Genomic DNA, 288,358 nt, shown 5'->3' with positions numbered 1-288,358 from the left:
AGCATTCCATAGACAGACAGCATTCCATAGACAAACACAGCTTTTCATAGACACACAGCTTTCCATAGACGCACAGTATTCCATAGACACACAGCATTCCATAAACACACAGCGTTCCACGGACACACAGCGTTCCATAGACACACAGCGTTCCAGATACACACAGCTTTCCATAGACACACAGCTTTTCATAGACGCACAGCATTCCATAGATAAACAGCATTCCATAGACACACAACATTCCATAGACACACAGCATTCCATTGCCGCACAGCATTCCATAGGCACACAGCATTCCATAGACTCACAGCTTTCCATAGACACACAGCTTTTCATAGACACACAGCATTCCATAGACAAACAGCTTTCCGTAAACGCACAGCATTCCATAGACATACAGCTTTCCATAGATACACAGCTTTGCATAAACGCACAGCTTTTTATAGACATACAGCTTTCCATAAACGCACAGCACTCTATAGACATACAGCTTTCCATAGACACACAGCTTTCCATAAACGCATAGTATTCCATAGACACACAGCATTCCATAGATATATAGCTTTCTGTAAACTCACTGCATTCCATAGACATACAGCTTTCCATAGACAGACAGCTCTCCATAAACGCATAGAATTCCATAGACACACAGCATTCCATAGACATATAGCTTTCCATAAACGCACAGCATTCCATAGACACACAGCTTTCCATAAACGCACAGCATTCCATAGACATACAGCTTTCCATAGACTCACAGTATTCGATATACTCACAGGTTTCCATAAACACACAGCATTCCATAGACACTCAGCATTCCTTAGATGCACAGCATTCCATAGACACACAGCATTCCATAGACATACAGCTTTCCATAAAGTCACAGCATTCCATAGACACAGAGCATTCCATAGACATACAGCTTTCCATAAAGGCAGCATTCCATAGACACACAGCTTTACATAAACACACAGCTTTGCATAAACGCACAGCATTCCATGGACATACAGCTTTCCATAGACACACAGCTTTCCATAAACACACAGCATTCCACGGACACACAGCGTTCCATAGACACACAGCGTTCCAGAGTCACACAGCATTCCATAGACAAACACAGCTTTTCATAGACACACAGCTTTCCATAAACGCACAGCGTTCCATACACACACAGCATTCCATAGACAGACAGCATTCCATAGACAAACACAGCTTTTGATAGACACACAGCTTTCCATAGACGCACAGCATTCCATAGACACACAGCATTCCATAAACACACAGCGTTCCACGGACACACAGCGTTCCATAGACACACAGCGTTCCAGATACACACAGCTTTCCATAGACACACAGCTTTTCATAGACGCACAGCATTCCATAGATAAACAGCATTCCATAGACACACAACATTCCATAGACACACAGCATTCCATTGCCGCACAGCATTCCATAGGCACACAGCATTCCATAGACTCACAGCTTTCCATAGACACACAGCTTTTCATAGACACACAGCATTCCATAGACAAACAGCTTTCCGTAAACGCACAGCATTCCATAGACATACAGCTTTCCATAGATACACAGCTTTGCATAAACGCACAGCTTTTTATAGACATACAGCTTTCCATAAACGCACAGCACTCTATAGACATACAGCTTTCCAGAGACACACAGCTCTGCATAAACGCACAGAATTCCATAGACACACATAATTCCATAGACATAGAGCTTTCCATAAACACACAGCATTCCATAGACGCACACCATTCCATAGACGCACAGCATTCCATAGACTCACAGCATTGCATAGACACACAGCATTCCATAGACGCACAGCATTCCTTAGATGCACAGCATGCCATAGACACACAGCATTCCATAGGCACACAGCATTCCATAGACACACAGCATTCCATAGACACTCAGCATTCCTTAGATGCACAGCATTCCATAGACACACAGCATTCCATAGACACAGAGGATTCCATAGACACACACCATTCCATAGACTCACAACTTTCCATAGACACACAGCATTCCATAGACTCACAGCATTCCATAGACACACAGCTTTCCATAAACACACAGCATTCCATAGACACTCAGCTTTCCTTAGATGCACAGCATTCCATAGACACACAGCATTCCATAGACATACTGCTTTCCATAAAGGCAGCATTCCACAGACACACAGCTTTCTATAGACACACAGCTTTCCCTAAACGCACAGCATTCCATAGACATACAGCTTTCCATAGACACACAGCTTTCCATAAACACACAGCATTCCATAGACGCACACCATTCCATAGACGCACAGCATTCCATAGTCTCACAGCATTGCATAGACACACAGCATTCCATAGACACACAGCATTCCTTAGATGCACAGCATTCCATAGACACACAGCATTCCATGGACTCACAGCATTCCATAGATACACAGCTTTCCATAAACACACAGCATTCCATAGACACTCAGCATTCCTCAGATGCACAGCATTCCATAGACACACACCATTACAGAGACTCACAGTTTTCCATAGACACACAGCTTTTCATAGACGCACAGCATTCCAAACAGCATTCCATAGACACACAGCATTCCATAGACTCACAGCATTCCATAGACACTCAGCATTCCTTAGATGCACAGCATTGCATAGACACACAGCATTCCATAGACGCACAGCATTCCTAAGATGCACAGCATGCCATAGACACACAGCATTCCATAGACTCACAGCATTCCATAGACACACAGCTTTCCATAGACACACAGCATTCCATAGACACACACCATTCCATAGACTCACAACTTTCCATAGGCACACAGCTTTTCATAGACGCATAGCATTCCATACAGCATTCCATAGACAGACAGCATTCCATAGACTCACAGCATTCCATAGACTCTCAGCATTCCATAGACTCATAGCTTTTCATAAACACACAGCATTCCATAGATGCACAGCATTCCATAGACACACAGCATTCCATAGACTCACAGCTTTCCATAGACACACAGCTTTTCATAGACGCACAGCATTCCATATACAAACAGCATTCCATAGACACACAGCATTCCATAGACTCACAGCATTGCATAGACTCACAGCTTTCCATAGACACACAGCTTTTCATAGACGCACAGTATTCCATAGACTCACAGCATTCCATAGACACACAGCTTTCCATAGACACACAGCATTCCATAGACGTAGAGCTTTCCATAATCGCACAGCATTCCATAGACATACAGTTTTCCATAGACACACAGCTTTCCATAAACGCATAGTATTCCATAGACACACAGCATTCCATAGACGTACAGCTTTCCGTAAACTCACAGCATTCCATAGACATACAGCTTTCCATAGACTCATAGCTTTCCATAAACGCCCAGCATTCGATAGACATACAGCTTTCCATAAACGCACAGCTTTCCATAAACGCATAGTATTCCATAGACACACAGCATTCCATAGACATATAGCTTTCTGTAAACTCACTGCATTCCATAGACATACAGCTTTCCATAGACAGACAGCTCTCCATAAACGCATAGAATTCCATAGACACACAGCATTCCATAGACATACAGCTTTCCATAAACGCACAGCATTCCATGGACACACAGCTTTCCATAAACGCACAGCATTCCATAGACATACAGCTTTCCATAGACTCACAGTATTCGATATACTCACAGGTTTCCATAAACACACAGCATTCCATAGACACTCAGCATTCCTTAGATGCACAGCATTCCATAGACACACAGCATTCCATAGATGCACAGCATTCCGTAGACGCACAACATTCCATAGACTCACAGCATTCCATAGACACACAGCTTTCCATAAACACACAGCATTCCATAGACACTCAGCATTCCTTAGATGCACAGCATTCCATAGACACACAGCATTCCATAGACATACAGCTTTCCATAAAGGCAGCATTCCACAGACACACAGCTTTCTATAGACACACAGCTTTCCCTAAACGCACAGCATTCCATAGACATACAGCTTTCCATAGACACACAGCTTTCCATAAACACACAGCATTCCATAGACGCACACCATTCCATAGACGCACAGCATTCCATAGTCTCACAGCATTGCATAGACACACAGCATTCCATAGACACACAGCATTCCTTAGATGCACAGCATTCCATAGACACACAGCATTCCATGGACTCACAGCATTCCATAGATACACAGCTTTCCATAAACACACAGCAGTCCATAGACACTCAGCATTCCTTAGATGCACAGCATTCCATAGACACACACCATTACAGAGACTCACAGCTTTCCATAGACACACAGCTTTTCATAGACGCACAGCATTCCAAACAGCATTCCATAGACACACAGCATTCCATAGACTCACAGCTTTCCATAGACACATAGCTTTCCATAGACACACAACTTTTCATGGACGCCCAGCATTCCATAGACTTACAGTTTTCCATAAACACACAGCATTCCATAGACGCACACCATTCCATAGACACACAGCATTGCATAGATGCACAGCATTTAATAGACACACAGCTTTCCATGGACACACAGCTTCACATAGACGCACAACTTTCCATAGATGTACAGCTTTCCATAGACACACAGGATTCCAAAGTCACACAGTATTCCATAGTCATACAGCTTTCCATAGACACACAGCATTCCTTAGACACACATCTTTTCATAGACACACAGCATTCCTTAGACGCGCAGCATTCCATAGTCACACAGCAATCCATAGACACATAGCAGTCCATAGACAAACACTAATCCATAAACGCACAGCATTCTATAGATGCAAAGTTTTGCATAGACAGACAGAATTCCATTGACACACAGCTTTCCATAAACACACAGCGTTCCACGGACTCACAGCGTTCCATAAACACACAGCGTTTCATACACACACAGCATTCCATAGACACACAGCGTTCCATACACATACAGCATTCCATAGACACACAGCATTCCATAGACAAACACAGCTTTTCATAGACACACAGCTTTCCATTGGCGCACAGCATTCCATAGACACACAGCATTCCATAGACACACAGCGTTCCACGGACACACAGCGTTCCATAGACACACAGCGTTCCAGAGACACACAGCTTTCGATAGACCCACAGCTTTTCATAGACGCACAGCATTCCATAGACGCACAGCATTCCATAGACTCACAGCTTTCGATAGACACACAGCTCTTCATAGACACACAGCATTCCATAGACAAACAGCTTTCCGTAAACGCACAGCATTCCATAGACACACAGCTTTCCATAAACGCACAGCATTGCATAGACATACAGCTTTCTATAGATACACAGCTTTGCATAAACGCACAGCTTTTTATAGACATACAGCTTTCCATAAACGCACAGCACTCTATAGACATACAGCTTTCCATAGACACACAGCTCTCCATAAACGCACAGAATTCCATAGGCACACATAATTCCATAGACATACAGCTTTCCATAAAGGCACAGCATTCCATAGACATACAGCTTTCCATAGACTCACAGCATTCCATAGACACACAGCTTTCCATAGACACACAGCATTCCATAGACACACAGCATTCCATAGACACTCAGCATTCCATAGCCACTCAGCATTCCTTAGACGCACAGCATTCCATAGACACACAGCATTCCATAGACACAGAGCATTCCATAGATACACACCATTCCATAGACTCACAACTTTCCATAGGCACACAGCTTTTCATAGACGCATAGCATTCCATAGACTCTCAGCATTCCATAGACTCACAGCTTTTCATAAACACACAGCACTCCATTGACGCACACCATTCCATAGACACACAGCATTCCATAGATGCACAGCATTCCATAGACACACAGCATTCCATAGACTCACAGCTTTCCATAGACACACAGCTTTTCACAGACGCACAGCATTCCATATACAAACAGCATTCCATAGACACACAGCATTCCATAGACTCACAGCATTGCATAGACTCACAGCTTTCCATAGACACACAGCTTTTCATAGACGCACAGCATTCCATAGACAAACAGCATTCCATAGACAGACAGCATTCCATAGACATACAGCATTCCATAGACTCACAGCATTCCATAGACACACAGCTTTCCATAGACATACAGCATTCCATAGACATAGAGCTTTCCATAAACGCACAGCATTCCATAGACATACAGTTTTCCATAGACACACAGCTTTCCATAAACGCATAGTATTCCATAGACACACAGCATTCCATAGACGTACAGCTTTCCGTAAACTCACTGCATTCCATAGACATACAGCTTTCCATAGACTCATAGCTTTCCATAAACGCCCAACATTCCATAGACATACAGCTTTCCATAAACGCACAGCATTCCATAGACATACAGCTTTCCATAGACACACAGCTTTCCATAAACGGATAGTATTCCATAGACACACAGCATTCCATAGACATACAGCTTTCCGTAAACTCACTGCATTCCATAGACATACAGCTTTCAATAGACACACAGCTCTCCATAAACGCACAGAATTCCATAGACACACAGCATTCCATAGACACACAACTTTCCATAGACACACAGCTTTCCATAAACGCACAGTATTCCATAGACACAGAGCTTTCAATAAACGCACAGCATTCCATAGACATACAGCTTTCCATAGACACTCAGCTCTCCATAAACGCATAGCATTCCATAGACACAGAGCATTCCATAGACATACAACTTTCCATAGACACACAGCTTTCCATAGACACACAGCTTTCCATAAACGCACAGCATTCCATAGACATACAGTTTTCCATAGACACACAGCTTTCCATAAACACACAGCATTCCATAGACGCACACCATTCCATAGACGCACAGCATTCCATAGACACACAGCTTTCCATAGACACACAGCTTTCCATAAACGCACAGCATTCCATAGACATACAGTTTTCCATAGACACACAGCATTCCTTAGATGCACAGCATTCCATAGACACACACCATTCCATAGACGCACAGCATTCCATAGACTCACAGCCTTCCATAGACACACAGCTTTTCATAGACGCACAGCATTCAATAGACAAACAGCATTCCATTGACACACAGCATTCCATAGACTCACAGCATTCCATAGACTCACAGCCTTGCATAGACTCACAGCATTCCATAGACTCACAGCCTTCCATAGACACACAGCTTTCCATAAACGCATAGCATTCCATAGACACACAGCATTCCATATACATACAGCTTTCCGTAAACTCACTGCATTCCATAGACATACAGCTTTCCATAGACACATCGCTTTCCATAAACGCACAGCATTCCACAGACATACAACTTTCCATAAACGCACAGCATTCCATAGACATACAGCTTTCCATAGACACACAGCTTTCCATAAACACACAGCATTCCATAGACGCACAGCATTCCATAGATGCACAACATTACATAGACGCACAACATGATATAGACGCACAGCTTCCCTTAGACACGGCAGTACATAGTCGCAGAGATTTCCATAACCACACACCATTCCATAAACGCACAGCATTCCATAGACATACAGCTTTCCATAGACACACAGCTTTCCAGAAACGCATAGTATTCCATAGACACACAGCATTCCATAGGCATATAGCTTTCTGTAAACTCACTGCATTCCATAGACATACAGCTTTCCATAGACAGACAGCTCTCCATAAACGCATAGAATTCCATAGACACACAGCATTCCATAGACATACAGCTTTCCATAAAGTCACAGCATTCCATAGACACAGAGCATTCCATAGACATACAGCTTTCCATAAAGGCAGCATTCCATAGACACACAGCTTTACATAGACACACAGCTTTCCATCGACACACAGCAATCCATAGACACATAGCTTTCCATAAACACACAGCATTCCATAGACATACAGCATTCCATAGACACACAGCGTTCCAGAGTCACACAGCATTCCATAGACAAACACAGCTTTTCATAGACACACAGCTTTCCATAAACACACAGCGTTCCATACACACACAGCATTCCATAGACAGACAGCATTCCATAGACAAACACAGCTTTTCATAGACACACAGCTTTCCATAGACGCACAGCATTCCATAGACACACAGCATTCCATAAACACACAGCGTTCCACGGACAGACAGCGTTCCATAGACACACAGCGTTCCAGATACACACAGCTTTCCATAGACACACAGCTTTTCATAGACGCACAGCATTCCATAGATAAACAGCATTCCATAGACACACAACATTCCATAGACACACAGCATTCCATTGCCGCACAGCATTCCATAGGCACACAGCATTCCATAGACTCACATCTTTCCATAGACACACAGCTTTTCATAGACACACAGCATTCCATAGACAAACAGCTTTCCGTAAACGCACAGCATTCCATAGACATACAGCTTTCCATAGATACACAGCTTTGCATAAACGCACAGCTTTTTATAGACATACAGCTTTCCATAAACGCACAGCACTCTATAGACATACAGCTTTCCATAGACACACAGCTTTCCATAAACGCATAGTATTCCATAGACACACAGCATTCCATAGACATATAGCTTTCTGTAAACTCACTGCATTCCATAGACATACAGCTTTCCATAGACAGACAGCTCTCCATAAACGCATAGAATTCCATAGACACACAGCATTCCATAGACATACAGCTTTCCATAAACGCACAGCATTCCATAGACACACAGCTTTCCATAACCGCACAGCATTCCATAGACATACAGCTTTCCATAGACTCACAGTATTCGATATACTCACAGGTTTCCATAAACACACAGCATTCCATAGACACTCAGCATTCCTTAGATGCACAGCATTCCATAGACACACAGCATTCCATAGACATACAGCTTTCCATAAAGTCACAGCATTCCATAGACACAGAGCATTCCATAGACATACAGCTTTCCATAAAGGCAGCATTCCATAGACACACAGCTTTACATAGACACACAGCTTTCCATAAACGCTCAGCATTCCATAGACATACAGCTTTCCATAGACACACAGCTTTCCATAGACAGACAGCAATCCATAGACACATAGCTTTCCATAAACACACAGCATTCCATAGACATACAGCATTCCATAGACACACAGCTTTTCATAGACGCACAGCATTCCATAGACAAACTGCTTTCCATAAACGCACAGGATTCCATAGACATACAGCTTTCCATAGACACACAGCTCTCCATAAACGCACAGAATTCCATAGACACACAGCATTCCATAGACATACAGCTTTCCATAAAGTCACAGCATTCCATAGACACAGAGCATTCCATAGACATACAGCTTTCCATAAAGGCAGCATTCCATAGACACACAGCTTTACATAAACACACAGCTTTCCATAAACGCACAGCATTCCATAGACATACAGCTTTCCATAGACACACAGCTTTCCATAAACACACAGCGTTCCACGGACACACAGCGTTCCATAGACACACAGCGTTCCAGAGTCACACAGCATTCCATAGACAAACACAGCTTTTCATAGACACACAGCTTTCCATAAACGCACAGCGTTCCATACACACACAACATTCCATAGACAGACAGCATTCCATAGACAAACACAGCTTTTGATAGACACACAGCTTTCCATAGACGCACAGCATTCCATAGACACACAGCATTCCATAAACACACAGCGTTCCACGGACACATAGCGTTCCATAGACACACAGCGTTCCAGATACACACAGCTTTCCATAGACACACAGCTTTTCATAGACGCACAGCATTCCATAGATAAACAGCATTCCATAGACACACAACATTCCATAGACACACAGCATTCCATTGCCGCACAGCATTCCATAGGCACACAGCATTCCATAGACTCACAGCTTTCCATAGACACACAGCTTTTCATAGACACACAGCATTCCATAGACAAACAGCTTTCCGTAAACGCACAGCATTCCATAGACATACAGCTTTCCGTAGATACACAGCTTTGCATAAACGCACAGCTTTTTATAGACATACAGCTTTCCATAAACGCACAGCACTCTATAGACATACAGCTTTCCAGAGACACACAGCTCTGCATAAACGCACAGAATTCCATAGACACACATAATTCCATAGACATACAGATTTCCATAAACACACAGCATTCCATAGACGCACACCATTCCATAGACGCACAGCATTCCATAGACTCACAGCATTGCATAGACACACAGCATTCCATAGACGCACAGCATTCCTTAGATGCACAGCATGCCATAGACACACAGCATTCCATAGGCACACAGCATTCCATAGACACACAGCATTCCATAGACACTCAGCATTCCTTAGATGCACAGCATTCCATAGACACACAGCATTCCATAGACACAGAGGATTCCATAGACACACACCATTCCATAGACTCACAACTTTCCATAGGCACACAGCTTTCCATAGACGCACAGCATTCCATAGACAAACAGCTTTCCGTAAACGCACAGCATTCCATAGACATACAGCTTTCCATAGATACACAGCTTTGCATAAACGCACAGCTTTTTATAGACATACAGCTTTCCATAAACGCACAGCACTCTATAGACATACAGCTTTCCAGAGACACACAGCTCTGCATAAACGCACAGAATTCCATAGACACACATAATTCCATAGACATACAGCTTTCCATAAAGGCACAGCATTCCATAGACATACAGCTTTCCATAGACACACAGCTTTCCATAAACACACAGCATTCCATAGACGCACACCATTCCATAGACGCACAGCATTCCATAGACTCACAGCATTGCATAGACACACAGCATTCCATAGACTCACAACTTTCCATAGGCACACAGCTTTTCATAGACGCATAGCATTCCATACAGCATTCCATAGACTCACAGTATTCCATAGACTCACAGCTTTTCATAAACACACAGTATTCCATAGACGCACACCATTCCATAGAGGCACAGCATTCCATAGACTCACAGCTTTCCATAGATGCACAGCATTCCATAGACGCACAGCATTCCATAGAGGCACAGCATTCCAAAGACTCACAGCTTTCCATAGACACACAGCTTTTCATAGACGCACAGCATTCCATAGACACACAGCTCTCCATAAACGCACAGAATTCCATAGACACACAGCATTCCATAGACATACAGCTTTCCATAAAGTCACAGCATTCCATAGACACAGAGCATTCCATAGACATACAGCTTTCCATAAAGGCAGCATTCCATAGACACACAGCTTTACATAGACACACAGCTTTCCATAAACGCTCAGCATTCCATAGACATACAGCTTTCCATAGACACACAGCTTTCCATAGACACACAGCAATCCATAGACACATAGCTTTCCATAAACACACAGCATTCCATAGACATACAGCATTCCATAGACACACAGCTTTTCATAGACGCACAGCATTCCATAGACAAACTGCTTTCCATAAACGCACAGCATTCCATAGACATACAGCTTTCCATAGACACACAGCTCTCCATAAACGCACAGAATTCCATAGATACACAGCATTCCATAGACATACAGCTTTCCATAAAGTCACAGCATTCCATAGACACAGAGCATTCCATAGACATACAGCTTTCCATAAAGGCAGCATTCCATAGACACACAGCTTTACATAAACACACAGCTTTCCATAAACGCACAGCATTCCATAGACATACAGCTTTCCATAGACACACAGCTTTCCATAAACACACAGCGTTCCACGGACACACAGCGTTCCATAGACACACAGCGTTCCAGAGTCACACAGCATTCCATAGACAAACACAGCTTTTCATAGACACACAGCTTTCCATAAACACACAGCGTTCCATACACACACAGCATTCCATAGACAGACAGCATTCCATAGACAAACACAGCTTTTCATAGACACACAGCTTTCCATAGACGCACAGTATTCCATAGACACACAGCATTCCATAAACACACAGCGTTCCACGGACACACAGCGTTCCATAGACACACAGCGTTCCAGATACACACAGCTTTCCATAGACACACAGCTTTTCATAGACGCACAGCATTCCATAGATAAACAGCATTCCATAGACACACAACATTCCATAGACACACAGCATTCCATTGCCGCACAGCATTCCATAGGCACACAGCATTCCATAGACTCACAGCTTTCCATAGACACACAGCTTTTCATAGACACACAGCATTCCATAGACAAACAGCTTTCCGTAAACGCACAGCATTCCATAGACATACAGCTTTCCATAGATACACAGCTTTGCATAAACGCACAGCTTTTTATAGACATACAGCTTTCCATAAACGCACAGCACTCTATAGACATACAGCTTTCCATAGACACACAGCTTTCCATAAACGCATAGTATTCCATAGACACACAGCATTCCATAGATATATAGCTTTCTGTAAACTCACTGCATTCCATAGACATACAGCTTTCCATAGACAGACAGCTCTCCATAAACGCATAGAATTCCATAGACACACAGCATTCCATAGACATACAGCTTTCCATAAACGCACAGCATTCCATAGACACACAGCTTTCCATAAACGCACAGCATTCCATAGACATACAGCTTTCCATAGACTCACAGTATTCGATATACTCACAGGTTTCCATAAACACACAGCATTCCATAGACACTCAGCATTCCTTAGATGCACAGCATTCCATAGACACACAGCATTCCATAGACATACAGCTTTCCATAAAGTCACAGCATTCCATAGACACAGAGCATTCCATAGACATACAGCTTTCCATAAAGGCAGCATTCCATAGACACACAGCTTTACATAAACACACAGCTTTGCATAAACGCACAGCATTCCATGGACATACAGCTTTCCATAGACACACAGCTTTCCATAAACACACAGCGTTCCACGGACACACAGCGTTCCATAGACACACAGCGTTCCAGAGTCACACAGCATTCCATAGACAAACACAGCTTTTCATAGACACACAGCTTTCCATAAACGCACAGCGTTCCATACACACACAGCATTCCATAGACAGACAGCATTCCATAGACAAACACAGCTTTTGATAGACACACAGCTTTCCATAGACGCACAGCATTCCATAGACACACAGCATTCCATAAACACACAGCGTTCCACGGACACACAGCGTTCCATAGACACACAGCGTTCCAGATACACACAGCTTTCCATAGACACACAGCTTTTCATAGACGCACAGCATTCCATAGATAAACAGCATTCCATAGACACACAACATTCCATAGACACACAGCATTCCATTGCCGCACAGCATTCCATAGGCACACAGCATTCCATAGACTCACAGCTTTCCATAGACACACAGCTTTTCATAGACACACAGCATTCCATAGACAAACAGCTTTCCGTAAACGCACAGCATTCCATAGACATACAGCTTTCCATAGATACACAGCTTTGCATAAACGCACAGCTTTTTATAGACATACAGCTTTCCATAAACGCACAGCACTCTATAGACATACAGCTTTCCAGAGACACACAGCTCTGCATAAACGCACAGAATTCCATAGACACACATAATTCCATAGACATAGAGCTTTCCATAAACACACAGCATTCCATAGACGCACACCATTCCATAGACGCACAGCATTCCATAGACTCACAGCATTGCATAGACACACAGCATTCCATAGACGCACAGCATTCCTTAGATGCACAGCATGCCATAGACACACAGCATTCCATAGGCACACAGCATTCCATAGACACACAGCATTCCATAGACACTCAGCATTCCTTAGATGCACAGCATTCCATAGACACACAGCATTCCATAGACACAGAGGATTCCATAGACACACACCATTCCATAGACTCACAACTTTCCATAGACACACAGCATTCCATAGACTCACAGCATTCCATAGACACACAGCTTTCCATAAACACACAGCATTCCATAGACACTCAGCTTTCCTTAGATGCACAGCATTCCATAGACACACAGCATTCCATAGACATACTGCTTTCCATAAAGGCAGCATTCCACAGACACACAGCTTTCTATAGACACACAGCTTTCCCTAAACGCACAGCATTCCATAGACATACAGCTTTCCATAGACACACAGCTTTCCATAAACACACAGCATTCCATAGACGCACACCATTCCATAGACGCACAGCATTCCATAGTCTCACAGCATTGCATAGACACACAGCATTCCATAGACACACAGCATTCCTTAGATGCACAGCATTCCATAGACACACAGCATTCCATGGACTCACAGCATTCCATAGATACACAGCTTTCCATAAACACACAGCATTCCATAGACACTCAGCATTCCTCAGATGCACAGCATTCCATAGACACACACCATTACAGAGACTCACAGTTTTCCATAGACACACAGCTTTTCATAGACGCACAGCATTCCAAACAGCATTCCATAGACACACAGCATTCCATAGACTCACAGCATTCCATAGACACTCAGCATTCCTTAGATGCACAGCATTGCATAGACACACAGCATTCCATAGACGCACAGCATTCCTAAGATGCACAGCATGCCATAGACACACAGCATTCCATAGACTCACAGCATTCCATAGACACACAGCTTTCCATAGACACACAGCATTCCATAGACACACACCATTCCATAGACTCACAACTTTCCATAGGCACACAGCTTTTCATAGACGCATAGCATTCCATACAGCATTCCATAGACAGACAGCATTCCATAGACTCACAGCATTCCATAGACTCTCAGCATTCCATAGACTCATAGCTTTTCATAAACACACAGCATTCCATAGATGCACAGCATTCCATAGACACACAGCATTCCATAGACTCACAGCTTTCCATAGACACACAGCTTTTCATAGACGCACAGCATTCCATATACAAACAGCATTCCATAGACACACAGCATTCCATAGACTCACAGCATTGCATAGACTCACAGCTTTCCATAGACACACAGCTTTTCATAGACGCACAGTATTCCATAGACTCACAGCATTCCATAGACACACAGCTTTCCATAGACACACAACATTCCATAGACGTAGAGCTTTCCATAATCGCACAGCATTCCATAGACATACAGTTTTCCATAGACACACAGCTTTCCATAAACGCATAGTATTCCATAGACACACAGCATTCCATAGACGTACAGCTTTCCGTAAACTCACAGCATTCCATAGACATACAGCTTTCCATAGACTCATAGCTTTCCATAAACGCCCAGCATTCGATAGACATACAGCTTTCCATAAACGCACAGCTTTCCATAAACGCATAGTATTCCATAGACACACAGCATTCCATAGACATATAGCTTTCTGTAAACTCACTGCATTCCATAGACATACAGCTTTCCATAGACAGACAGCTCTCCATAAACGCATAGAATTCCATAGACACACAGCATTCCATAGACATACAGCTTTCCATAAACGCACAGCATTCCATGGACACACAGCTTTCCATAAACGCACAGCATTCCATAGACATACAGCTTTCCATAGACTCACAGTATTCGATATACTCACAGGTTTCCATAAACACACAGCATTCCATAGACACTCAGCATTCCTTAGATGCACAGCATTCCATAGACACACAGCATTCCATAGATGCACAGCATTCCGTAGACGCACAACATTCCATAGACTCACAGCATTCCATAGACACACAGCTTTCCATAAACACACAGCATTCCATAGACACTCAGCATTCCTTAGATGCACAGCATTCCATAGACACACAGCATTCCATAGACATACAGCTTTCCATAAAGGCAGCATTCCACAGACACACAGCTTTCTATAGACACACAGCTTTCCCTAAACGCACAGCATTCCATAGACATACAGCTTTCCATAGACACACAGCTTTCCATAAACACACAGCATTCCATAGACGCACACCATTCCATAGACGCACAGCATTCCATAGTCTCACAGCATTGCATAGACACACAGCATTCCATAGACACACAGCATTCCTTAGATGCACAGCATTCCATAGACACACAGCATTCCATGGACTCACAGCATTCCATAGATACACAGCTTTCCATAAACACACAGCAGTCCATAGACACTCAGCATTCCTTAGATGCACAGCATTCCATAGACACACACCATTACAGAGACTCACAGCTTTCCATAGACACACAGCTTTTCATAGACGCACAGCATTCCAAACAGCATTCCATAGACACACAGCATTCCATAGACTCACAGCATTCCATAGACACTCAGCATTCCTTAGATGCACAGCATTCCATAGACACACACCATTCCATAGACGCAGAGCATTGCATAGACACACAGCATTCCATAGACTCACAGCTTTCCATAGACACATAGCTTTCCATAGACACACAACTTTTCATGGACGCCCAGCATTCCATAGACTTACAGTTTTCCATAAACACACAGCATTCCATAGACGCACACCATTCCATAGACACACAGCATTGCATAGATGCACAGCATTTAATAGACACACAGCTTTCCATGGACACACAGCTTCACATAGACGCACAACTTTCCATAGATGTACAGCTTTCCATAGACACACAGGATTCCAAAGTCACACAGTATTCCATAGTCATACAGCTTTCCATAGACACACAGCATTCCTTAGACACACATCTTTTCATAGACACACAGCATTCCTTAGACGCGCAGCATTCCATAGTCACACAGCAATCCATAGACACATAGCAGTCCATAGACAAACACTAATCCATAAACGCACAGCATTCTATAGATGCAAAGTTTTGCATAGACAGACAGAATTCCATTGACACACAGCTTTCCATAAACACACAGCGTTCCACGGACTCACAGCGTTCCATAAACACACAGCGTTTCATACACACACAGCATTCCATAGACACACAGCGTTCCATACACATACAGCATTCCATAGACACACAGCATTCCATAGACAAACACAGCTTTTCATAGACACACAGCTTTCCATTGGCGCACAGCATTCCATAGACACACAGCATTCCATAGACACACAGCGTTCCACGGACACACAGCGTTCCATAGACACACAGCGTTCCAGAGACACACAGCTTTCGATAGACCCACAGCTTTTCATAGACGCACAGCATTCCATAGACGCACAGCATTCCATAGACTCACAGCTTTCGATAGACACACAGCTCTTCATAGACACACAGCATTCCATAGACAAACAGCTTTCCGTAAACGCACAGCATTCCATAGACACACAGCTTTCCATAAACGCACAGCATTGCATAGACATACAGCTTTCTATAGATACACAGCTTTGCATAAACGCACAGCTTTTTATAGACATACAGCTTTCCATAAACGCACAGCACTCTATAGACATACAGCTTTCCATAGACACACAGCTCTCCATAAACGCACAGAATTCCATAGGCACACATAATTCCATAGACATACAGCTTTCCATAAAGGCACAGCATTCCATAGACATACAGCTTTCCATAGACTCACAGCATTCCATAGACACACAGCTTTCCATAGACACACAGCATTCCATAGACACACAGCATTCCATAGACACTCAGCATTCCATAGCCACTCAGCATTCCTTAGACGCACAGCATTCCATAGACACACAGCATTCCATAGACACAGAGCATTCCATAGATACACACCATTCCATAGACTCACAACTTTCCATAGGCACACAGCTTTTCATAGACGCATAGCATTCCATAGACTCTCAGCATTCCATAGACTCACAGCTTTTCATAAACACACAGCACTCCATTGACGCACACCATTCCATAGACACACAGCATTCCATAGATGCACAGCATTCCATAGACACACAGCATTCCATAGACTCACAGCTTTCCATAGACACACAGCTTTTCACAGACGCACAGCATGCCATATACAAACAGCATTCCATAGACACACAGCATTCCATAGACTCACAGCATTGCATAGACTCACAGCTTTCCATAGACACACAGCTTTTCATAGACGCACAGCATTCCATAGACAAACAGCATTCCATAGACAGACAGCATTCCATAGACATACAGCATTCCATAGACTCACAGCATTCCATAGACACACAGCTTTCCATAGACATACAGCATTCCATAGACATAGAGCTTTCCATAAACGCACAGCATTCCATAGACATACAGTTTTCCATAGACACACAGCTTTCCATAAACGCATAGTATTCCATAGACACACAGCATTCCATAGACGTACAGCTTTCCGTAAACTCACTGCATTCCATAGACATACAGCTTTCCATAGACTCATAGCTTTCCATAAACGCCCAACATTCCATAGACATACAGCTTTCCATAAACGCACAGCATTCCATAGACATACAGCTTTCCATAGACACACAGCTTTCCATAAACGGATAGTATTCCATAGACACACAGCATTCCATAGACATACAGCTTTCCGTAAACTCACTGCATTCCATAGACATACAGCTTTCAATAGACACACAGCTCTCCATAAACGCACAGAATTCCATAGACACACAGCATTCCATAGACATATAGCTTTCCATAAACGCACAGCTTTCCATAGACACACAGCATTCCATAGATGCACAGCATTCCATCGACGCACAACATTCCATAGACTCACAGCATTCCATAGACACACAGCTTTCCATAAACACACAGCATTCCATAGACACTCAGCATTCCTTAGATGCACAGCATTCCATAGACACACAGCATTCCATAGACGCACAGCATTCCATAGACTCACAGCTTTCCATAGACACACAGCTTTTCATAGACGCACAGCATTCCATAGACAAACAGCTTTCCATAAATGCACAGCATTCCATAGACATACAGCTTTCCATAGACACACAGCTCTCCATAAACGCACAGAATTCCATAGACACACAGCATTCCATAGACATACAGCTTTCCATAGACACACAGCATTCCATAGACACACAGCATTCCATAGACACACAGCTTTCCATAGACACACAGCATTGCATAGATGCACAGCATTTAATAGACACACAGCTTTCCATAGACACACAGCTTCACATAGACGCACAACTTTCCATAGATGTACAGCTTTCCATAGACACACAGGATTCCAAAGTCACACAGTATTCCATAGTCATACAGCTTTCCATAGACACACAGCATTCCTTAGACACACATCTTTTCATAGACACACAGCATTCCTTAGACGCGCAGCATTCCATAGTCACACAGCAATCCATAGACACATAGCAGTCCATAGACAAACACTAATCCATAAACGCACAGCATTCTATAGATGCAAAGTTTTGTATAGACAGACAGAATTCCATTGACACACAGCTTTCCATAAACACACAGCGTTCCACGGACTCACAGCGTTCCATAAACACACAGCGTTCCATACACACACAGCATTCCATAGACACACAGCGTTCCATACACATACAGCATTCCATAGACACACAGCATTCCATAGACAAACACAGCTTTTCATAGACACACAGCTTTCCATAGGCGCACAGCATTCCATAGACACACAGCATTCCATAGACACACAGCGTTCCACGGACACACAGCGTTCCATAGACACACAGCGTTCCAGAGACACACAGCTTTCGATAGACCCACAGCTTTTCATAGACGCACAGCATTCCATAGACGCACAGCATTCCATAGACTCACAGCTTTCGATAGACACACAGCTCTTCATAGACACACAGCATTCCATAGACAAACAGCTTTCCGTAAACGCACAGCATTCCATAGACACACAGCTTTCCATAAACGCACAGCATTGCATAGACATACAGCTTTCTATAGATACACAGCTTTTTATAGACATACAGCTTTCCATAAACGCACAGCACTCTATAGACATACAGCTTTCCATAGACACACAGCTCTCCATAAACATAATTCCATAGGCACACATAATTCCATAGACATACAGCTTCCATTGCATAGACATACAGCTTTCCATAAAGGCACAGCATTCCATAGACATACAGCTTCCCATAGACTCACAGCATTCCATAGACACACAGCTTTCCATAGACACACAGCATTCCATAGACACACAGCATTCCATAGACACTCAGCATTCCATAGCCACTCAGCATTCCTTAGACGCACAGCATTCCATAGACACACAGCATTCCATAGACACAGAGCATTCCATAGATACACACCATTCCATAGACTCACAACTTTCCATAGGCACACAGCTTTTCATAGACGCATAGCATTCCATAGACTCTCAGCATTCCATAGACTCACAGCTTTTCATAAACACACAGCACTCCATTGACGCACACCATTCCATAGACACACAGCATTCCATAGATGCACAGCATTCCATAGACACACAGCATTCCATAGACTCACAGCTTTCCATAGACACACAGCTTTTCATAGACGCACAGCATTCCATATACGAACAGCATTCCATAGACACACAGCATTCCATAGACTCACAGCATTGCATAGACTCACAGCTTTCCATAGACACACAGCTTTTCATAGACGCACAGCATTCCATAGACAAACAGCATTCCATAGACAAACAGCATTCCATAGACATACAGCATTCCATAGACTCACAGCATTCCATAGACACACAGCTTTCCATAGACATACAGCATTCCATAGACATAGAGCTTTCCATAAACGCACAGCATTCCATAGACATACAGCTTTCCATAGACACACAGCTCTCCATAAACATAATTCCATAGGCACACATAATTCCATAGACATACAGCTTCCATTGCATAGACATACAGCTTTCCATAAAGGCACAGCATTCCATAGACATACAGCTTCCCATAGACTCACAGCATTCCATAGACACACAGCTTTCCATAGACACACAGCATTCCATAGACACACAGCATTCCATAGACACTCAGCATTCCATAGCCACTCAGCATTCCTTAGACGCACAGCATTCCATAGACACACAGCATTCCATAGACACAGAGCATTCCATAGATACACACCATTCCATAGACTCACAACTTTCCATAGGCACACAGCTTTTCATAGACGCATAGCATTCCATAGACTCTCAGCATTCCATAGACTCACAGCTTTTCATAAACACACAGCACTCCATTGACGCAAACCATTCCATAGACACACAGCATTCCATAGATGCACAGCATTCCATAGACACACAGCATTCCATAGACTCACAGCTTTCCATAGACACACAGCTTTTCATAGACGCACAGCATTCCATATACGAACAGCATTCCATAGACACACAGCATTCCATAGACTCACAGCATTGCATAGACTCACAGCTTTCCATAGACACACAGCTTTTCATAGACGCACAGCATTCCATAGACAAACAGCATTCCATAGACAAACAGCATTCCATAGACATACAGCATTCCATAGACTCACAGCATTCCATAGACACACAGCTTTCCATAGACATACAGCATTCCATAGACATAGAGCTTTCCATAAACGCACAGCATTCCATAGACATACAGTTTTCCATAGACACACAGCTTTCCATAAACGCATAGTATTCCATAGACACACAGCATTCCATAGACGTACAGCTTTCCGTAAACTCACTGCATTCCATAGACATACAGCTTTCCATAGACTCATAGCTTTCCATAAACGCCCAACATTCCATAGACATACAGCTTTCCATAAACGCACAGCATTCCATAGACATACAGCTTTCCATAGACACACAGCTTTCCATAAACGCATAGTATTCCATAGACACACAGCATTCCATAGACATACAGCTTTCCGTAAACTCACTGCATTCCATAGACATACAGTTTTCAATAGACACACAGCTCTCCATAAACGCACAGAATTCCATGGACACACAGCATTCCATAGACATATAGCTTTCCATAAACGCACAGCTTTCCATAGACACACAGCATTCCATAGATGCACAGCATTCCATCGACGCAAAACATTCCATAGACTCACAGCATTCCATAGACACACAGCTTTCCATAAACACACAGCATTCCATAGACACTCAGCATTCCTTAGATGCACAGCATTCCATAGACACACAGCATTCCATAGACGCACAGCATTCCATAGACTCACAGCTTTCCATAGACACACAGCTTTTCATAGACGCACAGCATTCCATAGACAAACAGCTTTCCATAAATGCACAGCATTCCATAGACATACAGCTTTCCATAGACACACAGCTCTCCATAAACGCACAGAATTCCATAGACACACAGCATTCCATAGTCATACAGCTTTCCATAGACACACAGCTTTCCATAAACACACAGCATTCCATAGACGCACACCATTCCATAGACGCACAGCATTCCATAGTCTCACAGCATTGCATAGACATACAGCATTCCATAGACACACAGCATTCCTTAGATGCACAGCATTCCATAGACACACAGCATTCCATGGACTCACAGCATTTCATAGATACACAGCTTTCCATAAACACACAGCATTCCATAGACACTCAGCATTCCTTAGATGCACAGCATTCCATAGACACACACCATTCCATAGACTCACAGCTTTCCATAGACACACAGCTTTTCATAGACGCACAGCATTCGAAACAGCATTCCATAGACACACAGCATTCCATAGACTCACAGCATTCCATAGACACTCAGCATTTCTTAGATGCACAGCATTCCATAGACACACACCATTCCATAGACGCAGAGCATTGCATAGACACACAGCATTCCATAGACTCACAGATTTCCATAGACACACAGCTTTCCATAGACACACAACATTTCATAGACGCCCAGCATTCCATAGACTTACAGCTTTCCATAAACACACAGCATTCCATAGACGCACACCATTCCATAGACACACAGCATAGCATAGATGCACAGCATTTCATAGACACACAGCTTTCCATAGACACACAGTTTCACATAGACGCAGAACTTTGCATAGATGTACAGCTTTCCATAGACACTCAGCTTTCCATAGACACACAGGATTCCATAGTCACACAGCATTCCATAGTCATACAGCTTTCCATAGACACACAGCATTCCTTAGACACACATCTTTTCATAGACACACAGCATTCCGTAGACGCGCAACATTCCATAGTCACACAGCAATCCATAGACACATAGCAGTCCATAGACAAACACTAATCCATAAACGCACAGCATTGCATAGATGCAAAGCTTTGTATAGACAGACAGAATTCCATTGACACACAGCTTTCCATAAACACACAGCGTTCCACGGACTCACAGCGTTCCATAGACACACAGCGTTCCAGAGACACACAGCATTCGATAGACAAACACAGCTTTTCATAGACACACAGCTTTCCATAAACACACAGCGTTCCATACACACACAGCATTCCATAGACACACAGCCGTCCATACACACACAGCATTCCATAGACACACAGTATTCCATAGACAAACACAGCTTTTCATAGACACACAGCTTTCCATAGGCGCACAGCATTCCATAGACACACAGCATTCCATAGACACACAGCGTTCCACGGACACACAGCGTTCCATAGACACACAGCTTTTCATAGGCGCACAGCATTCCATAGACGCACAGCATTCCATAGACTCACAGGTTTCCATAGACACACAGCTCTTCATAGACACACAGCATTCCATAGACAAACAGCTTTCCGTAAACGCACAGCATTCCATAGACATACAGCTTTCCATAGATACACAGCTTTGCATAAACGCACAGCTTTTTATAGACATACAGCTTTCCATAAACGCACAGCACTCTATAGACATACAGCTTTCCATAGACACACAGCTCTCCATAAACGCACAGAATTCCATAGGCACACATAATTCCATAGACATACAGCTTTCCATAAAGGCACAGCATTCCATAGACATACAGCTTTCCATAGACACACAGCTTTCCATAAACACACAGCATTCCATAGACGCACACCATTCCATAGACGCACAGCATTCCATAGACTCACAGCATTGCATAGACACACAGCATTCCATAGACGCACAGCATTCCTTAGATGCACAGCATGCCATAGACACACAGCATTCCATAGACTCACAGCATTGCATAGACACACAGCTTTCCATAGACACACAGCATTCCATAGACACACAGCATTCCATAGATGCAACCATTGCATAGACTCACAACTTTCCATAGGCACACAGCTTTTCATAGACGCATGGCATTCCATACAGCATTCCATAGACTCACAGCTTTCCATAGACACACAGCTTTTCATAGACGCACAGCATTCCATAGAAAAACAGCTTTCCATAAATGCACAGCATTCCATAGACATACAGCTTTCCATAGACACACAGCTCTCCATAAACGCACAGAACTCCATAGACACACAGCATTCCATAGACATACAGCTTTCCATAGACACACAGCATTCCATAGACACACAGCATTCCATAGACATACAGCTTTCCATAGACACACAGCATTGCATAGATGCACAGCATTTAATAGACACACAACTTTCCATAGACACACAGCTTCACATAGACGCACAACTTTCCATAGATGTACAGCTTTCCATAGACACACAGGATTCCAAAGTCACACAGTATTCCATAGTCATACAGCTTTCCATAGACACACAGCATTCCTTAGACACACATCTTTTCATAGACACACAGCATTCCTTAGACGCGCAGCATTCCATAGTCACACAGCAATCCATAGACACATAGCAGTCCATAGACAAACACTAATCCATAAACGCACAGCATTCTATAGATGCAAAGTTTTGTATAGACAGACAGAATTCCATTGACACACAGCTTTCCATAAACACACAGCGTTCCACGGACTCACAGCGTTCCATAAACACACAGCGTTCCATACACACACAGCATTCCATAGACACACAGCGTTCCATACACATACAGCATTCCATAGACACACAGCATTCCATAGACAAACACAGCTTTTCATAGACACACAGCTTTCCATAGGCGCACAGCATTCCATAGACACACAGCATTCCATAGACACACAGCGTTCCACGGACACACAGCGTTCCATAGACACACAGCGTTCCAGAGACACACAGCTTTCGATAGACCCACAGCTTTTCATAGACGCACAGCATTCCATAGACGCACAGCATTCCATAGACTCACAGCTTTCCATAGACACACAGCTCTTCATAGACACACAGCATTCCATAGACAAACAGCTTTCCGTAAACGCACAGCATTCCATAGACACACAGCTTTCCATAAACGCACAGCATTGCATAGACATACAGCTTTCTATAGATACACAGCTTTGCATAAACGCACAGCATTTTATAGACATACAGCTTTCCATAAACGCACAGCACTCTATAGACATACAGCTTTCCATAGACACACAGCTCTCCAGAAACATAATTCCATAGGCACACATAATTCCATAGACATACAGCTTCCATTGCATAGACATACAGCTTTCCATAAAGGCACAGCATTCCATAGACACACAGCTTTCCATAGACTCACAGCATTCCATAGACACACAGCTTTCCATAGACACACAGCATTCCATAGACACACAGCATTCCATAGACACTCAGCATTCCATAGCCACTCAGCATTCCTTAGACGCACAGCATTCCATAGACACACAGCATTCCATAGACACAGAGCATTCCATAGATACACACCATTCCATAGACTCACAACTTTCCATAGGCACACAGCTTTTCATAGACGCATAGCATTCCATAGACTCTCAGCATTCCATAGACTCACAGCTTTTCATAAACACACAGCACTCCATTGACGCACACCATTCCATAGACACACAGCATTCCATAGATGCACAGCATTCCATAGACACACAGCATTCCATAGACTCACAGCTTTCCATAGACACACAGCTTTTCATAGACGCACAGCATGCCATATACGAACAGCATTCCATAGACACACAGCATTCCATAGACTCACAGCATTGCATAGACTCACAGCTTTCCATAGACACACAGCTTTTCATAGACGCACAGCATTCCATAGACAAACAGCATTCCATAGACAAACAGCATTCCATAGACATACAGCATTCCATAGACTCACAGCATTCCATAGACACACAGCTTTCCATAGACATACAGCATTCCATAGACATAGAGCTTTCCATAAACGCACAGCATTCCATAGACATACAGTTTTCCATAGACACACAGCTTTCCATAAACGCATAGTATTCCATAGACACACAGCATTCCATAGACGTACAGCTTTCCGTAAACTCACTGCATTCCATAGACATACAGCTTTCCATAAACACACAGCATTCCATAGACACTCAGCATTCCTTAGATGCACAGCATTCCATAGACACACAGCATTCCATAGACGCACAGCATTCCATAGACTCACAGCTTTCCATAGACACACAGCTTTTCATAGACGCACAGCATTCCATAGACAAACAGCTTTCCATAAATGCACAGCATTCCATAGACATACAGCTTTCCATAGACACACAGCTCTCCATAAACGCACAGAATTCCATAGACACACAGCATTCCATAGTCATACAGCTTTCCATAGACACACAGCTTTCCATAAACACACAGCATTCCATAGACGCACACCATTCCATAGACGCACAGCATTCCATAGTCTCACAGCATTGCATAGACATACAGCATTCCATAGACACACAGCATTCCTTAGATGCACAGCATTCCATAGACACACAGCATTCCATGGACTCACAGCATTTCATAGATACACAGCTTTCCATAAACACACAGCATTCCATAGACACTCAGCATTCCTTAGATGCACAGCATTCCATAGACACACACCATTCCATAGACTCACAGCTTTCCATAGACACACAGCTTTTCATAGACGCACAGCATTCGAAACAGCATTCCATAGACACACAGCATTCCATAGACTCACAGCATTCCATAGACACTCAGCATTTCTTAGATGCACAGCATTCCATAGACACACACCATTCCATAGACGCAGAGCATTGCATAGACACACAGCATTCCATAGACTCACAGATTTCCATAGACACACAGCTTTCCATAGACACACAACATTTCATAGACGCCCAGCATTCCATAGACTTACAGCTTTCCATAAACACACAGCATTCCATAGACGCACACCATTCCATAGACACACAGCATAGCATAGATGCACAGCATTTCATAGACACACAGCTTTCCATAGACACACAGTTTCACATAGACGCACAACTTTGCATAGATGTACAGCTTTCCATAGACACTCAGCTTTCCATAGACACACAGGATTCCATAGTCACACAGCATTCCATAGTCATACAGCTTTCCATAGACACACAGCATTCCTTAGACACACATCTTTTCATAGACACACAGCATTCCGTAGACGCGCAACATTCCATAGTCACACAGCAATCCATAGACACATAGCAGTCCATAGACAAACACTAATCCATAAACGCACAGCATTGCATAGATGCAAAGCTTTGTATAGACAGACAGAAATCCATTGACACACAGCTTTCCATAAACACACAGCGTTCCACGGACTCACAGCGTTCCATAGACACACAGCGTTCCAGAGACACACAGCATTCGATAGACAAACACAGCTTTTCATAGACACACAGCTTTCCATAAACACACAGCGTTCCATACACACACAGCATTCCATAGACACACAGCCGTCCATACACACACAGCATTCCATAGACACACAGTATTCCATAGACAAACACAGCTTTTCATAGACACACAGCTTTCCATAGGCGCACAGCATTCCATAGACACACAGCATTCCATAGACACACAGCGTTCCACGGACACACAGCGTTCCATAGACACACAGCTTTTCATAGGCGCACAGCATTCCATAGACGCACAGCATTCCATAGACTCACAGGTTTCCATAGATACACAGCTCTTCATAGACACACAGCATTCCATAGACAAACAGCTTTCCGTAAACGCACAGCATTCCATAGACATACAGCTTTCCATAGATACACAGCTTTGCATAAACGCACAGCTTTTTATAGACATACAGCTTTCCATAAACGCACAGCACTCTATAGACATACAGCTTTCCATAGACACACAGCTCTCCATAAACGCACAGAATTCCATAGGCACACATAATTCCATAGACATACAGCTTTCCATAAAGGCACAGCATTCCATAGACATACAGCTTTCCATAGACACACAGCTTTCCATAAACACACAGCATTCCATAGACGCACACCATTCCATAGACGCACAGCATTCCATAGACTCACAGCATTGCATAGACACACAGCATTCCATAGACGCACAGCATTCCTTAGATGCACAGCATGCCATAGACACACAGCATTCCATAGACTCACAGCATTGCATAGACACACAGCTTTCCATAGACACACAGCATTCCATAGACACACAGCATTCCATAGATGCAACCATTGCATAGACTCACAACTTTCCATAGGCACACAGCTTTTCATAGACGCATAGCATTCCATACAGCATTCCATAGACTCACAGCTTTCCATAGACACGCAGCTTTTCATAGACGCACAGCATTCCATAGACAAACAGCTTTCCATAAATGCACAGCATTCCATAGACATACAGCTTTCCATAGACACACAGCTCTCCATAAACGCACAGAACTCCATAGACACACAGCATTCCATAGACATACAGCTTTCCATAGACACACAGCATTCCATAGACACACAGCATTCCATAGACATACAGCTTTCCATAGACACACAGCATTGCATAGATGCACAGCATTTAATAGACACACAACTTTCCATAGACACACAGCTTCACATAGACGCACAACTTTCCATAGATGTACAGCTTTCCATAGACACACAGGATTCCAAAGTCACACAGTATTCCATAGTCATACAGCTTTCCATAGACACACAGCATTCCTTAGACACACATCTTTTCATAGACACACAGCATTCCTTAGACGCGCAGCATTCCATAGTCACACAGCAATCCATAGACACATAGCAGTCCATAGACAAACACTAATCCATAAACGCACAGCATTCTATAGATGCAAAGTTTTGTATAGACAGACAGAATTCCATTGACACACAGCTTTCCATAAACACACAGCGTTCCACGGACTCACAGCGTTCCATAAACACACAGCGTTCCATACACACACAGCATTCCATAGACACACAGCGTTCCATACACATACAGCATTCCATAGACACACAGCATTCCATAGACAAACACAGCTTTTCATAGACACACAGCTTTCCATAGGCGCACAGCATTCCATAGACACACAGCTTTCCATAGGCGCACAGCATTCCATAGACACACAGCATTCCATAGACACACAGCGTTCCACGGACACACAGCGTTCCATAGACACACAGCGTTCCAGAGACACACAGCTTTCGATAGACCCACAGCTTTTCATAGACGCACAGCATTCCATAGACGCACAGCATTCCATAGACTCACAGCTTTCCATAGACACACAGCTCTTCATAGACACACAGCATTCCATAGACAAACAGCTTTCCGTAAACGCACAGCATTCCATAGACACACAGCTTTCCATAAACGCACAGCATTGCATAGACATACAGCTTTCTATAGATACACAGCTTTGCATAAACGCACAGCATTTTATAGACATACAGCTTTCCATAAACGCACAGCACTCTATAGACATACAGCTTTCCATAGACACACAGCTCTCCATAAACATAATTCCATAGGCACACATAATTCCATAGACATACAGCTTCCATTGCATAGACATACAGCTTTCCATAAAGGCACAGCATTCCATAGACACACAGCTTTCCATAGACTCACAGCATTCCATAGACACACAGCTTTCCATAGACACACAGCATTCCATAGACACACAGCATTCCATAGACACTCAGCATTCCATAGCCACTCAGCATTCCTTAGACGCACAGCATTCCATAGACACACAGCATTCCATAGACACAGAGCATTCCATAGATACACACCATTCCATAGACTCACAACTTTCCATAGGCACACAGCTTTTCATAGACGCATAGCATTCCATAGACTCTCAGCATTCCATAGACTCACAGCTTTTCATAAACACACAGCACTCCATTGACGCACACCATTCCATAGACACACAGCATTCCATAGATGCACAGCATTCCATAGACACACAGCATTCCATAGACTCACAGCTTTCCATAGACACACAGCTTTTCATAGACGCACAGCATGCCATATACGAACAGCATTCCATAGACACACAGCATTCCATAGACTCACAGCATTGCATAGACTCACAGCTTTCCATAGACACACAGCTTTTCATAGACGCACAGCATTCCATAGACAAACAGCATTCCATAGACAAACAGCATTCCATAGACATACAGCATTCCATAGACTCACAGCATTCCATAGACACACAGCTTTCCATAGACATACAGCATTCCATAGACATAGAGCTTTCCATAAACGCACAGCATTCCATAGACATACAGTTTTCCATAGACACACAGCTTTCCATAAACGCATAGTATTCCATAGACACACAGCATTCCATAGACGTACAGCTTTCCGTAAACTCACTGCATTCCATAGACATACAGCTTTCCATAGACTCATAGCTTTCCATAAACGCCCAACATTCCATAGACATACAGCTTTCCATAAACGCACAGCATTCCATAGACACACAGCATTCCATAGATGCAACCATTGCATAGACTCACAACTTTCCATAGGCACACAGCTTTTCATAGACGCATAGCATTCCATACAGCATTCCATAGACTCACAGCTTTCCATAGACACACAGCTTTTCATAGACGCACAGCATTCCATAGACAAACAGCTTTCCATAAATGCACAGCATTCCATAGACATACAGCTTTCCATAGACACACAGCTCTCCATAAACGCACAGAACTCCATAGACAAACACAGCTTTTCATAGACACACAGCTTTCCATAGGCGCACAGCATTCCATAGACACACAGCATTCCATAGACACACAGCGTTCCACGGACACACAGCGTTCCATAGACACACAGCGTTCCAGAGACACACAGCTTTCGATAGACCCACAGCTTTTCATAGACGCACAGCATTCCATAGACGCACAGCATTCCATAGACTCACAGCTTTCCATAGACACACAGCTCTTCATAGACACACAGCATTCCATAGACAAACAGCTTTCCGTAAACGCACAGCATTCCATAGACACACAGCTTTCCATAAACGCACAGCATTGCATAGACATACAGCTTTCTATAGATACACAGCTTTGCATAAACGCACAGCATTTTATAGACATACAGCTTTCCATAAACGCACAGCACTCTATAGACATACAGCTTTCCATAGACACACAGCTCTCCATAAACATAATTCCATAGGCACACATAATTCCATAGACATACAGCTTCCATTGCATAGACATACAGCTTTCCATAAAGGCACAGCATTCCATAGACACACAGCTTTCCATAGACTCACAGCATTCCATAGACACACAGCTTTCCATAGACACACAGCATTCCATAGACACACAGCATTCCATAGACACTCAGCATTCCATAGCCACTCAGCATTCCTTAGACGCACAGCATTCCATAGACACACAGCATTCCATAGACACAGAGCATTCCATAGATACACACCATTCCATAGACTCACAACTTTCCATAGGCACACAGCTTTTCATAGACGCATAGCATTCCATAGACTCTCAGCATTCCATAGACTCACAGCTTTTCATAAACACACAGCACTCCATTGACGCACACCATTCCATAGACACACAGCATTCCATAGATGCACAGCATTCCATAGACACACAGCATTCCATAGACTCACAGCTTTCCATAGACACACAGCTTTTCATAGACGCACAGCATGCCATATACGAACAGCATTCCATAGACACACAGCATTCCATAGACTCACAGCATTGCATAGACTCACAGCTTTCCATAGACACACAGCTTTTCATAGACGCACAGCATTCCATAGACAAACAGCATTCCATAGACAAACAGCATTCCATAGACATACAGCATTCCATAGACTCACAGCATTCCATAGACACACAGCTTTCCATAGACATACAGCATTCCATAGACATAGAGCTTTCCATAAACGCACAGCATTCCATAGACATACAGTTTTCCATAGACACACAGCTTTCCATAAACGCATAGTATTCCATAGACACACAGCATTCCATAGACGTACAGCTTTCCGTAAACTCACTGCATTCCATAGACATACAGCTTTCCATAGACTCATAGCTTTCCATAAACGCCCAACATTCCATAGACATACAGCTTTCCATAAACGCACAGCATTCCATAGACATACAGCTTTCCATAGACACACAGCTTTCCATAAACGCATAGTATTCCATAGACACACAGCATTCCATAGACATACAGCTTTCCGTAAACTCACTGCATTCCATAGACATACAGTTTTCAATAGACACACAGCTCTCCATAAACGCACAGAATTCCATGGACACACAGCATTCCATAGACATATAGCTTTCCATAAACGCACAGCTTTCCATAGACACACAGCTTTCCATAAACACACAGCATTCCATAGACACTCAGCATTCCTTAGATGCACAGCATTCCATAGACACACAGCATTCCATAGACGCACAGCATTCCATAGACGCACAGCATTCCATAGACTCACAGCTTTCCATAGACACACAGCTTTTCATAGACGCACAGCATTCCATAGACAAACAGCTTTCCATAAATGCACAGCATTCCATAGACATACAGCTTTCCATAGACACACAGCTCTCCATAAACGCACAGAATTCCATAGACACACAGCATTCCATAGACATACAGCTTTCCATAAAGGCACAGCATTCCACAGACACACAGCATTCCATAGACATACAGCTTTTCATAAAGGCAGCATTCCACAGACACACAGCTTTCTATAGACACACAGCTTTCCATAAACGCACAGCATTCCATAGTCATACAGCTTTCCATAGACACACAGCTTTCCATAAACACACAGCGTTCCATACACACACAGCATTCCATAGACACACAGCCGTCCATACACACACAGCATTCCATAGACACACAGTATTCCATAGACAAACACAGCTTTTCATAGACACACAGCTTTCCATAGGCGCACAGCATTCCATAGACACACAGCATTCCATAGACACACAGCGTTCCACGGACACACAGCGTTCCATAGACACACAGCGTTCCAGAGACACACAGCATTCCATAGACGCACAGCATTCCATAGACTCACAGCTTTCCATAGACACACAGCTCTTCATAGACACACAGCATTCCATAGACAAACAGCTTTCCGTAAACGCACAGCATTCCATAGACACACAGCTTTCCATAAACGCACAGCATTCCATAGACATACAGCTTTCCATAGATACACAGCTTTGCATAAACGCACAGCTTTTTATAGACATACAGCTTTCCATAAACGCACAGCACTCTATAGACATACAGCTTTCCATAGACACACAGCTCTCCATAAACGCACAGAATTCCATAGGCACACATAATTCCATAGACATACAGCTTTCCATAAAGGCACAGCATTCCATAGACATACAGCTTTCCATAGACACACAGCTTTCCATAAACACACAGCATTCCATAGACGCACACCATTCCATAGACGCACAGCATTCCATAGACTCACAGCATTGCATAGACACACAGCATTCCATAGACGCACAGCATTCCTTAGATGCACAGCATGCCATAGACACACAGCATTCCATAGACTCACAGCATTGCATAGACACACAGCTTTCCATAGACACACAGCATTCCATAGACACACAGCATTCCATAGATGCAACCATTGCATAGACTCACAACTTTCCATAGGCACACAGCTTTTCATAGACGCATAGCATTCCATACAGCATTCCATAGACACACAGCATTCATTAGACAAACAGCTTTCCATAAATGCACAGCATTCCATAGACATACAGCTTTCCATAGACACACAGCTCTCCATAAACGCACAGAATTCCATAGACACACAGCATTCCATAGACATACAGCTTTCCATAAAGGCACAGCATTCCACAGACACACAGCATTCCATAGACATACAGCTTTCCATAAAGGCAGCATTCCACAGACACACAGCTTTCTATAGACACACAGCTTTCCATAAACGCACAGCATTCCATAGTCATACAGCTTTCCATAGACACACAGCTTTCCATAAACACACAGCATTCCATAGACGCACACCATTCCATAGACGCACAGCATTCCATAATCTCACAGCATTGCATAGACATACAGCATTCCATAGACACACAGCATTCCTTAGATGCACAGCATTCCATAGACACACAGCATTCCATGGACTCACAGCATTTCATAGATACACAGCTTTCCATAAACACACAGCATTCCATAGACACTCAGCATTCCTTAGATGCACAGCATTCCATAGACACACACCATTCCATAGACTCACAGCTTTCCATAGACACACAGCTTTTCATAGACGCACAGCATTCGAAACAGCATTCCATAGACACACAGCATTCCATAGACTCACAGCATTCCATAGACACTCAGCATTCCTTAGATGCACAGCATTCCATAGACACACACCATTCCATAGACGCAGAGCATTGCATAGACACACAGCATTCCATAGACTCACAGATTTCCATAGACACACAGCTTTCCATAGACACACAACATTTCATAGACGCCCAGCATTCCATAGACTTACAGCTTTCCATAAACACACAGCATTCCATAGACGCACACCATTCCATAGACACACAGCATAGCATAGATGCACAGCATTTCATAGACACACAGCTTTCCATAGACACACAGCTTCACATAGACGCACAACTTTGCATAGATGTACAGCTTTCCATAGACACTCAGCTTTCCATAGACACACAGGATTCCATAGTCACACAGAATTCCATAGTCATACAGCTTTCCATAGACACACAGCATTCCTTAGACACACATCTTTTCATAGACACACAGCATTCCGTAGACGCGCAACATTCCATAGTCACACAGCAATCCATAGACACATAGCAGTCCATAGACAAACACTAATCCATAAACGCACAGCATTGCATAGATGCAAAGCTTTGTATAGACAGACAGAATTCCATTGACACACAGCTTTCCATAAACACACAGCGTTCCACGGACTCACAGCGTTCCATAGACACACAGCGTTCCAGAGACACACAGCATTCGATAAACAAACACAGCTTTTCATAGACACACAGCTTTCCATAAACACACAGCGTTCCATACACACACAGCATTCCATAGACACACAGCCGTCCATACACACACAGCATTCCATAGACACACAGTATTCCATAGACAAACACAGCTTTTCATAGACACACAGCTTTCCATAGGCGCACAGCATTCCATAGACACACAGCATTCCATAGACACACAGCGTTCCACGGACACACAGCGTTCCATAGACACACAGCGTTCCAGAGACACACAGCTTTCCATAGACACACAGCTTTTCATAGACGCACAGCATTCCATAGACGCACAGCATTCCATAGACTCACAGCTTTCCATAGACACACAGCTCTTCATAGACACACAGCATTCCATAGACAAACAGCTTTCCGTAAACGCACAGCATTCCATAGACACACAGCTTTCCATAAACGCACAGCATTCCATAGACATACAGCTTTCCATAGATACACAGCTTTGCATAAACGCACAGCTTTTTATAGACATACAGCTTTCCATAAACGCACAGCACTCTATAGACATACAGCTTTCCATAGACACACAGCTCTCCATAAACGCACAGAATTCCATAGGCACACATAAGTCCATAGACATACAGCTTTCCATAAAGGCACAGCATTCCATAGACATACAGCTTTCCATAGACACACAGCTTTCCATAAACACACAGCATTCCATAGACGCACACCATTCCATAGACGCACAGCATTCCATAGACTCACAGCATTGCATAGACACACAGCATTCCATAGACGCACAGCATTCCTTAGATGCACAGCATGCCATAGACACACAGCATTCCATAGACTCACAGCATTGCATAGACACACAGCTTTCCATAGACACACAGCATTCCATAGACACACAGCATTCCATAGACACTCAGCATTCCTTAGATGCACAGCATTCCATAGACACACAGCATTCCATAGACACAGAGCATTCCATAGATACACACCATTGCATAGACTCACAACTTTCCATAGGCACACAGCTTTTCATAGACGCATAGCATTCCATACAGCATTCCATAGACACACAGCATTCCATAGACTCACAGCATTCCATAGACTGTCAGCATTCCATAGACTCACAGCTTTTCATAAACACACAGTATTCCATTGACGCACACCATTCCATAGACACACAGCATTCCATAGATGCACAGCATTCCACAGACACACAGCATTCCATAGACTCACAGCTTTCCATAGACACACAGCATTCCACGGACACACAGCGTTCCATAGACACACAGCGTTCCAGAGACACACAGCTTTCCATAGACACACAGCTTTTCATAGACACACAGCATTCCATAGACGCACAGCATTCCATAGACTCACAGCTTTCCATAGACACACAGCTCTTCATAGACACACAGCATTCCATAGACAAACAGCTTTCCGTAAACGCAGAGCATTCCATAGACACACAGCTTTCCATAAACGCACAGCATTCCAAAGACATACAGCTTTCCATAGATACACAGCTTTCCATAAACGCACAGCACTCTATAGACATACAGCTTTCCATAGACACACAGCTCTCCATAAACGCACAGAATTCCATAGGCACACATAATTCCATAGACATACAGCTTTCCATAAAGGCACAGCATTCCATAGACATACAGCTTTCCATAGACACACAGCTTTCCATAAACACACAGCATTCCATAGACGCACACCATTCCATAGACGCACAGCATTCCATAGACTCACAGCATTGCTTAGACACACAGCATTCCATAGACGCACAGCATTCGTTAGATGCACAGCATGCCATAGACACACAGCATTCCATAGACTCACAGCATTCCATAGACAAAGAGCTTTCCATAGACACACAGCATTCCATAGACACACAGCATTCCATAGCCACTCAGCATTCATTAGATGCACAGCATTCCATAGACACACAGCATTCCATAGCCACAGAGCATTCCAGAGATACACACCATTGCATAGACTCACAACTTTCCATAGGCACACAGCTTTTCATAGACGCAAAGCATTCCATACAGCATTCCATAGACACACAGCATTCCATAGACTCACAGCATTCCATAGACTCTCAGCATTCCATAGACTCACAGCTTTTCATAAACACACAGCATTCCATTGACGCACACCATTCCATAGACACACAGCATTCGATAGATGCACAGCATTCCATAGACACACAGCATTCCATAGACTCACAGCTTTCCATAGACACACAGCTTTTCATAGACGCACAGCATTCCATATACAAACAGCATTCCATAGACACACAGCATTCCAAAGTCTCACAGCATTGCATAGACTCACAGCTTTCCATAGACACACAGCTTTTCATAGACGCACTGCATTCCATAGACAAACAGCATTCCATAGACAAACAGCATTCCATAGACATACAGCATTCCATAGACTCAGAGCATTCCATAGACACACAGCTTTCCATAGACATACAGCATTCCATAGACATAGAGCTTTCCATAAACGCACAGCATTCCATAGACATACAGTTTTCCATAGACACACAGCTTTCCATAAACGCATAGTATTCCATAGACACACAGCATTCCATAGACATACAGCTTTCCGTAAACTCACTGCATTCCATAGACATACAGCTTTCCATAGACTCATAGCTTTCCATAAACTCCCAGCATTCCATAGACATACAGCTTTCCATAAACGCACAGCATTCCAAAGACATACAGCTTTCCATAGATACACAGCTTTGCATAAACGCACAGCTTTTTATAGACATACAGCTTTCCATAAACGCACAGCACTCTATAGACATACAGCTTTCCATAGACACACAGCTCTCCATAAACGCACAGAATTCCATAGGCACACATAAGTCCATAGACATACAGCTTTCCATAAAGGCACAGCATTCCATAGACATACAGCTTTCCATAGACACACAGCTTTCCATAAACACACAGCATTCCATAGACGCACACCATTCCATAGACGCACAGCATTCCATAGACTCACAGCATTGCATAGACACACAGCATTCCATAGACGCACAGCATTCCTTAGATGCACAGCATGCCATAGACACACAGCATTCCATAGACTCACAGCATTGCATAGACACACAGCTTTCCATAGACACACAGCATTCCATAGACACACAGCATTCCATAGACACTCAGCATTCCTTAGATGCACAGCATTCCATAGACACACAGCATTCCATAGACACAGAGCATTCTATAGATACACACCATTGCATAGACTCACAACTTTCCATAGGCACACAGCTTTTCATAGACGCATAGCATTCCATACAGCATTCCATAGACACACAGCATTCCATAGACTCACAGCATTCCATAGACTGTCAGCATTCCATAGACTCACAGCTTTTCATAAACACACAGTATTCCATTGACGCACACCATTCCATAGACACACAGCATTCCATAGATGCACAGCATTCCATAGACACACAGCATTCCATAGACTCACAGCTTTCCATAGACACACAGCATTCCACGGACACACAGCGTTCCATAGACACACAGCGTTCCAGAGACACACAGCTTTCCATAGACACACAGCTTTTCATAGACACACAGCATTCCATAGACGCACAGCATTCCATAGACTCACAGCTTTCCATAGACACACAGCTCTTCATAGACACACAGCATTCCATAGACAAACAGCTTTCCGTAAACGCACAGCATTCCATAGACACACAGCTTTCCATAAACGCACAGCATTCCAAAGACATACAGCTTTCCATAGATACACAGCTTTGCATAAACGCACAGCTTTTAATAGACATACAGCTTTCCATAAACGCACAGCACTCTATAGACATACAGCTTTCCATAGACACACAGCTCTCCATAAACGCACAGAATTCCATAGGCACACATAAGTCCATAGACATACAGCTTTCCATAAAGGCACAGCATTCCATAGACATACAGCTTTCCATAGACACACAGCTTTCCATAAACACACAGCATTCCATAGACGCACACCATTCCATAGACGCACAGCATTCCATAGACTCACAGCATTGCATAGACACACAGCATTCCATAGACGCACAGCATTCCTTAGATGCACAGCATGCCATAGACACACAGCATTCCATAGACTCACAGCATTGCATAGACACACAGCTTTCCATAGACACACAGCATTCCATAGACACACAGCATTCCATAGACACTCAGCATTCCTTAGATGCACAGCATTCCATAGACACACAGCATTCCATAGACACAGAGCATTCCATAGATACACACCATTGCATAGACTCACAACTTTCCATAGGCACAAAGCTTTTCATGGACGCATAGCATTCCATACAGCATTCCATAGACACACAGCATTCCATAGACTCACAGCATTCCATAGACTGTCAGCATTCCATAGACTCACAGCTTTTCATAAACACACAGTATTCCATTGACGCACACCATTCCATAGACACACAGCATTCCATAGATGCACAGCATTCCATAGACACACAGCATTCCATAGACTCACAGCTTTCCATAGACACACAGCATTCCACGTACACACAGCGTTCCATAGACACACAGCGTTCCAGAGACACACAGCTTTCCATAGACACACAGCTGTTCATAGACACACAGCATTCCATAGACGCACAGCATTCCATAGACTCACAGCTTTCCATAGACACACAGCTCTTCATAGACACACAGCATTCCATAGACAAACAGCTTTCCGTAAACGCACAGCATTCCATAGACACACAGCTTTCCATAAACGCACAGCATTCCAAAGACATACAGCTTTCCATAGATACACAGCTTTGCATAAACGCACAGCTTTTTATAGACATACAGCTTTCCATAAACGCACAGCACTCTATAGACATACAGCTTTCCATAGACACACAGCTTTCCATAAACACACAGCATTCCATAGACGCACACCATTCCATAGACGCACAGCATTCCATAGACTCACAGCATTGCTTAGACACACAGCATTCCATAGACGCACAGCATTCGTTAGATGCACAGCATGCCATAGACACACAGCATTCCATAGACTCACAGCATTCCATAGACAAAGAGCTTTCCATAGACACACAGCGTTCCAGAGACACACAGCTTTCCATAGACACACAGCTTTTCATAGACACACAGCATTCCATAGACGCACAGCATTCCATAGACTCACAGCTTTCCATAGACACACAGCTCTTCATAGACACACAGCATTCCATAGACAAACAGCTTTCCGTAAACGCACAGCATTCCATAGACACACAGCTTTCCATAAACGCACAGCATTCCAAAGACATACAGCTTTCCATAGATACACAGCTTTGCATAAACGCACAGCTTTTAATAGACATACAGCTTTCCATAAACGCACAGCACTCTATAGACATACAGCTTTCCATAGACACACAGCTCTCCATAAACGCACAGAATTCCATAGGCACACATAAGTCCATAGACATACAGCTTTCCATAAAGGCACAGCATTCCATAGACATACAGCTTTCCATAGACACACAGCTTTCCATAAACACACAGCATTCCATAGACGCACACCATTCCATAGACGCACAGCATTCCATAGACTCACAGCATTGCATAGACACACAGCATTCCATAGACGCACAGCATTCCTTAGATGCACAGCATGCCATAGACACACAGCATTCCATAGACTCACAGCATTGCATAGACACACAGCTTTCCATAGACACACAGCATTCCATAGACACACAGCATTCCATAGACACTCAGCATTCCTTAGATGCACAGCATTCCATAGACACACAGCATTCCATAGACACAGAGCATTCCATAGATACACACCATTGCATAGACTCACAACTTTCCATAGGCACACAGCTTTTCATGGACGCATAGCATTCCATACAGCATTCCATAGACACACAGCATTCCATAGACTCACAGCATTCCATAGACTGTCAGCATTCCATAGACTCACAGCTTTTCATAAACACACAGTATTCCATTGACGCACACCATTCCATAGACACACAGCATTCCATAGATGCACAGCATTCCATAGACACACAGCATTCCATAGACTCACAGCTTTCCATAGACACACAGCATTCCACGTACACACAGCGTTCCATAGACACACAGCGTTCCAGAGACACACAGCTTTCCATAGACACACAGCTGTTCATAGACACACAGCATTCCATAGACGCACAGCATTCCATAGACTCACAGCTTTCCATAGACACACAGCTCTTCATAGACACACAGCATTCCATAGACAAACAGCTTTCCGTAAACGCACAGCATTCCATAGACACACAGCTTTCCATAAACGCACAGCATTCCAAAGACATACAGCTTTCCATAGATACACAGCTTTGCATAAACGCACAGCTTTTTATAGACATACAGCTTTCCATAAACGCACAGCACTCTATAGACATACAGCTTTCCATAGACACACAGCTTTCCATAAACACACAGCATTCCATAGACGCACACCATTCCATAGACGCACAGCATTCCATAGACTCACAGCATTGCTTAGACACACAGCATTCCATAGACGCACAGCATTCGTTAGATGCACAGCATGCCATAGACACACAGCATTCCATAGACTCACAGCATTCCATAGACAAAGAGCTTTCCATAGACACACAGCATTCCATAGACACACAGCATTCCATAGCCACTCAGCATTCATTAGATGCACAGCATTCCATAGACACACAGCATTCCATAGCCACAGAGCATTCCAGAGATACACACCATTGCATAGACTCACAACTTTCCATAGGCACACAGCTTTTCATAGACGCAAAGCATTCCATACAGCATTCCATAGACACACAGCATTCCATAGACTCACAGCATTCCATAGACTCTCAGCATTCCATAGACTCACAGCTTTTCATAAACACACAGCATTCCATTGACGCACACCATTCCATAGACACACAGCATTCGATAGATGCACAGCATTCCATAGACACACAGCATTCCATAGACTCACAGCTTTCCATAGACACACAGCTTTTCATAGACACACAGCTTTTCATAGACGCACTGCATTCCATAGACAAACAGCATTCCATAGACAAACAGCATTCCATAGACATACAGCATTCCATAGACTCACAGCATTCCATAGACACACAGCTTTCCATAGACATACAGCATTCCATAGACATAGAGCTTTCCATAAAAGCACAGCATTCCATAGACATACAGTTTTCCATAGACACACAGCTTTCCATAAACGCATAGTATTCCATAGACACACAGCATTCCATAGACATACAGCTTTCCGTAAACTCACTGCATTCCATAGACATACAGCTTTCCATAGACTCATAGCTTTCCATAAACGCCCAGCATTCCATAGACATACAGCTTTCCATAGACACACAGCTTTCCATAAACGCATAGTATTCCATAGACACACAGCATTCCATAGACATACAGCTTTCCGTAAACTCACTGCATTCCATAGACATACAGCTTTCAATAGACACACAGCTCTCCATAAACGCACAGAATTCCATAGACACACAGCTTTCCATAGACATATAGCTTTCCATAAACGCACAGCTTTCCATAGACGTACAGATTTCCATAAACGCACAGCATTCCATAGACATACAGCTTTACATAGACACACAGCTCTCCATAGCCGCACACCATGCCATAGACGCACAGCATTCCATAGACTCACAGCATTCCATAGACAGACAGAATTCCATAGACACACAGCATTCCATAGACTCACAGCTTTCCATAGACACTCAGCTTTTCATAGACGCACAGCATTCAACAGACAAACAGCATTCCATAGACACACAGCATTCCATAGACTCACAGCATTCCATAGACTCACAGCCTTCCATAGACTCACAGCTTTCCATAAACACACAGCATTCCATAGACACACAGCATTCCATAGCCACTCAGCATTCCTTAGATGCACAGCATTCCATAGACACACAGCATTCCATAGCCACAGAGCATTCCATAGATACACACCATTCCATAGACTCACAACCTTCCATAGGCACACAGCTTTTCATAGACTCACAGCATTCCATAGACTCACAGCATTCCATAGACTCTCAGCATTCCATAGACACACAGCATTCCATAGACTCACAGCATTCCATAGACTCTCAGCATTCCATAGACTCACAGCTTTTCATAAACACACAGCATTCCATTGACGCACACCATTCCATAGACACACAGCATTCGATAGATGCACAGCATTCCATAGATGCACAGCATTCCATAGACACACAGCATTCCATAGACTCACAGCTTTCCATAGACACACAGCTTTTCATAGACGCACAGCATTCCATATACAAACAGCATTCCATAGACACACAGCATTCCATAGACTCACAGCATTGCATAGACTCACAGCTTTCCATAGACACACAGCTTTTCATAGACGCACTGTATTCCATAGTCAAACAGCATTCCATAGACAAACAGCATTCCATAGACATACAGCATTCCATAGACTCACAGCATTCCATAGACACACAGCTTTCCATAGACATACAGCATTCCATAGACATAAAGCTTTCCATAAACGCACAGCATTCCATAGACATACAGTTTTCCATAGACACACAGCTTTCCATAAACGCATAGTATTCCATAGACACACAGCATTCCATAGACGTACAGCTTTCCGTAAACTCACTGCATTCCATAGACATACGGCTTTCCATAGACTCATAGCTTTCCATAAACGCCCAGCATTCCATAGACATACAGCTTTCCATAAACGCACAGCATTCCATAGACATACAGCTTTCCATAGACACACAGCTTTCCATAAACGCATAGTATTCCATAGACACACAGCATTCCATAGACATACAGCTTTCCATAGACACACAGCTCTCCATAGCCGCACACCATTCCATAGACGCACAGCATTCCATAGACTCACAGCATTCCATAGACAGACAGAATTCCATAGACACACAGCATTCCATAGACTCACAGCTTTCCATAGACACTCAGCTTTTCATAGACGCACAGCATTCAACAGACAAACAGCATTCCATAGACACACAGCATTCCATAGACTCACAGCATTCCATAGACTCACAGCCTTCCATAGACTCACAGCTTTCCATAAACACACAGCATTCCATAGACACACACCATTCCATAGACGCACAGCTTTCCATAAATGCGCAGAACTCCATAGCCACACAGCATTTCATAAACATACAGCTTTCCATAAACACACAGCATTCCATAGACATACAGCTTTCCATAGACACACGGCTTTCATAAACACACTGTATTCCAAAGACATGCAGCTTTCCATAGACACACAGCTTTCCATAGACACACAGCAATCCATAGACGCACACCATTCCATAGACGCACAGCATTCCATAGACTCACAGCATTGCATAGACACACAGCATTCCATAAACGCACAGCATTCCTAAGATGCACAGCATGCCATAGACACACAGCATTCCATAGACTCACAGCATTCCATAGACACAGAGGTTTCCATAGACACACAGCATTCCATAGCCACTCAGCATTCCTTAGATGCACAGCATTCCATAGACACACAGCATTCCATAGACACAGAGCATTCCATAGACACACACCATTCCATAGACTCACAACTTTCCATAGGAACACAGCTTTTCATAGACGCATAGCATTCCATACAGCATTCCATAGACACACAGCATTCCATAGACTCACAGCATTCCATAGACTCACAGCATTCCATAGACTCTCAGCATTCCATAGACTCACAGCTTTTCATAAACACACAGCATTCCATAGACGCACACCATTCCATAGACACGCAGCATTCCATAGATGTACAGCATTCCATAGACACACAGCATTCCATAGACTCACAGCTTTCCATAGACACACAGCTTTTCATAGACGCACAGCATTCCATATACAAACAGCATTCCATAGACACACAGCATTCCATAGACTCACAGCATTGCATAGACTCACAGCTTTCCATAGACACACAGCTTTTCATAGACGCAATGCATTCCATAGACTCACAGCATTCCATAGACACATAGCTTTCCATAAACGCCCAGCATTCCATAGACATACAGCTTTCAATAAACGCACAGCATTCCATAGACATACAGCTTTCCATAGACACACAGCTTTCCATAAACGCATAGTATTCCATAGACACACAGCATTCCATAGACATACAGCTTTCCGTAAACTCACTGCATTCCATAGACATACAGCTTTCCATAGACACACAGCTCACCATAAACGCACAGAATTCCATAGACACACAGCATTCCATAGACATACAGCTTTCCATAAACGCACAGCATTCCATAGACATACAGCATTCCATAAACGCACAGCATTCCATAGACATACAGCTTTCCATAGACTCACAGCATTCGATATACTCACAGGTTTCCATAAACACACAGCATTCCATAGACACTCAGCATTCCTTAGATGCACAGCATTCCATAGACACACAGCATTCCATAGACACACAGCTTTCCATAAACACACAGCATTCCATAGACACTCAGCATTCCTTAGATGCACAGCATTCCATAGACACACAGCATTCCATAGACGCACAGCATTCCATGGACTCACAGCTTTCCATAGACACACAGCTTTTCATAGACGCACAGCATTCCATAGACAAACAGCTTTCCATAAATGCACAGCATTCCATAGACATACAGCTTTCCATAGACACACAGCTCTCCATAAACGCACAGAATTCCATAGACACACAGCATTCCATAGACATACAGCTTTCCATAAAGGCACAGCATTCCATAGACACACAGCATTCCATAGACATACAACTTTCCATAAAGGCAGCATTCCACAGACACACAGCTTTCTATAGACACACAGCTTTCCATAAACGCACAGCATTCCATAGACATACAGCTTTCCATAGACACACAGCTTTCCATAAACACACAGCATTCCATAGACGCACACCATTCCATAGACGCACAGCATTCCATAGTCTCACAGCATTGCATAGACACACAGCATTCCATAGACACACAGCATTCCTTAGATACACAGCATTCCATAGACACACAGCATTCCATGGACTCACAGCATTCCATAGATACACAGCTTTCCATAAACACACAGCATTCCATAGACACTCAGCATTCCTTAGATGCACAGCATTCCATAGACACACACCATTCCATAGACTCACAGCATTCCATAGACACACAGCTTTTCATAGATGCACAGCATTCCAAACAGCATTCCATAGACACACAGCATTCCATAGACTCACAGCATTCCATAGACACTCAGCATTCCTTAGATGCACAGCATTCCATAGACACACAGCGTTCCACGGACACACAGCGTTCCATAGACACACAGCGTTCCAGAGACACACAGCTTTCCATAGACACACAGCTTTTCATAGACGCACAGCATTCCATAGACGCACAGCATTCCATAGACTCACAGCTTTCCATAGACACACAGCTTTTCATAGACACACAGCATTCCATAGACAAACAGCTTTCCGTAAACGCACAGCATTCCATAGACACACAGCTTTCCATAAACGCACAGCATTCCATAGACATACAGCTTTCCATAGATACACAGCTTTGCATAAACGCTCAGCTTTTTATAGACATACAGCTTTCCATAAACGCACAGCACTCTATAGACATACAGCTTTCCATAGACACACAGCTCTCCATAAACGCACAGAATTCCATAGGCACACATAATTCCATAGACATACAGCTTTCCATAAAGGCACAGCATTCCATAGACATACAGCTTTCCATAGACACACAGCTTTCCATAAACACACAGCATTCCATAGACGCACACCATTCCATAGACGCACAGCATTCCATAGACTCACAGCATTGCATAGACACACAGCATTCCATAGACGCACAGCATTCCTTAGGTGCACAGCATGCCATAGACACACAGCATTCCATAGACTCACAGCATTCCATAGACACACAGCATTCCATAGACATAGAGCATTCTATAGATACACACCATTCCATAGATTCACAACTTTCCATAGGCACACAGCTTTTTATAGACGTATAGCATTCCATACAGCATTCCATAGACACACAGCATTCCATAGACTCACAGCATTCCATAGACTCTCAGCATTCCATAGACTCACAGCTTTTCATAAACACACAGCATTCCATTGACGCACACCATTCCATAGACACACAGCATTCCATAGATGCACAGCAGTCCATAGACACACAGCATTCCATAGACTCACAGCTTTCCATAGACACACAGCTTTTCATAGACGCACAGCATTCCATATACAAACAGCATTCCATAGACACACAGCATTCCATAGACTCACAGCATTGCATAGACTCACAGCTTTCCATAGACACACAGCTTTTCATAGACGCACAGCATTCCATAGACATACAGCTTTCCATAAACGCACAGCATTCCATAGACACATAGCTTTCCATAAACGCCCAGCATTCCATAGACATACAGCTTTCCATAGACTCACAGCATTCGATATACTCATAGGTTTCCATAAACACACAGAATTCCATAGACACTCAGCATTCCTTAGATGCACAGCATTCCATAGACACACAGCATTCCATAGATGCACAGCATTCCATAGACGCACAGCTTTCCATAAACACACAGCATTTCATAGACACTCAGCATTCCTTAGATGCACAGCATTCCATAGACACACAGCATTCCATAGACGCACAGCATTCCATAGACTCACAGCTTTCCATAGACACACAGCTTTTCATAGACGCACAGCATTCCATAGACAAACAGCTTTCCATAAATGCACAGCATTCCATAGACATACAGCTTTCCATAGACACAGAGCTCTCCATAAACGCACAGAATTCCATACACACACAGCATTCCATAGACATACAGCTTTCCATAAAGGCACAGCATTCCATAGACACTCAGCATTCCATAGACATACAGCTTTCCATAAAGGCAGCATTCCACAGACACACAGCTTTCTATAGACACACAGCTTTCCATAAACGCACAGCATTCCATAGACATACAGCTTTCCATAGACACACAGCTTTCCATAAACACACAGCATTCCATAGACGCACACCATTCCATAGACGCACAGCATTCCATAGTCTCACAGCATTGCATAGACACTCAGCATTCCATAGACACACAGCATTCCTTAGATGCACAGCATTCCATGGACTCACAGCATTCCATAGATACACAGCTTTCCATAAACACACAGCATTCCATAGACACTCAGCATTCCTTAAATGCACAGCATTCCATAGACACACACCATTCCATAGACTCACAGCTTTCCATAGACACACAGCTTTTCATAGACGCACAGCATTCCAAACAGCATTCCATAGACACACAGCATTCCATAGACTCACAGCATTCCATAGACACTCAACATTCCTTAGATGCACAGCATTCTATAGACACACACCATTCCATAGAGGCAGAGCATTGCATAGACACACAGCTTTCCATAGACACACAACTTTTCATAGACGCCCAGCATTCCATAGACTTACAGCTTTCCATAAACACACAGCATTCCATAGACGCACACCATTCCATAGACACACAGCATTGCATAGATGCACAGCATTTCATAGACACACAGCTTTCCATGGACACACAGCTTCACATAGACGCACAACTTTCCATAGATGTACAGCTTTCCATAGACACTCAGCTTTCCATAGACACACAGGATTCCATAGTCACACAGCATTCCATAGTCATACAGCTTTCCATAGACACACAGCATTCCTTAGACACACATCTTTTCATAGACACACAGCATTCCTTAGACGCGCAGCATTGCATAGTCACACAGCAATCCATAGACACATAGCAGTCCATAGACAAACACTAATCCATAAACGCACAGCATTGCATAGATGCAAAGCTTTGTATAGACAGACAGAATTCCATTGACACACAGCTTTCCATAAACACACAGCGTTCCACGGACTCACAGCGTTCCATAGACACACAGCGTTCCAGAGACACACAGCATTCCATAGACAAACACAGCTTTTCATAGACACACAGCTTTCCATAAACACACAGCGTTCCATACACACACAGCATTCCATAGACACACAGCCGTCCATACACACACAGCATTCCATAGACACACAGCATTCCATAGACAAACACAGCTTTTCATAGACACACAGCTTTCCATAGGCGCACAGCATTCCATAGACACACAGCATTCCATAGACACACAGCGTTCCACGGACACACAGCGTTCCATAGACACACAGCGTTCCAGAGACACACAGCTTTCCATAGACACACAGCTTTTCATAGACGCACAGCATTCCATAGACGCACAGCATTCCATAGACTCACAGCTTTCCATAGACACACAGCTGTTCATAGACACACAGCATTCCATAGACAAACAGCTTTCCGTAAACGCACAGCATTCCATAGACACACAGCTTTCCATAATCGCACAGCATTCCATAGACATACAGCTTTCCATAGATACACAGCTTTGCATAAACGCACAGCTTTTTATAAACATACAGCTTTCCATAAACGCACAGCACTCTATAGACATACAGCTTTCCATAGACACACAGCTCTCCATAAACGCATAGAATTCCATAGGCACACATAATTCCATAGACATACAGCTTTCCATAAAGGCACAGCATTCCATAGACATACAGCTTTCCATAGACACACAGCTTTCCATAAACACACAGCATTCCATAGACGCACACCATTCCATAGACGCACAGCATTCCATAGACTCACAGCATTGCATAGACACACAGCATTCCATAGACGCACAGCATTCGTTAGATGCACAGCATGCCATAGACACACAGCATTCCATAGACTCACAGCATTCCATAGACACACAGCTTTCCATAGACACACAGCATTCCATAGACACACAGCATTCCATAGACACTCAGCATTCCTTAGATGCACAGCATTCCATAGAAACACAGCATTCCATAGACACAGAACATTCCATAGATACACACCATTCCATAGACTCACAACTTTCCATAGGCACACAGCTTTTCATAGACGCTTAGCATTCCATACAGCATTCCATAGACATACAGCATTCCATAGACTCACAGCATTCCATAGACTCTCAGCATTCCATAGACTCACAGCTTTTCATAAACACACAGCATTCCATTGACGCACACCATTCCATAGACACACAGCATTCCATAGATGCACAGCATTCCATAGACACACAGCATTCCATAGACTCACAGCTTTCCATAGACACACAGATTTTCATAGACGCACAGCATTCCATATACAAGCAGCATTCCATAGACACACAGCATTCCATAGACTCACAGCATTGCATAGACTCACAGCTTTCCATAGACACACAGCTTTTCATAGACGCACAGCATTCCATAGACAAACAGCATTCCATAGACAAACAGCTTTCCATAGACATACAGCATTCCATAGACTCACAGCATTCCATAGACACACAGCTTTCCATAGACATACAGCATTCCATAGACATAGAGCTTTCCATAAACGCACAGCATTCCATAGACATACAGTTTTCCATAGACACACAGCTTTCCATAAACGCATAGTATTCCATAGACACACAGCATTCCATAGACATACAGCTTTCCATAGACTCATAGCTTTCCATAAACGCCCAGCATTCCATAGACATACAGCTTTCCATAAACGCACAGCATTCCATAGACATACAGCTTTCCATAGACACACAGCTTTCCATAAACGCATAGTATTCCATAGACACACAGCATTCCATAGACATACAGCTTTCCGTAAACTCACTGCATTCCATAGACATACAGCTTTCCATAGACACACAGCTCTCCATAAACGCACAGAATTCCATAGACACACAGCATTCCATAGACATATATCTTTCCATAAACGCACAGCTTTCCATAGACACACAGATTTCCATAAACGCACAGCATTCCATAGACATACAGCTTTCCATAGACACACAGCTTTCCATAGCCGCACACCATTCCATAGACGCACAGCATTCCATAGACTCACAGCATTCCATAGACAGACAGAATTCCATAGACACACAGCATTCCATAGACTCACAGATTTCCATAGACACACAGCTTTTCATAGACGCACAGCCTTCAATAGACAAACTGCATTCCATAGACACACAGCATTCCATAGACTCACAGCATTCCATAGACTCACAGCCTTCCATAGACTCACAGCTTTCCATAAACACACAGCATTCCATAGACACACAGCATTCCTTAGATGCACAGCATTCCATAGACACACACCATTCCATAGACACACAGCATTCCATAGACATACAGCTTTCCATAAAGGCACAGCATTCCATAGACACACAGCATTCCATAGACATACAGCTTTCCATAAAGGCAGCATTCCACAGACACACAGCTTTCCATAAACCCACAGCATTCCATAGACACACACCATTCCATAGACTCGCAGCTTTCCATAGACACACAGCTTTTCATAGACGCACAGCATTCCAAACAGCATTCCATAGACACACAGCATTCCTTAGACTCACAGCATTCCATAGACACTCAGCATTCCTTAGATGCACAGCATTCCATAGACACGCACCATTCCATAGACACAGAGCATTGCATAGACACACAGCATTCCATAGACTCACAGCTTTCCATAGACACACAGCTTTCCATAGACACACAGCTTTCCATAGACACACAACTTTTCATAGACGCCCAGCATTCCATAGACTTACAGCTTTCCATAAACACACAGCATTCCATAGACGGCCACCATTCCATAGACACACAGCATTGCATAGACGCACAGCATTTCATAGACACACAGCTTTCCATAGACACACAGCTTCACATAGACGCACAACTTTCCATAGATGTACAGCTTTCCATAGACACTCAGCTTTCCATAGACACACAGGATTCCATAGTCACACAGCATTCCATAGTCATACAGCTTTCCATAGACACACAGCATTCCTTAGACACACATCTTTTCATAGAGACACAGCATTCCTTAGACGCGCTGCATTCCATAGTCACACAGCAATCCATAGACACATAGCAGTCCATAGACAAACACTAATCCATAAACGCGCAGCATTGCATAGATGCAAAGCTTTGTATAGACAGACAGAATTCCATTGACACACAGCTTTCCATAAACACACAGCGTTCCACGGACTCACAGCGTTCCATAGACACACAGCGTTCCAGAGACACACAGCATTCCATAGACAAACACAGCTTTTCATACACACACCTTTCCATAAACACACAGCGTTCCATACACACACAGCATTCCATAGACACACAGCCGTCCATACACACACAGCATTCCATAGACACACAGCATTCCATAGACAAACACAGCTTTTCATAGACACACAGCTTTCCATAGGCGCACAGCATTCCATAGACACACAGCATTCCATAGACACACAGCGTTCCATAGACACAAAGCAGTCCATAGACACACAGCTTTCCATAGACATACACCATTCCATAGACGCACAACATTTCATAGACACACAGCTTTTCATAGGCACACAGCATTCCTTAGACGCGCAGCATTCCATAGTCACACAGCAATCCATAGACACATAGCAGCCCATAGGCGCACACTATTCCATAAACGCACAGCATTGCATAGATGCAAAGCTTTGTATAGACAGACAGAATTCCATTGACACACAGCTTTCTATAAACACAGAGCATTCCATAGACATAAAGATTTCCAGAAATGCACAGCATTCCATAGACATACAGCTTTCCATAGACACACAGCTTTCCATAAACGCACAGCATTCCATAGACATACAGCTTTCCATAGACACACAGCATTCCATAGACATACAGATTTCCATAAATGCACAGCATTCCATAGACATACAGCTTTCCATAGATACACAGCTTTACATAAACGCACAGCATTCCATAGACATACAGCTTTCCATAGACACACAGCTTTCCATAAACGCACAGCATTCCATAGTCATACAGCTTTCCATAAACACACAGTATTCCATAGATGCATTGCATTCCATAGACACACAGCTTTCCATAGACAAACTGCATTCCATAGACACAGAGCGTTCCATAGACACACTGCTTTTCATAGACGCACAGCATTCCATAGACGCATAGCATTCCTTAGACGCATAGCATTCCATAGACGCACAGCATTCCATCGAAACACAGCATTCCATAGACACACAGCATTCCTTAGGCACACAGCTTTCCATAGACGCACAGCATTCCATAGATGCGCAACATTACATAGACGCACAACATTACATAGACGCACAGCTTCCCTTAGACACGGCATTACATAGTCGCACAGCTTTTCATAGACACACACCATTCCATAAACGCACAGCATTCCATAGACACACATCATTCCATAAACGCACAGCATTCCATAGACATACAGCTTTCCATAAACGCACAGCTTTCCATAAACGCACAGCATTCCAGAGAGATACAGCTTTCCATAAACGCACAGCATTCCATAGACATACAGCTTTCCATAAACGCACAGCATTCCATAGAAATACAGCTTTCCATAGACACACAGTTCTCCATAAATGCACGGTATTCCATAGACATACAGCTTTCCATACACACACAGCTTTCCGTAAACACACAGCACTCCATAGACGCACACCATTCCATAGACGCACAGCATTCCATAGACTCACAGCATTCCATAGACTCACAGCATTCCATAGACACACAGAATTCCTTAGACACACAGCTTTTCATAGACACACTGCTTTCCATAGACTTAAAGCTTTCGATAGACGCACAGCTTCAAATAGACACACACCATTCCATAAACGCACAGCATTCCATAGATGCAAAGCTTTGCATAGACAGACCGAATTCCATTGAGACACAGTTTTCCACAAACACACAGTGCTCCATAAACACACAGTGTTCCATAGACACACAGCGTTCCATAGACACTCAGCATTCCAGAGACACACAGCCTTCCATAGACAAGCACAGCTTTTCATAGACACACAACATTCCATAAACGCACAGTATTGCTTAGACACACAGCGTTCCATAGACACACACCTTTCCATAGACACACAGCATTCCATAGACGCACAGCATTCCATAGTCGCACAGCATTGCATAGACACATGGCATTCCATAGACTCACAGCATTCCATAGACACACAGCTTTCCATAAACGCACAGCATTCCATAGACATATAGCTTTCCATAGACACACGGCTTTCCATAAATGCACAGCATTCCATAGACACACAGCATTCCATAGAATACAGCTTTCCATAAATGCACAGCATTCCATAGACATACAGTTTCAAATAGACACACAGCTTTCCATAAATGCACAGTATTCCATAGACATACAGCTTTCCATAGACACTCAGCTTTCCGTAAATACACAGCATTCCATAGACGCACACCATTCCATAGACACACAGCAATCCATAGACTCACAGCATTCCATAGACACACAGCATTCCTTAGACACACAGCTTTCCATAGACATACAGCTTTTCATAGACACATGGCTTTACATAAATGCACAGCATTCCATAGACACACAGCATTCCATAGAATACAGCTTTCCATGAATGCGCAGCATTCCATAGATATACAGCTTTCCATAGACACACAGCTTTCCATAAACACTCAGCACTCCATAGACACACAGCTTTCCATACACGCACAACATTCCATAGGCATACAGCTTTCCATAAAAGCACAGCATTCCATAGACATACAGCTTTCCATAGACACACAGCTTTCCATAAATGTACAGCATTCCATAGACACACAGCATTCCATAGACATACAGCTTTCCATAAATGCACAGCATTCCATAGACATACAGCTTTACATAGACACACAGCTTTCCATAAACGCACAGCATTCCATAGACATACAGCTTTCCATAAACGCACAGCATTCCATAGTCATACAGGTATTCATAAACTCACAGTATTCCATAGATGCATTGCATTCCATAGACACCCAGCTTTCCATAGACAAACAGCATTCCATAGACACACAGCGTTCCATAGACACACTGCTTTTCATAGACGCACAGCATTCCATAGACGCATAGCATTCCATAGACACACAGCATTCCTTAGACGCATAGCATTCCATAGACGCACAGCATTCCATCGATACACAGCATTCCATAGACACGCAGCATTCCATAGACTTACAGCATTCCATAGACGCACAGCATTCCATAGACATACAGCTTTCCATAAACGCACAGCATTCCATAGACATACAGCTTTCCATAGACACACAGCTTTCCATAAACGCACAGCATTCCATAGACACACAGCATTCCATAGACATACAGCTTTCCATAGACACACAGCATTCCTTAGACACACAGCTTTTCATAGACACACAGCTTTCCGTAGACTTAAAGCTTTCGATAGATGCACAGCTTTCCATAGACACACACCATTCCATAAACGCACAGCATTCCACAGATGCAAAGCTTTGCATAGACAGACAGAATTCCATTGACACACAATTTTCCATAAACACACAGTGTTCCATAGACACACAACGTTCCATAGACACACACATTCCAGAGACACACAGCATTCCATAGACAAACACAGCTTTTCATAGACACACAACATTCCATAAACGCACAGCATTGCTTAGACACACAGCGTTCCATAGACACACAGCTTTCCACAGACACACAGCATTCCATAGACACACAGCTTTCCATAGGCACACAACATTCCTTAGACGCACAGCATTCCATATTCGCACAGCATTGCATAGACATACGGCATTCCATAGACTCACAGCATTCCATAGACACACAGCTTTCCATAAATGCACAGCATTCCATAGACATACAGCTTTCCATAAACGCACAGCATTCCATAGTCATACAGCTTTCCATAAACACACAGTATTCCATAGATGCATTGCATTCCATAGACACACAGCTTTCCATAGACAAACAGCATTCCATAGACACACAGCGTTCCATAGACACACTGCTTTTCATAGACGCACAGCATTCCATAGACGCATGGCATTCCATAGACACACAGCATTCCATAGACGCACAGCATTCCATAAACGCACAGCATTGCTTAGACACACAGCGTTCCATAGACACACAGCTTTCCATAGACACACAGCTTTCCATAGGCACACAACATTCCTTAGACGCACAGCATTCCATATTCGCACAGCATTGCATAGACACACGGCATTCCATAGACTCACAGCATTCCATAGACATACAGCTTTCCATAAATGCACAGCATTCCATAGACACACAGCTTTCCGTAAACGCACAGCATTCCATAGACATACAGCTTTCCATAAACGCACAGCATTCCATAGACATACAGCTTTCCATAGACACACAGCTTTCCATAAACGCACAGCATTCCATAGACACACAGCATTCCATAGACATACAGCTTTCCATAGACACACAGCATTCCTTAGACACACAGCTTTTCATAGACACACAGCTTTCCATAGACTTAAAGCTTTCGATAGACGCACAGCTTTCCATAGACACACACCATTCCATAAACGCACAGCATTCCACAGATGCAAAGCTTTGCATAGACAGACAGAATTCCATTGACACACAGTTTTCCATAAACACACAGTGTTCCATAGACACACAGCGTTCCATAGACACACAGCATTCCAGAGACACACAGCATTCCATAGACAAACACAGCTTTTCATAGACACACAACATTCCATAAACGCACAGCATTGCTTAGACACACAGCGTTCCATAGACACACAGCTTTCCATAGACACACAGCTTTCCATAGGCACACAACATTCCTTAGACGCACAGCATTCCATATTCGCACAGCATTGCATAGACACACGGCATTCCATAGACTCACACATTCCATAGAATACAGCTTTCCATAAATGCACAGCATTCCATAGACATACAGCTTTCCATAAACACACAGTATTCCATAGATGCATTGCATTCCATAGACACACAGCTTTCCATAGACAAACAGCATTCCATAGACATACAACGTTCCATAGACACTCTGCTTTTCATAGACGCACAGCATTCCATAGACGCATAGCATTGCATAGACACACAGCATTCCTTAGACACACAGCATTCCATAGACGCACAGCATTCCATCGATACACAGCATTCCATAGACACACAGCATTCCTTAGGCACACAGCTTTCCATAGACACACAGCATTCCATAGATGCGCAACATTACATAGACGCACAGCTTCCCTTAGACACGGCATTACATAGTTGCACAGCTTTTCATAGACAAACACCATTCCATAAACGCACAGCATTCCATAGACATACAGCTTTCCATAAACACACAGCATTCCATAGACTCACAGCATTTCATAGACATACAGCTTTCCATAGACTTAAAGCTTTCGATAAACGCACAGCTTTCTATAGACACACACCATTCCATAAACGCACAGCATTCCACAGATGCAAAGCTTTGCATAGACAGACAGAATTCCATTGACACACAGTTTTCCATAAACACACAGTGTTCCATAGACACACAGCGTTCCATAGACACACAGCATTCCAGAGACACACAGCATTCCAGAGACAAACACAGCTTTTCATAGACACACAACATTCCATAAACGCACAGCATTGCCGAGACACACAGCGTTCCATAGACTCACAGCATTCCATGGACACACAGCTTTCCATAAACGCACAGCATTCCATAGACACACAGCATTCCATAGAATACAGCTTTCCATAAATGCACAGCATTCCATCGACATACAGCTTTCAATAGATACACAGCTTTCCATAAACACTCAGCACTCCATAGACACACAGCTTTCCATACACGCACAGCATTCCATAGACACACAGCTTTCCATAAATGCACAGCATTCCATAGACATACAGCTTTCCATAAATGCAAGCAATCCATAGACATACAGCTTTCCATAGACACACAGCTTTCCATAAACGCACAGCATTCCATAGTCATACAGCTTTCCATAAACACACAGTATTCCATAGATGCATTGCATTCCATAGACACACAGCTTTCCATAGACAAACAGCATTCCATAGACATACAACGTTCCATAGACACTCTGCTTTTCATAGACGCACAGCATTCCATAGACGCATAGCATTGCATAGACACACAGCATTCCTTAGACACACAGCATTCCATAGACGCACAGCATTCCATCGATACACAGCATTCCATAGACACACAGCATTCCTTAGGCACACAGCTTTCCATAGACACACAGCATTCCATAGATGCGCAACATTACATATACACACAACATTACATAGACGCACAGCTTCCCTTAGACACGGCATTACATAGTCGCACAGCTTTTCATAGACACACCATTACATAAACGCACAGCATTCCATAGACATACAGCTTTCCATAAACACACAGCATTCCATAGACTCACAGCATTTCATAGACATACAGCTTTCCATAGACACACAGCTTTCCATAAACGCACAGCATTCCATAGACACACAGCATTCCATAGACATACAGCTTTCCATAAACGCACAGCATTCCATAGAAATACAGCTTTCCATAGACACACAGCTTTCCATAAATGCACAGCATTCCATAGATATACAGCTTTCTATAGACACACAGCTTTCCGTAAAAACACAGCATTCCATAGACGCACACCATTCCATCGACACACAGCATTCCATGGACTCACAGCATTCCATAGACTCACAGCATTCCATAGACACACAGCTTTTCATAGACACACAGCTTTCCATAGACTTAAAGCTTTCGATAGACGCACAGCTTTCCATAGACTCACACCATTGCATAAACGCACAGCATTCCGAAGATGCAAAGCTTTGCATAGACAGACAGAATTCCATTGACACACAGTTTTCCATAAACACACAGTGTTCCATAGACACACAGCGTTCCATAGACACACAGCATTCCAGAGACACACAGCATTCCAGAGACACACACAGCTTTTCATAGACACACAACATTCCATGAACGCACAGCATTGCATAGACACACAGCTTTCCATAGACACACAGCATTCCATAGACACACAGCTTTCCATAGGCACACAGCATTCCTTAGACGCACAGCATTCCATAGTCGCACAGCATTCCATAGACACACGGCATTCCATAGACTCACAGCATTCCATAGACACACAGCTTTCCATAGACATACAGCTTTCCATAGACGCATGACTTTCCATAAATGCACAGCATTCCATAGACACACAGCATTCCATAGAATACAGCTTTCCATAAATGCACAGCATTCCATAGACATACAGCTTTCCATAGACACACAGCTTTCCATAAACACTCAGCACTCCATAGACACACAGCTTTCCATACACGCACAGCATTCCATAGACATACAGCTTTCCATAGACACTCAGCTTTCCATAAACACTCAGCACTCCATAGATACACAGCTTTCCATACACGCACAGCATTCCATAGACACACAGCTTTCCATAGACACACAGCTTTCCATAAACGCACAGCATTCCATAGTCATACAGCTTTCCATAAACACACAGTATTCCATAGATGCATTGCATTCCATAGACACACAGCTTTCCATAGACAAACAGCATTCCATAGACACACAGCGTTCCATAGACACACTGCTTTTCATAGACGCACAGCATTCCATAGACGCATAGCATTCCATAGACACACAGCATTCCTTAGACGCATAGCATTCCATAGACACACAGACTTCCATCGATACACAGCATTCTATAGACACACAGCATTCCTTAGGCACACAGATTTCCATAGACGCACAGCATTCCATAGACACACAGCATTCCATAGACATACAGCTTTCCATAAACGCACAGCATTCCATAGACATACAGCTTTCTATAGACACACAGCTTTCCATAAATGCACAGCATTCCATAGTCATACAGCTTTCCATAAACATACAGTATTCCATAGATGCATTGCATTCCATAGACACACAGCTTTCCATAGACAAACAGCATTCCATAGACACACAGCGTTCCATAGACACACTGCCTTTCATAGATGCACAGCATTCCATAGACGCATAGCATTCCAAAGACACACAGCATTCCTTAGACGCATAGCATTCCATAGACGCACAGCATTCCATCGATACACAGCATTCCATAGACACACAGCATTCCTTAGGCACACAGCTTTCCATAGACGCACAGCATTCCATAGATGCGCAACATTACATAGACGCACAGCTTCCCTTAGACATGGCATTACATAGTCGCACAGCTTTTCATAGACACACACCATTCCATAAACGCACAGCATTCCCTAGACATACAGCTTTCCATAAATGCACAGCATTCCATAGTCATACAGCTTTCCATAGACATACAGCTTTCCATAAACACACAGCATTCCATAGACATACAGTTTCAAATAGACACACAGCTTTCCATAAATGCACAGTATTCCATAGACATACAGCTTTCCATAGACACTCAGCTTTCCGTAAACACACAGCATTCCATAGACGCACACCATTCCATAGACACACAGCAATCCATAGACTCACAGCATTCCATAGACACACAGCATTCCTTAGACACACAGCTTTCCATAGACATACAGCTTTTCATAGACACATGGCTTTACATAAATGCACAGCATTCCATAGACACACAGCATTCCATAGAATACAGCTTTCCATGAATGCGCAGCATTCCATAGATATACAGCTTTCCATAGACACACAGCTTTCCATAAACACTCAGCACTCCATAGACACACAGCTTTCCATACACGCACAACATTCCATAGACATACAGCTTTCCATAAAAGCACAGCATTCCATAGACATACAGCTTTCCATAGACACACAGCTTTCCATAAATGTACAGCATTCCATAGACACACAGCATTCCATAGACATACAGCTTTCCATAAATGCACAGCATTCCATAGACATACAGCTTTACATAGACACACAGCTTTCCATAAACGCACAGCATTTCATAGACATACAGCTTTCCATAAACGCACAGCATTCCATAGTCATACAGGTTTTCATAAACTCACAGTATTCCATAGATGCATTGCATTCCATAGACACCCAGCTTTCCATAGACAAACAGCATTCCATAGACACACAGCGTTCCATAGACACACTGCTTTTCATAGACGCACAGCATTCCATAGACGCATAGCATTCCATAGACACACAGCATTCCTTAGACGCATAGCATTCCATAGACGCACAGCATTCCATCGATACACAGCATTCCATAGACACGCAGCATTCCATAGACTTACAGCATTCCATAGACGCACAGCATTCCATAGACATACAGCTTTCCATAAACGCACAGCATTCCATAGACATACAGCTTTCCATAGACACACAGCTTTCCATAAACGCACAGCATTCCATAGACACACAGCATTCCATAGACATACAGCTTTCCATAGACACACAGCATTCCTTAGACACACAGCTTTTCATAGACACACAGCTTTCCGTAGACTTAAAGCTTTCGATAGATGCACAGCTTTCCATAGACACACACCATTCCATAAACGCACAGCATTCCACAGATGCAAAGCTTTGCATAGACAGACAGAATTCCATTGACACACAATTTTCCATAAACACACAGTGTTCCATAGACACACAACGTTCCATAGACACACACATTCCAGAGACACACAGCATTCCATAGACAAACACAGCTTTTCATAGACACACAACATTCCATAAACGCACAGCATTGCTTAGACACACAGCGTTCCATAGACACACAGCTTTCCACAGACACACAGCATTCCATAGACACACAGCTTTCCATAGGCACACAACATTCCTTAGACGCACAGCATTCCATATTCGCACAGCATTGCATAGACATACGGCATTCCATAGACTCACAGCATTCCATAGACACACAGCTTTCCATAAATGCACAGCATTCCATAGACATACAGCTTTCCATAAACGCACAGCATTCCATAGTCATACAGCTTTCCATAAACACACAGTATTCCATAGATGCATTGCATTCCATAGACACACAGCTTTCCATAGACAAACAGCATTCCATAGACACACAGCGTTCCATAGACACACTGCTTTTCATAGACGCACAGCATTCCATAGACGCATGGCATTCCATAGACACACAGCATTCCATAGACGCACAGCATTCCATAAACGCACAGCATTGCTTAGACACACAGCGTTCCATAGACACACAGCTTTCCATAGACACACAGCTTTCCATAGGCACACAACATTCCTTAGACGCACAGCATTCCATATTCGCACAGCATTGCATAGACACACGGCATTCCATAGACTCACAGCATTCCATAGACATACAGCTTTCCATAAATGCACAGCATTCCATAGACACACAGCTTTCCGTAAACGCACAGCATTCCATAGACATACAGCTTTCCATAAACGCACAGCATTCCATAGACATACAGCTTTCCATAGACACACAGCTTTCCATAAACGCACAGCATTCCATAGACACACAGCATTCCATAGACATACAGCTTTCCATAGACACACAGCATTCCTTAGACACACAGCTTTTCATAGACACACAGCTTTCCATAGACTTAAAGCTTTCGATAGACGCACAGCTTTCCATAGACACACACCATTCCATAAACGCACAGCATTCCACAGATGCAAAGCTTTGCATAGACAGACAGAATTCCATTGACACACAGTTTTCCATAAACACACAGTGTTCCATAGACACACAGCGTTCCATAGACACACAGCATTCCAGAGACACACAGCATTCCATAGACAAACACAGCTTTTCATAGACACACAACATTCCATAAACGCACAGCATTGCTTAGACACACAGCGTTCCATAGACACACAGCTTTCCATAGACACACAGCTTTCCATAGGCACACAACATTCCTTAGACGCACAGCATTCCATATTCGCACAGCATTGCATAGACACACGGCATTCCATAGACTCACACATTCCATAGAATACAGCTTTCCATAAATGCACAGCATTCCATAGACATACAGCTTTCCATAAACACACAGTATTCCATAGATGCATTGCATTCCATAGACACACAGCTTTCCATAGACAAACAGCATTCCATAGACATACAACGTTCCATAGACACTCTGCTTTTCATAGACGCACAGCATTCCATAGACGCATAGCATTGCATAGACACACAGCATTCCTTAGACACACAGCATTCCATAGACGCACAGCATTCCATCGATACACAGCATTCCATAGACACACAGCATTCCTTAGGCACACAGCTTTCCATAGACACACAGCATTCCATAGATGCGCAACATTACATAGACGCACAGCTTCCCTTAGACACGGCATTACATAGTTGCACAGCTTTTCATAGACAAACACCATTCCATAAACGCACAGCATTCCATAGACATACAGCTTTCCATAAACACACAGCATTCCATAGACTCACAGCATTTCATAGACATACAGCTTTCCATAGACTTAAAGCTTTCGATAAACGCACAGCTTTCTATAGACACACACCATTCCATAAACGCACAGCATTCCACAGATGCAAAGCTTTGCATAGACAGACAGAATTCCATTGACACACAGTTTTCCATAAACACACAGTGTTCCATAGACACACAGCGTTCCATAGACACACAGCATTCCAGAGACACACAGCATTCCAGAGACAAACACAGCTTTTCATAGACACACAACATTCCATAAACGCACAGCATTGCCGAGACACACAGCGTTCCATAGACTCACAGCATTCCATGGACACACAGCTTTCCATAAACGCACAGCATTCCATAGACACACAGCATTCCATAGAATACAGCTTTCCATAAATGCACAGCATTCCATCGACATACAGCTTTCAATAGATACACAGCTTTCCATAAACACTCAGCACTCCATAGACACACAGCTTTCCATACACGCACAGCATTCCATAGACACACAGCTTTCCATAAATGCACAGCATTCCATAGACATACAGCTTTCCATAAATGCAAGCAATCCATAGACATACAGCTTTCCATAGACACACAGCTTTCCATAAACGCACAGCATTCCATAGTCATACAGCTTTCCATAAACACACAGTATTCCATAGATGCATTGCATTCCATAGACACACAGCTTTCCATAGACAAACAGCATTCCATAGACATACAACGTTCCATAGACACTCTGCTTTTCATAGACGCACAGCATTCCATAGACGCATAGCATTGCATAGACACACAGCATTCCTTAGACACACAGCATTCCATAGACGCACAGCATTCCATCGATACACAGCATTCCATAGACACACAGCATTCCTTAGGCACACAGCTTTCCATAGACACACAGCATTCCATAGATGCGCAACATTACATATACACACAACATTACATAGACGCACAGCTTCCCTTAGACACGGCATTACATAGTCGCACAGCTTTTCATAGACACACCATTACATAAACGCACAGCATTCCATAGACATACAGCTTTCCATAAACACACAGCATTCCATAGACTCACAGCATTTCATAGACATACAGCTTTCCATAGACACACAGCTTTCCATAAACGCACAGCATTCCATAGACACACAGCATTCCATAGACATACAGCTTTCCATAAACGCACAGCATTCCATAGAAATACAGCTTTCCATAGACACACAGCTTTCCATAAATGCACAGCATTCCATAGATATACAGCTTTCTATAGACACACAGCTTTCCGTAAAAACACAGCATTCCATAGACGCACACCATTCCATCGACACACAGCATTCCATGGACTCACAGCATTCCATAGACTCACAGCATTCCATAGACACACAGCTTTTCATAGACACACAGCTTTCCATAGACTTAAAGCTTTCGATAGACGCACAGCTTTCCATAGACTCACACCATTGCATAAACGCACAGCATTCCGTAGATGCAAAGCTTTGCATAGACAGACAGAATTCCATTGACACACAGTTTTCCATAAACACACAGTGTTCCATAGACACACAGCGTTCCATAGACACACAGCATTCCAGAGACACACAGCATTCCAGAGACACACACAGCTTTTCATAGACACACAACATTCCATGAACGCACAGCATTGCATAGACACACAGCTTTCCATAGACACACAGCATTCCATAGACACACAGCTTTCCATAGGCACACAGCATTCCTTAGACGCACAGCATTCCATAGTCGCACAGCATTCCATAGACACACGGCATTCCATAGACTCACAGCATTCCATAGACACACAGCTTTCCATAGACATACAGCTTTCCATAGACGCATGACTTTCCATAAATGCACAGCATTCCATAGACACACAGCATTCCATAGAATACAGCTTTCCATAAATGCACAGCATTCCATAGACATACAGCTTTCCATAGACACACAGCTTTCCATAAACACTCAGCACTCCATAGACACACAGCTTTCCATACACGCACAGCATTCCATAGACATACAGCTTTCCATAGACACTCAGCTTTCCATAAACACTCAGCACTCCATAGAGACACAGCTTTCCATACACGCACAGCATTCCATAGACACACAGCTTTCCATAGACACACAGCTTTCCATAAACGCACAGCATTCCATAGTCATACAGCTTTCCATAAACACACAGTATTCCATAGATGCATTGCATTCCATAGACACACAGCTTTCCATAGACAAACAGCATTCCATAGACACACAGCGTTCCATAGACACACTGCTTTTCATAGACGCACAGCATTCCATAGACGCATAGCATTCCATAGACACACAGCATTCCTTAGACGCATAGCATTCCATAGACACACAGCCTTCCATCGATACACAGCATTCTATAGACACACAGCATTCCTTAGGCACACAGATTTCCATAGACGCACAGCATTCCATAGACACACAGCATTCCATAGACATACAGCTTTCCATAAACGCACAGCATTCCATAGACATACAGCTTTCTATAGACACACAGCTTTCCATAAATGCACAGCATTCCATAGTCATACAGCTTTCCATAAACATACAGTATTCCATAGATGCATTGCATTCCATAGACACACAGCTTTCCATAGACAAACAGCATTCCATAGACACACAGCGTTCCATAGACACACTGCCTTTCATAGATGCACAGCATTCCATAGACGCATAGCATTCCAAAGACACACAGCATTCCTTAGACGCATAGCATTCCATAGACGCACAGCATTCCATCGATACACAGCATTCCATAGACACACAGCATTCCTTAGGCACACAGCTTTCCATAGACGCACAGCATTCCATAGATGCGCAACATTACATAGACGCACAGCTTCCCTTAGACATGGCATTACATAGTCGCACAGCTTTTCATAGACACACACCATTCCATAAACGCACAGCATTCCCTAGACATACAGCTTTCCATAAATGCACAGCATTCCATAGACATACAGCTTTCCGTAAACGCACAGCATTCCATAGACATACAGCTTTCCATAGACACACAGCTTTCCATAGACACACAGCTTTCCATAAACGCGCAGCATTCCATAGACATACAGCTTTCCATAGACACACAGCTTTCCATAAACACACAGCATTCCATAGACATACAGCTTTCCATAGACACACAGCTTTCCCTAAACACACAGCATTCCATAGACACACAGCATTCCATAGACATACAGCTTTCCATAAATGCACAGCATTCCATAGACATACAGCTTTCCATAAACACACAGCATTCCATAGACACACAGCTTTCCATAAATGCACAGCATTGCATAGACATACAGCTTTCCATAGACACACAGCTTTCCATAAACACACTGCATTCCATACACGCACACCATTCCATAGACGCACAGCATTCCATAGACTCACAGCATTCCATAGACTCACAGTTTTCCATAGACACACAGTATTCTTTAGATGCACTGCATTCCATAGACTCACAGCATTCCATAGACACACAGCATTCCATGGACACACAGCATTCCATAGACACACAGCTTTTCATAGACACACAGCATTCCATAGACAAACCGCATTGCATAGACACACAGCGTTCCATAGACACACAGCTTTTCATAGACGCACAGCATTCCATAGATGCACAGCATTCCATAGACACACAGCTTTCCATAGACGCACAGCATTCCATAGACACACAGCATTCCATAGACACACAGCTTTCCATGGACACACAGCTTTCCATAGACGCACAGAATTCCATCAATGCACAGCATTCCATAGACACACAGTATTCCATAGACACACAGCATTCCATAGACACACAGCTTTTCATAGACACATAGCATTCCATAGACACACAGCGTTCCATAGACAGACAGCATTCCACAGACACACAGCGTTCCATAGACACACAGCATTCCATAGACACACAGCGTTCCATTGACACACCGCTGTCCGTCGAGAGATAGCATTCCATTGACACACAGCACTCCTTAGACACACAGAATTCCTTAGACACACAGCATTCCATAGACGCACAGCTTTTCAGAGACACATAGCTTTCCATTTACGAATAGAATTCCATAGATGCACAACTTTCCTTGGAGATACAACTTTCCATCGACGCAGAGCTGTCCATAGATGCAGGATTAGTTATATTATGTTGGCACCCAGCACAATCCTCGTTGATTTTGTTTGACATGAACAACGCTTTTCACCGTGTGTTTGGATATACATGTGATGAACAATACTAATCTAGTCCTCTTGAAATGAAGGATAACAATGCATTCATCTTCCCTGCTGCCAACTCAACCTGCAAGTTAATTTTAAGGGAACTCTAAAATTGGACTCCCAAATATTTGTGCATCTGCGATTTCTCAATTTTTCCCTCATTTAAAAAGCAGTCTGCAATTTATTCGTCTTACCGAAGTGCATAAACCTGTATTTCTCTGTGCGGTATTCCACCTGCCACTTCCTTGTCCACTCTCCATCACATCCAAGTCCTTCTGCAGAACCCCTGACTCAGCACCCTACCTGTCTTTCCATCTATTTTATGGGTTGTCTGCAAACTAGAGCATCATGCTATCAGTTTCTTAATAGATAAAGTGAAGAGTTGTGATTCCAACACTGTCTATGTGGAATTCCACAACTCCTGCTGAGGACCCTTTATTCCTGTTTGCTTCCTTCTGCCAGTCAGCCTCCGTTTTCGGGAGATGAAAACGCCATTTCAGTGTGGACAGAAGGTCAAAACGAAGAGAAAAATTTTCGTTTTCAAAATTATCCGGTGTAGTGTAGACGTAGCCTTACTCTAACACCATGTGTTCTTACCTTGTCTAGCAGCCTCCTCTGTGACACCTTGCCAAAGGCCTAAAAACCAAGTAAATAATGTCTAGTGACTCTCCTTTGTCTAACCTGCTTGTTAATTCCTCAAAAGAATTCTAACAGATTTGTCAGTAGTACAGTCATACCACATGTACTTGAAAGATGTATGTGACATTCAGACAAGCATTATTGGGATGGGAAGCAGCTTCTTCCCCCAGGCCATGAGACTGCGGAGCTCCCTCCCACCACCTAGGTGTCATCACATATGAAGCGCCAGTATCATTAGACTGTTTACTTTTTAACTAGCATCATAAATGCTCTTTATCATTTGTTAGGTTATTTGTGGTAATATTACTTTATGCATTGTGTGTGAGAGCATCCTTCAGGAGGATGAACCCACAAGGAAGCATTTGGTCTAGACGGGATACCTGGCCAAGTACTAAAGGCCCGTGCTAATGAACTAGCTGAGTACTCACTGATAAATTTAACATCTCGCTTCAACAGTCTGAGGTGCCTACCTGCTTCAAGCAGGCTTAGTTATACCGGTGCCTGAGAAGAAAGTGGTGAACTGCCTCGGTGACTATTGGGCTGAGTGCAGGTCAGTGGGACTAGGATAGGGTAAGAGTTCGGCACGGACTAGAAGGGCCGAGATGGCCTGTTTCCGTGCTGTAATTGTTATATGGTTAAAGTTGAAATGTTAGTAAATATATTTCCTTTGTAACGTTATACCGGTGTGTGATCTGAACGTTCCAAAAGGTCCCAAGCTCTTTTTAAATGTAACACTGTGTCATAGTCCGGTCCGTGTTCCGGTTCACAGTCCGGTCCATGGTTCCTTGTTCTGGGGTTTCTGGTTTTCCCCAGTTTCTGTTGTGGGCACATGTTTCTCGTTTTGGGGCTGAGACATAAATACCTCTGCAAACCAGAGATTCCCTGCTGGACTGTCCTGTTCCCCTCCCTATCTTTTCCCCCCTCGCCTGACTCTCTGCCTGCTCACTTAGCCTGGATACCCCACCTATAGCGCTGAAGCCTTACTGCCGGAGCAAGACTGGAGCCTTGTTAGGTCAAGATAAGGAACTGTCTTTCGTTGTGTGGAATTGTCTCTCTCTGTGTCCACGCCTTCGCTAGGTAGGTCTGGCTGTTTGCTGCTACCTAATGTTGGGATCCGTCTCTGTGCCTATGCCTTCACTAGGTGGGTCCGGCTGTTTGCCGCCACCTTGTGTTGGGATCTGTCTCTTCATGTTCAGTGTTCTGTGTATGAGTCCCGGCCCTACGTCCTGTTCCCAAGGAGGGGTCCCAGCTCTGTTTTCCATGCTCCTGTCTCTTCTAGTCCAGGACTCTGTGCTCCTGAAGGCCCTCGTCCAGTCTGTCGGCTCTGTGTTCCATGCTCCTGTCTCTTTTAGTCCGAGGCTTCCGTGCTCCTGTCGGCCCTCATTCAGTCCGTGCCTAGTCCAGCCCTATCTGAGTCCTGTCCATGTGCCTTCATCTGTCCTTGTGTCTCGCCCTACCCAGGAGTTCCACACCCAAGTCATGTCCAGTCCTGTAGCCTCATCTTGTCCTCGCATAGTTCTGGAGTCCGAGCCCGAGTCAAGTCCCAGGTTCTGGGTCCTTGCCCAGTCTCTGGCTCGGAGTCCATACCCAAGCCTCAAAGTACCCTAGACCCTAGACCAAAGTCCCCAGCCTGTCTCCAAGCGCAAGACCCTAGACCAAGACCCCAGCCTGGCTCCAAGCCTCAAGATCCCACACCAAGACCCCAAGCCTCAAGACCCCAGCCTGATTCCAAGCCTCAAGAATCTACACCAAGACCCCAAGCCTGTCTTCAAGCCTCAAGACCCCGGCCTCCAGTCCTGCAGTCATGGCATGTCCATGCCTGGTTCTGGGGCCTGGGCCCAAGGCAAGGCCCAGGTTCTGGGTCCTTGTCCAGTCTCTCGCTCGGGGTGCAAGCCCTAGTCTGCTTTCTTGTCCCTGCTCCTTGCCTGTATCCTGTCACATTCCTACTCTAGTCAAGTCCTGTTCCTTGTACTTCAGTGTCTGTGTCTTGCATTTGGGTCCATTAGCAGCACCCCCATTTTGACACGTTGCCTCACCAACGAATGACTTCTCACAATGAATGCAGCCTGCTGAAAAGTTCCAAAAGGCCCTGAGCTCTTTTTAAACCTTGTGCTGCCTCAACAACTAACTACTTCACAAAATGATTGTAGCCTGCAGAGAATTTCTGCAACTAATATTCTCAGACAGTGAGCTCTAGATGCTCATCTCCTACTGGGTTTAAAAAAAAATCAGCTCCAATCTAATTACAATTACAATTACCTTAAATCCATGTTCCTTTGTTTTCTCAAACACATCCCTCTTCCATCCTTGTAGTTTCTTGGATATCTACTCCAGTTTAAGCAATCATTCATAGAGAATTTGTTTAGAATTGGAGCTGGTTACAAGGATCAGCTGAAATAAATAGCATTCATGTTTCTAATGGATTGCTACATAAACATGAGGGTAGAAGTAAAGGAGATGACACTGATAGAGTTAAATGGAATGTTGGGGGCAATGTCCTGTGCGTAGCATTTACACCAGCATTAAACATTTGATCCAAAGGGCCTGTTTCTGTGCAGTCCATTCTATTTCATTCTAGAATCAATGCTCCCATTTTATTCTCGGTAGCTAAAACCGAGCTCGGTACCATTTTTATATCCTTTCCTACTGACCATGAGAACGTCTTTCAGCTATGTTACTATGGCAGAAAGTAATTGAGACGCAATCCTAGATGCACTGTCAGGCTGTTCTATAGTTAACACTCTTAACAAAAGTTCACTGATATTTATTCTGTGCTGGTTTCCGTTTTACAAGATGATGTTTCACTTTCATACTGCCAAACTTTGTCATTCAGTTAAACAGCTCGACAAGCTCCACCGTAGGTTCCAGAGATAGTGTGAACAGGGTGAATTAACTGCTAACGTGCAGAAAATGTATCCTTAAACCACACAGTAGAGGCCTTTTTAAATTGATTAACTGGATGTTCGGTAGGAGTTGATCAGTGTGTTTGGAAAGGGATCAGAGATGTACCTGGAAGAGATTAGCTGGGTTATGGATTGTGGGTTTGGGATTGACAGGATTATTCTACTGGGAGTCAACACGGACTCAAAGTGCTGAATGAGCTCTTTCTTTGCCATAGTCATGATGACGCCACTAACAAGACCAATATTTCTTTCTCCTCCAGATAGAGGTTAAAGATCCAGCGGCTCAATGAAAAGAGCAGGGAGTGGCCCTTGCACTGAGTATTATTTATTCCAAAAGAAATTGTGTTAACACAAACAATCTGTTTATTAGTTGTGGAATTTTGCTGTGCACAGATTTTGCTGTGCTTCCTATAGTCTAGTAATGATCATGATACGAAAAGTGGAGCAGTAGAGTAGTTTGGGACATCCTGAGGCCCCAAAAGACCCCTAATGAACACAAGTTTTTTTTGTTTTTCAGTGATGTTGTTCATCTACTGTGCGTTGCAGGAAATAGCTAAATGCTTGTCCTCCCTTGAATAAAACAGCCTGGATGAACCTGGCAATCAGGTTCAAAGGGCCACAGGAAGCAAAGTAAGGTGCATTCTGTCTCTGTCTCCAGAGGCAGACTATCTAACAACATCTTTTATCAAACCACTGACTCTCATGGTTACGCTGACTACACTCTCCCATCCCATCACTTGCAAGGATCCCTTCTCTCAGCTCTTCCATCTCCACGACATCAGTTCTCATTACAAGACTTTCCATTCCAGGACATCCAAGATATCCTCTGTTTCAAAAAAATGAGGTTTCCCCTCCATTGCTACCAACACAGCCCTCACCCACATCTCCTTCATTGCCACACGTGCCCTCACACTATCACCCCCAATATAACAGAGATTAGGTTGTTCTTGCACTCACCTCTCACCCCATAACCCTCCATGTCCATCATATCAACTCCACTGTCTCCAACAGAATCCTATCAGAACAAGCTCCAGAACAAGTCTCTCCAGGGTCTTCATGATGTGGGAGGTCAATGCCATTGGTCTGTAGTCATTGAGGCCGCTGGGGCGCGGTGTCTTCAGCATAGGGATGAGGCAGGACGTCTTCCACAGTACAGGAACCCTCCGGAGCCTCAGGCTCAGGTTGAATACATGGCAAAGTACTCCACATAGCTGAGGGGCACAGGCTTTGAGCACCCTGGTACTGACACCATCCGGTCCTGCAGCCTTGCTAGGGTTGAGACGTTTCAGCTGTCTTCTCACCTGTTCAGCCGTGAAGCCCACCGTGGTGGTTTAAGGTACTCTAAGGACATGCTCAGCACAGCTTTGTGGGCCGAAGTGCCTGTATTGTGCTATAGATTTTCTATGTTTCTATTTACAAAGACGGGTATGTAAAAAGGGCCCAAAATATCACTGGGGACTCGAGTCACCCCAACCACAAACTGTTCAAACTGCTACCATCCAGGAAACGGTACTGCAGCATAAAAGCCAGGAGCACCAGGCTCTGGGACAGCTTCTTCCACCAGGCTGTCAGACTGATTAATTCATGGTGAAACAATTGTATTTCTGTCTGTCTTGTTGTACATACTATTCATTACAAATTATGATAAATTGTACATTGCACATTTAGACGGAGATGTAATGTAAAGATTTTTACTCCTCATGTACATGAAGGACCTAAGAAATAAAGTCAATTCAATTCAATTTACTTTACTTTATTAGGTACATCTGTGCACCTGCTCATTAATGCAAATATCTAAACAGCCAATCATGTGGCAGCAACTCAATGTATAAAAGCCTGTAAACATGGTGATGAGGTTCAATGTTGTTCAGACGAAACATCAGAATGGGGAAGAAATGCGATCTAAGTGACATTGTCTATGGAATGATTGTTGTTATCAGACATGGTGGTTTGAGTATCTTAGAAACTGCAGATCTCCTGGGATTTTCACACACAACATTCTCTAGTGTTTAATGTTAACCAATTTCCCCTGGGATCAATAAAGTATGACTACTACTACTACTACATTACAGAGAATGATGTGGGAAAAAAAATCCAATGAACAGCAGATCTGTGGATGAAAATACCTTGTTAATGAGAAAAATCAGAACAGCCAGACTTGTTCAAGCTGCCAGGAAGGTGACAGTAATTCAAATGACCACGCATTGCAGAACAGCATCTCTGAACACATGTTGAACCTCAAGGTGGATGGACTACAGCAACAGTGGACCACTAGCATACACATAGTGGCCACTTTATTAGGTATAGGAGATATCTAATAAAGTGGTCACTGAGTATATATTAGAGTTCATCCTCCACATGCACTCTAATATTAATATCCACCTCCTTTCCCACATTCCTCTAGCTCCTATCCAATCTATATTTAAAATATAACCCAGGCCAGGACTATACTTAGAGATACTCTTAATTTGCTGCCATCACTTTGAAGGACAGACCAATGACACTGCAAAGGGATTCCCTTTATGAGGCATGAATTCAGACACTCACTATGTGTACTTAGCACAGTAATCTTACAGTGCCAACTATAAAATCGGAGTTCGATTCCCACTGCAATCACGTTCACATTTTCACATTCATAGATCAGAGTCTGTAAGGAGTTTACTTGTTCTCCCTATGAACAAGTGTGTTTCCTCTAAGAGCTCCACTTTCCCCCCACATTCCAAAGACATACAGTTAGTGTTAGTGAGTTGTGGTTATGCTATGTGGGTGCTAGAAGCATGATAATGCTTGTGGGTTGCCCAGCACAATACCCACTGATTTGATTTGTCATTAGCAACATATTCTGCTGTATGTTTCGATATTCTGTATATGTGGTTCCTAAGGTTGTCATAGCTAGGATGGTAGTGGGGATAAGCTCCCATTACTATAAAGTGCTCCAAATGGCATATGTTTCCAACAGCCTCTGACAACCAAGTCCAACTCTTGGCTTTCATGCGTGGCTTAGCTACTAGGCCTGGCAGAACCATTTCTACTGACAAGAGAAAGGGCAAAGGCAGACCACTGGTGCCTCAAAACCAGTTGCTTCAGGTAGGTGGGGCTCATTAGCCTTGGATGGCAGCCTGCCCAGAAGGAAAACTCTGATTTTACACCTCTGCTGCCTTGCAGCCATACCCATCCATGGGAAAGGCTTTGTGAGTAAACCCCAAGGAAGAAATCTGGAGCTGGGGTCCCTAAGGCAGTTTGATGTTGTTTACAACTTCATTCTGGCAGCCTCTGTGACAACACTGATGCCAAGTTGTATTGGCGCTACATCAGTGATGGGGAGAGGGGGAACCTGCTGCATGGGCAACAGCCAGTTCTTCAAATCTTCCCACCCAGGCTTGTGCCCTGAAGAGGACACAGTCCACCAGAGGCACAAACCCATGATCCCCTGCGATTGATGGCTGTCTACTACTGTATATGTGATAAATAAAGCTAATGTTTAATCTAATCTTTAATAACTTATGTGATTATTGGACTGGACTTCATATTGGTGCCCTTCAGGCTTGTGGATGATCTGTTAAGTTTTTGTGTTTAAAAGGGGGGAGTTGGGGTTTGTGCTGCTGTTGCTGTTCTTTTCTGCAAGTGAGGGGGTCAAGGATTGACATTGTGGTTGTTTTCTGCTGCAGGTGAGGGGGGATTTTCTGGTCTGTGTGTTTCGTTTCTTTTCTTTTTCATGCCGGTTGGGGTGGGGGAGTTGATGTCTTTTCTTTCATCAACACCCATGGTCTTTCTGTATTTCATGGCTATCTGGAGTAGACAAATATCAGAGTTGTATTGTACATGCATACTTCGTCAATAAAATGAACATTTGAACCTTTAATGCTTTCATCCTGAATTGGACAGTTCTTTATTGCCAGTTTTCCCTTGTCCAATTGTATACACTCCACTCTTTGCAGAAATAGAGCTCCACAAATTCACAGTCAAGCACCACCACAGTTTATGCACAAGCTCCGCTTTAAACTGTAACTAATGTTATCCACTTTTTCATGAGCACACTTCCTCATATATACTCTGCTTCGTGCACTCGCACTTTCACTCAAATATTCCTCCTCACAAAACCACAGGTCTTGGGAGTAACACTGTTCATGATGATGTTTTAACACTTGACATAGAGGAGTTTCAGCCACAAATTCACAAACTCAGCTCCCTTGTCTGAGAGAGGAGGACATGCTAAGGGAGGTCTGAGATGCCATAATCATGAGCATCTTCAATCAGGAGACAAATCTGATTGTGAAGACCACAGAGGGATATCTCTGCTGTCTATCAAAAGGAAAGTCATCAGTTCCTCAACTGCTTCTTCCCAGTAGCTAAAGAGTTGCTAGTTCATGCATCCAAGCCATCCACTTAACCAGCATATCTACACCAGATCTAATTTCAATACAAGATAGTGTCAACCAAGCTTGTGTCATTGCTTCAACCCTTTATGTTTCTCACCACATTGCTGTATGCCACCTACTACAATCTTTCTGCTGGAGTGGAGTTAATCTGCATGAAAAAACAGGAAATGGTTCAACACAAGTTGCTCCAACCTCAGTCAGCACAGACAACACCATGTATAAGTGAGTGATAGAACCTGATGAGAATGTGGGGAGAATATAAAATGAAATTGAGATAGAATGTATGTAAATTGCTGAATGATTGTTGACACAGACTCAATGGGTTTAAGAGCCTGTTTCTGTGCCGTATCTCTCTAAAATTCTAAATATCTGTCCACAAAGGTCCTCCACCTACCAGTCCCTGTGGTACAACACTGTCCTCCAATGATATAGGTCCACAAGGCACTGCAAAACATATACAGCACCACCTTCCTTATCTGTGCAACTACATCACAATGAAGCATTGCTGATGAAATTTACTAACAGCTCTGGTGCATCAACATAACATTTGACTGCATGAATGTTTAAAGATCAAGACCTCCATTTTAATATCATTTACAAAAACTCCATTTCCCTTGTTTATTGCTAATCACCTTCACATTTTCTCATTACTTATGATCATGGTTTCTAACACTTAGGTCCAGGTATTGTATTCCCTCACTTCACTTCTCTCTCTCTCCCTTTGAATCCTGTCAGATAAATAATCTAGCAGATAATGTACTACGGTAAGCAAGGCACTGAAAGGACAAGTATACTGGATTGCTTTTTTTCAACTATCAATTGACAGTAATGTCTCCACAATGACTATTAGTTTAATGTGTAAACAATTCATTTATTTTATTGTAAATGCTTAACACTCATAAATTATTTCAACTTTTCTACTTTTTCTGATGAGATCTTACTTACTAATCACCTAGTGCCTTTGTAAACTGTCAATTCTCATTCACTCTGCCCACTCAGCTATTGTCCAATGCTACAGCTTTTTATTTTTCTTGTATTATTTTTGAACATATTTGTTCCAGAATCCTCCCACCTCTTTTATTAGTTTAAATCCCTAATTTTTGTCATTTACTTACTTAATTATTTTATTTACAGATACCCTGTGGAACAGGCCCTTCCGACCCAACAAGCCACACTGCCCATCAACCTACCTATTTAACCCTAGCCTAATCACAAGACAATTTACAATGACCAGTTAAGCTACTAACCGGTACACCTTTGGAATGTGGGAGGAAACCAGAGCACCCAGAGGAAACTCACATGCTCACAGGAAGGACGTACAAGTTTCTTGCAGGGGACACTGGAATTGAACTCTGAACTCCAATGCCAGCGCTGCAATAGTGTTGTGCTAACCACTACACTACCATGGCGCCCCATCAATTTACCAAGACATCAGTTCCAATAGATCATTTCCATTCAGACCTGGCGCATTTGCCCCATAAAGTGACACTCCTGCCTCTATATTACTTTATATCCAGAACCCTTGCTTAAACAGTTCCTCACGATTGAAGATAACTGGCTTCCACTTCAGTTCAGATGCTGAGATGACTGATGAAACCAATGTAGGAATCAGAATCAGAATCAGGTTTATCATCTCCGGCATGTGATGTGAAATTTTTTAGTTTAGCAGCAGCAGTTCAATGCAATACATAATCTAGCAGAGAGAGAGAGAGAGAAATAAAACATAATAATAAATAACTAGTAAATCGATTATGTATATTGATTATTAAAAATGTGCAAAAACAGAGATACTATATATTAAAAAAAGTGAGGTAGTATCCAAAGCTTCAAAGTCCATTCAGGAATCCGATGGCAGACGGGAAGAAGCTGTTCCTGAATCGCTGAGTGTGTGCCTTCAGGCTTCTGTATCTCTTACCTAATGGTAACAGTGAGAAAAGGGCAGGCCCTGGGTGCTGGAGGTCTTTAATAATGGACGCTGCCTTTCTGAGACACTGCTCCCTGAAGATGTCCTGGGTACTTTGTAGGCTAGTGCCCAAGATGGAGCTGACTAGATTTACAACCTTCTGCAGCTTCTTTCGGTCCTGTGCAGTAGCCCCCCCCCCTCCCCCATACCAGACAGTGATGCAGCCTGTCAGAATGCTCTCCATGGTACAACTATAGAAGTTTTTGAGTGTTATTTGTTGACATGCCAAATCTCTTCAAACTCCTAATAAAGTACAGCAGCTGTCTTGCCTTCTTTATAACTACATCAATATGTTGGGACCAGGTTAGATCCTCAGAAATCTTGACACCCAGGAACTTGAAGCTACTCACTCTTTCCACTTCTTATCCCTCTATGAGGATTGGTATGTGTTCCTTCGTCTTACCCTTCCTGAAGTCCATGATCAGCTCTTTTGTCTTACTGACGTTGAGTACCAGGTTGTTGCTGTGGCACCATTCCACTAGTTGGCATATCTCACTGATGTACGCCCTCTCGTCACCACCTGAGATTCTACCAACAATAGTTGTATCATCAGCAAATTTGTAGATGGTATTTGAGCTATGCCTAGCCACACAGTCATGTGCATACAGAGAGTAGAGCAGTGGGCTAAGCACACACCCCTGAGGTGCACCAGTGTTGACAGTCAGCCAACAGCATATGTTATCACCAATCCGCACAAACTGTTGTCTTCTGGTTAGGAAGTCGAGGATCCAATTACAAAGGGAGGTACAGAGGCCCAGGTTTTGCAACTTCTCAATTAGGATTGTAGTAATGATTGTATTAAATTCTGAGCTATAGTCCATGAATAGCATTCTGATGTAGGTGTTCCTGTTGTTCAGGTGGTCTAAAGCTGTGTGAAGAACCATGGAGATTGCATCTGCCATTGACCTATTGTGACAATAGGCAAATTGCAATGGGTCCATGGCTCTTCATACGGCAAGAGTTCAGTCTAGTCATAACCATCCTCTCAAAGCATTTCATCACTGTCGATGTGAGTGCTACCGGGTGTTAGTCGTTCAGGCAGCCCACATTATTCTTTGATACTGGTATAATTGTTGCCTTTTTGAAGCAAGTGGGAACTTATGCCTGTAGCAGTGAGAGGTTGAAAATGTCCTTGAATGGCACAGGTTTTCAGAGCCTTACCAGGTACTCCATCTTACACAACCATAGACTCCTACACAAATGGGAGAGGCAGTAACCATAGACTCTTACAGAAATGGGACAGTGGGTGGTTGATAGGGTGGGCAAGGAATTTAAAAGTGATGCACAGCTTACAAAAAAACTTCTGGGTGCCTCCGATGACCTTGGGTTCTCAAAGTTATTCCATGTGCTCCTCCTCCACTTTAACCTGTTATGGCTTGAGGTTCCCAGCTTTGGTGGAAGCTTTGAGCACAACATTGAATCTCTCAGTCCACTCTGCAATCTCCTCACAGGAGGTTCACAAGAATGATTGGGTTAATATACTGCATGAGAAGCATTTGATGGCTCTGGGCCCGTACTCACTTGAGTTTAGAATGAGTGGGGATCTCATTGAAACCTATCAAATATTGAAAGGCCTAGATAGAATGGATGTGGAGAGTTAGTTTCCTACAGTGGGCGAGTCTAAGACCAGAGGGCACAGCCTCAGAATAGAGGGATTGCCATTAGAATGGAAATGAGGTATTTCTTTAAATGGAGAGTAGTGATTCTGAGGAATTCATTGCCACAGGCAGCTGTGGAGGCCAAGTCATTGAGTATATTTAAAGCATAGGTTGATAGGTTCTTGATTAGTCAGGGTGTTAAAGGTTGCAGGGAGAAGGCAGAAGAATGAGGTTGAGAGGGAATGGTGCAGCAGACTCAATGGGCCTAATACTGCTCCTATCTCTTATGGTCTTATGACAGTGCTTGTGTTATGTGTTTTTGGAGTTAGTGTCAGGCATGCAAATGATGCAGTCTTCTTAGTGGAAGTAGCCATAGCCTTGAAGCTGAAATTGCTGGATTGCCATAAGTGAATTCTACTGTCCTTCCAACAAATTGGAAGGATTTGGTGAACACTGTATTGTTAGTACTTTCCAGTGCTTTGAAATTTGACTCAAATCTAGGTCTGATACACAAATTGCAGATGACTGTTAACTTTTAGGTAATGGCTTTTATGGTAGGTCTGAGGTCTTGGTACAATGGAGGTGATGGTGAATTTCTTCATCGATGTCTGCCTTCATTGAGTTGGCTACCAAAATATGAGAAGTTACAATATACCCTCAAATTAGTTTGCATCTGCTAATTTATGCATGTTCTGGTGACAATTCAGATGTTCAAAGTTTCATCTCAAGCAAAAGCTGGTCAATAGCCCCAGGGACTATTGCTGGAATGTCATCTACATCCATGACATTGACACAGAACCTTCATGAAAATTGGTTAAGAGGGTAAACAAGTGAAGTGACTGGGATGTGTTATGTAGGCAGCTGCATAGAACACACAGACTAATTAGCCACTGTAAATTGGTTCTAATCCTCACTCTAAATAGGTGAATGATAGAACCTGGGAGAATGGATTCTCAAGTCATAAACAAGGAAATTAATGTTGCCTTTTGCACACTAGTTAAACTCCCAATTTAGTGTAGTCTTTTGATTTTTTTTATGATATATTGAAATGAAAGATTGGTAGCTTGGGTTGGCTGCTTGTTTGTGCCTGGAGGATAGGTGGCAAACGTTTCGTCGCCAGTCAAGGTAACATCATCAGTGCACAATTGAGTGTTGTTTCTGCCGAGTGCTTGTGTTTATATTGTTCTGACTCATGGTTCCGAATGGTTGCTGTTGCATTGGCCACGAGAATGCACTGATGATGATTATGGGTATTATTTTATTACGGGTTTATTGAGTATGTCCACAGGAAAATGAATCTCCGGTTTGCACATGGCGATGTACTTTGATAATAAATTTACCTTGGAACTTTGAAACTGCATGCACAATTTCTACCTCAGGCCTAAGAATACTGTCATGGAGCCATTGCCACTAAAGGCATCTTTTAAGTTTAATCACTATTAAATGGGTAAGTGCAACAGCTCATTTTTTTTAGTTACGCTCCCAAGAATATAACATTAATGAACACCTTTTCTTCAAAGAGGAAACACTGGATGGGCCACTGAAAGGTCCTGTTTGTCTATGAATACTGCAATTTCTCTTCTACCCAATAACCACTCAGTGTATGTTCATGGGCTTCTGCTGTAACCCATCCATTTCAAGGTTTGATGTGTCATAGTTAGACAAATTAAGACCTAACCAAGTGCAATACCAAACTCTGGCAATAACAAATAGCCTTTCACTAACAGATCTGCTTTAAACATCACCGTAACACAGAATACAAATGATCATGATGGGACAGAAACGTATCTGTACCACTACTGAGTGCTGACACCTTGATTTGTTACCCCTTCACTACACAAGGCATATTGTTTATCTGAGTGTACAAGTGGGCAGTGCGGAGATGGGACGTGGCGGGAGGCAGGCAGTGTAAAGACGGCAGGTCACGGCAGGAGGTAAATAAGCAGGAACACTAATGTTGGATTCTGCTAAGAAGGTGAGAACGGGAACCATTAGAGAAAAAGGGAGAGGAAAATGATAATTAGAACCAGATGGGGGAGGTGAGATGCTGATGGATGGTGGGGAAAGGGGACAAAAATGGGTGAAGGAGAGGGCTTGGGGGGGGAGGAGGAGAGCGACAAACATGAGAGGACAGGAAGATTATGTGGGGGAGGGGAAGGGGTGGGATTTATTTTAAATTGGAAAACTCTGTTTTCATGCTATTGGGCTGTAGACTACCCACATAAAGTTTACGATGTTGCCTCTCCAGTTTGTGTTAGGCTTCATTCTGGCTGTAGAGATGGCCAAGAATTGACAGGTCAGTAGAGGAATGGGAAGGGGAGCTGATAAAGTCTGTAACTGGGAGCTCAGGATCGCCACTGCAGACTAAGCGAAGGTGTTCTCCAAAATGATTACTAAGTCTACATTTAGTCAGGAGGCTACAATGGGAGCATCAAATGCAGTAGACATGGTTGGAAGAGATGCATTTGAATCTGTGCCTCACCTGGATCTACACAGATCCCCAGTTGGTGGTGAGGGAGGAGGTGGAACAACAAGTGTTGCACCTCCCGTGATTGCAGGGATTAGTGCTGGGGAAATGAGGGATGGGTGTGAAAGTTTGAGTGGACAAGGGTATCATTGTGGTGTGGTCCTCGCAGATGGATGGTGAGAAGAAGTGGTGGCTGGCGGGACCAGGATTCTTTCTTGCCGCTCCCCTTCTCCTCTCTATGCTGGCAATTTTACCACCCACTCTCAGTCCTCACCCAGGGTTTTGGCCCAAATATCAGCAATTACCTTCCTTCCACAGATGCTGCATAATCCACTGAGTTCTTCCAAACTGTGTGTTGCTCCAGATTCCAGCATCTACATCTGGAGCCTCCTGAGTCTCCAAGACTAAGAATAATTTGAATTAAACTGGTGAGTAAATGCATAAATCAGTTAACATCAGACAGCCATAAAAAAAAGGGTTAATGTTATATGTAGAAATCTTCTGAGTTCAACTGAATCTTTACATCTTCACTGTACTGACTTTTCCATTTTCATTTTCCTTTTCCTAAGGATAATGAGGCAACCACTAGCTGACATTTAAAACATTATTGTCCAGGAAATAGTATCCTTTCAACGTCTAAGAATGAAATGGAAGTACTATGATCCTATCAAGAACCACTTCATACACAAATACAACCTCTGAGGAAATATGAAATAAAACACAAAATTCTAGAACGTCATGCTGCACCTGTGGAAAAAATATACTAGTGTTATTATTTCAGGTCTGTAACCTATTCATGGATTCCCACAGATGTTGTCTGAACATTTTTGGATTAAATGTCCAATGTGATGCTCGAACATGGAAACTACAGCAAGAATTCATGCTGATAAAAAAAATGAACTAATGAAACCCAAGTTCATCCATTTGTTATTAAAATTATTAAAAATACAGACAGGGTGCATGAAAAACAATTTAATCAGAAACACATTTTCATTCTCTACCATCAATCCCCACCTAATTTCAAAATTAGTTTTCATACATTATTTTCAATTCCGCAGGCCAATCAATTTTCTCCTGACTCACTGCTTCTCCTGCTTGCTCTCATGGTGGTTTTTCGACATTGAGACAATGAATTTTTCAAAGCACTAGGGAAAGTATTTAGAAACCAAAGCATGGAAAGATGTCCAGTCACTTAAACAGTCCACATACACATTCTCAAATGTATCATTCAAAAGGAGGGAAATCCTCCCCCATTTTGAATATTTTTGTTCTTTTCTCTCCATCTCCAATCTCATAAATCAAAGATATACGGAGATATCTTGGATTATCTTCTGCTGGAGCTAAAGTTATCTTCCCTTTTAACACAGTGTCCTGGAATACTTCAACAGGTTCATCTAGATAAAGAATGGATTGTTTCCAATGTGTTTCCTCTGCAAAGGGAGAAGTTGACAAGACAACTGGCTCCAACTCATTGACATTAGCATCAACTGTCTTGTGGTCATCTGCATTGGCATTCAATGAATGGGGGTTGTCAGTCTTAGTTGTAAACACGTTGTGGCTGCTGGTATTAGCACTGTCTGCATGGGAATTAGTACTGGATGTTTGACACTCATCGTCTGCAAAGGTACCAGTATGATTATCTGTATGTGGACCTGGTACACTTTGACTCTCAGCATCAGGGGCACTATGGTCACCAGCACGGGTGCTGTCCGCAAGGAGGCCACGGCCAACTTCCCTTGCTGGGGGAGGAGTGGGGAAAATAACGTTAAACCAGAAGGCAAAGGCGTGCATGGTGGCAATGCCAAAGGAGGTGATGGTGAAGGAGCCGCCTAGTTCGCTGAGTTCCTGCTCGGTGACAGTGTACAGGTCGATGGCAGCAAACATGTAGGGCCGGCCCAGGACGTCCTCGCCGTGCAGCGCACCCACCGCCATCTCGTCGTTCATGAGGCAACGGCGGGCGAAGGAGGCCATACAGGCCATGTCGACGCCGTGGAGCTCCTTGACGCCGGCCCAGAAGGACAGGCGCTCCTGCAGGGCCGAGTCGGTCACCGGGGCCACGTAGAGCTCGGCGCGGCAGGGGAAGAGCAGGCCGCCGGGTTTAAGCCAGCGATCCCGGGCGTGCAGCACACTGCGGAGCATCGACTCGTACATCAAGCCGTAGCCCATCCACTCGCTGACGATGGCGTCCACCCGCTCGGGCAGCGCCGCCTCCTCCACGCGCCCCTGCAGCACGAGCACGCGCCCGCCCAGTCCGTTGGCCGCCACCACCTCGCGCGCCCGCTCCGCCATCACCGCGCACGCCTCGCTGGCGTAGACGCGCGCCGCGCCTGCCTGCGCGCAGAACGCGCTGAGGATGCCTGTGCCCGCGCCGACGTCCAGCACGGCCAGGCCGCGCAGCAGCCCGGTGCCTTGGAGCGCCCGGCGGTACGAGCCGGTCCGCACCGTGTCCGCGATCATCTCCTCGTGAATGGACACGTCCGAGTAAGAGTTGAAGTAAACGCCGTCCTGCCATTTCCGGGCCTCGCGGTCCGTCCCCGGCCTCTCCGGAGCCTCGCGGCCCGCCACCGGCCTCTCCGGAGCCTCGCGGTCCGCCACCGGCCTCTCCGGAGCCTCGCGGCCCGCCACCGGCCTCTCCGGAGCCTCGCGGCCCGCCACCGGCCTCTCCGGAGCCTCGCGGTCCGCCACCGGCCTCTCCGGAGCCTCGCGGCCCGCCACCGGCCTCTCCGGAGCCTCGCGGCCCGCCACCGGCCTCTCCGGAGCCTCGCGGTCCGCCACCGGCCTCTCGGGACCTACCGCCCTTTTCTCCCGGGTGTCCAGCCGCGGCCTCTTCTCGGGCGGTCGATCACAGCCCGGCTCCATTATTGGATGGTGGCTCGGCTCTCAGCCTGCATCCTGCTGGCTGACTGGGGTCGGCTTGTGCCTCAGCAGTCGGCAGCGATAAAGCCCCGGTTTGCCCCACCCACCGCAGCGATCGGAAGCGCCGCTCAGCTGGTACTCAGGTGCCGGGACAGCGCTGCCCTGCAGGCGGGAGCTGAGGAAGTGGGGACCGCTATCTACGGGGGCTCGGGCCCCGTCCCTCGGCAGTTCACCACTGTCTGACATCTCCTAACAGCTCTCTGGCACATTGCTACAGAACTCAGTACAGATCTACAATAGGTCCAGCTCTCCCTCCAACAAAACTTCTCTAGCACTGCCAGACTGAACGATAACACAGTACCTCCAAACAAATAAATGGATTGACCACTACAGATGGAGTTTTAATTGTAAGATCATATTTGACTATTCTACAGTGCTTTGACGATGTGACTAGCAGAGTAGATAGGGATGAGCGTTTTGGGTTTAGAATGCTTTTGTTAAGGCCCCAGGAGTAGAGCAGATGGAGATATCAGAAACTGGAAATCTGGAGCACACACACACACAGAGTTCTTAGAAGAACCCAGCAGGTTAGGCAGCATTAATGGAGAGAAATAGATCGAGATCCTTTATCAGGACTTGAACTGGGGTAACAGCCTGATGTATATTGAAATTTTGCAATTGGATAGACAGCAAAGAATAAAGGGATATTTCTCAAGCTGGAAAACTCGGATACTCCCAGTCCCTGATTGCAAGGGCACCATTTCCTGTAATACACTCAGCAGGCCAGGCAGCATCTGCAGAAAAGAGTAAACATTTGACCTTTTGGGCTGAGACCCTTCATCAGGAGTGGAAAAAAGGGGCCTCTACTGCCATGATGAGGCCACACTCAGGATGGAGGAGCAACACCTTATACTCTGTCAGGGTAGCCTCCAACTTGATGGCATGAACATCGATTTCTCGAACTTCTGGTAATTGCCCCCCTTCTCCTTCACCATTCCCTGTTCTCATTTCCCTCCCTCACCTTATCTTCTTACCTGCCCTTCACCTCCCTCTGGTGCTTTTCCCCCTTCCTTTTCTTCCATAGCCTTCTGTCCTTCCCTCCTCCAGCCCTTTTCTCTTTCACCAGTCAACTTCCCAGCTCTTTACTTCACCGCTCCCCGTCTCCCAGGTTCACTTATCACGTACAACCTTGTGCTTCCTCTCCTCTGCCTCCCCCCCCCCCCACCTTTACTCTGACTTCTTGTCTCGTTTTCTTCTAACCTTGATGAAGGGTCTCGGCCTGAAACATCAACTATTTATTCTTATCCATAGATGCTGCCTGGGCTTCTGAGACCCTCCAGCACTTTGTTTGTGTAACTTTGATTTTCATCATCTGCAGGTTTTCTCTTGTTCACCATATACTTTTCTCAGTTTCTCCATCTCCGCAGCATCTGTTCCCATGATGCAGCCACTCACTCCAGAATGCCACAGGTGTTCTCATTGTCTCAGAAGGCAGGGTTTTCTCAGGGAGAAAACAAAAGAGAAGCTGTTGAGAGTAAGTACAAGTTCTAGCTGATGGAAAAGGATATTGATGGAAAGGAATTGGTGGGGTCTGTTTTCCAGAAACAAATGGAGAGCATGGGGCCTTCCTAATGGTTAAAAGGATCAAAGGTAATACTTGTTTCCATCTCAGAATCAGAATTAGATTTATTATCTCTGGTATGTGTTATGAAATGTGTTAACTTAGCAGCAGCAGTACAATGCAATACATGATAATAGAAAGAAAAAATAAATAATGTAAGTATATATGTATATTGAATAGTCAGATTAAAAAAGTGCAAAAACAGAAATAATATATTGTATATTTAAAAAAAAGGTGAGGCAGTGTTCATGGGGTCAATGTCCATTCAGGAATCTGATGGCATAGGGGTAGAAGCTGTTTCTGAATTGCTGAATGTGTGCCTTCAAGGTTCTGTACTTCCTTCCTGATGGTAACAATGAGAAGAGGGCATGTCCCGAGTGACGGGGATCCTTAATGGATGCTGACTTTCTGAGGCACTGCCCCTGGAAGATGTCTTGGATACTACAGAGACCTGTACCCAAGATGGAGCTGACTAATTTTACAACTTTCTGTAACTTTCAGTCCTGTGCAGTAGTCCCCCCACACCCGCTTCCCCATACCTGACAGCAATGCAGCCTGTCAGAATGCTCTCCAAATCTCTTCAAACTTCTAATGAAATATAGCAGCTGTATTGCCTTCTTTATAGCTGCATCAATATGTTGGGACCAGGTTAGATCCTTAAGAGATCTTGACACCCAGGAACTTGAAATTGCTCACTCTGTCCCCTTCTGATCTCTATGAGGATTGGTTTGTGTTCCTTCATCCTACCCTTCCTGAAGTCATACCTTGCTCCTATGTGCCCTCTCATCTCCATCTGAGATTCTACCAATGACGGTTGCATCATCTGCAAATTTATAGATGGCATTTGAGCTATATCTAACCACATAGTCATGGGTATAGAGGCAGCAGAGTAGAGGGCTAAGCACAGTATCCCTGAGGTCCATCCCTCTGCAATATCAATCCAGTTTCCTCACACATTTTACTAAGCTTTTTAATTCCATTCAGACTTTCTACTAAGCCTGCTGACTGAGGGTGGTAGCGAGAATGGAAATGCTGGTCAATCTGTAAGGTTTTACGTATTGCTTTTATTACCTTCCCAGTAAAATGGATACCATTGTCGTTAGGCAGTTTTCATGAGATCTTGAACTTCGGTTGATTTCCTTAATAAACATTTAGCTACTGTAACTGCATTGTGCTATCTCCAAGGAAATGATTCAACCTATCATGAAAAACATCAATAATGACCATAAGACATATTTATAAACTTCACACAGAAGTAATTCTATGAAATCCATCTGTAAATACATGGAATGGTCCATCAGACCTTTCCACCTTCACTAGTTTCCCCGGAGTTTGTAAAAAAACATATCATACATTGTCAATAAACTTGATTTACAGCTTTTTGAATTATGTGGTTAATTAACTCCTCTTGCCCGTTTGTGTGAACTTGTGAGCAGTTGCAGACACCATCGGAGACGTTATTCTGGCCGTGTCCTCGGAAAGGGAGAGAAGGCTGGAGAGCAGCCTTCTTGGCGGCCTGTTCCGCAGCATCATTGCCATGAGAAAATCATCAGTTTGTCCTGTATATGCTGAATGTTTAATGATAGCTACCTGCTTAGGCTGCTGCAGAATGCTACCCTGAAGAGATAGCGGGAGTCAGGATATATATTGACACTGATCCTTGGCAGGATACATGCTGTAGTAAGAGCAAAAAGTTCTGCCTGTTGGGCAGAGGAGGATGGAGGGAGAGCAGCAGCTTCAGCAACACTGGTAGGACTGGTGATAGTGTATCCTGCACGGGGCTTACCAGAATCATCACACATTGCAGAACCATCCACAGGGGAAATCTAATTGGCATTAGTAATAGTCAGCTTAGTCAAATCAACATGGGGCTCGCTCACTCACTTCTCTCGTGACTGCTTCACAACAGTGTGGATCTCCATCGTTTTTGGTAGGTAAAAGGGTGGCCGGGTTTAGAACCATTCACTGGAGAATCTGAATGTTAGGATTTGCCAGTATTTCAATCTGTCTTGCTGAGGTGAGGTGTTGGGTAGTGCATTGAATTAGCAATGTTTCAACTGCATGGGGTAAAATGCAAAATGCTTTAGGGTTATAGACTGGGCTGTTGTACAGCATAATAGGTGGCTGCCACCACAGGCAGGTAGTCTGGCAGTCCCCTGGCAATTCGATCCAGTTGGCTACTAAAATAAGCGATAGGCCTTTTCTTGTTGCCGTGATCCTGCATCAGGACCGCCTGCGCAAATGCCTCCCTAGGGTGTATGAAGAGGTGGAATTCTTTATTATAGTCTTGTAGCCCCATTGCAGGGGTAGACATTCTTGACGTGTTTGACTGCGCCTTCAGCCTGGGGGTCCAGACCAGTGGGTCTGGTTTGGCAGGGAGGTCTCCTGGCAATGACTTGACAATGGCCGTATAATCTAAAATGCATTGTCTGCAATATCCGGTTATACCCAAAAAGTGCTTCATTTCACAGTGTCTTGGGCCATGGTGGCTTGGTTAGAGCCTTTATGGGTTTTCACATGATATCCAGTGTCCTGGGATAAAGTATGTCCTAAGTATGTAATGACTGACTGAACCCATTGCAGTTTCTGCTTGGAGACCTTATGCCCCTTTTGTGTAGCTCACAGAGGAGATATGTGGCTCAACTGGGAGATGACATCTGCCACACTTATGACAGAATCTGTGAGTCACACAATGGCCTCATCAGTTCCCTCAGGACTCACAGAAGCAAATTATCTTTGATCCCGAGTGAATGCCGAAGAACAAGTGATAAACACAAGTTCAGCTGAAATTATTTTTTATTTATGACAAAAAGATCTTCCTCAAAAAGAGAATGGTCATAAATCCAAGAAGCATTGACAAGAATATATTTATGTGAAAGCTGTCACAGGTAAACATTAGTATCACTATCTAGGAATTAATTAAATAGCATCTAATGGCTTTCTTCAATCAAAATGATCCTTTGAGTTGACAGTTTCAAAATCTAATCATCACAATCCTACTTAGAGGATTTTGCCATGCAAATATGTTGCGTCACCATTTACATCATCAAGAGGCACCACAGCAGTGCACAGTAGTGCCAACACTGTTACAGCCTAGAGCATTCTGGAGTTTGGCATTCTATTCAAGCGTTATCTGTAAGTTTATACATTCTCCCCATGAACCATGTGGGTTTCTTCTGGGTGCTCCGGTTTCTTCCCACCAACGCGCTGCGCGTGAGCAGCCCTCTGGTGAAAAATATCGTATCCGTTAAATAGGGGTCGTGGACAATTCTGATTTGATGGAGAGGGATGTGAAAGTACAGAGGGACATCTGGAGAAATTTCTGAAACGCTCGTTTGCTGCTGTCATTACTGCGTGGTTGGGAATCTTCTAGAGGGTAGGCCCAAATCCCCGGCTTTGCCTGCTGTTGGCAACGAAGGTTGAGGTCGAATCGTTTGGACAGAGATGGCACTCAGTACTTGGTGTCGGAGAGCTGATCAGAGCTCGAAGTTTTCAGATGACTCAGAGTCAGACTGTGGTCGGATATGGCCTGGAGAGTTCTTCCTTCTCCCGCCTGCATGAGATGTGGGACATTTGAGAGACTTTGAACTTTTACTGTGCTCATGGACTTCTTCATCAAGTTATGGTATTGTTGCACTGTTGTAACTATATGTTATAATTAATGTGGTTTTGTCAGTTTTTTTCAGTCTTAGTCTGTCCTGTGTTTTGTGATATCACACCGGAGAAAATATTGTATCATTTCTTAATGCATGCATTACTAAATGACAATGAAAGAGGACTGTGTGTCTTCATAATCTAATCTAAAAACCAGATTGCCACCCTTTGAAATGTTTTTAACAAATTCTTATACATACCTATTTCTCTTTACACATTTTTCTTCTTCCTTCAATTACAAGTAGTCCACAATTAATGCCACTGTATTTTAATATTATATTTAATGTTATCATCTTATTAGTTTATTTCACTAACGTAAGGTTGTGGAGTGGTGTAATTAAATTGGATATGCTAATGAGAAGATAGAGGTAACACAGAAATCGAAATGTGCCAGCTTCAGGAGGGGGCACATATTTTCGTAATGTGTGGTGCTTCTGTAACTGCATGTGTCATTAGATGGTTGTTGCAGGGGTGTGCGGTGTGTAGTGGGGTAGAGAAGGGGAGGTCACCAGGACCCTACCTCAAATAATCTTCTAAATTACATGAGATTATGGAGGTGGTATGCACACTTGTGAATGTTCACAAGTCACCACCCTGCATGTTCTACCTTGTGCAGCTCCTTGCTCTGGTCTTGGAGTCAAAGCTTAACTTTCAAATTATATCTGGACTAGGTATGGTGAGACTTGTCCACATTCCATTTTGTGGTGTCATAGAGTGATCTCTTTTATCAGCACGGTAGCAATTTGAACTGGATACACAGGACTCTGAGTACAAGGGCCATCGGTCTGGCTCAGAGGCAGTGAACAGGGGACATCATGGAATGACCCAGACATTGTCTGCCATCTCTCTGTAGAATGGTTAAATTGATCCCCTATACCTCCTTAGACACCTGGTCACATAAACATGCAAGGTATGGAATTAATTGTTCATATCTAGAGATCAACTAGCAAAGCAGAATAATAAATAGAGGCTTTCTTTGTTTTACAGGAACTTGAATGGAACACACAGTGTTTCTCACTGCTGGGGATACATTGATATAATAATAAAAACTCATATAATAAATTTTTGGAGCTAGAAATAGACCTAGGTCCATATGATTCTTCAATCACATGATTCCCCAAACACCTGCTTTGAGCCTTGTCAACTGGAAGTTTCAACCTTTGATTCAATAGCTATTAAATTAACAGAAGTAGGGCTTCATGGAAATTTCTGATTCAAGTTCCCAGCTGGGAAGACTACTGAGTTTATGCATTGCTGCTGTTAATGTAAGATTCTGGAAGTGCAACAGACTGCCTATTAATTTCAAAGAGCTGGTTGTCATGTCATTTTTAGTTGGAATAGGCCAAAGGTGTGTAGGGCAATGTCCTATGTGTTTGTCGTAGTGTGCATTTGAAATATTCCACTTCCTTCCTGACACTAAATGCAGCAATTACACCTCAACAGATAAGATCATTTTTGGCTGAGAAATAATTAATGCATTTAACTAGGCTGCAACTATGGATATACAGCATAAAAGAACCACAGGAAGATCTAATCTTCTCATTCATACATCCCCATGTTCATTCTTTACTGTATAATTTATAAAAATTTACAGTCTGCCCTAAAATCATGTTGTGCAAATTCTAGCCTGGTGCACTAGAATTAGATAGTGCAAGTCTAACTCAGAAATGCATCAATCCAGATTATGAGATTAAGTCTTTGGCATGAGCTTTGTCCAGCTTCGATATAAAATGAATACCTGAACTGAACCAACATAAAGCCAATCTGACAGAAGTGCTTATAGTTTTCCCAGGCTTGACCCAACCAGTTCAATAAAAAATACCATCCTAAGCATGCAACCCATGCTGGAGAAAGAAGGAATTCATTCCAGACTGCTTGAGCCCAAATGTAATATATAAAATTGGGTCCTACTTGGTATTAGGTCAGGAAACCGGGCTCTGAGCACAGCCTCTGTTTCAGTGATGAAACCAGCACCAGCAGCAGGCTGTGTAGCTTTACAGTGCCAGTGCCAGTGATTCGATTCCTGCTGCAAATAAGGAATTCAAACATTCTCCCTGTGACCACATGGGTTTCCACTGGGCGCTCTGGCTTCCTCTGCATTCTAAAAATACATGGTTAGTGATTTGTGGGCACAGTATGTTGGTGCCAGAAGTGTGGTGACACTTGTGGTGCCCCCAGCTGATTGCAAAAAAGCCATGGCACAAATGACGCATTGATGTATGTTTTGTTGTTTCGATGTACATGTGACGAATAAAATTAATTTTTCTTTTTATATGGTGGGCTAGGTGAATAAGTGAGAACTTGGCAGATCAAATAGAATATGGTAACTAGTATTGTCATCCATTGGTTTAACATGCTAAGTATTTTTTATACAAGAGATTAAAAGGTTTTGACATTGAGAAGGACTTGTGTATCCTTGTACTTGATTCATTGAAAGTTGCAACTTTTACTGAGAACACACCAGGAGTATTGTGTGTAGTTCTGGTCTCTCTCTACTTAAGGCAAGATACATTTGCAACACTGGAAGTACAACAAGGGTTCATTAGATTGATTTCTGAGATGGGAGCTGTTTGTCACACAGGGAAAGAATGAGAGGTGATCATACTGCAACATTCAAAATTTAAATAGGGCTTTAGAAGATAGTTGCAGGAATGACATTTCTCTTGTCCATGATGTTTAGAAATAGCTCAGAAAGTGAGGTTAGTCATTCAGGGTTGCGGTGATAAGAGATTTTGGTAGTGTATTAGTTTCTTGAATAACCTTTTGCCTATTAAGTGAATCAGGGGATATGGAGCTTGTCTTACCAACCAGGATCTTATTAAAAGATAAGGCAGGCACAAGGGGCCTAATGATCTTCTGCTTCTCTTCTGTTTCTGTACCACACAGCAGACAATAGGATCTGCAGTGCACCTTCCTGTGCAATACAGTCTGCAGGAAGTTCAGATCTGTGTGGTCACATTGGTTTTAATTTTACAGCTGAGTACATCTCCACTGCAATCAGCCCATTTCCCCAAAACAATCTGAAGACCAGCTCATGCTGAACAGATGCCTGATGGAATTTAATTGTTAGGGATTGAATAGATTATATTATTTCATCCAATATTCTTGAATCAAACACAAATCCTGCAGGTAAAGGATAAAGGAATTCCGAAATAAAAACAAAAGTCCGAGAAATATTGGGAAGGAAATTGGGACCTGTGCAGCATGAGCTTGTGATTGCACAATGTTAATTTTCTTTCAGCACTTTCTGTCTACCACTATGCCTCACAATAATTACATGCAAGTTCTCTTTCTATTACTATAGAGGAGCTTCACTCATAATTTTATTATTACGTTATTTTGTCTTTGAAGTGGATTACAAGAATAAGTAAGTTATTAATTCTTCTATAGTCAGATTGCAAAGGTTACTAACAACATTGGAGTTTAATTTCCTATGAAAAATATGTGTTTAATTTTATCCTTCCTGTTATGTTTTGTAACTCCAAACCGTTAAAAAAACTAATTGAAAGGAAAACAAGAGTCCAGAATGTGAGTCTAACTTTGTTTTTACTTCAAATGAGGCACACATGTATGACATGGTAGTGTGATGATGTATGCCATTCATGTACTATTACATATAACCCATAATGAATGGTGACAGGACAATTGTGTCCCGGTCAAGTGCGTCCTGGTCCCTGGCATCCCTGGACATTTGCGTCCGTTTCTTTGCGTCACGGACATTTGTGTTCCAATATATGTATATCTCATATTAGATTTGTGTCCCAATATATGTATATTTCATAAAAGGTATAATTTTACATACTCAAGTAATTTTTTTTATCAAAAACAGTTTTATTAATTAACAAAGGGATTGTAGCATACATTTTATTGATTAAAAATTTAAAAGTCCAAACTTATAAAGTATGCATGTTGTGGGCAACCCCTTGTAAGAAACTTAATTTGTCCTCAGGATTGTAACGTGCAAGTAATGATTGAAGGTGCTTATTGATATTCTTATTTCTTGGTTGGACAATCATCCCTGTTTGGTAGTCAATGTTCTTCTTTGTGGCCATAGCTTCCTCTTTCTTCAACACATCAATTAATTTCCAAACGGAGGGGTGTTGACAAGTAATTGAATTTTGGATAGCATTATGCCACCCCTCTAAACTACTGTTAGATCTAGGCAGGTTGTTCATTGTTCGATCATGAACATTCCATGATGCAATAGAAAAGCTTGCTGCAATCCTGTGCCCACTTCTACCTCTTGCTTGGCCAATGTATGCAACTTCAAAGGATGCGATGAATTTGGGAGGTAAGACGTGATCTTCACTCAGATCCAAAAAGCCCCTGCTACCACATCATTTACTGGAAGGAAAGCTAATGCAGAGAAATATCTAATTTATAAATTGAATTCTTGATCTTCTAGACCATTGTCTTAAACCGAGGTTGCATATTTTCTTAAAGATAGATTTTGACAGATGGAAAATACACGAGCTTATTGTTGAATTAGGATATGTTTCTGCTATACTCTTTCTTGCTCCTAGTTCAAAATCCAACAGCACTAATTTGGGATTAAGTTGAGTGCGAGGCTGCAACAAAAGAGTGAATAAACGGTCATCTTTAGTGTTATTGGGTAGAAGAGCAAAAACATGGGGAATACTGAATGTACCATCTTGGACATGGATGCAGTACAATCAATAATAGGTTTGTGGGCAAATTTTAAAAATGCCATCTGCTGCCCAATTCTGAAATTGTGTCAATTCATCCAAACCCTCTTCAGAAGCAAAGATGAGGAATTCTGCAGATGCTGGAAATCCAAGCAACCCACATCAAAGTTGCTGGTGAACGCAGCAGGCCAGGCAGCATCTCTAGGAAGAGGTACAGTCGACGTTTCGGGCTGAGACCCTTCGTCAGGACTAACTGAAGGAAGAGCTAGTAAGAGATTTGAAAGTGGGAGGGGGAGGGGGAGATCCAAAATGATAGGAGAAGACAGGAGGGAGAGGGATGGAGCCAAGAGCTGGACAGGTGATTGGCAAAAGGGATACGAGAGGATCATGGGACAGGAGGCCCAGGGAGAAGGAAAGGTGGGGGGGTGGAACCCAGGGGATGGGCAAGGGGTATAATGAGAGGGACAGAGGGAGAAAAAGGAGAGAGAAAGAACATGCGTATATAAATAAATAACAGATGGGGTACGAGGGGGAGGTGGGGCATTAGCGGAAGTTAGAGAAGTCAATGTTCATGCCATCAGGTTGGAGGCTACCCAGACGGAATATAAGGTGTTGTTCCTCCAACCTGAGTGTGTCTTCATCTTTACAGTAGAGGAGGCCGTGGATAGACATGTCAGAATGGGAATGGGATGTGGAATTAAAATGTGTGGCCACTGGGAGATCCTGCTTTCTCTGGCGGACAGAGCGTAAGTGTTCAGCAAAATGATCTCCCTGTCTGTGTCGGGTCTCGCCAATATATAGAAGGCCACATCGGGAGCACCGGACACAGTATATCACCACAACTGACTCACAGGTGAAGTGTCGCCTCACCTGGAAGGCCTGTCTGGGGCCCTGAATGGTGGTAAGGGAGGAAGTGTAAGGGCATGTGTAGCACTTGTTCCGCTTACAAGGATAAGTGCCAGGAGGGAGATCAGTGGAGAGGGATGGGGGGGAGAAACGAATGGACAAGGGAGTCACGTAGGGAGCGATCCCTGTGGAAAGCAGAGAGGGGGGGAGAGGGAAAGGTGTGCTTAGTGGTGGGATCCAGTTGGAGGTGGCGGAAGTTACGGAGAATAATATGTTGGACCCAGAGGCTGGTGGGGTGGTAGGTGAGGACCAGCGGAACCCTATTCCTAGTGGGGTGGTGGGAGGATGGAGTGAGAGCAGATGTGCGTGAAATGGGGGAGTTGCGTTTGAGAGCAGAGTTGATGGTGGAGGAAGGGAAGCCCCTTTCTTTAAAAAAGGAGGACGTCTCCCTCGTCCTGGAATGAAAAGCCTTATCCTGAGAGCAGATGTGGCTGAGATGGAGGAATTGCAAGAAGGGATGGCATTTTTGCAACAGACAGGGTGAGAAGAGGAACAGGCCAGATAGCTGTGAGAGTCAGTAGGCTTATAGTAGACATCAGTAGATAAGCTGTCTCCAGAGATAGAGACAGAAAGATCTAGAAAGGGGAGGGAGGTGTCGGAAATGGACCAGGTAAACTTGAGGGCAGGGTGAAAGTTGGAAGCAAAGTTAATGAAGTCAATGAGCTCGGCATGTGTGCAGGAAGCAGCGCCAATGCAGTCATCGATGTAGCGAAGGAAAAGTGGGGGACAGATACCAGAATAGGTTTGGAACATGGATTGTTCCACAAAGCCAACAAAAAGGCAGGCATAGCTAGGACCCATACGGGTGCCCATAGCTACACCTTTAAGGAGATCGTTTGCTGAACACCTACGCTGTGTCCGCCAGAGAAAGCAGGATCTCCCAGTGGCCACACATTTTAATCCCACATCCCATTCCCATTCTGATATGTCTGTCCACGGCCTCCTCTACTGTAAATATGAAGCCACACTCAGGTTGAAGGAACAACACCTTATATTCCGTCTGGGTAGCCTCCAACCTGATGGCATGAACATTGACTTCTCTAACTTCCACTAAAGCCCCACCTCCCCCTCGTACCCCATCTGTTATTTATTTATATACACACATTCTTTCTCTCTGTCTCCTTTTTCTCCCTCCGTCCATCTCACTATACCCCTTGCCCATCCTCTGGGCTTTTTCCCCCACTTCCCCTTTTCCTTCTCCCTGGGCCTCCTGTCCCATGATCCTCTCATATCCCGTTTGCTAATCACCTGTCCAGCTCTTGGCTCCATCCCTCCCCATTCTGTCTTCTCCTGTCATTTTGGATCTCCCCCTCCCCCTCCCACTTACTAGCTCTTCCTTCAATTAGTCCTGACGAAGGGTCTCAGCCAGAAATGTCGACTGTACCTCTTCCTAGAGATGCTGCTGTGTTCACCAGCAACTCTGATGTGTGTTGTCAGAAGCAAAGATGAGCATTCTATTTTTATCATTTATGCCAGTATCAATTACAAGAAACCTTTGTCCAGTGGGGAGAATACAATATTCTTCTGTTATTTCGTAATTACATCTTTCGTTTGGTATAGATGGAGCATTTTGTGCTTTCTGTCTCCAACGATGAACATTTCTCCTCATTGCTGAGACAGAGGGCATTTCTGCCATTGAAAATTCATCATGTTTTGACAAAGTTTTTCCAATGAGATGTCTTGTTTGTTCTTGTGTGGATATTGCAGTTTCTTTCAACTCTAAAATTGCAGCAGCAGAAGAACCATGGTTATGCTCATTAATTCGTTTTGTTATTACATCGCTCTCGGTATGATCTCTTGCTGTGCAAGATCGTACCACACATCTCCAGTACGCTTTCATGCCCATGACATTTTTCTTATGATAGTGATAGATATAATTTCCGTCATCAACAAGTATGTTTCCACCTTTGCTTGATTTCAAGAACTGTGACACAGCTTAGTTTCTGAAAAAGAGTAAATTTAAAGCCAAATTGTAATAGGAAACATGGGAGTTTGTTTATAAGTAGCTCAGTCGCAAACGAGGCACCCCTCATTTGCCTACAATTACCCTAATTGATTAGATGGTTGCTTTTTGAGCTGAGCTAAGAGGCTTAGCATATATAATACGGGGTTTGTTACCCAGTAATAGTTACATATAGTGGGACACAAGTGACCAGGACGCAAAAAAAAACAACAGACGCAAATGTCCAGGGACGCTAATAACCAGGACACAATCGTCCAGGACGCAAATACCCTAGTACCGTAATGAATTATTTGAACAAAGGATGCTTATGGACTCCTCTTCTGTCTCCATCTGTAGGTAGGCCTCATCTAAGTCCACTTTACTAAAGTGTTTTCTTCCATAAGATCTTCAAAGTTATACTCTATCCTGGGCAGAAGGTATTGGTCTACTTTCAGTACTGGTTTGATAGTGATCTCATAATCACCCCAGATCCTGACAAGTCCATTCTTCTTGGCTACTTGGACCACTGGCATTGCCCATGGGCTCCTCAGCCTTGGAAAGAATTCATTGGATACAGCATTAGTTGATTGGCAGTAGTCAAATGAGTAGAATAAAGGCAGTTTTTTCTCATTGGCTGCTGATGGCTAGTAGCGTTTTACAGAGGTCGGTATTGGGACTGCTTCTTTTTACGTTGTATGTCAATAATTTGGATGATGGAATTGATGGCATTGTGATGGAACTTGTGAACGATATTTTGGAGGGGCAGGTACTGTTGAGGAAGTAGGGACACTGCAGATTAGAGATACAGACAAAGTGGCAGATGGAATACAAGCATTGACTATTTTTTAAATAGGTAGAAAATTCTAAATTGGGAGGCCTCATACAGGATTCCCTAAAGGTTAACTTGCAGGTTGAGTAGGTGGTGAGGAAGCCAAATGCAATGCTAGCATTCATTTCAAGAGGACTAGAATATAAAAATAAGGATGTAATGCTGAGCCTTTATAAGGTGAGGCCTCACTTGGAGTATTGAGAGCAACTTTGGGCCCCTTATCTAAGAAAAGATGTATTGACTGTTAGGTCATATACTGTTATAGCAAGTATTAATTTCAACAGCAACCAGTTTTCAGATCTGAACGTGGACTGTAGATTGAATTTAGAACGCAGCTCTGATCAGTGGTCTTCATGGACCTGCAGATCGGGGTTAATTGCAAACCAGGAAACACCGATTCACTTGAGATGCCTGCATAAGCATGAATGCAGCAAGAGAGACAATACTAATTAACATTCAATCTAGGGTGCCTGTGAAGATTTAGATGTTTGAAAATTATAGTAACTTAGATGAAGCTTTGTCAATCCAAAGTACTTAAGTAAACAATGTCATTGGAACAATTGCAAACTGCATTCGGTTACCATTGATCTTAAGGGTATAAAAATAAGATATAGGAGCAGAATTAGGCCATTTGGCCCATTGAGTCTGCTCTGCCATTTCATCATGGCTGATCCAATTTTCCTCTCAGCCCACTTTCCTGCCTTCTTCCCATATCCCTTCATGCCCTGAGCAATCAAGAATCTATCAACCTCTGCCTTAAATATACATAAAGGTTTAGCCTCCAGAGTTGCCTGTGGCAAAGAATTCCACAGATTCACCACTCTGGCTAAAGAAATCCCTCCTCATCTCTGTTCTAAAAGAACACCCCTCTACTCTGAGGTTGTGTTCTCAGGTCTTTGACTCTCCCATCATAGGAAATATCCTCTCCACATCCACTCTATCAAGGCCTTTCACTATTCAATATGTTTCAATGAGGTCACCCCTCATCCTCTGAATTCTAGTGAGTATAGGCCCAGAGCCATCAAATGTTTTTCATATGACAAGTCGTGCAATATACTTTTGAGTTTCGGAGGCCTCTTCTTCCAAGAGTGTCTCGAGTATGATGCCTGCTTGTGTGCTGAGTAAAGAAAATCACCAGCTTCAGTGTCTCCTGGACAATTCAAATTTTATGAGGTTAAATTTCAGGGTTTTCAAGAACACTGTAATAGTGCCAGGCCAAGACCTGCCACCATGCCAAATGAAGATTTTTATATGATGCCTTACCTAAAAGGGCCAATTGGTCCAAGATTATGAAAACAAGAAGGTAAAAGTGAGTCTGTAGAAGAATATATACAGAAGATTGTACAGAAAATGGAACAATATTCAGGAATGCCGAAAGAACAGGCTGTGGGACCTACAATTAGTGTTACTGCAAATAGTCGTCAGCCCAAATTGCACTCCGTTCTTTCCAAACAGATTTCAGCCAGACCCAGTGGAGATCAACATAGGAGCGCAGGATTTATATCATGCCTTTCCATTTTCTCCGGATGTGCCTGTAAACCTATGAGGAAGAGACTTATTATGTAAAATGTGAGCTACTATTACCTGCACTCCTGAGGGACTTAATGTGTGTATACCAGAGAGCCACTGTGAACTGTACTATTTTAGTAGTAGTCAACCTATTTTGTATACCTGTGTAGTTACTCACTGCCCACTTATCAAGGAGCTTGGAACATTTTTATGAGAATGCCTTGAAAGCCTCCAGAGATTTCTCTAGATTCTGTTTAGATCTACAATTTGGTCAGTGGCACTTTTATATTCACTGAGCAGCTTATTATGACTCTGCTGGCAATTGTTCTATACATTTCTGAACTATATGTGGGTTATTCCAGTAATACAACAGCAGCACAACTTCCTCACAAGGTTCAGTGGATAATACAAGATCAGGAGAACAGGGAAACCCACCTAACTCTAGCAGTTTCCAGAGGTAAGGTGGTCAATGGTCTGTGAGGACAGCCACAACAGAAGATCCTGGAATTGACTGGATGGAGTCTGTGGTGATTGGAAGCAGGTAAGGCCTTTCTTTTATTGCTCCCTAGTACACTATGAGCAGAGGCAACCTTTGAACAGGATGTTGTAGGAAGGCTGTTGTTCAATGCTGATGTGGAACCTTTACTTTCCAAGGTCCAACCACAACTTTGGGACCTCCAGCCCTTTGGAAACTTCATTGGATCCTGGGCAGTGGATAGTCTGTGAGAAGGTATTCTCCTTCTGCATTTGAGCAGAGTTCTGCGGGCTTAAGACACATGTTTTCAAGGTACGAAGGGTCTCGGCCCGAAACTTCGACTGTACCTCTTTCTAGAGATGCTGCCTGGCCTGCTGCGTTCACCAGCAAATTTGATGTGTGTTGTTTTCAAGGTGCTTGCTGCCATCCCAAATGCTTTTTCTGCTGACGTTTAAGGACAGCAACTCCAGGGAGCCAGAGGGGATATTACTCTTTTTATAAGCACCCTTTGAGAACCTCGTTAATGCTTTCCCTCTGACCACCTAGTATTCTTGCTGTGACACAGCTTGAGTAGAGTGCATTGGGAATCTGGTGGAGAGATCACTGCCATTAACGTACTTACCTTACTACGAGATTTTTGAGGAATCTGTGGCAACATTAGTGGTATCTCAGATTGAGATTCTGATGAATTCATTGTCGTATATGTAGGATGCAATGAAATTTCTTGCTTGTGCAAAGCTTACACAGTAACCAGTACACATCATAATAATAAATATAACAATCAATACAGTCATGAGCCATGTGTGCAGCCCTCTGGTGATAAATGATATTGTATCTGTTAAATAGGGGCCGTGGACAATTCTGATTTGATGGAGAAAGGACGTGAAAGCACAGAGGAACATCTGGAGAAATTTCTGAAACGCCCGTTTGCTGCTGTCATTACTGTGTGGTTGGGAGTCTTTCGAAGGGTAGGCCTCAAAATTCCCGGCCTTGCCTGCTTTTGGTGACCGAGAAGGAGATTGAATCGTTCGGACAGAGATGGCGCTCAGTACTCAGTGCCGGAGAGCTGATCAGAGCTCAAAGTTTTCGGATGACTCAGAGTCGGATTGTGGTCGGCATGGCAGGGAGAGTTTTTCTTCCTTCTCCCATCTGCGTGAGATGTGGGACATTTGAGAAACTTTGAACTTTACTGTGCTCATGGACTTCTTCAAGTTATGGTATTGTGCACTGTTGTAACTATATGTTACAGTTATGTGGTTTTGTCAGTTTTCAGTCTTGGTCTGTCCTTTGTTTTGTGATATCACACCGGAGGAAATACTGTATCATTTCTTAATGCATGCATTACTAAATGACAATAAAAGAGGACTACGTGTCTTCATAATCTTAAAAAAAAGGATGATGTAATTTTCTGTTTGCTCTTGGTTTACAGTATCTGTAGAGCCTTTCCATTTTCCTTGAGGCACTGCAGAGTTTTCAATCCAAGAATTTCTTGTGTATTACTTCCTAATTTTCTTAGAGACTCTCATTGGATGTTTCTGTTATCCTCTGCTTTCATAGAGGTTAATTATAGTGGACTTCAGGGAAACCCATATACTGTGTAGACATTCTGTCGCTCCTGTTGGTTTGGGTCATTAAGTTGTCTATGAGGAACATTAAAGAGTTTTCATTATGGGGTCCATGGGACCTTCTATATTGATTTACTTTCAGCAAAGTTTCTGTTGTTGCTATTGTTCTGGGGCCAAACTGATGGATTAGGCTGTCGTTAATTCAGCGGTCATTTACATCTATCAGTCCATGGGTGATATGGACATCCTTACCACCAATTGATTAGACCATGTTAATTGCCAGAGCCTAGAATGTTGCTCCTATGAGGTCTTTATGCTTGTATGTCAGATTAAAAAATTGTCAAGAGGAGGACTCTGTCTGAATTAGCTTTCCCTATTCCCACCTTATTAACAAGCTTGAGGGACTTGTCCTCTTTCTCATTTTGGAGCTGAAGTCTCACAGGACCGTCAGTTTGTTTTCCTTTGGGACATGGGCTAGAGCTGTCTTAAGATTGGAGTAGAACTTTACATGGCTTCCAAGAGTAGGGGATGTGCACAGTGTGCCAGTTCTACCTTACAGTGAGTTGTTGGGAACACACAAGGGAAGTCACTGAAATGCCAGACCATCTTATTCTTGCTGGTGAAACCCACCCTGTGAAGACAAAATTTCTCTTCTGGTTTGCGCTTTTTTACAAGGGGTTGTCCTTCATTTAGCCTTGCCCACAGAGTGGTAATACCAAAGTCAAAGTGTCTGACTTCATGAGCTACGATTACAGAGCAAATTCAGGTTTGTCACAGCTGGGACAGCCCACAAGAGTCCCAGCTTTCCCAAACTTCATATTGAGGAGTGGAAATTTTTGTGTGCAATTTTAAAAAAATGTGAGATGGTTATTGTACACCACCACCATGTGGGCTTGATGGATTCTCAAGCTGAAGTAGTTCAAAATATCTAGTGACCAGGCTCTGTTGCATGGCCATTGAGAGACACATGTAATTGGAGTCTCCACTGAATATAGGAAATATTTTAGATGCTAATGCTTCCTTAGGGAGAACCTATCTCCACCTGCTGGGCAACTGCATGGAACCTAGCAACCCACCCACGGAGTACCAGGAAACAGTGATTTGTCAACTTCAGTCAGTTTAGAGATGGAAAATTTTCCTGCTGTTCTTTGGAAGAGGGTCTGGTTGGTTTGGGAGTTGGGGGAGGTGGTGGTTCTAGACTTTGAACAACATGGCCTTTGAGAGTAGGTGGAGTGTCCTCAAAGGTGGTGAGCAGTGGTGATTGGTGTGGTACTCACTTTGGGAAGGAAAGAGCAGGTGGCAGTTGGAAGTTGTAGGTAGTTAATGTCAGGGAGGTGGGGGTGAGCCGAGAACTCAGGTGAGAAATAAATGGAGAAGTGGCAGAGGTGGGTATAATTACAATATTTAAAAGGCATTTAGATAGGTACATGGATAAAAAAGGTTTAGATGGATATGGATCAATTGCAGGCAAATGGGACTAGCTTAGATAGACTCCTTGATGGACACTGTTGCCACACTAACAACAAATTGATTCCATGACTCTACAGCATATCAAGCGATTTTATTTATATACTTAAATATGATATTCTTTCAGACCTCTCCTCACAAAACAAAACTTCCCAGACTCATAATTTTTGGGCTGGTTACTGAGTTCAGTCTTCTCTCTCCTGGTGCATATATATCTCCCTTTCTCATGCTAATGAGAACTGAATTTAATAAGCCAATTGCAGCCTGGTGAGTTCAATTAGTTCTTCTTCTGACATATTCAATTACTTTAAGTACATAGTTCACTATTACATAGCTCAGATTTTAGTCAAGCCTGGTTGGAAATATTAGCTGTGAGACAACAAAGGCTATTAAAGAGTACAAAGCATCCATTGTCTCTTACCAACTATGTTAATACATTTCCCACAGCTTGCAAAGCATGTAATATTTCTGAATGTATTTTGCTTTCTACAATTATAAATATATTTTTCCTCCATTTTGAATTAAACTACAGTGGCATACGGAAGTTTGGGCACCCCTGGTCAAAATTTCTGTTACTGTGAATAGCTAAGCGAGTAAAAGATAACCTGATTTCCAAAAGGCATAAAGTAAAGATGACACATTTCTTTAATATTTTAAGCAAGAAAACTTTTTTATTTCCATCTTTTACAGTTTCAAAATAACAAAAAAGGAAAAGGGCCTGAAGCAAAAGTTTGGGCACCCTGCATGGTCAGTACCTAGTTACACCCCTATTAGCAAGTATCACAGCTTGTAAGTGCTTTTTGTAGCCAGTTTAGAATCTTTCAATTCTTGTTTGGGGGATTTTCGCCCATTCTTCCTTGCAAAAGGCTTCTAGTTCTGTGAGATTCTTGGGCCGTCTTGCATGCACTGCTCTTTTGAGGTCTATCCACAGATTCTCCATGATGTTTAGGTCAGGGGACTGTGAGGGTCATGAAAAAACCTTCAGCTTGCACCCCTTGAGATAGTCCATTGTGGATTTTGAGGTGTGTTTAGGATCATTATCCTGTTGTAGAAGCCATCTTCTTTTCATCTTTGGCTTTTTTACAGACGGTGTGATGTTTGCTTCCAGAATTTGCTAGTATTTAATTGAATTCATTTTCCCCTCTACCAGTAAAAGTTCCCCGTGCTACTGGCTGCAACACAAGCCCAAAGCATGATCGATCCACCCCCGTGCTATTAGTTCTATTTTAACTTCATCAGTCCACAGGACTTGTTTCCCAAATACATCAGACTTGCTTAGATTTAAACTTAAATCTAAACCTCAGAGGCTCCATCTTCCTCTCACCCCAACCCTCCCCTCTCCACTGACACCACCAGCCTCCCTCCCCCTCCCCCCTCTGATCCTACTTCTCATCCGTGCCGGATCTTTACCATCCCCTCCGACCTTCAACTGTCTGCGGCAGAGCGCTCTGTCCTCAGTAAGGGCCTCACCTTTATCCCCCTTGGCCCATACCTCAGAGAGTTCCGCATTCGCCATGACGCTGAACTCTTCTTCTGCCGGCTCCGTCTTCAAGCCTACTTCTTCGGCAAGCACTCTCCCACCCCCACCGATGACCCCTTCTCCTATCTTCAACCCTCCTCCTCTTCATGGACACCCCACTCTGGTCTCCTGCCTGCTCTGGATCTCTTTATTGCTAACTTCCGACGAGACATCAACCGTCTCGACTTCACCACACCAACTTCATTCCTTCTGAACGCTTTGCTCTCCACTCCCTCAGCACCAATCCTAACTTCACTATAAAACCCGCCGATAAGGGGGGTGCTGTTGTAGTCTAGCGTACTGACCTCTACCTTGCCGAGGCACAGTGACAACTCGCGGATACCTCCTCTTATTTACCCCTCGATCATGACCCCACTAAGGAGCACCATGCCGTTGTCTCTCACACCATCACCAACTTTATCCGCTCGGGGGACCTCCCATCTGCCGCTACCAACCTTATAGTTCCCACACCCCGCACTTCCCGTTTCTACCTCCTACCCAAGATCCACAAACCTGCCTGTTCTGGCAGACCTATTGTCTCAGCTTGCTCCTGCCCCACCGAACTCGTTTCTGCATACCTCGACACGGTTTTATCCCCCCTTGTTCAATCCCTTCCTACCTATGTTCGTGACACTTCTCACGCTCAAACTTTTCGATGATTTAAAGTTCCCTGGCCCCCACCGCTTTATTTTCACCATGGATGTCCAGTCCCTATATACTTCCATCCCCCATCAGGAAGGTCTCAAAGCTCTCCGCTTCTTTTTGGATTCCAGACCTAACCAGTTCCCCTCTACCTCCACTCTGCTCCGTCTAGCGGAATTAGTCCTTACTCTTAATAATTTCTCCTTTGGCTCCTCCCACTTCCTCCGAGCTAAAGGTGTAGCCATGGGCACCCGTATGCCTGCCTTTTTGTTGGTTTTGTGGAACAATCCCTGTTCCAAACCTATTCTGGTATCTGTCCCCCACTTTTCCTTCGCTACATCGACGACTGCATTGGCACTGCTTCCTGCACGCATGCCGAGCTCGTTGACTTCATTAACTTTGCCTCCAACTTTCACCCTGCCCTCAAGTTTACCTGGTCCATTTCTGACACCTCCCTCCCCTTTCTAGATCTTTCTGTCTCGATCTCTGGAGACAGCTTATCTACTGATGTCTACTATAAACCTACAGACTCTCACAGCTATCTGGACTATTCCTCTTCTCACTCTGTCTGTTGCAAAAATTCCATCCCCTTCTCACAATTCCTCCGTTTCTGCCGCATCTGCTCTCAGGATGAGGCTTTTCATTCCAGGACGAAGGAGATATCCTCCTTTTTTAAAGAAAGGGGCTTCCCTTCCTCCACCATCAACTCTGCTCTCAAACGCATCTCTCCCATTTCACGCACATCTGCTCTCACCCCATCCTCCCGCCACCCCACTAGGAATAGGGTTCCCTTTGTCCTCATCTACCACCCTACCAGTCTCCAGGTCCAACATATAATTCTCTGTAATTTCCGCCACCTCCAACGGGATCCCACCACTAAGCACATCTTTCCTTCCCCGCCCCCCCCCCCCCCCGCTTTCCGCAGGGATCACTCCCTACGGGACTCCCTTGTCCATTCGTCCCCCTCATCCTTCCCCACCGATCTCCCTCCTGGCACTTATCCTTGTAAGGGGAACAAGTGCTATGCATGCCCTTACACCTCCTCCCTCACTACCCTTCAGGGCCCCAGACAGTTCTTCCAGGTGAGGCGACACTTCACTTGTGAGTCGGCTGGGGTGGTAAACTGTGTCCAGTGCTCCCGATGTGGCCTTCTATATATTGGCGAGACCTGGCGCAGACTGGGAGACCGTTTCGCTGAACACTTATGCTCTGTCTGCCAGAGAAAGCAGAATCTCCCAGTGGCCACACATTTTAATTCCACGTCCCATTCCCGTTCTGATACGTCTATCCACGGCCTTCTCTACTGTCAAGATGAAGCCACACTCAGGTTGGAGGAACACCACCTTATATTCTGTCTGGGTAGCTTCCATCCTGATGGCATGAACATTGACTTCTCTAACTTCCGTTAATGCCTCTCCTCCCCCTCATACCCATCCGTTATTTATTTAATTTATTATATATATATATATATTCTTTTTCTCTCTCTCCTTTTTCTCACTCTGTCCCTCTCACTATACTCCTTGCCCATCCTCTGGGCTTTGCCCCTCCCCCTTTCTTTCTCCCCAGGCCTCCCGTCCCATGATCCTCTCGTATCCCTTTTGCCGATCAACTGTCCAGTTCTTGGCTCCATCCCTCCCCCTCCTGTCTTCTCCTATCATTTTGGATCTCCCCCTCCCCCTCCCACTTTCAAATCTCTTACTAGCTCTTCTTTCAGTTAGTCTTGACGAAGGGTCTCGGCTTGAAACGTCGACTGTACCTCTTCCTAGAGATGCTGCCTGGCCTGCTGCGTTCACCAGCAACTTTTATGTGTGAGACTTGTTTTGACGTTCCTTTGAACCTTTTGAGTAGAACTTTTTGGCCGCAATGAGAAAATGTATGTTTGGAGAGAAAAGGGTGCAGAATTTCATGAAAAGAACCCCTCTCCAACTGCTAAGCACGGGGGTGGATCGATCATGCTTTGGGCTTGTGTTGCAGCCACTGGCATGGGGAACATTTACTGGTAGAGGGAAGAATGAATTCAATTAAATACCAGCAAATTCTGGAAGAAAACATCACACCGTCTGTAAAAAAGCCGAAGATGAAAAGAGGATGGCTTCTACAACAGGATAATGAACCTAAACAGACCTCAAAATCCACAATGGACTACCTCACGAGGCGCAAGCTGAAGGTTTTTTCATGGCCCTCACAGTCCCCCGACCTAAACATCATCGAGAATCTGTGGATAGACCTCAAGAGAGCAGTGCATGCAAGATGACCCAAGAATCTCACAGAACTAGAAGGCTTTTGCAAGAAAGAATGGGCGAAAATCCCCCAAACAGGAATTGAAAGACTGTTAGCTGGCTGCAAAAAGCATTTACAAGCTGTGATACTTGCCAAAGGGGATGTTACTAAGTACTGAACATGCAGTGTGCCTAAACTTTTGCATTATGAACTCAGTGGGTCGAGCAGCATCTCTGGGGGAAAAGGAATTCCTTATGTTCGAGCTGAAACCCTGCATCAGGAATGAGAGTGAAGAGGAATCAGATTCAGGTTTAATATCACTGGTACATGTTGTGAAAGTTGTTAAGTTTACAGCAGCAGTACAATGCAATACATGATAAATAATATAGAAAAAACTGAATTAAATAGTTGAATTAAAGAAGTAGTGCAAAAACAGAAATAAATAAGTAGTGAGGTAGTGTTCATGGGTTCAATGTCCATTTAGAAATCGGATCGCAGAGGAGATGGTCAATATAGAGAGAAGAGGGTTAATGGTGAGATAAAAGCCGGAGGTGATTGGTGCACCAAGAAAGGTCAGAACCACCATAGGGAACGGGCAATATTTCAGTCTTATTTGCTTGTTTAAATCATTGAGTCATTGTGAAATGAGACATTCTGATGTTGGAAATGTGCAGGATAGGGCTAAGGTTAACGGCATGTCAGAAGTATGAGCCTTGAGGGAGATTTAAGCTTCTCAGAACAAAGAGTGATCTAAAAGAGTTGTGAAAGCTGGTAAGTGGAAAAGGCAGAATAAAGTCAGAAAACTAACTAGCAAATTTGGTGAGAATGTGGTATTTTAAGGGCTGCAATTTGAGTTTTCTCTAAAGACGCAGTCTGTAAGGAGTTTGTACGTTCTCCCCATGACCATGTGGGTTTCCTCTGGGTGCTCTGGTTTCTTCCCACAATACAAAGACGTACCAGTTGGTAGGTTAATTGGTCATTGTAAATTGTCCGGTGATTAGGCCGCAGTTAAATTCGGGGTTGCTGGGTGGCGAAGCTCGAAGGGATGGAGGGACTACTCCGTACTGTATCTCAATAAATAAAAATAAATCATCAATCCATTAACTGTCCAGATACACACATTGATTTGCAAAGCATGTAACTACTAAATGGATGCAATCTCTGAATCATTCACTGATAAACAGGCACATTGATGAGTGATGCATCCTGATGCTCACCAATTTCTGTTTTAGACATTGGTGTTTTCACCACTATCTCCCTGAAGTCCATTTACACCTTGGACTTCAACTACTGCACAGAGTCTTGTCATCTTCAGAAGTTTTCGGATGACTCTGCCATAGTTGGATGCACCAGCAAGGGAGATGAGGCTGAGTACAGGGCTACGGTAGGAAACTTTGTCACATGGTGTGAGCAGAATTATCTGCAGCTTAATGTGAAAAAGACTAAGGAGCTGGTGGTAGACCTGAGGAGAGCTAAGGTATCGATGACCCCTGTTTCCATCCAGGGGGTCAGTGTGGACATGGTGGAGGATTACAAATACCTGGGGATACGAATTGACAATAAACTGGACTGGTCTAAGGACACTGAGGCTGTCTACAAGAAGGGCCAGAGCCGTCTCTATTTCCTGAGGAGACTGAGGTCCTTTAACATCTGCCGGATGATGCTGAGGATGTTCTACGAGTCTGTGGTGGCCAGTGCGATCATGCTTACTGTTGTGTGCTGGGGCAGCAGGCTGAGGATAGCAGACACCAACAGAATCAACAAACTCATTCGTAAAGCCAGTGATGTTTTGGAGATGGAACTGGACTTTCTCACGGTGGTATCTGAGAAGAGGATGCTGTCTAAGTTGCATGCCATCTTGGACAATGTCTCCCACCCACTACATAATATACTGGGTGGGCACAGGAGTACATTCAGCCAGAGACTCATTCCACTGAGATGCAGCACAGAGCGTCATAGGAAGTCATTCCTGCCTGTGGCCATCAAACTTTACAACTCCTCCCTTGGAGGGTCAGACATCCTCAGCTGGTCCTGGATTTATTTCATAATTTACTGGCATAATTTACATATTACTATTTAACTATTTATGGTTCTATTACTATTTATTATTTATGGTGCAACTGTAACGAAAAACAATTTCCCCCGGGATCAATAAAGTATGACTATGACTATGACTATCCGTCCAAACCTATCTTTTCTCTCTCTCTCAATCTTTAGACAGAATGCTGCTGAATCCAATTTCAAACATAACTGTAAATTGGCCTTTTGGTTTCCTTTTTATTAAAATCTTTCTTTAAAAGGCTTGACTGCACAGAAAGGCAGAGCAGAAATTAGACAGAGCTCCAAATACATCTCTAAAGTTACTATAAATGTCCAATAATGAATATCAAACTTCAGAAACTACTTTTAAGATGACGGATTTTACAATATTTGTGATGAAATGCTGCAGGAATTTTTTGCTGTTCTTGATCTTGAAGTTCAGTCACTAGGCCCTTGAGTTCCAAAGTTGTCCGCTGTCATCCTGAAATGGGTGATTTTGGTCCTATTTGTCTTACATAAAATATAGAGCATGACAGAACTGGAGAGGCCAACAGCCTGTGATGTTGTGCCAATCCTGATGCCAATTTATACTGTATTTTCTCTTCTGGTGCACTATCCTTATCCCTCCATTCCCTTCATATTCATGTGTTTATCTAAAAGCCTCTTAAACTCCACCAAATTGCATGCTTCTACAACTACCTGTGGTAACACAGCCCAAGCACCTACCACTGTCTGTAAGAAAGTTGCCCCTGTCCTGTTTTGTTTATGCAAATACTGACAGGTTGAGTGCAGAAATATCTGCTTCAAGAACAATTTGTGGGAAATAGGAATACCTTGGATGAGCATGGACCAGCTGGGCAGAAGAACCCGTGCTGTAAGACTGAGTTTTTTTTTGGAAACACAGATTACTGAAATTGCTAAGAATAGGTTTCTTTTTTCATTATTATCCATTGATTCTCAATGCCAAGGTCATTGTTTGTCTCCTTTGAATTGTTTCAGTACCAGGTGAACCTCCCTCCATGTCTGATTCATGCACAGGGTTGTGCTTCAGAGATGTCAAGAGGGCCTAGCAGCCTTCTATAAGGTATATTTAAATGACAACTTTCTTAGGCATAATCACAACTCTTTCTTAAATAGACCTTAAATAGAAATGTTTGTCCACTAAGATATCTTTAGCGGTTGTTGAATCATACAGCAAGCCTATAGAAAGACAAGCTGATGGCAACATAGTGAGGTCAAAGGAATCTTATGGCCATCATTGCTAATAACGAGTACATTTATGAAATTCCTCATTATTAACTGAGTTTTATTTCCACAGATGACCAGGTGGGATTTGAACTCAAAAGTTTTAGACCATTCAAGGCCTCTATGTTACTAGTGCAGAATTTAAACCACCATATTGGGGGGAAAACAAAATAGGTGTCAAATTAGTTATAGAGAGAGATGTAGTAGAGGAAAAGAATGGTTGAATTAACAAAGAGCCACCATGTCCATTCTGATCAGGAAGCACCTATCCATACTAATCCCATTTTCCAGCTCCTGGTTTGTAGCCTGCAGTACCTTGGCAATTCAACTGCTTGTCCAGGTGCTTCTTCAACTGCTTCTTGAAGATGTTTCTCTGCATTGATCATCCCATTCTGACAAACAAGAGAAAATCTGCAGATGCTAGAAATCCAAGCACCACACACAAAATACTGGAAGAAATCAGCAGCACCTATGGAAAAGAGTACAGTTGATGTTTCAGGCCAAGACCCTTCAGCAGGACTGACAATGTGTTCCAGATTCCAACCAAACTGCAGTTGACAAAAAATCTTTATTGTCAAATCTCCACTAAACTTCTTTCTCCACACCCTAAATCTGTGCCCTCTTGTTTTGACTTTGGCATGGGAATTTTTTTTAACTACTTTGGCTCCACCACTCATTTTGTATACCTCTGTCAGCTTCCCCCTTGGCCTCTCTCTTAAGGGAGAAAAAATGTCAACATTCATTTCGAGAAGACCAGAATATTAAAACAAAGATGTAATGCTGTGTCACAAAACAACTTTCCCCCATCATCCTTTGTCTTCTGTTACCAAGCCAACTTTAAACTTAATTTGCCAGCTTGTCTTAGATACCATGAGCTCTAACTTTTTGGTCCAACCGTTTATGTACCAATTCCTAAGCAGTTTATTATCTGTAGGACTGAGAGTTCTTCCTTTCCTGAGCTATAGAATGCTAATGCAGTAGCATATATCTCTTCAATAAAAAAAAACTTTCTGTCTTGCTAGGTGCCATGTGTCATTAGCTTAATTCTTTTTAAAAAGTACAACAAGAGTAATTTAAGCACTTGGGAAGGGTGACAGATTGTGAGGTCAAGAATCCATCTTATACAAGAGGTCTATGCAAGAATCGATAACAGCAGGATAGAAGCTATGCTTCAGTCTGGTGGTATGCTTCTAGGTACTTGGACTTAGACTCAGAGATTGGCCCAAAACATTCATGGTTTTGCTTCTTCCCAGTAACGAAAAAAAATGAATGAAGATTGGGTGATGATTTTGTGGAGCAATTCATAGAAACATAGAAAACCTACAGCACAATACAGGCCCTTCGGCCCACAAAGCTGTGCCGGACATGTTCCTACCTTAGAACTACCTAGGCTTTACCCATAGCCCTCTATTTTTTAAGCTCCGTATAGCCATCCTTGAAATACCCTATCGTTTAAGAGGCTCTCTTAAAAGACCCTATCATTTCTACCTCCACCACCGCCACTGGCAGCCCATTCCACGTACTCACCACTCTCTGCATAAAAAACTTACCTCTGACATCTCCTCTGTACCTGCTTCCAAGCACCTAAAACTATGCCCTCTCGCGCTAGCCATTTCAGCCCTGGGGAAAAGCCTCTGATTATCCACGCGATCAATGCCTCTTATTATCTTGTACACCTCCATCAGGTCACCTTCATCCTCCGTCACTCCAAGGAGAAAAGGCCAAGTTCACTCAACCTATTCTCATAAGGCATGCTCCCCAATCCAGGCAACATCCTTGTAAATCTCCTCTGCACCCTTTCTATAGTTTCCACATCCTTCCTATAGTGAGGCGACCAGAATTGAGTACAGTACTCCAAGTGGGGTCTGACCAGGGTCCTATATAGCTGCAACATTACCACTCGGCTCTTAAACTCAATCCCATGATTGATGAAGGCCAATGCACCGTATGGCTTCTTAATCACAGAGTCAACATACGCAGGTGCTTTGAGTGTCCTATGGACTCAGACCCCAAGATCCCTCTGATCCTCCACACTGCCAAGAGTCTTACCATTAATGCTATATTCTGTTCCACACAATCTGCAGGGGCAATCCTACATGTGGGTGTTTTGCAGAGATTTCCTGATCTCTACCGCTGAGTACAGTGTGAAAATCAAAGGAACATGCATAGGCTGGAGATCTGAGGTGAACACATAAAGTACTGGAAGCTCCATGAAAGTGAAGCAGCATCTGTGAAGAAAAAGAGAATTAATGCCTCGCCATGAAACCCTTTGTCAGAACTGGAGGGAGTCTAAAGTTGCACAAAGTTGGCAAGATATGCATAGGACAAAGATAAGATCTATAATAAAAAGAGACCATGGTTATGAAGCTATCTGGTTGATAGAATAAAATTAGTCAGAGAGAGAGAGACAGAAAATGTGTAAACTTTGTGAAATACAGGTCAACAGGAACAGACATAGAAATAAAGATTAGAGATTAAGGCTATTCATACCATCTGTCTGTGTTGGCTAAAATTAGCTTATTATTGTTAGGTACTAAACAATACCTCAAAGCCGGCCGGTAGTGTAGTGGCATTTGCACCGGACTGCGAGGCGATTGGTCCTGGGTTTGAATCTGGCCAGCCGCAAGGCATTGCACGGGAACAACTATTACTAACTATTGTTACGTACTTGGATACAATGAAAATCTTGTCTTACAACTTGTTCATACAGGTCAAGTCATTACATAATGCATTGAGGTAGAACAAGGTAAACACAATAACAATATAGAATAAATGTCATAGCTACAGAGAAAGTGCAGTGCAGGCAAGCAGTAAGGTGCGAGATTATGACAAGGTGGATTGTGAGGTCAAGAGTTTGTCTTATCGAACTAGGAAAATATTTCACAGTCTTATAATAGCGGGGTAGAAGCTGCCCTTGAACCTAGTGGTACATGCTTTCCAGCTTTTATGTCTTCTGCTCAACGGAAGAGGGGAGAGGAGAGAATGTCTTTGATTATGCTGGCTACTATACTGAGGTAGTGAGAAGTATAGACAGAGTCCATGAAGGGAGGGCATTCTGCAAGGCATTTCTAAGGTTCTTCTATACACAGAGATTCTGCCGTTATTGGAGATCTTGAGGAACATAGACAAAGCACTGGAGAAGCCCAACAAGCCAGGCAGCATTAACGGAAGTGAATAAACAGTTGATATTTTGGGCTGAGACCCTTCATCAGGTCTGGGCAGGAGGGTGGAAGAAGCCAGAATTAGGTGGTGTAGGGAGGTGAAGGAGTACAAACTGGCGGGTGATAGGTGAAACCAGGTGAAGGGGGAGGGCAATGAAGTGAGAAACTGTGAGGTGATAGGTGGAAGAGGTAAAAGGCTGAAGGAGAAGGAATCTGATAGGAGAAGACAGTGGACAATTGGAGAAAGGAAGAAGAAGGGGCAACAGAGGGAGGTGATGCATAGGTGTGGAGAAGAGAAGAGGTAAGATGGGAGCCATAATGAAGAATGGGAAAAGAGAAGAGGAGGGAGGGAGGGAAAATTATCGGGAGTTAAAGAAATTGAAGTTTATGCCATTTGATTAGAGACTACCCAGGCAGGATATGAAGTGTTTCTCTTCCAACCTGAATGTAGCCTCATTGTGACAGTGGAAAAGGGCATAGACCAACATGTCAGAACAAGATGCCAACCTGAAGGCATAAACATCAATTTCTCTAACTTCTGGGATATCTTTTTCCTCCCTCTTCTTTCTTTTCCCATTCCCCTCTTACCCGCTCTATTCTCCTCACTTGCCCATCATCACCCTTCCCCCTTCCCATTCTCCCATGGTCTGATGTCATTTCCTATTAGATTTATTCTTCAGCCCTTTACCACTTCTTCTTAAGTCATTCCCCCTTCCCCATCCATCCACCTTCCTCCTCACCTGGTTTCATCTATCACCCTCCAGGTTGTCCTCCTTCTCCTCCCACCATCTCCACCTTCTTATTCTGGCTTCTTCCTGCATCCTCTCCAGTCCTAATAAAGGTTTTCAACCCCAAAATGTTTACTGCTTATTCATCTCTATGGATGTTTCCTGACCGATTGAGTTCCTCCAGCAATTTGTGTGTGTTCCCCAGGATTCTCCTTTGGGCTTTAGGTTCCAGCAACATCTTTAACCTTCACTTGACTGTATTTAAGTGTCTTTTGTTTGTTCCCTCTAACTAGTCTCAAAAATGTTAACCAGCTGACGACAGAAACAACATGGCGACCCTGGTTTTATCCTAACAGTTGTCTTCCCTTTGACTTTATCTTTCCCTGTCCCAACATTAGACTTCCTCTACAACTTTTGAGATATTAACTCAGTTTTCTTTTCATTTTTGTTCTCTGATTTGCTAAAAATTGTGTTTATTTCTCCTACCTCCTGGGATCTGTGGATTTTCTCTACCATACCTGTCTGTTCTTCCATACTACAGTTAACTTACACACATATTCCTGGCAATCTCTGGGTGGTATATTAAATCAACCATCCCTACTCTCATGTTGACTGGGCTTGACAGGGTTTTTTCAATAATTTATGTTTTCTTTTCTGATATATACTCCTAGATTTTGCTGGATTTTCTTATCTTGCATTTCATAAGAATGCCCTTAAGGTGAAGCCATTCCAGTTACAATGCTAAGGCCACCCTCAGTTTGGAGGTGCAGCACTTCATATTTCATTTGGTTTGCCTCCTCCCTCTTTTCTCAAGTCTTTCACTTCATCCCACCTCACCCACCTTCCCCCTCGCCGGGGTTCACCTATCACCTGCTAGCTTGTGTTACGTAGCCCGTAACTGGGTTGCCAAACCAGCAGAAATGGATCACTCAGTTGGAGTCTGGATTACTAGAATTAAGAAAGTTTTATTAAAGAAACAAGCAACACAGTACTCTAATCAAAAGGATAATAAATGCAACAGTTCAGCAATGACAAACACACATGTACACAGAATTAGGATAACAGGATCAATCAAGCTCTATCGTCGTCTAGGGGTAAATGACCAGTTTCAAAGTGACGCAGAGTTCAGTTCAATTGAATTCAGTTCAGTTCACAGTAATCACTGCCGTGGGAGATGGACAGTGTGGGGGAAGGAGAGAGAGAGCAAAACGAATGAATATTCAAACGGCTTCCACACAGACCTTCGATATTCTTCGCAGTCAGCTTTCGGGGGAGCCCTTTGTGATGTCTTCTGAGGTCACTGACCGTGACCCCTCCATTTCCAGATACGATCATTTTCTCTGCGGTGAACTTGGCACCCAGGCAAGGGCGGACACACACCAGGTTCCCGCTGATTGTGCCTTTCCACCCTGTGCATCTATGGCTTGGTCCCGCGATCAGCCTTCCAAAACTTCCCACCGACTTGTGGGAGACGCACCGCTTCCAGGGTCTCATTACCTCGGGGTGTCATGTGTGTCTTGCCTTAGCGAACCTGTCCCTTTTTATCCCCCTGCTGGGGTATCGCCTGTCCATCACTTCAAACAGTTCAGGGTTCAAAGGGGGAGCCGATCTTGACAGCTCTCCTTCCGTTAAACTCTCCCGTCCCTTCATTAACATCTCCAAATGCTGCTCCATTGTTTTCCTTATCTCTCTTTCTCCTGAAGACAGGTGGCAGACCAACTGCTGATCCCACTGGTGCCAGCACAGGCCAGCTAACATCTTAATCTATGTGTATTCTCATCACACTTGTACTCCTTTCCCTTCCCCTACCTTCTTATTCTGACTTTCCCATCCCCCACCCTCTTCTTTCCCAGTTCTGATTAAAGGTGACTGTTTATTCCTGTCCATAGATGCTGTCTGACTTACTGAGTTCCTCCAGCACTTTGTGTGTGTTCCTAGTTACAATGTAGATATTTACACATGAGGAAAAAGGAAATGAAAGTGAAAGCCAGAGACTTCTGAGTGACCTGAAAGTCATGACAAGAAAATACGGCAGGAAAAAGGAGCTTGTGACAGATGCAATAAAAATGCTAACCAGCCAGGTAGAGTCTCAGTAGGGACTGTCCCTCCAACACATCATACTCAGCTGTCTATTAACAATAGTCTCATCTCTTCTCTTGCATCCCCATCAACTCCCCCCAAATCTCCTGACTCTCGTGCCATCCATCTAACATCAGAGAAAATTCACAGTAGTCAATGCATATTTGGGATGTGGGAGAAGGTGGAAGTCAGGGAGAATGCACAAGCTGCAGAGAGGTGGTAGCCAAGATCGGGACCAAACCTGGTTCCCTGGAACTGTGAGGCAGAAGTGCTAACTGCTGTGGTGATTTTGTCATCTCAGAGTGTAGAAGTTCTTAGAGGAAGTGAGAAAAAGAAAATATGAATATCAATGAGAAAGCATGAGAAAAGACTGTCAGCAAATATAAAGGGAGTCTAAATATATTCAATGGGTAGGGAAGGGGAAGAGTTGGAACCAATCAGAGACCAGTGGGGCGATCTAACTCCGAAGGCAGAGGATAAATAACTAATGGACAGAATGAGAACTTTACATCAGGCTTCACAATGAAGGAAGGTGCTGTTGGAGTCACAGCGAACAATAGAGTTGTTGAGGTTTTTGATGAGCTAAAAATTTATACACTATGTACTAGAAAGGTTAGCTATACTTAAAGTGGATAGATCTCCTGGTTTGGATGGAATGTATCTTTGGTTGCAGAGGGAAGTAAAGGGAAAAGCACAGAGGCCATAGAGTCATAGAACAGTACAGCATGGATACAGGCCTTTCAGCCCATCCAGTCCATGGCAACCACAGTGATCACCCAGTTACCCTGATTTCCTAAGCTGAGCCCATATTCCTCCAAGCCCCACCCTCTACATACCTATCCAAGTTCTTGTTAAATGATACTGTTGTATCTCCCTCAATCACTTCCTCTGGCACCTCGTTCCTCTATGTGAGAAAGCTGTCCATTGGACCCATTTTAAGTCTTTCCCTTCTCATCCTAAACCTATGCTCCTAGTTCTGGAGAAACGACTATTAAATGGTTCAGCTTAACATCAGAAAATATACACAGCATACAATCTTACTCTTACTCTTTTTAAGAGACATCCATGAAACAAGAAACCCCAAAGAATGAATGATAGTGATATCAGACCCCAAAGCCTCACTTCCCTCCTCCCACACTCAAGCAGCAGGGGAAGCATTGACCCTCCCCTCTCCCTCCCCATTCCCCTCTCCCTCTCCATCCCCCTATCCCTCTCCTCCTCCTCTCCCTCCCCCTCCCCCCCACTTGCACCAGCAGGAGCATCACCTTCCCACACCCCACCATGCAAGCAATAGCAAAAGCCCCCAAAGAGTCCTTGATTTTGAGTCCATCAAAACTACAGTCCATAACCCTTGGTTTCTCAGACAGGCTCTCTCTCACCAGCAAGGGAGTGAGAGGATGCTCCTACAACAATAAGAGCCGAAGACCAGCAGCTCGCTGTTCTGTTGTTACAATTTTCCGTGCCACTTCTCCAAGTCTCCCCCCCCCACCCGACTCAGAGACCGACAGACTCTCCCCCTCCATTGAGAGAGAGAGAGAGATCACTCGAGTATAGAGGCCTTCTTCCAGCAGCAGCACACACTATCTGCTGTCTTGATGTTTCAGTCATCGATATAGGTGAGGAAACATGTCGTATATGGGCCCTCCCTCCGAAGGCGAACGTCTTCCAGGATGGTCCTGGAGATGTCGAAATGCCAGGCCGCCCGGCTGGTGTGAATATCCACCGCTTGCGGAGAACAGTAGTTTGAACTGTAGCTCCCGGGCTCTGACAGCCCAACCATCTTGAAAGGAAAAGAAACGCACAAGAAAGGAAGAATAAGCAGTTTCTTGGATGATCTAGAAAAAGTCACCTAGGTCTACAAAAACCTCCGGCCCCATCTTTCCTAGCCATAAATATATATGTGTTTAAAATTATAAGAGACATCTTATCTATACCTCTCATAGTTTTAAACACTTCTACATGACCCCTCATTCTCCCACCTTTTAAGGAATAAGGACCTAGCCTAGCTAACCTCTCCCAATAACTCAGATTCTCCTGTCCTGCCAACATCTATATAAATGCTCTCTGCACTCTTTCCACTTTAACCACATCTTTTCTGTAATTGGGTAACACTCTAAGTGCAGCCTCACCAATGATGTAGATAACTGCAACGTAATGTCCCAATTACCATACACAGTGTCCTGACTGATGAAGGCCAGCATCTAAATGCCTTTTTCATCACAAAGCTGCTTTCAATTGCTGGGCACTTGTATTCCAAGGCCCCTCTATTCCATTATACTCCCCAGTGCCTTACCATTTATAGCATAAGTCCTATGCTAGTTTGACTTTCTCTTTATTGAAATCCAAAGCAACACACGCTGAAGGAACTCAGTAGGTCAGGCAGCATCTGTGGAAATGAATAAACAGTTGATATTTTGGGCTCAAACTATTTTCAATTTCTTACCCCTTCTTCATTATCTACAATAACTCCTGATATCATTTGCAAATTTGCTGATCAAGTTTCTGCATTCACACCCAATCATTTACATAAATAATAAAAACAGTGACCCCAAATCTGGCTTCCGTGGCACATCTCCAGGAACCGGTTTCATTTCCAAGAAAGAACCTTTGACCACTTCCTACCTCTCAACCCCTAACTAGCTCACCCTGGATTCCATGAAACTTAACTTTCCAGAGTCACTTACCTAACAGGACCTTGTCAAAAGTCTTGCTGAAATCCAGATAGTTAACATCCACTCCTCTACCCCTTCAAAAGGCTCTTAACAAGTTAGTCAAGCACCATCTTTCTATGTACAAAGCCACACCCTATCCCAATATTTGTAGATCCTGCCCCTCAGAACTTCCCCACTATGTCGGGCTGACTGGCCTATTGTTTCCTGGCTTCTCCTTGCTATCCCATAAAACAAAACGACAACATTAACCACCTTCCATGCTTCAGTGGATAAAGATGAAGTATTTCCACTAGAGCCTCTGCAATGGCTTTTCTAGCCTCCCACAAAGTCTAAGGATGCCCTGGGGATCAATTCACTTTAACACATGGTAAGACTGTGAATACCCTTTCCCGGATAATATGAACATCCTCAAGTATCTCCATTTCTCTCTTATCTCATGAGGAACCATGACTTTCACTTTCCGTAAATTCTAATGGGAAATAGTTGTTGAAAATCCCACACATTTTCTGTGTCTTGAGGCAAAGGCAGTCCCGCTGATCTGTAAGGGTAACTATTCTCTCCCTAGTCACCCTTCTTAAGATAGTTATAGAACTTCTTAGGATTTTCCTTAACCCTACCTGCCAGGTTCATCACATGCCTTCTCTTTATCCTCCTGATTTGTATATGATTTTTCTTTAGAGTAATCAAGGGATTCACTCCTTCCTGACTTCCTAACCTAAATGCATACTTTATTCTTTTTCTTCCTTAGAGCCACAATATCTCTCATCAGCCAGAATTTCCTAAGCTTACCTGGTTTTCTCTTCACTCACATGTTGCTTTTGGACTCATAATATCACCAAACTACTGTCTCCCACTTGCCATTCATACATTTCTCCTAAGGCAGGCTTGGTCAATCACTCTCTGCTATATCCTGCTGAATCCCACAAAATTAGCCATGTCCCTAACGTGTGAACCTGTCATATCCTTTTCCATCTCTGTCTGAAAGCTAATAGATTTTGGTCACTACAGCCAAAGTGCTCCCTGCCTGCTGCTTCTGCGAATCCCCCTGCCTCTTTCTCGAGGAAAGAGGACCGGGTCAAGACAACAGAGACTTCTGGAGAGGAGGAGTTCGGTGGGTAATAAAATGGATGAGTTGACGGTGCTAGCCAGGCATCAGAGAACATTTCGGGAGTGCAGTGTTATGTGTTTTACTGAAACAGGGCTGCACGAGGACATACCCGATCAAAACTTCTCCCTGGATGGCTTCCAGACCATTCGGGCTGACCAGAAGTGCACTGAGAGCAGTAAGCGTAAAGGAGTTGGGTGCTTACTGTTCTGGTTAACAACAGATGGTGCAATCCGGGTCATATTACGATCGAGGAACGTGTTTGTAGACCGGATATTGAACTTTTTGCTGTTGGACTCCTGCCATATTCCACCGTGATACAACACTGGGCGTAATGGGAGGTCGTTCCTGCCTGTGGCCATCGAACTTGCAGCTCCTCCCATGGAGGGTCAGACACCCTGAGCCAATAGGCTGGTCCTGGACTTATTTTCCATCTGGCATAGTTTGCATTTTGTTGTTTGATTGTTTGTGGTTTTTGTATTGCTATATTTATGCTCTATTCTTGGCTGGTGCGGCTGTAACGAAACCCAATTTCCCTCGGGATCAATAAAGTATATCTATCTATCTATCTAAAGGGAAGTCCAGTATTCCACCCTTCTTCTATGTTTTGACTCAGGAAGCTTCCATGGACACTCTTCACAAATTCCACCTGACCACCATCTTTCAGACATTCATATACTTGGAGAGAAAATATGCAGGTGCCGGAAATCCAGAACAAAAGCAGAATGCTGGAAGTGTTCAACAGAACCAGCAACCACAGCGGTAAGAGAAACAGTCAACATTTCACATCGAGGACCATTTACTGGAACCGGAAAGGTGAGAAGACAGCTGCAGTGAGGCGTAGGTTACAGATACAGATCAAAGTTGCCAGTGGGAAGGTGAGAAGGGTTAGGTTCAAGGGGGATGTGATGGGTAAGCTTTTAACTTAGAGAGGTTTGGATGCCTGGAATGCGCTGTCTGGTATGGTGACAGAGGCAAATAGATTGGAGGCTTTTAAGAGACGTTTGAATAGGCACATGGATGTTAGGAAGATGGAGGGATATGGACGTGGTGTAGGTAGAAGGGATTAGTGTTCCGGTGTTTTTGATTTGCTTTTCAGCTGGTTCGGCACAACTCTGGGCTGAGTAGCCTGCTCCTGTGCTGTACTGTTCTACGTTCTATGAAGTCTACATAGAATAATAGGGAGAGACACGCAGCATTCGGACCAATGTTGATTGATGAGAGAAAGCCAAAGAAACATAGAAAGTCTACAGCACAATACAGGCCCTTCGGCCCACAAACCTGTGCCAAACTACCTAGGCTTACCCATAGCCCTCTATTTTTCTAAGCTCCATAAGGAGTCTCTTAAGAGACCCTATCGTTTCTGCCTCCACCACCGCCACTGGCAGCCCATTCCACCTCTCACCACTCTCTGCGTAAAAAACTTATCCCTGACATCTCCTCTGTACCTACTTCCAAGCACCTTAAAACTGTGCCCTCTCGTGCTAGCCATTTCAGCCCTGGGAAAAAGTCTCTGACTGTCCACATGATCAATGCCTCTCATTATCTTATACACCTCTATCAGGTCACCTCTCATCCTCCATCGCTCCAAGGAGAAAAGGCCAAGTTCACTCAATCTATTCTCATAAGGCATGCTACCCAATCCGGGAAACATCCTTGTAAATCTCCTCTGCACCCTTTCTATGGTTTCCACGTCCTTCCTGTAGTGAGGCGACCAGAATTGAGCACAGTACTGCAAGTGGGGTCTGACCATATAGCTGCATTACCATTACCACTCGGCTCTTAAACTCAATCCCATGATTGATGAAGGCCAATGCACCGTATGCCTTCTTAACCACAGAGTCAACCTGCGTAGCAGCTTTGAGTGTCCTATGGACTTGGACCCCAAGATCCCTCTGATCCTCCACACTGCTGAGAGTCTTATCACTAATGCTGTATTTCTGCCATCATGTTTGACCTACCAAAATGAACCACTTCACACTTATCTGGGTTGAATTCCATCTGCCACTTCTCAGCCCAGTTTTGCACCCTGTCAATGTCCCGCTGTAACCTCAGACAGCCCTCCACACTATCCACAACACCCCCAATCTTTGTGTAGATACAATACGTTTAGGAGAAATTGTATCCTTGTTTATTGATGAGGCAATTTTACTTTCACACAGTCGGTCGTGTGTGTCTGGAAGTGGCGAATTCAGAGATTACAATTAGTTTCTCGTCACATACAGCAGGGTGCGATGAAATACCCCGCAGACATAAAGCACACAGAGTAAACAGTATACACGATAGTAATGAAAATAACAATAAGAGCAACAGCAAGAATAAAACGACAGGACTGTGCAAAGAAACAGTGCAGCAAAGAAATGCTAAAGTTTGAGTAACGGAATAACCGACTGAGGCGAGGAGTCCAATAAGATAGTAGATTGAATTAGAACTGGACGAAAAAAGAATTTGCAGGAGTGGGAGTGGCGCTCGGTGCCTGTGACATAAAATGGAGGGGTTGAACAGACTCAAGCAGCTCTGTAACCACACCGGGAGATGCAATCTTCAGCTGAGGACTGTGCGGGACTGCCTCAGTGCAATAAAAGCACGAGGTCTGAACAGGGTCAGTGTTTGACTAATCGCCGAGAGAAACTTCTGCCGCTGGTATTACTGTACTAGAACTTACAGCAAAGCCTTCTCTCCTCCGAAACGGCGCTGATGGCGAACGTGGACGAGAACTCCGAGTCTATCACCCAGCAGGGCAGGGGCCGAGTCAACGTGTCCGCTGCCAGGTCCTACTTCGCCATCGGTATCCTGTTGGTTATCAACCTGCTGAACTTTATGGATCGATACCTCATTGCAGGTGAGTGAGAGCTGGCCGCTCCGTCCCATATCGCGCTGGGAGCACATTTCCAAGTCTACCGCTTCTGATCAGCCCCGCTTCCCAACCAAGCGAACACGGGACTGAAGAGAGTAAGGTGTTTCACAGAGCCGCGTACCTGCTCACGTCTCAGGACTTGGCTCTGGGACTCCGGGGCAGTATTTGAGGAGACTGGTTTTGGGACGGGAGAAGGAAGACCGGGGTTCAATCCCCTGCCTACTCTTTATTCTCCCCTTAGCAGAAAGGATAAGAATAAGCGGATATAGTATTTGAGGCACTGGTGAAAGGACTGAAGAATAGATGATTAAAAAAGCGTTAATACCCTCTGGTTTTCTGGAACTGGCACAGTATCGGTGGTTGGAAGCTCCCTTCTCTCGTTATCATTTGTGACTGTGGCAAATGCAACTTGGCGTGACAATACTGGTAAAAGTGCCACTGTACAGTTTTTAGCAAGTGGCCTAACTGTGGGCTGGAGACCTGTGAAGTTGTAAATTCATTCATTCTATGACCTGAAATCTCAAATTATTTATCCTTGCTTGGCCGTGGACGTGAAAGGCTTACTGTTTCTACAGGATGAGAAAAATGTCTCTGATTTTCAGTAACGTTATTAAAGGGCACCTATACCATCTTCAACAGATTTTACCTGATACAGACTGCTGTTTCCTTTATGGCTCCAAAGTGGTACGCACTCGTTTACAAATTTACTCGAAGGGAAGATCTTAAATAGTAAAAGAACAGCATTCGCGGTTCATAGACATCTTTGATCTGTGGTTGGAATTGAAATACTTCTTCATATTTCTCAAGCTGTAACGTACTGTTAGTGCCCAGCAATGTCAGCCCCGGCGTTCTTCCTTCTGTAAGTTCTGTAGTAGCGCTCTCATCTCCCGAGAGCTCACGTTCAAAGCCCCACTTCAAACTACTGATCGGAAAAGCTGGTTTGACTCTCCCGTGCAGCAGTGAAGAACGTCCGAGACCTATCACAATGATCAAAGATTTGATATGAGTAAACCTGCTACTGAATAATTTGGGGAATTAAGTGGTGAATGATACTTACTAGATTGTGCAAGTGTGCTACCGTAGCCAAACGACTACACTTATTTTCCATTGTGGCATTATTATAGAAACATAGAAACATAGAAACATAGAAAATAGGTGCAGGAGCAGGCCATTCGGCCCTTCGAGCCTGCACCGCCATTTATTATGATCATGGCTGATCATCCAACTCAGAACCCCGCCCCAGCCTTCCCTCCATACCCCCTGACCCCCGTAGCCACAAGGGCCATATCTAACTCCCTCTTAAATATAGCCAATGAACTGGCCTCAACTGTTTCCCGTGGCAGAGAATTCCACAGATTCACCACTCTCTGTGTGAAGAAGTTTTTCCTAATCTCGGTTCTAAAAGGCTTTCCCTCTATCCTCAAACTGTGACCGCTTGTTCTGGACTTCCCCAACATTGGGAACAATCTTCCTGCATCTAGCCTGTCCAATCCCTTTAGGATCTTATACGTTTCAATCAGATCCCCCCTCAATCTTCTAAATTCCAACGAGTACAAGCCCAGTTCATCCATTCTTTCTTCATATGAAAGTCCTGCCATCCCAGGAATCAATCTGGTGAACCTTCTTTGTACTTATGTGGTGTATTTTTTGTTTGCTCTCAGGATTTTATCATCACACCAAGAATGTGTTTTACTCCTCATCCTAGGTAGCATTTTGATGTAAACAAGTGGGGTTTTAAGTCATTTCCCAGGGCAATTAAGAGATGACTAGACTTTATGTGATATGGCAGTCATATCTGGCCAGATGATATCAGATGATATCAGGATGATAGGATTAATTTCTTAAATGACAAATGTAAATTAATGGAGTTTTTAGATTAGAGAACAGCATGATCACCTCGACTGATTGTAATCCAGATTAAAAAAAAATCTGAATTCAAATTCTCTTGCCATCATTAAGGAATGTGAACCCCATCAGTTGTTGGTGTGGATGTGTGGCTTGCTGGTTCCTCCTTCTTGCTCTTAACGTTCTCTAGGTCCCTGAGGAAAAGGCAGTGGTTGCACAGAGGTACATTCAGCTTTTGTGGAAGAGCACCAGTCAGGCCAATGACTAGAGTTAGTAGTGGGATTGATCCATTCATGGGGAGGTAAAGGCACCTTCTATATGGCAATAGATAGACAAAGAGTTGCTGCTGAAGAGTAGAGCACTTTTATTGAGACTAAAGCAGGTCAGAACCTTTTGGCTAAGACCATCTTTGCTGTGCAAAGACTACACTGTTTCGGGGTATTCTGTTTCAAGCTTTAGATTTTTGTGCATGTGAAATCAAATGGGCTTTCCATGCCATCTGATATCAGTACCCATGGCCACAGCCCCTCTGTGCTGGGATGTCATGCACATGGAGATGGTGCCAATAATTTCAACCTTTAGTCTTCTGCTCCAAATTGAAAATGACCCCCCCCCCCCCTCCCCACCTAAATGTTTGGGATGCTCTACTTTAAGCTATCAGATTTGCTGCAACATTCTTGCCTGCAGCTTTGCTTGGCAAGTGTCTGCTCAAAGGGGCAGCTGAAGGAAAGTTTCCTTGAAAGATAGTAGTGTGTTCGATCACAAACATGAGAAAATCCGCAGGTGCTGAAGGGTCTAAAGCAACACACACAAAATGCTGGAGGAACTCAGCAGGTCAGGCAGCATCCATGGAAAAGAGTAACAGTTGACGTCTTGGGGCAAGACCCTTCTTCAGGACTTTAGTGTGTTCAATGTTATTTTGCCCTACAGTAATTGGAAAAATTCATAATCTCCATTTCCACCTTTCCATTGATGGATCTCCCCTGATTGCCCATTACCTTCAGGTGGAAAGTCAGCAAACGATCAGCTCTCCCTTCTCCGCCAACACTTTTAATTAATAAATAACCCTCAAATCAATTTAATATTCTAAGGATTTTCTCATGAATTTCTCCAGGCAAAGGTTAACATCTGTAACTTCTACCTTAAAGCTTGCTCAAGTGAGCAAGTGGCAAAATGTTCAGAGTTGTTTTAAAGGCAGGAGCTTATCAGCATATAGGAAGGAGATTCAAAATCTGGCTGATTGGTGCAACAATCTCTCGCTGTTAGCAAGACTAAAGAGGTGATATTGACTTCAGGAGGAGGAAACCAGAGGTTCTTGAACCAGCCCTCTTTGGAGATTAGAAGTGGAGAGAGTCAGCAACTTTAAATAACTCAGTGTTATCATTTCAGAAGATCTGTCCATTATGAAGAAAGCATGGCAGCACCTCTGCTTCCTTAGAAGTTTGTGAAGATTTGGCATGACATCTAAAACATCGACAAATTTTTATAGATGTATTCTGAAGAGTATATTGACTGTTTGTGTCGCCGTCTGATGTGGAAACATCACTTATACAGAAAAGCTTACAAAAAGTAGTTGATACAGCCCTGTTCATTATGGTTAAGCCTCCCCCATCATTCATCTATGCAGAATGCTGTCACAGGAAAGGAGCATCCATCGCCGAGGACCCCCACCACCCAGGCCATGCTCTCTTCTTGCTGCTGCCATCAGGAAGAAAGTACGGGAGCCTCAAGACCCACATCACTTGGTTCAGGGACAGATATTACCCCTCAGCCAATAGGCTCTTGAACCAGAGAGGATTATGAAAAAGTAGATAGGTTGTTCTAATTCGTGCTTAGCTTGAGTATAGAAATACCAACCCGAGGCCCTCCTAAGTGGCATTATGGATAGTTTAGGAAGAGACTAACAATGGAGAACTGGAGCAAGTTTTTTTTTTGGAATTGCCAAATTAGCCAAAGAAGTGTTTCCTCTAATTCCTCCGGTCCCTTTGCAGTCAAAGATAGCAGAGCCAGACCATCCAATTACGTATAACAAATATATCTGGTATGAATTGGTGGTACTATTCTTTTAAAAAAAGTCCATGACTGTGAGCAGCAACATTTCATTATCTGCAACTGTGTTGATGCCAAGCTGCGCCCTTCGCTGAGTCACAGCTCAGAATTAGTTTTTAAACATTTAGGTTTCTCGAGATGATTTTGGCGGGACAGAAATGGGGACTAGGAGTTAAGTTGTGCCTCACTTCTCTAAGTCACAATTTTACCATCATTTTATCAACATCATCTTTTTATTGTCACACTTTTGCTGATAAGCCCAAAATAAAACAACAGAAATATAGAAGAGGAAGGGGACTTAAAATGAAGCATGGCTGAGAATCTCTCAACATCATAAGCAAAGTTATCTGTGAAAGAAATCAATTGATGAATTGAAGGACCAATGTCTCCTTTTGAAGCATTTGTTTCAAGTGGCTGGAAATACTTAGCAGATCCGGCAGCAACTGTAGAGAGAGAAATCGTTCACAGTTCAAGTTGATAAAGATCTCAAAATGTTAACAGTGTTTCTCTCTCAATTGAAGCTGCCTACATTGCTCTTCCTGTTTTATTCTCTGCCAAATCCCATCAACATAGTCTACCCTTCACCTACACAAGAGAGACCAACCTACCAAACTGTACATCTGTGGGGTGTGGGAGCAAACCACATGGTCACAAGGAGGATGTGCAAACTCCACACAGAGATTGCCAGGGTTCAGCATTGAACCTGTGCCTCTGGAACTGTAAGGCAGCAGCTTTACCGCTGAAAGCAGAGCGGTCAGTGTAGGCATTGACGATGTTGGTGGCCAGCAAGGGATGGGAGAACTGCCTGATGGTGTCATCAGGGGAAGGTTAGATCAATGACTGGGATAGACGTGATGGGAGGCAATGTGGGAGGACAGCTAAGGATGGATCCTTGGAGAGATCCAAAGGAACTGAGGGTGATATGTCATTGTAGGGGATAATGGGTCAGTGGTTTGATTTAATATCAGGGAACGTATACAGTATGCAACCTGAAATCCTTACTTTTCACAGACATCCATGAAACAGAGAGAAAAAAAAGCCCAAAGAATGAATGCCAAAAACTAGAAGTCCCCTTCCCCCCACACACTAGCAGCAAAAGCATCAACCCCCCCCCCCACCAGATGATCTTCACTGACCTTGATAAATGACTAATCTGTCTATGTACTGTTCAGTCATATCTGTGTTGTTTCTTGCAGGTATATTGAACAAAGTTCAGGAGTACTTTCAGATACATGACAGCTTAACTGGTTTACTGCAGACTGGTGAGTGAACGACAGTTCAATTCCACTATATTTCACTCTTCTTTGACATCAGATGGGGTGTGGCATGAATGCTATTATATAAAGCTCTTTATCAATCACCCCTCAAACAATAGCTTGAGTTTTGATTGTAAGATACATTTAGTGGCCACTTTATTAGGTGGCTGGCATCCGTCTGTCTTGAAGAACAATGGATGATAGTCTTCATCATCACAAGCCTGGGTGGAAGGTATGGAGATCTTGAGATGCCCAGTCATCAAGATCCCCCTCTTGGCCTCACCAGTGTAAGACCATAAGGCATAGGAGCAGAATCAGGCCATTCAGCACATCGAGTCTGCTCCGCCGTTCCATCATGGCTGATCCCACTCAATCCCATACACCTGCCTTCTCACCATATTCTTTCATGCCCTGACTGATCAGGAAACTATCAATTTCCACCTTAAATATATGCACAAACTTGGCCTCCACCGCATTCTGTAGCAGAGCATTCCACAGATTAACTACTCTCTGACTAAAAAAATTCCTCCTTCCCTCTGTTCTAAAAGGTCGCTGCTCAATTTTGAGGCTGCGCCTTCTAGTTCTGGATACCGCCCCCCACCCCCATAGGAAACATCCTCTCCACACCCAACCTATCTAGTCTTTTCAACATTTGGTAGGTTTCAATAAGATCCACACACATTCTTCTAAATTCCAATGAGTACAGGCCCAAAGCTGCCAAATGCTCCTCATATGTTAACCCTTTCATTCCTAGAACCATCTTCGTGAACCTCCTCTGGACTCTCTCCAATGCCAACGCCTCCTTTCTGAGATATGGGGCCCAAAACTATTGACAATAGTGCAACCTGACTAGTGTCTTATAAAGGCTCAGCATTATCTCCTTGCTTTTATATTCTATTCCCCATGAAATAAATGCCAATATTGCATTAATCTTCTTTGCCACAGACTCAACCTGCAAATTAACCTTCTGGGAGTCTTGCACGAGGACTCTGCACCTCTGATGTTTGAACCTTCTCCCCATTTAGATAATAGTCCGCACTATTGTTCCTTTTGCCAAAATGCATTATCATACATTTCCCAACACTGTATTCCATCTGCCACTTTTTTGCCCATTCTTCCAGTTTGTCTAAGTCCTGCTGCAATTGCATTGCTTCCTCAGCACTACCTACCCCTCCATATTCGTACCATCTGCAAACTTTGCCACAAAGCCATCAATTCCATTATTTAAATAATTGACAAACAATGTGAAAAGTAGCGGTCCCAATACTGAACCCCAAGGAACACCACTTGTCACCAACAGCCAATTAGAAAAGGCCCCATTTATTCCCACTCACTGCCTCCTGCCTGTCAGCCATTTCACTATCCATGCCAGTATCTTTCCTGTAATGCCATGGGATTTTATCTTGCTAAGCAACCACACGTGACACCTTATCGAACGCTTTCTGCAAATCCAAGTAAATGACATCCACTGCCTCTCCTTTGTCCAGCCTACTTGTTACTTCCTCAAAAAACTCTAACAGGTTTGCAGGCAAGATTTCCTTTTACAGAAACCATGCTGTCTTTGACCTATTTTATCTTAGTCAAGTACCCCAAAACCTCAACCTTAATAATAGACTTCAGCACTTCCCCAACCACTGAAGTTAAGCTAACTGGCCTATAATTTCCTTTCTTATACCTCCCTTCCTTCTTAAAGAGTGGTGTGACATTTGCAATCCTTCAGTCCGCTGGGACCATGCCAGAATCAAGTGATTCTTGAACGATCGTGACCAATGGATCCATTATCTGTTTAGCAACCTCTCTCAGGATTCTGGGATGTAGTCCATCTGGCCCAGGTGACTTATCCATCTTAAGACCTTTGAGTTTGCCTAGCACTTTTTCCTTTGAAATAGCAATGGCACTTACTCCTGCTTCCTGACACTCATGGACCTCTGGCACACTGTAGTCTAAGGGAAATATTATGAAGCAATACGTTTGGCATCAGCTTGGCTGCAGAAGCTGCCGGAAGGATGTTCAATGACGTCCAGCCGCCCTAGGGGCTCCACTCTGGATTTGCTGTCTGGGTTTACTCCCGTAGTCTACACCTCTCCCGAGGCTGCTCACAAGGCAGTGGGACTATTTACTCATAGCTGGTTTTCAATATAGAGGTAGATTGGGAAAATCAGGTAGGTGCTGGATCCCAAGACAGAGAATTTGTAGAATGTCTGTGAGATGTTTTTTTCAGAGCAGCTTATGGTTGAGCCCACTAGGGGAAAGGATTGGGTTGTGTGCAATGAACCAGATTTGATTAGGGAACCTATGGTCAAGGAACCCTTAGGAGACAGTAATCATAATATGATAGAATTCACCCTGCAATATGAGAGGGAGAAGCTAAAGTCTGATGTATCAGTAGTACAGGGAATTATAGAGGCATGAGAGAGTAGCTGGCCAAAGTTGATTGGAAGGGGACACTAGCAGGGATGATGGCAGAGCAGCATTGGTTGGAGTTTCTGGGAGCAAATCGAAAGGCACAGGATAGATACATCCCAAAAAAGAAGAAGTACTGTATTCTAAAGACAGGATGATACAACCATGGCTGACAATGGAAGCCAAAGACAACATAAAAGGAAAAGGGAGGGCATATAACGGAACAAAAATTAGTGGTAAATTAAAGGATTGGGCAGCTTCTAAAAACCAACTGAATGCAATTAAAAAAGCACTAAGTAGGGAAAAGATTAAATTTGAAGGTAAACTGGCCAATAATTAAAAGGGGATGCCAAAAGATTTTTCAAATATATAAAGAGTAAAAGGGAGATGAGAGTAGATATTAGACTGCTGGAATATGACACTGAAAGGGTAGTAATGGGGGAACAAGGAAATGACAGTCAAACTGAATAAGTATTTTGCATCAGTCTTCACTGTGGAAGACACTAGCAGTATTCCGGAAGTTTGAGAGTGTCAGAAGTGAGTGAGAGAGAAGGCGCTTGGGAAGTGGAATGGTCTGAAGGTAAGTAAGTCACCTGGACCAGTTGGACTTCACATCAGGAATCTGAAAGAGGTACCTGATAGTGGATGCATTACTAATAATCTTTAAATAACCGCTAAATTCTGGCTTGCTTCCAGAGGAATGGAAAATTGCAAATGTCACTCCACTGTTCTAGAAGGGAGGGAGGCAGAAGAATAGGAATTATAGGATTATAGGCCAGCTAGCCTGACCTCAGGAAGATATTGGAGTCGATTGTTAAGGATGAGGTTTCAAGGTACTTAGAGGCACATGATAAAATAGGTCAAAGTCAGCATGGTTTCCTTAAGGGAAAATCTTGTCTGACACATCAGTTGGAAATCTTTGAGAAAATAAAAAGCTGTATAGACAAAGGAGAATTGGTGGATGTTGGGTACTTGGACTTTGACAAGATGCTGTACATGCGTGCCTAAGAGATAAGTGCCCGTAGTATTACAAGAAAGATATTAGCATGGATGGATGATTGGCTGATTGGCAGGAGCAGAGACTGGGAATAAAATGGGCCTTTTCTGGTGGCTAGTAGTGTTCTACAAAGGTTGGTGTTGGGACCATTCTTTTTATGTTATATGTCAATGGTTTGGATGACCAAATTAATGGCTTTGTGACCAAGTTTGTGGATGATATGAAGGTAGGTGGAGGGGCAGGTGATGAAGAAGCAGGGAGGCTGAAGAAGGGCTTAGACAGTTTAGGAGAGTGGGTAAAGAAGTGGCAGATGGAATACAGTGTCGGGAAGTATATTGTGAGGTGCTTTGGTAGAAAGAATAAAAACATAGACTATTTTTCTAAACATGGAGAAAATTCAAAAATCTGAGGTGCAAAGGGGCTTGGGAGTCCTCATGTCGGATTCCCTGAAGGTAACTTGCAATGTTAGCATTCTTTTCGAGTGGACTAGAATGTAAAAGCAAGGATGTAATCCTGAGGCTTTATAAGGCACTGCTGAGGCCTCACTTGGAGTATAGTGAGCAGTTTTGGACACCTTGTCTAAGAAAGGATGTACTGACATTGAAGAGGATTCAGAGGAGGATCATGAGAATGGTTCTGGGAATGAAAGGGTTAGCCTGTGAGGAATGTTTGATGACTCTGGGCCTGTACTCATGGAGATGAGGAGGAATTTCTTTAGGTGGTGGCGAATCTGTGAAATTCTTTGCTATAGGCGACTGTGGAAGCCAGGTTATTGGTTATATTTAAGGTGGAGGATGATAGTTTCTCAATTAATCATGGCATGAAAGGCTACTGGCAGAAGGCAGAAGAATGGGGTTGAGAAGGAAAATGGATTAGCCACAATGAAATGGCAGAATAGACTTGATGGGCTGAATGGCCTAATTCTGCTCCTATATCTTATGCTCTTTATGGTCGAATCGTATCTCACACTTTCTTATCCAAATTGTTTTTTTGCATATTAAGGGTTAATTGAGGGCTCCTGTACACACTAAGGATTCCTGCACTGATTCCTTTAGCATACTACCAATCACAGACTTTAAATCATTAAAGCAATCCTGCTTTATGTGGAAGTTGCAGCAAGTCAAGGGTTAAAATACGTCCAGGCAAACAGAGTTTATATATAGTGTGCAGTTGACCCAGGCAGGAGAGGTCTCTGAAGAACATAGTTTCCTTTTGCACAAGATAAGGCCAGAGTCATTTGTCATACCAAGACAAGATAAAGATGCAAATAAAGGATTCCATGGTAACTATTGTTTTAGTTACTTTACTAATTCTTAAGTATTTTGGCCTGAGATGTATAGATTTTATTGGCTATTGATAGCTGTATTATTGTAGTGTGATTGATTATGCAAATAAGGAACATTAATATCCACAATGTTACCAGTCAATCAACATCTGTATCCAACTAGTCAATTTCTGTTTAAAACTGGCATTTCTTTGTTCAAACTTCAGAGCAGTCTGGTTACGGGCTGGGTTGTTCTCCTTGTACGCAAGTAAATAAAGTGTGATTGAGGAACAAAGTTTTCAGAGTCCAGTTAATCGATAACAACACCTGTCACACTCTAATGCCAAGTCAAGTTTGGATCCATTTGCAACTGCAGTGTTTTTCCTTCTTAGTGAACAGAGTACTTATTACATTAGAGCTTACCAACATCCCCTTGCTCAAGACACAGATTGTACCTTACATTCTTACTCTAAACATACTTGTAAAATGTTTTGGATTTTCCTTAATCTTCTCAGCCTCTGATACTTTGCGGCTGCTCGCTCATTCTATTTGTAATTTTTCTGAATATTCACCTACATATTCTATACTCCAGAAGGGCGTCTCCTGCTTTCAGTACAACATATCTGCCATTAGGCTTCATCTTTTCCCTTTATCAAACCAAAGATATTATTTGACACTCTGGGTTTACCTTCCTAAGCTTTCATCCTTACAGGGACACAATGGTACGAACTCTCAATATTTCACTTTTAAAAGATTCCCACATGGATTTACCAGAAGTATCTGCTCCCACTTCACTTTTTCTGGGTTCTGCTTTAAGATATTGAAATTGGCCTTCCATAACTCAGGACCCTGATATCCTGACCCTCTTGAAACCTTTCCATCACTCAGAGTCATGAAGTCATCCAGCATGGAAACGGTCTCCAGAGCCCAACTGGTCAGTGCCAACCAAGATGCCCATCGAAGCTATGCCCATGTCCCCCCATCTGGCCTATATCCCTTTCTATCCATGAACCTGTCCAAGTGCCTTTTGTTAATGTACCTGTTCTCTGACAACTCAGTCCATATACTGGGAACACTCTCTGGGTGAAAATGTTGTCCTTCAGATCCTTAGTAAATCTTCTCCCCTCTCCCTCTAAACTTATGTCCTTTAATTAATGATTCCCCAACCCTGAGATAAAAACTAAAAAATCACCCTATCCATGTAGTACCTTGTGGATTTTATACACTATAATATCACTGCTCATTCTCCTATGAATAAAATCCCAAAATGCTCAACCTCTCTCCATAAATCCCAGCAACATCCATATGAATCGCCTCTGCATTCTTTCCATATAGCAGGGTGACTAAAACTGATTATGATATCCCAACTGTGGCCCTTCCAATGTCTCGTAACTTCCTGTGAGTTATGGTGACTTGTCTCAAACAGTTCACCACAGATACTGTACCTCTTGCCCAACTTCATTTCCTGAGATTAGATCTGGTACTGTCGCTTCTACAATAATATTATCTACAAATTAACTTTCCTGATAAATTGCACCCCTTTAGGTTTTTCATGCTAAGGCAAATCCAGTTACTATTGGGGAAATTGAAATACCTTTTTGTTTATGTACTTTTCTGTGAACTGTCTACATGTCTATCCCTCTCCTGATAACTCATTGAGAGGCCTGTAGTAATCTGCCAATAAAGTGATTGCTGGGTCCATTCTTGTTTGTCATCCATATCAATGATCTGGATGATCATGTGGTTAACTGGATCAGCAAGTGTGCAAATGACACCAAGAATGGAGGTGTGGTGGGCGGTGAGGAAGGCTATCAGAGCTTGCAGCAGGATCTGGATCTGGAGGAGAAATGGCAGAGGAATTTAATGCAGACAAGTGTGAGGACCAACCAGTGTAGGTCTTATACAGTGAGTGGTAGGACATTGAGGAGTGTGATAGAACAAAGGGATCTGGGAATACAGGTCCATAATTCATTCAAAGTGGCTTCACAGGTAGATAGTGTCCTAAAGAAAGCTTTTGGCACATTGGCCTTCATAAATCAAAGTACTGAGTACAGGAGATGGGATGTCATGTTGAATTTGTATAAGAAACCGGTGAGGCCTAATTTGGAGTATTGTGTGTAGTTTTGGTCACCTACCTACCAGAAAGATGTAAATAATGTTGAAAGGATACAGAGAAAATTTACAAGGATGTTGTTGGGACTGGAGGACCTGACTTATAAGGAAAGATTGAATAGGTTAGAATTTTATTCCTTTGAGCGTAGAAGACAGAGGGGTACACATACAAAATCATGAGGGGTATAAATGCAAGCAGGCTTTTTCCAGCGAGGTTGGGTGGGACTACAACTAGAGGTCATAGGTTAAGGGTGATGGTCTCCTTAATTAATATTTCAATGCCCTCTCCTGTTTTATTTCTTCCCCTATCAGGCCTAAAGCTCTTATACTCTTCTTTCTACTATATCTTTGTGAGTACAATATCATATTCTGCTGTGCTGATCAAAACGTTTAAGTTCATCTACCTTGCTATTTGTTCATTAAAATGGAGGCAATTTAGTTTCCAGTGATAGAGAGATACAACAAGGAGAGAGGCTTTGACCCACTGTCCATGTCACCCACCACCCATTTACACTAATCCCATTTATTGATTCTTTTCACATCCTCATCAAGTCCTTCCAAGACCCGCACATGAGGGACAAATGACAGTGGCTGTTAACCTAACAGGTCACATGTCTGCGGGGTGAGGAAGGAAACCTGCGTATATATTTCCCTAAAGCAACACACGAAGGTGTTGGAGAATATCAATGGGTCAGGCAGTATCTATGGAGGGAAATGGACAGTTGGCATCTCGGGAATGCAATTGAATACTGTCCACGTGCCCGAATGCATGCAGCTTTGATGAAACTCAGGAAGCTCAACACCATCCAGGACAAAGAAGTCAGTGGGTCTAAGTCCTGGAACTCCCTGCCCAAACACATTTGGGAGCACCTTCAGTTAAACAACTGCAGCAGCTCAAAGTAGCAGCTGACTGTCACCTGGAGGGCTGTTAGGTATGGACAATACATGCAGCCTTTCCAGCATCTTTGAGAACCCAACTAATGAATAACACCTCTTTGGCTCTCCTTTCTTGTAATTCAGTTCATCAGTCCTCTTTGTAATGGATTTCTCTATGTCTGTTGCAATACCTCTTCTGTGAGCTCTCACAGTACCACCTTTCATTCCAATCATTTTGGTTGAGTCTTTTTCTCCCCTGAATCCCCTTTCCCTACCATTTTCCAGCTTCCAATGTTCTCTCTTCAGAGAGAGAGTGAGGTTGCTGAATTGTTGTAGCTTGTGGTAATTTATATGACAAATGGTGCCTTATTCCAGTGAAAGGAGTGAAAGAAAGATGTCAATTTACATTGCATCGCATTAACTGCCCTAAAAGAGACCAAAAGTTTTTCTGTCTAGATTTAGAGAAAGACTTAGAAAAGGTAGTAGCTGCTATAATGAAAAAAACAGTAACCAATTTGCACAACGCAAGCATAGTATATTTAGTATTTCAGTAACGATGGAAAAATATTGTAAATAAGTTGTTTATTGTTTACATAAATCATTGTGGGTTGTACGTAAAGTACATGAATGGCATGTTATTATGCCACTGCATCATAAGTGAGGTCTCACTAAAGAGAAACTAAGTATACATGAGTTATCCTGGGCTCCCGTGTTTTTCTTTCAATTAGTGACTGAAGTTACAAAACATAACAGTGGCAATGAGGAAGTTTTAAAATGAACCGGAGATGACGACCTACCTGTTGAAGTGCAGCGAGGCAGTGGGGTTAAAAACAGCGCAGCAGGTTTCTCTTTGGAAAAGGGAGAGAGAGAGGGAAGTTCAAATGGTAAAAAAAGTGCAGCACGTGGTTTTTCTTTGCAAGGGGAGAGAGATTCAGCCGATCGATCTCCACAGGGAATGGCCATGTCTGCAATCCTTCGTCTCCACACTCCCGGACCAAGGCCGGCATGGAGGTTGCTGTCTGCACTGAGCCTTAATGAAAAGAGGAAGAACCAAGCAGCTGGCAGGAAAGAGGAGGAAGCAGAAAGAGCCTCTTGCTTGATATGGAGCAGGCGAGAGGCGTTGAGCTGGAAGCCAGGAGCAGGTGGGCAGTGACTTGGCCACCACTACTGACCCACCAAGTGGAGAGTGCAATGGTTAAGGGTGAAAACACTCTATGAAGGTTGGGCACCACCTGACGACATCAGCTCCTGGCCAAAGACTATGGTTACTTCATCAGGTAACTGAAGAGAACACCTCCAGTGTATGATGCAAGCGACATCTGCTTCATCAGTGACTTCCAGGAAAAGACTGGATGGCAACTGAGAAAGGTTGGTGACGCTGGAAAGACAGCAGACCTCCAGAAAAGACTGGTATGGGCACACAAGGTTAGTAAACATAGGTGCTACACTCACAAGAGGGATGACCTGCATTGCATCTTGGAAGCTAGACTAGCAGGACCTGCCTACAGGAAAATCATAGCAACCAAACAGGAGAGAATGGGAGGTTTGCCACCCGGCAAGTCAGATGAAGACCCTGAACAAACCATTCAAAAACTGTTCATCTGATGAAAAAGATAGTGTCAAAGATCTCATCAGCAAACTGAGGGCACAGCTGCTCAAGCTCAGGAGGGTGGGGCAGCTGCAAAAGCAAAGAAGGAGAGTGCAGCTTGTTAAGAACCCATTCAGGTTCACCAGGGCTCTTCTCAGCCAGCACCCTAACCAGCTCAAAGCAGGAGGCGGAAGAATTTCTAGGTGAATCACACAGTAATCCCCGTAGGAATCAGGGACCAGAGTTCAATCCAAAACTCCCCCAACCAGGAATCCCAGCAACAGAGCTGAACGTGACAGAGCCTACATGGCAGGAGGCCCAGGATATTATCGAGAGAGCAGAGTCATCTACCACCCCAGGACCAAATGGTATAACCTACAAGTTATGTAAGGAGTGCCCAAAACTCCTCTGGGGGTTGTTCTGATAATGAGTAAGATTTGGACCAAAGGCGCTATCCCACCAAGCTGGAAAATAGCTGAAGGATGCTTTGTTGCTAGGGAAGAAGCTTCCTCTACAATAATGCAGCTTAGGACAATCTCCTTTCTTAGCGTGGAGTGCAAGATATCGTTCTCAGTGCTTGCAAGAAGGCTGACCTCTTACTTAACGGAGAACCACTACATCAGCACATCCGTCCTGAAAGGTGGCATCCCAGGTTCCCAGGTTTTTCTGGGTGCCTTGAACGCACCTGAATAATCAGCCAGTTGATCCATGAGGTCAGGCAGAAGAAAGGTGACCTAACAGTCGTCTGGTTAGACCTAGCCAACACCTATGGATCAATTCCATGTGTCCTCATACAGGCTGGCCTGGACCACTACCATATCTCACCAGTAACATGAGACATGATCACCAGCTACCTAGGGGGATTCAAGCTACGCTTCACTTTAGCCCACTTTACAACCAGCGTGCTAAGACCTCTTAAAAGGGATTACAGGCTGCTGTACCATCTCCCCCATCTTGTTTGTCATGGGTATGAACTTTCTCATACCAGCAGCAGCAGATGTAACCTGAGGCCCAGAGATGGAGCCGGGCATCCGACAACCTGCAATACAGGGGTTCATGGGGAGCCTTGCAGACGGCGGTTAGGGGAGCAGAGAAGGTTATTGGGGTCTCCCTACTTTCTGTCCAAGACCCCTTTCAGAGTCGATGCCTCCAGAAGACACGGTACATCATTAAAGACCCCTCACACCCTCTCCATGAATTGTTTGTTCTTCTGCCATCAGGCAAACATTACAGGAGCATCAAAACTAAAACCACAAGGCTACTAAACAGCTTCCTCCCACAGGCAGTCAGACTGCTAAATAGCTGCTCTACCTGACTCTGCTTTGGACACTTTTAACTTGCACTGGACACTTATAACTGATTTTAACTGACATGTGGCTGTTGTGTTTTACTATTTATTGTTATGTTTATTATTTAGTGTTGCGTTTGTTATGTTATGATTGCACTGCTCCTGAGAAACGCTGTCTCATTCTGCCCTGCAGAGCTGATGTGCGGTTAGAATGACAATAAAGTTTTTTGAAACTTGAATTGAATCTTGAATCTTGAATCACAGTAAATACTGTAATTCATGTCCAAGCAAGATGGGTATTGGAAACCCTGGACAATGTAGCTACCTAGGCTAGGATGACCTTCAAGGCCAGAAAGTCCAGGTGCATGGTGATCAAAAAGGGCAAGGTTACAAGTAAGTTCAGTCTTCAAGTACAGGGAGAAGTCATTCCATCCCTAGAGGACAACCCAGTAAAGTGTCTTGGAAAGTGGTTTAATGCAGCAATGAGGAACAGCGCCAACATCACCGACACTGTAAAGCAGACTGAAGAGTGGCTGAAGAAGATTGACAAAACCGGACTTCCTGGTAAATTTAAGACATAGCTGTATCAGCATGGTCTTCTGCCAATGCTGCTCTGGCTTTTCACAGTATACGAGTTCCCCATGGCTACTGTAGAAGGCATCAAAAGGAAAGTCAACAAGCATCTTCAGAGGTGGCTGGGGATCCCCTCAAACCTTTTTTCAGTGGGGCTGTACATAAGATCAGGCTAGCTACAGCTCCCATTGTCATTGCTAGTGGAGGAGTTCAAGGTGGCAAAGTGTAGAGTTGTGTTAACACTGAGGGGTTCCGACGACAAGCTAATACACCAAGCAAAAGTCATGACAAGATCGGGCTGAAAGTGGGCCGCCAACTTGGCCATAGACCAAGCAGTGAGCTCCCTGCAATTGACAGAGACATCATTGGCAACCCATGCCTGGGATGGCAAGCCTAGGCTCTGCACACTTCCAGTGATGGGGGAGTGCAAGTGCAAAGGATAGGCATGACATAATCCAGGCAGAGGAATGGAACCGCGAGGACAGAAGGTGGAGGCAGTGCAGTTGGGGGTCACAGAGTGCTTGGATGAAATGGGATCTTCCCAAGCTCAAGATCACTTGGGCAGAGCTTTGGAGACTGGAGCCTTTCTGCATTTCTTCCCTCCTGTGGTTCTTGTATGGCACCCTCCCTCTCACAGCTGCACACACGGGGACTGAGAGAGGACCCTACCTGCAAGCTTTGTGTCTTTCTGGCTGTTGAAAAAGCAAAAGTGGCTGACAACATCAGAACGATAGTCACGTTTGATAACACAACAGATAACTGGCTGATGTATACAGAACAAATTGAGCAATATTTTGAGTTAAATGGAACAGCTGATGAGAAACAGATGCAACTGGTGGAAGAGCATAGTTTGGTTAGAAGTTTAACTGTTTCAACCAAACCAGCTGAAATGAGCATTGCTGATATCTTGAAAGTAATGCAGGAACATTTAGAACAGAAACCATTGTTGATTACTTTAGGTTTCATGAGCGGAATCAGAAGGAAGGGGAGTCCATTACATTTGAAGTGACTGAGTTGAAGAGATTGTCTAAGCATTGCCAGTTTAGAAGTGAGCTTAATGATGCACCAGGAGATCATTTAGTTTGTGGAATCTTACAAGAAAGCATTAAAAAATGACTCCTAACTGAAGCACAACTCACATTTAAAATTGTTGAAATCTCTGTATCAATGGGAATGGTAGCTGGAGTTGCAGTTGAGTTGCAGTCAGGAATGAAAATGAGTGTAAAAAAATTGCAACATCTGAACAGAAATTGCCTGGTTGAACAAATTGTGTTACTGCTGTGGCAAGGGCTCACATACACCAAACCAATTCAGATTTAAAGGTAAAATATGCAGACAAAGCAACAAAGTAGGACACATACAAAGCACATGTTTGACAGACAGAAGTAGATGAACTGCACTGAGAAGGGATAAAGATAAAAAGTCAAGTACTGGTTTCAAAAAGAGAACCTGCATGCTGTTGATGAAAAATCTGATAATGATCAGAGGAGATTTTGTTAAAGAGAAAAATGATTTGCTTTCTGTTTGTTATCTACACTTTAGAAATTGAGAGGGGACTCAGTTTAATGTCTTATTCAAAAGGTGGCATTTGCAACAGTAAAGGGCACTGCTTGGTTGTATTACGTTCTCCAGTGCCGAGAATGGAATTTGAACCCACACCCGCTTCACATTTGCAGTGCTCGAACTGAGCCATGCGATATGCAGAATGCCTGTGGTGTTAGCAGCAGAGGACAGACTTGTGGCTCTGCTGCCTTGGAACTATTGAGTTGCTGCTGAGATGTACTGAGATGGAGTTTGAAAGAGAAAGCTCATCGTTTGCATTTCACCATGTAACCACCAGCAAGTTTGGGCTTTTCATTAAAGTGTGCAAATCCAAGAAACCCAAACCTGTTCATGGGCCAGTGTCAGAAAGAAAATAGTACTTTGACACATGACTCTGTGCAATCCAAAGATGAAGCGCTAAATTATGACCTGTACCTGTACTACACTTTCTCTTTAACTGTTACACTTTATTCTGCATTCTGTCATCGATTTACCTCAGTGCACTGTTGTAATGAATTGATCTGTAGCAATAGGATGCAAGGCAAGCTTTTCACTGTACCTTGTTACAAACGACAATAATTCCAAACTTGCACTTACACCGAAGAATCTGTTAGGAGAACTATGGCGGATTAGACTGGGTACAAGTGTGCTTCATCTGTAATTTCATTGAAGAGAAACAGCCAGCAAGGATTAAGATGTTCATATTTCATTAATTGCTTGAGTAAGTATTAAGTATTTGTATTTGTATTATTTTTAACAAAATTAATTATCTTCATGGCTTTGGAATGTCAGAATTCACTGCAGTTTTCATAAGCAGGAGGCGAGGCTTGGCTGTCTTTCGATGAACTTTCCAGCCATGTAATCGGTCTGGATTTCTCCTGGTTCCTTCTTGACCTTGCTGAGATGGGATTCTCCTACCATGATGTAGGACCTTGCCACCGAGGTGTCTAGCAAGAGGGCTTTAGGTGATTCACACGGGCAACACATCATGGGCTTCAAATTTTGTGCTGATTTCACCACTGACTTGCCTGCTTTGTTCAGTCCCTACCTGCAGCTACCTGGTGCTGGCGCCATTGTTTGGTTACCTGGGTGATCGATACAACAGGAAGATTCTGATGGGTGTCGGAATAGCCATATGGAGCACTGCGATGCTGGCAGGATCATTTGTTACTCAGTCTGTATGCTGATATATTTTTATTTCTTAATCTTGTCAATGTTGGAGCTCAAGAATGAAAGATTTCTTGGTCAGCTCTTCTGTAATATTACATGCTTGTGCTTACTGTCTGTGTCTCGGCTGGTTTTCATTACAGTTGCTGATTAGTATGGTGTTTATTGCCACTGTTGTGTTTCCATAAAATTGACAAGAGGTGGGTAACAGCATTTTACAGTAGTACTTATTTATTCCAAACAAGCAATCTGGAAGAACCCATAGTCAAAATAACAGCAATGCTTCCCGATAGGATCAGGGTGAATTCACCAATAAAATACTCCCAGTCACTTGCAGCAGTCTCTAGATGTGATAATGGGAGAATCAGCCAACCATCCCTATTCTGGTTGGAAACAGTAGTAACACAGAATCAGTAGCCCAAAGTGGTTATTTGTCCCTGGGATGTTGTAGAATAGAATATACTGACTGCACTTGGAGTCTCCTCTTTTATTCTGGCAATGCAAGCATCAATGTTGAGCCAATCTTTCATTGTCCATCCAAGAGAAGATGGCATTGGCCCTTATTTCCATGTTTTGGAATGTTCATAACTCTATTTGATAAAGAATTCCAAGAATTAAATAGGATGTGATGAAGTTTTGACTTAGAAATGATGTTGATCATATTCTCCTCCTACCCTTGTCCTTCCAAATGGCGTCCATCTTGAGTTTGGAGGGTGCTTTGAAGAAGCTCCTTCCTCAGTTTGATCTGTTGAGATACTTGAAAGACCTTGAAGCCAAAACTAGAATGGCACATACCAATTTTTATGTCTCAGAGCCTAAAAATGCTCGCCAAATAATGACAATTTGTACAAAAATTTGATGCATTGAATTGGTGTTCATTGAAAGCATACGACTCACTTGACATTGGGCCTCATGGATTGGATTGTTTCTGATGCAAGAACTCAAAGGAGAACGAATGGTGTGTAACCCCTGTAACTGCTGGATGAGCTCTCAGCACCACTCTGGACTTGGAAATGTCTTTGATTCTCCGCTCCTGCTCACTGTTTTTTAAAACTTGCTTTTCTCCTCAGGGCTTTTGGTTGCTAAATTTGTGTTTGGCATTTGTTGGGGTAGGGCAAGCCAGCTTTGCCACGATTGCACCAACTGTTATTGCAGACCTTTTCGTGGATGCCAAAAGGACGTGGGCACTCTGTGCCTTCTACACTGCGATTCCAATAGGAAGGTACGTGCATTCCCTCCACACTTTCAAACACTGATAACAAAGAGCTGGGTAGGAATTAAGCACATGTGCTTCCTCAGCCCCCACCCCCACCACTTCTCACCCTAATTGCTGCTCTTTTTGACTGGGACCACCAAATCACTCTCAGTATACCACTGCAGCCTTATTTTTCTGTCATGGGGGCAAAGATGGGGTGGGTGGAAGGTAACATGATACTGGTCAAAGCCAGCCAGTCGCCTGCACTCTCACCAGACCATGGTCCAGGGAAAGTTTCTTCTCTGGGAGGGTGGCATCTTCTATCCTTGCCAGCTATGCAGGCCATATCACTGAATACACTGAAGCCTCAGACAGAGTTTTGCTGTATAGTGGAGCTCAAGGTTAAGATCGGATCAGCCATGATCTTATTGAAAGGCGGTGGAGGCTCAGTGACATATGGACTACTGCTACCCTCTTATGTGGCTTGCAGCCCAACCACCACTGCCAGCTCAACGGGACTTAACTCAACAGCCATCCTCCCCTACCCTACCTGATAACCCGTAACAATCCCAGTCAATTAATCTCCCTCTAACCTCCCACTATTCCCATTCAGTCACCATATTCCTATCCCCATCCAGCACCTTTTCATTTCAGTTTCCTAATCCCTTTCACTTCCCTTTCCAACAGCTGACATTCATACAATCACACCACCACCATACCATCTTAAATCCACTCCTGCCCTTATCCCACTCCCCCACTGTCACCCACAAACACATCCCCTCACCCAATGACAAACATGCACTCCAGCCTCAGCCAATCACTCAGTTACCCTCTGCCAGCTGCCCCACCCTATTTCTGCTTCTTATCAGATCACCAGCACTTCCTTCATTGCTCCTTCCATATAGGCCACTGGCTTCAGGACCAGTCATAGCCCCACCCTGCCCTTTACACCCAAACTCAGCTTTAAACCCTTATTGCAACCCTATCCCATCCCATCTCATACCCAAACTACATCTTCGACCTAACCTTTAATCTGATACCACCCCTCCCACATGCTACTTGACAAATGCAAGGTGGCCTTAATCCTTTGATGCTTCCGATGCAGTTATATCTTTAGGGTTTTCCAAACCAACAGAATCTTAACCCCAGTTGAACTTTATTTCCATTTATGATCATCAATTCCATGTAATGTCCTAGACGGATCAGATCAGCCTTAGCACAGAAGCACAATTCGGATTCTTGGATGGTATCAGCTGACTGAGAAAAATGATGGTGTGGCGACCCACTTTCTGGCACACACAAACCGGCTCACAACAGCGCACGCAGGCAGAGGGCCGGCCCCAAAAAGGGCGCCAGGCCATCTTCACCAGCAGGGAGAAAATCCTGCGCGCGGAAAGGGTCTGGGAATATGCATTCCCCACAGCAGTCCCGCCTCAGGGAGGGCGGGAATGGGAAGGCTTTAAAGCAGGCCACGAAGTTTGAATGAATCTCTTTATCGCAACTCCAACTCACCGACTCCGTGTGGTTATTCTAGCGCTGTGTGTAGCACACCGCTACAATGGCCCAATTAACCACTGATCTTCTGTGTGGCTGATACCAGATCAAGCCTTACACAGTTTTTAGCCTCTTGCTGGGGAAGAAGTGTGGCTGGTTTCCAATACTTTATCTCCAGAAGTCTTTATCTTCAGAAGAGTGTCCCTTGGTTAATAACTTGGACATACTCTTTTCCTGTGGATGCAAATGCTCCACAGGATGTCAATCCATTGTTTCAGTAAATAAAACTAGTGATACGTTGTAGTCTACTTTGAACACTTTCTCCATTTCAACAGAAGTCAATGTTTGAGAATTTTAAACAAGTGGAGAAGCGTGCTTATGATTTAAAATGTTTACCATGGCTGTTCAGTCAGTCAGCACATTTCTGGAACATTAGCCAAACTTGTGACATCCAGGAGTATGTGTCCTGTAGGCCCTAGCATTTTGCATCCACATGAAAAGTAAGTTACATTTTTAAATTTGCTCTGAGGAGTCCACAATAAAAATCTGTTCCCTCCTTGAACAGCCTCCATGGTAGGTGACTTTGTGGTCAGTGAGGGTAAAAGGGACATTTACTCAGGCTCCCATCACCAATGGATGAGCATATTAATTACAATCTGGATGCCTGTTAATCACCATAAGATAGAAACTGATTTAAGTTAATTCCAATTCTTTGACGCTGGAGCAACATGAAACACTGGAGGAAGTCAACTGATCCAGCACATCTTGTGTTGGTCTAGATTCCAGTATTTGTGTTCTATTATATCTTCTCTTTGATGCTGGAGATACCTTTGGAGTGGTGAAGGTTAATGTCATCAAACTGTGTGTTAGATGGTCAGGGTTCTGAAACACATTTGCTGTTTGCATGATTGGAAGATTAGACAAAATAAATGCAACATATTCATTCTATTGCAGTGGCCTTGGTTACATCCTTGGGTTTAGGATGATGGAGCTGACATGTGACTGGCACTGGGGATTGAGGGTAAGATTAGTTTATATGCAATTTCATGCTTACTGTTGTATTTCATTTGCTTCAGGGATTTCTACACCATGTCTCCCATTGTAATATCACAACATTTTCCCTGCACAAGAGAGACATTTTAAAGCCCAATCCACACTCTTTCACAAAGGATGTCCATCAGGGAGGAAGGGAAAGTTGATGTGGGTTGATTGGGTGTAAAATGCCCCTTTGTGAATTGTCAGCCAGTAATACATGTATTTCAATTGAAGTTAAATAAAATAGAAAGCAGGAGAGTTGTAAAGTTAATCTGAAATTTCCTATTAGAAACTATTTGATTCAAGACAATTTGTTTTTCAGACAGGCTGAATGTCGCTGATTTCTCTTGTAAATGTCCCCTGTATCCTTGCACTGCACCAAACATAATCTATATCATCAGATAATAAAGAAACCCTCTTGCTACATGGCCTGCTTGCTAAGTCTTGCAGATAGCCCTCATGTGGGTGACAAGAAGAAACCTTGCCAACAGATGCATGGAGCTTTCATTCTCGGTCTTAACCAATTGAATGATCCAATGTTCACACAATCAGCACGGTGTAAACATTGTGTTCTATCTTGGGCAGAGGATTTGAGACAGATTCTTGTAATGCTTTAGTGGAATTTCAGAGATTTAGGGAACTATCACAGAACTATCTTCCCCTTGAGTATAAGCATAAATACTGTTGAGTTCGTGTTTGATTAATATTTAAATTAGTAGTGTGCTCTGTTTGCTTGCCTCCCACAGGTCACTCCATGTATTGGTGCTCTTGCCATATTGCTCCTTGCCTTCCTGATGCCAAACCCTCATCGAGGAGCATCAGAAAATCTCACAGAGACCCTGAACTCCAGAACCTCCTGCAATCAGGACCTCAAATACCTGATGACAAAGTAGGTTCCCTGTGTCAAGCTTGTCTTTGTTCACTTTGTGCGGGGAGCTGTGGCGACAGTGGGTGATTGTAAACTCAGACCCAGCTATGGTCAGGTTTCAACAAAGTCCGTTTGCCTTGAATGTTGCTGCCAGGTCATAAGCCCAGAACCGGAGAACCTTGCAGAGTATTAACCCAGGTTTGATCTTGACTTTCAATTGTATGGAGTTTGCACTTTCTCCCTGAGACCATGTAAGCTTCCTTCAGGTGCTCCGATATCCTCTCACATCCCCAAAACGTGCAGATTAATTAGGCGCTGTAAGTTATCCCAAGTGTGAAGGTGAGTGATAGAGTGTAGGGTAGATGATGGGAAGGTGGGAAGAATAAAGCGGGTTAGAATAGAATTAGTGTCAATAATTGGCATGGACCTGTTTGGCCAAATGGTCTGTTACCCTGCTGCATCTCTCTGTGGCTAGCTGATTCTATCACTCTGGATCTTTCAGTGCTCACCTTTCCTCATTTAATCTATCTCATCTAACCCCACTTTCCCTGCCCTTAATCGATCCAAGTCAAGTGCTTAATACTGTAACAGCTCTTCTGAAATCTGTTACAAGTTTAAGAAATATGAGTCTGCCATATTCTCTGCTTTCCGTGAAGAACTTTGCGAAAGTTACCTTTAATTTTTGCAATTATCTGGAATGTATCATTTTAGCCTCACCTGTGGAGACCATTTTTAACTGATTATAAACATGACAACCTCTTTTATATCATAGCTTGCAGCTCCAATAAAAGCATTTCCCAAAAGCCTTTGCTTGTAATTATAACCTTTCACTTGTGACAACATCCCTTTTTCTCATTGCTTACATCTCCACCCTGTAATTCAGAACTTCAAATGCTGTCCCCAGTTAAGATCATGGATGTTGAGGACAGCCTCCTTGCACAGGTATTTGCAGATACTTCGTCATACAATTGGGACATCTGTGGAAAGAGACATCTCAGTTAATATTTCATCAGAACATCAGAATGAGATGTTTTTCTTATTCTCATTCCTGTTCCGATGTGGCGATCCGTGGCTTCCTCTTGTGCCGAGATGAGGCGAGGAGGCCACTCTCAGGATGGCGGAACAACACCTTTTATTCGGTCTGGGTAGCCTCCCACCTGATGGCATGAATATCGGTTTCTCCTTCTGGTAACAAAAAATTACCCGCTCCCTCCCTTTCCTCTATACCCCACTCTGACCTTTTACTTCTTCTTAGCTGCCTATTACTTCCCCTGGGTCCCCTCCTCCTTCCTTTTCTCCTATTGTCCACTCTCCTCTCCTAGCAGATTCTTTCTTCTCCAGCCCCTGACTTTTCCCATGTACCTGGCTTCACCTATCACCTCCCAGATCGCCAACTTCCCCTCCCCCTACATTTTAATTCTGGCATCTCTCCCTTTCCTTCTCAGTCCTGAAGAAGGGAGTCAGTCTGAAACGTCAACTGTTTATTCGTTTCCATAGATGCTGCCTGGCCTACTGAGTTCTTCTAGCAGTTTGTGTGTGTTGCTTGGGATTTCTAGCATCTGCAGACTTTCTTGTGTTTGTAATCCTTAAATAAATTTATCATTGTTTCTTTACTACTATATATATTGTTATCAGTGCATTATGTGTTGAGAAAGAGTGAGAAGCTTTTGTTCTGCGTGCCAATCAGACTGATTAAGCTGTTTATTATTATACTGAGGTAGTAAAATAAGAAGAGGTTGGAGAATATAGTTGGCTCTTACAATGAACATCTTGCTCTCTCCTCTCATTTCCAAAATGTATTCCTTTACACCTTTCTCAGTCCAGCTGCATTGCAGCTTGCCTGTGCTTCCCACAGCTCAATGGCATTCTGTGGCCACCAACTGTTATGTGATGCCCCTCTCTTACCTCCTTATGACAGCAACTAAAGTCTGCCTGGCTTTATAAAGAATTGTACCTGGATTAGACTGTGCTCAGGATCTTTTCTGGGTACATTAGGAAATTGAATTGGTATTCCCAGATGAGATTCATGTTTGCCTTTTCAAATGACATATCTAAAGTTGCGCAGTGTGTAATGCTGGCTTTCTTGTCATAAAGTGGAGTCAGAGAAATGTATAGCATAGAAACAGGCCCTTTGGCCCATCTAGTCCATGCTGAAACCATTTAAACTGCCTGCTTCCATCAACCTGCACTGGGACAGTAGCCCTCCATACCCCTACCATCCATGTACCTATCCAAACTTCTCTTAAACATTGAAATAGCTCACATGCACTGCTGCTGCAGGTAAGCTCATTCACACTCTTGAGACCCTCTGAGTGAAGAGGTTTCTCCTCAAGTTCCCCTTAAACTTCTCACCTGTCACGCTTAACCTATGACCTCTGGTTGTAGTCCCACCTAACCTGAGTGGAAAAAGCCTGCTTGCATTTACCTTATATATACCCCTCATAATTTTGTACACCTCTATCAACTCACCTCTCAATCTTCTACATTCTAAAGAATACAGTCCTAACCTATTCAATCTTTACTTATAACTCAGGTCCTCTAGACCCAACAACATTCTTTTAAATTTTCTCTGCACTCTTTCAACCTTCTCTACATCTTTCCTGTAGGCAGGTGACCAAAACTGCACACAATACTCCAAATTAGGCCTCACCAATGTCTCACACAACTTCAGTATAACATCCCATCTCCTGTACTCAATACATTGATTTATGAAGGCTAATGCACCAAAAGCTTTCTTTATGATCCTATATCCACCTGTGATATCACTTTCAACGAATTTGAGAGCAGCAAGTTGCAACCCGTGACCTTTGTTGAACAGCCTCTGCACAAACAGGAGGAGTCCTGAGAAAGGTCTCGGACCAAATTGACAGTGCTCTACCATCTCCATAGATGCTGCCTGACTTACTGAGTTCTTCCAGCATTTTGTGTGTGTTGCTTTGGATTTCCAGCATCTGCAGACTTTCCTGTGGTCATTGTAGTCAGTCATTTCTTTTTCTCTTGCTGTTGTAGGAGACACCTGTTTTGACTTCCAGAGTCAGGTTTCAGAATTCAGTACAGGCCAGTCAAAGTTCACAAAGTGTACTAAGACTAATTGAGGAATTCTTTCTCTAGCAGTTATCACTCCCCCTATCAGTTACTCAGGAATTGGTCAGGAAACTTGTGCCAGAGAGGAGGCTTCCTCCTCAGTCCTCATCATCCATGACCTCTCTGACGAACGATGGCTTACCGAGCCTGTCACACCTGAGACATGTGACATTTGACCACCTCTCTCCAAGGATGTCAAGGTCACGGTGATTCTGAATTTACTCGCTGCCAGCTCAACAGGTCATCGTCTTGTCTCTCAGTTTGCTACAGTTTCAGGAAGGTCCCCCATGCACAAAAATCACCAGCTCAGGCACTCTGATCTGCTTTGGTTCCAGTCAGGAGCAGGTGGCATTGCAGGCTTCCCACCACTTCAGCTGCTCGTGTTTGTGCCACGTTTATCCTTGCAGACGAAACAAAACCAGGAGGTAGTGAAGAAGCTTATCGTAGATCACAGGGGGGTCGTGATCAGTCAGAAAGTGGGCCAAGGTGTGGTAAGTGGATTTCAATAAAGTTAAATGTGAGGTGATGTATTTTGGGAAGTGAAACCAGTGTAGGACCTATTACTCTGAATGGCAGGGCACTAAGGGGTTTAATAGAACAGAGGAACTGAGGTGCATAGTTTGCTGAAACCAAGGTGGTGAAAAAGATGTTTAGCCCGCTGGCCTTCATGAGTCAGGTTATTGAGTGTAGGAGATGGGACATAACGTTACAGTTGTGTGCGTTGTTGGTGAGGCAGCTCTTGGACTACTTTGTACAGCATTGTCCGCCCTGTTATAGGAAAGATATGGTTAAACTGGAAAGAGTGCAGAAAAGATTTAACATAGAACATAGAATAGTACAGCACAGTACAGGCCCCTCGGCCCACAATGTTGTGCCGACCCTCAAACCCTCCCTCCCATATAAGCCCCCACCTTAAATTCCTCCATATACCTATCTAGTAGTCTCTTAAACTTCACTAGTGTATCTGCTTCCACCACTGACTCAGGCAGTGCATTCCACGCACCAACCACTCTCTGAGTAAAAAACCTTCCTCTAATATCCCCCTTGAACTTCCCACCCCTTAACTTAAAGCTATGTCCCCTTGTATTGAGCAGTGGTGCCCTGGGGAAGAGGCGCTGGCTATCCACTCTATCTATTCCTCTTATTATCTTGTACACCTCTATCATGTCTCCTCTCATCCTCCTTCTCTCCAAAGAGTAAAACCCTAGCTCCCTTAATCTCTGATCATAATCCATACTTTCTAAACCAGGCAGCATCCTGGTAAATCTCCTCTGTACCCTTTCCAATGCTTCCACATCCTTCCTATAGTGAGGCGACCAGAACTGGACACAATACTCCAAGTGTGTCCTAACCAGAGTTTTATAGAGCTGCATCATTACATTGCGACTCTTAAACTCTATCCCTCGACTTACGAAAGCTAACACCCCATAAGCTTTCTTAACTACCCTATCCACCTGTGAGGCAACTTGCAGGGATCTGTGGACATGTACCCCGAGATCCCTCTGCTCCTCCACACTACCAAATATCCTGAGGATGTTTCCAGGTCTAGAGAATCTCAGTTATGGGTCAAGGTTGGTCAGGCTCGGTCTTTATTCCTTGGAGCAGAGGAAAATTATAGAAATGTTTAGAACTATAGGAGGCATAAGGAGGATGGTAATAGTCTTTTCCCCAAAACTAGGGGATATAGGTTTAGGATGAGAGGGGAAAGATGTAAAAGAGAGCTGAGAAGTAACTCCTTCACACAGAGAGTGGTGAGCATATGGAACAAGCTGCCAGAGGAAGTGGATGAGTCAGATACAGTGGTTTCATTTATCAAGGTACGTGGAGAAACGGAACTGAGGAGGATATTGGCCAAATGCAGAAATTTCAAGCAGCTGGGTGTGCACCATAGCGTTTGTATCCATGCTGTATTGGTATATGGCTCTATCCCAGCCCTTCCCATGAACAAGGAGGGTTACAATTCCCTTGGTGCACAGGCTGTTGACTTCCTCAGTATGTTGTTTCTGGGAAACACACAGAAGTCCCTTGTGGGGCAGCCTGACCAAACTTTCTGCAGCTAATGATTCCAGGGGATAAATCCTGGGTGACTCTTGCCCCAGTGCCAGCTGAACATGGGCACAACATGAGCCACGAGTGTTGGATAGCAAAGGAAGATTCCACAGGTGAGACTGTACACTGCACTGCATCAGTGCGAAGTGAGGGGCGCTCAGCAGAAGCAGCTAAATGATATGGGTGGAGTCTCTATTCTCTATGACCATGCAAGCTGTAGAAAGAAGGGCAACAGACTGGAGAGGAGCAAGAGGGAGATGATGTTCCCCTGTGGATGTTCCTCCTCTGATCCACAGTCATATCTCCCAGTTGAGTGGAGGAGGGAAGCTGTACAGCAGGGTGTAGGAGAAGGTTAGATGACGATGGTTTATAGTCTTTGCAGTTTAGAGGGATATAAGGAGGAGTCAGGAAGAATTGAAAAAGCTGTCTGGTCTCAAACAGACAAGTCAACATAGGCCGGTGTGCCACCAGGCCACATCCCAGGACGGCTAACTCGCACAGTCACAAACCTCAGATGTGTCTCTAACAGCAGAATCAGAATCAAGTTTATTATTAAAAAAACACTGTAAGTCACAAAAAATAAGTAAATAGAAACAAGGAAGAATAATGAGGTAATATTCATGGACCCTTCAGAAATCTGACAGCAGAGGGGAAGAAGCTGTTCCTAAAGCATTCCTCCCTGGTGGTAGTAATGAGAAGATGGCATGTCCCAGATGATGAGGATCGTTCGTGATGGATGCCACGTTCATCCATTGTGTCTGTGAGGAAGCTGGCCAAGTCCACAACCCTCTGCAACCTCTTAGATTCTTCGCAATTGGAGCCTCCATACCCGGTGATGATGCAACCAGTCAGAATGCTCTGCATTGCACACCTGCAGAATTTGCAGGAGCGTTTGGTGACAAATCAAATCTCAAATTTTTTCATGGTTGCATTCATGCATAGGGTCCAGGAAGGATCCTTTGAGATGTTGCCAGCCGGACCTTGGAGCTGCTCACCCTTTCCACTGCTGACTGCTCTATGAGAGCTGGTGTGTGTTCTCCCAACTCCCACAATCAATTCATTGGTCTTGGTGATGTTGAAGGTGAGGTTGTTTCTGTGACACCATTCAACTAGCTGATCTATCTCACTCCTGTATGCCTCCTCTGAGATTCTTCCAGCAAACAGTGCTGTCATTGACAAATTTATAAAAGATGTTTGAGCTGTGCCTAGCCACACAGTCATGAGTGTAGAGACAGCAGAGCAGTGGGCTAAGCACTCATCCTTGTGTTGACTGTCACAAAGAGGTGATGTCATTACTGATCCGCACTGGCTGTAGTCTCCCAATGAGGAAATCAAAGATCGAGATAGCACCATGAAACTTCGCAAAATAGTTTGAAATCTTTAATCACATTGACAACGGGACTGTTGTGGTACTGGCCTTCAGAATTTGTTGCAGTGCTGCAGAGCTACAGGCAGAGCTCGGCGATGGAACAGGAAGCGTCTGGCCTCAGCACACTCTCCCCTTCTGCCTTTCAATTTGAATGCACGCAAGTCTGAGCCATATTGAGCTCAGAGCTGGAGATTCCTTGTGCAACTGCTGGATGTATGTGTGTACTTTCTTCACTGTCTCTGCTGTTTTTTGAAAATATTCTGCAGACCTTGGCTGTGACATTTCCTATAAACGGTTGTAATGTGCTTTAGGACTCGTATCTTTCTAGCTGTGGACTGTGACCTTTCTAGGTTGGACTGTGACCGACATTTGACCTATGGGCCTAATCCACCATTCATTGAGCTCATGGCCAGCCTCCATCCTCAATACCATTTTCTTGCCATTCTCTAATCCCACGTGCCTCAATTCCTTAATATCCAGAAATCCCCTTTATGAACGAGGCCAGCAAATCAGCCTCCATGGCCTTTGGGGTAGAGAATTAAATGCATATTCAGTGAAACAAATGTAAAATTGCCGTTTGTTCCAAAAATAGTGATTTCAAAAACAGCAGACAGTATAAATACTGCAAACTTGGTTTCCACTGGGAAGGTTGGAATATGGCTCAACATCGCCATGCCATGGACAGCGGGGGAACTGCCAGTTTATTTACCATTGTGGAACTATTAGTTGTTCCTGAAATACAACAGCAGGAATGCTAGCTGTCATCTGGCACTCCACTCAGGTCTTCATCTGTCATGTGCCTGTAGAGGACATCACAGGTGAGCTTAGTCCTGGATAGGAAAGTACCTGACCAATATTTTTCCCAAAGACTCTGAGACCAACTGGTGCTTTCTGTCTGGTCAGTTTCTGACCTCATGGGCACAGCTCTGAGAGGAAACCCAGGAAGGATAGGTGAAGGCTGCTGCCGGAACCAAGCGGGAGTTCTTTAAAGGAAGGTGGTTCTTGGATTTTGCTTGAGATGTGCTGAATGCCCAGGCAACAACTGCCTGGGAGGGACAGGTTTCTGTGTCACATTACCAGGCCAGTGGAACATCTCCAAAAGGTGACCTTTACCCCTATGACATCAGTACATCGTTCTACCCAGGGACCCCCCACCCCCCCAGCCCTGCAGCTGAGTTACCCTTTGCTCTACAATGGTCTAGAAAATGAGCCAATTGGTGAGAATCAGTTCCTCAATGCCAATAACTCTGGCATTTGCCTTTCCTGCCATCTCTACTCCAAGCAACTCTTTTGCTTCATTCCCTGAATGCAGCATTACGGTACTGGACAAACCGTGATAAGACCACACATAAGACATAGGCCAATTACAAATAAGAGAAAATCTGCAGATGCTGGAAATCCAAGTAGCACTAATGCACGAAATGCTGGAGGAACTCAGCAGGCCAGGCAGCATCTATGGAAAAGAGTGAACAGTGGACGTTTTGGGCCGAGACTCTTCATCAGGGGTCAACCTGAGTTCTGTTGAAGGTTCTTGGCCCGAAATGTCGACTGTACTTTTTTCCATAGATGCTGCCTGGCCTGCTGAGCTCCTCCAGCATTTTGTGTGTGCTGATAAGACATAGGCCATTTGGCCATTGAGTCTGCCCCATCATTGCATCATGGCTGATTTATTATCCCCCTCAAGCCCATTCTCCTGACTTCTCCCCGTAACCTTTGATGCCCTGACTAATTAAGAGCCTATCAAGCTCTACTTTAAATAAACCCGATAACTAGGCCTTCACGGCCATCCGTAGCAATGAATTCCACAGATTCACCACCCTCTAACTAAAGAAATTCCTCCTCGTTCCTGTTCTAAATGGATATCCCCCTATTCTGAGGCTATGCCCTTTTGTCCTAGACTCCCCACCATAGGAAACATCTTCCCCACATCCATTCTCTTTAGGCCTTCCAATAATCGATAGATTTCAATGAGACATTCCTTCATTCTTCTCAACTCCAGTGAGTACAGGCCCACAGCCATCAAGCACTCCTCAAATGGTAATCCTTAAATTCCTGGGATCATTTTCATTACCCTCCTTTGTACTTTCTCCAATGCCAGCACATCTTTTCTTAGATAAGAGGCCCAAAACTGCTCATAATACTCCAAATGTGGTCTGACCAAAGCCTTATAAAGCCTTGGCATCCTGTCCTTTCTCTTACATTCTAGTTCTCTTGAAATGAATTGTATTTACCTTCCTTACCCCTGACTCAGCCTGTAAGTTAACCTTTAGGGAATCCTGCAAAAGCACTGTCAAGTCACTTTGCACCTCTGATTCTTGAGTTTTCTCCCTGCTTAGAAAATAGTCTACACCTTTATTCCTTCTACCTACGTGCATAACTATACACTTCTTTACACTATATTAGATCTGCCACTTCTTTGCCCCTTCTCCCAATCTGTCAAATTCCTTCTGCATACTCCCTGCATCCTCAGCTCAACCTTTCCCTTCACCTGTCTTCATACCATCTGCAAACTTAGCCAGGAAGTCATCAATTCCATCATCTAAACCATTGACCTCTAATATAAAAAGAAGTGGTCCCAATCCCGTCCCCTGAGGCCCACCATTACTCACTGGCCGCCAACCAGAATAAGTCCCTTTATTCCCACTCTTTGTCTCTTGCCAGTCAGCCAATCTTCTACCCATGCTTGTATCTTTCCTGTGATAACATGGACTCTTACCTTGTCAAGCAGCTTCATGTGTGGCACCTTGTCAAAGGCCTTCTGAAAATCCAAATAAACAACATCTTTTATCTATCCTGCCTGTTATTTTCTCAAAGAATTCCAACAGATTTGTCAGGCAAGATTTCCCCTCAAGGAAACCTTGCTGACTTTGGCCTATGTTATCATGTGCCTCCGTGTACCCCAAAACCTCACTCTTAATAATGGATTCCAATATCTTTTGAACCACTGAAATCAGGCTAACTGGCCTATAATTTCCTTTCCTCTGCTCCCTCCCTTCATAAAGAGTGGAGTGCCATTTGCAGTTTTCCAGTCCACTTGAACCATTCCGGAAAACCATCATTACTCATGCTTCCACAATCTCTTCAGCTATATCGGTCAGAACCCTGGGGTGTAGTCCATCTTGACTTATCTACCCTTAGACCTTTCAGTTTCCCAAGCACCTTCTCCGTATTAACGTCTGCCCCTTGACACTCACCAATTTCTGGCATACTGCTAGTGTCTTCCATGGTGAAGAAGGACACAAAATACTCATTACATTCATTTACCATTTCTTTATTACCCCATTACTACCTCTCCAGCGTCATTTCCCAGTGGTCCGATATCCACTCTTGCCTCTCTTTCACTCTTTACATAGCTGAAAAAAAACTATTGGTATCTAATATTATTGGACAGCTTACCTTCATATTTAATCTTTTTTTTCTGTTTCTTGCCTTCTGTTAGTTTTTAAAAGCTTCCTAATTCTCTAACTTCCCAATACGTTTTGCTATATTTTATGTCCTCCCATTTGCCTTTATGGTGTCTTTGACTTGTCAGTCACAGTTGCCTCACCCTCTCTTTAGAATACTTCTTCATCTTTGGGATGTATCTATCCTGTGCGTTTTGATTTGCCCCCAGAAATTCAAGCTATTGCTGTTCTGCCTACATCCCTGCTAGTGTTCCCCTCCTTAGCTTCTCCCTGTCAAACTGCAGGGTGAATTATGATCACTGTCTCCTTAGAATCCCTTTACCTTAAGCTCCCTAATCAAATCTGGTTCATTAAACAATATCCAATTCAGGTTCCACTACAGCTGGTGAGGTGGGGAGGCAGAGACCTGCGAGAGGGGGGTGGTGGTGGTGGGAGGCCGAGAGAGATAAGCAATAGCAGGAGAGACCATAAGACCATAAGATCTAGGAGCAGAAGTAGGCCATTTGGCCCATCGAGTCTGCCCCGTCATTCAATCAGGGGCTGATCCAATTCTTCCAGTCATCCTTATTCCCCTGCTTTCTCCCCGTACCCTTTGATCCCCTGTCTAATCAACAACCTATCTATCTCTCCCTTAAATGCACCCAATCACTTGGCCTCCACAGCCACTCGTGGCAACGAATACCGCAGATTTACCACCCTCTGACTAAAGTAATTTCTCCACATCTCTGTTCTAAATGGACGTCCTTCAATCCTGAAGTCGTGTCTTCTTGTCCTAGATTCCATATTTACAATGTATCCACAATGCTTTCTTTGAAATTAAACACAAACTTCACACCTCCCAATTTGCACCCACAACACAGATATCTAAATGAATATTAATCAGACAGACAGACAGGAGCAAGGTTATCAGTAGGAGTCAGTAAGGGCCAGTGGCTGACAGTCAATGAGAGGGGCAGTTGCAAAGCGAGAGATTAATAGACACACACCTACACACACAGTGTCCCTCAAAATCAAGAGCAGGTTGCTTCCACTTCTGTGGGTTTGAGGTGCCTACTGAAGGCAGTGTGGGATCTGCAGATGGCACAGGTATTTATGATTTGGTACATTCCTGTCATTTATGTGAGCTCCCCATACAAGGACCAGAGGTTTTCACTGCTATCCTGAATGTCAGGTCCTGGACCAGTTTCCCGAAAAATTAATGTTATACTATTCAAGAAAGCATTGTGCACCTCGTTACACCAGCGGTAGAATTCCAGATTGGTGTGAGATGACAAAGCGGTAGGTAGATGGTAGCCCTAAACTGCAGGGTGTTTTCTTTGAGCACTGGAGATAGAATGAGTCACAAACATAGTAATGACCACTGGGAAACTCTTCTGATCAGCAAAATTCAGGCAGTGGAAGCTCTTGTGTGTATGGAAAGGCCTGGGTTTTTAAATGACATACGACCATCTGCACCTGGTCTCAGCAGAATGGTGCTGTAGTGGTCAGCAGGTGGCGTAGCTGCCTCACCGGTCTAGACGCTGGGATTGATGCTGGCCTCTAGTGTCTCGGCACTGAGTTACATATTGTCTCTGTGACCATATGGCACTTCAGTTTCCTCCCACAGCCCAAAGCTGGGATTTAATTCATCACTGCAAATTGTTCCTCGTATTGGAGGATGGCAGGACAAGGACTGGAGGATGGCAGGACAACTAGAAAAAGTTGATGCAAGGGAAAGAAGATAAATTAAAGAGAAATTTTTAGTGTGGAGTTGTTGGACCTGTTCTTATTTATGGGACAAGCTCGCTGGGCCAAACAATCTCCCATGTGTCCTGAACATATGAATAGGAATGGTGAGAAAAGGTAGTATAGTGTTCCTCGTTCCAGTGAGACCTCCATATTGGCCAGTGTAGAGCTCCAGACACGAAACTGTGCAGTGTGGTGATCAACAGCACACAAAATGCTTGAGGAACTTAAGTGTTTACGGAGGGAATTGGACAGTTGATGTGTCAGGACATGATCCTTCATCGGTCCAGGTGAAAGATTTTGGCCCAAAACATTGACTGTTCTTTCTCTCCATAGATGCTGACTGACCTGCAAAGTTCCTTCAGCATTTTGCAGGTCGATCCAAATTCCACCATCTGTAGTCTCTTGTGCCCATGATGTCATTAGATGTGGCTGATACTGGGAAAAGGGTCAGGGCAGAAGGAAAGTGGCTCAAATCAGGAGCCCAAATATGGAATTGGCCCATTTTCACAAAAGGTGTTAAGTAGGTTCAATGTCTTTTGGGTAAAATTAATTTTTAACTATTTAGCATATAGAAGCACGTTGAACTTTTAGATTCTGTTTCTAGCATCTAAAAGGTGACACTCTATTCCAACCTATAACTGCAGAGGCCTCAAGTCAGCTGGTCACCTTTTCTGCTCAGGGAATTTAATCCATTATTCTTCCTCCTCACTGAAGTCCTGACACCGCTTTGCATGTCCTGTGAATGTTGAGTGGTACTGTATTGATATTTGATGCTCCACAATATTCCGCGTGGGAATTTAAACTGGAGGTGGCAGTGTTTCAGGGTCCATTCCCAGCTCTGGGCAGTTCAGGGTGAGCAGAATGTGTTAACCTCACTGGAGACCTGCTCTGTGTTGAAGGAGCACTAGGAGAGCAGCGAGGACACAGAGCATATTGTGAATCCAAATCAGATTTATTGCCACTGACATACGTCACAGAGTTCCAAACGAGAGAAAATCTGCAGGTACTGGAAATCCGAGCGACACACACAAAATGCTGGAGGAACTTAGCAGACCAGGCAGCATCTATGGGAAAAAAGGTGCAGTCGATGTTTTGGGCCAAGACCCTTCAGCATGACTGGAGAAAAAAAGTTGTAGAGCAGAGTTAAAAGGTGGAGGGAGGGGAAACACAAGGTGATAGGTGAAACCGGGAGGTGGAGGAATGAAGTAAGGAGCTGGGAAGTTGCTTGGTGAGAGAGATACAGAGCTGGAGAAGGGAGAATCTGATAGAAGAGCACAAAAGGCCATGGAAGAAAGAGTAGGTCGAGGAACACCAGAAGGCGGCGATGGGCAGGCAAGGAGATAAGGTGAGAGAGGGAAAAGGGGATGGGGAATGCTGAAGGAAGGGAGATGGGGGGCATTACCAGAAGTTTGAGAAATCGATTTTCATGTCATCAGGTAGGAGGCTACCCGGACAAAATATAAGGTGGTGTTTCTCCAACCTGAGTGTGGCCTCATCATGCTAGTAGAGGAGGCTGTGGATAGACATATCGGAATGAAAATGGGGAATGGAATTAAAATGGGTGGCCACTGGGAGATCTGCCTTTTCTGGTGGATGAAGCGTAGGTTCTCAGTGAAGTGGTCTCCCAATCTTCTCTAGGTCTCACCAATGTACAAGAGGCCACACCGGGAGCGCCGAACACAGTATATGACCCCAACGGACTCACAGGTGAAGCATTGCCACACCTGGAAGGACTGTTTGGGGCCCTGAATGGTAGTGAGGGAGGAGGTGCCGGGGCAGGTGTAGCACTTGTTCAGCTCGCAAGGTTAAGTACCACGAGGAGATCAGTGGGGAGGGACGAATGGACAAGGGAGTCACGTAGGGAGTGATCCCTGTGGAAATCAGAAAGTGTGGGGGAAGGAAAGATGTGCTTGGTGGTGAGATCCAGTTGGAGATGGCGGAGTTTGTTGTTCTGTAGCAGTGAGTAAGTGAGTGAATGAGGCCTCATTGGTCAGGGTTGACCATGGATGTTGTGCCATGTAGCAAGCTCCCCCTCTCCGCACATCTGATGAACCCATGGGATGGCTGAGACCGATACAGTTTAGCACCAGTAGCATCGTAGGAGTTGCCAGTAGGACTGCCTTAGGGACTCCAGTTACGAATTTTTCTCTTGGAGTTTACTCACAAAGCCTTCCCCATGAGTGGGTATTGCCACAAAAAAAGCAGAGGTTTGAGATTAGAGCTCTCCTTCTCCTGTTTGTAGAAACACACACCATTGGGAGCACTTTAATAGGTAGTGGGAGCTTGTCCCCTCTACCACCCCTGGCTATGACAATCTTAAAGAACCTTTTGCAGCAGTAGCATGGTGCAATTCATAAATAATAGCTACAGGTTACAATAAGAAATAAATAAAAAAATACATGGTGCAAAAAGAGAGCAGAGTAGTGGGGTAGGGGTGGCTGGGTAACTTGTCTGAGAGCCACTATGTCTCTGCTGCAGAGACCTGGGTTCAATCCTAACTTCTGTATTTTGCATGTCCTCCCCGTGACTGTGTGGGTTTTTCCTGGGTGCTCTAATTTCCTCCCAAAGATGTGATTATTGATTGCAGTAAATTGCCTTTCATGGTGAAGTATGGGGGGTGGTGTTGAATCTGTGGAATGCTCTGCCACAGACTGCGGTGGGGGCTGAGTCCGTGCGTATATTTAAGGTGGAGGTTCATTATTTCCTGATTGGTTGGGGCAGCAAAGGATATGGCGAGAAGGCAGGTGTGTCGGGTTGAGTGGGATCCGGGATCAGCCTGAAGGAATGGCGCAGCAGAGTCGACGGGCTGAACGACCTAATTCTGCTCCCATGTCTTACATGCTTCTGGTTGATGGGAATGCGGGGAGAGCAAAGGAAGAGGACTGGTGTAGGATTGGTCAGCACAGACTCAGGGGGTGCAAGGGCCTGTTTTCATGTTGTATCTCTATGACTCCACAATTCAGTCCAATGCTGGTAGGAGTGACCTCTGCACAATTCTTATGGGAATAAAGCCCTGCCTTCTCCAATCACACTCTCCTTCATTGTGTGTGGCACTGTATGATAAATGGGAAGGATTCAGAAGAGAGCTGGCGGCTCAAAGCTGGGCACCCGTGAGGTGTTGTGGACCAGTGGCAGCAGCAGGAATGTTCACTGTCCCGCTCTGGAACTGTTTTGCACTTTCTCAACTGTTCCCGTCAGGGGTAGAGGGTAACACAGGAGCAGACACGGCTGCACAGCAAAAATTACACATGACAGAGCAGAGCCGAAGTGAAGTAACATCAAAGCTCCGCAGTCCTGCCATGTCTAGATGTGAATATTGGTGAATAGTTAAGCTTTCCAATAGAAGGGGGAGGTGGCTCCAAGAACCTCCCCACTCTCAATGTCAATACCTGCATAGCAATACTCAAGGTAAGGGTGACATTAGTGGCCACTTTCAGCCAGATATGCTGTCCCTTAATGGTGGTCCATCTTCTTCCTGAGATGCCCCCCATCACAGACACCAGTCTTCAGGCAGGTCAATTCACTCCACATAGAAAGCACAGGATATAGCAAATGCTAGGGGACCGGACAACTTTCTAGCAGCACCCCGAAGACCTCCAGAACCAGCTGCCATCTAGCTCTGTCCAAATGAAGAGTCTCAACCTGAAGTTGACTGTTCGCTTCCTCCACACAGATGCGGCCTGACACCTGCTGAGTTTTTCCAGCATCTTGGTTGTTGCTGCTGCAGGTTCCAGCAGCTGCAATAACTTGTATCTGCCCCAGTTAGAAAGTTGTCCCAGGACAGTTACCGCACTGAATATTGCCCGAATCTATCCTGTTTACGAAAAGGAGAAATAGTCACTGCATCAGTGTATTATTAATCATCCGCAACATGATGGAATGGTCTCCACAGTGCCCGTGGGAGCACACTCAGTACCCTGGCACTTCATTAGCATTGCCAATAGATGTATCCACACTCTACAAGAGTGCTGCTTGAACTGTGCACGTGTCTCTCTAAGGCCTGGTTGCTGTGAAGCCTGTTGTTGGCAGTGCCATGATCTGTTAACGGATCAGTAGTAAAGTGTGCGATCCTGACTCAGTACCCGAATGAACATGACTGACCTTCCACTGCACGGAGACTGCATTGGTGCTGGAGTCTGTAGAGGACAGCCTGCTTATCTGTAATGGCTCACACCAGCCTGTGGAAGCCCAGTTCTCATTTGCTGACTCCCCTCTGTCTCCCCCATGGCGAGTGGCGATCAAGGTCACTCGCGGATCTGCGCTCTCCAGCCAGCAAGGGTACGAGGGGTGCTTGCTAGCTCCATACTGATGTGGGACGCATGGATGCTTTATATGTTTCTTAGGTGGAGTATGGCCCATCTGCATCTCACCCAGGCCCATTGAATCCTTGTTGTCTTGGCTTTCAGCTGGAGTTTCATGTTGTCATCCCTCGGTTTTGCCACTGTGGCCTTCACGTCTGGTGTGCTGGGATTCTGGGGACCAATCTTCCTGAATCGTGCGTACGGAGTGTCATCCTCAGCAAAATGTTCAGTCTGCTCTCAAGACAGGTATGGCCGTTTCTTTCCATGCATTATACATAATTAGGCAGTTCAATTAGCATTTTACTGTCGTCTGCTGGAGAAACTCAAGCAGGTCAAGCAGCATCTGTGGAAGGAAAGGGATTGCTGGTGTTTGAGTCAAAATCTTCCATCAGGACCCCAAATATCAGCAACCCTCTTCCTCCCACAGATGCTGCTCGACCTGCTGAGCTCTTCCAGTAGATATTTGTGCTTCAGATTCCAGCATCTTCAGCCTTCTGTGTCAACTGTTTACTAAACACTGTTGGTTCACCAGTGTTGCAGTGGGGATGAAAACATGTGACTATTCAGTCCACCATTACATGGATCCTGTCTCTTAACTGAAATCTCTCCCTGAGGATCTAACCTGGTTCCAATGTGTTTTTGCAGCTGTAACAGAGGCAAGGCAGCGGCATTGTTTCATTAGGAGTTTGAGGAGATTTGGTATGTCACCGAAAACACTCAAAAATTTCTATAGATGCACTGTGGAGAGTACTCTCACTGGTTGCATCAATGTCTAGTATGGGGAGGGGGGCTACTGAACATGATCAAAGTAAGCTGCAGAGAGCTGTAAAATGGGTCAACTCCATCATGGGACACTAACCTCTGTAGTATCAAAGACATCTTCAAGGAGCGTTGCCTCACGAACGACGTGTCCATCATTAAGGACCCCCATCACCCAGGACATGCCCTCTTCTCATTGTACAGGAGCCTGAAGGCACACATTCAGCAATTCAGGAGCAGCTTCTTCCCTTCTGCCACCCGACTCCTAAATGGACATGGAACTCATGAACTCTACCTCACGACTTTTTTATTTCTGTTTTTGCACTACTTCTTTAATTTAACTATTTAATATTCATACACACATATAGATGTATTTACTGTAATTCATCACTTTTTCTTTATTATCATGTATTACATTGTACTACTGCTGCAAAGTGAACAAATTTCATGACATGTGCTGGTGATATTAAACCTGCTTCTGATTCCTCTTTAGCAGGTTACTCACTGATTTAGAGGAAAAGCCATAACTTTTTCAGGGCAATTAACTTACCACAATCTGGAGATCAGTGACCAACCCACTGACCACACTTTTTTACTGACACAAGACTTCAAAGGTTGTTGCTTTCCTGATACAGCTACACGGGGCTTGTGTTGGAATACAGAACAGCCGAGGACCAGGCCCTTTGGCCTGCAATGTTTGTGCTGACCATGATGCCAAGCTGGCTAATCCCATCTGCCAGCTGATGGTCATATCCCTCCATTCCCTGCCTTTTCATGTGCCTGTCTGCTTAAGTGTCTCTTAAATGTTGCCATTGTATCTGTTTCCAGATTAATATCTGAGACAGAAATAGAAACAGGCCTTTCCAACCCAACTGGTCCATGCTGACCACAGCACCTTCCCTGCTAGGCCCAGTTGCCTTAATTCATTCCATAAACCGCCAAAATATTCCCCTCCATGTGCCTACCCAAAGACCACTCAAATGGTGACAGCCTCGGCAGATTCATCTGGCCAATCACTCCAAGCATCTTCCTCTCTCTCTAGGTGAAAAAAACTTGCAGTCTTTTGAATTTGACCTGGAGAGTAAGTTATTTGGGAGCCCCTAATTACACAAAATGATGGGTGTCTGTGGTTGACACCCATGACTTGGTTACTTTGCCAGCAGGGAGGTGTTTGTCTCATGGGGGATGTATTCAGAGATGGGATTAAGGTGCAGCTTTTCAGCCAGTGCAGCACCATGGCGCCCTATAGCAGTTAGACTTAACGTAGGGAACCAGGGCTGCCCTCTTGCCCTCTTCACTAACTTCCTTAGAGTCTCGAGTCAGAACAACATAACATTCTTACAGGCCCCACACACAAAAACTGCTGGTGAGCGCAGCAGGCCAAGCAGCGTCTCTAGGAAGAAGTACAGTCAACGTCTCGGGCCGAGACCCTTCGCCGGGACTAACTGAAAGAAGAGATAGTAAGGGATTTGGAAGTGGGAGAGGGAGGGGGAGATCCGAAATGATAGAAGAAGACAGGAGGGGGAGGGATGGAGCCAAGAGCTGGACAGGTGATTGGCAAAAGGGATATGAGGTTGGACACGTTTCAAGGAAGGATATATGGCTGTAATAGCGAGTCTGAGTCAAAATGTGGTCGAAAAGTTGAAGGGCTGAAGAAATTATAGATGGGAAATTAAAAATGGTTCACTACCTTTTTTAGATTATGAGGACACTCATCCTCGTTTATTGTCATTTAGTAATGCATGCATTAAGAAATGATACAATGTTCTTCCGGTATGATATCACAGAAACACAAGACAGACCAAGACTAAAACTGACAAAAACCACATAATTATAACATATAGTTACAACAGTGCAAAGCAACAACGTAATTTGATGAGAGCAGACTGTGGGCCCGGTAAAAAAAAAAGTCTCAAATTCCCGATAGCCCAACATCTCAGGCAGACGGTAGAAGGGAGAAAACTCTCCCTGCCATGAGCTTCCAGCGCCGCAAGCTTGCCGATGCAGCATCCTGGAAGCACCCGACCACAGCAGACTCTGAGTCCGTTCGAAAACTTCAAGCCTCCGACCAGCTCTCTGACACCGAGCACCATCTCTGCTGAACGCTTCGACCCCACCCCGGTCCCCAAGCAACAAGCAAAGCCGAGGACTCGGGGCCTTCCCCCCCGGAGATTTCGGACCACACAGTAGCGGCGGCAGCGAAACAGGCATTTCAGAAGTTTCACCAGATGTTCCTCCGTGCTCTCACGTCTGCCTCCATCAAATCAGAATTGTGCACGGCACCCTACTTGACAGATAACAGATATTCATCACCGGAGAGGCCGCGCGCGCTGCGTCGTGCCGCCATCTTCTCCTCCTCCTTGCTACCCTTCTTAAAAAATGGAACAATAGTAGCCACCTTGCAGTATTTAGGAACTTCACCAGTAGCTAATGATGCAGAAACAAGGGTCTCTGCAATTTCTTCTCTAGCCTCCCACAAAGTCAAAGGATTTACCTTGGAGATTTATCCGCCGAATGAGTTTAAGACTGAAAATGCCTCCACACTTGTAATAGGAGTTTCCTCAAAAACATCTCCACTAGCTTCTTTTACTTCTTGAGCAACCATGAAGTAGACACCAAAGATAATCTGTTTTAAATCTCACCCATCTCCTGCAGCTTGAGACTTAGGCAGTCCTGATGATCTTTAAAAGTTTTAGCCAACCTTTTATCCAGAGAGGGTAAGAATAGGATAACTTGGCAGGTGCAGGTGGTGGGGGTTCAGATTTATGGATCTTTGGGATCTCTTCTGGGGAGGGTACAATCTGAACAAGGGGGACGGGTTACAATTGAACCTGAGGTGTCCAATATCCTTGCTGACAGGTTTGCTAGAGCTGTCGGGGAGGGTTTAAACTAAATTGGCAGTGGGGATGGGAACTGGAGTGATAGTGCTGAGGATGATGTGGTTGGTTTACAAACAAAGACAATGTGTGATGAGACTCATAGCAAGGAGAGGCCAAAGATCAGGCAAAATTACAGTCACAGGATGAGCTGCATTGTAAAAGGTGGATAAAATCAAAAAGGGTGAATGTAGGATTGAAGGTTTTATGTTTGAATGTGCGCGGTATACAGAATAAGGTAGATGAACCAGCAGCACAGTTACAGATTGGGGTGTATGATGTTGTAGGCATTACTGAATCACGGCTGAAAGATAATTATAGTTGGGAGCTTAACGTTCAAGGATATACATTGTATCAAAAGGACAAGCAGGTGGGCAGAGGGGATGGTGTGGCTTTGTGATAAAAAATGAAATCAAATCATTAGAAAGAGATGATAAGGGGTCAGGAGGTGTTGAAACATTACAGGTAGAGCTAAGGAACTGCAAGGGTAAAAAGACCTTGATGGGCATTGTATACGGACCCCCAAACAGTAGTAAAAAAGTGGTTTACAAATTACAAGGGGAGATAGAAAAGGCACGTTAAAAGGGCAATGTTACAATAATCCTGGATGATTTCAATATGCAAGTAGATTGGGAAAATCAGGTTGGTGCTGTCCCAACAGGGGGAATTTCTATAATTCCTTCGAGATGGCTTTTTAGAGCAGCTTGTGGTTGAGCCCACTAGGGGATCAGCTATTCTGGATTGGGTGTTGTACAATGAACCTGAATTGATTAAAGAACCCTTAGGGGTAAGTGATCATAATATGATCAAATTCACCCTGATCTCGAGAAGAAGAAGCTAAAGTCAGATGCATCAATATTACAATGGAATTGGCCAAAATTGATTGGAAAAGAACTCTAGCAGGGATGAAGGCAGACCAGCAATGGCTAGAATTTCTGGAAGCTTTTTGGAAGTCACAGGATATATACTGTACATCCCAAAGAGGAAGAAATATTCTAAAGGCAAGATGACACAACCAAAGCTAACAAGAGAAGTCAAAGCCAACATAAAAGCCAAAGAGAGGAAATGTAATAGAGCAAAATTTAGCAGTTTGGTGGAAGCTCCAGGTGTCAGGGGTCATGAAGTCTGTGGAGATACCATAACTAAAGAGAAGGTTCTTGGGAAACTGAAAGGTCTGAAGGTAGATAAGTCACCTGGACCAGGTGGTGTACGCACCATGGTTCTGAAAGAGGTAGCTGAAGCAATCGTGGACGCATTAGTAATGATCTTTTAAGAATCACTAGAGTCGTTCGAGATTCTGGAATGTTTCCTGAAGATTGAAAAATTGCAAATGTCACTCCACTCTTCAAGAAGGGAGAGAGGCAGAAAAAGGCCAGTTAGTCTGACCTCAGTGGTTGGGAAGATGTTGGAGTCAAATTGTTAAGGATGTGGTTTTTGGGGTACTAGGAGGCACATGATAAAATAGACTGTAGTCAGCATGGTTTCCTCAATGAAAAATTTTGCCTGACAAATCTGTTGGAATTCTTTGAAGAAATAACAAGCAGGATCAAAGGAGAATCGGTTGATGTTGTCTACTTGGTACTTGGATTTTCAGAAGGCCCTTGACAAGGTGCCACAGATGAGGCTGCTTAGCAAATTAAGAGCCCACGGTATTTCAGGAAAGATACTACTAGTATGGATAGAGTATTGGCTGACTGGCAGGAGACAAAGAGTGGGAATAAAGGGAGCCTTTTCTGGTTGGCTGCCTGTGACAGTGATGTTTCATGGGGGTCTGTTGGCACTGATTCTTTTTACGTTATATGTCAATGTATTGGATGACAGAGTTGATTGCATTTCTGGTGAAGTTTTTAGATGATATGAAGATAGGTGGAGGGGCAGATAGTTTTGAGGAAGTAGAGAGACTGCAGAAGGACTTAGATTAGGAGAATGGGCAAAGAAGTGGCAGATGGAATATAGTGTTGGAAAATGTATGGTCATAGACTGCTATGCGAAATAAAAGAGTAGATTATTTTCTAACTGGAGAGGAAATTCAAAAATCTGAGGTGCAAAGGGACTTGGGAGTCTTTGTGCAGGATTCACTACAGGTTAATTTGCAGGTTGTGTCTGTGGTGGGGAAGACAAATGCGATGTTAGCATTCATTTCAAGAGGACTAGAATAGAAAAGCAAGGATGTAATGTTAAGGTTTTATAAAGCACTGGTGAGGCCTCACTTGGAGTACCGTGAGCAGTTTTGGGCCCTTATCTAAGAAAGTACGTGCTGGCACTGGAGAGGGTTTACAGGAGGTTCCTGAAAATGATTCTAGGATTGAATGGCTTGTCATATGAAGAGTGTTTGATGGCTCTGGACCTGTATTCACTAGAATTCAGAGAATGAGGGGTGACCTCATTGAAACCTATCAGATGGTGAAAGGCCTTGATAGAACAGATGTGGAGAGGATGTTTGCTAAGATGGGAGAGTGTCGGACCAGGAAACTGGAGCAAAATCTTGTGGCAGAATGCTTAAAAACAAGAGACCATGCTGCTTAAAAGATAGTGCTGCTTTGTGTTTAGCTATTTTATACCCCTAGGTAAGGAAACATTCTGTTCAAATTTATAGATAAGAGTTAACCAATTAAAAAGTAATTATTTATCTAATGCAGAACACAGATACTTCCAGAGCTTTCCAGAATTATACTTTGTATAACCACTAGAGGCATATTAATATTACTTATACATACTGTAGCCACTAGGAAGCATAGTAAGCAGTTACTTGTATATAAGTAATTATTTAAAATACAATTAGATAATTAATTGTTAAATTGCAAACAAAATAGCAATTAAACATTCTAATCTAAGAATTAAACAGACCATAATCTGTGCCCCTGTCAATCTTTTCCATCATTAACTGAAAACTGATAGATTATGGTCATCAGAGTACTTCCATTACCTGCACTATATTGTACTCAGTATTACACCCTCCTGAATAATCTCTGTATATTGACTTATGAAACTCTCTGGACACATTTCATAAATTCCTCATCAAGGCCCTTAACACTCTGGTTGGCCCAGTCAATACCAGGGGAATGAAAATCTCCCACTGATACAATCCCATTAATCTTATAGCTATGATTAAATTCTCTGTACACCTGCTCCTCAATTCCCACTGACTGTTGGAGGGGGGAGGTGGGGGAAGTGGTGTATTATACAGTCCTAGTAGAGTGACCCTCTGCTCCTTGTTTCTAAGTTGTACCGATATTGTCTCACTGGATGATCTTACAAGAATGTCATGTCTATGTACTGCTGTTATGTCCTCCCATGTCATCTTGCTTGACTCTCTTATCTATAGCATCTGTATCTTGGAATATTGAGCTGGCAGTCCTGCTCTTCTCAGCCTTGTTACTGTTATGGTTGTAACATTCTTGTCCACTAAGTCACTGCACACTCCAGGTTCATCTGCCTTACCTGTTAAACCTTGTGCTTTGAAATAAATGCAGTTTAACTGGGTTTTCCTTTTCCTATTTACTCTGTCCCTGTCTATCCTGATTACTAAACTTGCTCTCGCTGCCTACTGCCTGTATCTCAGAAGTCCCAACGGTCCACAAACCTGAATCCCTGCTCCCTGCACCAATCCTCAGCCATAAATTCATCAGGCCTGTCCTCCCACTTCTGACTTCACTAGCACGTGTCATTGCAAGTAATCTAGAGGCTATCATCTTTGATGTCCTGCTTCTCAACTTCTTTCATAACTCCCTATACTCATTCTGCAAGACATTTTCCTTTGTTTTGCCTTGGCCACTTGTACCAATGTGTACAATGACCTCTGGCTGTTTGCCCTCCTGCTTGAGAATTTTCTACATCCTTGACCCTGGCATCTAGAAGGCAATACATCGTCTTCAGTGGCCACAGAATCTCCTGCCTGTTCTCCCCCCCCCCCCCCCACTATGAGTTTGACTGTACCCTTTCCCCCTGAGCCTCAGAACCAGTCACGGTGCCAGAGACCTGTCTACTGCTGCTAGCCGCTGAAGGAATGTCCCCCACAACAGTAGGCACAGTATCCAAAGAGGTCCACCTGTTTGTGAGTGGAATAGCCACAGGGGAACTCTGCATTGTCTGACTACTCCTCTTACTTTTCCTGGTGGTCACCATCTATCTGAAGCCTGCACCTTGGGTGTGACCATGTGTAAAAGTCTCATCTATGGTGTTATCAGATTTCTAGACGATCCTGAGTAAACCCAGCTCCAGTTCCTTTACCTGGTCTGTCAGGAGCAGCAGTTGGGTACACAGCCCACGTCGTGCAGGAGGAGCATTCCACTTTCCAAAATCCCATCCTGCCTACACTGAATTAACTGCTAAATATCAACAACAAAATAAAACCTTACTTGTTCTTGCCTGTGCCTCCTCATCAAAGCTTTTTATAGATCCCCTCTCACTCTGAACACCTGCACCGCTTACTTACTCAGCCTCTTCCTGCCGAAGCCTCTGCTGTCCTGTCCTTCGCAGCCCCGCTCCGACAATTGCTATTCCAAAATGGTCATTCTGCTTGATTCTACCTTTTTATTGTCTTCTGTTAATTAGCTAATTAGCCCATCAACTGTTAACTAACATTTTTCAAACTTGATTCTTTTACATTTCTGCAAGTGGATACTGGCAAGTAAGCCCTTAGGCCTACCTCTTCAACTGTCTTGCTCTCAGCCCCAAGTCTCAAGGCCCTGTAAGGTTAAAACTCACACTTCCCGCTCATTTCTGATTTGTACAGTATACTGTTTGGAGCCATCGTCTGCGCATCGGGAATCTTCGCAATTTTGATCGGCGCGGTGCTGTCGAAAACCTTAAGATCAAAGAACCCTCAGGCAGATCCCATTATTTGTGCAGCTGGTCTGTTGCTGAGTGCCCCTTTCTTCTACATCGGTATTGTGTTTGCTGAGAAGAGCATTGTGACAACTTTTGTAAGTATTGATACCACACTATCAAACCTTGTGCTGGCACTGACGTTATTATGTATTACAGAGTGTTTGATTGCCAGCAGTAATCTGACTTGGAATTGATACACAATGATGTCCAGAGCGGCTTTAAATGAACTTCATATTAAAACCATGCTGCGGGAATTGTAATGTTAACAATAGTCTACTTGTGACCACAGACAAAACTCTCAGACTACAGGTCCAGTTATTCTAGATTAAGTGTCATAGAATCATAGAGCATACAGCATGGGAGCAGGTCCTTTGGCCCGTCTTGGTCATGCTGACTAGTCCTATCTGCTCATATATGACCTTGTAGTCCTTTAACCCCCTCCTATCCATGGACTTATCCAGATGGCTTTTAAATGTTGTTAATACGCCCACCTCAGCTTGGGTAGCTCATTCCAAATATGCACTACCCTCTGCATGAAGAAGCTGCCCCTGATGTCCCTTTTAAATCTCTTGTCCATGATCTTAAGCCAATGCCCTCTTGTTTTTAAGCCCCCTCACCCTGGGTGAAGAAAATGTGTTTTATAATCTGTGTTAGGTCACCCTCCAATCTCTTACATTCCAGAGAATGAAGTCCTCGATTGCGCAAGCTTTCCTTGTAACTCAGGCCACCCAGTCAAATCAACATTCTGATAAATCTTTTCTGTGGTCTTTCTAGTTTAATAATATCTTTCCTATAACAGGGTGATCAAAACCGTACCCAATATTCCAAATGCAGCCCCACCTGTGTCTTATTTAACTCCAACATAACTTGTCACCTTCTGCCGAGGGGTCTTGGCCTGAAACGTTGACTATACTTTTTTCCATTAGTGTTGCCTGGCCAGCTGAGTTCCTCCAGCATTTTGTGTGTGTTGCTCAGATTTCCAGCATCTGCAGATTTTCTCTTGTTTGTCAACTTCTGTACCCAGTGCCCTAACTAATGAAGGCCAGCATGGGGCAAACACCTTCTTCACAACCCTATCTACCTGTGGCGCTGCCTTCAGTGCACTATGCACTTGCAGTCCTAGGTCCCTCGGATCCATAACACTCCCCAGGGCCCTACCCTGGTTTCATCAGCCAACGTGCAATGCTTCACATTTATCTGGATTAAAGGCCATTTGCCAACCCTCAGCCCAGAGGTCCAGTTGATCAGTACCCTCTGTAATTTTTCATAACCTTTCACACTACCTACAACGCAACCTGTGAAGGCAGTGTCACAGGTAGATAGGGTGGTTGCCCCATGCTGGCCTTCATTAGTTAGGACACTGAGTACAGAAGTTGTCAAACAAGAGAAAATCTGCAGATGCTGGAAATCCAAGTAACACACACAAAATGCTGGAGGAACGCAGCAAGCCAGGCAGCATCGATGGAAAAAAGTACAGTCAATATTTCAGGGTGAAATAGAACAGATAATAACAAACGTGTTTAACATGCTGGCCTTCATCAATTTGGGCATCAAGTTAAGGATTATGGTTGTAGTTATGTAAGTCACTGGAGAGACCGCACCCAGAGCATTGTGTACGTATTTGTCACCCTGCTTTAGGAAATATATCATCAAGCTGGCGAGAGTGCAGAAAATATTCATGACAATGATGTCTGGACGAGAGGGGCTGATTTATAAGGAAAGGTTGGGACACTGGATCTTTATTCCATGGAGTAGAGGAGAATAAGAAATAGGAGCAGGAGTAGGCCACGTGGCCACCGAACCAACTCCGCCATTCAGTAAGATCTGCCATAGACTCATCTCCATCTACCTGCCTTTTGCCCATCATCCTGAATTCCCCCACTATGCAAAGAATGAGAGGTGACCTCATAGAAGTTTCTGAAAAAACGGGGGATGTGGGTCATAGTCTTCCCCAAGCTTGGGGAGTCTAAAACTAAAGGCACAGATACAAGATAGGAGGGGGGAGATTTAAGAGAGACCTGAGAGGCAAATTCTTTACACAGAGAGTGCAGAGGACCTGGAATTTGCTGTCAGAGGTTGAGGCATTTGGAGGTATGTGGAGGGGAGAGGCTTGAAGAGTTATGGGCCATATAGGTCAACTGGGATTAGCAGGGTGGATGCTGTGGCTGGCAAGAACCTTCTGAGCGGAAGGGCCTATTCCAGGCTGTAGTTTTACATTCTATGACTCTGACTATAATTTTTGAGGGGAGCTCATTTGGCAGCAGTAGTAACATGGTGCTGCTTTAGCACCAAGATTAGGTAAAGTCCAGCTTTAAGGTTAGATACAGTTATCTACTACACGGCACTTTCTCTGTAGCTGTTACACTTTATTCTGCATTGTTATTGTTTCACCTTGTTCTACCTCAATGCACTGTATAAACAGTGCAGAAGACAAGCTTTTCACTGTATCTTGGTGCATGTGACAATAATAAACCAATTCCATTTCCAATTCCACTGACCCAGTGAGCAAAGGAGGACATTGGGCCCTGCAGAAGACTGAGGGGCGACCTCTCTGAAATATCGAATGGTGAAAAGCCTTGGTGGACTGGATGTGGAGAGGATGTTTCTATGGTGGGGGAGTCTAAGACCAGAGGACACAGCCTCAAAATAGAGGGCCTTCCTTTTAGAATGGAGATGAGGAGGAATTTCTTTAGCCAGAGAGTGGTGAATCTGTGGAATTCGTTGCCACGGGCGGCTGTGGAGGCCAAGTCATTGGGTATTGTCTATATTTAATGCAGAGGTTGATAGATTCTTGATTATGCAGGGTATGAAGGGATACAGGAAGAAGGCAGGAGATTGGGGCTGAGAGGGAAATGGTTGCCCATGATGAAATAATGGAGCAGACTCAATGGGCCAAATAGCCTAATTCTGCTCTTATATCTTATGGTCTTACAGGCTTATGTTCACGCCAGCCGAAACTGTCCTGCTGTTAATTACAGTTTTCAGGTTGATACATACATTCCAGGTGGTTATTGGGGGAATATTCTACATGTGGTGAGAGTCTCTGTTTCCATTCTCCTTATGGGCAGTGAATTCCATTCTGCAATGACTTGCTGAGGAAAGCAAAGTTCTTTAACTCCACTCTGATTTTCTATCATTAATGTACATCTGTGCATCCCAGTAAAAGTTTTCTCTGCTAAGATAAATAGGTTCTCCCTGTTCCCTTGTTTAGCGCTCATATAATTTTATATGCCTTAATTAAACTTCTTTTCAGTTTCCTCCATTCCAAAGAGAAAAGCCTGTATTAGTCACTCCTTAAATAAACTGTGTATTCAGTTTGATCCCAAGCGTTGTTGGAGCTGTACTCTTCAATGCAAATGAAGTGTGTTCCATCATGTGCTTGCTTGTGACTTAGACTTAAAGAGTCTGTTAAACAGCATAAGAAGCAAGGCCTTTGGCCCATCGTTTTCTTGTTGACCCTCGAGCACTGTGCACATCTATACTAGTCCCATTTACCAGTACTTACCCCATCATCTTCGACCATCAAAAGCTTATATATTTAAATATTGTGTGAATTCCTGCTGCCATCACTCTTCAAGCTGAGTCTTCCAGATTTCAGAGTCTCTGAGTGAAAGATCCCCTTTAAAGGCTTCTGAGGCATCCGTTAGTCTTGCGAGACCCTGGATCTGCGCCTGGAAAGTCTTCACTCTCCAGGGCGCAGGCCTGGGCAAGGTTGTATGGAAGACCAGCAGTTACCCATGCTGCTTGGCACCAGTGTCGTCACAGCGCAATGTGTGCTTAAGTGCCTTACTCAAGGACACAACACGTTCACTCGGCTGGGGCTCGAACTCACTACCTTCAGGTAGCTAGTCCAATGCCTTAACCACTTGGCCAAGTGTCCACAAAAGCCTCTGAAAGACTTACACCTTACATAACCTATGCCTTCTTGTATTGTATGGGAAAGGTTTCTACCCTACCTAGGCCCTTCAAATCTGGCACACTTACCCATCACTTACCTTTGCAGAGGAAGGAGGCAAATTACTCTCTGCAGATATCCCGGTGAATGACTAGATACTTAATGATGCTGGCTGAGGGAAAAATATTAGACTTGGCACTGCAAAAAAATCCCCTGCTTTTCATCAAAGAATGCTGATAAAGCTTCCCCACAGACACTCCCATTGTGTGTGTTGTTACAGCCCGCTGCGTTCAAAGCCTGAATAATGGGAAGGAATTACTATAATTTGTGCTGCAATATTCTGTGAAGTTAACCACTGTACAGGAGAAATCAATATTGTATGTATCGTGTATTATTCTCATCTGCACAATAGCAAAATAATCCACAGCCTATAATGCAATGTTATATCCAATAATCAATAAAGCATGATAATATTATCCTCTATATATTATCTTATTAAATATGTAGGCTAATTTACAATACAGCTATACTGCAAAACATACACACCCACCTAAGTATTCAGTCCTGCACAGGACAGGCTCAGTATTCAGTCCTGCATAGGATGGACTCAGTAATCAGTCCTGTATAGGGCTCAGTATTCAGTCCTGTATAGGACGGACTCAGTAATTGGTCCTGTGTAGGGCTCAGTATTCAGTCCTGTATGGGACGGACTCAGTAATCGGTCCTGTATAGGGCTCAGTATTCAGTCCTGTATAGGACGGACTCGGTAATCAGTCCTGTATAGGGCTCAGTATTCAGTCCTGCATAGGACGGACTCAGTAATCAGTCCTCTATTTGATGGCAGTCCGCATAGGACAGGCTTATTGTTCAGTTCTGTATAGGGTGGGCTCAGTGTTCCGTTCTGCATTGGACAGGCTCAGAATGATGTTACTGCAAGCATTGCTATTCTCTTGCTGTCCTCTGCAATCTGAGTATCTTCCTGTCTAGAGTTTGATTGCAGTAAAAATGACATGCTGAGTAAAATTCTTCTTCTTCCAAAGGTTTGCATCTTTTTTGGTGAGCTTTTCATCGGCCTGAGTTGGATAATAGTTTCAGATATTCTGTTGGTGAGTAGCAAATAAAAAGCCCCAACTCTCCCATCAACTGTTCCTAGACTAATGATATTTTAGTTCTGTGAAGAGGTGTGTTCAAATGTAGAAATGTGTGAGGGAATTCTAAACCTGCATTCTCTACTCACAAACTGAGATCATGAAGTCAATGATTTTTTGTTAAGAATCCCACCACAAGATTAAGAGTTTTTGGAGCAGGTGTGGTCACCCAATCCTCTGAGCCTGTTCTGCCACTCAGTAAAACCCTGCTGCTCTCCCACCTTGGCACTATTTTCAGCAATATCTTCACATCCCTAGATGGCCCAATTATCCAAAGGTCTATCCACCTCTGAACAAACAAGACTGGGCTTCCACCTTTTGTTGGTTCATTTTGTGCTGTGTTGTATGACATGGGCAATCATGGTCTTTCCATGACCACGATTGTTCTTGCAAATTTTTCTACAGAACCGGTTTGCCATTGCCTTCTTCTGGGCAGTGTCCTTACAAGACCGGTAACCCCAGCCATTATCAATACTCTCCAGCGATTGTCTGATGTCAGTGGTCACATAACCAGGACTTGTGATGTGCACCGGCTGCTCATATGACCATCCGTCACCTGCTCCCAGGGCTTCATGTGACCCTGTTCAGGTGGCTGCTCAGGTGCTACCTGCAGGCTAACAGATGGAAGGAGCGCCTTACACCTCCACCCGGCCACCCAATTTACCCTCCTTTGGGTGTAAAGTATCAAGGTTTCACATCTCTGTGTAGTGTAATTTCTCCTTGTTTCATCTGATTAATTGGTGCTTATCTTCACTACTAACTCAATGTTTCTCCCTCTCTGGTTTTGTCAGGCATTTCCAGCATTCTCCTCTTCATTTTAGCAAAGCTTCGACCTGCAGCTCACAGATTTTGCATGGCCCTTTGCTTCCCATCACCTCCTTCCTCTATAACTTCCCTTTCTCATGTATTAAAGTGGGATCACCTGGGCATGCCTGGCCTCACCCTATTCAATTCAAGTTTAATCGTCATTCAACCATACACGAATACTCATGAATACAGCCAAACAAGATAGTGTTATACCAGAGGCAAGGTGCAAAACACAGCACCAACAGTCATACACAACACACAGCACGTACAAGATAGCAAGCACAAATGGTATCGCAATCACACAATGAAAGAGTCCCAAAACTCACACTATCAATCCATAGTTGACCACAATAGAGCCCAATGCCCACCGAGTGAACACCAGTGGGCAGCACTGACTCCAGCTTAGACGTTGTGCCACACTGCCTCTGGTGGAGTCCACCGACCTGTACACAGGCGACACCGTAGCTTGAGATCTAGTCCACACTACGACTGAGGCCAGCAAGCTCCCCAACCCTCCGCCCCTGCTCTCGTCCAATAAACCAGCGAATCGAACTTGCAGCAATTCCAAATGGAATATTCAGATATTCCCTTTGTTTTATCCATCTCCCCTCCACCCTCCCTACAAATGATTTGTCTTCTCACTTACCCTTTTCCATGAACTATTAGCTGTTTCTTTTCCCAGAGATACTCGCTGATCGGCTGAGTGCTTCATAAGTGCATTTCATGTTCTTAATTCTGTCTAACTAATCTGGAAGCTCAATTTCTGCACCACCATTTCCTTATATTCACTCACCCAAAAATAGAGTTAGCTTCACTCCATTCTCCCACTTAAGACTATAAGACCATAAGATATAGGAGCAAAATTAGGCCATTCTGACCATCGAGTCTACCCTGCCATTCCATCATGGCTGATCTATTATCCCTCTTGACTCCATTCTCCTGACTTCTCCCCATAACATTTGATGCTCTGATTAATCAAGAACTTATCAACCTCTGCATTAAATATAGCCAATGACTTGGCCTGCACTGCCATCTGTGGCAATGAATTCCACTGATTCACCAACCTCTGACTAAAGAAAATTTTCATCGTCTCGGTTCTAAATGGACATCTCTCTGGTCCAAGACTTCCCCACTATAGAAAACAACCTCTCCACATCTACTCTATCTAGGCCTTGCAATATTCAATAGGTTTCAATGAATTCCTCCTCATTCTTCCTATCTCCAGCAAATACAGGCCCAAAGCCATCAAACGCTCTTCATTCCTGCGATCATTCTCGAAAACTTCCTATGGATCCCCTTCGATGCCAGCACATCTTTTCTTAGATAAAGGCCCAAAGCTGCTCACAGTTCTCCAGGCGAAGAATGATCAATGCCTTATAAAACTTCAGCATTGCATCATTGCTTTTGTGTTCTAGTCCTTTCTAAATGAATGCTGACTCAACCTGCAAATTAACCTCTTAGGAATCCTGCATGACGGCTCCCTAATCCCTTTGCATATCTGATTTTAAAATTTTCTCCCCATTTAGAAAATAATCTCAGCCTTTATTCCTTCTATTAAAGTGCATAACAATGCACTTCTCTACACTATGTTTTATCTGCCACTTCTTTGCCCATTCTCTCAATCAGTCTAAGTCCTTCTCTGGACACCGTGGTTTCTCCACACAACCTGCCCCTCCACCTATCTTTGTATCATCTGCAAACTTGGCCACAAAACCATCAATTTCTTCATCTAAATCATTGAAATATAATGTGAAAAGAAACAGTCCCAACACTGACTCCTAAGGCACATCAATAGTCACCCTCAGTCAACCAGAAAAGAACCCCCCCATTCCCATTCTTTCCCTCCTGCCAGTCAGCCAATCTTCTATCCATGCTAGTATCTTTTCTGCAATACCATATGCTCGTACCTTGTTAAGCAGCCTCACGTGTGGAACTTGTTAAAGGCTTTATGAAAATCCAAGTATACATTATCCACTGGCTCTCCTTTGTCTATCCTGCCTGTTACTTCCTCAAATTATTCTAACGGATTTGTCAGGCAATATTTCTTCTTTAAGGAAGCTATGCTGACTTTGGCCTATTTTGTCATGTGTGTCCAAGTACCTTGAGAGCTCATCTGTAACAATAGACTCCAACATCTTTCCAACCGAAGTCAGGCTAACTGGCCTATAATATCCTTCCTTCTGTCTCCCTTCCTTCTTAATAAATGGAGTGACATCTGCAGTTTTCCATTCCTCCAGAACCATTCCAGAATGTAGTGATTCTTGGAAGATCATTACTAATGCCCCCACGATCTCTTCAGCCACCTCTTTTAGACCATGGGGTGTACACCACCTGATCCAGGTTGCTGATCTTCCTTCAGACTTTTCAGCTTCCCAGGCACTTCTCCTTAATAATAGCAACAACAATCACCTCTGGCCTCTGACACTCCCACATTTTGGTATTCTACAATGTCTTCCACAGTGAAGACTGGCGCAATTTACTTACTAAGTTTGTCTGCCATTTCTTTGTCCCCCATCACTACCATCGTCATTTTCCGGCAGTCTGATAGCTACTTTTACCTCCCTTTATATATTCAAAAAAAGCTTTTCATATCCTCTGTTGTATTATTGGCTAGCTTACTTTCATAGTTCATCTTTTCTGTCTTTACAGCTTTTTAGCTGCCTTCAGTTTGTTTTTAATAAGCTTTCCAATCCTCTATTGTTCCACTAATTTTTGCCCTCTGTTTTGCTTTTATGCTGTATTTGACTTCACTTGTCAGCAACGGTTACCTCATCCTCCCTTTAGAATACTTCTTCATCTTTGGGATGTATCTATCCTGAGCCTTCTGGAATGCTTCCAGAAACTCCAGCCATTGCTATTCTGCCATCATCCCTGCTAGTGTCCCCTTCCAATCAACTTTGGCCATCTCCTCTGCTGTGCCTCTGAGATTCCCTTTATTCCACTATAATACTGGTACATCCAATTTTAGCTTCTCCTTCTTAAAACGAAGGGTGAACTCTATCATATTATGACCACTTTCTCCTTTACCTTAAGTACCCTATTCAAATCTGGGTCAGCACATACACCCAATCTAGAATTTTCATTCCCATATTTGGCTGAGTCAAAAGCTGCTCTAGAAAGCCATCTCGTAGGCATTTTACAAATTCCCTCTCTTGGGATCCAGCATCAACCTGATTTCCCAATCTATAGTACATGCATATTGAAATCCCCCATGAGTATTGCAACACTGCTTTTTTTGTATGCCTTTTCTATCTTCTGTTATTAATTGGAGCCCACATCCTGGCTACTGTTCGATGGCCTATATGTAACTCCCATCAGAGTCTTTTTACCCTCGCAGTTTCTTAACTCTACCCACAAGGATTCTACATCTTCTGATCCCATGTCACCCTTTCTAAGGATTTGATTTCATTTTTTTACCAACAGAGCCACCCACCTCCCTCTGCCTACCTGCCTATCCTGTTAATGCAATTTATATCCTTGGATGTTAAGCTCTCAGCTATGATCTTCTTGCAGCCACAACACAGCGATGCTTAGAACATCAATTATACACATAATGTAGTATATAACTTGTTTGTGTGACTGTATTTTACTGATTTCTTATATGTGCTATATGGGTCCTGTGCTGTGTATGACAGTTGGTGTTGTGTTTTTCACCTTAGCCCCGGAGTAATACTGTTTTATTTGGTTGTATTCATGGACATTCATGTATGGGTGAATGACAGTGAAACGTTGAACCAACTGTTGTACAAGATCATCTACCTTATTCCGTATATTGCGGGCATTCAAATATAGCACCTTCAGTTGTGTATTCATCAGCTTTTTTGATTTTGTCTCCTGTATCACTCTGGTTTCCATACCCCTGTCAAATTAGTTCAAACCCTCCCCAACAGCTCTAGCAAACCAGCCCACAAGAATATTAGTGCCCCTTGGGTTCAGATGTAACCTGCCCTTTTTGTACAGGTCATAACTGTACCTTCCACAGAGGAGTTCCTCCCCCGGCTCCAATTCTTCAGCCACACATTCATCTGCCAAGCCATCCTGTTCTTACCCTCACTGGTGGATGGTACAGGCAGCAGTCCTGATATTACTATCCTGAAGGTCTTGCTTTTCAGATTTGTACCTAAAACCCAATATTTTCTCTTCAGGATTTCCTCCCTTTTCCTACTTATGTCATTGATACCAATATGTGTCATGACTTCCAGCTGTTTACCCTTCCCCTCTAGAATGCTTAGACCCATTCAGAGACAACCCTGACCCTGGCTTCAGGGAGGCAACATATCATCTGGGAGACTCTTTCATGTCCACAAAATCCGCTTCTGCTCCTCTAATTATGGAATCCACTATCACTACAGCACTTGCCTTCTTCCCCCGCCCCACCCCACTCCACTTCCCTTCTGAAGCACTTAGTGCCAGAGATCAGTCACTGTGGCTTCCCCCGGTCAGTTGTCCCTACGAACAGTTTCTAAAGCAGTATACTTATTATTGTGGGTAACAGCGATAGGGGTACTCTGCACTGCTGCCTAATCTCTTTCCCTCTCCTGACCGTTACCCAGGTATCTACCTCCTGCAACTCAGGGGTTGACTACTTCCCTGTAGCTCCTATCTATCTCCTCCTTATTTTTCTGTATGAGACAGTCACCCAGCTCGAGCTCCAATTCCTTAACACAGTCTCTAAGGAGCTGAAGCTTGTTGCAGTTCATGCAGATGTAGTTATCGGGGAGAATGGAGGTCTCCCAAAGTTCCCACATCTCACAGAAGGAACTTTACTAACTCTGGACTCATTCTCAGTGTACTAGCTATAAACTAACAGAAAATAAAACCTGCTAGAAACTGACTTGGAACCTCTGCCTGTGCTTGCCCAAGCCTGTTGCGTCAAAGCCTGACCTCTCTAAAACTGTCCACTCACACAATGGCCGCTCCACTTATACCTCACTTCTTTTTTATCCTGCTGAGTGCCTAATAGATCTTTATGATTGCAGCCCACCAAAAAAGTCCTGAAAGCACCTGAGCTCTTTAAATACCTGCAAGAAAATGAATCTCAAGATAGTATAAGGTGACATATAAGTACTTCGATAATAAATTTATTTTGATTTTGACTGTTCGAAAAGACAGATGTTAGACATGTATTTGTGATTGCTCCACTTGATCCAAATAGATTTTATGAATCAAAATAAGGCTTTTGGCTGGGGAAGACTTTGAATGATTTTGTGAAGACACACTCGCCCACAAGCGCCCTTATAAATTCCAGAGAACTGTGGTGTATTCATTCAGGTCCTCTGATGAGTCCCTTGAACAGGGCTCAGTCCACTGACTTGAAACAATCTTGCAGCCACTCTTCTGCCTCCTGTGACCACCTCCGCGTTGCCCTTATCTCCAGTGCCTTTTCCTTTTGACTCTGCCTATATGCAGGTAGGAGGAGGACAGACAGATGGTTAGATTTCCCGAAATGCAGTTGAGGGATGGAATAGCAGGCAGTCTTGTTGGAAGTGTATTGAGTGTGTTGGATCCTCTGGTGCTGCAGGTGATGTGCTGATGGTAGTTGTGCTGACGTTTCTTCAAGCTAGCCTTATTAAAACCCTGGCAAGGATTTGAAAGGCATCAGGATAGGCTGTTTCTTGTTTGTCAAAAATGGCATCAAAGAATAGATTACTTACTTCCCCCTACCAGGTCTATAATGACTTTCCATACTTCATTTCCAAATCTAAGCTCGCACTATCTTTGGTTTCTGATTATTTGATCATCAGTCTCTCTCCAACGGCTTCTCCTGCTCTCTCTTCCCCTAAAGTGTTGGATTCATTTGTTAATGCGAATTTCACATTTCCATTTGCTTTGTCTGTTCCAAGTAACGTAACAGACAATCATTGGTATGATTTGTCAACAACGTCATCATTGTTGCAATAGTTACTCACATTTATATGATGACTTTAATGCAGTAAGATGTCCCAAAGGCAATTCACAGGAGGTTTGTCAAGTAAAAACTTGACATCGTGGTGCTCCAAGGTACAGTAGATCCTCTGAAACTTAAACTGTTTTATGGAGGGTAGAGAAATAGAAAGGGTTATGGATGAAATGCCAGAACCCAGGGCCTTGGAGGATGAAGGTAACGTTGCCACTGATGATCAATATCAGGATTACTTATAGAGCCACAGAGCATGGACACAAACCATAATCCCTGCTCAATGCCAACCAAAATGCCTACCTAAACTAGACCCATTTTCCCATGTTGGCTCATATTCCTCCAAACCTTTCTCATCCATCTTCCTGTCTTAATGTCTTTTGGAGGTCAAAAAGGTCACTTAACAAACCAAAATTGAAGAATGCAAATATCTTAGGCTGAAGATCATTTTACTTTTCCGATATGCCCTGATGGAGCCTTATCCTCTATAGACAGTAATCTCCACTGATCGATGGACAAATGACCACTTTCAGTGCTGTGCATCTGTGACTTACTGGAGCCTTGAATGTCCACATGGATTCCCATGCTTGGACAGAGAATTCAGGACTTTCCACTTCCAGTTTAGCCGATTAGACAAGCCTGCTTCAGGCAGGGCAAGCTAGAGGAGTTTGGATCGTAGTGCCAGAAGAGAGCATTCTGGAAAGGGTTAGTGCTTGGGTGAGCATGAATTCAGTTTGGGGTGAAAGGTAAACGACAATGTCTGTTTTCATTGTTTCTTCAGTATGTCGTTATTCCACCCTGTCGCTCAATGGCTGAGGCAGTGCAAATTACCATCTCCCGTGTTCTCGGTGATGCCTTCAGTTCGTACATTGTTGGTGAAGTAAGTAGTACCCTCTCCTTATGCTTCATTTTCCCCATGGTCTCCATTCCAGTGAATGCAAGGTCTAACTCAGTGGTGTAAACCATCTTCTATGGGTTATCCCTCTGCACCTGAAGAAGGAATGCACCTGACTTGGAACAGTGCAATGCTGATTCCTAAGTATCATCCCAGTCCAGACAGAAAGGGGACTGTCTTTTCAAGGAAAATTGAGTTGGAAGGGATTACTATTGTTACTGGAGCGTAGAAGAGTTTATCTTACTGAAACATACAAAATGGAAATGGTGTATAAACTAATTAATTTTCTTATTTGCACGTAGATCTCCAATGCTCTTCAGGAGGGACGGCAGCCTTCTACATATCGAGAGTTTGTGAGTCTGCAGTACGCACTCTTAATCTGCCCTTTCATGGTTGTTATCGGGGCAGCCTTATTCTTTTGCACTGCTAACCATTTAGAGGAAGACCAAAGCAATACAATCAAATATGTTCAAGGTAAAGCTCTGTTGTGCTAAAAGTGTTAAATCGTGGAGACCCACTGTATAGACTCGATATCTATTGCTTTAAATGTGCATGAACTAACTGAGGTGATTTGGACAAATGATTTGGTATTCCGTCACTGTGGTGGTGCAGTGATGACAAGGAGCAATCCTAACCTTTGAGCAAGAACATTCAGGTGAAATCTATAAGCTGAACTCACACATAAATATTGGTGAAAATTCAATAATTCCCTCAAAAAGCTGCTCTGCCAGGAGTCAAATAAAAATTTAAAAAATGAGGTTGATAGATTTTTGCTTGAAGAAGACATTAAAAATGATGCTTGATGGATGAGATTATGACATGGGTTAGGCATAATTTCTCCTGGCTATGTCATGTCGAGTTTGTTGTTATATGCATGTATTGTACATTAACGCACAAGTGCAATGAAAAACTTACTTGCAGAAGGATTGCAGGCACATAGCATCAGAGAAACATTCCCAAATAGACATAAATTATACAAGAAAGAACAGAAGTCCAAAGTTCTTCTAGTGTTACTGTCCTGAGGTAGTGATCTGGGTTGTACCAGTAGGTTCAAGAACTGAATGGTTGAAGAAAAGTATCTGGTTTTGAACCTGCTGCTGTAGTACTTGAGGTTTCTAAACCTCCTGTTTGATGGTAACTGTGAGATGACATACTCAGACGGTAAGGGTCTTTGATGATAGATGCTGCCTTGTTGAGATAGTGCCTCTGTTTTTCCCATTGCTTCAAGAAACTCACAATCTTCAACGTTACCATCATTTTCTACATTGTATGCACTTGTACTCTCTGTTGGGAAGCACTGATTAAATGCAGCACGTTCTAGAGCAATAGGTGACTTCATGGCTTTCAGAACACTGCTTTATTTCTGCTGCTTTTGCTTTGTCTGTTCCTGAGAACGTGACAGAGAATCCTTACTACGAGGGGTGATTGATAAGTTCGTGGCCTAAGGTAGAAGGAGTCAGTTTTACAAAACCTAGCACATTTATTTTTCAACATAGCCCCCTCCTACATGTACACACTTACTCCAGCGGTCGTGGAGCATACGGATCTTGGACCTCCAGAAAGCATCCACAGCTGGGGTGATTGATAGGTTCGTGGCCTAAGGCAGAAGGAGATGAGTTATACAGCTTTCATTACCTGCACGTGCAGTTCAACTCTTTGAGTGATTATGCAGAAAGTTTGAAGTTAATAACTCATCTCCTTCTCCCTTAGGCCACGAACTTATCAATCACCCCTGCTATAAATTACCAACAGCTTCACCATCGCTGCATTATGTTGTTCCTTGCAGGGTAGAAGGTGAAACTAAATGGAGCCTTGTGAATGCATTTCCAAAGAACGATCACTAATCTGAACCATTAGCAAAATCAAGCTGGATAAACTCAGCAGGTCTAGCAGCTTCTGTGGGAGGAAGTAAGCAGTCAGCGTTTTGGGTTCAGACCCCTCATCTGGACAAACGTAATATTGATAGCCAGTACAAAGAGGTGAGAAGAAATGCTGGCAGGTGATGGGTGGATCTAGGTGAGGAGTGGGTGATCGACAGATGGAGGGAGGGGTGTCAAACGCTCAGAAGTGAGAGTGGAGGCTGTGGATTGTGGAGAGGAAGGTGGAGCATGGAATCGTGAAGGAGGTGGGGAGGGCAGATGGGAGTTTAATGTTCCTTCTAATTTGTAATGATCGGTGTGTGCAAAAATCTTGTGCTGTGCAATTTTTTGCCCAGCGACAACAAAACGTGCGCACTGAATTTTTAAGTGGAAGCTATTCCAAGGATAATACGCTACCAAGTCCAGTCTGTTGATCATTGTTTACAAGAAATAAGATAATGCACATCAATGAGTTTGAATGTTTTTGCTCTCGTTCGCTGCACTCCTACAAAACGTATGGAGCAGGCCTACAGCGGGTGTATCCCTCAGGTTGGGCCAGCATGTGCTTGTCCAGGGGAAGGGAGCCTTTGGCCCAACCAAACTGAGAAATCTCGTTAGTGTGGATGCTGTGAGGTGTTGCCTGGTTACAAATCCGTACCGCAAAATATCAGACAGTACTGTACACCAATTAAACGATTGAGCTTTATAATTCTTAATCTGACTCTAGGGTTAGCAAAGAAAAGAAAAAAGGCCTGTTTTAATGAAACAGTCTAATGTGCACGTTGGAGCTCACGGTTCCGTCCACTTGTTCCCCATCGGCCTCCTGTAAAGCATCGCTGACTCCTGGACCCTTGCTCCAAGTCCACTCCATCCTGCAGTCTACCAACTCTTTCCATTCGTGTCTCCTCCATCTCACGCCAACGAAAGACCACGAATCCCTTTTCTTAGACACACAAGAAGAAACAACATGCCTCTCATTGGATGGCACAGATTCCAAAGCCCCCGTTATCCCTAGTCATAACCCAAGCACTGCTGCTACAGAGAAACCATTACATTAGCAGTGAAACATTACAGAGAGGCTATTACATTAACAGTGAAACCTTACAGAGAGTTACACAGGTAATGAAGGATTTTCTCTCCAGAGTTTTAGCATGTACGGAGTCCATATGTGATTTGCTTGTTAAGTGACACTTTAAAAAGCCATTTCTAAAAATCACTCCACTTCTTCCCATGTACAAATCCTCCAGCAACTTTTGCATTGTGACAATACACACAGTTAACACCACCTTCTGTGCTGTACATAAATATTTCTTGTACTGCAGGTTCCTGACCTCATGACTGCGATGAAGCAGTTTCTACTGTTTCACTAAGCCATTCCACTTTAAATGAACTAGCAGTTCCTCTGCGCTTCACACGCCCTTTGCTTCTTTGGAACTTGACATAGTGAATCAATAATTCCTTCAATAAAAAAGTATAAATAAGCCAGTTCTAAAATCTGCAGACAAATCATTGAAAACTCCACATTGTCAGCACCGTCTGCATCAGAAACTGAAAAAGGAAATGTGATTGTGTGCGTTCGTGAAATATACTTAACATGCCAATGGGGTAGTGGGTGACAACCTTTTAAATTCCTTTATGCACCAGTAGCGAAAGATGTGTGTGTGCGCACACCTTAGAGGGAACACTGGGGGAGGTGACCCAGTGAGAACACTGGGGGAGGTGACCCAGTGGGAACACTGGGGGTGGGTGACCCAGTGAATACACTGGGGGAGGTGACCCAGTGAGAACACGGGGGAGGTGACTCAGTGAGAACACTGGGGGGGGGGGTGACCCAGTGAGAACACTGGGGGGGGGGTGACCCAGTGAGAACACGGGGGGAGGTGACCCAGTGAGAACAGTGGGGGGAGGTGACCCAGTGAGAACACGGGGGGGGGGTGACCCAGTGAGAACACAGGGGGAGGTGACCCAGTGAGAACACTGCGGGAGGTGACCCAGTGAGAACATAGGGGGGGGAGGTGACCCAGTGAGAACACTGCGGGAGGTGACCCAGTTAGAACACTGGGGGGAAGTGACCCAGTGAGAACACTGGGGGGAGGTGACCCAGTGAGAACAGTGGGGGGAGGTGACCCAGTGAGAACACGGGGGGAGGTGACCCAGTGAAAACACGGGGGGAGGTGACCCAATGAAGACACTGGGGAGGTGACCCAGTGAGAACACGGGGGGGAGTTGACCCAGTGAGTACACTGCAGGAGGTGACCCAGTGAGAACACAGGGGGAGGTGACCCAGTGAGAACACTGGGGGAGGTGACCCAGTGAGAACACTGGGGGAGGTGACTCAGTGGGGTGATAATCAGATGAAGTAGATGCGAGAGGAGAAAGAAACTGAATCACGAAGGGCTGAAGATGGAAGTTGGAAAGAAGGGAGGACCTGGGTAGATCAGTGGGAAAAAGAAGGGGAGAGCAGGTTACCTGATGATGGTGAATTCAATGGTCAACCCATTAGGTTTCAGACTACCCAGTCATAATATGAGGTGTTCTTCCTTTAATTTGCACCTTGCTTCAGCCTGGTAGTGAAGGAAGCTAAATATGGACAGGCTGGTGTGGGAAGGGGAATGTGAATTAAAATGGCTTGTAACCATTGTAGGCAGAGTGTATGTTACCTAGTCTGTGCTTAGTCTCACCAATATAGAGGAGGCCTCATCAAGAGCTCTGAATAACTTAAGCAGGTGGACTTCCATTTCAACTGGAAGAACTGCTTAGGTCCCTTGGTGGTAGTGAGAGAGGGACAGTGTTGCACCTCCTGTGGGGAAGGGATGATTGGAGAGGGTGGAAAGCAGTAAAGGTGGGTGGGAGGGTGGTATATTTGGTGAGAGATGAGATCACATTTTAAATGGTGGAGATGTTAGAGAATAGTATGCTGGCTGTGGAGGCTGGTGGGATGATAGGTGAGGACCAGGGAAACTCTATCCCCATTGTGTCTGGGGGAGGCAGGGTGAAAGCGGATGTGAAATGGGGGCTAGAAAATGCACATTTCCTTCCTCAAGCAACCTAATTGTTGATCTGAGTTTCCTGTCTCCTCAGTGTGCATCTACCAAAACTCGCCTCAAAATAGTATAAGGGTACATACTCCCTGCTCCCCCTTCTCTAAACCTCAGGATTAGTGTAACAGTAATCCTCTCTGACTACAATTTAATTTCGATCCAAAGTGGATTTGGACTCCTTCATGATAAAAGTCACCACCTGTTGTGGTGTGTGCTTTCTTTACCGTTAAAACTAGTTCAAAAATCAGCTGCTTGGATCCATTCCTTCTTTTACTACTTAACCCTGGGGATCAGTACACAGTCCAGAAAGGGGGTAGCTCCTGATGATATTAGCCTGGGCACGTGGTAGCACAGAAGTTCGCGCAACGCTATTACAGCGTGGAGCGATCTGAAGTTCAGAGTTCAATTATGGTGTTGTCTGTAACAAGTTTGTACGTTCTCCCTGTGAACGGTGTGGGTTTCCTCACAGAATCCAAAGAAGTACTGGTTAGTATTGTGTATTGTCTTGTGATTATGTTGGTGTTAAGTAGGTGGGCTGTTGGGTGGTGCGGCTCGGCTCGTTTGGCTGGAAGGGCCCGTTCTGTGCTGTACCTCTAAATCAATAAAGGGAGAGGAGCGAATGCATTATCAGGACAAATCCATTGTGCAAAGTACAGAGAATTCCCACTGGATCTCCTCATGTATCTGGACTAGCTGCTGGTCAGGAATTGAGCTCTTTACCCCCAGAGTTTCAACACAAAATGCCGACAATTATTCCCCCCCCACCTGCTGCCCATTGAGTTCCTCCAGCAGACTCCTGCTTCAGTTTCCGGTATCTGCAGTCTCCTGTGTATCCTTGATGACCCTTAAGATGGTTCACTGTCCTTTCATATCTGAGTTTGGTCTCTGGCTCAAGCTGAGCACCTTCCCCATGTTAATGGTGGGCACAATTTCTACGTGCCTCTCACTGTGGTTGGACTAGGCTTAAAGTAGAACTAGAGTCATAGAGTACTACAGCATAAAAACACACTCTTCTGCCCATCTAGGCCATACTGACCTGATATTCCACTTAGTACCATCTACCACATCTGAACCATATCTCTCCAAACCTTTCCCTTCCTTACAAACAACTCTTAAATTGTCATGGTTCCGTTTGGATGTTCCCCTTTAACGCTCCTTTCTCCCTGATTATGCCCTAATTTCAGCTATTAGATTTCCAATTGCTGCTAGATTACTTAATTACGGTACACCTGGTTTGCATCAGAGACTGTGAAATAAGTACGATGGTGTCACTACACAGGTTGCCAGTTTGTTGGTCGATTCTTGTGTGATACTTCATTCCCTCGTCCACTTAGACCCGTTAGTTCTAAGTTTAGTTCCAGGTTCTGCTCTAGTTTCAAGATAGTCCCTGTAGATCCCGTCTCCTTGTCAAGATTCCTCCGGTTTGCTGTTCTACGTTCACGTCTACGCCAGCATCCCCAACTCAGTCGATGTGCTGGTGTCCTGCACTTGGTTTCTCCTCAGTCGCCCCCTGCAACATAAATGTTACAACTGAACCCACATCTACCACTTCTGCTGGCAGCTGGGTTTCACAATTGCACCACCGTCTGAGTGAAGAAATGTCCCCTCAGATTGCCCTTAAATATTTCACCTTCACCCTAAACCTGTGACCCAAACTGAGGGGGAAAGCCCGTATGGATTCCCCCTATCTGTATGCTTGTAATTTTATATACCTCTGTAAGGTCTCCCCTCATCCTCTTGGGCTCCAGGGAATAGTTTTAACCTATTCAACCTTTTCCTATAACTCAGGACTTCAAGATCCAGCAACATCCTTGTAGTGGGTGACTAGAACTTCACACAGTACGCTAAGTTTGCCCTCACCAACTTCAACATAACAACCCAACTCCTGTTCCATGGGATTCCTTGGGTAAAAGTCCTAACACCATGTGTTCTGGATGGCACTGACCGCAAGAAACTGCAGAGAGTTGTGGACACATCACGGGAACCAGCCTCCCCTCAATGGACTCTGTCTATACTTCTTGCCTCCTCAATGAAGCAGTCAGCCAAATCAAAGACCCCACCCACCCTGTACATTCTCTCTTCTCCCTCTCCCATCTGGCAGAAGATAAGAAAACCTGAAAGCACGTACCACCAGGCTCAAAGGCAGCTTCTGTTCCATTGTTATCAGAACCTTGTACAGACCTCTTTTATGATAAGATAGACTCAGAGTCTACCTCGTTATGATCTTGCACTTCATTGTTCACCTGTTTTTGGTAACTTTTACACTTTATTCTGCATTGGATAAAGCAGATTATTTTATTCTGCTTTAACATAGCAGAATTGCTATATTCTGCTATAAATTGGTTTACCTTATTTTAGCTCAATGCACTATTTAATGATTGGATCTGTATGAACAGTATGCAAGACAAACTTAAGACTGTATCTTAGTTGATGTGACAATAAATCAGTACCAATAACAATTTATCATCAACAAGATTTCTTTCTTAGGGCAAATCTTTTGAATTTTTCAATGAGGATTTGCCTGGAATGGAGAACTGTGGTTCCAAGGAGAGATTGGATCAGCTAGGTTTATTCTACTGGAGCCTTAGAGGCTGAGGACGACCTTACAGAGACTTACAGAATTAAAGAGCATAGGGAGGATTGATAGAATCGTTATCCTAGGGCAGGGTAGACCAGAACTAGAGGGCACAGTTTGAAGTAAGTGGTATAAATTTAAAGTAGAAGTTAGGCTGTCTCACAGAGGGTGATGAGTCTGTGAAGAGCTGCCAAAGGAAGTGGCAGAGGCAGATACAGCTGTAAAGTTTAAGAAATGTTTGAGTAGGATAGTGTGAAATCAGGTTTGCGGGTTCAGTGAGTGGGGACATAAGGCACTGTAAGTCAGTTAACTATTTACTTACAGGACAATACAGACACTAAGCATTCATTAAACTCTTCAAGTTACACTTGGTTACAGATACCTATCTAAACTGTGTGCATGAAGTACCAGGACAAAGAGACACTAAACATACACACAGTGGCAAATACTTATCTAAAGTGTGCACCTGGGCCCACTTTACTGCAGCACACCCTCCCTGTCTCGTGTTTCTGTGGCACCATCCACTACCTGATCCACAGAGACCCAGACAGCAAAAGAGGCAGGGTGGTTTCCACACACTAGATTTAAACTCTATCGGTGCTGGGACGTCATCAGCTGAACGGCAGGTAGTGGGACGGCCTGTAATGCTCCTTACATGGGCCAGTCCCTGCCTCCTAGGGGGGAGTGTGTTTCGACGAGTGGGTAAGTTTGACATTGCAATAAGAGGCGCAAAGGAATACAGGCCTAATTTAGACAAATGGGATCAGTGTTGACAGGTAGCATAGTCAGCAATGATGAGGTGAGACAGAAGAGCCTGTTTCACTGCTGTCTGATTCTACCATTCTAAGGATTAAACACAACATCGAACTGCTTTCGCTCTCACTCACAGATCAATATTGCATTTATCAATAACCTAAAGCTCATTAGCAACAGAGCCAATGTTCTTAATAGCTACAAGCTCTGAGCCATTAATCAGGTATTATGGCCTTTTTAAATAACAGTGTTTAACAATGGCAATTAACCAGTCTTTTCTTTGAAGAGGACAAATTCATCTGGACAGAGAGAAATCAGCTGAATTTCAGCTTTCATGTTACCTTTAATGGTACAGTCAATAAAGTGGGAGTCTGGCAAAGTGTGAATTATTTCCTTGATGGAATCAACCAAATGAAAAACATGTTGTTTCACAATGAGCAAAAGTCCCATTTGTGTCCCCTTGATGTTGCTATATTGTTTTCAATGGTAGAAATCTTTACAGACAGAAAATGCTGAGAGAAAGCCACAAACATTGCCTCAGGCAACAGCAGGGATCTTGCAGCCCTTTGTTATTGGCAAGCTACCCTCCAAGGACAAGTTGAATGGCTATCCTTCCTATTGTCGTGGTCAAAGTAACCAGGCAACTGCTAGAAAGTAAACAGTGCAACACAGGAACAAATTAAAATCTTAAGTAAACTTAAAAGGTCCTTCTGCAGTTGTACAGGGCCCTGGTGAGACCACACCTGGAGTATTGTGTGCAGTTTTGGTCTCCAAATTTGAGGGAGGACATTCTTGCTATTGAGGGAGTGGTAGGTTCACAAGGTTAATTCCCGGGATGGCAGGACTGTCATATTTTGAAAGATTGGAGCGACTGGGGTTGTATACTCTGGAATTTAGAAGGCTGAGAGGGGATCTTATTGAAACATATAAGATTATTAAGGAATTGGACACACTGGAGGCAGGAAGCATGTTCCCGTCCAGAACCAGAGGCCACAATTTAAGAATAAGGGGTAGGCCATTTAGAATGGAGTTGAGGAAAAACTTTTTCACCCAGAGAGTGGTGGATATATGGAGTGCTCTGCCCCAGAAGGCTGTGGAGGCCAAGTCTCTGGATGCTTTCAAGAAAGAGTTGGAAAGAGCTCTTAAAGATAGCGGAATCAAGGGTTATGGGGATAAGGCAGGAACTGGATACTGATTGTGGATGATCAGCCATGATCACAGTGAATGGTGGTGCTGGCTCGAAGGGCCGAATGGCCTACTCCTGCATCTATTGTCTATTGTCTATTATCACTTCTTACACAATATTCATATTCCTCCATTCTCTAAGAACCTATTACATTTCTCCATTATGTTTGCCTCCACTGTACATTCAAGCCACCCACAGCTCCCCGTGTAAAAAATTTACCCTTCACTTCTTGAACCTACTCTCTCTCACCTTAAGTGCACACCCTCGAATAGTAGATTTTTTTGCTCCTGGGAGAAAGATACTGGCTGCCTACTCTATCTATGCCTCTGATTATCTGTTGAACTTCCATCGGGTCTCCTCTCAGTCTCCACCACTGCAGAGAAAACATCCCAAGTTTGTCCCACCTCTCCTCATAGTACATGCCATCTAATCCAGGAAGCATCCTGGTAAAGCTCTTCCCACACCCTCTCCAAACTCTCCACATTCTCCACAATGGGGCGACTAGAGCTGAATACAATACTCCAGGTGTGGTCGATCGGGTAGGTGGAGCTCGTCAGCCTGGGAAGGCAGTCCATCTAAGAGAGGGAAAACTCTAATTTCAAACTTCCGCTGCCTTTCAGCCATCCCCTCTCATAGGAAAGGCTTTGGGAGTGAACCCTGAGGACAAATTCAGAGCTGGAATCCCTGAGGCAGTCCGACATTGCCTTCACCTCGTTCTGGCAACTCCTGTGGCGACACTGGTGCTAAGCTGTATCGGCCCTTGCCCTTCCCTTGGACAACATCGGTGTCATGGAGAGGGGAGACTTGCTGCATGGGCAACTGCCGGTCTTCCATACAACCTTACCCAGGCCTGCGCCCTGGAGAGGACACTCAGACTTTCCAGGCGCAGATCCATGGTCTCGTGAGACTAATGGATGCCACCTACCTACCTAGGTGTGGCCGAACCAGAGTTTTGTAAATCTGCACCAACTCTTGAATTGAAGAGTGTACAGGCACTATTGGGGGGAGGGGGTATCTTTGTAGATTTTGTACCAGCTGCACTTCTGCTGGGCGAAGCATTACCTGGACAAAGGGAATTTTACCTCTGAGTAACCGCGGCAGCTTATTGTCCAGCACTCATTTGCACATTTGGAGGATTGTGAGCAGTTTTGGGCTTTATCTAAGGAAGGACGTGCTGGTATTGGATAGGGTTCAGAGGTGAGCCGTGAAAATGATCCCAGGAGTCAAGCAGTTAATGAATGAGAAGCGTTTGATGGCTCTGTTCCTGTACTTGCTGGACTTTAGAAGAATGAGGGAGTACCTTATTGAAACCTATCAAATACTGAAAGGCCCAGACAGAGTGTACATGGAAGGGATGTTTCCAGAAGTGTGAGAGTCTTGGATCAGAGGACACTGCCTCAGAATACAAGGACATCCCTTTGGAACAAAAATGAAGAGAAATTCGTTTAGCCAGAGGTTGGTGAATCTGTGGAATTCATTGTCACAGATGGTTGTGAAGGCTAAGTTGATAAATTCTTGATTAGTCAGGGTGTCAAAGGTTATAAGGAGAAAGAAGAAGAATGGGGTTGAGAAGGATAATAGATCAACCATGATGGAATGGTGGAGTAGACTCAATGGGCTGAATGGCCTAATTTTGCTACTATATCTAATGGACTTATGGTCTAACATAAGAATAGGATCATCAGGAGATCACGCAGCCTTTCAAGCTGCTCCTCTACTCAATATGAACAAGACTAATGTGTGGAGTTTAGGCCAACACTCCCACCTAGATTTTCCCAGGCAGTAACCTCTTTCTTAGCCTTGAATGTGACCTCCTGTCCACAACACTGAGGGATGTTGAATTCCAAAAAATTGCAAACCTCTGAGTGACCTTTCATGCTAAATCTATGCTCTTTATCTTTGGATTACAACTCTCTCCAACAGTGGGAGCATTTTCATAGCACTGAGCTGTCAGCCCCCCTTGTGTTTGAGTGAGACCCAAAAGAGATTGCAGGTACTCGAAATCTGGAGCAACACACACCAAAAACTGGAAGAACTCAGCAGGTCAGGCAGCATCAGTGGAGGCAAATGGACCTTCGATGTTTCAGCTCAGAATGAAGGGTTTCAGCCCGAAACTGTTAACTTATTCCATAGCTGCTTCCTAACCTTCTGAGTGAGATTGTTCCTCATTCTCTTGAACTTCGCAGAGTGTAGGTCCATTCTACACGTTCCTTCCTATAAGAACACTAATAGACTAAATGACAGGATCTAACTTAAAGGAGACCAACCCAAGTCAGGTTTCTGGTGCTGATTCCAGACCCACCCTGTAAGTCATATTGATACAGCCTTCACAGGGGATGTGGACGTACATAATGCTTGAGTAACTCTGACAGTTTTCAGTTGTGAAATGGATTGCAGGTTTTGCTCTGCTGTGTTAGGAATGATTCATCCCGCAGTTCCTGGGAGTTCCTGTTGGGAGAATCTCTGTGAGGCAAGTTTCAATTCATCTCTGAAGTCAGTAAACAATGTAGGGAATAAGATATTATGGAGGGCAGTCAGTTTCCTGTGATCTTTCTCTCTCATCCACTCATCTCCTCAATTTTGTGTCCTACAACACTGAAATTCTGCCTGATTTAACTGCTGAATATTCCAGCTCCCTGCCAAGTATCTAAAATGCCTGCCCAGATGATGGTTCAAGCGGATTTGCCGTCTTATCACAGAAGTACACTCTTGAATAGGGATGGCAGGGAGCTAAAGGGCAACAAGAACCCTGATGCCCTTAATTTCCCCAACAATTATGGTCATGGTGGGAAGTGTACATCACCAGGCGAGAAGGGAAGGAAGATGGGAGCTATTCTAAAGGTTGGCGGCTTGAGTCTTTCAACGTACCTTTTATTTTGAATAACCCAGAGGTAAAATCTGTTCCAGACCGGCAAACATAAACATCAGCTGGAAACAAACTCTTGTGTCAGCTGTGGCTCAGCGGGTAGCACACTTGGTTCTGAGTGTGGTTGTGAGATTGGAACCCTCAAGGTACAGGCTGGCACTCCGGGACAATCTTCCCAATAAGATATTAAAACAAAGGTTTTCCTGCTCCTTTTGGGAGCGGGTACCTTTCCCGTATACTGACTGGAAGAAAAGCAGGGGTAGTTGTTGATTGTTGATCCTCCAGCTGACATGAAAAATATGATTTGATCCTTCACTTCAGTGGGAGCTTTCTGTGTGTATATTGGTTTGTTATGTGTCTTCCATTACAACATCAGTGAAAGAAATATGTCAAGCACTGCACTTTTAGAAAACTTAGTTGCCTAGATGGGAGGCTAGGTGGAGACATGTTTCTCACAAAGGAGGCATAGGGCACTCCTTCCCTCTGCTAGCCTGCAGGTAACCCTTTGGGCAAGGTGTTACACCTGCTTGGCCCCCCAATAAGAGTCATGTGAAGCCATGGGAGCAGGCAGCGGATGGTCGTGTGAGCAGCTAGTGCACATCACCTCCTGGTTTTGCGACCAGTGACACCAGGTAGACAATCTCTGAAGAGTGTTGATAATGGCTGGGGTCACCCATCTTGTAAAGACACTGCCCGGAAGGTAATGGCAAATCAGTTATGTAGAAAAATTTGCGAGAACAATCATGGTCACCATGATAGCCTACGTCATATGGCACGGCAAGTAATGATAATGAGTTGCCTAGAAAGCTTTTTCCTACAATTATGGAGGACACTATATACAGTAAATGCAACTCTTTCCTTTAACATTTGTAGAAGTTAAGGGAAGATAACTCAGTCAGATTCAGTTATCCTCATTTGGATCCCAGCAGTGGAGGCATATGTTGCTGCATATGGCACTTCCAGAGTCTTGGACTAACTAATCACCCCTTGTTAAAAAGAGCTAACTCAATACAAAATGGAAACTGCGTTGGTGACCTTGATATTCTGGGTGGATTGAGAAAGTAAAGCTGCACGCTCGCCCATCAGGGCCAAACCACAGGAAAACGAATGGTAGCAAATTGGGAACGTTTTGATGTTGAGTGAAATGATGCTTGGTTGACTGCACCCAAAGAAAAGTGCTTATTTTTATTCTTCTTGTTGGAGAGTTAAGGAAAGGATGTGCCTAGAAATAGCTGACTTGGACACGATGGCACTGAAAACAAACAAAGTACAGAGCCATTTTAAGACACTGTGCTGCTCTTTAATCAGTGTTTGTCTAAACTAGTGTATCATTTGAAAGTAACTATTAATTTAATTCTGACAGGCAGATTTCCATTTACTTAGCACTCTGCAAAGTTGCCAATATTTTGTACACAATGGAAGGACACTTAAAAATAAGTGAAAAACAATCTACATGGTTTTAACTTTGTCTTGGGACAAGTCAATATTTGTTAAAGTGCATCCTAACACACAGCCAGCATAACTAAAGGACCCAATCACCCTAGACATACTCTCTGCTTCCCTCCCCCATCGGGCAGAAGGCTCAAAATCCTAAAAGCATGTACCACCATGCTCAAGGATAGATTCTATCCCACTGTTGTAAGACTTTTGAATAGTTTCCTGGCATGATAAGGTGGACACTTGATAAGGCCCCACAATATGCTTCATTGAGACCTTGCACCTTATTGTTTACCTGCTCTGCACTTTCTCTGTAGCTGTAACACTTCATTCTGCATCCTATTATTGTTTTACTTTGTGCTACCTCAATGCACTGTCTAATGAATAGATCTGCATGAACAGCATGCACGACAAGATTTTCACCAAACCTCGGTGAATGTGACAATAATAATAAACCAATTTTTAACTGTTTGCATTACACTGCCCGAACCTGAGCTGAATATTGTCGATCCATTCCCCTCTTGCCTCTTTAGTGTTGCTACCCTGTGCCCCTTTTCTCTCTGCAGTACACAAATGAATTATGGAATCATATAGCAAGGACCACAACGTCCCAAGTCAAAGTCAAGGTTGAGTTTATGGTCTTATGCACAAGTCCAAAGAAAAACTTATTTGTCATAGCACCACAGGCAAATAACATCAGATAAGCATTCACAAGAAATATATAAATTACACACAATTTTTAGAAGAAAGTACACAATTAGACAACAGAAAAACTAATTTTATTCAGATTCAAAGTGCAACCAACGGAATCATGTTGCAAACACTAATTTCCTGAAGCGTGGTGGCCTGCATGATCTACCTTTCGAAGGAAGCCTAGCCGGTACTTCGGCTGGGTTTAGTGTAACTTCATGGCTTTTGTAGTCTCTGGACTAGAAATTATCTTAAACAACCAATGCAACACTTTATGTTCTTTTCAAGCATCTTATATGAGCAGGACTGAAGGTGTCCTTGAGCCTATTGTTAAGCATTTGTATCTTTTGCCCAGTTGGAGGAGGGAGGAGATTGAATGACCAGGGCGGGAAGGGTTCTTGACTACAGAGACAGCCAGAAGGTGTAGACAGAGTCTATGGAGGGGAGGCTGATTTTTGTGATGAACTGGGCTGCATTCTCAACGGTGCAATTCCTTGGAGTCTTGGCGTGATGCGTCTGGACTCTTTGATTTAGTATTCTAGGGTGATTTGCTTATTCAGGAATCTTGGTTTGCAGCAGAAAAAGATAGCTTGCAAAATTTCTATAAGTTTGATCCCCTGTTAGGGAAAAAGGACACTGGGATACTGACGAAATATTGACTTCAACGAATGAGGAAATAAGCACAGGACAGAGAAGAAAGGTGAATTTGAAAGTGTGAATTCAATGTCATTGGCTATGGAGAAAAGAAAAGAAGAGCTGGGTTAACCAAAATGCAAAGAACATAGAATTCTATAAAAAAAACATTTGACATTAAAATCTCCACCAACAAATCACTGCTCAAAGGAATTAGACTTAAACGCATTTAATTGTCCAGTTTTTCTCTTAGTGAGTTTTATAGTCATTAACAATTTTGCATCATAAAAATAGTTTGCTTCCTCCCCCGATCATTTTCTGTAGCAACTTCAATGGCCAATTAACATGTAACTTCAGTAATGTCATAGGGAGGATGAGGGAGATGCTGATTTTGCCTATGAAGGACTGATGCAAATCAGACAGCAAATTGCAATGATAATGGGGTATCTTTCTAGTCACCAGCTGCTGGGCAGCTTACTCATTAACAGCGAAAGACATTGTTCCTTTACTGATGATGTCTGGCAAAATCTGAGCCCTGGCTGTCAGGACAATTATACTGAGTGACGGCAACATTTCTGCAAATGAAGCATCGGAAAGGAACATTTGAGCTAACACCGTCTTCAGAAAGATGTTGTTTAAACAGCTCGATCCAAAATGTGGTGCAACAGAACCCTATTTATGTAAAGTCGATAATATTCATTTCTTTGTCAGTGCATTTGGGGCTTGTCAACAAAAGTTGACAGAGCTATTTCCAACCACATTACATGTAATTAATAGTTTATTGACTTACCTCTAGAGATCAGTAGCTTCTAGACAAGTGTCGACAGATGAAGTAATGACTGTTTTTCAGATTCCCTCAAATGAGCTGTATGCCGCAGAAGTTGATTTTAGTTCATCTTTTCATTAAGTCAGCATGATGCAAATGACACCTTGGCGGTTCGGTACAGCTCTGAACAGAATTGTTGCTTATATTGCAGTTGGTGGGTCATGTTCTCCTACCCCTTTGCCCTATGCTTCTCTGGTTTCTGTTCCTTGACCTCTTTCCCCAAAAGGACCCTGCGTGTTTTTAACCTTTGCCACATTAGCAAGTTTATATTTTTGTGCATCCCACATTCCATCATCTGTGGTGCTGTGCTTGGAAAATGAAACCTGTTTAGATTCTTGTTTTAGAAACATAAAAGCATTGAAAATAGGAGCCTGCTCTGCTCTGCAATATGATCATCTCTGATCATCCAGATGCAGTGACACAAAGAGTGCTGGAGGAACTCAGCAGGTCAGGTGGCACCTATATATGGAAGGAAATGGTCAGTATTTCGGGATGATTTGAGCTAACGTTGTGAGAACTTATTCAGAAAGATGTTTAAACAGCTCAATAAAAACTGCGGTGCACAGAACCCTAGTTATGTGGAGCTGATGGTATTCATTTCTCAGTCTCAGCCCAAAATGTTAAATGTCCGTTTCTCTCCATAGATACTGCCTAAGCAGCTGAGTTCCTCTAGATTGTGTGTTGCTTCAGATCGCATCACGTACAGTCCCTCTTGTTCCAACTTTCTCCCCATATCCCTTACAATCATAGAGCACTACCACACAGAAACATGCTGAACTGTTTCTCTGCCTCACTCCATCAACCTACGCCGAGACCATTGCCCTCCATACCCCTCACATCCAAGTACTTCACCAAACTTCTCTTAAATGTTGCTATCAAACCTGCATCCACCACTAGCACTGGCAGCTCATTCCTCTGAGTGAAAAGGCTTCTCCTCATGTTCCCCCTAAACTTCTCACCTTTCACCCCTAACCCATGACCTCTAGTTGTAGCCCTACCCAACGTCAGTGGAAAAAGCCTGCTTGCGTTTACCCTATTTACCCTCAATCTTCTATGTTCCAAGGAATAAAGTCTTAACCTATTCAATCTTTGCTTATAGCTCAGGTCTGCCAGACCCAGCAAAATCCTTGTACATTTTCTCTGTACTCTTTCAAACTTATTTACATCTTTCAAGTACATAGGTGACCAAAACTGCACACAATACTCAAAATTAGGTCTCACCGTCTTATACAACTTCAAGGTAACACCCCATCTTCTGTATTCAATACTTTGATTTAGGAATGTCAATGTGCAATAAACTTTCTTTGTAACCCTATCTACTTGTGCTGCCACTTTCAATGAATTATGTATTCCCGGATCTCTTTGACTTACCACACTTCTCAGTTTCCTACCATTCACTGTGTAAGACCTTCCCTGGTTGGCTCTACCAAAATGCAACACCTTGCGCTTGTCTGTATTAAATTCCAACTGTCATTTTTCAGCCCATTTTCATTTGGTCTAGATCCCACTGCAAGCTTTGAAAGTTTTCCTTGCTGTCTTGGTGTCATCCACAAATTGCTGATCCAGTTAACAACATTATCATCCAGATCATTGATTGATACATATATGACAAACTACAATGGACTGAGCACCGATCCCTGCGGTACTCCACTAGTCACAGACCTCCAGTCAGAGAGGCAACCCTCTACTACCACTCCCTGGGGTGTTGGACTCTGTGGGTGATTTGGTACGAAATTGTGAGGGGTCTAGTTAGGTACATAGTCAAGAGTCTGTTTGCCAGTGTGGAATGGCCAAACACTATAGGGCACAGGTTCAGAATGAGAATTAAGTTTATTCGCACTGATTAGACATTGTGAAATGTGTTGCTTTGTGGCAGCAGTAAGGAATAGCTGAGGAGGTCAAGTCATTAAGTATATTTAAAGTGTAGGTTGATAGGTTCATGATTAGTCAGGGTGTCAGAGGTTCTGAGGAGAAGCCTTGGATTGGTGAGGCATAATAAAAGCCCTATAATAAATAATCAGTGGCAGAACAGACTTGATGGGCCAAATGGCCTAATTTGCTCCTTTGTTTTATGGTCTAGTGAAGTAGTGTGTCAGAAATCTGATGGAGGGGAAGAAGCTGTTTATAAACAGCTGAGTGTGGGCCTTCCCCGAGGGCAGTAATGAAATGAGGGAATGTACCAGCTGGTGGGGGAGGGGACATTTGTGAGGCAGGTTTTTACACAGTAAGTGGGAAATGCCTGGGGTGGGCTGTCAGAGGACATGATAGAAAACAGCCATGAAGGTAATGTTTAAGGGGCCTTTAGACTGAGAGATAAAGTGGTGGAGAATGGGAGGATGTGCCCGCAGATGGGAGCAGTTAGATTCTGTTCATAGTGAGGATAAGCACTGTGGGTCGAAGGGTCTGTTCCTGGACCAGCACACATCAAAGTTGCTGGTGAACGCAGCAGGCCAGGAAGCATCTCTAGGAAGAGGTACAGTCGACGTTTCGGGCCTGCTGCGTTCACCAGCAACTTTGGTGTGTGTTGCTCGAATTTCCAGCATCTGCAGAATTGCTCGTGTTTACTGTTCCTGTACTGTGCCTTTCTACGTTCCATGTTCTAAAGATTGTGAGGCACCTGAGGTCGGGGCTTTGAGGCGGTTGGCATGCCCTGCTCAACCTAACCCTAACATATGATAGAATCTCAGATGTTCCTAAGCATTTCAAAGCCAAAGACTCTTCTTCTAGGAGCTCAGTTGCTCTAATAGAGGAGGAAATGTGATGACTGATTAGCAAGGTCCCACCAGCAGTGAAAGACAACCTACTTCCAGTGGCTGAACTGACCAGGCTGACAGTAAGGAGTTAGCAACTGAGTCATAACTGATAGCAATTTCTGAGAAACAGACTACTGTTCCTGCTTCCTTCTGTGAAAGTTCTAACCTTGCTACACCACTTCCTTATGGCACTCAACAGAGACAAGAATCTAAGCATGGGTCTCAAAGTTCAAAGTACATTAATCAATGTATACATTGTACAACCTTGAGATTCGTCTCCTAACAGGCAGCCACAAAACAAAGAAACTCAAAAAAGATTTTAAGAAAGACCATCAAACACCCAGTGTGCAGAGAAGGTAAAAAAAAAACATTAAATACAAGCAAACAGCGTTCTGAACTGAAGTCCACAAAGAATTTGTCCACAGACTCTTAGCTCAGCACAGAGCCAAGTAAACGTCACAGAGCAGCAAGCTGAATCGGCCCAACCCTCGCCTCGGGCCCCAACTCCCTAACCTTTTCAATCTGGCCCGACACTTAAATCGTCATCCAAACACCAGTTTCAGTTGCTTTGATATGCTCTGGGGCCTGGACTCCGCTGCCTTGATTCGGCCTGTACCCGACCTTTCCCAGTCGGCCCGGTGGTTAAATCTTCATCCAAACATCAGTTTCAGTCGCTTCAATAAGCTCTGGGTCCAAACCCCTCTACCTTGTTTCGGCCTGTACCTAACCTTTCTGTGTCGTAGGCTAAAGGCAAGTCTCAACAGCCCTTGGTCACTGGTTTATCCTATGCATTGGTCTAGTTCATTCTGAAATATCCAGTTGCATTGATTTGTAGGTTATGATTATCTTTTGTAATTCACAGCAAGATTGTTAGTGTTGTCAAAGTCTCCGTCCAGAATGCAGTTGATTTGCCACAGTAAGCGTCTGTGTGAGAGTGTGAGGGAGCAAAGAGAAAGACGGAGAGAGACAGAGGTTACAGGTAGCAAAAGTGGAATAGTTTTGAGACCCTGTTCTACAATCAGTGTATACAGTGACCCTGTGCTTTTCCTAACTCTTGTGGAAATGCATGGCAAGAAGAAATGAGATAATTTCTTGCAACGTACACAAAATGCTGGAGGAACTCATGGCCTGCTGAGTTCCTCCAGCATTTTGTGCATGTTGCTTGAACTGCCAGCATCTGCAGATTTTCTCTTGTTTGAAATAATTCCTTGTTATGTTTTTGTTGAAAGGGAATTACCTTCAATCAGTGCTCTCCCAAGCTGTGGGTAGGGTGGTATTTGAATTTCTCCCCACTGCTTCACTCGGAGCCATTTCCTTATCCTATTCACACACTTTGTGTCTTTGATGATGTTTGCTCATTTCTGGACTGGGTTAATCTGTTAAAGCCTTCTGCTTCTAATTGCCATCATGATTTCAAGTAGCCTTGCATCTTATTCTCATAGATACTGAGTAACCCTTTTGGTGTTCCCAATGCTTTCTATCAGAGTCATAGAGCCCAGAAAAAGGCCTTAAACCCACTGTGTCCTAGCTGACTTTCTGCACTAACCCTGCCCATCAACACGGGTAGTATAGCCTTCTACGCATTGGTAGTTTCAGGTTTCATCTTGATACTTCTTAAATTCTGCAAGTGTAACCATCTCTCCCACATACATACTGCAATCTCTCCTTTCTAGTTTTAAAGCATGTAAAAATGCTATTCTTCACAAAGTCAACCCATCCAGTTGTACTTGTTCCTGAATGAACCTTGATTGTGTTAATGATTTACAAGATCGAAACACCTCCAAGCAATTTTCATTCCACACAGACATCTGCTAACCCCTCAGGCTGTCATAAGGGGGCGCTGAAGGCAGACCCAAAAGCAAGACACAGACACAGAACAACGAACAGAAATAGGTTTGTCGAGAAAGCAAGGGGAGTCAGGAAGAAACGACGCTGGACAGGGACACAGGCCCTGGACAAGACTAGGATTCAGGGCCTGGGCTAGGACTTGGACTAGAAACACAGCACCCGGACGGGGAACTGGGAACGAGGAGCCTGGACTAGGAGCACGGAACTCCGGAACCAGAGTCTGGACAAGGATCCGGAACCTAGGTCTTGGTTGGGACTCGGAACCCGGATCTAGGCTAGGACTCGGGACTAGGATCTTGGCAAGGACAGGATGTGAAACTCCTGCACAGGATGAGGCACATGGACAGGACGAGAACACAAAGCCGTGGCTAGGACAGGACGAGGGAACTCCAGCACCAGTCTGGGCAAGGTACTCCTGGGCTGGGCTGGGTGAGGTAACTCCAGGGCTGGGCGTGGCTCTATAACTAGATTTGGCTCAGCTCTTGGACTTGGCTGGGCTAGGCTCTAGGGTACGGAGCCACTGGGACCCTTCTGGGACGCAGGGCTGGGATGCTTTCCAGGACGCAGGGGCCGGGACCTTTTTTTAGGATGCATGGCCGGGATGACTGCCGAGGATACTTGCTGAGGATTCTGACAGAGGTTGCAGGCGAGGTAACCATCGGGGATTCTGAAGGGGGGGGAAAGGAACTGTTCAGCCGACAATCCCTGGTTTGCAGAGAGGTATTTATGTGCCAGACCGAAATGAGAATCAGGTGCCTCAATTAATGCACCCAACAAAACGAAGTAGAAAACAGGAAAACCCAGAACAAAGATCCATGGACTGGACTGTGAACTGGAATGTGGACTTCACGGACCGGACCATGACTGTATTCCGCGCCACCCCCCCCCCACCCCATGGGAGCCTCCTGGCGACCCAAAAGACTTCCCCAGGCTATGGACTGGTGGGGGGGGGCATTCAACAGGGGGGAACCCAGGATGGCAAGAGTAAAACAACAGTGACTGTGTTGCTGGGTCCATACTTGACTGGACTGTTCTGTTACAAGACGGCGCTGGGAGCGGACCCAAGTACAAGACAGAGACACTGCAGTTCTAGGACCAGGACTAGGTATAGCAAGAAAACAAGGGGAGTCAGGAAGAAACAACGCTGGACAGGGACACAGGCCCTGGATGAGACTAGGATTCAGGGCCTGGGCTAGGACTTGGACTAGAAACACGGGACCCGGATAGGGAACTAGGAACAAGGAGCCTGGACTAGGAACACGGAACTCCGGAACCAGAGCCTGGATAAGGATCCAGAACCTGGGTCTTAGTTGGGACTCAGAACCTGGGTCTTGACTCGGAACTGGAACCCAGGTCTAGGCTAGGACATGGGACTAGGATCTTGGCAAGGACAGGACGTGGAACTTCTGCACAGGATGAAGCACATGGACAGGAAGAGAACACAAAGCCTTGACTTGGACAGGACGGGAACACAAAGCCTTGACCTGGACAGGATGAGGTTCTTGGACAGGACGAGGAACACCTGGGCTGGGCGAGGATTCTCCAGGGCTGGGCTGGGTGAGGTAACTCCTGGGTTAGATTTGGCTCGGCTCTTCAACTTGGCTGGGTTAGGCTCTGGGGTACAGAGCCAGGATTCCTACTTGGGCTCAGAGCCACAGGGACCCTTCTAGGACGCAGGGGCCAGGATGCTTTCCAGGACACAGGGGCCGGGATGACTGCGAAGCATATTTACCGAGGTGACTGCCCAGGTAACTACAGAGGATACTTGCCAAGGTCACTGCCGAGGATACTTGACGAGGATTCTGACGAAGTGACAGACGAAGGTTGCAGGCGAGGTAACCATCCCAGATTTCAAAGGGAAGGAAGGGAACTGTCCAGCCAACAATCCCTGGTTTGCAGAAGTATTTATGTGCCAGACCGAAATGAGAATCAGGTGCCTCAATTAAGCCTAGGCACCCAACAGAACAAGGTAGAAAACCGGAAAACCCAGAACAAGGATCGATGGACTGGACCGTGAACCGGAATGCAGACTTCACGGACCGGACCGTGACACAGGCTCTATCTAGCTGGGTAGGTATCGCTAGCTGTTGGAAAGGAGATGGTGTTGTTTACAGGCACAAATGTATATTGTGGGCTGAAGGCATGAAGGAAAACAGGAACGTCAGCACCTTCCCATATGGTGTTGCTCACACTTGACTGGTTAGGGAAAGACACCATGTGTTTCTGCAGGTGTCTATAAGATCGGATGCTATTCCTGCTTTATCAGGGCTTCAGACAACCTCTCACCAAAGTTATAAATGGAGGTAAGCATCTCAAGGTGATTCCTTTTCTAGAACGAAGTGTGAGTACCATGTGTGAATGAACTAGATGCCAGAAAAATCCTCGCTCTGTCAAGTCCATGAGTGATGTGTCTGAAACTTACAAAACTCCTCAGGGATTGACAGCATATTGAGGGATGATGCTTTCCCCGCTGTGCTGTCTGGAACATGTCAGCAACAGGCTGAATATGCAGGACGTGCTCAAAGCAGAAACTTCTTTACTCAGAAGAGATTGAATCTTTGTGGAGTCTCTGCATGTAATCAAGGCAGCAACTGGTTGAAATTTGAATTTTAGGGCAAAGTGACTCTGAAGTAAAAGATCAGCCGTAGTCTTATTGAACGGTGAGGGAGGGAGTACAAGGGCTGTGGTCTGCTGCTGCTTCCATCTCTTTTGTTCTTAATGTGCTTGAAATCGGTTGCAGGCGCCTCAGTCATTCTGATGTTGAAGCAAACAAATCTCCAGGTCTGGATGTTTGGATCTCAAGGTCTGGGGCAAATAAACTGTAACATAGCTAAATGTGGGCTGAAAGAAGAATTAGAACTATCATCCATATTGTTGACAATTAGAAACTGATAGAGGCAGCAGAGTAAAGAAGTCTAGGGTGAAAACAAAGATAATTTAAAATAGTTTTGCCGGTCAGCAGACATTAAAACAACTCAAATAAGATCATAGTTTGTATTTCAAGATGAGTTCCTCCAGCATCTTGTATGTATAACTTTGATTTCCAGTGCCCGCAGATTTTCTCTCGGTTGTGTTTGTATTTCAAGCTGATTTGATTTCAAAACTGGTGTGATTGTAGAGTTGTACAGTTCCTGAAGGGTAGTTACTGCAGCTGAAACTGTTGATGCAGGACCTAAGCCTCCGGCGCTTCCTTCCCGATGGCAACTGTGAGAAGAGAGCATGGCCTGGATAGAGGGGCGCTTTGATAGCGATAGTGCTTTATTGTGGCAGTGCTCCTTGTTGGTCTGCTCAATGGTGAGGAGGGCTTTTCCTGTGATGTGCTGAGCAGTATCCACCACTTTTTGTAGGCTTTTCTGTTCTTTCCCCTCAGAAACTTCTTCCCCACATCTGTAAACCTGTATCCTCTTGTTTTTGGTACCACTACCATGAAAAATAAAGATTTTGAAATTTTATCCTGTCTATGCCTCTCAACATGTTATATACCTCTGTCAGGTCACCATACATTTGTTATGCTTCAGGGAAAATTAGCCCAGCCTATCCAATCTTGTCTTGTTACCTGAATGAGAGGATTTTACTTACATCTTGGTGAATTAACTCCTGTGCGTCCACATCCTTCATACAGAGTAGAAACCAGAACGACACACGATACTCCAGATGCGGTCTAACCAAAGTTTGATAACAATGTGACATGATATTCCAATTCTGTGATGTGGAGAGTTGCATCCCAAACACGCTAAGAGCTCTTCTAAGGCCATACTTACCGTTCACAGTTCCTGCCGTAACAGAAATAAAAAGAGAATGTAGTGCAGAAACAAAAGATGGCAGTCAATATCATGAATTCTCTGTTGAGAAAATGTTTGAGAACAAAGCTCTTAGTAAGTTATAAATAGATTGGATATTGTAACTGATGAAGGGATTCTTTTCACTATGAATAAATCTAAAGACGAGGATCATAAATATGAACAAAAAGATACAACTAAATCAGACAAGGAAATTGACTAGAAGTTGGGTGTGTTATTGAGTATCACAGGAGCTGTTTGAGACAGAAAACACGGATTGCATATTTTAAAAAGGGAGCTAGAGAGTGAAGGTATGAGAGAAAGTTATAATGGCTTTGAGAGGTTGAGGTAAGTAGGTGGAATGGGAGGTTATGTGTGTGGTATAAAAACTAGCATAGGCCATTGGGCCGACTAACCTAACTGTCCTCTGCTATTGCTGCAAATAAAAAGTATCAAGGCTGCAAAACAATTCTAAAATATACTGATGAGTTAATGGCAATTTTAATAGCATTGTTAATTAGTAATGGAATACGACATTTTTAAATGGATGGCCTTGAATGTTAATATTGTAATGGAAAATACTTTGCCTAATATCAAATAACCATCATCATTATGTGCCCTGTTGTATGACGTAGGTGATCAAGGTCTTTGACCAGGCAAATTTTTCTACAGAAGTGGTTTGCCATTGCCTTCTTCTGAGCAGTGTCTTTACAAGATGGGTGACCATAGCCACTATTAATACTTTTCGGAGATTGTCTGCCTGTCCTCAGTGGTTGCATAGCCAGGACCTGTGACCTGTACCAGCTGCTCATACGACCATCCACCACCTGCTCCCATGGCTTCACGTGACCCTGATCGGGGTGGAGCTAAGCAGGTGCTACACCTCGCCCAAGGGTGACCTGCAGGCTAGCAGAGGGAAGGAGCCACCTTACACCTCTAACCAAATTAGAGTCCTAACTCCAACCTGCCACCCAAATATCAAATAATATAATTATTAATTCTCACTGTCAAAAGCCCACTATCCTCCTCCAATTTATAACTATACTCTTTTTGTCCACCCCCAAGGTCCTTCATCCCAACATTGCCACCAGTATAATCCATCATTAAATGGCTTTGTTGCAAACACCACTTTTGCTATGTTTAAAGAGCTTCTTTTCTGGCGAATTATTTCATGAAGCTCCATGAGAACTCATGTAGGTGGGCCTGAAATTTGATTTATGTTTGATGGCTCCTAGTTCTTAGCCAGTCCTGATTTGGTGATTGAGCTGGACTAAGACAAACAAATTATTTCTAGAGAGACACAAGAGTTTCAGCAGATGCTGGAAATCTTGAGCAGCATACATACACAAAATGCTGGAGGAACTCAGCAGGTCAGGCAGCATCTAAGAAAGCAAGTTAAGTTGATATTTCTATGGTCGCCAATCTCTTTGTCTTTGATTGGTCGGATTAATGCTATTAAGATGACCATTTTGCCCAAATTTTTGTATATATTCCAATCAGTTCCAATTTTCATCCCAAAATCTTTTTTTGATAACGTAGATTCAAAAATTTCCTCATATATTTGGCAAAATAAAAATCCTAGGTTAGGTAAAAGGTATCTACAGAAATCCAAAAAGGAGGGGGGGCTTGCCCTTCCAAATTTTAGATGTTATTACTGGGTAATTAATATTCGATATTTAAAATTTTGGTTACGAGATTTGGACGTATCTTTAAACCCTTGTTGGGTAAATCTTGAATCTAATTCATTACAAGGGTTTTCCTTGGGTTCGGTTTTAGGAACTTTACTTCCTTTTACTTCTTTTAAATTATATAAACAAATGAATAACCCAATAGTTAAGCGTACTTTACATATATGGTTTCAATTCCGAAGATTTTTTGGGTTTAATCAATTTATTCTAGCAAGTCCCATTATATCAAATTTTCTTTTTCAACCTTCCACGATGGATCAAGCTTACTCTGATTGGAAAACCAAAGGTATAATATCTTTTTGCGATTTATTTTTGGATAATCGTTTTATGTCTTTTGATCAACTCTCTAATAAATATAATTTACGCAGGTCTCACTTTTTTAGATATTTATAGATTAGAAACTTTTTAATTACTGTTTCCCCTAATTTCCCACACCCATATCCAATGGACATTTTGGAAAAAATCTTAGATTTAAATCTCTCTCAGAAAAGTGTAGTAGCAATTATATATAATATAATTATGAATTTATGTCCTGATGCTTCTAATAAAATTAAAGCTGACTGGGAAAGATAATTTGAGATTAATATATCGACTGAAAAATGGGAAAAAATTCTTCAGTTGGTGAATTCATCCTCTGTATGTGCTAAGCATAGGTTGATACAGTTTAAAGTAGTGCACAGGGCTCATATGTCCAAAGATAAACTATCTCGCTATTACTCTTATATTAATCCAATATGTGACAGATGTCATTTCGAGATAGCTTCTTTAACCCACATGTTTTGGTCATGTCCTTTGTTGGAGAAATATTGGAAAGATATTTTTGATATTACTTCAACGGTCCTAAGCATAAACTTACAACCTCATCCAATTACTGCTATCTTTGGACTACCAATGATAGACTTAAATAATTTAACCTCTTCATCACGAAGGATGATTGCATTTCTTACTTTAATGGCTAGAAGGTCCATTTTGTTGAATTGGAAAGAGATTAACCCTCCTAAGGTATTTCATTGGTTTTCACAAACTATGGTGTGTTTGAATTTGGAGAAAATTAGAAGTGCAGTTTATGACCCTTCCATTAAGTTTGAAAAAACTTGGAGGCCATTCAATCAGCATTTTCAGTTGATGTAATTTGATCATTTCCAAACTTGTTTTATCTCTCTGTACTGTTGTTGGAGGGGAATGGAGTCATCGACACTAAGGTTTTCTTCTTTTCCATTTTTAAGTTGTTAGTTTTGCCTAAGTCTTTTAGTTTAGTTGATTAATTCTGTTTTTCTTTGGGGATGGGGTTTGTTTTTTTTTTTGGTTTTGTTTTTTTTTCTTTTTCATGATTTTTTTTCAGTTTTTTTTGATTTGTATTATCCGTTGTCAGTTTTACATGATTGGGAGCTTTGTTAACGTACACTATTTGATTGTACAATTACTTTTCTTAAGTCTAACAATATTTCTTCTACTATTTGTATTATTGCTATGTTTTGTTTTTATACTTCGAAATTAATAGAAAGATTGAAAAAGAAAGAAAGATATTTCAGACCAAGACCTTTCATCAGAACTGGAACGGAAGGGGGCAGAAGATGGAATAAAATAGTTGGGGGATGGGGAAGGAACACAAGCTGACAGGTGTTGGTTTAGGATCTAGAAACATAGAAACATAGAAAATAGGTGCAGGAGTAGGCCATTCGGCCCTTTGAGCCTGCACCGCCATTCAGTATGATCATGGCTGATCATCTAACTCAGAACCCCATACCTGCCTTCCCTCCATACCCCCTGATCCCTCTAGCCACAAGGGCCATATCTAACCCCCTCTTAAATATAGCCAATAAACTGGCCTCAACTGCTTCCTGTGGCAGAGAATTCCACAGATTCAAATTGCCATTTTCCCTGTTTAACATTGCTTATGCTTGCTTATAAGTTTGAATAATCACCTGTTTATCTGCAAATGTTCTGTGGATTTTCAGTAATTTGTAGGATAGCTAGTTCTGTATTTTTGTATCTTCTTTGTCTGTAGCCTGTGTCACGCCATGAATTGAAGTGTCTCCTGGTCTGCTCTTATCTGTTTGGTTTGAGATAGTTCTCAGTATAAGACGACCACAACTTTGTTCTTTGTCTTTTCCTTGTCTTCTTTCTTTGGTTCTTAATTACCGTAGATTGAGATGGTTGTAACCAGATTTATCCCTGATTTTTGACTTCCAAAGAACCTTCTGGACAACATTATCTCCAAATCAAATGCAGGTGATAGGTGAGTCCAGGTGAGGGGAAAGTAGGGAGGTGGGAGAGTAGGGTTGATGTGAAAAGCTACAAGATGATTGGTGGTAGAGGTAGAAGGCTGAAGATGGACTTCCCACCTTTGCCCACACCTGGCAGTTGAGAGTGGGATCTGAGGATGATATCTGGTCAACTGAGTTTAATTTAGAGGTTGTACTATTTATTTACTGCTAGCATCACTGCACGAGTCTGAGCTGGTCACAATCGACAGGAATGGTTAAAGAAATGTTCTGAATATAAAGTATCCAAGACTGTTGTGAGGCGGGTAAATCTTTGAGCAAGAGCCAAAGAGGCTGCAGAGAGGTAGAAATATAATAAGCAATTGATCAAGAAGAAGGTGGGTGGAACAATAAGAAGAAATGTGAGTTTCCAAAGCAATTCGAAGTTTCCAAATCTGGAGGGGAGGGGTTTGTTGGAGATGGTTGCTAATTCAAGGCTAGAATCTGAAGTAGTGACGGGGAGACCGTGGAGTTGGGGGCATTGTCAGATGTCCAACACCCCCCCCCCCATTTCCACTTTATTTACTTTTATAAACTTTAGAAACTGCAATTCACATTTTAAGCCTGTTAATATGCACATCTGACAAGGTCCCACATGGGAGGTTGGTCAAGAAGGTTTAGTCGCTTGGCATTCAAGATGAGGTAGTGGAGACCTGTGGCTAGGGGATTGCCTTAGGGATCGGTGCTGGATCCATTGTTGTTTGTTATCTTGATGATAATATGATAGATCCCCTAATATGATAATTCATAGATCAATGTATTGAATACAGGAGATGGGATGTTATGTTGAAGTTGTATAAGACATTGGTAAGGCATAATTTGGAGTATTGTGTGCAATTTTGCTTACCTACCTACAGGAAAGATGTAAATAAGGTTGAAACAGCACAGAGAAAATTTTACAAAAATGTTGCTGGGACTGGAGGACCTGAGTCATATGGAAAGATTGAATAGGTTAGGACTTTATTCCTTTGAATGTAGAAGATTGTGAGGAGATTTGATAGAGATATACAAAGTTATGAGGGGTATAGATAGGGTAAGTGCAAGCAGGTGTTTTCTACTGAGGTTGGGTGGCACTACAGCCAGAGGTCTTGGGTTAAGGGTGAACGGTGAAAAATCTAAGGGGAACATGAGGAGAAATCTCTTCACTCAGAGGGTCGTAAGAGTGCGGAATGAGCTGCCAGCACAAGTGGTGTATGTGAGCTTGATTTCAATGTTTAAGAGGAGTTTGGACAGGTACATGGATGGTAGGGGTGTGGAGAGCTATGGTCCCAGTGCAGGTCATTGAAAATAGGTAGTTTAAATGGTTCTGCATGTACTAGACGGGCCAGAGGGCCAGTTTATGTGCTGTACTTTTCTATGACTTTATGACACTATTTAATGTGTTAAAATAGAAAGCTTTTGGTTTGTGACTGTGTTAATTGTGTACAATAATAAGCATTGTTGATGATCCTGGGGTGGAAGTGGATTGTTGGCCCAGACAGAGATCAGCTGAGCACTCGCAGCATCTTTCTGAGTCAACATACGTAATCTCTCAGTAGGCTGACTTCTCTGATTTGGTAATAACACATATCAAAATAACCATGTTTCATTGACTAGACACCTGGTAGAAATAGTTTCAAGACAAGTATTTACCTCCAGGATTAACAATGTTAGTGGGAAATGTTGGCACTCAGAAGATTTGGTTCACGCTGGACACCAATATTTAATAGAAAGACTCCACTATTCAAGTTTTCCTGCCAGCAGATGTGTTCACATTTCTTCTCATTAAATTCCATCACCACCTTCCTGATCAATTGCTTGACATGTTTCTGCCTCTCTGCAGCCTCTTTGCGTCTTCCTCAGAGATTTTCCCAGCTTGCCTTGCAGCGTCAGTAGTCTTGGGTACTTTATACGCAGTCCACTTCTTTAACCATTCATGTCGATAGTGACCAGCTCAGGCCCGAGCAGTGATGGTACCAGTAAGTAAATAGTTAAGAGTACACCCCTAATTTAGTTACTTCCATTCACAAATCCTCAATTCATATCAACAATTTTCCCATTTGTTGAGTCTCAATTTCTGTATAGCCCATGAGGCAAAAATGCTTAAATCCTTGTTAGCTCAAAAAAGGTGATTTCCTGTTTGTAGGTCATAGAATTGTACAGCAAAGAAACAGGCCCTTCAGTCCAACTGGTCCATGCCGACCAAAATTCCCATTTGCCCACATTTAAGCAATATCCCTCTAAGCCTTTCCGAACTATCCACAAACAAGAGAAAATTTGCAGATGCTGGAAATCCAAGTAACACACGGAAAATGCTGGAGGAACTCAGCAGGCCAGGCAACATCTATGGAAAAGAGTACAGTAGGCGTTTCGGGCCGAGACCCTGCCGGGCACCCAACCTGGGATCCACGGACCTCCTACTTAAGGGTATTGGTCCATGGCATAAGAAAAGTTGGGAAACCCTGCTCCAAATGAACTATACTCAGTGGCTCTTTTTTGATACACTTGTACACTTGCTGATCAGCCACTCATGTGGCAGTAATTCAGTGTATAAAAGACTGCAGACATGGTCAAGAGGTTCAGTTGTTATTCAGACCAAACATCAGAATGGGGAAGAAATGTGACCTAAATGACTTTGACCATCAAATGATTGTTGATGCCATACAGGGTGGTTTGAATATCTCAGAAACTGCTGATCTCCTGCGATTTCCATGCACAACAGTCTCTAGAGTTTACAGAGAATGGTACAAGAAACAAAAAAAAATCCAGTGAGCAGCTGCTCTGCGGGCAAAAATGACTTGTTAATGAGAAAGGCCAGACTGGTTCAAGCTGACAGGAAGGCAACAGTAACTCAAATAACCACACATTACAACAGTGGTGTGCAAAAGAACATCCTGAATGCACAACACGTCGAACATGAATGGGCTACAGCAGCAAAAGGCCATGAGCATAATTCAGTGGCCATTTTATTGAGCAGCTCCTGTATCTAATAAAGTAGCCATTGAGTGTGCATTTGCTGCTTTTCTCCTTTCCTGAACAGGGCTGGCAGAGACAATCCTTCAATCTAGGCAACTCCAGAATGTCAAAGCAAATACATCCCTTGTAGCCATCCTCTTTAAACCTCAGAGAAGCTGATCATCCGGTTCGAGGGATTTGTCAGTTTTCAGTCTCCATTTTTTAAATTTATTTAGAGATAAAGAATGATAACAGGCCTTTACACCCAACAGAATGATAACAGGCCCTTTGGTCAACAGAACGATAACAGGCCCTTCCGTCCAACAGAACGATAACAGGTCCTTTTTCCAACAGGTCCACTTTGTCCAATTACACCCACGTGACCAAATAAACTTCTAACCCCTACATCTTTGGAATGTGGGAAGAAACCGGAGCACCCAGAGGAAAGCCACATGCTCACGGGGAGAATGTACAAGCTCCTTACAGACAACAGCAGGAATTGAACCCGGGTTGCTGGTGCTATAATGCATTACGTGAACCGTTCTTCTCTTGTTTCCTAAATTTTTGGAACCCAGTTTTCCAAGAATATTATTTTTCTCCTACCACTAAGTATTAGGTTAAGTTCTATGTCACTTTGTCATCCCTTCTGTCTGTAAATTGTTTGTGACTTCTGCTAATCATCTTCTATTCACCTACAGAGCTTTTACAATCTACTGGCATGTCCTTTGCTGGTTTGTTGTCCCTATATTGTCTCTCTCTTTATGAGTTTCTTGATGATTCTGACTCTCTAACATACTAAGTTTTGTATTTGAGAAGTCTTTATATTTATCCTGCTTTCCCAATTACCACAGCCAATTTACACAGTTTGCTTTGTTCAGAATTAAGTCCCCAGATTTGGATTTAACTAAATCAGGCGTTAAATCTGACAGTATTCCAATTGCTCTTTCCCAGGGACTCATTGTCTCTGGATTATAAATTAACCATGGCATATTGCACCAACTAATTCTAAGATGATGTGTTTCCTAGTTGGTACACAGAGGTAATCCACAGAGTCCTGCAAATTTGATACATGCCATTAATGTGTTTGTGATTACTAAGCAACCTCTGGCTCTCTGATTTTTATCATGACTGGCACTGTAATTATTGTTAGGGGGCTCATACGCTACCCCACCCATGCTTGCTGTCCTTTGTAGTCTGAACTAGCTCTGCATCTTGTCCTCTATGAAGAAAAGCTTGACAGGCTCGACTTGTGTCGGCTGGAGCTGAGAAGAATGCAATGCAGTTCGGGTGTTAAAGGATCTTAACTGGGGAGTGTGGAGAAGATGGCTCCCCCTGTGGGAGAATCTAAAACTAGGTAAGGGCCCCTCTTTAAAAAACAAAACATCCATTTAGCACAGAGATGAGATAAATTTATTTTGACTGTCATAAGATAGAACATAGAACATAGAAATCTACAGCACGTTACAGGCCCCTCAGCCCACAATGTTGTGCTGACCATGTAACCTACTCTAAAAACTGCCTAGAATTTCATGTACCTACCTAAGAATCTCTTAAAAGAGCCTATTGTATCTGCCTCTACCACTATTGATGGCAGTGCATTCCATGCACTCACCACTTTCTGTGTGAAAAACTTTCCCATGACATCCCCTCTGTACCTACTTCCAAGCACCTTAAAACTATGCCCCCTCATGTTAGCCATTCAACCCTGGGAAAAAGCCAATGGCTATCCACATGATCAATGCCTCTCATCATGTTATACACCTCTATCAAATCACCTCTCATCCTCCATCACTCCAATGAGAAAAGGCCAAGTTCACTCACCTATTCTCAGAAGGCATGCTCTCCAATTCAGGCAGCATCTTTGTAAATCTCTTCTGCACTCTCTCTAAATTATCCACATCCTTCATGTAGTGAGGTGACCAGAACTGAACACAGTATTTCAAGTAGGGTCTGACTAAGGTCTTATATAGCTGTAACATTATCTTATGACTCTTGAACTCAGTCCCACGGTTGATGAATGCCAACACACCATACGCCTTCTTAACAACACTGTCAACCTGTGCAGCAGCTTTGAGTGTCCAATGGACACGGACTCCAATGTAGTCATAGTCATAGGCATAGTCATACTTTATTGATCCCAGGGGAAACTGGTTTTCATTACAGTTGCACCATAAATAATTAAATAGTAATAAAACCATAAATAATTAAATAGCAATATGTAAATTATGCCAGTAAATTATGAAATGTCCAGGACCAGCCTGTTGGCTCAGGGTGTCTGACCCTCCAAGGGAGGAGTTGTTATGTTAGATGGCCACAGGCAGGAATGACTTCCTATGACGCTCAGTGTTGCATCTCAGTGGGATGAGTCTCTGGCTGAATGTACTTCTGTGCCCAACCAGTACATTATGTAGTGGATGGGAGACATTGTCCAAGACGACATGCAACTTGGACAGAATCCTCTTTTCAGACACCACCGCCAGAGAGTCCAGTTCCATCTCCACAACATCACTGATCTCGCTGATCCTCCACTCTGCTAAGAGTCTTACTACTAATACTATATTCTATCTTTGAATTTGACCTACTGAAATGAACCACCTCACACTTACCTGGGTTGAACTCCATCTGCCACATCTCAGCCCAGTTCTGTATCCTATCGATGTTGTGCTGTAACTTCTGACAATGCTCCAGACTACTCACAACACCTCCAACCTTAGTGTCATCAGCAGAAATCCAGATGCAGAGTCCTTGGATCTCTATTCCTAATAAGGAGGTAGAAGTTGAACAGTTCTAAGACAGAGGTAGATAGTTTCATGGAATTGGAATTGGTTTATTATTGTCACATGCACTGAGACACAAAAAAAAAGCTTCACATACAAAATGCTGGAGGAACTCAACAGTTCAGGCAGCATTGATGGAAATGAACAGTCAACAATTCAGCCTGAGACCCTTTTCAGGATTGGACAGGAAGGAGGATAATGCCAGAGTGAAAAGGCGAGGGGAGGAGGAGAAGGATAGCCAGAGGGTGATAGGTGAAGCCAGGTGGGTGGGAAAGGTAAAGGGCTGGAGAAGAGGGAGTCTGATAGGGGAGGAGAGTGGACCATAGGGGAAAGCGAAGGAGGAGGGACACTGGGGGAAAGTGATAGGCAGGTGAGAAAATGTAAGAGGCCAGAGTGGGGAATAGACAAAGAGGGGAGGGGGAAATTATTTTACCAGAAGGAGAAATCAGTATTCATGCCATTAGGTTGGAAGCTGAGCTCATGAGTGTGTGGGAGGTGGGATATAATTTGGGAAATTATGAGGTCATCCACCTTCATGCCAATACCAGAGAAGCAGGGTACTTCTTCAATGGTGAGGGATTGATAAATGTTGATCTTTAAAGGTGTGCTTGTGCACTGAGAGCCATAATGAAGGTGCTGAAGTTAGGACGAACAATGTTAATTTTTGTTGTGGGTAACTTTGAGTAGAGCAACAGAGAGGTCTTGTTTTAATTACATGGTTGTGTGGTGAGATTTGTATGTGATGCATTGTGTCCAGTTCTCATCACTTTATCTGGTTTTAATAGGCTGAGCTCAGCAGACTGGTTCCAAGGGTGGTTTGTCATATGAAGAGTGATTGAGTGGGACTAGATTCCCTAAACAATGGAGCTGACCACATTGAAAGTTACACAATTCTTATACGGTCTGGGGAGTGCTGAGTCATGGCTACAGTCACAGGAAGGAAGGTAGGACAATTTAAGATTGAGGTGAGATGGAATTTCTTTACTCTGAGGTGAGTAATCTTTTGAATCCTCTGCCTTGGAGAACTGTGGAGGTTCAGTCCAGGTTCACTCATAAATTAGTTATTATTGTCAGATGTACCAGGTACAGTTAAAAAAACTCTGCTTTGCTTAGCAGACTTACAAATAATTTCATCGCAATGGGGTAGTTCAAGGGGAAAGCAATAAGAGAATACAGAATAATCTGTAACAGCTACAGAGAAAGTGCAGTGTAGGCAGGCAAAAAGGGGCAAGGCCATGCTTCGGTAGATTATGAGATCAAGACTCCATCTTATTGTACAAGGCAGCTATTCAATAGAAATATAACCGTAGAACAGAAGCAACACACATCAAAGTTGCTGGTGAACGCAGCAGGCCAGGCAGCATCTGTAGGAAGAGGTGCAGTCGACGTTTCAGTCCTGACGAAGGGTCTTGGCCTGAAACGTCGACTGCACCTCTTCCTACAGATGCTGCCTGGCCTGCTGCGTTCACCAGCAACTTTGATGTGTGTTGCTTGAATTTCCAGCATCTGCAGAATTCCTGTTGTTTGCGTAGAATAGAAGCTGTCCTTGAGCCAGTGGTACATGCTTTTAGGCTTTTGTTTTTTTTGGTTCATGACAGAAAAGGGGTGTGCAGGGTGTTTGATTATGCTGGTTGCTTTACTGAGGCAACAAAAAGAGTAGATGGAGTCCATGGAAGAGAGGCTGGTTTCATAATGCACTGAGCTGTGTCCACAACTCAATACAGTTTCTTGAGGTCACGAACAGAGCAGTTACCATATCAACCGTTATAGAAACATAGAAACATAGAAAATAGGTGCAGGAGTAGGCCATTCAGCCCTTCGAGCCTGCACCGCCATTTATTATGATCATGGCTGATCATCCAACTCAGAACACCACCCCAGTCTTCCCTCCATACCCCCTGACCCCCGTAGCCACAAGGGCCATATCTAACTCCCTCTTAAATATAGCCAATGAACTGGCCTCAACTGTTTCCTGTGGCGGAGAATTCCACAGATTCACCACTCTCTGTGTGAAGAAGTTTTTCCTAATCTCAGTCCTAAAAGGCTTACCCTCTATCCTCAAACTGTGACCCCTCGTTCTGGACTTCCCCAACATCGGGAACAATCTTCCTGCATCTAGCCTGTCCAATCCCTTTAGGATCTTATACGTTTCAATCAGATCCCCCCTCAATCTTCTAAATTCCAACGAGTACAAGCCCAGTTCATCCAGTCTTTCTTCATATGAAAGTCCTGCCATCCCAGGAATCAATCTGGTGAACCTTCTTTGTACTCCCTCTATGGCAAGGATGTCTTTCCTCAGATTAGGGGACCAAAACTGCACACAATACTCCAGGTGTGGTCTCACCAAGGCCTTGTACAACTGCAGTAGTACCTCCCTGCTCCTGTACTCAAATCCTCTCGCTATAAATGCCAGCATACCATTCGCCTTTTTCACCGCCTGCTGTACCTGCATGCCCACTTTCAATGACTGGTGTATAATGACACCCAGGTCTCGTTGCACCTCCCCTTTTCCTAATCGGCCACCATTCAGATAATAATCTTATGCATCCATAGAGGCTGCTTTCTATGGCACTTTGGTGTGGATCAATGGGGACGTGCCTTATCTATTTAGTCTCCTGAGGAGATTGAGGTTCTAGTCATGACCATAGTGTCCACATGGCTGGACAGGACAGGCTCAACCCCAGCACTTCATAACACAGATCAAAGATTTCTGGATGATACGAAAACAAGGGGAATGGACAAGACTTAGAGATGAGCTAAAGGAGATGTTCTGATCTGGTACATGAAGCAACAAGTTTGGAGGCTGAGGTATCTGCTCCTGCTCCCATTTCCTTGTTTATTGTTTCTTGTAACCACTGTTTATTGGACCTGTTTTGAACTGTCCATAAAGTAAGTATATCCCTCCTTAAAGAAAATGACTAAAGCTAGACAGAGTACAGTAGATTACTCACCAAAACCTCTGTGTATTTTGCCTTTGCATCCTCTTTATATTCTCCTCTCAATGTGTGAGGAACCTCATTTTAATTTTTCAGTGATACCCCACTTGCCTCTGTGGAGTTATGTCCTGCCTCTCCTAAAGATGCATGCCATGTGAAATGGGTAATGCACAACATTCAGGTCAGGGGAGTTGCTGTTACATCACTGATTATTATCATTTTGTTTTGTAGCTTCATCAGCGATCGTGGACTGAGACCGGCGGTCTGTTGCCCAATGCTACTTGCCCTTGAGAAGACGTTGTTGCCACCTCCTGAATTCTTGTCATGATGATGATTAATGCCCTCTGGTAAAGCTTTTAAGTGGGAAGCTCCAGGAATTACCCTCCTCTGCTGAAAATTGTTTCATTTGCAGCAAATTCTTCCATCTTATGAAACAACATCATTTGAGCAACGCCCCGAGAACCATTTAATGTCTGCTTGCTTAGACTAGTTTTGAAGTGTAGCCACTGTTGTAACAGGGATATGCAGCATTATTTTTACTCCTCTTTAGGGCCTCACAACAGCTGTGAAATGATTATAAACAAATAACGTCTCTTTTCTAATCAGCTAAAGAGCAAGTAGCAGCCAGGACCTCAACAAAGATCTTCATGTCCATTTGTTGGAGCATTCAGTTTAAACTTCTCATCCCGGGAGGATGAAGCTGTTTAACTTTGGAACTTGATTGTCCAGTTTTCACAAGTCAAACAACGAAATTAAAACTTCTCCATCATTACCAATTTGTCCTTTGCCACATTGCTCTCAAGAGCTACTGCTGTGTTCCACAGGAACCATCTTCATTCCAGTACCTTACTCCATATCTGTGCCTGACCTTATGAGAGCAAGTGGGAATTATGGCAAAAGCAGCACTTCCCATCGCCCAAGTCCAACAGTGTTCACTTTCCCAGTCAGGTCAATACATAATGCCATTCTCCACTCGTAGTCCGAGGATATGGTGACTACTGGATCCATTTGCACCAAATCTGTAAAATCTGCACCAACTGTACTTTGCACTTTGGGCTGAGCCATTGTAAATTCAGGGAGGGTATTTAATTCTCTGTGACAGTGAGTAAGATTTAGACAATGGGAGTAGAAATGGGCCATTTGGTCCGTCAAGTCCGCTCTGCTATTTCATCATGGCTGATCCATTTCCCTCTCAACCTCATTTTCCTGCCTTCTCCCCGTACACTTTCACGCCTTGACTCATCAAGAACCTATCAACTTTAAATAGACCCAATGGCCTGGCCTGCACAGCCGCCTGTGGCAAAGAACTCCACAGATTCACCATTCTCTGGCTAAAGAAATTCCTCCTCATCTCTTTTCTAAATTGATGTCCCTCTATTCTGAGAGTGTGCCCCTGGTCCTAGACTCCCTCACCATAGGAAACATCCACTCCAACTCCACTATATCGAGGCCTTTCAATTCAATAGCATTCAGTGAGATTCCCTCTTTCTTCTTATTTTTATTAATTTTTTAATGCATTTCTACATAAGACTACAAAGAGAAAACCCAACAACAAAATGGAGATTTATACAGTGCGAAACAAACAAATCCAATATAGTACGTAATTCATAACAATAAGAAAAAGCACCCAAAAGAGAATTACGTAAAATTAGTATCCACCCCAACCTCCCACTGAAAAAGAAAAACCCAGGCCGACCATTTCTGCATATGAACGAAAAAAAAAATCAATCGGAGCATTCAACCCCAGAGAGCTGTCAATATATATAGAAAAAAGGAAAGTATAATGCCGACTACCAAAAGTATAATATAATTCACCACAAACAACCATATAAGTTACAAAAAAAAGGCTGAAAGTAAGGGATTGTAGCACACAGAAAAAAAGGATGAACTTACACTAAAGAAGAATTACGAAAATATTCAAGAAAAGGTCCCCACACTTTATGAAACTTTATGTCTGAATTAAGATGAATAATTAATCTTTTCGAGATCTAAACAGGACAAAATATCACAAAGCCATTGAGCGTGAGTGTGTGGGGCAGCATCTTTCCCCCTAAGAAGAAGCAACCGTCTAGCCAAGAGAGAGGCAAAAGATAATGTTCAGCATTTAGTTGTGCTCAAGTGCATAATTACTTCACCCAAGGTGCCAAAAAGAGCAACCAGAGGGTTAGGTTCTAAATGGCAATTAAGAATATGAGATAGGGTTGAAAAAACTTCTCTCCAGAATTTCTCTAGACTAGGACAGGTCCAGGACATATGGATAAGGAAGCCTCAGTCCCTCTGCACTTATCACAGATAGGACTAATGTCAGGATAAAACTGCGATAATTTAGTTTTAAACATATGAGCCCTGTGTACAACCTTAAACTGCAAAAGGCAGTGGCGAGCACATAGAGAGGTTGAGTTGACTGACTTAAGAATTAAATCCCAAACCGCATCAGATAAGGAGATATTTAAATCTTGTTCCCAAGCAGTTCTGATTTTACTGAAAGGGGCACGTCTCAAAATCACTAACTTATCCCGAATAGCTGGTATTAAACCTTTACCCAATGGATTGATACAAAGAAACAAGTCCAGAACATTTTTTTCAGGCATCTCAGGAAAGTTAGATATCGAAGGGTTAATGAAATGTCTAATTTGAAGATATCTAAAGAAATGGGTATTAGGTAGATTAAACTTTACAGACCGTTGTTGAAACGTTGCAAAACGATTATCTGTAAAAAGATCTTCAAAGTGCCTAATACCCTTTCTGTACCAGTCGTAAAATGTTGAATCCCGCATAGAAGGTAGGAAAAGATGATTGTGTAAAATAGGGCTAGAGAGAGAAAAACCATGAAGACCATTAAATTTTCTGAACCGAGCCCATATTCTTAAAGTATGTCTGATAAGAGGATTAACAATAAGTCTAGGCAAATGACAAGGAAGTGCAGAACCGAGAGGTGCAGAAATGGAAAGATCCTCAGTAGAGTTCAACTCCATTGCCACCCATTTTGGGCAGTCAGACTTATTATGGAAGGAAGACCAAAAAATGAGACAACGGATATTGGCTGCCCAATAATATAAGGGAAAATTAGGGAAAGCCATTCCACTTTCCTTTTTCTCAATCTTCTAAATTCCAGCAAGTAAAGGCCCAGAGCTATCAGTCACTCCTCATACGATAAGCCTTCCATTTCCAGAATTATTCTTGTGAACCTCCTCCGAAACCCCTCCAATGTCAACACATCATTCCTTAGATAAGGGGCCCAAAACTCCTCACAATACTCCTCACCAGGGCCTTATAAAGACTTAACATTACATCTTGCTTTTGTATTCTAGTCTTCTTGAAAGGAATGCTAATATTGCATTTGCCTTCCAGACCACCAACTCAACCTGCAAATTAACCTTTGAAAAATCCTGCACAATGTCTCCCAAGTCCCTTTGCACCTTGGATTTTTGAATTTTCTTCTCGATTACAAAATAGTCTATGCTTTCATTCCTTCTACCAAAGTGCATGACCAAACACTTCCCAACACTGCATTCCACTTGCCACTTCTTTGCCCATTCTCCTGATCTGTCCAAGTCCTTCTGCAGCCTCCCTGCTTCCTCAGTACTGCCTGCTCCTCCACCTGTCTCCATATCATCTGCATACCTAGCTACAAATCTGTCAATTCCAACATCCAAATCATTGATATATAACATGAAAAGAAGCAGTCTGAACACAGACCCTTGCGGAATACCACTGTTCAATTGCAGCCAATCAGAAAAGCTTCCTTTTATTCCCATTCTTTGTCTTTTGCTATTCGGCCAAGGATAGTATCTTTGCCTTAATGCCATGAGATCTTATCTTGTTAAGTAGCCTTGTGTGGCACTTCATCAAACTCCGAGTGCACAACATCCATGGATTTTCCTTTGTCCTGCTTGTTATTTCCTTAAAGAATTCTAACAGATTTTCTCTTAAGGAAACCATGCTGACTTCTGCCTATTTTATCATGTTTCTCAAAATACCCCAAAGCCTCATCCTTAGCAATGGACTCCAACATCTTCCCACCACTGAAGTCAGGCTAACTGGCCTATAATATCCTTTCTTCTGCCCCCCTCTCTTCTTAAAGAATAGAGTAACATTTACAATTTTCCAGTCCACCAGAACCATTCCAGAATTGACTGATTTTTTAAACACCATTACTAATGCCTCCACAATCTCTTCAGCTATCTCTTTCAGAACCCTGGGGTGTAGTCCATCTGGTCCAAGTGGCTTATCTACATTCAGACCTTTCAGTTCCCCAAGCACCTTCTCCTTAGGAATAGCAACTGCACTCACTCCTGCTCCCTGACACTCTCAAAGGTCTGGCACTCTAGTAGTCTCCACGGTGAAGACTAATGGAAAATACTTGTTCATCACTATTTCTTTGTCTCCCATTACTGCTGCTCCAGTGTCATTTTTTGCAGCAGTCCAATGTCTACTTCCACCTCACTTTTACTTTTTAAATATCTAAAAAAAAACTTTTTGGTATCCTCATTATTGGCTAGCTTGCCTTCACATTTCATCCTTTCTGTCTTGTTGGTTGCCTTCTGTTGGTTTTTAGAAGTTTCTCAGTTCTCTAATTTCCCACTAATTTTTTGCTCTATTATATACCCCCTCTTTCGTTTTTATGTTGGCTTTGACTTCCCTTGACAGCCAGGGTTGTGTCATCCTGCCCTTAGAATATTTATTCTTTGGGATGTATCTATCCTGTGTCTTCTGAATTGCTTCCAGAAACTCCAGCCCTTGCTGCTCTGCTGGCATCCCTGTTAGTGTCCCTTCCAATCGACTTTGGCCAGCTCCTCTCTAATTTCCTTTATACCATTGTAATACTGATACATCTGACTCCAGCTTCTCCCTCTTAAATTGCAGAGTGAATTGAATCATATTATGATCACTTCCTCCCAAGGCTTTCTTTCCCTAATCAAATCTGGTTCATTACCTAACACCCAATACAGAATAGCTGATCCTTTAGTGGGCTCAACCACAAGATGCTCTGAAAAGCCCTCTTGTAGACATTCTACACATTTTATCTCTCGGGATCCAACACTAACATGATTTTCCTAATTTACCCGCATATTGAAATCCCCCATAACTATTGAAACCTTGCCCTTCTGACAAGCCTTTTCCATAACCCGTTGTAATTTGTACCCCACAAACCTGCTACTGTTCAGAGACCTGTATATAGCTCCCATCAGGGTCTTTTTACCCTTCCAGTTTCTTAACTGTACCAACAAGGATTCTACACCTTCCAGCCCTATGTCACCTCTTTCTAAGGATTTGATTTCATTTCTTACCAACAGAGCCACCCCACCCCTTCTGTCTACCTGTCTGTCTTTTCAATGCAATGTGTATTCTTGGACATTAAGCTCCCCACTATAATCTTCTGTCAGCCATGACTTAGTAATGCCCACAATGTCATACCTACAAATCTAGCTCTGCTACAAGATCGTCTCCTTGCTTCTGTATACTGTGTGCATTCAAATATAAAACCTTCAGTCCTATATATAACACCCGTTCGATTTTGTCCCCCTTTTACACAGCACCTCATCCCACTGACTAGAATTTTGCGCTATCATTGGCTCCTCCTTCCTGATAGTCTCACTGTATACTTCCTCTGCTTGTAAGCCAACAGCCCTGTCCTCAGCCCTATTACTCCAGTTCTCATGCCCATCCCTCCCCAACAGCTCGAGCAAACCTGCCCACAAGGATAATGAACCCCCTTGAGTTCAGCTGTAAGCTGTCCCTTTTGTATAGGTCATGCCTTCCCCAGATGAGATCCCAGTGATCCAGAAATCCGAAGCCCTGCCTCCTGTACCAGATTCATCTGCCAAATCATCCTATTCTTACCCTCAGTGGCGTGTGGTACAGGTAACATACCAGATAGATTGCTACCCTGAAGCTCCTGCTTTTCAGTTTCCCATCTAGCTCTCTAAATTCTCTCTTCATGACCCTGCTTTTCCTACTAATGTCATTGGTGTCAATATATACCAAGATTTCTGGCTGCTCACCCTCCCTCTTTAGAATGTTGTGGACCAGATCTGAGACATCCCTGACTCTGGCACCTGGGAGGCAATTTATTTCACCGTGACAAGTTAAACTGCAGATCTTCATGACGATTTTCATCATTGCTTTTGTCTTGGGATTTTGTTACAATGATTCCTTTAGACTGACAATCGATAGAGTGCTACATCCATTGAAGTTCCTGGTGTTTATGTCATATTAACATTCAGACTGCTGTTTGAATCCACATACAATACCCATTTGAGGAACTGTGTAGGGAATGCAGAGTGTACGCAGACAAAGGAAAGGAAATTCCAGAATTATCAGGAATGAGGACTTGCAGCTTCTCCTAAAAACGGGGCTTTGGGAAACTGGTGCAATCAGTGGAAACATGGCATTGGCAGCACAGGATAAATCCAGGATGGATCGGATGGTTCAAGTCTCTTTTCCCCTCCTGATGTGTTTGTTTTAGTGACTTCCGCCCCGGTCTGCAAGGGCAACTTGAGAAAAATAAGCAGTTTTGCTGAGAGATGGTGCTGAGCAGTGAGAGAGGGAGTTTAGTTGAATATTTGATCCATGATCAATTGACCTGTTTTCTTAGTATGAAATGTTGACATTGAAACTTTTACTTGACTATACAAACAACAAACAAAGTATACATGCTTTTTTATCTCTCCTGAATGCTCCAGGAAATGTTGATCGATATCCATTCCTGACACCCTGTAGGTAAAATCATCCCATCTGGTAATTGATTTATTATTGTCACATGTACTGAGATATGCTGTAAAACTTGGTATTGCATACTCTCCATGCAGATCATTTTAAAACACAGTACATCGAGCTACTTAGTACAAAGGGAATAGCAATAACAGAATGCAGAATATAGTTCTACAATTACAGAAAATGTTGTGTTGGCACATGGCCAAGTGGTTAAGGCATCGGTCTAGTAATCTGAAGGTCACTAGTTCGAGCCTCAGTTGAGGCAGCGTGTTGTGTTCTTGAGCAAGGCACTTAACCACGCATTGCTCTGCGATAACACTGGTGCCAAGCTGTAGTGCCCTTCCCTCAGACAACATCAGTGGCGTGGAGAGGGGAGACTTGCAGCATGGGCAACCTTGCTCAGGTCTGCACCCTAAGGCGCAAATCCATGGTCTCACAAGACTAATGGATGCCTATATTATATATTACAGAAAGCGTGGGCAGGTTTTCAATAAAATTCAAATATTACTGTCTAGCAGCTTTAACAACCCTGTTTTGAACCTGAGAGGAGTTTCATCTTCTGCCTGTCACAGTGTGGCTTTGCTCTGGGTGCTCCAGATGGCCCAATGATGTACTGATTGGTGGGTTACTTGGCCACAGTAAATTACTCCTCCTGTAGGAGCATCACGAGGGAAATGAGAGAGAATAAGTGACTGGGAGAATAGGACCGACGGGATTGCTCTGGGAGCCGGTATAAATTCAATGGGCCGAATGGCTTCTTTCTATAACATAAGATAAACATGAGATAAGGATTAAAAAGAACTTCACAGAAAAAACTAGTTAAGGGATCTGGATTGCTTTACTGTTGCTGCAAGCACAATGCAACCAAATTGATGCTTTTTTTGTACGTGTGTATGATGGTACACTTTCATATGTAGTATATGCAAAAGTACTTGAGTTTTCAGTATATCAATATGTATCATAATTACAATGTATGCTTATTGCACAATGTTTTGTGCAATAGAGGTGATGTGCAAATAAAAGTGTTTGTCCAGTAGGTGAAAGTACTTAAAGAAATCTTGAATAATTTCTATGCTGTCCTTCATGGTATTTAGAACATCTTTCATTTTTGGTTGGTCGTCAAGTCTTTTTGATAAATGTACTTGAAGTAACAAATCATACGTGATGAGCTTGCAAGTGATTTCGCCTAATCTTTTCACCCTCTGCTTGGTAGTTAACATGACATGCAAACCAGCTGCCAACACAAGTGGAGCATGCAAGCTCGATTTCAACATTTAAGAGGTTTGGATAGGTGCATGGATGGTACAGATATGGAGGGCTATGGTCCCGGTGCAGGTCGATGGAGTAGGTAGTTTGAATGTTTTGGCATGGACTAGATGGGCCAAAGGACCTGTTTCTGTGCTGTTTTTCTCTATGATTCTATGACATGATAGCATTGTGCAGTCACCTCCCTACCAATTACTGCCATGGGAATTAAAATTGGGAAATTGATTTACTATTGTCACATGTCAAAAACTGTTTTGCATACGACCCATACAGATCATATAATTGCATCAGTACATTGAGGTAGCACAAGGGAAAGCAATTACTATAAATTGCACTTTGCACATTTAGACGGAGACATAATGTTAAGATTTTTACTTTCCATGTACGTGAAGGATGTAACTAATAAAGTCAATTCAACTCAATTCAATTCATTGACGGCATGCAAGGTGTTATAGTTACGGAGAGACTTCAGTGCAGGCAGACAGTGTGGAGCACGGCCATGACGAGGTACGTTGCGAGGTCAAGAGTTTGCCTTATTGACTAAGAGATCAGTCTATAGTCCAATAAACTCCTGGTGCCTATTTGTGCTGTCATTTTGAGCAAATTTAAATTTTCCATTTCAGGACTTTGTTTCTTCCTCTGTCTGTAATCCCCTGAGCTGATATCAGTACTCCTCTCCTCCAGTTCCAGTTTCCTGTCTATCCCCCAATCATATCTCTCCACCAATGGCAATTGTGTCTTTACTTGGCAAAGGCCAACTCAAGAATTCCCTTCCTAACCCCCTCTGACTCTCCATTTCCCTTCTTCCTTGTAACCCGCCTCACTTCGGTCAGTGACGTTGATGTTGCTGATGCAGTAAAGGTAAGGCTCACATATAACCATACCACCTGGACCCGATTAATGCAGTGTGTATTCAACATCTGAAAAGGAAGAGGAAGTCATTCTTATTGATGGCTTTCAGGATTTGCTGGGCACAAACATTCAATAAAGAAGAGTGCTGATGTCTATTTTAAGTCACAAATTTTCAACGAGAGCAGGCTACTCAATTCTCAAGCCTCCTCCTCTATTTTGTTATGTCCTGTCTCATCTGTATAGTGCCACCTTTTACCCAGTTTACCCACTTCCCTTGATATCCTTCCCCAGTAAGGATCAACGGCTTTCCCATTGTGCTGGAGAATAGAATTCCACTAACCTTTCTGTGGAATAACTGTAACCTTGTTTCACTTTTGACGGCCTCTGTTTTAAATACTGGGATTTGTTTCTTGTCCTGGACTCCCCACTGGAGCAAATAGTTTCTCCGTACCTCACCAGATCCATTAATTATCTTCAATACATTGACTAAATGACCTTCTAACCTTCTAGTTCAGAAGGATACAATCCATGTTGATGTAACATTTTCATAATTTAACTCATAAATATGTAAACTAGGAGCAGGACAAGGACACACGACTACGAGGCTGCTCCAACATTTAATAAGATCATAGCTGATTCGACTTTAATCTTAAATCCACATGCTGTAGTGACCTTTCATGCCCTTGTTTACCTTTGTCTTAAAAATAGTCAAAGACTGCTTTTTTCTGCTGCTTATATGATGATATGTGCCTGTGATGCCGTTGCAAGGAAGATTTTCATTGTACCTGTGCAAACATGTACTTGTGCCTATGACAATAAACTCAACTTCAACTTCACTGCCCTTTGGAGAACAGAATTCAGAAAATAGATTTCAGATTCCCCTATCTCGTAATTTTAAACACCTGGTTGTAAGTTCCTCCACAATCCTCTCTTTCTCCATCCCGTAAGACCCCAGAAGATCTTACACATCTCAATTACTCTTCTGAACTCCAGCAGATACGAGCCGAGCCTATGTACCTAGTATGACAACACACCCGTTTCAGATTTTAGACTGGTAAACCTTCACCGAACTTCTTTGAATGGATAACTTTCTTCCTTCAACAGGGAGAGAGTACACAACTCTAGGAACACAATCTCCCTACTTTCGTATTCAATTCCTCCAGCAATAAACAATACCGTTATATCAGCATTCCTAATCATCTGTTGCGTCTACATTCAAGTCTTTTGTGAATCACTCACTGTGACGCTCAAATTCTTTTGCTTTGTGGAGTTTGCAATCTCTCACCAGTTAAGTAATATGCTTCATTTTAATTTTTTTTCTGTCAAAATGGGCAATGAAACTTTCCCCACATTATTCTCCATTTGTCAGATCCTTGGACACTCACTGAACCTGTCTACTTCACTTTGTAGATCCAAAAGAAAATCTGCAGATGCTAGAGAAAATCTGCAGATGCTAGAAATCTGAAACAAACAAGCTCAGAAAATATTGGAAACATCACCTGATCAGGCAGCCTCTTCAGAGAAGGAAACAGTTAATATTACATGTTCCCGCACTGTTATCAGAATTGAGAGAGAGAAAATGAATTAGTTTTCAGGAGCGAGAAGGTGAAAGAGGGATGACATCATACGCTCACATATCGAAAGTATCTGGATGAATTTTCAAAGCACCGGGGAATGGTGTCATTCCACTTTAGGTAAAGTCAGCTTTCAATGAGATGATAATCTAAACTAACACAACATACACAAAATGCTGGAAGAGCTCAGCAGGCTAGGCAGCATCCATGGAGAAGAGTTAACAGTTGACACTTCGGGCTGAGACCCTTCATCAGGACTGGAGAAAATAGATGTAAAGTCAGAATAAGAAAGTGGGGACAGGGGAGGAAGGAGTACAAGGTAGTAGGTGACAGATGAAACTGGGAAAGGGGGAGAGGTGAAGTAAAGAGCCGGGAAGAGATAAAGGGCTGGAGAAGGGGGAGTCTGATAGGAGACGACAGAAGCCCATGAAAGAAAGAAAAGGGGGAGGAGCACCAGAAGGGAAGCGATGTGCAGGTAAGGATATAAAGACCATAAGACAAAGGAGCAGAAGTTGGCCATTTGACCCATCAAGTCTGCTCCTCCATTTTATCATGTGCTGATCCATTCTCCCATTTAGTCCCACTCCCCCGCCTTCTCACCATAACCTTTGATGCCCTGGCTATGCAGATACCTTTCAATCTCTGCCTTAAATACACCCAATGACTTGGCCTCCACTGCTGCCCGTGGCAACAAATTCCATAGATTCACCATCCTCTGGCTAAAAAAATTTCTTCGCATCTCTGTTCTGAATGGGTGCCCTTCAATCCTTAAGTCATGCCCTCTTGTACTAGACTCCCCCACCATGGGAAACAATTTTGCCACATCCACTCTGTCCATGCCTTTCAACATTCCAAATGTTTCTATGAGGTCTCCCCTCATTCTTCTAAACTCTAAGGAATACAGTCCAAGAGCGGACAAACGTTCCGCATATGTTAACCCTCTCATTCTCGGAATCATTCTAGTGAATCTTCTCTGTACCCTCTCCAACGTCAGCACATCCTTTCTTAAATAAGGAGCCCAAAACTGCCCAGAGTACTCCAAGTGAGGTCTTACCAGTGCCTTATAGAGCCTCAACATCACATCCCTGCTCCTATACTCTATTCCTCTAGAAATGAATGCCAACATTGCATTCGCCTTCTTCACTACTGACTCAAGCTGGAGGTTAACCTTGAGGGTATTCTGCACGAGGACTCCCAAGTCCCGTTGCATCTCAGAACTTTGAATTCTCTCCCCGTTTAAATAATAGTCTGCATGTTTATTTCTTCTGCCAAAGTGCAAAACCATACACTTTCCAACATTGTATTTCATTTGCCACTTCTTTGCCCATTCTTCCAATCTATCCAAGTCTCTCCGCAGACTCTCTGTTTCCTCAGCACTGCCACCTATCTACTACCTCCACCTATCTTTGTATCATCAGCAAACTTAGCCACAAAGCTATCTATTCCATAATCCAAATCGTTGATGTACAATGTAAAAAGAAGCGGCCCCAACACGGACCCCTGTGGAACACCACTGGTAACCGGCAGCCAACCAGAATAGGATCCCTTTATTCCCACTCTCTGTTTCCTGCCAATCAGCCAACGCTCTATCCACGTATGTAACTTTCCCGTAATTCCATGGGCTCTTATCTTGTTAAGCAGCCTCATGTGTAGCACATGAAGGGAGGGAAATGGGAATGGGGAATGGTGAACGGGGGTGGGAGGGATTTCTAGAAGATTGAGAAATTGATGTTCATGCCATCAGGTTGGAGACTACCCAGATGGAGCATAAGGTGTTGCTCCTCCAACCTCAGTGCCACCTCCTGACGGTAGTAGAGGAGGCCATGAACTGACATATCGGATTGGGAATGGGAAGTAGAATTAAAATGGGTGGCTACCAAGAGATCCCATTGTTGTGGTGGATGGGGCATAGATGCTCGACGAAGCGGTCTCCCACTCTACATCGGGTCTGATCGATATACAGGAGGCCACACCGTGAGCACTGGATACAATAGACGACCTCAACAGACTCACCTGGAAGGACTGTTTGGGGCCCTGAATGGTAGTGAAGGTGGAGGTGTAGGGGCAGGTGTGGCACCTGTTCCGCTTGCAAGGATAAGAGCCAGGAGGGAGATCAGTGGGAAGGGATGAATAGACAAGGAAGTCAGGTAGGGAGTGATCCCTGCAGAAAGTGGAAAGTGCAGTAGAGAGCATCATAACATGCCGCATCACTGTGTGGTGTGGAAACTGCACTGTGGCAGACAGGAGGGCTCTGCAGCGGGTAGTGAAAACTGCCCTACGCATCATTGGTACCAGCTCACCCACCGTCAGGGACATATATACAGAAAGGTGCAGGGAAAAGGCCTGCAATATTATGAAGGATCCCATCCACCCTGCTTGTGGACTGCCCGTCCCACCCTATCAGAGAGGCTACGCAGCATCTACATCAGGACCACTAGATTCAGAAACAGTTACATCCATCCAGGCCATCACACTGATCAACACCTCCACCCACTGCCCCACCACTACAAACACATCACCTAGTGTCACTCTATGTACATTCAATCAGTCTATGCATATAGCAGTTACTTGTACATTGTGTTTTATACATTGCTTTTATATTTATACTTACTGTGTTTTTGTTGAATAAAAGCGAAGAGGGAGATTGAAACATCGAGGCAAATGTGGAAGGTGAGTTTCAGCTGCCTGCCTTTTGATCGCTGGTGGGATCGCTCTGCCTTGGAGAGGGGAAAGGTCTACTGCTGGACCTAGAGAATGTTACCCAGGTTTTCTGCATTTTGGATATAGATCTGGATTATAGACTTTTTTTCATTCTTATAGTTTTTCTATATTCTGTGTTATTTTGTCCAATCTTTCTCATTTTTTTTGTATGTAGAAGAGGGGGATTTGGAGGTCAATGTGCCTGTTCCATTTTTGTTCATTTTTTTTGTGCAGACAGGAGGGATTTGGGAGCTGATGGTTGTGTTGCTGTTCTTTTCTTTCTTGGTTTCATGGCTATCTGGAGAAAAAGAATTTCAAAGCTGTATATTTTAATAATAAATAGACCTTTAAACCTTTGAACCTTTTATCTTTATACCTATTGTGTTTTTTTATGCTGCATTGGATGCAGAGTAACAGTTCTCCTTTACATCTGTGTACTGAAGAACAACAATAAAAAACCTTGAATCTTGAATCTTAAAGTATAATCCTCTGGCCTATTGCCTCTCTTATTTCCTTTTCAATGGTCAGTATATTCTTTCTGAACCAGAATATTTCAAGTGAGGAGCACTGGTGTCAGCCTAGTGGTGATCTACAATGCATACCAACATCAAATTTGCTTTTCTCAGGCATGACGAGTATTGTTGTGATCGCTTTAATTTGTTATCCATCTATCAGTACTCCTAAATCTCTTTCATTTTCCATGCACATTATTTTATTTCAATTAAATTAATAGTCTATTCCTAGATCCTTTGTCCCACTTAGCATTTCTCTACAATGAATTTCATCAGTAACTCATTTATACAGTCCCCAGGGACAGCTGTGACAGCCTGGTCTTTTCAAAGAATCGTATTAAGAAATAAGAAGCATCCAAATCAAATCTCTTATTTATTGAGTCACTGAAATGCCTGATTTGGTGCCAGCCCTCTAACTTTGAATCCTCCTTAAAGGTGCCTTTGTAGTCGTTGATGTTAACTGCAGTTACAAAACACAGCAGCAAACAACTGGAAGGAACAATCCATTTGGCAGCCACTGCCCATGGTGCTGCATAGCTAATGAAGTGCAGTCACTGTGATAACATAAAGAGATAAATATGTGTCACAAGCAGTAATCTGGTAACCGTGAATTAAATGGTTTTAGTAATGCTATCCTCCATTTTGTCAAAGAAAAAATCATGGTCTTTTATCTTGATCTGAAGAGGCAGATTAACAACAATTGATTTTGTTGAAGTCAGGATTGAATCTATAACGTTTTGAGGCGAGGGTGCCATTTACCAAATCAAGGCTGATAGGATATAGTCTTTCAACATAATGATTCCCCAAGGAATTTTCTAATTTGTTCTGCTCCTGGGGTGAGAGTGAGGCTAATCTGGCCTGCTTTCCTGCTCCTCCTTCTCTGCTTCTGAGTTCTGACAAGACTTTGGGATCTGAGAAGTCAACTTTGTTTGCCTGCTCAGTGATGCGAATTGACTTGCTGAGTGTTTCTAGCAACTGCTCGCTGCAGTAGTTTAATTTGTTTATAAAATAAATCACAACCACTTTCTTCCACATGCCCTGCATCTGCCAGTTAGACCATTTGTGGAACATACCTTGGTCCTCCTGAGTAACTCACAAACCTGCAACTTAGCTCCAGCCATCATTTAATCTTCCTCTCCTTCAATAAAATTCTAAATACATCAGAATCAGAATTAGGTTTATTATCACCGGCAGAGTCTGAAATTTGTTAACTTAGCAGCAGCAGTTTAATGAAATACATAATCTAGCAAAATTAAAAATAATAATAATAAATCAAATAAAACATAATAATGAATAAACAAGTAAATCAATTACATATATTGAACATATTTTTTTAAATGTGCAAAAACAGAAATACTGTATATTAAAAAAAATGAGGTAGTGTCCAAGGGTTCAATGTCCATTTAGGAATCAGATGGCAGAGGGGAAGAATCTGTTCCTGAATCGCTGAGTGTGTGCCTTCAGGCTTCTGTATCTCCTGCCTGATGGTAACAGTGAGAAAAGGGCATGCCCTGGGTGCTGGAGGTCTTTAATAATGGATGCTGCCTTTCTGAGACACCGCTCCCTAAAGATGTCCTGGGTACTTTGTAGGCTAGTGCCCAAGATGGAGCTGACTAGATTTACAACCCTCTGCAGCTTCTTTCAGTCCTGTGCAGTAGCCCCTCCATACCAGACAGTGATGAAGCCTGTCAGAATGCTCTCCACGGTACAACCACAGAAGTTTTTGAGTGTATTTGTTGACATGCCAAATCTTTTCAAGCTCCTAATAAAGTATAGCAGCTGTCTTGCCTTCTTTATAACTACATCGATATGTTGGGACCAGGTTAGATCCTCAGGGATCTTGACACCCAGGAACTTGAAGCTACTCACTCTCTCCGCTTCTGATCCCTCTATGAGGATTGGTATGTGATCCTTTGTCTTACCCTTCCTGAAGTACACAATCATCTCTTTTGTCTTACTGACGTTGAGTGCCAGGTTGTTGCTGCAGCACCATTCCACTACTTGGCATATCTCACTCCTGTATGCCTTCTCGACACCACCTGAGATTCTACCAACAATGGTTGTATTGTCAGCAAATTTATAGATGGTATTTGAAGTATGCCTAGTCACACAGTCATATGAGTAGAGCAGTGTGCTAAGCACACACCCCTGGGGTGCACCAGTGTTAATCATCAGTGAGGAGAATATGTTATCACAAATCCGAACAGACTGTGGTCTTCTGGTTAGGAACTCGAGGATCCAATTGCAGAGGGATTGTGGGAATGATGGTATTAAATGCTGAGTTATAGTCAATGAACAGCATCCTGACATAGGTGTTTGTGTTGTCTAGGTGGTCTAAAGCTGAGTGGAGAGGCATTGAGATTGTGTCTGCCGTTGACTTATTGTAGCAATAGGCAAATTGCAATGGGTCCATGTCCTTGCTGAGGCAGGAGTTCAGTCTAGTCATGACCAGCCTCTCAAAGCATTTCATCACTGTCAATGTGAGTTACTGGGCGATAGTTATTAAGGCAGCTCAGATTATTCTTCTTAGGCACTGACCGCTCAGTATCTTCTCCATCAACTTACCAACCACTGAAGTAAGACTCACTGATCTATAACTTCCTGGGCTATCTCTATTCCCTTTCATGAATAAGGGAACAACATCTGCAACCCTCCAATCCTCTGGAACCTCTCCCGTCTCCATTGATGATGCAAGGATCATCACCAGAGGCTCAGCAATCTCCTCCCTCACCTCCCACAGTAGCCTGGGGTACATCTTGTTCAGTCCCAGTAACTTATCCAACCTGATGCTTTCCAAAAGCTCCAGCACATCTTCTTCCTTAAAATCTACATGCTTAAGCTTTTCAGTCCGCTGTAAGTCATCCCTACAATCACCAAGATCCTTTTCCGTAGTGAATACTGAAGCAAAGTATTCATTAAGTATCTCTGCTATCTCGTCCGGTTCCGTACACACTTTTCCAATGTCACACATGATTGGTCCTATTCTCTCACGTCTTATCCTCTGGCTCTTCACATACTTGTAGAATGCCTTGGGGTTTTCCTTAATCTTGTCCGCCAAGGCCTCCTCATGGTCCCTTCTGACTCTCCTAGTTTTATATCCCCCGAACATTCGCCATGTTTCTTCTGTACATTTCCCTGAGAACATCTGTTTCCAATTTATGCTTCCAAGTTCCTGCCTGATAGCCTCATTTTTCCCCTTACTCCAATTAAACATTTTCCTAACTTTCCTATCCCTCTACAACGCTATGGTAAAGGAGATAGAATTGTGATCACCATCTCCAAAATGTTCTCCCACTGAGAGACCCGACTCCTGACCAGGTTCATTTCCCAATACCAAATCAAGTACAGTCTCTCCTCTTGTAGGCTTATCTACATATTGTGTCAAGAAACCTTCCTGAACACACCTAACAAACTTCTCCCAATCTATACCTCTCGCTCTAGGGAGATGCTAATCGATATTCGGGAAATTAAAATCTCCCACCACAACAACCCTGTTAATATTACACCTTTCCAGAATCTGTCTCCCGATCTGCTCCTCAACCACCTGTTACAGGTGGTCTGTAAAAAGCACCCAGTAGAGTTATTGATCCCTTCCTGTTCCTAACTTCTACCCACAGAGACTCGGTAGACAATCTCTCCATGACTTCCTCCTTTTCTGCAGCCATGACATCTCTGATCAACAGTGCCATGCCCTTTTGCCTCCCTTCCTGTCCTTTCTGAAACATCTAAAGCCTAGCACTCAAAGTAACCATTCCTGCCCCTGAGCCATCCAAGTCTTTGTAATGGCAAATTGCAATGGGTCCAGGACCTTGCTGAGGCAGGACCTATATATATGTACATACAGTGGTATGCAAAGGTTTGGGCACCCCGGTCAAAATTTCTGTTACTGTGAAGAGTTAAGTGAATAGAAGATTAACTGATCTCCAAAAGTCATCAAGTTAAATATAAAACATTCTTTTCAATATTTTAAGCAAGCTTAGTGTATTATTTTTGTTTTGTACAATTTTAGAGTGTCAAAAAGGAAAGGAGCACCATGCAAAATGGAAAGGAGCTCTCAGATAACTTTTACCAAGGTCTCAGACCTTAATTAGCTTGTTAGGGGTATGGCTTGTTCACAGTCATCGTTAAGAAAGGCCAGGTGATGCAAATTTCAAAGTTTTATAAATACCCTGACTCCTCAAACCTTGTCCCAACAATCAGCGGCCATGGGCTCCTCTAAGCAGCTGCCTAGCAGTCTGAAAATTAAAATAAATATGCCCACAAAGCAGGAGAAGGTTATATGAAGATAGCAAAGTGTTTTCAAGCAGCTGTTTCCTCAGATCGTAATGTAATTAAGAAATGGCAGTTAACAGGAACGGTGGAGATCAAGTTGAGGTCTGGAAGACCAAGAAAACTTTCTGAGAGAACTACTCGTAGGATTGCTAGAAATGCAAATCAAAACCCCTGTTTGACTGCAAAAGACCTTCAGGAAGATCTAGCAGACTCTGGAGTGGTGGTGCACCGTTCTACTGTGCAGTGGCACCTGCACAAATAGGACCTTCATGGAAGAATCATCGGAAGAAAACCTTTCCTGCATCCTCACCACAAAATTCAGCATCAGAAGTTTGCAAAGGAACATCTAAACAAGCCTGATGCACTTTGGAAACAAGTCCTGTGGACTGATTAAGTTAAAATAGAACTTTTTGGCCGCAATGAGCAAAGGTATGTTTGGAGAAAAAAGGGTGCAGAATTTCATGAAAAGAACACCTCTCCAAATGTTAAGCACGTGGGTGGATCGATCATGCTTTGGGCTTGTGTTGCAGCCTGTGACACGGGGAACATTTCACTGGTGGAGGGAAGAATGAATTCAACTAAATACCAGCAAATTCTGGAAGCAAACATCACACCGTCTGTAAAAAAGCCGAAGATGGAAAGAGGGTGGCTTCTACAACAGGATAATGATCCTAACACACCTCAAAATCCACAATGGACTACCTCAAGAGGCACAAGCTGAAGGTTTTGCCATGGCCCTCACAGTCCCCCGACCTAAACATCAACGAGAATCTGTGGATAGACCTCAAAAGAGCAGTGCATGCAAGACGACCCAAGAATCTCACAGAACTAGAAGCCTTTTGCAAGGAAGAAAGGGTGAAAATCCCCCAAACAAGAATTGAAAGGCTCTTCGCTGGCTACAGAAAGCGCTTACAAGCTGTGATACTTGCCAAAGGGGGCGTTTCTAAGTACTGACCATGCAGGGTGCCCAAACTTTTGCTTCGGGCCCTTTTCCTTTTTTGTTATTTTGAAACTGTAAAAGATGGAAATAAAAAAGTAAACTTGCTTAAAAAGTTAAAGAAATGTGTCATCTTTAACTTTGTGCCTTTTGGAAATCAGGTCATCTTTTACTTGCTTAGCTATTCACAGTAACAGAAATTTTGACCAAGGGTGCCCAAACTTTTGCATGCCACTGTATGTTAAATTAAATAAGTAGTGTTAAAAACATAGTGAGGTAGTGTTTATAGGTTCAATGTCTATTCAGAAATCTGATGGCAGAGGGGAAGAAGCTGTTTCTAAGTTATTGAGTGTGTACCTTCAGGCTCCTGTACCTTCTCCCTGATGGTAACAATGAGAAGAGGGCATGACCTGGGTGATGGGGGTCCTTCATGATGGGTGCCCCCTTTTGAAGTATCGCTCCTTGAAGACGTCCTGGATGCTGGGGAGGCTAGTGCCCATGATGGAACTGACTAAGTTCACAAGATTCTGTCCCTTCTTTCGACCCTGTGCAGTGTCCCCCCATACCAGACAGTGATGCAGCCAGTTAGAATGTTCTCCACGGTACGTGTAGAAATTTGCGAGTGTCTTTGGTGACACTTGAATGCACCTGTAGTAATTAATCCCAGCCTACCCAAAACTGCAGTCCATTATTGTAAAATCTCTTGCTGTAGAATGCAACTTTCTATACATTGACTACAGGGAACAGATCTATCCTGCTGAATCTGCAGTCTTTGCAATGTATGTAGGTCAGCTAGTGTCCTACTGATTCTATAAATAAGCTTCAGCAATAATTTATCAACACATTAATATTTTAGCATTTATTACTACGGGCTCTATTTGTGTTGCTGAGGTTTGATTTCTTTGAAAGTTAATCAATCATTTGAGCCACAGACCACACAAAAAATTAAACCAGCTTGCATTTATTCCGGTACAATTCTAACCTAACATAGCATCATCTGCCATTAATGGAAGAAAACCACACTATTCTTTCAAGTATCAGGTCTGCTCGAACTCTTTGATACTGCAGTGGGTCAAACAGATCAAGAGTTGAGAGAGAGAGGGGGAGAGAGAGAGAACAGTGCAGGTAGACACTAGTTACACAGGCCATGATGAAGTTCGTTGTGATGAGGCCTAGAGTTCATCTTTATTGTACGAAACATCTGTTTGAGAGTCTTGTAATGTAGGATAGAAGCCCAGCTGATGTGTGAGGGGGTAATTCTGGGGTGTAGGTGCTCCTGCACATTCCATAAAATCATTTTAATAACTTCTTGTTCAACAATTTTTTTATGAAGAAACTTGCCATAACTTCTCCAGTGATTAGTGAGGAGAATGGACATTTCCTCTGTAGGTAGGTGCACATCATCAGTATGTGACTCATCGCCAATGTGGGGTTGAGACAGTCGAATCCCAAATTACCTGGGATAGTGAGACTTAATTCTGTTTCTGTCTGGATATATTTATTTATTGTCCAGGATCAGGATATCACGAGCAAAGCTTGGCATTTATTGCCTGATCTTAATTGCCCTCGAACGCCAGTCAGAGGCCTTTCAACAACCTGCCTTTGTTGGGTCTGGAGACATGGAGGACAAAGGCAGAAGAGGAATGGCAGATTTCCTTCCATCGGCCAGTCACAGACAAAAATACAAAAACTGTTTGTCACACTCAGAAGGTTGGAGTCAGGTTGAATATCACTTTCATACAGTATGTCATGAGATTTGTTGTTTTTATGGCAACAGTACAGTGCAAGACATAAGAAATTACCATAAGTTACAACAAAAACATCGTGAAGGAGAGGAGTAGAGAGGGTTGATTGTCCATTCAGAAATCTGGCGATGGAGGGGAGGAAGCTTCTGCTGAAATGCCGTATGGCTCCTCTACCTCCTCCCTGATGGGCGTTGAGAAAGAGCCTGTCCTGGGTAGTGAGGACTTTTCAAAATGGATGCTGCCTTCTTGAGGGGCAGTCCTCGATGACGGGGAGATTTGTGTCCGTGATGGAGCAGGCTGAATCCACAAGCCTCTGCGGTCTCTTTTGAACTTGTGACTTGGAGGCTCCGAACAAGATGGTGATGCAGCCAGTCAGAATGTTCTCCACTGCATATCGGTAAAAGCTTGTGGGAGTCTTTGGTGGCATACCAAATTCCCTCAAACTCCGAACAAAATAGAGCCATTGGTGTGTCGTCTTCATGACTCTGTCAATGTATTGGGCTCTTCATTGATCCTCTGATCTGCTGGACATTTCCAACAGATCTCACCTGCATCTCACAGCATTGTTGCCTTATTCTCTCACTTCTTAACCATCAGATGGCATTGTCAACAACTTATCTACATGATAGTCCTGCATCCACACTATCTAACATAGTCGCTTACCCCAGCATCAACCATGCATCCACACAATCACACATAGTCCCTTCCCACTACCATCTCCACTACATCCACACTATCACACATAGTCCCTTCCCACTACCATCTCCACTTCATCCACACTATCACACATAGTCCCTTCCCACTACCATCTCCACTTCATCCACACTATCACACATAGTCCCTTCCCACTACCATCTCCACTACATCCACACTATCACACATAGTCCCTTCCCACTACCATCTCCACTTCATCCACACTATCACACATAGTCCCTTCCCACTACCATCTCCACTTCATCCACACAATCACACATAGTCCCTTCCCACTACCATCTCCACTACATCCACACTATCACACATAGTCCCTTCCCACTACCATCTCCACTTCATCCACACTATCACACATAGTCCCTTCCCACTACCATCTCCACTTCATCCACACTATCACACATAGTCCCTTACCCCACCATCTCCACTACATCCACACTATCACACAAGTCCCTTCCCCCACCATCTCAACTGCATCCACACTATCACACATAGTCCCTTCCCCCACCATCTCCAGTACATCCACACTATCACACATAGTCCATTCCCTCACCATCTCCAGTACATCCACACTATCACACATAGTCCCTTCCCACTACCATCTCCACCACATCCACACTATCACACAAGTCCCTTCCCACTAAAATCTCCACTACGTCCACACTATCACACATAATCCCTTCCCCCACCATCTCCACTAAATCCACACTATCACACATAGTCCCTTCCCACTACCATTTCCACGACATCCACAATATCACACATAGTCCCTTCCCCCACCATCTCCACTGCATCCAAACTCTCACACATAGTCCCTTCCCACTACCATCTCCACTACATCCAGACTATCACACATAGTCCCTTCCCACTACCATCTCCACTACATCCAAACTATCACACATAGTCCCCTCCACCACCATCTCCACTACATCCACACTATCACACATAGTCCCTTCCGCCACCATCTCCACTACATCCACGCTATCACACAGTCCATTCTCACTACCATCTCCACTACATCCACACTATCACGCATAGTCCCTTCCCCCACCATCTCCACTACATCCACAGTATCACACATAGTCCCTTCCCACTACCATCTCCACTACATCTACACTATCACAGATAGACTCTTCCCGCTACCATCTTCACTACATCCACACTATCACACATAGTCCCTTCCCACTACCATCTCCACTACATCCACACTATCACACGTACTCCCTTCTCCCTACCATCTCCACTACATCCACACTATCACACATAGACCCTTTCCCCTACCATCTCCACTACATCCACACTATAACAGATAATCCCTTCCCCCACCATCTCAACTACATCCACACTATCACACATAGGCCCTTCCCCCACCATGTACACTACATCCACACTATCACACGTAGTCCCTTCCCACTAACATCTCCACTACATCCACACTATCACACATAGTCCCGTCATCCTACCATCTCCACTGCATCCACACTGTCACACATAGACCTTTACCACTGCCATCTCCATTACATCCACACTATCACACAGTCCCTTCCCACTACAATCTCCATTACATCCACACTATCACACGTAGTCCCTTCGCACTACCATCTCCACTACAGCCACGCTATCACACATAGTCTCTTCCCCCACCATCTCCACTACATCCACAATATCGCACATAGGCCCTTCCCCCACCATGTACAGTACATCCACAATTTCACACATAGTCCCTTCCCACTAACATCTCCACTACATCCACACTATCACACATAGTCCCATCATCCTACCATCTCCACTACATCCACACTATCACACATAGACCTTTACCACTGCCATCTCCATTACATCCACAGTATCACACATAGTCCCTTCCCAGTACCATCTCCACTACATCCACACTATCACACATAGTCCCTTACCCCACCATTTCCACTACATCCACTCTATCACACATAGTCCATTCCCACTACCATCTCCACTACATTCACACTATCACACATAGTCCCTTCCTCCATCATCTTCAGTACATCCACACTATCATACATCGTCCCTTACCCCACCATCTCCACTACATCCACACTATCACACATAGTCCCTTCCCCCACCATCACCACTACATCCACATTTTCGCACATAGACTGTTCCCACTACCATCTCCACTACATCCACACTATCACACATAGACCCTTCCCACTACCATCTGCACATCATCCACACTATCACACATAGTCCCTTCCCCCACCATATCCACAACATCCACACTATCACACATAGTCCCTTCCCCCACCACCTCCACTACATCCACACTATCACACATAGTCTCTTCCCACTACCACCTCCAGTACATCCACACTATTCGACATAGTCCCTTCCCACTACCATCTCTACTACATCCACTCTATCACACATAGACCCTTCCCCCACCATCTCCACTACATCCACAGTATCACACATAGTCCATTCCCCCACCATCACAACTTCATCCACACTATCACACATAGTCACTTCCCACTACCATCTCCACTTCATCCACACTATCACACTTAGTCCCTTCACCTGTCATATCCAATACATCCACACAATAACACGTTTTCCCTTCCCTCTGCCATCTCCACTACATCCACACTATCACACATAGCCCCTTCCCACTACCACCTCCAATGCATCCAGACTATCACAGATGGTCCCTGCCCACACCATGTCCACTACATCCACACTATCACACATATTCGCTTTCCACTAACATCTCCACTACATCCGCACTATCCCACATAGTCCCTTCCCACTACCACCTCCAATGCATCCACACTATCACACATAGTCCGTTCCCACCACCATCTCCACTACAACGACACTATCATACATAGTCCCTTCCCACTACTATCTCCACTACATCCGCACTATCAGAAATAGTCCCTGCCCACACCATGTCCACTATTTCCACACTTTCACACATATTCGCTTCCCGCTACCATCTCCACTGCATCCACATTATCACACATAATCCATTCCCCCACCATCTTCACAAGATCCAAACTATCACACATAGTCCCTTCCCACACCATCACCCCAGCAACCACACTATCACGCATAGACCCTTCCCCCAGCATCTCCACTACATCTACACTATCACACATAGTCCCTTCCGACTACCACCTCCACTACTTCCACACTATGACGCATACTCCCTTCCCCAACCATCACCCCTGCATCCAGACTATTACACTTAGTCCCTTCCCACTACCATCTCCACTGCTTCCATACTAACACACATAGTCCCTTCCTCCACCATCTTCAGTACATCCACACTATCATACATCGTCCCTTACCCCACCATCTCCACTACATCCACACTATCACACATAGTCCCTTCCCCCACCATATCCACTACATCCACACTATCACACATAGTCCCTTCCCACAAACATCTCCAGTACATCCTCACTATCACATGAAGTCTCTTTGCACTACCATCTCCACTACAACCACACTATCACACATATTCCCTTCCCACTACCATCTCCACTACATCCACACTATCACACATAATCCCTTCCCACTACCATCACTACTACACCCACACTATCACACATAGTCCCTTCCCCTGTCATATCCAATACATCCACACAATAACACGTATTCCCTTCCCTCTGCCATCTCCACTACATCCACACGATCACACATTGCCCATTCCCACTACCACCTCCAATGCATCCATGTTATCACACATAGGCCCTTCCCACTACCATTTCCACTACATCCATACTATCATACATCGTCCCTTCCCACTAACATCTCTACTAAATCCACTCTATCACACATAGTCCCTTCCCCCACCATCTCCACTAGTTCCACATCATCACACATAGTCCCTTCCCACTACCATTTCCACTACATCCATACTATCATACATAGTCCCTTCCCACTAACATCTCTACTAAATCCACAGTATCACACATAGTCCCTTCCCTCTACCATCTCCACTACAGCCACACTATCACACATAGTCCCTTCCCACAACATTCTCCACTGCAGCCACACTATCACACATAGTCCCTTCCCACTACCATCTCCAGTACATCCTCACTATCACATGAAGTCTCTTTGAACTACCATCTCCACTGCATCCACACTATCTCACACAGTCACTTTCCACTACCATCTCCGCTAAATGCACACTATCGCACGTAGTCTCTTCCCACTACCACCTCCAATGCATCCACACTATCACACATAGTCCCTTCCCACTACCATCTCCACTACATCTACACTATCACACATAGCCTCTTCCCGCTACCATCTTCACTACATCCACACTATCACACGTAGTCCGTTCCCCCAACATCTCCACTACATCCACACTATTACACATAGTCCATTCCTCCACCATCACCACTCCATCTACACTATCACACATAGTCTGTTCCCCCTACCATCTCCACAACATCCACACTATCACACGCATTCCCTTCCCACTACCATCTCCACTACATCCACACTATCCGACATAGTCCCATTGGACAACCATCTCTACTACATCCACTCTATCACACATAGTCCCTTCCCCCACCATCTCCACTACATCCACAGTATCACACATAGTCCCTTCCCACTCCCATCTCCACTACATCCACACTATCACACATAGTCCCTTCCCACTACCATCACCACTGCATCCACACTATCACACATTCTTCCTTCCCACTACCATCTCCACTTCATCCACACTATCATACATAGTCCCTTCCACCACCATCTCCACTACACCCACTCTATCAGACATAGTCCCTTCCCACTGCCATCTCCACTACATCCACTCTATCACACATAGTCCATTCCCACTACCATCTCCACTACATTCACCCTATCACGCATAGTCCCTTCCCGCTACCATCTCCACTACATCAACACACTATCACACGTAGTCCGTTCCCACTACCATCTCCACTTCATCCGCACTATGACACATAGCCCCTTCCCACTACCATCTCAACTACATACACACTATCACACATAGTCCCTTCCCACTACCATCTCCACTACAACCATGCTATCACACAGAGTCCCTTCCCACTAACATCTCCACTACATCCACACTATCACACATAGTCCATTCCCCCACCATCACCACTGCATCCACACTATCACACGTAGTCCATTCCCCCTACCATCTCCACAACATCCACACTATCACACGCATTCCCTTCCCAATACCATCTTCACTACATCCACACTATCCGACTTAGTCCCTTCCGACTACCATCTCTACTACATCCACTCTATCATACATAGCCCCTTCCCACTACCACCTCCAATGCATCCACTCTATCACACATAGTCCATTTTCACTACCATCTCCACTACATCCACACTGTCACACATAGACCTTTACCACTGCCATCTCCATGACATCCACACTATCACACATAATCCCTTCCCAGTACCATCTCCACTACATCCACAATATCACACATATATGTCATATAGTCCCTTCCCACTACCTTCTCCTCTACATCCACACTATCACGCATAGTCCCTTCCCATGTCATATCCAATACATCCACACAATAACACGTATTCCCTTCCCTCTGCCATCTCCACTACATCCACACTATCACACATAGCCCCTTGCCCCACCATCTCCACTACATCCACACTATCACACATTGTCCCTTCCTACTAACATCTCCACCTCATCCACACTATCACACATAGTCCCGTCATCCTACCATCTCCACTACATCCACAGTATCACACGTAGTCCCTTCCCACTACCATCTCCACTACATCCACACTATCACATGTAGTCCATTCCCCCTACCATCTCCACAACATCCACACTATCACACGCATTCCCTTCCCAATACCATCTCCACTACATCCACACTATCCGACTTAGTCCCTTCCGACTACCATCTCTAATACATCCACTCTATCATACATAGCCCCTTCCCACTACCACCTCCAATGCATCCACTCTATCACACATAGTCCATTTTCACTACCATCTCCACTACATTCACACTATCACACATAGACCCTTCCCCCACCATCTACACTTCATCCATACTATCGCACATAGTCCATTCCCACTACCATCTCCACTACATACACACTATCACACATAGTCCCTTCCGACTACCATCTCTACTACATCCACTCTATCACACATAGTCCCTTCCCCCACCATCTCCACTACATCCACAGTATCACACATAGTCCCTTCCCACTGCCATCTCCACTACGTCCACACTGTCACACATAGACCTTTACCACTGCCATCTCCATTAAATCCACACTATCACACATAATCCCTTCCCAGTACCATCTCCACTACATCCACAATATCACATATATATGTCATATAGTCCCTTCCCACTACCTTCTCCTCTACATCCACACTATCACACATAGTCCCTTCCCCCACCATCTCCACTACATCCACAACACCACACATAGTCCCTTCCCACTGCCATCTCCACTACATCCACACTATTACACATTGCCCCTTCCCACTACCATCTCCACTTCATCCACACTATCACACATAGTCCCTTCCCATGTCATATCCAATACATCCACACTATCACACATATTCCGTTCCCCCTACCATCTCCACAACATCCAGACTATCACACGCATTCCCTTCCCACCACCATCTCCACTACATCCACACTATCCGACATAGTTCCTTCCGACTACCATCTCTACTACATCCGCTCTATAACACATAGTCCCTTCCCCCACCATCTCCACTACATCCACACTATCACACATAGTCCCTTCCCACTACCATCTCCACTACATCCACACTATCACACATAGTCCCTTCCCACTAACATCTCCACTAAATCCACACTATCACACATAGTCCCGTCATCCTACCATCTCCACTACATCCACAGTATCACACATACTCCCTTCCCCCACGATGTACACTTCATCCACACTATCACACATAGTCCCTTCCACCTACCATCTCCACTACATCCACACTATCACACGTAGTCCATTCCCACTACCATCTCCACTACATCCACACTATCACACGTAATCCCTTCCCTCTGCCATCTCCTCTACATCAACACTACCACACATAGACCCTTCGCACTACCATCTCCACTACATCCACACTATCACACATAGTCCCTTCCACCACCATCTCCACTACATCCACTCTATCAGACATAGTCCCTTCCCACTGCCATCTCCACTACATCCACACTATCACACATTGTCCCTTCCCATTACCATCTCCACTTCATCCACACTATCACACATAGTCCCTTCCCATGTCATATCCAATACATCCACACAATAACACGTATTCCCTTCCCTCTGCCATCTCCACTACATCCACACTATCACACATAGCCCCTTGCCCCACCATCTCCACTACATCCACACTATCACACATTGTCCCTTCCTACTAACATCTCCACTTCATCCACACTATCACACATAGTCCCGTCATCCTACCATCTCCACTACATCCACAGTATCACACGTAGTCCCTTCCCACTACCATCTCCACTACATCCACACTATCACATGTAGTCCATTCCCCCTACCATCTCCACAACATCCACACTATCACACGCATTCCCTTCCCAATACCATCTCCACTACATCCACACTATCCGACTTAGTCCCTTCCGACTACCATCTCTAATACATCCACTCTATCATACATAGCCCCTTCCCACTACCACCTCCAATGCATCCACTCTATCACACATAGTCCATTTTCACTACCATCTCCACTACATTCACACTATCACACATAGACCCTTCCCCCACCATCTACACTTCATCCATACTATCGCACATAGTCCATTCCCACTACCATCTCCACTACATACACACTATCACACATAGTCCCATCCGACTACCATCTCTACTGCATCCACTCTATCACACATAGTCCCTTCCCCCACCATCTCCACTACATCCACAGTATCACACATAGTCCCTTCCCACTGCCATCTCCACTACGTCCACACTGTCACACATAGACCTTTACCACTGCCATCTCCATTAAATCCACACTATCACACATAATCCCTTCCCAGTACCATCTCCACTACATCCACAATATCACATATATATGTCATATAGTCCCTTCCCACTACCTTCTCCTCTACATCCACACTATCACACATAGTCCCTTCCCCCACCATCTCCACTGCATCCACAACACCACACATAGTCCCTTCCCACTGCCATCTCCACTACATCCACACTATCACACATTATCCCTTCCCTCTACCATCTCCACTTCATCCACACTATCACACATAGTCCCTTCCCATGTCATATCCAATACATCCACACTATCACACATATTCCGTTCCCCCTACCATCTCCAGAACATCCAGACTATCACACGCATTCCCTTCCCACTACCATCTCCACTACATCCACACTATCCGACATAGTTCCTTCCGACTACCATCTCTACTACATCCGCTCTATAACACATAGTCCCTTCCCCCACCATCTCCACTACATCCACACTATCACACATAGTCCCTTCCCACTACCATCTACACTACTTCCACAATTTCACACATAGTCCCTTCCCACTAACATCTCCACTACATCCAAACTATCACATGTAATCCCTTCTCCCTACCATCTCCACTACATCCACACTATCACACGTAGTCCCTTCCCACTACCATCTCCAGTACAACCACGCTATCACACATAGGCCTTTAACACTGCCATCTCCATTACATCCACTCTATCACACATAGTCCCTTCCCAGTACCATCTCCACTACATCCACACTATCACACATAGTCACTTTCCACTACCATCTCCACCACATCCACAATATCACACGTATGTCATATAGTCCCTTCCCACTACATTCTCCTCTACATCAACACTACCACACATAGTCCCTTCGCACTACCATCTCCACTACATCCACACTATCACACATAGTCCCTTCCACCACCATCTCCACTATATCCACTCTATCAGACATAGTCCCTTCCCACTGCCATCTCCACTACATCCACACTATCACACATAGTCCCTTCCCACTACCATCTCCACTTCATCCACACTATCCCACATAGTCCCTTCCCATGTCATATCCAATACATCCACACAATAACACGTATTCCCTACTCTCTGCCATCTCCACTACATCCACACTATCACACATAGCCCCTTCCCCCACCATCTCCACTACATCCACACTATCACACATTGTCCCTTCCCACTACCATCTCCACTTCATCCACACTGTCACACATAGTCCCTTCCCCTGTCATATCCAATACATCCACACAATAACACGTATTCCCTTCCCTCTGCCATCTCCACTACATCCACACTATCACACATAGTCCCATTGGACTACCATCTCTACTACATCCACTCTATCACACATAGTCCCTTCCCACTACCATCACCACTGCATCCACACTATCACACATTCTTCCTTCCCACTACCATCTCCACTTCATCCACACTATCACACATAGTCCCTTCCACCACCATCTCCACTACCCCCACTCTATCAGACATAGTCCCTTCCCACTGCCATCTCCACTACATCCACTCTATCACACATAGTCCATTCCCACTACCATCTCCACTACATTCACCCTATCACGCATAGTCCCTTCCCGCTACCATCTCCACTACATCAACACACTATCACACGTAGTCCGTTCCCACTACCATCTCCACTTCATCCGCACTATGACACATAGCCCCTTCCCACTACCATCTCAACTACATACACACTATCACACATAGTCCCTTCCCACTACCATCTCCACTACAACCATGCTATCACACATAGTCACTTCCCCCACCATCTCCACTACATCCACAACACCACACATAGTCCCTTCCCACTGCCATCTCCACTACATCCACACTATCACACATTGTCCCTTCCCACTACCATCTCCACTTCATCCACACTATCACACATAGTCCCTTCCCATGTCATATCCAATACATCCACACAATAACACGTATTCCCTTCCCTCTGCCATCTCCACTACATCCACACTATCACACATAGCCCCTTGCCCCACCATCTCCACTACATCCACACTATCACACATAGTCCATTCCCCCACCATCACCACTGCATCCACACTATCACACATAGTCAATTCCCCCTACCATCTCCACAACATCCACACTATCACACGCATTCCCTTCCCAATACCATCTCCAGTACATCCACACTATCCGACTTAGTCCCTTCCGACTACCATCTCTACTACATCCACTCTATCATACATAGCCCCTTCCCACTACCACCTCCAATGCATCCACTCTATCACACATAGTCCATTTTCACTACCATCTCCACTACATTCACACTATCACACATAGACCCTTCCCCCACCATCTACACTTCATCCATACTATCGCACATAGTCCATTCCCACTACCATCTCCACTACATACACACTATCACACATAGTCCCTTCCGACTACAATCTCTACTACATCCACTCTATCACACATAGTCCCTTCCCCCACCATCTCCACTACATCCACAGTATCACACATAGTCCCTTCCCACTGCCATCTCCACTACATCCACACTGTCACACATAGACTTTTACCACTGCCATCTCCATTACATCCACACTATCACACATAATCCTTTCCCAGTACCATCTCCACTACATCCACAATATCACACATATGTCATATAGTCCCTTCCCACTACCTTCTCCTCTGCATCCACACTATCACACATTGACCCTTCCCCCACCATCTCCACTACATCCACAACACCACACATAGTCCCTTCCCACTGCCATCTCCACTACATCCACACTATCACACATTGTCCCTTCCCACTACCATCTCCACTTCATCCACACTATCACACATAGTCCCTTCCAATGTCATATCCAATACATCCACACAATAACACGTATTCCCTTCCCTCTGCCATCTCCACTACATCCACACTATCACACATAGCCCCTTGCCCCACCATCTCCACTACACCCACACTATCACACATAGTCCATTCCCCCACCATCACCACTGCATCCACACTATCACACGTAGTCCATTCCCCCTACCATCTCCACAACATCCACACTATCACACGCATTCCCTTCCCAATACCATCTCCACTACATCCACACTATCCGACTTAGTCCCTTCCGACTACCATCTCTAATACATCCACTCTATCATACATAGCCCCTTCACACTACCACCTCCAATGCATCCACTCTATCACACATAGTCCATTTTCACTACCATCTCCACTACATACACACTATCACACATAGTCCCTTCCCCCACCATCTCCACTACATCCACAGTATCACACATAGTCCCTTCCCACTGCCATCTCCACTACATCCACACTGTCACACATAGACCTTTACCACTGCCATCTCCATTACATCCACACTATCACACATAATCCCTTCCCAGTACCATCTCCACTACATCCACAATATCACACATATATGTCATATAGTCCCTTCCCACTACCTTCTCCTCTACATCCACACTATCACACATAGTCCCTTCCCCCACCATCTCCACTACATCCACAACACCACACATAGTCCCTTCCCACTGCCATCTCCACTACATCCACACTATCACACATTGTCCCTTCCCACTACCATCTCCACTTCATCCACACTATCACACATAGTCCATTCCCCCACCATCACCACTGCATCCACACTATCACACATAATCCGTTCCACCTACCATCTCCACAACATCCAGACTATCACACGCATTCCCTTCCCACTACCATCTCCACTACATCCACACTATCCGACATAGTTCCTTCCGACTACCATCTCTACTACATCCGCTCTATAACACATCGTCCCTTCCCCCACCATCTGCACTACATCCACACTATCACCCATAGTCCCTTCCCACTACCATCTCCACTTCATCCACACTATCACACATAGTCCCTTCCCACTACCATCTCCACTACATCCACACTATCACCCATAGTCCCTTCCCACTACCATCTACACTACTTCCACAATTTCACACATAGTCCCTTCCCACTAACATCTCCACTAAATCCACACTATCACACATAGTCCCGTCATCCTACCATCTCCACTACATCCACAGTATCACACATACTCCCTTCCCCCACGATGTACACTTCATCCACACTATCACACATAGTGCCTTCCACCTACCATCGCCACTACATCCACACTATCACACGTAGTCCATTCCCACTACCATCTCCACTACATCCACACTATCACACCTAATCCCTTCCCTCTGCTATCTCCTCTACATCAACACTACCACACATAGACCCTTCGCACTACCATCTCCACTACATCCACTCTATCACACATAGTCCCTTCCACCACCATCTCCACTACATCCACTCTATCAGACATAGTCCCTTCCCACTGCCATCTCCACTACATCCACACTATCACACATTGTCCCTTCCCACTACCATCTCCACTTCATCCACACTATCACACATAGTCCCTTCCCATGTCATATCCAATACATCCACACAATAACACGTATTCCCTTCCCTCTGCCATCTCCACTACATCCACACTATCACACATAGCCCCTTGCCCCACCATCTCCACTTCATCCACACTATCACACATTGTCCCTTCCTACTAACATCTCCACTTCATCCACACTATCACACATAGTCCCGTCATCCTACCATCTCCACTACATCCACAGTATCACACGTAGTCCCTTCCCACTACCATCTCCACTATATCCACACTATCACATGTAATCCCTTCTCTCTACCATCTCCACTACATCCACACTATCACACGTAGTCCCTTCCCACTACCATCTCCAGTACAACCACGCTATCACACATAGGCCTTTAACACAGCCATCTCCATTACATCCACTCTATCACACATAGTCCCTTCCCAGTACCATCTCCACTACATCCACACTATCACACATAGTCACTTTCCACTACCATCTCCACCACATCCACAATATCACACATATGTCATATAGTCCCTTCCCACTACCTTCTCCTCTACATCAACACTACCACACGTAGTCCCTTCGCACTACCATCTCCACTACATCCACACTATCACACGTAGTCCCTTCCACCACCATCTCCACTACATCCACTCTATCAGACATAGTCCCTTCCCACTGCCATCTCCACTACATCCACACTATCACATATAGTCCCTTCCCACTACCATCTCCACTTCATCCACACTATCCCACATAGTCCCTTCCCATGTCATATCCAATACATCCGCACAATAACACGTATTCCTTTCTCTCTGCCATCTCCACTACAATCACACTATCACACATAGCCCCTTCCACCACCATCTCATCTACATCCACACTATCACACATTGTCCCTTCCCACTACCATCTCCACTTCATCCACACTGTCACACATAGTCCCTTCCACTGTCATATCCAATACATCCATACAATAACACGTATTCCCTTCCCTCTGCCATCTCCACTACATCCACACTATTCGCCTTAGTCCCATTGGACTACCATCTCTACTACATCCACTCTATCACACATAGTCCCTTCCCCCACCATGTCCACTACATCCACAGTATCACACATAGTCCCTTCCCACTCCCATCTCCACTACATCCACACTATCACACATAGTCCCTTCCCACTACCATCACCACTGCATCCACACTAGCACACATTCTTCCTTCCCACTACCATCTCCACTTCATCCACACTATCACACATAGTCCCTTCCACCACCATCTCCACTACACCCACTCTATCAGACATAGTCCCTTCCCACTGCCATCTCCATTACATCCACTCTATCACACATAGTCCATTCCCACTACCATCTCCACTACATTCACCCTATCACGCATAGTCCCTTCCCGCTACCATCTCCACTACATCAACACACTATCACACGTAGTCCGTTCCCACTACCATCTCCACTTCATCCGCACTATGACACATAGCCCCTTCCCACTACCATCTCAACTACATCCACTCTATCAGACATAGTCCCTTCCCACTGCCATCTCCACTACATCCACACTATCACACATAGTCCCTTCCCACTACCATCTCCACTTCATCCACACTATCACACATAGTCCCTTCCCATGTCATATCCAATACATCCACACAATAACACGTATTCCCTTCCCTCTGCCATCTCCACTACATCCACACTATCATACATAGCCCCTTCCCCCACCATCTCCACTACATCCACAATATCACACATATATGTCATATAGTCCCTTCCCACTACCTTCTCCTCTACATCCACACTATCACACATAGTCCCTTCCCCCACCATCTCCACTACATCCACAACACCACACATAGTCCCTTCCCACTGCCATCTCCACTACATCCACACTATCACACATTGTCCCTTCCCACTACCATCTCCACTTCATCCACACTATCACACATAGTCCATTCCCCCACCATCACCACTGCATCCACACTATCACACATATTCCGTTCCACCTACCATCTCCACAACATCCAGACTATCACACGCATTCCCTTCCCACTACCATCTCCACTACATCCACACTATCCGACATAGTTCCTTCCGACTACCATCTCTACTACATCCGCTCTATAACACATCGTCCCTTCCCCCACCATCTGCACTACATCCACACTATCACCCATAGTCCCTTCCCACTACCATCTCCACTTCATCCACACTATCACACACAGTCCCTTCCCACTACCATCTCCACTACATCCACACTATCACCCATAGTCCCTTCCCACTACCATCTACACTACTTCCACAATTTCACACATAGTCCCTTCCCACTAACATCTCCACTAAATCCACACTATCACACATAGTCCCGTCATCCTACCATCTCCACTACATCCACAGTATCACACATACTCCCTTCCCCCACGATGTACACTTCATCCACACTATCACACATAGTGCCTTCCACCTACCATCGCCACTACATCCACACTATCACACGCAGTCCATTCCCACTACCATCTCCACTACATCCACACTATCACACCTAATCCCTTCCCTCTGCTATCTCCTCTACATCAACACTACCACACATAGACCCTTCGCACTACCATCTCCACTACATCCACTCTATCACACATAGTCCCTTCCACCACCATCTCCACTACATCCACTCTATCAGACATAGTCCCTTCCCACTGCCATCTCCACTACATCCACACTATCACACATTGTCCCTTCCCACTACCATCTCCACTTCATCCACACTATCACACATAGTCCCTTCCCATGTCATATCCAATACATCCACACAATAACACGTATTCCCTTCCCTCTGCCATCTCCACTACATCCACACTATCACACATAGCCCCTTGCCCCACCATCTCCACTTCATCCACACTATCACACATTGTCCCTTCCTACTAACATCTCCACTTCATCCACACTATCACACATAGTCCCGTCATCCTACCATCTCCACTACATCCACAGTATCACACGTAGTCCCTTCCTACTACCATCTCCACTACATCCACACTATCACATGTAATCCCTTCTCTCTACCATCTCCACTACATCCACACTATCACACGTAGTCCCTTCCCACTACCATCTCCAGTACAACCACGCTATCACACATAGGCCTTTAACACAGCCATCTCCATTACATCCACTCTATCACACATAGTCCCTTCCCAGTACCATCTCCACTACATCCACACTATCACACATAGTCACTTTCCACTACCATCTCCACCACATCCACAATATCACACATATGTCATATAGTCCCTTCCCACTACCTTCTCCTCTACATCAACACTACCACACGTAGTCCCTTCGCACTACCATCTCCACTACATCCACACTATCACACATAGTCCCTTCCACCACCATCTCCACTTCATCCACACTATCACACATAGTCCCTTCCCATGTCATATCCAATACATCCACACAATAACACGTATTCCCTTCCCTCTGCCATCTCCACTACATCCACACTATCATACATAGCCCCTTCCCCCACCATCTCCACTACATCCACACTATCAGACATTGTCCCTTCCCACTACCATCTCCACTTCATCCACACTGTCACACATAGTCCCTTCCCCTGTCATATCCAATACATCCACACAATAACACGTATTCCCTTCCCTCTGCCATCTCCACTACATCCACACTATCTGACATAGTCCCATTGGACTACCATCTCTACTACATCCACTCTATCACACATAGTCCCATCCCCCACCATCTCCACTACATCCACAGTATCACACATAGTCCCTTCCCACTCCCATCTCCACTACATCCACACTATCACACATAGTCCCTTCCCACTACCATCACCACTGCATGCACACTATCACACATTCTTCCTTCCCACTACCATCTCCACTTCATCCACACTATCACACATAGTCCCTTCCCATGTCATATCCAATACATCCACACAATAACACGTATTCCCTTCCCTCTGCCATCTCCACTACATCCACACTATCACACATAGCCCCTTGCCCCACCATCTCCACTTCATCCACACTATCACACATTGTCCCTTCCTACTAACATCTCCACTTCATCCACACTATCACACATAGTCCCGTCATCCTACCATCTCCACTACATCCACAGTATCACACGTAGTCCCTTCCTACTACCATCTCCACTACATCCACACTATCACATGTAATCCCTTCTCTCTACCATCTCCACTACATCCACACTATCACACGTAGTCCCTTCCCACTACCATCTCCAGTACAACCACGCTATCACACATAGGCCTTTAACACAGCCATCTCCATTACATCCACTCTATCACACATAGTCCCTTCCCAGTACCATCTCCACTACATCCACACTATCACACATAGTCACTTTCCACTACCATCTCCACCACATCCACAATATCACACATATGTCATATAGTCCCTTCCCACTACCTTCTCCTCTACATCAACACTACCACACGTAGTCCCTTCGCACTACCATCTCCACTACATCCACACTATCACACATAGTCCCTTCCACCACCATCTCCACTTCATCCACACTATCACACATAGTCCCTTCCCATGTCATATCCAATACATGCACACAATAACACGTATTCCCTTCCCTCTGCCATCTCCACTACATCCACACTATCATACATAGCCCCTTCCCCCACCATCTCCACTACATCCACACTATTAGACATTGTCCCTTCCCACTACCATCTCCACTTCATCCACACTGTCACACATAGTCCCTTCCCCTGTCATATCCAATACATCCACACAATAACACGTATTCCCTTCCCTCTGCCATCTCCACTACATCCACACTATCTGACATAGTCCCATTGGACTACCATCTCTACTACATCCACTCTATCACACATAGTCCCATCCCCCACCATCTCCACTACATCCACAGTATCACACATAGTCCCTTCCCACTCCCATCTCCACTACATCCACACTATCACACATAGTCCCTTCCCACTACCATCACCACTGCATCCACACTATCACACATTCTTCCTTCCCACTACCATCTCCACTTCATCCACACTATCACACATAGTCCCTTCCCATGTCATATCCAATACATCCACACAATAACACGTATTCCCTTCCCTCTGCCATCGCCACTACATCCACACTATCACACGCAGTCCATTCCCACTACCATCTCCACTACATCCACACTATCACACCTAATCCCTTCCCTCTGCTATCTCCTCTACATCAACACTACCACACATAGACCCTTCGCACTACCATCTCCACTACATCCACTCTATCACACATAGTCCCTTCCACCACCATCTCCACTACATCCACTCTATCAGACATAGTCCCTTCCCACTGCCATCTCCACTACATCCACACTATCACACATTGTCCCTTCCCACTACCATCTCCACTTCATCCACACTATCACACATAGTCCCTTCCCATGTCATATCCAATACATCCACACAATAACACGTATTCCCTTCCCTCTGCCATCTCCACTACATCCACACTATCACACATAGCCCCTTGCCCCACCATCTCCACTTCATCCACACTATCACACATTGTCCCTTCCTACTAACATCTCCACTTCATCCACACTATCACACATAGTCCCGTCATCCTACCATCTCCACTACATCCACAGTATCACACGTAGTCCCTTCCTACTACCATCTCCACTACATCCACACTATCACATGTAATCCCTTCTCTCTACCATCTCCACTACATCCACACTATCACACGTAGTCCCTTCCCACTACCATCTCCAGTACAACCACGCTATCACACATAGGCCTTTAACACAGCCATCTCCATTACATCCACTCTATCACACATAGTCCCTTCCCAGTACCATCTCCACTACATCCACACTATCACACATAGTCACTTTCCACTACCATCTCCACCACATCCACAATATCACACATATGTCATATAGTCCCTTCCCACTACCTTCTCCTCTACATCAACACTACCACACGTAGTCCCTTCGCACTACCATCTCCACTACATCCACACTATCACACATAGTCCCTTCCACCACCATCTCCACTTCATCCACACTATCACACATAGTCCCTTCCCATGTCATATCCAATACATCCACACAATAACACGTATTCCCTTCCCTCTGCCATCTCCACTACATCCACACTATCATACATAGCCCCTTCCCCCACCATCTCCACTACATCCACACTATCAGACATTGTCCCTTCCCACTACCATCTCCACTTCATCCACACTGTCACACATAGTCCCTTCCCCTGTCATATCCAATACATCCACACAATAACACGTATTCCCTTCCCTCTGCCATCTCCACTACATCCACACTATCTGACATAGTCCCATTGGACTACCATCTCTACTACATCCACTCTATCACACATAGTCCCATCCCCCACCATCTCCACTACATCCACAGTATCACACATAGTCCCTTCCCACTCCCATCTCCTCTACATCCACACTATCACACATAGTCCCTTCCCACTACCATCACCACTGCATGCACACTATCACACATTCTTCCTTCCCACTACCATCTCCACTTCATCCACACTATCACACATAGTCCCTTCCCATGTCATATCCAATACATCCACACAATAACACGTATTCCCTTCCCTCTGCCATCTCCACTACATCCACACTATCACACATAGCCCCTTGCCCCACCATCTCCACTTCATCCACACTATCACACATTGTCCCTTCCTACTAACATCTCCACTTCATCCACACTATCACACATAGTCCCGTCATCCTACCATCTCCACTACATCCACAGTATCACACGTAGTCCCTTCCTACTACCATCTCCACTACATCCACACTATCACATGTAATCCCTTCTCTCTACCATCTCCACTACATCCACACTATCACACGTAGTCCCTTCCCACTACCATCTCCAGTACAACCACGCTATCACACATAGGCCTTTAACACAGCCATCTCCATTACATCCACTCTATCACACATAGTCCCTTCCCAGTACCATCTCCACTACATCCACACTATCACACATAGTCACTTTCCACTACCATCTCCACCACATCCACAATATCACACATATGTCATATAGTCCCTTCCCACTACCTTCTCCTCTACATCAACACTACCACACGTAGTCCCTTCGCACTACCATCTCCACTACATCCACACTATCACACATAGTCCCTTCCACCACCATCTCCACTTCATCCACACTATCACACATAGTCCCTTCCCATGTCATATCCAATACATGCACACAATAACACGTATTCCCTTCCCTCTGCCATCTCCACTACATCCACACTATCATACATAGCCCCTTCCCCCACCATCTCCACTACATCCACACTATTAGACATTGTCCCTTCCCACTACCATCTCCACTTCATCCACACTGTCACACATAGTCCCTTCCCCTGTCATATCCAATACATCCACACAATAACACGTATTCCCTTCCCTCTGCCATCTCCACTACATCCACACTATCTGACATAGTCCCATTGGACTACCATCTCTACTACATCCACTCTATCACACATAGTCCCATCCCCCACCATCTCCACTACATCCACAGTATCACACATAGTCCCTTCCCACTCCCATCTCCACTACATCCACACTATCACACATAGTCCCTTCCCACTACCATCACCACTGCATCCACACTATCACACATTCTTCCTTCCCACTACCATCTCCACTTCATCCACACTATCACACATAGTCCCTTCCCATGTCATATCCAATACATCCACACAATAACACGTATTCCCTTCCCTCTGCCATCTCCACTACATCCACACTATCACACATAGCCCCTTCCCCCACCATCTCCACTACATCCACACTATCACACATAGTCCCTTCCCACTCCCATCTCCACTACATCCACACTATCACACATAGTCCCTTCCCACTACCATCACTACTGCATCCACACTATCACACATTCTTCCTTCCCACTACCATCTCCACTTCATCCACACTATGACACATAGTCCCTTCCACCACCATCTCCACTACACCCACTCTGTCAGACATAGTCCCTTCCCACTGCCATCCGCACTACATCCACTCTATCACACATAGTCCATTCCCACTACCATCTCCACTACATTCACCCTATCACGCATAGTCCCTTCCCGCTACCATCTCCACTACATCAACACACTATCACACGTAGTCCGTTCCCACTACCATCTCCACTTCATCCGCACTATGACACATAGCCCCTTCCCACTACCATCTCAACTGCATACACACTATCACACATAGTCCCTTCCCACTACCATCTCCACTACAACCATGCTATCACACAGAGTCCCTTCCCACTAACATCTCCACTACATCCACACTATCACACATAGTCCATTCCCCCACCATCACCACTGCATCCACACTATGACACATAGCCCCTTCCCACTACCATCTCAACTGCATACACACTATCACACATAGTCCCTTCCCACTACCATCTCCACTACAACCATGCTATCACACAGAGTCCCTTCCCACTAACATCGCCACGACATCCACACTATCACACATAGTCCATTCCCCCACCATCACCACTGCATCCACACTATCATACGTAGTCCATTCCCCCTACCATCTCCACAACATCCACACTATCACACGCATTCCCTTCCCAATACCATCTCCACTACATCCACACTATCCGACATATTTCCTTCCGACTACCATCTGTACTACATCCGCTCTATAACACATAGTCCCTTCCCCCACCATCTCCACTACAGCCACAGTATCACACATAGTCCCTTCCCACTACCATCTCCAATGCATCCACACTATCACCCATAGTCCCTTCCCACTACCATCTACACTACTTCCACAATTTCACACATAGTCCCTTCCCACTAACATCTCCACTCAATCCACACTATCACAGATAGTCCCGTCATCCCACCATCTCCACTACATCCACAGTATCACACATACTCCCTTCCCCCACGATGTACACTTCATCCACACTATCACACATAGTCCCTTCCACCTACCATCTCCACTACATCCACACTATCACACGTAGTCTATTCCCACTACCATCTCCACTACATCCACACTATCACACGTAATCCCTTCCCTCTGCCATCTCCTCTACATCAACACTACCACACATAGACCCTTCGCACTACCATCTCCACTACATCCACACTATCACACATAGTCCCTTCCACCACCATCTCCACTACATCCACTCTATCAGACATAGTCCCTTCCCACTGCCATCTCCACTACATCCACACTATCACACATTGTCCCTTCCCACTACCATCTCCACTTCATCCACACTATCACACATAGTCCCTTCCCATGTCATATCCAATACATCCACACAATAACACGTATTCCCTTCCCTCTGCCATCTCCACTACATCCACACTATCATACATAGCCCCTTGCCCCACCATCTCCACTACATCCACAGTATCACACGTAGTCCCTTCCCACTACCATCTCCAGTACAACCACGCTATCACACATAGGCCTTTAACACTGCCATTTCCATTACATCCACTCTATCACACATAGTCCCTTCCCAGTACCATCTCCACTACATCCACACTATCACACATAGTCACTTTCCACTACCATCTCCACCACATCCACAATATCACACATATGTCATATAGTCCCTTCCCACTACCTTCTCCTCTACATCAACACTACCACACATAGTCCCTTCGCACTACCATCTCCACTACGTCCACACTATCACACATAGTCCCTTCCACCACCATCTCCACTACATCCACTCTATCAGACATAGTCCCTTCCCACTACCATCTCCACTTCATCCACACTATCACACATAGTCCCTTCCCATGTCATATCCAATACATCCACACAATAACACGTATTCCCTTCCCTCTGCCATCTCCACTACATCCACACTATCACACATAGCCCCTTTCCACAGCCATCTCCACTACATCCACACTATCACACATAGTCCCTTCTCCCTACCATCTCCACTACATCCACACTATCACACGTAGTCCCTTCCCACTACCATCTCCAGTACAACCACGCTATCACACATAGGCCTTTAACACTGCCATCTCCATTACATCCAGTCTATCACACATAGTCCCTTCCCAGTACCATCTCCACTACATCCACACTATCACACATAGTCACTTTCCACTACCATCTCCACCACATCCACAATATCACACATATGTCATATAGTCCCTTCCCACTACCTTCTCCTCTACATCAACACTACCACACATAGTCCCTTCGCACTACCATCTCCACTACATCAACACTATCACACATAGTCCCTTCCACCACCATCTCCACTACATCCACTCTATCAGACATAGTCCCTTCGCACTGCCATCTCCACTACATCCACACTATCCGACATAGTCCCATTGGATTACCATCTCTACTACATCCACTCTATCACACATAGTCCCTTCCCCCACCATCTCCACTACAACCACTGCATCACACATAGTCCCTTCCCACTCCCATCTCCACTACATCCACACTATCACACATAGTCCCTTCCCACTACCATCACCACTGCATCCACACTATCACACATTCTTCCTTCCCACTACCATCTCCACTTCATCCACACTATCACACATAGTCCCTTCCCACTACCATCTCCACTACATTCACCCTATCACGCATAGTCCCTTCCCGCTACCATCTCCACTACATCAACACACTATCACACGTAGTCCGTTCCCACTACCATCTCCACTTCATCCGCACTATGACACATAGTCCCTTCCCACTACCATCTCAACTACATACACACTATCACACATAGTCCCTTCCCACTACCATCTCCACTACAACCATGCTATCACACAGAGTCCCTTCCACTAACATCTCCACTACATCCACACTATCACACATAGTCCATTCCCCCACCATCACCACTGCATCCACACTATCACACGTAGTCCATTCCCCCTACCATCTCCACAACATCCACACTATCACACGCATTCCCTTCCCAATACCATCTCCACTACATCCACACTATCCGACTTAGTCCCTTCCGACTACCATCTCTACTACATCCTCTCTATCATACATAGCCCATTCCCACTACCACCTCCAATGCATCCACTCTATCACACATAGTCCATTTTCACTACCATCTCTACTACATCCACTCTATCACACATAGTCCCTTCCCCCACCATCTCCACTAAATCCACAGTATCACACATAGTCCCTTCCCACTGCCATCTTCACTACATCCACACTGTCACACATAGACCTTTACCACTGCCATCTCCATTACATCCACACTATCACACATAATCCCTTCCCAGTACCATCTCCACTACATCCACAATATCACACATATATGTCATATAGTCCCTTCCCACTACCTTCTCCTCTACATCCACACTATCACACATAGTCCCTTCCCCCACCATCTCCACTACATCCACAACACCACACATAGTCCCTTTCCACAGCCATCTCCACTACATCCACACTATCACACATAGTCCCTTCTCCCTACCATCTCCACTACATCCACACTATCACATATAGTCCCTTCCCACTACCATCTCCACTACATCCACACTATCACACGTAATCCCTTCTCCCTACCATCTCCACTACATCCACAGTATCACACGTAGTCCCTTCCCACTACCATCTCCAGTACAACCACGCTATCACGCATAGGCCTTTAACAGTGCCATCTCCATTACATCCACTCTATCACACATAGTCCCTTCCCAGTACCATCTCCACTACATCCACACTATCACACATTGTCACTTTCCACTACCATCTCCACCACATCCACAATATGACACATATGTCATATAGTCCCTTCCCACTACCTTCTCCTCTACATCAACACTACCACACATAGTCCCTTCGCACTACCATCTCCACTACATCAACACTATCACACATAGTCCCTTCCACCACCATCTCCACTACATCCACTCTATCAGACATAGTGCCTTCCCACTGCCATCTCCACTACATCCACACTATCACACATTGTCCCTTCGCACTACCATCACCACTTCATCCACACTATCACACATAGTCCCTTCCCATGTCATATCCAATACATCCACACAGTAACACGTATTCCCTTCCCCCACCATCTCCACTACATCCACACTATCACACGTAGTCTCTTCCCACTACCATCTCCAGTACAACCACGCTATCACACATAGGCCTTTAACACTGCCATCTCCATTACATCCACTCTATCACACATAGTCCCTTCCCAGTACCATCTCCACTACATCCACACTATCACACATAGTCACTTTCCACTACCATCTCCACCACAACCAAAATATCACACATATGTCATATAGTCCCTTCCCACTACCTTCTCCTCTGCATCAAAACTACCACACACTCCCTTCGCACTACCATCTCCACTACATCCACACTATCACACATAGTCCCTTCCACCACCATCTCCACTACATCCACTCTATCAGACATAGTCCCTTCCCACTGCCATCTCCACTACATCCACACTATCACACATAGTCCCTTCCCATGTCATATCCAATACATCCACACAATAACACGTATTCCCTTCTCTCTGCCATCTCCACTACATCCACACTATCACACATAGCCCCTTCCCCCACCATCTCCACTATATCCACATTATCACACATTGTCCCTTCCCACTACCATCTCCACTTCATCCACACTATCACACATAGTCCCTTCCCCTGTCATATCCAATACATCCACACAATAACACGCATTCCCTTCCTTCTGCCATCTCCACTACATCCACACTATCACACATAGCCCCTTCCCCCACCATCTCCACTACATCCACACTATCACGCGTAGTCCCTTCCCACTACCATCTCCAGTACAACCACGCTATCACACATAGGCCTTTAACACTGCCATCTCCATTACATCCACACTATCACACATAGTCACTTTCCACTACCATCTCCACTACATCCACACTATCACACGTAGTCCCTTCCCACTACCATCTCCAGTACAATCACTCTATCACACATAGGCCTTTAACACTGCCATCTCCATTACATCCACTCTATCACACATAGTCCCTTCCCACTACCTTCTCCTCTACATCAACACTACCACACATAGTCCCTTCGCACTACCATCTCCACTACATCCACACTATCACACATTGTCCCTTCCACCACCATCTCCTCTACATCCACACTATCACACATAGTCCCTTCCCCCACCATCTCCACTACATCCACAACACCACACATAGTCCCTTTCCACAGCCATCTCCACTACATCCACACTATCACACATAGTCCCTTCTCCCTACCATCTCCACTACATCCACACTATCACATATAGTCCCTTCCCACTACCATCTCCACTACATCCACACTATCACACGTAATCCCTTCTCCCTACCATCTCCACTACATCCACAGTATCACACGTAGTCCCTTCCCACTACCATCTCCAGTACAACCACGCTATCACGCATAGGCCTTTAACAGTGCCATCTCCATTACATCCACTCTATCACACATAGTCCCTTCCCAGTACCATCTCCACTACATCCACACTATCACACATTGTCACTTTCCACTACCATCTCCACCACATCCACAATATGACACATATGTCATATAGTCCCTTCCCACTACCTTCTCCTCTACATCAACACTACCACACATAGTCCCTTCGCACTACCATCTCCACTACATCAACACTATCACACATAGTCCCTTCCACCACCATCTCCACTACATCCACTCTATCAGACATAGTGCCTTCCCACTGCCATCTCCACTACATCCACACTATCACACATTGTCCCTTCGCACTACCATCACCACTTCATCCACACTATCACACATAGTCCCTTCCCATGTCATATCCAATACATCCACACAGTAACACGTATTCCCTTCCCCCACCATCTCCACTACATCCACACTATCACACGTAGTCTCTTCCCACTACCATCTCCAGTACAACCACGCTATCACACATAGGCCTTTAACACTGCCATCTCCATTACATCCACTCTATCACACATAGTCCCTTCCCAGTACCATCTCCACTACATCCACACTATCACACATAGTCACTTTCCACTACCATCTCCACCACAACCAAAATATCACACATATGTCATATAGTCCCTTCCCACTACCTTCTCCTCTGCATCAAAACTACCACACACTCCCTTCGCACTACCATCTCCACTACATCCACACTATCACACATAGTCCCTTCCACCACCATCTCCACTACATCCACTCTATCAGACATAGTCCCTTCCCACTGCCATCTCCACTACATCCACACTATCACACATAGTCCCTTCCCATGTCATATCCAATACATCCACACAATAACACGTATTCCCTTCTCTCTGCCATCTCCACTACATCCACACTATCACACATAGCCCCTTCCCCCACCATCTCCACTATATCCACATTATCACACATTGTCCCTTCCCACTACCATCTCCACTTCATCCACACTATCACACATAGTCCCTTCCCCTGTCATATCCAATACATCCACACAATAACACGCATTCCCTTCCTTCTGCCATCTCCACTACATCCACACTATCACACATAGCCCCTTCCCCCACCATCTCCACTACATCCACACTATCACGCGTAGTCCCTTCCCACTACCATCTCCAGTACAACCACGCTATCACACATAGGCCTTTAACACTGCCATCTCCATTACATCCACACTATCACACATAGTCACTTTCCACTACCATCTCCACTACATCCACACTATCACACGTAGTCCCTTCCCACTACCATCTCCAGTACAATCACTCTATCACACATAGGCCTTTAACACTGCCATCTCCATTACATCCACTCTATCACACATAGTCCCTTCCCACTACCTTCTCCTCTACATCAACACTACCACACATAGTCCCTTCGCACTACCATCTCCACTACATCCACACTATCACACATTGTCCCTTCCCACTACCATCTCCACTTCATCCGCACTATCACACATAGTCCCTTCCCATGTCATATCCAATACATCCACACAATAACACGTATTCCCTTCCCTCTGCCATCTCCACGACATCCACACTATCCGACGTAGTCCCATTGGACTACCATCTCTACTACATCCACTCTATCACACATAGTCCCTTCCCCCACCATCTCCACTACATCCACAGTATCACACATAATCCCTTCCCACTCCCATCTCCACTACATCCACACTATCACACATAGTCCCTTCCACCACCATCTCCACTACACCCACTCTATCAGACATAGTCCCTTCCCACTGCCATCTCCACTACATCCACTCTATCACACATAGTCCATTCCCACTACCATCTCCACTACATTCACCCTATCACGCATAGTCCCTTCCCGCTATCATCTCCACTACATCAACACACTATCACACATAGTCGGTTCCCACTACCATCTCCACTTCATCCGCACTATGACACATAGCCCCTTTCCACTACCTTCTCCTCTACATCAACACTACCACACATAGTCCCTTCGCACTACCATCTCCACTACGTCCACACTATCACACATAGTCCCTTCCACCACCATCTCCACTACATCCACTCTATCAGACATAGTCCCTTCCCACTACCATCTCCACTTCATCCACACTATCACACATAGTCCCTTCCCATGTCATATCCAATACATCCACACAATAACACGTATTCCCTTCCCTCTGCCATCTCCACTACATCCACACTATCACACATAGCCCCTTTCCACAGCCATCTCCACTACATCCACACTATCACACATAGTCCCTTCTCCCTACCATCTCCACTACATCCACACTATCACACGTAGTCCCTTCCCACTACCATCTCCAGTACAACCACGCTATCACACATAGGCCTTTAACACTGCCATCTCCATTACATCCAGTCTATCACACATAGTCCCTTCCCAGTACCATCTCCACTACATCCACACTATCACACATAGTCACTTTCCACTACCATCTCCACCACATCCACAATATCACACATATGTCATATAGTCCCTTCCCACTACCTTCTCCTCTACATCAACACTACCACACATAGTCCCTTCGCACTACCATCTCCACTACATCAACACTATCACACATAGTCCCTTCCACCACCATCTCCACTACATCCACTCTATCAGACATAGTCCCTTCGCACTGCCATCTCCACTACATCCACACTATCCGACATAGTCCCATTGGATTACCATCTCTACTACATCCACTCTATCACACATAGTCCCTTCCCCCACCATCTCCACTACAACCACTGCATCACACATAGTCCCTTCCCACTCCCATCTCCACTACATCCACACTATCACACATAGTCCCTTCCCACTACCATCACCACTGCATCCACACTATCACACATTCTTCCTTCCCACTACCATCTCCACTTCATCCACACTATCACACATAGTCCCTTCCCACTACCATCTCCACTACATTCACCCTATCACGCATAGTCCCTTCCCGCTACCATCTCCACTACATCAACACACTATCACACGTAGTCCGTTCCCACTACCATCTCCACTTCATCCGCACTATGACACATAGTCCCTTCCCACTACCATCTCAACTACATACACACTATCACACATAGTCCCTTCCCACTACCATCTCCACTACAACCATGCTATCACACAGAGTCCCTTCCACTAACATCTCCACTACATCCACACTATCACACATAGTCCATTCCCCCACCATCACCACTGCATCCACACTATCACACGTAGTCCATTCCCCCTACCATCTCCACAACATCCACACTATCACACGCATTCCCTTCCCAATACCATCTCCACTACATCCACACTATCCGACTTAGTCCCTTCCGACTACCATCTCTACTACATCCTCTCTATCATACATAGCCCATTCCCACTACCACCTCCAATGCATCCACTCTATCACACATAGTCCATTTTCACTACCATCTCCACTACATTCACACTATCACACATAGTCCCTTCCGACTACCATCTCTACTACATCCACTCTATCACACATAGTCCCTTCCCCCACCATCTCCACTAAATCCACAGTATCACACATAGTCCCTTCCCACTGCCATCTTCACTACATCCACACTGTCACACATAGACCTTTACCACTGCCATCTCCATTACATCCACACTATCACACATAATCCCTTCCCAGTACCATCTCCACTACATCCACAATATCACACATATATGTCATATAGTCCCTTCCCACTACCTTCTCCTCTACATCCACACTATCACACATAGTCCCTTCCCCCACCATCTCCACTACATCCACAACACCACACATAGTCCCTTTCCACAGCCATCTCCACTACATCCACACTATCACACATAGTCCCTTCTCCCTACCATCTCCACTACATCCACACTATCACATATAGTCCCTTCCCACTACCATCTCCACTACATCCACACTATCACACGTAATCCCTTCTCCCTACCATCTCCACTACATCCACAGTATCACACGTAGTCCCTTCCCACCACCATCTCCAGTACAACCACGCTATCACGCATAGGCCTTTAACAGTGCCATCTCCATTACATCCACTCTATCACACATAGTCCCTTCCCAGTACCATCTCCACTACATCCACACTATCACACATTGTCACTTTCCACTACCATCTCCACCACATCCACAATATGACACATATGTCATATAGTCCCTTCCCACTACCTTCTCCTCTACATCAACACTACCACACATAGTCCCTTCGCACTACCATCTCCACTACATCAACACTATCACACATAGTCCCTTCCACCACCATCTCCACTACATCCACTCTATCAGACATAGTGCCTTCCCACTGCCATCTCCACTACATCCACACTATCACACATTGTCCCTTCGCACTACCATCACCACTTCATCCACACTATCACACATAGTCCCTTCCCATGTCATATCCAATACATCCACACAGTAACACGTATTCCCTTCCCCCACCATCTCCACTACATCCACACTATCACACGTAGTCTCTTCCCACTACCATCTCCAGTACAACCACGCTATCACACATAGGCCTTTAACACTGCCATCTCCATTACATCCACTCTATCACACATAGTCCCTTCCCAGTACCATCTCCACTACATCCACACTATCACACATAGTCACTTTCCACTACCATCTCCACCACAACCAAAATATCACACATATGTCATATAGTCCCTTCCCACTACCTTCTCCTCTGCATCAAAACTACCACACACTCCCTTCGCACTACCATCTCCACTACATCCACACTATCACACATAGTCCCTTCCACCACCATCTCCACTACATCCACTCTATCAGACATAGTCCCTTCCCACTGCCATCTCCACTACATCCACACTATCACACATAGTCCCTTCCCATGTCATATCCAATACATCCACACAATAACACGTATTCCCTTCTCTCTGCCATCTCCACTACATCCACACTATCACACATAGCCCCTTCCCCCACCATCTCCACTATATCCACATTATCACACATTGTCCCTTCCCACTACCATCTCCACTTCATCCACACTATCACACATAGTCCCTTCCCCTGTCATATCCAATACATCCACACAATAACACGCATTCCCTTCCTTCTGCCATCTCCACTACATCCACACTATCACACATAGCCCCTTCCCCCACCATCTCCACTACATCCACACTATCACGCGTAGTCCCTTCCCACTACCATCTCCAGTACAACCACGCTATCACACATAGGCCTTTAACACTGCCATCTCCATTACATCCACACTATCACACATAGTCACTTTCCACTACCATCTCCACTACATCCACACTATCACACGTAGTCCCTTCCCACTACCATCTCCAGTACAACCACGCTATCACACATAGGCCTTTAACACTGCCATCTCCATTACATCCACTCTATCACACATAGTCCCTTCCCACTACCTTCTCCTCTACATCAACACTACCACACATAGTCCCTTCGCACTACCATCTCCACTACATCCACACTATCACACATTGTCCCTTCCCACTACCATCTCCACTTCATCCGCACTATCACACATAGTCCCTTCCCATGTCATATCCAATACATCCACACAATAACACGTATTCCCTTCCCTCTGCCATCTCCACGACATCCACACTATCCGACGTAGTCCCATTGGACTACCATCTCTACTACATCCACTCTATCACACATAGTCCCTTCCCCCACCATCTCCACTACATCCACAGTATCACACATAATCCCTTCCCACTCCCATCTCCACTACATCCACACTATCACACATAGTCCCTTCCACCACCATCTCCACTACACCCACTCTATCAGACATAGTCCCTTCCCACTGCCATCTCCACTACATCCACTCTATCACACATAGTCCATTCCCACTACCATCTCCACTACATTCACCCTATCACGCATAGTCCCTTCCCGCTATCATCTCCACTACATCAACACACTATCACACATAGTCGGTTCCCACTACCATCTCCACTTCATCCGCACTATGACACATAGCCCCTTTCCACTACCATCTCAACTACATACACACTATCACACATAGTCCCTTCCCACTACCATCTCCACTACATACACACTATCACACGTAATCCCTTCCCTCTGCCATCTCCTCTACATCAACACTACCAAACATAGACCCTTCGCACTACCATCTCCACTACATCCACACTATCACACATAGTCCCTTCCACCACCATCTCCACTACATCCAGTCTATCAGACATAGTCCCTTCCGACTGACATCTCCACTACATCCACACTATCACACATTGTCCCTTCCCACTACCATCTCCACTTCATCCACACTATCACACATAGTTCCTTCCCATGTCATATCCAATACATCCACACAATAACACGTATTCCCTTCCCTCTGCCATCTCCACTACATCCACAATATCATACATAGCCCCTTGCCCCACCATCTCCACTTCATCCACACTATCACACATAGTCCCGTCATCCTACCATCTCCACTACATCCACAGTATCACACGTAGTCCCTTCCCACTACCATCTCCAGTACAGCCACGCTATCACACATAGGCCTTTAACACTGCCATCTCCATTACATCCACTCTATCACACATAGTCCTTCCCAGTACCATCTCCACTACATCCACACTATCACACATAGTCACTTTCCACTACCATCTCCACCACATCCACAATATCACACATATGTCATATAGTCCCTTCCCACTACCTTCTCCTCTACATCAACACTACCACACATAGTCCCTTCGTACTACCATCTCCACTACATCCACACTATCACACATAGTCCCTTCCACCACCATCTCCACTACATCCACTCTATCAGACATAGTCCCTTCCCACTGCCATCTCCACTACATCCACACTATCACACATAGTCCCTTCCCACTACCATCTCCACTTCATCCACACTATCCCACATAGTCCCTTCCCATGTCATATCCAGTACATCCACACAATAACACGTATTCCCATCTCTCTGCCATCTCCACTACATCCACACTATCACACATAGCCCCTTCCCCCACCATCTCCACTACATCCACACTATCACACATTGTCCCTTCCCACTACCATCTCCACTTCATCCACACTGTCACACATAGTCCCTTCCCCTGTCATATCCAATACATCCACACAATAACACGTATTCCCTTCCCTCTGCCATCTCCACTACATCCACACTATCCGACATAGTCCCATTGGACTACCATCTCTACTACATCCACTCTATCACACATAGTCCCTTCCCCCACCATCTCCACTACATCCACAGTATCACACATAGTCCCTTCCCACTCCCATCTCCACTACATCCACACTATCACACATAGTCCCTTCCACCACCATCTCCACTACACCCACTCTATCAGACATAGTCCCTTCCCACTGCCATCTCCACTACATCCACTCTATCACACATAGTCCATTCCCACTACCATCTCCACTACATTCACCCTATCACGCATAGTCCCTTCCCGCTACCATCTCCACTACATCAACACACTATCACACGTAGTCCGTTCCCACTACCATCTCCACTTCATCCGCTCTATGACACATAGCCCCTTCCCACTACCATCTCAACTACATACACACTATCACACATAGTCCCTTCCCACTACCATCTCCACTACAACCATGCTATCACACAGAGTCCCTTCCCACTAACATCTCCACTACATCCACACTATCACACATAGTCCATTCCCCCACCATCACCACTGCATCCACTCTATCACACGTAGTCCATTCCCCCTACCATCTCCACAACATCCACACTATCACACGCATTCCCTTCCCAATACCATCTCCATGACATCCACACTATCCGACTTAGTCCCTTCCGACTACCATCTCTACTACATCCACTCTATCATACATAGCCCCTTCCCACTACCACCTCCAATGCATCCACTCTATCACACATAGTCCATTTTCACTACCATCTCCACTACATTCACACTATCACACATAGACCCTTCCCCCACCATCTACACTTCATCCATACTATCGCACATAGTCCATTCCCACTACCATCTCCACTACATACACACTATCACACATAGTCCCTTCCGACTACCATCTCTACTACATCCACTCTATCACACATAGTCCCTTCCCCCACCATCTCCACTACATCCACAGTATCACACATAGTCCCTTCCCACGGCCATCTCCACTACATCCACACTGTCACACATAGACCTTTACCACTGCCATCTCCATTACATCCACACTATCACACTTAATCCCTTCCCAGTACCATCTCCACTACATCCACAATATCACACATATATGTCATATAGTCCCTTCCCACTACCTTCTCCTCTACATCCACACTATCACACATAGTCCCTTCCCCCACCATCTCCACTACATCCACAACACCACACATAGTCCCTTCCCACTGCCATCTCCACTACATCCACACTATCACACATTGTCCCTTCCCTCTACCATCTCCACTTCATCCACACTATCACACATAGTCCCTTCCCATGTCATATCCAATACATCCACACAATAACACGTATTCCCTTCCCTCTGACATCTCCACTACATCGACACTATCCGACATAGTCCCATTGGACTACCATCTCTACTACATCCACTCTATCACACATAGTCCCTTCCCCCACCATCTCCACTACATTCACAGTATCACACATAGTCCCTTCCCACTCCCATCTCCACTACATCCACACTATCACACGTAGTCCCTTCCCACTACCATCTCCAGTACAACCACGCTATCACACATAGGCCTTTAACACTGCCATCTCCATTACATCCACTCTATCACACATAGTCCCTTCCCAGTACCATCTCCACTACATCCACACTATCACACATAGTCACTTTCCACTACCATCTCCACCACAACCAAAATATCACACATATGTCATATAGTCCCTTCCCACTACCTTCTCCTCTACATCAACACTACCACACAGTCCCTTCGCACTACCATCTCCACTACATCCACACTATCACACATAGTCCCTTCCACCACCATCTCCACTACATCCACTCTATCAGACATAGTCCCTTCCCACTGCCATCTCCACTACATCCACACTATCACACATAGTCCCTTCCCACTACCATCTCCACTTCATCCACACTATCCCACATACTCCCTTCCCATGTCATATCCAATACATCCACACAATAACACGTATTCCCTTCTCTCTGCCATCTCCACTACATCCACACTATTACACATAGCCCCTTCCCCCACCATCTCCACTATATCCACACTATCACACATTGTCCCTTCCCACTACCATCTCCACTTCATCCACACTATCACACATAGTCCCTTCCCATGTCATATCCAATACATCCACACAATAACACGTATTCCCTTCCCTCTGACATCTCCACTACATCGACACTATCCGACATAGTCCCATTGGACTACCATCTCTACTACATCCACTCTATCACACATAGTCCCTTCCCCCACCATCTCCACTACATTCACAGTATCACACATAGTCCCTTCCCACTCCCATCTCCACTACATCCACACTATCACACGTAGTCCCTTCCCACTACCATCTCCAGTACAACCACGCTATCACACATAGGCCTTTAACACTGCCATCTCCATTACATCCACTCTATCACACATAGTCCCTTCCCAGTACCACCTCCACTACATCCACACTATCACACATAGTCACTTTCCACTACCATCTCCACCACAACCAAAATATCACACATATGTCATATAGTCCCTTCCCACTACCTTCTCCTCTACATCAACACTACCACACAGTCCCTTCGCACTACCATCTCCACTACATCCACACTATCACACATAGTCCCTTCCACCACCATCTCCACTACATCCACTCTATCAGACATAGTCCCTTCCCACTGCCATCTCCACTACATCCACACTATCACACATAGTCCCTTCCCACTACCATCTCCACTTCATCCACACTATCCCACATACTCCCTTCCCATGTCATATCCAATACATCCACACAATAACACGTATTCCCTTCTCTCTGCCATCTCCACTACATCCACACTATCACACATAGCCCCTTCCCCCACCATCTCCACTATATCCACACTATCACACATTGTCCCTTCCCACTACCATCTCCACTTCATCCACACTATCACACATAGTCCCTTCCCCTGTCATATCCAATACGTCCACACAATAACACGCATTCCCTTCCTTCTGCCATCTCCACTACATCCACACTATCACACATAGCCCCTTCCCCCACCATCTCCACTACATCCACACTATCACGCGTAGTCCCTTCCCACTACCATCTCCAGTACAACCACGCTATCACACATAGGCCTTTAACACTGCCATCTCCATTACATCCACACTATCACACATAGTCACTTTCCACTACCATCTCCACTACATCCACACTATCACACGTAGTCCCTTCCCACTACCATCTCCAGTACAACCACGCTATCACACATAGGCCTTTAACACTGCCATCTCCATTACATCCACTCTATCACACATAGTCCCTTCCCACTACCTTCTCCTCTACATCAACACTACCACACATTGTCCCTTCGCACTACCATCTCCAGTACATCCACACTATCACACATTGTCCCTTCCCACTACCATCTCCACTTCATCCGCACTATCACACATAGTCCCTTCCCATGTCATATCCAATACATCCACACAATAACACGTATTCCCTTCCCTCTGCCATCTCCACTACATCCACACTATCCGACATAGTCCCATTGGACTACCATCTCTACTACATCCACTCTATCACACATAGTCCCTTCCCCCACCATCTCCACTACATCCACAGTATCACACATAGTCCCTTCCCACTCCCATCTCCACTACATCCACACTATCACACATAGTCCCTTCCCACTACCATCACCACTGCATCCACACTATCACACATTCTTCCTTCCCACTACCATCTCCACTTCATCCACACTATCACACATAGTCCCTTCCACCACCATCTCCACTACACCCACTCTATCAGACATAGTCCCTTCCCACTGCCATCTCCACTACATCCACTCTATCACACATAGTCCATTCCCACTACCATCTCCACTACATTCACCCTATCACGCATAGTCCCTTCCCGCTACCATCTCCACTACATCAACACACTATCACACGTAGTCCGTTCCCACTACCATCTCCACTTCATCCGCTCTATGACACATAGCCCCTTCCCACTACCATCTCAACTACATACACACTATCACACATAGTCCCTTCCCACTACCATCTCCACTACAACCATGCTATCACACAGAGTCCCTTCCCACTAACATCTCCACTACATCCACACTATCACACATAGTCCATTCCCCCACCATCACCACTGCATCCACTCTATCACACGTAGTCCATTCCCCCTACCATCTCCACAACATCCACACTATCACACGCATTCCCTTCCCAATACCATCTCCACGACATCCACACTATCCGACTTAGTCCCTTCCGACTACCATCTCTACTACATCCACTCTATCATACATAGCCCCTTCCCACTACCACCTCCAATGCATCCACTCTATCACACATAGTCCATTTTCACTACCATCTCCACTACATTCACACTATCACACATAGACCCTTCCCCCACCATCTACACTTCATCCATACTATCGCACATAGTCCATTCCCACTACCATCTCCACTACATACACACTATCACACATAGTCCCTTCCGACTACCATCTCTACTACATCCACTCTATCACACATAGTCCCTTCCCCCACCATCTCCACTACATCCACAGTATCACACATAGTCCCTTCCCACGGCCATCTCCACTACATCCACACTGTCACACATAGACCTTTACCACTGCCATCTCCATTACATCCACACTATCACACTTAATCCCTTCCCAGTACCATCTCCACTACATCCACAATATCACACATATATGTCATATAGTCCCTTCCCACTACCTTCTCCTCTACATCCACACTATCACACATAGTCCCTTCCCCCACCATCTCCACTACATCCACAACACCACACATAGTCCCTTCCCACTGCCATCTCCACTACATCCACACTATCACACATTGTCCCTTCCCTCTACCATCTCCACTTCATCCACACTATCACACATAGTCCCTTCCCATGTCATATCCAATACATCCACACAATAACACGTATTCCCTTCCCTCTGACATCTCCACTACATCGACACTATCCGACATAGTCCCATTGGACTACCATCTCTACTACATCCACTCTATCACACATAGTCCCTTCCCCCACCATCTCCACTACATTCACAGTATCACACATAGTCCCTTCCCACTCCCATCTCCACTACATCCACACTATCACACATAGTCCCTTCCCACTACCATCACCACTGCATCCACACTATCACACATTCTTCCTTCCCACTACCATCTCCACTTCATCCACACAATCACACATAGTCCCTTCCACCACTATCTCCACAACACCCACTCTATCAGACATAGTCCCTTCCCACTGCCATCTCCACTACATCCACTCTATCACACATAGTCCATTCCCACTACCATCTCCACTACATTCACCCTATCACGCATAGTCCCCTTCCCGCTACCATCTCCACTACATCAACACACTATCACACGTAGTCCGTTCCCACTACCATCTCCACTTCATCCGCACTATGACACATAGCCCCTTCCCACTACTATCTCAACTACATACACACTATCACACATAGTCCCTTCCCACTACCATCTCCACTACAACCATGCTATCACACAGAGTCCCTTCCCTCTAACATCTCCACTACATCCACACTATCACACATAGTCCATTCCCCCACCATCACCACTGCATCCACACTATCACACGTAGTCCATTCCCCCTACCATCTCCACAACATCCACACTATCACACGCGTTCCCTTCCCAATACCATCTCCACTACATCCACACTATCCGACTTAGTCCCTTCCGACTACCATCTCTACTACATCCTCTCTATCTTACATAGCCCCTTCCCACTACCACCTCCAATGCATCCACTCTATCACACATAGTCCATTTTCACTACCATCTCCACTACATCCACTCTATCACACATAGTCCCTTCCCCCACCATCTCCACTACATCCACAGTATCACACATAGTCCCTTCCCACTGCCATCTCCACTACATCCACACTTTCACACATAGACCTTTACCACTGCCATCTCCATTACATCCACACTATCCACATAATCCCTTCCCAGTACCATCTCTACTACATCCACAATATCACACATATATGTCATATAGTCCCTTCCCACTACCTTCTCCTCTACATCCACACTATCACACATAGTCCCTTCCCCCACCATCTCCACTACATCCACAACACCACACATAGTCCCTTTCCACAGCCATCTCCACTACATCCACACTATCACACATAGTCCCTTCTCCCCACCATCTCCACTACATCCACAGTATCACACATAGTCCCTTCCCACTGCCATCTCCACTACATCCACACTTTCACACATAGACCTTTACCACTGCCATCTCCATTACATCCACACTATCCACATAATCCCTTCCCAGTACCATCTCTACTACATCCACAATATCACACATATATGTCATATAGTCCCTTCCCACTACCTTCTCCTCTACATCCACACTATCACACATAGTCCCTTCCCCCACCATCTCCACTACATCCACAACACCACACATAGTCCCTTTCCACAGCCATCTCCACTACATCCACACTATCACACATAGTCCCTTCTCCCTACCATCTCCACTACATCCACACTATCAGACATAGTCCCTTCCCACTACCATCTCCACTACATCCACACTATCACACGTAATCCCTTCTCCCTACCATCTCCACTACATCCACACTATCACACGTAGTCCCTTCCCATTACCATCTCCAGTACAACCACGCTATCACACATAGGCCTTTAACACTGCCATCTCCATTACATCCACTCTATCACACATAGTCCCTTCACAGTACCATCTCCACTACATCCACACTATCACACATAGTCACTTTCCACTACCATCTCCACCACATCCACAATATCACACATATGTCATATAGTCCCTTCCCACTACCTTCTCCTCTACATCAACACTACCACACATAGTCCCTTCGCACTACCATCTCCACTACATCCACACTATCACACATAGTCCCTTCCACCGCCATCTCCACTACATCCACTCTATCAGACATAGTCCCTTCCCACTGCCATCTCCACTACATCCACACTATCACACATTGTCCCTTCCCACTACCATCTCCACTTCATCCACACTATCACACATAGTCCCTTCCCATGTCATATACAATACATCCACACAATAACACGTATTCCCTTCCCTCTGCCATCTCCACTACATCCACACTATCCGACATAGTCCCATTGGATTACCATCTCTACTACATCCACTCTATCACAGATAGTCCCTTCCCCCACCATCTCCACTACAACCACTGCATCACACATAGTCCCTTCCCACTCCCATCTCCACTACATCCACACTATCACACATAGTCCCTTCCCACTACCATCACCACTGCATCCACACTATCACACATTCTTCCTTCCCACTACCATCTCCACTTCATCCACACTATCACACATAGTCCCTTCCACCACCATCTGCACTACACCCACTCTATCAGACATAGTCCCTTCCCACTGCCATCTCCACTACATCCACTCTATCACACATAGTCCATTCCCACTACCATCTCCACTACATTCACCCTATCACGCATAGTCCCTTCCCGCTACCATCTCCACTACATCAACACACTATCACACGTGGTCCGTTCCCACTACCATCTCCACTTCATCCGCACTATGACACATAGTCCCTTCCCACTCCCATCTCCACTACATCCACACTATCACACATAGTCCCTTCCCACTACCATCACCACTGCATCCACACTATCACACATTCTTCCTTCCCACTACCATCTCCACTTCATCCACACAATCACACATAGTCCCTTCCACCACTATCTCCACAACACCCACTCTATCAGACATAGTCCCTTCCCACTGCCATCTCCACTACATCCACTCTATCACACATAGTCCATTCCCACTACCATCTCCACTACATTCACCCTATCACGCATAGTCCCTTCCCGCTACCATCTCCACTACATCAACACACTATCACACGTAGTCCGTTCCCACTACCATCTCCACTTCATCCGCACTATGACACATAGCCCCTTCCCACTACTATCTCAACTACATACACACTATCACACATAGTCCCTTCCCACTACCATCTCCACTACAACCATGCTATCACACAGAGTCCCTTCCCTCTAACATCTCCACTACATCCACACTATCACACATAGTCCATTCCCCCACCATCACCACTGCATCCACACTATCACACGTAGTCCATTCCCCCTACCATCTCCACAACATCCACACTATCACACGCGTTCCCTTCCCAATACCATCTCCACTACATCCACACTATCCGACTTAGTCCCTTCCGACTACCATCTCTACTACATCCTCTCTATCTTACATAGCCCCTTCCCACTACCACCTCCAATGCATCCACTCTATCACACATAGTCCATTTTCACTACCATCTCCACTACATCCACTCTATCACACATAGTCCCTTCCCCCACCATCTCCACTACATCCACAGTATCACACATAGTCCCTTCCCACTGCCATCTCCACTACATCCACACTTTCACACATAGACCTTTACCACTGCCATCTCCATTACATCCACACTATCCCCATAATCCCTTCCCAGTACCATCTCTACTACATCCACAATATCACACATATATGTCATATAGTCCCTTCCCACTACCTTCTCCTCTACATCCACACTATCACACATAGTCCCTTCCCCCACCATCTCCACTACATCCACAACACCACACATAGTCCCTTTCCACAGCCATCTCCACTACATCCACACTATCACACATAGTCCCTTCTCCCCACCATCTCCACTACATCCACAGTATCACACATAGTCCCTTCCCACTGCCATCTCCACTACATCCACACTTTCACACATAGACCTTTACCACTGCCATCTCCATTACATCCACACTATCCACATAATCCCTTCCCAGTACCATCTCTACTACATCCACAATATCACACATATATGTCATATAGTCCCTTCCCACTACCTTCTCCTCTACATCCACACTATCACACATAGTCCCTTCCCCCACCATCTCCACTACATCCACAACACCACACATAGTCCCTTTCCACAGCCATCTCCACTACATCCACACTATCACACATAGTCCCTTCTCCCTACCATCTCCACTACATCCACACTATCAGACATAGTCCCTTCCCACTACCATCTCCACTACATCCACACTATCACACGTAATCCCTTCTCCCTACCATCTCCACTACATCCACACTATCACACGTAGTCCCTTCCCACTACCATCTCCAGTACAACCACGCTATCACACATAGGCCTTTAACACTGCCATCTCCATTACATCCACTCTATCACACATAGTCCCTTCACAGTACCATCTCCACTACATCCACACTATCACACATAGTCACTTTCCACTACCATCTCCACCACATCCACAATATCACACATATGTCATATAGTCCCTTCCCACTACCTTCTCCTCTACATCAACACTACCACACATAGTCCCTTCGCACTACCATCTCCACTACATCCACACTATCACACATAGTCCCTTCCACCGCCATCTCCACTACATCCACTCTATCAGACATAGTCCCTTCCCACTGCCATCTCCACTACATCCACACTATCACACATTGTCCCTTCCCACTACCATCTCCACTTCATCCACACTATCACACATAGTCCCTTCCCATGTCATATACAATACATCCACACAATAACACGTATTCCCTTCCCTCTGCCATCTCCACTACATCCACACTATCCGACATAGTCCCATTGGATTACCATCTCTACTACATCCACTCTATCACACATAGTCCCTTCCCCCACCATCTCCACTACAACCACTGCATCACACATAGTCCCTTCCCACTCCCATCTCCACTACATCCACACTATCACACATAGTCCCTTCCCACTACCATCACCACTGCATCCACACTATCACACATTCTTCCTTCCCACTACCATCTCCACTTCATCCACACTATCACACATAGTCCCTTCCACCACCATCTCCACTACACCCACTCTATCAGACATAGTCCCTTCCCACTGCCATCTCCACTACATCCACTCTATCACACATAGTCCATTCCCACTACCATCTCCACTACATTCACCCTATCACGCATAGTCCCTTCCCGCTACCATCTCCACTACATCAACACACTATCACACGTGGTCCGTTCCCACTACCATCTCCACTTCATCCGCACTATGACACATAGTCCCTTCCCACTACCATCTCAACTACATACACACTATCACACATAGTCCCTTCCCACTACCATCTCCACTACAACCATGCTATCACACAGAGTCCCTTCCCACTAACATCTCCACTACATCCACACTATCACACATAGTCCATTTCCCCACCATCACCACTGCATCCACACTATCACACGTAGTCCATTCCCCCTACCATCTCCACAACATCCACACAATCACACGCATTCCCTTCCCAATACCATCTCCACTACATCCACACTATCACACATTGTCCCTTCCCACTACCGTCTCCACTTCATCCACACTATCACACATAGTCCCTTCCCATGTCATATACAATACATCCACACAATAACACGTATTCCCTTCCCTCTGCCATCTCCACTACATCCACACTATCCGACATAGTCCCATTGGATTACCATCTCTACTACATCCACTCTATCACACATAGTCCCTTCCCCCACCATCTCCACTACAACCACTGCATCACACATAGTCCCTTCCCACTCCCATCTCCACTACATCCACACTATCACACATAGTCCCTTCCCACTACCATCACCACTGCATCCACACTATCACACATTCTTCCTTCCCACTACCATCTCCACTTCATCCACACTATCACACATAGTCCCTTCCACCACCATCTCCACTACACCCACTCTATCAGACATAGTCCCTTCCCACTGCCATCTCCACTACATCCACTCTATCACACATAGTCCATTCCCACTACCATCTCCACTACATTCACCCTATCACGCATAGTCCCTTCCCGCTACCATCTCCACTACATCAACACACTATCACACGTGGTTCCTTCCCACTACCATCTCCACTTCATCCGCACTATGACACATAGTCCCTTCCCACTACCATCTCAACTACATACACACTATCACACATAGTCCCTTCCCACTACCATCTCCACTACAACCATGCTATCACACAGAGTCCCTTCCCACTAACATCTCCACTACATCCACACTATCACACATAGTCCATTTCCCCACCATCACCACTGCATCCACACTATCACACGTAGTCCATTCCCCCTACCATCTCCACAACATCCACACTATCACACGCATTCCCTTCCGACTACCATCTCTACTACATCCTCTCTATCATACATAGCCCCTTCCCACTACCACCTCCAATGCATCCACTCTATCACACATAGTCCATTTTCACTACCATCTCCACTACATTCACACTATCACACATAGTCCCTTCCGAGTACCATCTCTACTACATCCACTCTATCACACATAGTCCCTTCCCCCACCATCTCCACTACATCCACAACACCACACATAGTCCCTTTCCACAGCCATCTCCACTACATACACACTATCACACATAGTCCCTTCTCCCTACCATCTCCACTACATCCACACTATCACACATAGTCCCTTCCCACTACCATCTCCACTACATTCACACTATCACACGTAATCCCTTCTCCCTACCATCTCCACTACATCCACAGTATCACACGTAGTCCATTCCCCCTACCATCTCCACAACATCCACACTATCCGACATAGTCCCATTGGATTACCATCTCTACTACATCCACTCTATCACACATAGTCCCTTCCCCCACCATCTCCACTACAACCACTGCATCACACATAGTCCCTTCCCACTAACATCTCCACTACATCCACACTATCACACATAGTCCATTCCCCCACCATCACCACTGCATCCACACTATCACACGTAGTCCATTCCCCCTACCATCTCCACAACATCCACACTATCCGACTTAGTCCCTTCCGACTACCATCTCTACTACATCCACTCTATCATACATAGCCCCTTCCCACTACCACCTCCAATGCATCCTCTCTATCACACATAGTCCATTTTCACTACCATCTCCACTACATTCACACTATCACACATAGACCCTTCCCCCACCATCTACACTTCCTCCATACTATCGCACATAGTCCATTCCCACTACCATCTCCACTACATACACACTATCACACATAGTCCCTTCCGACTACCATCTCCACTACATACACACTATCACACATAGTCCCTTCCGACTACCATCTCTACTACATCCACTCTATCACACATAGTCCCTTCCCTCACCATCTCCACTACATCCACAGTATCACACATAGTCCCTTCCCACTGCCATCTCCACTACATCCACACTGTCACACATAGACCTTTACCACTGC

General features: G+C 44.2%; 2 protein-coding genes across 2 annotated transcripts; one reads left to right on the top strand and one right to left on the bottom strand.

The window, feature by feature from the left end:
• Positions 1-83,130: 83,130 nt before the first annotated feature.
• LOC140187654 (protein arginine N-methyltransferase 6-like) lies at positions 83,131-85,281 on the bottom strand. The gene has a single exon (XM_072243177.1). It carries the CDS (start codon positions 85,062-85,064, stop codon positions 83,430-83,432), a length of 1,635 nt encoding a protein of 544 aa, XP_072099278.1. The 5' UTR covers positions 85,065-85,281; the 3' UTR covers positions 83,131-83,429.
• A 15,193-nt stretch (positions 85,282-100,474) lies between these two features.
• Positions 100,475-222,380, top strand: LOC140187656 (protein spinster homolog 1-like). The gene is made up of 12 exons (XM_072243178.1): positions 100,475-100,625; positions 129,034-129,099; positions 142,778-142,914; positions 143,974-144,125; positions 146,547-146,613; positions 147,374-147,516; positions 163,536-163,676; positions 171,801-171,990; positions 176,831-176,896; positions 184,423-184,521; positions 184,839-185,010; positions 221,613-222,380. Exons 1-12 carry the CDS (start codon positions 100,475-100,477, stop codon positions 221,633-221,635), a joined length of 1,407 nt encoding a protein of 468 aa, XP_072099279.1. The 3' UTR covers positions 221,636-222,380.
• The last annotated feature ends 65,978 nt before the right edge of the window (positions 222,381-288,358 follow it).

This window comes from Mobula birostris, chromosome 25 (assembly GCF_030028105.1).
Source record: "Mobula birostris isolate sMobBir1 chromosome 25, sMobBir1.hap1, whole genome shotgun sequence".
NCBI classification, from domain to species: Eukaryota; Metazoa; Chordata; class Chondrichthyes; order Myliobatiformes; family Myliobatidae; genus Mobula; species Mobula birostris.
The sequence above is the reverse complement of the archived record's forward strand: the minus strand, read 5'-3'. Positions and strand labels throughout refer to the sequence as shown.

Bases quoted from the DNA above. Each gene is read 5' to 3' on its own strand.
- LOC140187656 (XM_072243178.1), top strand. From the start codon at position 100,475: ATGACTCTGCTGGCAATTGTTCTATACATTTCTGAACTATATGTGGGT. The intron at 147,517-163,535 runs GTAGGTTCCCTG...CTTGGCTTTCAG, and splicing joins CTCAAATACCTGATGACAAA to CTGGAGTTTCATGTTGTCAT. The intron at 163,677-171,800 runs GTATGGCCGTTT...TGATTTGTACAG, and splicing joins TCAGTCTGCTCTCAAGACAG to TATACTGTTTGGAGCCATCG.
- LOC140187654 (XM_072243177.1), bottom strand. From the start codon at position 85,064: ATGGAGCCGGGCTGTGATCGACCGCCCGAGAAGAGGCCGCGGCTGGAC.